The sequence below is a fragment of the Hemiscyllium ocellatum genome, chromosome 2, assembly GCF_020745735.1.
Source record: "Hemiscyllium ocellatum isolate sHemOce1 chromosome 2, sHemOce1.pat.X.cur, whole genome shotgun sequence".
In the NCBI taxonomy this organism is placed as follows: Eukaryota; Metazoa; Chordata; class Chondrichthyes; order Orectolobiformes; family Hemiscylliidae; genus Hemiscyllium; species Hemiscyllium ocellatum.
The window spans coordinates 134,052,450-134,275,283 of NC_083402.1; the positions used below are offsets into that span (position 1 = coordinate 134,052,450).

Below are 222,834 nucleotides of genomic sequence, written 5' to 3' on the forward strand. Positions count from 1 at the left end.
ACCTTTCTCCATTTCGAGAAACTCCATTCCACGGCGGCATGGTGGCACAGTGGTACGGCGGCACGGTGGCACAGTGGTTACGGCGGCACGGTGGCACAGTGGTTAGCACTGCTGCCTCACAGCGCCAGGGACCTGGGTTCAATTCCCACCTCAGGCGACTGACTGTGTGGAGTTTGCATGTTCTCCCCGTGTCTGCGTGGGTTTCCTCCGGGTGCTCCGGTTTCCTCCCACAGTCCAAAGATGTGCGGGTCAGGTGAATTGGCCATGCTAAATTGCCCGTAGTGTTAGGTAAGGGGTATGGGTGGGTTGCGCTTCGGCGGGTCGGTGTGGACTTGTTGGGCCGAAGGGCCTGTTTCCACACTGTAAGTAATCTAATCTACTACTCTCTGTCTCCTGTTGCTCCACCAGTTCTTTATCCACCTGCTAGAACATCCTGCACACCATGTAACTTCACTTTCTCCATTAGTCTACAATGGGGAACCTTATCAAATTCCTTACTAAAGTCCAAGTATATGACAATAGCCCTTCCTTCATCTAACAACTTGGTCACTTCCTCAAAGAACTCTATTAAGTTGGTAAGGCACGATCTCCCCTGTACAAAACCATGTTGTCTATCACTGATAGCTCATTCTTTTCTAAATATAAATATATCCTATCTCTCAGTACCCTCGCCAGCAACTTCCCCACCACCGACATCAGGTTCACTGGTCTTTAGTTACCCAGACTATCCCTACTACCCTTCTTGTATAGGGGGACAACATGAGCAAACCTCTCGTCCTCTGGCACCTCACCTGTATTTAAGGATGCCACAAAGATATCTGTCAGGGCCCCAGATATTTCCTTTTTCCTCCTTCAGCAGCCTGGGATAGATCCCATCTGGTCCTGGGGATTTGTCCACCTTAATAACCTCTAGCATACCCAACACATCTTCCCTACTTATGCCAACGTGACCCAGACTAATAAAACTTCTATCTCTAATCTCAAGATTCATCATGTTCCTCTTTTCAGTGAACACTGATGCAAAGTAATCATTCAGAATCTCACCCATTCTCAGGTTCGGCACACAGCCTTCCTTCATTATCTTTTAGTGGACCAATCCTTTCTCTAGTTACCCGTTTGCTTCTTATATAAAAATAAAATGCTTGCTAAAACTATTTCATGACCCATTTTTGCCTGCTTGATCCCTTGATTGAGACCTGTCCTACTGTTCCGATATTCCTCCAGGGCCTGTTCTGTTCTTAGCTGCCTGGACCTTATGTCCCTTTTCCTCTCGGCTAGTTGTACAATTTCTCCTGTCATGCATGGTTCGCGAATCTTGCCGTCCCTATCCTTTGCCTTCAACGGGACATGCCTATCCTGCACTACCACTAACTAACCTATCTTTGAAAGCCTCCCACATCTCAAATGTGGACTTCCCTTCAAATAGCTGTGTTCCAATCCACATTTCCCAGCTCCTGCCTAATTTTGATATAATTGGCCTTGGCCCAGCTTAGTACTCTTCCCTTAGGACCACTCTCTTCTTTATCTACGACTACTGTAAAACTTACAGAATTGTGATCACTGTTCCCACAATTGTGATGAGTTTTGCTGTTATACAGTTGATTTATTTCTCATTATTTTGCAATTATTAATCTGTTTTGTAGGGCAAGATACTAAAATTGAGGTCCCTACCTGCGCTTTCAGGAGGATGGATAATATTAGATAGCACTGTTTGAAGTTGAGTTAGGGAGTTCATTGATCACTCAACCAACATAGCCAAACAAAGTAATTGCTAATTTGGTGTTTGTGGAAAATAGAAACTGATGATTTGTTGTACTGGAGAGGACTATCAAGCTCTTCATGAGTTCGCTGGACAAAAAAATAGCTATCCAAGCTTAATCCCTCTTTGCAGTTCTTGATTCTTAGCCCTGTAGGTGACATTTCCAAATGATTTTATAAATGCCATAATGAATTGTGTCTCTCTCACCCTTTCAGTTCAGGAGTCCCTTCACTTCCACACACACTCTGAGTGTGATGTGTTCTAATGATCTCCTCTCAAATCCTTCTGCCAATAACCTGAGTGTTACTGTGAAGTAACATGATTTGAAGGTACCGGCATTGGACTGGGGTGGACAAGTTAAAAATCACACAACACCAGGTTATAATCCAACTGGTTTTTTTGGAAGGACTCTCTTTTAAGATGCTGCCTCTTCATCAGCTGGTTGTGGAACATGATCATACAACACAGAATTTATAGAATTTGTTACAGTGTCATGGAGTTGTAATGATATATTAAACAACTTCAGTTAAAAATCACACAACACCAGGTTATAGTTCTTAAGCGAATTTAGACTTAGTCTTTCATCTTTTAGAATGGGATGTGGTGGATTAGGTTCTTTAATATGTAAATCCCAGAATTACATTCTCAAGTTGGCGTCAACTTATCTAATAATAGGTGTTATCTCAGCTCAGACAATGCATTAAATGTGTGAAGGTAAAGTCTGTACCAATGTTGAGTCAATTCTATTTCCAAAGTGGGTTCCACAGAACCTTGCATGGATACATGCAGTTTTTGAGCAAAACTAAATGTAATTCTGCAAATATAAATTCACCCCATAAACTTGTATGTGTGCACGAGCAGCAGAGACAGAGTGGGTGTGTGTATATGAGTGGGCATGAGTGCATGTGAAAGAGTGTGTGCGAAGCTTGGTCAAGTATGTGTATGAGTATGATAGGTATCAGCTTGTGAGAGGGTGATTGTGGGCTGTGTGTGTGTGTGTGTGCATGAGAATGAGCTTGTGTAAAAGACAGGGTCTGCATGAGTATGTAGGTGTGTGTGTGTGTGTGAGAGAGAGAGAGAGTGTGTATATGGCAGTGGGGTCACTTGTAGTGTGACATGAACCCAAGGTCCCGGTTGACGCATTCCCCCTGGATATCCAACTTGGCTATCAGCCTCTGCTCGGCCACTTTGCATTGTTACTTGTCCCGAAATCCGCCTTGGAGGATCGTCACCGGGAGGTCCAAGGCTGAATGTCCCAGACAGCTGAAGTGTTCTCTGACTGGTAGGGAACATTCCTGTCTGGTGACTGTTCCGTGGTGTCCTTTCATCCGCTGTCATAGCGTTTGTTCAGTCTTGCCAACGTACCAAGACTTCAGGCATCCCTGCCTGCAGATAAACGATGAAAAACAGCGCAAAATGGCCGAGCAGAGGCTGATAGCCAAGTTGGATTCCCGGGGAAGGCCTCAACTCAGACCTTGGGTTCATGTCACACTACAGGTGAACCCACTGCACTGTACACTCTCTCTCACACGCGTGTACACACGCGCACACACATACACACACACACACCTACATACTCATGCAGACCCTCTCTCATACACAAGCTCTCTCTCATACGCACACAAATCCACCTTCTGCACTCACTCCCACACAAGCACCCTCTCTAGGCTTATACTCCATCACACTCATACAAGTACTTGACCAAGCTTACACACACTCTATCACATGCACACTCACATACACACACCCACTCTGAGTCTCCTGCATGCACACTCATATAAGTTTATGGGTGAATTTGTATTTATAGAGTCATATTGCAGAACTACATTTTGTTTTGTTCAAAAACTGCATTATCCATGTAAGATTCTGTGGGCCCCACTTTGGAAATAGAATTGACTCAACATTGGTACAGACTTTACCTTCACACATTTAATGCATTGTCTGAGCTGAGATGACATCTTTTATTAGATAAGGTGAAGCCACCTTGAGAATGTAATTCTGGGATTTACATATTAAAGACATATCACATACCAAAACCACCAAATCCCACTTTAAAAGATGAAAGACTAAGTCTAAATTTGTTTAAGAGCTATAACCTGGTGTTGTGTGATTCTTAACTAAAGTTGTTTAATACTGTGTATCATGACAACTCCATGACACTGTAACCCTTTTTGCTATAAATTGTGTTGTATGATCATGTTCCATAACCACCTGATGAAGAGGCAGCGCCTCGAGACCTAGTGCTTTTAAATAAACCTGTTGGACTATAACCTGTTGTGTGATTTTTAGCGAAGTAATATAACAGAGAACAATAGTGATCATTTCAGAAAGCAACTGATAGGCTCGGGAGCCAATTGGAACTTGCAGAACTCTGAGAGTAATCAGCTCCTGTACCGCCGATTTCCACCGCTAGCTGGCACCATCCGATGGCCCTGGATCTAAACCCTGGTTGCAGAGTTTAATTCACTTTGTTGCTATTTCCGAGCCGATATGACGCCCAGGTATTTGAGTTGTTTGAGTTGTAAGATGACTTTTAAATCTCCGTCTTTGCTGGAAAAGCACCAGGAGAAGTTTTGCATCGGGACTGAGGTCGGAAGAGCGTTGATAACTAAAACCCCTGAAGATATGGTGAAAAGTTTTTCTATATCTTTTGTAATGTCTTTTAAAAACAGACTGTATTTCCAAGCACAACACCACCAAGACGGACTCAGTTGTGTTGCGACTGAGATCTACTTTTAATGTTGGAGAATGAGTATACTTTTTGCAAATTCTTATTTGCATTATCTTCGTGGTAAGCACAGTGGAAGGACTTCACTGTACAAACTTGTAAAGGTTCAACATTCAGAAGTGGAAAGAATTAAATGTGATGAATTATCATGGTCGACGTTATGATTCATATGCATGTCCCTTCTATGAGTTTACTGCTGACCCTTTTTCTTAATTGATGGTATTTTTGATTTTGTTTTAATATTTAAAATGTATTTTTCAGTTTAAATCGTGCGTTTATCACTTAAGCGTCTTTGTATTGGGCGAAAGTGGGGACTGCAGTTGCTAGAGATTTAGAGTCGAGAGTGTGGTGCTGGAAAAGCACAGCAGGTCAGGCAGCATCTGAGAGCACGAGAATCGATTTTTCGGGTAAAAAGCCCTTCATCAGCCCTGACCTCTGTGTTGGATCTAGCCAGACATAACAATGGCCAGCTGCAAATTAATTTCATATTGGAAATGTTAACTTTTAGTTTCACACAATGCTTTTGTTTCATGCATTTGGATGTTCTCAGCCAAGGGCTGTTGCATAAGAATACTTTTTGGGGGAAAAAAAAGTTAAATTATTGGCGTTTATTTCCTTGTTTCTTTCGCCATTGCTATTTCAATCCAGTGTTTGTGGCTCCGTGATTGAAATTGATGGATTGTTCAAAACCTAGCAACAAGACCATGCGTTTATTATAACTCATCGAGTGTGTATAGTGTTTCTAAGTGCTGGTTGCTAGGGCGTAGGCATTACACTTGCCGCAAGGAGGGCTGTATATTTACAGCAACTCTGGTAGGCACAGCCACATTGTTACCGCTAAAGTGATCCCAGTGTTTCACCAGGCGATAGAAATAGCCAGAAGTCAGAGAAAGAAGAATGTGTGAGCAACAGGCAAACTTTAATTCTGCCCACTTTCTGTGTGCCCCAGAAACTCGGACAATACGTAAAGATTCGTGGAAAAAAATAGTAAAGTTAGAAGCAGAATCAGAAATTGCTGGAAAAGCTCAACAGGTCTGGTAGCATCTGTGGAGAGAAATCAGAGTTAATACTTGTCGAGTCCCAGCTATCCTTCCTCTGAATTGGGTAGAGGAAAGGTTATTGGGCCTGGAACATTAGCTCTGATTTCTCTGCACAGATGCTGACCGACCTGTTGAGCTTTCCAACAGTTTCTGGTTTTGTTCCTGATTTCCACCATCCACCCTTCTTTCGGTTGTTGGAATTGGATGCTAAGACACTAACCAAAAAAACCATAATCAAACCATAACACAAATGAAGCAATTACAAGAACAAAAATAACTCTTCAAAGTGACATCCAGGAAAGAGCCTAGACAGTGTTTCGGCCATTTTGGGGTGTGGGGGAATGTGGACTAATCAGAACAGCCATGATCTTAATGCATGGTCGTCTACTCCTCCTGGTTTGTATGTTTGTGTGTTAATCTGAGCTGAAGAGCCTCAGGGGTCCCTTCTAGAGTGCAGCAGAAAGAGGACTTGACTCAGGTATAGTTGGATGAATGGTTGCAAACCTTTGGCAGCATTGGTTGTGAAGGGATGGTGCAAGTCTGACCTGTGTGGCATACCATGACTGCAAATCTCCTGGCAAGGAGTACCACAAACAGCAATAGCAGGAATAGACTTGTATGAATTGATACGTTTTTCCAGGGAGGACATTTACAATCATGAAAAGAATGACATTGACAGGAAAAGACACACTGCTGCTATCAGCCTGTTCTGAACATCTGCAATACATACAAACCCTCCCCACCCCAACCAAAAAGCCTTGAAATCTTCTGGGAGAGTTGAAAACTAGACTAAAAACTGACCAATTGGGGAAAGCATCAGCAACATTACTTTCTAACCCTTTAGATCACTGCAGCTAATCCAAGAGCTCACACTTACTCAATATATTGTGTATTGTTGTATAACACCTTCCCTTTGTATGAAATAGTCTCTGGTCCAACCAGAAGTGGACCCAGCTCCGATTAGAACAGATCAGTGGTAAGCACAAGAGCTGACAGTTACGTTGCACAGAATCTTAGAATGAGTGACGGAACGGGGCATGCATCTTGTCATATCTGTGACAGCTCCTCAGGAACAACTCATTTCATCCCTCTGTCACAACCCAACAAATATTCAGGTGCCTATCTCAGTTCCTTTTGAAAGTCAGTGTTGAACCAGTCTCCACTGCACTCTCAAGCTGTGTGTTTCAGACCATAACCACCTGCTGTCGTTCTCCTTTTCCCATTCACCCCAGTTTGCTGTGCTTTGGTTCTGAAACTCTGGGTCAGTTTCTCCTTATGTGAAATAACTAGACACCTCTCGATTTTTTAAATACCTTTACCATGTGACCTCTTCTCGAAGGAGAACAGCCCAAACTTGGCCAATTGTTTTTTATTCTTTCACAACATGACAACATCACTGGCTCAGGCAGCATTTGTTGTCCACCTTTAATTGCCCTTTGAGGAGAGCCTATGTGACGTAGATGCGCCACAATGTTGTTAGAGAGGAAGTTCCAGGATCGAAACATAAGCTCTATCCACATACCTGAAGTACCCCATTCCTAAAACTATTCTCATCAATCTTTTATGCTACCTCTCTATTGTCTTTATATCCTTCCTCAAATGTAGTGCTAAGAATTAGACATAGTATTCCAGCTAAAGGAGATTCAAAGTTTTAAATTCATTGTAACATCCTTGCATTTGTAGTCGATGTATTAAGTAATGAAGCCCAGGATTCCTCATTCCTTTAAAATTTCCTTCTGAATCTGTTTTGCCACTTTCAGTGAATAGTACACACGTACCTCCAGGTCTTTCTGTTGGACTTATGCTGTTTATTTTCTATTTTCCCTCCTCATTCTGCCTACCAGTATGTCTTACTTGACATTTCGCTGCATTAAATTTCATCTGTCTTGCAGCCATCCATTTCACTTGTTTACGCCTGTCACTCCCTGTCTCATGGTTCACAGTAACTCCTCAATTTTCATCTCTTGCAAATTTTGCAGGTGTGCACACCCAAGCCAACATCATAAAGGTCAGTTGCGAAGATGCATTGTTTTCTGGGAAATGAACCATTTCCTGACATTTAACCCAGTTTCTGCCCCAATTAAACTTGCGATCTTGGTACTGCCTAATCTATTTAGTTGAATACTTTATTCCCTTTGGTTTAACTTAGCCTGTGAGAATCATGTCATTAAGCACTTGCCACTATCCAGGGAAATCTGAAAATAGAATTAACAGCAGTGTGTAGGAGGCTACTACTGAGAACAACAGTTTAAGATGCAGAGGAAAGGTAGATAAGAAGGCATTAGAGAGCACCGGGTCCTATCAGCCCACATCTCCCTCACTATCAGCTGCACCGGTGCAGCCAATGTCCATTTCCATCATCTGGTGTCTCTCTCTCTGTGGCCTGACCTATTGAGTATTACCAGAATATTGTTCGTTTTATAAATTTCAGTCTCTTATAACAGCTTAATCAGCTGAAGGACTATAAGCGACGCCGTGAAGAGCAGAGGAAGCAACGGGAAATGGAGGAGCGAGAGAACCTGGAGGAAATGGATGAGAACGAGAGGAGGTTAATGTGTGATCATTTGACATCTGCTGAACAGGAAGATTTTGCCCAGGTAATGTCGACTAAGATAAGTAGCCATGATCTTAACAAAGTAAACACTTCCAACTTTATCCTAACAAAAAAGTGCACCTACAACATTACTTTCTTGTGATATATTATGTTTGGCCTTAACATTTCTCAAAGGCCTAAGACCCTTTCAGTTTAAAGGTGTCACTTAGGACCATAGGAGATTCTGTTCCTGCATCTTACATAGTGAAGGGTATAGTGGGAGCTGGTGAGGGTGGATTTACAAAGGTGTGGAAAGAATTGTGAGGGTGAAGACAAGGGATAGGAGAATAAGAAATAGGTTACAAAGTCAGGGGCAAGAACGGTGGATCAGAAAAGAGACAAAGGGGATGAGTACACTGCCAAAGCCATGGTGACAGAGGAAGAGACTCAATCAGCTTAACAATGGTAAGAAGGAGGCGTTGGTAAGCCTTTGGGATTTAAAATTAATCAGGCACCTTGATTGGATGAGATACCTTGTAAGGATATTGAGGGAAGCAAGAGTGGAAATTGCAGAGAGACAAACAATAACCTTTATAGTTTCTCGAAACTTTATTATTCAGGATAGAATTAATCGTCACATAAGAGGTTTGATTGATTCACAAGAGTCAATGCACTCTAATTGAGGCCGCATCCTGGTAAACCTTTTTTGCATCCTCTCCAAAACCTCCACACCCTCCACGCAGTACTCCAAAGGTAGCCTAACTAAAGTTTTAAACAGCTGCAACATGTTTCCCAACTTTTATACTCACTGTCCTGACCTACAAAGCCAAGTACACCGTCCACTTTCTTATCTCATCCATTTGTGTTGCCACTTTCACGATTCCTCTATATAGCAATGCTCCTAAAGTTCCTGCCATTTACTGTATGATTTTAGAGAAGAAAGATGAGGGAGATCAGAGGATACATGTAGAAAATGCAGAATAGAATGATGTTGGAAAGAGATTTTATGTCCTTGGTGCCTTATAATTAATGAAATACCTTTTGAACTGTAGTCTGTGACCTCTAAATCATCTTTTGGCCTCTTCTTTTGTGTTCCACTTACCAGGGGGTCTCCGCAGACTTGCATTAAATGTGAGGAAACATGTATGGAACTTGCCATGATCCAAAGAATACACTGGGATAATGAGGCATTGGGAGGAAAAGGTGCATTTTGACCCTCTAAGTGTGAAAAGAAAAATCCATCCCCCCAACTACAAAAATGAAGGTCAATTTGAAAATCAGCATAGTTGTTGCCAGTTTACATTAACAAGAGTTCTTTAGTACAAGTTGCCAAATTTGAATTAACCAGGATCAACTCAGTATTTGGATAATATGCTTGAACCTTTTCAATTATTCATAAGAATATTACTGAATGGCAAATAGAATTAAGGAGAATCCAAAGGGTTTTTACAAATATATTAAGGACAAAAGGGTAACTAGGGAGAGAATAGGGCCCCTCAAAGATCGGCAAGGCGGCCTTTGTGTGGAGCCACAGAAAATGAGGGAGATACTAAATGAATATTTTGCATCAGTATTTACTGTGGAAAAGGATATGGAAGATATAGACTGTAGGGAAGTAGATCGTGACATCTTGCAAAATGTCCAGATTACAGAGGAGGAGGTGCTGGATGTCGTGAAATAGTTAAAGGTGGATAAATCCCCAGGACCTGATCGGGTATACCCAAGACCTCTGTGGGAAGCTAGAGAAGTGATTGCTGGGCCTCTTGCTGAGATATTTGTATCATCGATAGTCACAGGTGAGGTGCCGGAAGACTGGAGGTTGGCAAACGTGGTGCCACTGTTTAAGAAAAGCCGTAAGGACAACCCAGGGAACTATAGACCAGTGAGCCTGACCTCGGTGATGGGCAAGTTGTTGGAGGGAATCCTGAGGGACAGGATGTACATGTTTTTAGAAAGGCTAGGACTGATTCAGGATAGTCAACGTGGTTTTGTGCGTGGGAATTCAAGTCTCTCAAACTTGATTGAGTTTTTTTGAAGAAGTAACAAAGAAGATTGATGAGGGCAGAGCGGTAGATGTGATCTATATGGACTTCAGTAAGGTGTTCGACAAGGTTCCCCATGGGAGACTGATTAGCAAGGTTAGATCTCATGGAATACAGGGAGAACTAGCCATTTAGATACAGAACTAGCTCAAAGCTCAGAGGGTGGTGGTGGAGGGTTGTTTTTCAGACTGGAGGACTGTGACCAGTGGAGTGCCACAAGGATCGGTGCTGGGCCCTCTACTTTTAGTCATTTACATAAATGATTTGGATGCGAGCATAAGAGGTACAGTTAGTAAGTTTGCAGATGACACCAAAATTGGAGGTGTAGTGGACAGTGAAGAGGGTTACCTCAGATTACAACAAGATCTTGACCAGATGGGCCAATGGGCTGAGAAGTGGCAGATGGAGTTTAATTCAGATAAATGCGAGGTGCTGCATTTTGGGAAAGCATATCTTAGCAGGACTTATACACTTAATGGTAAGGTCCTAGGGAGTGTTGCTGAACAAAGAGACCTTGGAGTGCAGGTTCATAGCTCCTTGAAAGTGGAGTCGCAGGTAGATAGGATAGTGAAGAAGGTGTTTGGTATGCTTTCCTTTATTGGTCAGAGTATTGAGTACAGGAGTTGGGAGATCATGTTGCATCTGTATAGGACATTGGTTAGGCCACTGTTGGAATATTGCTTGCAATTCTGGTCTCCTTCCTATCGGAAAGCTGTTGTGAAACTTGAATGTGTTCAGAAAAGATTTACAAGGATGTTGCCAGGGTTGGAGGATCTGAGCTACAGGGAGAAGCTGAACAGGCTAGGGCTGTTTTCCCTATAGCGTCGGAGGCTGAGGGGAGACCTTTATAGAGGTTTACAAAATTATGAGGGGCATGGATAGGATAAATAGACAAAATCTTTTCCCTGGGGTCGGGGAGTCCAGAACTAGAGGGCATATGTTTAGGTGAGAGGGGAAAGATATAAAAGAGACCGAAGGGGCAACATTTTCACGCAGAGGGTGGTACGTGTATGGAATGAGCTGCCAGAGGCTGTGCTGGAGGCTGGTACAATTACAACATTTAAGAGGCATCTGGATGGGTATATGAATAGGAAGGGTTTGGAGGGATATGGGCAGAGTGCTGGCAGGTGGGACTAGATTGGGTTGGGATATCTGGTCGGCATGGATGGGTTGGACCGAAGGGTCTGTTTCCATGCTATACATCTCTATGACTCTAATGTCAAGTTTAGCTCTCACTTATTTGTTTATAATAACAATGCATCTTTAATCTATCATTCACTTCTTTCATAATTTGCCTGCATGTACATACATCCTCATTAGCTTTACGCAGGATAGTCACCCAATTACTTCAGCATTAGCATTGACATCAAGTAAGCTAACCCAATGGTATAAGCAGTTTATTACAGTTTACACAGAACTAACAGTGCAGATACAACCATTTATCCCAGTTGGTCAATGATAATGCTTAGATTGGATAACAGCGTCTTCCCATCCTTCCCCAATACCACTCTCTTCACTTCTCCAGCCTGGATACAGGAAATCTCCCATATGCATGCCAGTGGCATCTGCTTCAACCAGCACACATAGCAGTGACTTCCACATTTTCATCACTGTGTTTCAATGAAATTTCTCAAATTCTTTATTTGATCTGGTAATTTGATATTAACGCCTTTTTGTTCAAGCATCATTTCTCCACATTCTCCTTACTGATCCTCTTTTTTTTTGAAAAAAAACTCTTTATGGTTCTTTCCGTTTATAATCCCTACTGTGGAAACAGGCCCTTTGGCCCAACAAGTCTACACTGGCCTTCCGAAGAGTAACCCCACCCAGACCTGTTCTTCTACCCAATATTTACCCCTGACTAAAGTATCTAACCGACACATCCCTGAACACTACGGGGCAATTTCACACAGCTAATTCCCCTAACCTGCACATCTTTGGATTGTGGGAAGAAACCCGCATAGACACAGGGACAATGTGCAAACTCCACACAGTCACCCAAGGCTAGAATCAAACCCAGGACCATAGCACTGTGAGGCAGCAAAGCTAACTACCAGGCCACCCACTTTTCCAACTTGCTGATTCGATCTGCATTGTTTCAGCTAACTCCTGGTGGGAACATTAAATAAAGAATGAAGCAGGATGCAAACAATAGGGTGAATTTGTCTCAAAATCAATTTAATTAATAACCAACATTCTTGTTGATCATCAGCCAAATCTAACACTGAATGGTAACTAACTGACAAGGGATAAATAAATATGCCATTCAGTGGTGTGATGAGGTTTGATTGTTTAATTCATTGAATCTTTTATACTGCTTCATTAAATATTTAGTTGACAATTAGATTTAATGTTTTATACTTGTCTGCACACTCAAGTACATCTTGTGTGCTTCAGCATAATGAAAGCTGACAGAAATGTGCAATTGTTGTCAATCGATACACTTCGTAAGATGATCTGAGGGTTTTTCATCATTTTAGATTCTTTTGAAGTGGTTTTAGAGGCTGGCTTGAGCCAATATTTCAAAATGCAACTCACGGTGACCTGGATGTAATCTTGCTGTAAGTAGCTGCTGGAAAGTGAATCTTCTACCTTTGTGACTTATCTTGATGAATTCAGCCAGGTTTACAGCTGTGTTTATATTAGTTTAGTGATTCTAATTCTAAATATCTTAAACGTGAGTCCCACCATGGTAATTTGTGTTGCAACATGGTAGGAAGTCAAGACAGAGTTGTCCCCAGGTCTCCATTTGATCTTCGCAATATATTGGAGGTAACATTGTAAGCAGCAATTGGTGGTGGTATGCATCACTCGAAGTCCATGTCGCTGTTACAATACTTTTACACCAGTTTTTTTTAGGAGATATGAACTGTGATGTGTTACTGTTGTGACAGGAGGATATTCAAGCTCCATTACTCCATCAGTTACACCATTAGTATAAATTTGTTGACTCAATTACAAAAATGGCCACCTCCAATTTTTTTATACAACGATCGACAATCAAAGAAATGTCCACTGAATAGAAACAAAGCATTTTCCTAAAGTAAGTGGTAACAACCCATGAACATCTAAACTGTGATCTGGAATTGAAATTATATCTCCTTCATCCCACGCACACTCACAGCACGAAAAGACCGGTTTCTGGAGAAATTATGGTTTGGAAACAAGGGATAAAATGTGATCATCTCCCACATCCACTTCTTTTTGTTAATGAATTGCTGACAGTTATAAATTGACGATAGACATTCAATTTTGAGTGCAATTAGCTTGGATTTGAGACTTTAGAACGTGGTGACAGTCCAGCCTTCCAGGCTTTACTATATAGATAGAAACTCCATCAGATTTCCAGACACTTCTACTGAGGACAGGATTTCAGAAAGACACTTGCAACTTCTGGGGTGTCCTCATTATATTCTGACTTCTGTGTCTGTAGAACTGAACTCAAAGCCAGAGAGAGGGTTGCAAGACCACCATTCATGTCAGGGTACCTAAGTCTTCCCAAAGCTACATCTTGCCAGTAATTAAGCCCACCTACCCCAATTCTTATCTCAACTGCTTTGCTTTGCTTCTTCTCCAAAGTCACTTGATTTTTAATAAAAATGGCACTGCATATTAAACTGCTGGCTTCATTTCTGAGAAATTGTGATTAAAAACTCTTTTTCAACCCAGAAAATGTACCAATAGTCCAGAACTGTGTTTTTCCCCTCAGATAGTCCTGAAAGATAAATATGTATTCCTAGCAGATTGCATAACGTCCAATTTCTTTCCATCATGTGGACCGGGATTCTCGTCCACTCTTCATGTCTGCTAATGACAAAGAGTCATAGAGATGTACAGCACGGAAACAGACCCTTCGGTCCAACTCATCCATGCTGACCAGATATCCTAATCTAATCTAGTACCATTTGCTAGCATTTGGCCCATATCCATGTGTTGGAAGGATTTGCAGATTGACACTCAACCTATCTGTCCATGTCATGTATGTACATTCCATGGCATTCAGACCCAGGAGTGGGTTTTGAAGAAGATCTAGTGTCGGGGATGCTCCCTACTGCAGCTCAAGACCTCTAAGCAGTGAATACATTCTACCATATTAAACAAAGTACAAATAAATCATTGATTCACCCAGAAAAATGTTTGGGGCTTTAGGCAAAGAGGAGGGAGAAGGTAAAAGTTCTGGTGTTACATCTCCTGCATTTGCATGGAATGGTGCTGTTGGAAAGTGAGGAGTGTTGGGGATAACTGAGCAGTGCCTTGAGGTATTGTGGAGGGATAGTAAAAGGGAACAGTAAGGAAAGATGTGTTTGGTGGTGAAATCATGCGGAAGGTACTGGAAATATTGGAGGATGATTCATTGAGCAGAGAGGTTTGTGGTGAAATCACTTGTGTGGACAAGAAGAGACCAAAAACTAAGAGTAAAATTACAAGGAAATCTGTTCAGTGGGCAGGCATAGGCTGAAGTAATGGGTCAATCGGGACAGTCTTTATTGCAGATGTTGAAGCACAATACTGTGGTAAATCATGTCAACATTTGCACATCAAGAAGAATTTGCAGGGATCATCTACCTTTAACACTGCATAGAATTTTTTTTGCGTTTTGTAGTTAACTCTGAAGATCAATGCAAGCAATGTTGGTGCATAGTGATCAGAACTTGCATTTTTAATTTTAGTCATAAATTCGTACAGCATGGAAACAGGCCCTTCAGTCCAACGCATCCATGCCAACTAGGTTTCCTGAACTGAATTAGTCCCATTTGCCTGCATTTAGCTCATATCCTTCTAATAGTTGAGCATTACAGGCCTGTTTAGCTTCTTTCTATCTAATCATTCATGTATCAAAATGATTCCACTTCTTGCAGTTAGAACATTGCTCCCCTCCACATTGGATATGCTTTCTGTTCTTTTGTGTGATGTCCTTCTCAATATTGACATCTTGTCCTTTGGTCTTGAACTTTTGCTAGCTTTTCTGCAAATCTCTCTTCCTCTTTCCCTATCTGTTGTTCTCATTTGGCCTGGTATGTGTCTCAGCATAATTTCAGTGCCACATCTATTCTCTTACTAATATGCACTGTCTGACAATTGATAATCTCAGAGCTTCAGCTCATGTTGATAGATTTCTTGAGAATCATTTTCAGCTCATTCAGCAGACATGCTCTCGTAGTAGGATCACTTTTGCTTAAGACAGATCATCATTCAGTTGTCCAAACTCTCAGGATTCAGCTCGATATATTTAATGCAATGTCATAGACTTCCTCTTTGCATGAGTTCCAGTGTTGATCATATGCCCTTCATAGATGACATTAATATGAGGTTCACAATGTGTCTCAAAAGCTTTCAAAACTTCTTCAGTGAGCAGGCCTGCATCCTGATTCAGTCTGGCTGAAGGACCTTGGGGTGATATAATTGCATGTGTCTGTGAGAAATACAATGTGGTTATGTATCTTACTACTGCTGGAAACCGTCGTTAGTCCCTTTGGGAACTGAGATAGTCTGTCCATGTATTGTTGTTCATCACATGAAGAATCTTGTTCCCTGGCAGTGTTGACCTGTTCTTCACAATTCTTCCAAGGCTTGAACATACAAGTTGTTTTGAGAGTGATTTAATTTGTTGCTTAGAATTTATAGTTTTAGACAATAGCTCATCTCTGATAAATGACCACTTTTACCATTACAAGTATATTTTTGGCAGAAAGATGGACAGTTGTGTCTTTGTTGATGTGATGATTCACACCACACCTGTGACAAGATTTGACAGCATTAGATTGCTTAGTGTGTCATGTTGATGTTGATGTGCTTTTTTAAAAATTTGTTCATGAGATGTGAGCATCAGTGGTTAGATGGACATTTATTGCCTATCTCTAGTTACATTTTAGAGTTAACCACACTGCTTTAAATCTGAACATACATGTAGGCCCGACCAGGTAAGGGGATAATAGAATTTCCTGTATAAATGAACCAGATGAATTTTTAAACAATCAATCATGGTTATGTGGTCACTACTAGGCCGGCTTTTTATCCAGATATTTGTTGAATTCTAATATTGCCATCTGCCAGATGCGATTTGAATTGAAGTAATTAATCCCATGATGTTATCAATATGCCACCACCTTTCCTCTATATTTTTTGGGTCATATGTCTATCTATTCTGATCAGATATTTTATTGTGCCTTAAGTAGTCAACATGTTCTGCAAAATATTCTGCAACAATTGGAATTGCTGATTCTTGAACAATTTTCTAGCCCTGTATTTACTGCTATTGGGATTGCTCATTCCAGAATTAGATCTTCTTATGATTTTATATAAGAGCCCAATGACAACTATGATGCGAGGTGTGTGATTTATATATATTTTAATAACATTTATTTTCAGTTTGGATTTTTGAGTTTGAACTGGTTTTCCACATATCCAGAGGGGTTTGATGATTAACTTTAGAGTATTTTTGTAACCATGATGACCTCTTTTAAAACACAGTGTAAGAGAAAGACTTCACAGAGTATAATAGGTTTTTGTTTACACTGGAAGGAGTTTTAGCAAGCAAGATAAACAGTTGTGTATTAGGCTCCAGTTTGGAAAGGTCAGAGATTGATATTCTTCTTTTGACTGGAGGAAACATTCATCCCTGGGGGGGGGGGGGAGAAGAAAGGTTTGTTTCAGTTTCAATGTAGGCAGTTCTTCAGAAGTCTTGGTGGTAAAGCAGCTGGTGTTGCAAAAGGAGATGGCAGTTTCAAATTATTACAATTTCTTTCTACTGTTAGAAATCTCCACAACCTTAGACCCCTGTTCTCTGGCTGCTCTATCCAATTGATTCAACCATTCTTGTGTCATATTAATAGAGACAATTGGAACAGGAGTAGGCCATTCAGTCCTTCCAGCCTGCTTCACCATTCAATCTGACCACAGCTGATCATCCAACATCCTGTTCCTGCTTTTTCCCTGTGTACTTTGATCCTGATATGAACTTCTTTTTGAAAACATGCAATGTTTTGGCCTCAACATCTCAACTCCTTTCTGTGGCAGAGAATTTCTCAGGCTCACCGCTTTCTGGGTGAAAAGATTTCTCTTCATCTCAATCCTAAATGGCCTACCTGTATTCTCAAACCATGACCCCAGGCTCTAGACTCCCCAGATATTGGGAATTTAGGACAAGTAGCTTCTCTTTTGATGCATGGATGGCCTGTCCTTGTTGGTCAATGTGTGGCAATTCCAGTGGTCATAGGAAGAGCCCTGACACTGAAGAAAGATGGTAAAAGAAGGGGAGGTGTGGCATTGTTGGTCAAGGATAGTATTACAGTTGCAGAAAGGATGTTTGGGGACTTGTCAACTGAGGTAGCATGGGCTGAAGTTTGAAACATGAAAGGAGAGGTCACCCTGTTGGGAGTTTTCTATAGGCCTCCGAATAGTTCCAGAGATGTAAAGGAAAGGATAGCGAAGATGATTCTCGATAGGAGTGAGAGAGACAGGGTAGTTGTCATGGGGGACTTCAACTTTCCAAATATTGACTGGGAATACTATAGTACTCGTACTATAGATGGATCAGTTTTTGTCCAGTGTGTGCAGGAGGACTTCCTGACACATACGTAGACAGGCAAACAAGGGGCGAAGCCACATTAGATTTGGTACTGGTAATGAGTCCGGCCAGGTGTTAGACTTGGAAGTAGGTGAGCACTTTGATGATAGCGATCACAATTCTGTTATATTTACTTTAGTGATAGAAAGGGATAGGTGTATACCACTGGGCAAGAGTTACAGCTGCGGGAAAGGCAATTACGATGCGATTAGGCAAGATTTAGGAAACATAGGATGGGGAAGGAAACTGCAGGGGATAGGCACATTAGAAATGTGGAGCTTATCTAGGACACACAGTAGCTTTTCCTTGAATAAGTATGTACCTATCAGGCAGGGAGGAAGCTGTAGAGCACGGGAGCCGTGGTTTACGAAGGAAATGGAATCTCTGGGCAAGAGGAAGAAGATGGCTTATGTTCGGATGAGATGTGAAGGCTCAGTTAGAGTACTTGAGGATTACAAGGTAGCCAGGAAAGACCTAAAGAGAGAGCTCAGAAGAGCCAGGAGGAGACATGAGAAGTTGTTGGCGGATAGGATCAGGGTAAACCCTAAGGCTTTCTATAGATATTTAAGGAATAAAAGAATGACAAGAGTAAGATTAGGGCCAATCAAGGATAGTAGTGGGAAGCTGTGTGTGGAGTCAGAGGATATAGGGGAAGCACTAAATGAATATTTTTCAACAGTATTCACTCTAGAAAACGACAATGTTATCGAGGAGAATACTGCGACACAGGCTACTAGACTAGGTGTGATTGAGGTTCACAAGGAAGAGGTATTAGAAATCCTGCAGAGTGTGAAAATAGATAAGTCCCCTGGGCAGGATGGAATTTATCCGAGGATCCTCTGGGAAGCCAGGGAGGAAATTGCCGAGCCTTTGGCATGGATCTTTAAAACGTCATTGTCTACAGGAATAGTGCCAGAAGACATTGATTATTTAGTGTCTGAGGATCCAAAGCTACAATCAACCATTTCCTAACTCCGACGTATTTTTGATAATGATGACAGGTTATCATTTGTGTCAGAATAAATATCTATTAACATTTCACCCTTTTTTTAATGCCTTGCTTCTTAATTGTCAGGATGGCCCAAACCTGAGGCAGCAGTGGTTTCAGGAACACAAAAATCAGTTGCAAAACCTGGCCCAAGCTCATGGAAACCACGTCACTGCTCTAATATCTCGTAACAAGGAATTAGAGGAACAGCGAGCAGGTAAATCCTGGGATTCAGCCAAATTTGCTACCACAGGGTAACCATGATTATCCGAGCGTCACGGGCGGGGAGTATTTTGTTCAGAAAATTGAATGTTAGGATAATACAGTTTACCCAAGCATTTAGACCCTGAAATCTTGTTCAGATAATCCGAAATTCGAATAATTAACGTTCGGATAATCGAGATTGCTCTGTATACATGTCACTGGAAAATCATCAAAATGCATCAAGGATCATTTCACATTTAATACAGAGCAACATTTGATTATTGCAATCTCCTTAGAGACGGATAACTTTAAAAAGCAATATGAGTATTTCAGCTGTTGATAGAACTAACTACATGACAATATTTTACTGGAGCAAACATGCTAAAATCCACATTGATGTAATAATAGTTAGTGGACAATCAATACACTAAACTATAGAAAATATACTTGCCCATTAGTTAACCCAACTGAAAGTTCCATGCTGTGTTTACATGGTGTTTCACACGCTCAGCAGATATGTAGCCAAATTCCTTCCATCAGTTCAAAAAGCTTCTTTTTCTTGTTCTATCAGTCTGAGTCTTCTAGTATCCTTTCAAAAGTCTGTTCACTAAATTACATATGTATAATCAAATTGAATCCCAGCATCCTGAAGTTCCTGGGTGTTTAAATATTTACAGGTTCTGCCTCTTCATATAGGGTCTTCATCTCCAGATCACTTTGTCTAATTGAGACCCAACGTCAGTGTCCAGCCCTCCTTTCGTACGAAGGTTTGAAAACTGCCAATGCTCTGAGTTTCAACCCCTGTCTCTGCTCCTGTGACAAAGCTGCCTGACCTGCTGTGCTTTTCCAGCACCACCTGTAATCTAGACTCTGATTTCCAGCATCTGCAGTCCTCACTTTTACCTACCAAATTATAAGGGCCGGTCCCTTGGAATATTTTTGATACAAATTCACCATTTTCCATTCTAGGATCGTTTAATACATAACACAGCCTTGAATTCATAACAAATTCAAGCTAATAAGTAAATATTGAATTATTTCCTTTGCCTTCACTAGAGATTATTGGCAAATGCCTTACTTGCTATATTCCTGAAAGGGAAATAAAACATTTTTCTAATTTCAGTCTTTTGTCTCACTATAGGTCAGCAGTAACATCTTAAGTTTGTTATTCAACTTGTCATTTCTGTCAAAATTATTTGACATTATATTCTGTTATGTGTTTATTATGATTACCCCTGGTGCCATGTCATCAGATGACTTTGTTCCATAGGCATCTGGATCATTCTAGAACTCTTGTCCTGAGCCATACATTACTGTCAGTAAGAGTTTAGTAAATGTGCTGCTGGTTTCTGCAGTTACTTTCTAGTATTATGGGCTGGATTGCCTCTTGCAAACAAGGCATGACTCCATCATCAAATGAAGCTTTGTTCAGTATATACAGGACAAAGAATTCATTCTGCTATTGCAAAACATTCAACCATTTCTCTGTATTTCATAATTTGGTATACCTTGCCCCTAACTCAAAAAACACATCAAGAAACACCAAGCATTATGTTGTGCCTTTCTTGATCTCTTGGTTATTCCAAAATGTTCCCAGTATATGAGGTACATTTGAAGTATAGGCACTGATGTGTTATTGGGAAATGTGGTACCTAATTTGAACACAACAAGGGCCTGCAAGCAGCAGCTACAAACAGCTAGGTAACAGGTTTTTGATGATAATTTGTAGGATATATTTTAATCTGATCACTGCAATAATTCCTATGCCCATCCTGTATTGAGGGACCTTTGCCAGCTCCCTATGAAGACAAATTAGGCCTTGAGTTTATGATTGTAGTAAAAAACTGCATCCTTGATCATGCAGCAACTCTTCAGTACTGGACTGAAGAGTCGTTTGTGAGTACGTCCTCCACAGTTTGGAGTGTGGCTTGAACCTGTAAACTTCAGTCAAAACCACAATACCTCAGGCAGGGTTGCCACTGAAACAGAATGACTAATTGTTAGGTCATGTGCATAATTTTGGCTTTTGATAAGGTATCTTTTGTTGTAGGTAGTTTTATGGAGATCATTACAGGTATTTAGTATTTGTAATTTTACTACAGAGGTTGTGAAAAAATTAAAAGACTTGTCTCAGAAAGGTAAAATCTCTTCGCAAGTGGAGAATATGTTGGCAGAGCTCAAAGCACAAGAATACAAGAACGAACTACTTTTGGAGTCTATGAAGCAACAGCTGGAGATTCTACAGCTGGAAACCATGTGAGTACACGTAACTACATCACCGGGAAAGAGCAAGCATCGAGGAACCTGGTTTCTAACTTTGAACTCTATACCAGTTTGCTCCTGGCTCAAGGGTTATCCAAGGATTCTCTTGTGGTTGTGCTTTTAATTTAATTGCTCACATGCTCTTAGAACAGCCTCTTAGTCCTGTCCATGTCATTAATATTCATATGGACTTACAACTGATCCCTGCCCCTCACACCAGAATTCCTTTTCAGCCTTCAGGAAACTTCCTGAACTTTGGTAGCCAGTGGACAATATAGCCATTGGGATTCATGCTATGTGTTGCAGGAAGTAGAATCCATTCTTCTCACTGTTGTGGCCCCTACTGCAACTATGTTCATTTTGACCCTATCCCCTTCCAGCCCTCACTCGAGAGGTTATATAGTGCTGAAGTCAATTTCCTCATCCACTCTGCAGTCCCTACCCTTGTCCCCGCAAACTGTAAGAACTTCAAACCTATTAGGTTAATTACAAGGGTTGAGGTTGCTCACTTTATTACTGATTCCCATGCTTGCCTCACCCACAGTCACACCCTCTCTGACCACAGTCCATAACTGAAGCACCTAGCCTAAGGAATGTGACTTCCTTCTGAATCGAAGCATTTAGGTAACTTTACCTCTCCTGTTACATTGAAGTGTCCAATTCATTGATCCAGAGCTAAACCTCCTTGAGCTGCAGACACTTAATGTTCACCAGTACCCTATGCTACAGTAGCAACACACCAACTGCATTATCATTTTTATTGGATTTAAGTTAACTAATTGGGTTTCAAAATTAGAAATATCAATCGACTGTTGTCACCAGGTAGATTAACTAGTAAAAGTATAGATTCAATTTATTAATTATCCCCTCCGTGAGGGTTTAGGGTTAGGGTTAGTTGTATTTGTGCACTCAAACCCCATCCCACACTCTGATATTTACCACCGATGTCTATCCTGTGCACCTTTTTTCAGTTCCATCTTACTGTTTCTCCTTTGTCATCTAGGAAAAGGAGATGAGATTAGATTCCCTACAGCATGGAAACAGACCCTTCGGCCCAACAAGTCCACACTGACCCTCCGAAGAGTAACTCACCCAGACCCTACATTTGAACCTGACTAATGCACCTAACACTATGGGCAATTTAGCCAATTCACCTGGCCAGCACATCTTTGGACTGTGGGAGGAAACTAGAGCAAACCCACACAGACACAGGGAGAATATGCAAACTCCACACGGACAGTTACCCAAGGTGGGAATTGAACCTGGGTCCCTGGCACTGTGAGGCAGCAGTGCTAACAACTGAGCCACCACGCTGATGATTGAAAATCTGGATTTGTCCACCCTACCTTTCCTCCTTCAGGGACTATACCTTGACTTCACCTGTGCAATCTCCTATTTTTAGGCAATCTGTTGTTTTAATGGGATGTTGTCTGCCAGTCTTTGATGGCAATTTACTGGTTCTCACCCAGCTGAAGCAGGGTCTCTTGCAATTCACTATTTTTACCCTAGTTTGTGTCTTATCTTTTCCTTAATTAACCCAGATGTTATATAATGATTACAGTTCCTTAAATGTTCCTTTGCTAATACTTGATCCATTTGATTCTCTGCATTCCCCAGAACAGCATTGACCAATGCCCCTTCCCTTGTTGATCTGGAAACACACTGCAATAAAATTCTCCTAAACACTGTCCAGAAACTTGTGCTCCTCTGCCACACTCATATTTTACTCTTATGTATATTCATGATTGAAGTTTATAATTAAACCTACTATAGGATTCTTGCATGTTGCTTTAATTTTCTTGCAGTTTTGTTCCATTACATCTTCCCCATTACTTGGTTGTATGTAGGATTCCGATATCTTTTGGTTTCTCTATTGTATCTTAACTCCAACTAAATAAATCTTTAACGTTAAAAATCACACAACACCAGGTTATAGTCCAAAAGGTTTAATTGGCTAGCTCCTTTTCCACCTATCCACACCACCCTCTCCTCCCTGACCTATCACCTTCATCCCCTCCCCCACTCACCCATTGTACTCTATGCTACTTTCTCCCCAACTCTACCCTCCTCTAGCTTATCTCTCCACGCTTCAGGTTCACTGCCTTTATTCCTGATGAAGGGCTTTTGCCTGAAACGTCGATTTCGCTGCACTTTGGATGCTGCCTGAACTGCTGTGCTCTCCCAGCACCACTAATCCAGAATCTGGTTTCCAGCATCTGCAGTCATTGTTTTTACCTCCTTAATTGGAAGCACACTAGCTTTCGGAGCGACGCTCCTTCATCAGGTGATTGTGGAGGGCTCGATCGTAACACAGAATTTGTCTGGAACAGATAATCAGTTTTTCAATGTATAATTTCAGTTACATCACACTGCAAATTTTTGCTATAAATTCTGTGTTACGATCGAACCCTCCACAATCACCTGATGAAGGAGCGTCGCTCCGAAAGCTAGTGAGCTTCCAATTAAACCTGTTGGACTATAATCTGGTGTTGTGTGATTTTTAACTTTGTAGACCCCAGTCCAACACCGGCATCTCCAAATCATAAATAAATCTTGTCCTTGATTTGCAAAGATATCCTCTCTCTCTAGCACTTCATGATTATTTTAATCAACACTGCTGTCACTCCTCCTTCCCCTTCCCAATCAATCCTCTGCGTACCATGTGACCTTTCTAGTCTTTCAAGTTTTTAAGCCAAGCCTCCATTATTGTCACATCGTAGTTGCAAATAGGCCTCTCTGACTGAACCCTCCCCGACTGCTGCTTCGTAACCTTTTACTAATGTCAGCACATTCAGATCCCTGCACCTCGAATCTAATTTAGATCTTTACTACATTTCTTTTTAATCTGATCTCACTAATACCTGACTGTTTCGCATTCCTGTGCTATTTTTAACTGCCATTTCTCTGCGCACCTTTGTTTGCTACAGCGATGACTGCTAATTCCCATGTCTAGTAAAAAATGAGGTCTGCAGATGCTGGAGATCACAGCTGAAAATGTGTTGCTGGTCAAAGCACAGCAGGCCAGGCAGCATCTCAGGAATAGGGAATTCGACGTTTCGAGCATAAGCCCTTCATCAGGAATGCTTTCCTGGGGGGTGCAGTGAGAGAGAGACTCACTGAAATCCTTGTAGAGGGAGGAAGAGAGCTTCTTCAAGGAAGGCATCCTTGCAAGAGGATTCGCAGTAGGTTAAAATCTTCGAGTAAAAAATGAGGTCTGCAGATGCTGGAGATCACAGCTGAAAATGTGTTGCTGGTCAAAGCACAGCAGGCCAGGCAGCATCTCAGGAATAGGGAATTCGACGTTTCGAGCATAAGCCCTTCATCAGGAATGAATTTAAACTCTGCCTATCTGCCTTTTTGGGATCCACTTTGCTAGTTTTTTTTCCCCCAAATTCTCTAAACTCTGACTGTAGGACCCCATTCCCTTGCTATCTGTGTAATTGATACTAATATGGGGCACAAGCCCTAGCTGTTCACCTTGCACTTAGAGTGCTCAACTCAGTGATATATTTGAGCTGACACAACAGAGAAAACGTCATCATGTTTTAAGCTGCAGATGCCAGTCTGTTACTTATCTATCAAATTCCCGATCACTGTTGCTTTGTCAATCTTCCTTATGCCACCCGTATATCTAAGCCATCTCTGCGGCTATGGATTTGGCTGTGAGCATTTGTAATGAATATTGGTTGGACAGCAATCATGTGGTTGCGCTATCTGCCTGGTCCTTCTTGACTGTCTGATGGCCAGCCGTTCCCTCTCTGCCCATAAATGTTTGAGCTGTGGATTGGTGATGTTCTCATGCATCTCTGTGGATGCGAAACAGTGACAGCAGTTACTGGAAAAGTCCCAAAACCCAGAGCTTGAGCTGCTACAGCTGACAAGACTTTCGGCATCTGTGGAACAGGATTCTCACTCCACGTTTTAATGCTGACCTGCCATATCTCCCTTAATTAAATGTTTAAACTTAATACTTAAATGAATTAAGAGCCAGCAACTCACCAATCAACTCCTTCTCCTGTATTGATGATAATTTATCATATTGAAAGTTATTGTAAATGTTTTGCTTAATTCTTATTACTGATGCATCTCAGATTTTAATTAACTGCAACATTCAGGCCCCTTTGGTATGACTGTTTCTTGCTACATTTTTTGAATCCCTTAGCTTTGCATTTATTTCATGTATTGTTTTGTGAGATTGGCATCTCCAGCCAGGCTAGCATTTGTTGTCCAACCCTAATGCCCTTGAACTGAACGACTTGCTAGGCCATTTCAAAGGGTAATCAAGAGTCTATCACATTACTGTAGGTCCAAAGTCACATGTACCAGGTGTATTCTGCAACAGTTCATGGTGACATGATCACCATTACTATGACTAATTTTTAACTCCAAATTTTATGATTTGAATTTCAATTCCACCAGTTGCCATTTGAACCTACATTCCCACAGCATTAACCTACGCCTCTGAATCACTAGTCCAGTGACATTACCACTGCACCACTATCTCCATCCCAATTTAGCACTGCTGATAATTAGCAGTCTTATTTTAGTTTTTATACTAATTAATCAGTCTAGTTTTACTTTGTGGTTATTCAATTTAGGTAACGTTAAATGTTTATGAATATACTCACATAACTCCTTCACCTGTATCATTATTCACAATTTATTCTCTCTAAGTGGAGTCAGTCCCTCAGTTTGGTGATAGATCACAGATAGTTCATGTATGTGCCTAAACACCCCTACCAGCCTCACATTGTTCTCTCTTTTTCAGCTGTTACTTTACTCCTGTTGTTCTTGCAGTGCTCTCTCGTTCCCCCCAGCTTCCCACTGCTACTTTATTCCCACTCTTTCTCGGACAGCTGACTGACTATCCTTACAATGCTCTCACCCCAGCGTGCAAAGAATTTATAACCTTGCACCAGGGTGGGAGATTTAAATAAGTCAAGCTACAAATGTTCAATGATCACTAGAATCAAATCAACACTTACAGTCTGTCTTAATGATTTGAATGTGGGATAGAAAGTACTAAACTCAAATTTGCATATGACATTACAGATGAGAGAGTAAGTTGCAACAAAGAAATAAGGAATTCACAAATGGATAGGGATAGGTTGGGTGTTTGGGAAGGGAGATTGAACAGTTTAGGTCTATATTCTGTGGAGTTTAGAAGAATGAGAGGTGATCTAATTGAGTTATATAAAATGCTAAAGGGAATTGACAAAGTAGACATAGAGAGCATGTTTCTTCATGTGGAGCAATCTAGAATGAGAGGGCATATCTTTAGGTTAGTGGGTACCAGATTTAAAACAGAGATCAGGAAAATTACTTCTCTGAAAGTGTTGCAAATCTATGGAATTCGCTGCACCAGGATTAGATTAGATTAGATTAGATTACTTACAGCATGGAAACAGGCCCTTCGGTCCAACAAGTCCACACCGACCCTCCGAAGAGCAACCCATTCCTATGTGGTGGATGCTGGCGCATTGATTACATTTAAAGAGGAGGTAGGCAGATTTTAGTTGAGAAATGAGTGGACGAGTTATGGAGACTGGAAGGAAGTGGAGATGAGCAAAGATGAGATCAGCCATGATTGTATTGAATGGTGGAGCAGGCTCTGCTGGCTGAATCGCCAACTCCTCATTCTTATGTTCTTTTATGAATAGAAAATGCTGGAAGCAGTCAAGACTTTTGCTTCACTGCCTGGATCTAATTGAGTTGCTGTCTTCCTAGCTTCTTTGCCCAGCTGTTGGAAATAAATACTAGACTCACTCTAAAAGTCATTCAGCTCAAGTGCAGCTACTTTGTTAGCATAGTACATGGAATTGAGACTAAGTTCTTGGCAATGCATTTTGACCAGCCTCGAGTCACTTATTTGTTCAAGAGAAGACAAAAAGAAAGCAGAGACTTAGCTGCGTTTCCAAAGATCTTTACTATTAGTCGTCTTTGCTTTACGCTGGATCTGCCCTTACAGTGCTGAATAAACAGTTTGTCAAAGCTTTTGTCTTGTTGTTCATCAGGACAATTTACAAGATTGCCAATTTAATGGGAAGATAACACTCATATTTATGAGAGGAGATTGCTGATTTTTTGGTAGGTCGACTCTGACAGGAAGAATGAACCAGTTAATGATGACTGAGAGTTAACTGCTGATCTTTGTTTAAATTTAAATCTAGGCATTGCTCAGTGAAATGAATCAGAGAATGGCTGTCACCTTTTTTGTTGAGTTGAAACAGATGTGCATGTTACTTCTGACGACAAAGGACAGGCTGTATGGATGCAACATCCTATACGTACCAGTTGTCACATTGTCAGTCTAAATGACCTCTTAATTTACATAACTCTTATGCTGAGGATTATTTAGCAAATGTCCAATTGCAGAATTACATCTAATGTTAGATTCCATGCTGTGAGTTTTGCAAGTGTACATATAACAAATGAGTAAAGCGGTATCTGAATTTCAGTGCAGGTACGTTGTAAATTATATAAGCTGTATGCCCCATAGACTGGCAGATCATCTCAGATGGCATATCCCTTCTCCTGTTCATCACAATTAAGGTACTGACAACATTCAAGCAGTCTGTGCTTTCAAAGCTTACAACGCAATGTCTAATATTAGGTAGGACTCTGCATCAACGTTGATGCAATAATTCCATGTGTGCAAAGAGATATGCTGGCAAACGAATTAGAATTGCCAATTATCACATGTTAGATGGACTATTGTATTTTTTTCAATTTCCAATATCTGTTTATTTTATTTTATTTTTTGTAACCTATTTTTCTAATCAACCTGTTCAGAGATGTTATTACACAACACTGGAGCAGATGGACCCTGAACCCTGGCCTCCTAGTCCAGGGCAGGGACACTACTACTGCATTTCAAGAGGGTAGTTAATGCCTGCTTATTCTGTGTATATTTGATTTTGGAATACAAGTAGACTGTCCATCTACCCTGTTGTTTGGAGATTTGTGCACCTCACTTCATGCTATCGTGCAAACAAATCTTTATTGACAAATTTCAGTCAGAGTTTCTTTCCAATAATGATGCTGAAGCGTTGTTGGCAGATTGTGCACATCACATTATACCTTAGTGCAAACAAATCTTTATTGACAAAGTTCATTCAAGGTTTCTTCTCGATAATGCTGCTGAAGTGACATAGTTAATTACTCTTTAACTAAAAGCCAAGAGGGATAGGGCTAACTATTGGGATGGTTTTCAAATGTCAGAAAAAAGCCGTTAGCAAGAAGTTTGGAAAGATTAATTCTTGCACTCTTATTAATATAGACAAAACAAAGTTGCAAGCAGACACCATACTTCACAGTCACATTTATCAAAGAAAAAGGAGAAGGTTCAGCAGCTGCAGACATTTCTTCCTTTCTATGGTGGAGGAAGCCTGTCATCTGAAATCAGGTAATTCTTTCTCGAACTAAATCCAGTTAATGATGGACTGTGATATGACAGAGTTTAAGCAAAGCTTTTATAATAGCTCCCATCGATAATTGTCATGTTATGCCTTTTACTCAATGCTGATCAAATTGGAATGGGTGACCTTGACTTTGTTCTAAGAAATGGGTCTAATCAAGGGTCCACATGGAGGATGGAGAACATAGAGAGGGTCATGGAGGCAATTACAAAGCCAGCACCTCTCCTTCTGAAGGTGTGGCTGCAATCGTACGGCACAGGGCATAGGGCCCATCCAAGAGGACTGTGTTGAAGGCATGGTGAGGTTTTCCAAGTTGCAGGGCTGGAGGAGTTTACAAAGATGAGGGAAGACAAGACTGGGAAAGGATTCAAACGCAAGGATAGCATTATTTCTGAGGCATTAGGGATTGAGGTAGCTGGGTGCCAAATGAACAGTAGCAGATAAGGGAAGTGGCACACCATTACTTCCTCAAGGGCAGTTAGAGCCAGGCAACAAATGCTGCCCTTTTTAGTGATGCTCACATCTCATTAAAAAGTTTATAAAAACTAGAAGACAGCATTGATCAGTGAGTATGATGGCGATTGATGAATGGGACTTGTAGTCGAGCAGGAAAGTTTTGGATGAGCCTGAGTTAATGCAGGGTTGAATTTGATGTAGTAAAGGGAAGCTGTGCAAGAGAACATGCCAATAGGCAGCTTTTATATCCAATAAGCTCTAGCTGAAGTTCCCACATGATAACAGGCATGGATACAATGAGCATGCAGGTAGGTGCTGAGTGAGCAAACACTAAGTGAGCAGGTGAACAACCTTAAGCTAGAACATGGTCCAATCTATCAGCTAGGTGCTTACATCTGCACACATCGTCTTTGCAATGCTTGTTGCTGGTGTGTCCTGAAATTTGGGTCTGTACTTCCTAAGCGTCTTGCAAGTGGAATAGAGAGGTGTCTTAAGGATTCTGAGATGTAAGTGATTACCAGATGCTAAGGTCAGTGAATGCATATAGCTGATGCTTATGGATCATGCCCTGAGACGCTGTTGCATGCTGAGCAACATGGAGGCTTTTTGAAGCCAGCTGAAGGCACCAGGTTCCTGTTCTGACTTCCATGTTGAGAATATAGTTTCCTTATGGCAGATGGTAGGATAGGAAGCTGCATATGAATGAGCTAAAACATGCAATTAATAATGTGGTTAACTTGCAATAATCCCCTATAATCAGAAACCTGGCACTACCTAATGTGAATCTGCTTAGTTACCCAAAACATCATAAAAAATGTAGCACATTACACTCATTGTCAAGATCTCGCTAGATTTCTCATGGGATTCTAGCACATTTCTCACCATAGCCCACATCATACAGGCTCCAATAAGATTTTGCCCATTATCTTTCTGTTATTAATTGTTTTGAGTTGGAATGTGTACAATATCTTGGCACTGGCAACCAATGTGGCGATAAAAAGGTTCTGAGTTAGTTGGGCTCTACTTTTGAGCAGCAATGATAACTGAAAAAGAAATCAAAACAGAAAATAGAAATTCAAACTGCAGGGGTACCTGGTGTAGTGAGATACCTGTAAAGGGAGGTACTGGGAAATATGCAGAATTGGGAAGGCAAGGATTTCACACCCTGTGATGTGAGTAAACTGTTCCCTGTACATGCAGGGAAATTGGACTCTCTTTCCATGAAGAAACACAGAAGCTTGCGAATGCCTGCAAATTTTACAGCAGTGAGCTCAAAGGTGTCTGTTCTTTTCAGTTGTCCCATGATGCAAAGAGATTAATTGGCCTGAATGTTACTGTGATAGAACAACAACTATTACTTAAATTTGCCCTTATCTGTTTAATGGCAACGATATTTTGCTCGACAAATAGCTGGAAGTGTCAGGCAAAAGTTTGCAGTCTGACTAAACAAGGCAAGTAACTCTGTACCTTCTTAAAAAATCTGATTCTGAATTAGATAGAATTAATCATTGAACACTGCAGTGTGGAAACAGGCCCTTCAGCCCAACGTGTCCACACTGACCCTCCAAAGAGTAACCAACTCAGACCCATTCCCCCTACCTTATATTTACCCCTGACTAATGCACCTAACCTACACATCCCTGAACACTGCAGGCCACTTAGCATGGCCAATTCACCTAACCTGCATATCTTTGGACTGTGGGAGGAAACCCAAACAGACACAGGGAGAAAGTGTAAACTCCACACAGACAGTGGAATCAAACCCGGGTCCCTGACACTGTGAGGCTATTAACATGTACCACATCATTTAAATAAGGATTAGCCTTGAAATGATAATTTTACCCACATTAGTTTACCTTTGTATCTACTGCATGGGCACAAGATCTTCATGCAGCGCAGCATTATTTGAATGAAAATCCGGACTGTAAGGATGGAGTTTTCACAAAACTAATGGTGGAGCAGTAATCCACAGCAGCAACTTTTCAATGTCGCACCTCTGATCTCTCATGCTGTTGTTCTTGATGGACAGTCCCATAAGCCTCTGATATTTTGCCTTTTTTTTAACATTAAGTCAGTCGATAATTTGGGGCAGATGGAATTTAACGTTATCTAGTTCAGACCTAAAATATTAAACTGGATCACTTTCTAAATGATGAAGAAAGTAGAAACAAGAGCAAAGTTATTTGGAACTCCAAGTACATAAACCATTTAAAGCTAGTAGAAGATGAAAAGACAAATATGTCCTTTTTCTCCGAGGGGCTTAGATTAGGAGCAAAAATAGACTTGCATTTATTTATCACTTCTTATGATCATTGGATGTCTTAAAACACTTTATAACCAATGAAATATTTTTGAAGTGCAGTCACTTTTCTAATCAAAGAACACTGCAACTATGAGCTCAGCAAAGTTCTACAAACAACAATATAATAATGCCCAGAAAATCTCATTTTATTTAATGATGCTGACTGAGAGATAAATAATATCCCAAATACCAGGAATAACTCCCCAGCTCTTAGAGTTAGATCATTTAGGAAGGAATGAGGAAGCAGTTCTTCAAAGCAAATAGTGGGTGAAATCTGAAATTTTCTCCCTTAAATATTTGTGCATGTTGGTACAAATGGAGCTCTCCAGAATAAGACAACGTTTTGCTTGGCAAAAGCATCATGGATTTGGAGTTGGATTGGCGAATTAACTGGAGATCAGCTCGAATTTAATTAAATCACAAAGGAGGTTTCAGGGTTTGGAGGTGAAATCGACAAATATGCAAAATCTGATTGTAATTGGCTGAGCCTCTGTTAATTCTGATTTAGCAGCTGAGTCTATAAGTCTAAACAGGTTGTCTGGCACAAAAGTTTGGTAGTTTAGATCAGAGTGGAGCTGGAAAAGCACAGCAGTTCAGGCAGCATCCGAGGAGCAGGAAAATCGACGTTTCGGGCAAAAGCCCTTCATCAGGAATCCAAAATTTTGGTAGTCATTTAAAATTAAATGCATACTGAAGAACTATCCCAAGATTTTGGAAATTCTCCAGTAAAAATAAGGCTGGATTGGGTACTCATTAGGTTTGGTTAAAGTTGAGGTGTTCCATGCTGAATAAATGCTGAGGGCTGTTCCACTGTGGAGGATATTGTTCCAGTGATACAAGTTCTGAGAGACACAAGCCATCAGCTTCCACTCGAAGCTGCTGTATTCCCTGCAAGGAGCTACTGATGGGGGAATAAAAGAGTTGGCAGGAGGCATCACCCACCTGATTGCCCAGTTGATGCAGCAAACTGTACAAAGTGTCCATTACTGGTTTCGATGCTGAGGTCAATGTTGAGTTGACCATCCAGCTTTAGTCAGGACTTGATACATCGGAATATCTTGCTCAGCCATTTAGGAGTTATCTATGCTGCTGTGTCTCTGGAGTCACTTGTGGACCAGAACAGGGAAGGCAGACTTTCTTCCCTAAAGGCATTAGTGTAACGTATGGGCTTTTAACAATGATCCAAATCTTAGCTTTGAATTCCAGATATCTTAATTGAAATTAGATTCCACAAGTTGCTGCAAGATTTGAAATCTGGTTGGCAGAACCCCCTAGGTTTCCAATTCAGCAATGTTACCATTGTCTCCCTGATTTTCCTGCTCTGCTTATCCAGAGTTGGCAAGTGTGTGGTGTTGGGAATAGCAGGCAAAAGTTGTTCAGACTATTTTTCAGCAGATTTGATTGATTGATTGTACTCCCTGTGTGATTTATTTGAACGATTCATTGTAACTGAATTTCTTCTGCAGTGCCTTGCGACTTTCCTACCTGCAGAATGGCGGCAATGATCAATTGATCCTCATCCAGCTGCACGACCTCTTGGCTGAAGCGATGCAACTGGAACAGAGGGTGAAGCAACCAAAAACTCAACGGAAGGAGAGGAGCTACAGTATGGTTGTGTAGAAGTTTGTTCAGTGATAGGAAAGGCATTCAAATTTGTGAGGAATGTAGCCAGTTTGTTGTGCTAAGATATACAGAGGAACTTCGATTATCCGAATATCAATTATCCGAATATCGGATTCTCCAAAGGAGATTTCAAGGTTCCAACAGAAACATTACGTCAAAGTTGTGTTTCAGACGCTGAATGCGTCTGTTGTTTACAGTGATTCAAAGTGAACTCCCCTTCCTGAAGTGCTGCAGAGAACAGTCCTGGACTGATGGGAGCCCAGGAACCGTCTCCAAATGACTGACCTCCCGCGCTCTCTCTTTCCCCCCCCCCCCCACCCCCCCACTGACACACACACACACACACACACACACACACACACACACACATTTTCCCTGGAATTCTACACAGGGGTGTACCCTAAACCCCCCTTCCCCAGATAATCTCTCCAACATCATCCTGTATAGGGCAAAGGTAGAACCTGTCAAAAGTGTGTGTGTGTGTGTGTGTGTGTGTGTGTGTGTGTGTGTGTGTGTAAAACAGGGTTGGAGTTGGAGTGGGGGTGGGCGGGGAAGTGGGGTTGGGGCAGACAGACGGGGTAGTGGGGTGTGGGTAGGGGGCAGTGTCGGATGGGGTTGTGGGGCGGGCTGGGTGGATAGGTGTTGGGGCGGGCAGGGGTGGTGTTGGAGAGGGTTGAGGGGCAGGCGGGGGGGGCGCGGTGTTGGACGGAGGTGGGTGGGGGCAGGGGGGTGGTGTAGGCCAGGTTTAGGGGTGGATGTGGACAGGGGGGATGTGTTGAATGGGGTTGAGGGAGGCGGGCAAGGGGGCAGGTGGGTAGGTGCAAATGTGTTGCTGGTCAAAGCACAGCAGGCCAGGCAGCATCTCCGGAATAGAGAATTCGACGTTTCAAGCATAAGCCCTTCATCAGCAGGTGGGTAGGGCTGTGTTGGATAGGGGGTTGGGGGAGGTTAGGGGTTGGGCGAGGGTGGGGGGGGGCATAGTTGTGGGGGGACGGATTGGGGGGGAATCGTTTTCTGGATCGGGGGTGAGCAGGGGGCGGGGGCTCACACGTGGTGTGCTGTTGCCTAGTCTCCTGAACGGGGTGTGGACATCACAGAGGAAAGGCATTTAATCAATTAACCAAATAATCAATTATTCGAAAGAAATAGTGCCCGCCCATCTCGTTCAGATAATTGAAGTTCCTCTCTACCACAGTCAATGTATAACCATGCCCAATCAACACCAAGGTCCAAACAACAGACTATTATTTTTAGATCATCATTCGGCCCTTTCTTTTGCTTATTGCCCATTCTCAATTTGTTCTCCTCACGCACAGACAGAAGTGAGTTGAATATGAAAGAAAAATAATTTTAACTTAGGCATCAGACATCTGCATCAGAAAACAGAGGAAGGTACATTATTCAGCTACAAATGATCCTTTAATGCAAGGTCACTGTTGGATTCTGCAATATAGAAGCTGCTTCACAGCACAAAACTAGACAAGCAGGAGGCTGGAAGAACACAGCATCAGGAGGTGGCGATGTCACTGTCTCGGGTATAAGCCTTCTTCCAGCTTCCTGCTTGTCTACTTTAGATTCCAGCATCTGCAGTTTTTTGTCTTTCACAGCATGAAATAGCTGGGAAAGTATGCGTGACACCAGACTATTCACCAACACATTCCACCCTGACCTTAAATTCACCAACACATTCCACCCTCCCATAAATACGGTTAACCCTAAGCAAGCCAATCACTCGGACTGTGCAGTACATTTGGGTGCTGAGTTTAAATGCAACAGTGGCTATGTCTCCCAGGGCTTCATGGATAATGAAGAAGGGGGCAGTTGCCTGTAGATGTAGGTGATTTACAGAACCTCGTTTATGATCCCCACCATCAACTCCAGAGCAAAACCTTTGCCTTTCTTCAGAGCTGTGATTTGATTACCTTCCACCACCAGCCCACAGTCCCAGGCTGCCCGCCTTGCAATCCACCAATCAGCCCTCTTCACCCTGTGATCAGTCTCTCTCATTTGTCACTGTGTTCCCTATGTCCCAGGCAAACCCAAGCTCATTTTTATGAATGTGTGGAATGACCAAACGAAAGACCCAGTATCTAAATACATGTAGCATTTGAAAAGAAAGCAGATGAATCGACGATACAAATAGAAGTAAACAATTACTAGAGCAAGCAAAAGCGAACCGGCAAACAAGATAAAGGGATAGTTCAATAGAGACGCAAGAGCAGATGTTTAAGGTTATATTTTAGAACAGAATACATTCCAATAAAAAACAAAATTCCAAAGGATGGATTTACTATTTGTGGTTAACTAAAAAAAGCTATGTTAGCATCAAAAGTAAAGTGAGAGCATATAAACATACTAAAATTGGTGAGATCAGAAGACTAAAAACATCAAAGAATGACAAAAATATTAAAAAAGAAATACTACAGTATGGAAGAAAGCTAGTGATAAATGATGTAAATATATTGTAAGGGCTTTCTGTAGATGTTAAAAACAGCTTTGAGAGTCTAGATTATGTGGAAAGTAAATCTGGAGAATTAATAATGGAAAATAAGTGTTTGGTGGATGATTTGAACAGTGATGTTGCATCAGTTTTCATTTCAGAATGTACATGCAACATTGCAAAGGAGCAGAAGAATCGACGTTTCAGGCATAAGCCCTTCACTCAGGCTTATGCCTGAAATGTCGATTCTCCTGTACTTGGGCGGCACAGTGGCACAGTGGTTAGCACTGCTGCCTCACAGCGCCAGAGACCTGGGTTCAATTCCCACCTCAGGCGACTGTGTGGAGTTTGCACGTTCTCCCCGTGTCTGCACGGGTTTCCTCCGGGTGCTCCGGTTTCCTCCCACAACCCAAAGATGTGCGGGTCAGGTGAATTGGCCATGCTAAATTGCCCGTAGTGTTAGGTAGGGGGGTAAATGTAGGGGTATGGGTGGGTTGCGCTTCGGCGTGTCGGTGTGAACTTGTTGGGCCGAAGGGCCTGTTTCCACACTGTAAGTAATCTAATCTAATCAGATGCTGCCTGACCTCCTGTGCTTTTCCAGCACCACACTCTTTGATTCTGATCTCCAGCATCTGCTGTCCTCACTTTCTATGCATTGGTAAATGTACTGTAGTTAGATTTCCAGATGTCATTTGATAAGGTGTAACATCAAAGAAAATTGCAGAAAATTAAGCCTCATAGTATGGGGAGTATCATATTGGCATGGATTAAAAATTTGGTTAGCTGACAAGAAACAGAATAGACATACATTTACTATTTTCTGGTTGACAACAGTTGTAAAAAAATGGTTTGGTACAGGATTCAGTGCTTGTGCCTCAACCTTTTATAATGTATAGAGAAGACTTAAATAAAGGCACAAAAAAGATATGATTGACAAATTTACTGATGACCCAAAACTATATTGGAAAGTTACATTGTGAAAAAGGCATAAGGATGCTACAAAGAAACACAGGTTAGGTTAGTTGTCAAAAGTCTGGCAACTGGAGTATAATGTGGGAAAATCTAAAACAGACCATGCTGGCAAAAAGAATAAAAGGAGAATAAATAGTGAGAGATTCTAGAGCACTGAGATACATTGAGATCTGTGTCCGTGAGTGTGAATTGCAGGAGGTTAATATGCAGGGACTGCAATTCAGAAAGCTAATAGAATGGTATCATTTATTGCAAGGGGAATTGTATATAAAAGTATTGGGGGAGGGAGGTTATAAAGAGGGTTATGCTTCAGTTAAATAGGACATTGGTGAGACCACACCTTTGGGTGAAGACAATTTGGAGAAGTGTGCTAGACCAATACCAGGAATGGGTGGCTTGTCTAATGAGGTAAGGTTGAACCAGCTAGGCTTGTAACTGCTGACGTTTAGAAGAGTATGATGCAGCTTAATTGAAATATTTGATAGGGTGGATGTGCAGAAGATGTTTTCATTTGTTGCAGTATCTAAAACTGGGAGTTACTTCATAAAAATAAGACAAAGATAGGACAATAGTTTTCTTACAGACAGTCATGAATTTTTGATTCTTTCATCAAAGTCTAGTGGAAACAGAGTCTTCCAATATGTTGAAGACAGAGGTAGGTAGATTCCTAGTAAGCAATAGGGTGAAAGATCATTAGGGATAGGTGGGAATCTGGAGAAATCAGATTAGTCGTAGAGTCATAGAATCGCTACAGTGCAGAAACATGCCATCCGGCCCAATAAGTCAACACTGACCCTCCAAAGAGAAACCCACCCAAGCTTGCTCCCCTATCCTATTACTGTATATTTCCCCTGACTAATGCACCTAACCTAGATTAGAGTGGTGCTGGAAAATCACAGCAGGTCAGGCAACATTCGAAGAGCAGGAAAATCGACATTTCGGGCAAAAGCTCTTCTGAGACATTGATTTTCCTGCTCCTTGGATGCTGCCTGACCCGCTGTGCTTTGCCAGCACCACTCTAATCAAGACTTTGATTTCCAGCATCTGCAGTACCCACTTCTGCCTAATGCACCTAACCTACACACTGTGGGAAATTTAGCATGGCCAATTCACTCAACCTACACATTTTTGGGCTGTGGGAGGAAACCCGAGCAGACATGGGGAGAATGTGCAAACTACACATGGACAATCACCCAAGGGTGGAATCAAACCCAGGTCCCTGCTGCTGTGAGGCAGTAGTGCTAACCACCGAGGCACCATGCCACCCTGAATTGAGAGAATGGTGGAGCAGGCTTGAGGGGCCTGAGTGGCAGCACCTACTCCTAAAATTCACATTGTCATGTATTCATAATCATTTTGGATTACATTTTTTAATTAGATTACTTACAGTGTGGAAACAGGCCCTTCGGCCCAACAAGTCCACACCGACCCGCCGAAGCGCAACCCACCCATACCCCTACATATACCCCTTACCTAACACTACGGGCAATTTAGCATGGCCAATTCACCTGACCCGCACATCTTTGGACTGTGGGAGGAAACCGGAGCACCCGGAGGAAACCCACGCAGACACGGAGAGAATGTGCAAACTCCAAACAGTCAGTCGCCTGAGGCGGGAATTGAACCCAGGTCCCTGGCGCTGTGAGGCAGCAGTGCTAACCACTGTGCCACCGTGCCGCCCTAACTGTGCCACCGTGCCGCCCTACTGTGCCACCGTGCTGCCCTTCTTTGACTACCCTTTCTGACTGTACAACAAACTATGTTGAGGTCCTGACTTTATATTTGATAGGACTTCCACATTCCCAGGGTTTCTAAGTTGTATGCCAACAATCTTCCACCTTTACCCTAGGTGGGAGAAGCCCAGCTTGTATATTTAAATAACATTTATTGAAATATGTATTTGAATAGATTCTATCTTGATTAACAGGGGAACATGAAACATCCAAACGCAATTTGGATTCAGAGCTGATCTCTCTGGAGGTAGAAAATCAGCAACTCGAAGAGGAAATTCTCAAACTGCAACTCAAGCAACAAAGGAATCGCAGAAGCCAAAAAGCACTGAAGACTTCCATTGGCCAAAGGCTAACGTTATCACGTAAGCTTCTCAAAGTATTCATCAGCCTTCATTCCCCTTACTGGATTCTAACAACCATGTACAATACAGTTCTGTATTTGCAACTGAGCAAGACAGATAACAAATCTAACTTGTCTTTAGCATTGATATCTGTATACAGGTGTGTTATCAATAACAACAAAATGCTGGAGAAACTCAGCAAATCTGTGGAGAGAGAAATGGCATTAATATTTTGAGTTCAATATGACTGTTCTTTAAAATCCTTTACTGTTATTAGGTGTCCCATAATGTTGTGAGGGTATGCTCTTGATTTTATTTGATTGGATTTTTAATTTAAAAATGAACAAATAGCATTCTACTTTGTATTTTTAAACAGAGAACTTGCATTTGTATTCCACATTTCACAATGTTGGGATGTACCAAAGTGCTTTGTAGCTAATGAAGTACTTTTGAAATGTAGTCATTGTCATTATATAGAAAGCATGATGCCAACATGCAGCCAAAACCAATAAACTGTGATACCACATTGTCAATTTTTATTGTGATGTTGGTGGTGGGACCCCAGTGAGAATGCCACAGTTCTTGTACAGTGCTGTGACATTCACTTGTACCCCTGAGAGAGCCTGTGGTGCTTCCATTTAACACCTCAACTGAACTTTCCACAGTGTGGCACTCTCTCAGTGCCTCATGAAAGTGTTAGCCTTTACTCTTCTGTTCAAGTCCTCTAATGGGACTTCCACACACAGTCGTCTGACTCAGGTGAGAGTGCCAGTTGCTGAGCTACAGTTGAATAATGAATGGACTTGCTGTTATGGCTAGGTATTTAAGAAGATTCTAGATTATCTGATGCAGCAAGTTAAGTTCCACATTGTTGCAAGATGTGCAGGTTAGTGAACATTGAGGTTGAGACATATTATTGAGGCAGAGAAGAAGGAACTTTACATTGATTGTCAAATGTTCCACACTGATATTTATGATAAAAGGCTTCTGTTCCCAAACACTAACACTATTTGTTTCAAGACAGGGAAAAGACATCCTAATTAATGATTAAGATTTCATTTTCAGTATATGGAGATGAAAGTGATCAACTGATCAGGAAAGATAGTTACCAGAAAATGAGGACTCTGAAGACAGAGATTGATCTCTTGAAACAAGAAGTGGAGATCCAGCGCCTTCAGCGTCACAAGAGGAACTCAAAGACCAGGGACCTTCCCAATGCTACTGAGCGAACTTCTTCATTTCTGCCAATGGTAAGAGAAACTGTTGCATATCTGGGCATCAAAAGGATTTACTCACTTGAATAGTTCAGAACATGAGAGACATATGGATTGACGAAGATAGTTTCCACTAGAATCATAGAATCCCTGCAGTGTGGAAGCAAGCCATTCCGCTCATTGAGTCCACACCAACCCTTCGAAGGGTATGCCACCCAGACCAACCCCATCCCTGTGATCCTGAATTGCCTATGGCTAACCCACCTAGCCTGCACATCCCTCGACACTATGGGCAGTTCAGCATGGCCAATCCACCTAACCTGCACATTATTGGACTGTGGGAGGAAACTGGAGCACCCAAAGGAAACCCATGCAGACATGGGGAGAACATGCAGAGTCCACACAGGCAGTAACCTGAGGCTGGATTCAAATCCAAGTCCCTGGTGCTGTGAGGCAACAGTGCTAACCACTGAGCCACTGAGCTGCCCTAATTAGGAAGAATTTGGATTTATACCAAGGAGACATAGGTGCAAGGTGAAGTAACAAAAAGATGTGAAGCTGTGGAATTCATTTCCAGGATTAGCCGTTGAGGCAAAAGTGATGTCTTTTATTATCAAATCAACTGTCTAGATAGGAACAGAGTGGACATGAGTCATTCGAACTGTTCGTACCTGCAGAGGAAATGCAGACACAGGCTGACTTGGCTGAATGACGTGTTCATATGTTGTATATCTATATATTCCTATTCAGTTTTCATATATACTTTACAGATTTGTGTTTTAATTGTATTTTGATTTATAATGTGTAGAATTTCAGATTTTTCAAAAAAAAAGGATAGTAAATGGATAGGGAGGGAGAGTAAAGATTGGGATATGATGTCTCCATGGGCAGGTTAACCTGCCAACTTTCATAGCAAATAGAACATAGAACAATACAGCACAGAACAGGCCCTTCAACCCACAATGCTGTGTTGACCATTGATCCTCATGTAAGGTAAACCTAATGTACGAACCCTCAAATTTCTGTGACCATATACATGTCCAGCAGTCTCTTAATTATCTCCAGTGACCTCGCTTCCACAACTGCTGCTGGCAACGCATTCCATGCTCTCACAACACTCTGTGTTAAGAACCCGCCTCTGACATCCCCTCTATATTTTCAGCCAAACAGCTTAAAACTATGACCCCTCATGTTAACAATTTCTGCCCTGGGAAAAAGTCTCTGGCTATCAACTCTATCTATGCCTCTCATTATCTTGTACACCTCAATTAGGTCCTCTCTCTCCATTTTTTCCAATGAAAAAAGTCAGAGCTAAGTCAACCTCTCTTTGTAAGATAAGTCTCCATTTCAGGCAACATCCTGGTAAATCTCCTCTGAACCCTCTCCAAAGCATCCACATCTTTCCTATAATAGGGTGACCAGAACTGGACACAGTATTCCAAGTGCGGTCTAACCAAAGTTTTATAGAGCTGCAACAAGATCTCATGGCTCTTAAACTCAATCCTCCTGTTAATGAAAGCCAAAACACCATATGCTTTCTTAACAACCCTGTTCACTTGGGTGGCAATTTTAAGGGATCTATATGTCTGCACACCAAGATCCCTCTATTTCTCCACACTGCGAAGAGTCCTATCCTTAATCCTGTACTCAACTTTCAAGTTTGACCTTCCAAAATGCATCATTTTGCATTTATCCAGGTTGAACTCCATCTGCCACTTCTCAGCCTAACTCTGCATCCTGTCAATGTCATGCTGCAGCCTACAACAGCCCTCTATACTGTCAACAACACCTCCAAACTTTGTGTCGTCTGCAAACTTGCTAACCCATCCTTCAATCTCCTCATCCAAGTCATTAATAAAAATTACAAAGAGTAGAGGCCCAAGAACAGAGCCCTGTGGAACACCACTGACCTCCAGGCAGAATACTTTCCTTCCACTACCATTCGCTGTTTTCTGTCGACCAGCCAATTCTGTATCCAGACAGCTACATTTCCCTGTATCCCGACAGCTAAATTTCCCTGTATCCCATTCCTCCTGACCTGCAGAAGGAGCCTACCATGGGGGACCTTATCAAATGCCTTCATTATTCAAACATGAAGAATGGCGATTTGCCTGTTGCTGATGTTTAACTTTACATCAAAATGGGTCATTTATTGGTGAAATTGATGGAAAGAGGAGGAGATGAGGTTGGGCTTTTAATGGTTGAAAATTGATCGTGGAGTCGAACATAAGGCTTAACATTCTATTTCCACTTCTAACGTGAGACTAACAGAATGGAATTCTGTTCCTTCTCCATAAGGCCATAAGACAAAGGAGCAGAAATTAGGCCATTCGGCCCACCAAGTCATCTCTGCCATTCCATCATGGCTGATTAGTTTCTCAACCTTATTCTTCCACTTTCTCTCAGTAACCCTTAGTCCCCTTGACTATCAGGAACCTATCTATCTCGATCTTAAACATACTCAATGTAAGATCTGGCCTCCACAGCCTTCTGTGGCAGGGAATTCCATAGATTTGCCTGGCTGAAGAAATTTCTCCCTATGTCCGTTCTAAAAGGGTCTTCCCTTTACTCTAAGGCTGTGCCCTCGAATCCTAGTCTGTCCTACTAATGAAAACATCTTCCCGACATTTACTATGTCCAGGCCATTCAGTAGTCTGTATGTTTCAGTTCAATCCCCCTCATCCTTTTAAACTTCGAGTATAGACCCAAAGTCCTCAAACATTCCTCATATGTTAAGCTTTTCATTCCTGGGACCATTCTTGAGAACCTCCTCTGAACATGCTGCAGGGGCATCGTTCCTGAGATATGGGGCCCAAAACTGCGCCTATTACTCTGGAATCCCATGAGAATGAATGCTTCTCAGCTCAGCTCCTGTTGAGTACAGGCCCACAACACAAAGCTGGCTACTTACTAATCTCATTCTGAAGGATGATCAATTGGAAAAACTTGCACTGGTATAGCAGGGCTACTGCTCCAAGGTTGCAATTGTGGTAGAGCAGAAACAGTTTTGGAATGAAAGAAAATATTTGTGTTTGTACAGTACCGTTCACAATCTTGGGATATCCGGAAGCATTCTACAGGCAATAAAATACACTTTTAGTAGAGCCTTTGTTATAATATATGACAAACTGTAGCTAATTTGGTTGCAGCAAGGGCCCACAAGTGTTAAACAGATGTTAAACTCTCTTTTAGTAATATTGGATAAGTATAGGCAAGTACTCCTCTTCCCTTCAAAATAGATCAGTGGGGACTTTTACAACCACTTGAGACAACAAAAGGGACCTCGGTTTAACATCTCTCCTGAAAGATGGCAACTCCGTGCAATACTACACCAAATGTCAGCTGAGATTATATTTTCAAGTATCTGCAGCTCACTAAAATGAAAGAAAATAGAAATAAAATGGCATATCAATCCTGCAGATCAATAAAATTCCAGGAGCAATGCAACTTTTATAATGAAGCCTTTTCAAAAGAAATAATCGGTAGAAGCACACTTGGAATATTGAACTAAGTTCTGGACTATATGCAAGAACGTTTTCGCTGAAAGGTCAGGAAGATTTAGAAAACACCTAATAGAAATATTTGGCTTAAAAGAGTGTTAATAGTGACTTTGTTTCACTATTTCATCATTGAGTGGACATTAAATAAGATATACAGTATTAAAATGGCAAGAAACGGAGTATTCAAGTTGTCTTTACAGATGTTTACGCTCAACTTGAGTTTTCTTCCTTTATTTCCCATCAAAATCTGCAATGGTAACTGACTATTCTCTTCTTCCTTGAATGTTTGTTCAGCCTCCTTTAAACCAGTGAGCGAGAATTTTTTTACTGATTGCCATATTAGATTTCTTGATGACAATCCTATTGTGAAGGCCTCGAGTTACACTCTTCCTTCAAGTGGATGTGTTCTCAATGAGTCCACGCTATCCAAATCTTTCATAATGAAGATCTCTATTGGCTCATCCCTCAATCTTTTCTTTCATGAGAGGTAAAGTACAACCTTTAAACTCAGGACAATTGATGGAAGAATCCACAGAATATTTTATTCACAAGGATATGAGAACATTGAATCAGTTAGCATCCATGGCGAAGCAAGCATAAACATTATTTAGAAGGAATGAGTTAGTATATAAAATAAGGGGGAAGGACAGTAAAATAAGATTTGAGAGCTTTAATTTGAATACTAATAATGGCAAAAAAAAGGTCTGACTAATCTTCTGCAAGTGAAGTTGGACCAAGTCCATATTTAACCATGGTATTGTGCTATGGAGCAAGTCAACATCTAACATCATACTTTATGCTCATTTGGGATAAAAGTGGGTAGATGGTGACATCATGGAAGAGTGATCAATGTCATTGTTACTTTATCATGCTGTTTTCAGCTGATCCAATGAATCTTAGTGTATAAGCCAGAGTTGACAATATATTAGGTAGCTGGTTTAACTGAGCCCAAGTTTTGTGGTGAGTTCACCAATTTCTGGACAAAACAATTGTAAACAGCAACAGTGTAGACACTGGCACGGGGCATCCCAATCTCAGACAGCATCACTGCTGGAGTGGATATTTATATGTTGGGCATCAAAAATCATTTAAGCAATGAAGTAAATTTGCCATCCGAGTTCCAAATGAATTTCAGCAATTTGATTTAAGTCCTTGACCATTCGGAGCCTGAACTAACCAAGAGTAAAAGGATTTTTGTAAGGAACAGTGAAGAGTATTTGCAAATAGAAAATCTGATTTACTAAGTGCTAAATATTTCACATGTCCAAATGGATGCATGGCTTTTCCACAAAGATAAAGACAAATCATCCACAACAATACGCTACAGAATTCGATATTACAATATATTACACTGAAGTTGCATGTGTTCTGAATGTATAGCATGTGTTTGGTAAGTCAAACAGTTAAACCCTCTGTTTTGTATTTCGTTGATTTTAGGAGGATGCCAGACCTCAAACTCCAACTCTTTCTAAACATTTTCTAGATTCCAGTGAGGGCTTGGGACCTGCACCATATGATCCAGTGTGAGTCCATTCAGTGGGATCTTAAAGTGTCACAAAACAATATAATCAAACAAAATTGATTGACTGCAAATTCTTCCTTTTAATATGTTTAACAAACAAATTGATTGTAGGTGGGAATTCTGGTTTTTTTGGTAGAATATTCTATTAGGTATTTTCATAAAAAACAAAGTCTTGAATTATGTACGTTCTATGAAAAGGAAACGCTGCAGGTGCTGTGAATCAGAAACAAAAACAGAAGTTGCTGGACAACCTCTACAGGTCTGGCAGCATTTGTAAAGAAAAGTCAGTGGTAACGTTTCAGATCCAGTGACCCTTCCTCAGACCTGCTGAGCTTTTCCAGCAACTTCTGTTTTTGTTTCTGTTGTCTCTATCATTTCTCACTATTGGGCCCCAACTCACCTCTTGCTATCCACATACAGTTTACATTGATATTAACTTGCATTTTGATTTTGCTTTGTCAGTTGCATTTTTCTCTTAATTTCCCCTCACAACATATTAACTATAGCCTGTTACTCGCAAGAAGATATAACGTGCATCATACAACATTTTGTCATCACATTCTATTTCTCTTCTTTTTCAGTTTGGATGAGGTTTTTTTTTCCCTCTCAGCCTCATTAGAATGTACACAGCTATAGCTGATCCAACTCTTACATAAAGATCAACCATGGTTCTGTTACTGTTTTTCCTGTCAAACTTGATTCAATTTTACCCTGCCTAGATCGAATCTTATCATATTGAAATTATCCCTATTCTGGTTTAGAGTGTTAAATCTACTTTTGATTGTTCCTTAATCTTCTCCAATACTAATCAAAGCCAAGATCCAATGATCAGTCTTACCCAAGTTATCCCTGAAAACTCTTAGCCTGATTTAATTCCCTAGTATGAAATCCAGCAATGCCTCCTCTCTAGTTGGGCAGAGAAATATTGATCAAGAAAACACCCTTCAGATATTTCTGCCCCTCCTTACCCTACATCATCCCCTCAATATTAGGGTAATTAAAGTCCCCCAATTGCACCAATCTGTAGTTCTTACAAGCAGCCAGTCCTATATCATATGGTTCTCCTTCTTTCTCTCAAACTATCTGACATTCTTATTCCTTTAAGCAGCTTATTCCAGTTTTTTTATTTTGACATGTTGGTGCTCACCGCTCTGTTAATTTAGTTGAGAAGTTCCCAATTCCATTAATGAATTCCCTGCAAGTCTGTTGGATTCGATCCTGTTGATGTGAAAACTGTCCATTTTTGAATACTTGCTTCCTTCACCAGAACTGGTCCCATTCTCCCAAAGATCTGCAGTCCTCCTTCCTGTAACATGCCTTGCTCCTCATTTTGCCCCTTCCTACCTTCCCATTTCATCTCTTAGTAGCTTGTGACATCAGATTACTAAATGTGAAGTCCTACTTCCTCCCTAGTTCTTGAAGATCAGACTGTAGGGCCCCAGTGCCTGCCCTTTCTCTTTATAATGTATATACAACTTCTAGATAACTTCCTTCCTCTTGTACCCTCACTGTAATCCCCAAAGAGGCAACATACCACACCGGAATTGTGATGACGGTTATGGAAATGGCTGTCTGACTCCTTGAATAATGTTCTTTCTAATTCTTTCCCATACACATGTGAGGTGTTTTTTGTTTCATGAACAGCATCAACGCCAAGCTTGGATTTACAGCAACAGTGAAATTTAAAAAAAACTTGTTTCATTCTTTCTTCCTTCATGTCACAGTCAGAAAGCTCCACAGCCATTCACCCCTCGCTGACTCATCTTCTGTGTCTTTGCCATACTAATGAACAGACTGTTTGCCTTCCTGAAATCTTCATCCTGTTTAACCTCCCATGCCCTCCACCCTATTGCAGATCCTCCCTCTGTTCTGGTGACCCATTACCTCTTCCACTGGCATAAAAGCTCACATTTTTTTCTTTCTTCTGATGAAAGATAATTAACCTGAAAAGTTAACATTGATCCACTCCACAGATGCTGCCTGAACTGCTGAGAATATCTCGCACTTTTAATTTTTGTCAACCAGCACGTTAATTAGTACAAATCTACTGCAGTGTTTTGAAGATATGAGCATTTCCAGAGAATCTATGTAAGGAAAAAGCTTAAATTTAAACTCTGCCTTTCACTATCTCAGGATGTCCCAAGGTGCTTCAGAATTAGTGAGGTATAACCATCCCTCTCTTTTGTACTTCTGATAACGGTCTTAAAAAGTAGCGTACTACTTGGAAATCATTTTCACATGATAATACATTGATAAGGATCAACTATAACCTTGAGCTGTATTTTTAATATTACAAATCTATTGGCTGCCTTCAAATTACCTGATGCACAAGTCCTCTGCATAACTCTTAGTGCCTGTTACTAACTCTTACACAACCTGCTTTCACTTACTGTCTCTCCTGAATCGTCACTTCCCACCTGACACCTCCCGCTTGTCGCCTCTACTGAGCACAACAGCTTCTGTAAGTCCTTGCGCTGCTGGTCCACACTGGATCCGTACCTGTCAATGTGAGCCATTGCTGCTTTGCTTGGATAGCACCAGTCAAACTAAAGATTTTTCCTCTGAAACATCTGTGCCCACAGAGCTCTCAGTCATTCAGAAGCCACTCGCTCACCTGTTTGCAGCAAGTCAGACAGACTCCACAAATGGAGTTTCCTTTCCTTCAGCATCTCCTCCTTCTGGAATAGGCACATTCCTTCCTCTCACTGCACTGGGAAAGCTTCCAGTTAATCAACTGTTTCCTTGTGGCCTGGCTGACTACATCAAGCAGGATGAGCCCCCAGTGGAAATCCAATCCTATGTGGCTTCACAGTCTCATGAAGCATTGATTGACAAAACAGCAGAATAGAACATAGAAAAATACAGCGCAGTACAGGCCCTTTGGCCCTCGATGTTGCACCGATCCAAGCCCACCTAACCTACACTAGCCCACTATCCTCCATATGCCTATTCAATGCCCGTTTAAATGTCCATAAAGAGGGAGAGTCCACCACTGCTACTAGCAGGGCATTCCAGGAACTCACGACTCGCTGAGTAAAGAATCTACCCCTAACATCTGTCCTATACCTACCTCCCCTTAATTTAAAGCTATGCCCCCTCGTAATAGCTGACTCCATACATGGAAAAAGGTTCTCATTGTCAACCCTATCTAAACCTCTAATCATCTTGTACACCTCTATCAAGTCACCCCTAAACCTTCTTTTCTCCAATGAAAACAGCCCCAAGTGCCTCAGCCTTTCCTCATACGATCTTCCTACCATACCAGGCAACACGTTGGTAAACCTCCTCTGCACCCGTTCCAGTGCCTCCACATCTTTCCTATAGTATGGCGACCAAAACTGCACACAATACTCCAGATGCGGCCACACCAGAGTCTTATACAACTGCAACATGACTTCAGGACTCCGGAACTCAGTTCCTCTATTAATAAAGGCCAGTACGCCATATGCCTTCTTCACAGCACTATTTACCTGGGTGGCAACTTTCAGAGATCTGTGTACATGGACACCAAGATCCCTCTGCTCATCCACACTACCAAGTATCTGACCATTAGCCCAGTACTCCATCTTCTTGTTACTCTTACAAAGTGAATCACTTCACACTTACCTACATTGAACTCCATTTGCCACCTTTCTGCCCAGCTCTGCAGCTTATCTATATCCCGCTGTAACATGCCACATCCTTCCTCACTGTCAACAACTCCACTGACTTTCGTATCATCCGCAAACTTGCTCACCCAACCTTCTAGCCCCTCCTCCAGGTCATTTATAAAAATGACAAACAGCAATGGTCCCAAAACAGATCCTTGCGGAACACCGCTGGTAACTGCACTCCAAGATGAACCTTTACCATCAGTTACTACCCTCTGTCTTGTTCCAGCCAGCCAATTCCTAATCCAAACCTCTCACGCACCCTCAATGCCATACCTCTGTATTTTTTGCAGTAGCCTACCATGGGGAACCTTATCAAATGCCTTACTAAAATCCATATACACCATATCTACCACTTTACCCTCGTCCACCTCCTTAGTCACCTTCTCAAAGAATTCAATAAGGTTTGTGAGGCACGACCTGCCCTTCACAAAACCATGCTGACTATCCTTGATCACATTATTCCTATCCAGATGTTCATAAATCCTATCCCTTACAATTCTCTCGAAGACTTTGCCCACAACAGAAGTGAGACTCACCGGCCTATTGTTACTAGGGTTATCCCTACTCCCCTTCTTGAACAAGGGAACCACATTTGCTCTCCTCCAGTCTTCTGGCACTATTCCTGTAGACAGCGAGGACATAAAAATCAAGGCCAATGGCTCTGCAGTCGCCTCCCAGAGAATCCTAGGATAAATGCCATCAGGCCCAGGGGACTTATCTATTTTCACCCTTTCCAGGATTTCCAACACCTCTTCCCTACATACCTCAAAGCCATCCATTCTAATTAATTGTGACTCAATATTCACATCGGCAACAATGTCCTGTTCCTGAGTGAGTACTGATGAAAAGTATTCATTCAGTGTCTCTCCAATCTCTTCAGCCTCCACGCACAACTTCCCACTACTATCCTTGACTGGACCTATTCCTACCCTAGTCATTCTTTTATTCCTGACATACCTATAGAAAGCCTTTGGGTTTTCCCTAATCCTACCAACCAAGGACTTTTCATGTCCCCTCCTTGCTGCTCTTAGCTCTCTCTTTAGATCCTTCCTGGCTACCTTATAACTCTCAATCGCCCCAATTGAACCTTCACGCCTCATCTTTACATAGGCTGTCCTCTTCCCTTTAACAAGGGATTCCAATTCCTTATTAAACCACGGCTCCCTCACACGACCCTTTCTTCCCTGCCTGACAGGTACATACTTATCAAGGACACTCAATAGTTGCTCCTTGAACAAGCTCCACATATCGATTGCATCCTTCCCTTGAAGCCTACTTTTCTAAGCCACGCATCCTAAGTCATGCCTCACCGCATCATAATTTCCCTGCCCCCAGCTATAACTCTGGCCTTGCAGTGCACACTTATCCCTCTCCATCACTAGAGTAAAAGTCACCGAATTGTGGTCACTGTCCCCAAAGTGCTCACCTACCTCCAATTCTAACACCTGGCCTGGTTCGTTACCCAGAACCAAATCCAGTATGGCCTCACCTCTTGTTGGCCTGTCTACATATTGTGTCAGGAAACCCATTGGACAAACACGGACCCATCTAACGTACTCGAGCTATAGCTTTCTCAGTCAATATCTGGAAAGTTAAAGTCCCCCATAACAACCACCCTATTACTTTCACTCTTCTCCTGAATCATCCTCGCAATCCTCTCTTCTACATCTCTAGGACTATTAGGAGGCCTGTAGAAAACTCCTAACAGGGTGACCTCACCTTTCCTATTTCTAAGCTCAGCCCAAACTACCTCAGATGGCGAGTCTTCATCCATCGTCCTTTCCACCGCTGTAATACTATCCTTGACAAGCAATGCCACACCTCCCCCTCTTTTACCCTCACCTCTGACCCTACTAAAACATTTAAACCCTGGAACCTGTAACAGCCATTCCTGTCCCTGTTCTACCCATGTCTCTGTAATAGCCACAACATCGAAATCCCAGGTACCAACCCACGCTGCAAGTTCACCTACCTTATTTCGTATACTTCTCGCATTGAAGTATACACACTTCAAGCCACTTTCCTGTTTACAGGCCCCCTCCTTCGAGATTGATGCCATGTTCCTAACCTCCCTACACTCAAGGTCCTGCACCCTAAAGCTACAGTCCAGGTTCCCATACACTCCACTTGCCTTGCAAGCAGTCTTAATATTCAAGTATGTGATCTTGCAGGCACCCAACTTAGAGGGAAGTGAGCCTCTGACTTATGGAATGTCTTGTAATGGCTTTACCTTTACTCTTTGCAGTTCTGTGCTGTGCAGCCCCTTGGCTGTTTGTGCCCCATATAGCATGTCTTCAAAGTTTCCTCCATCCCAGCAGTCTCCAGTGTTAAATAAAAACTGAGACTGCTGGAGAAACTCAGCAGGTCTGTCATCATGCAAACCCTCCTGTGCTGAGTACAGGTTTGAGAGTGGCAAACATCCAGCCGACTCCTGCACTTGCACCTGGTTCCTCCTCTACCTGATGGCCATCCATCTACTTGCCTGAACTCTCCCTGCCAGTGAAGGTAGCAGCTCCTGGACTGGATGATTTAGGAGTTCTCATGCACTGCAGTGACTTCGGCTCTACCCCCACCCCACCACCGCCAACCTTTGAAATCCTGATTGTTTCCTAAACAAGTGATCCCCAATTAAACAAGATGTATCCTGCAATCCAAATGATGCAGGAAATGCAACAATTTCAAAATTCCAATTGCTCATCCAGAAACTGAAGATAACATTTCATTTTTTAGATTGTAAACTTGAATGAACTATTTATTTTATTTAATATCTTTAGATCTCCTTTGTATTTGTTCTCTTACTGTTACAGCAATTGAAATGTTATTAATAATTGAGATGTTTAATATTTTAAACTACTTTGGTTAAAGATAGTTGGATAGAAACAATATCTTATGGTGGGGAGGAGTCTGGAAATATGTAAAAGTTTGTAAAAAAAAGGCTGTGGATGATGGATCAATTGAAATTCACAAGAATGAGATCTTTCATAATAATGAAGTCAAGGACTGCAGACCAAAGGTGAATGGGGTTGAGTTACAAATCAGCCCTGATCTAACTGAATAGCAAAGCAGACTCGAGGGACTGAATGGCCTATATACTTAACTTTTACACTGATATATTTGTCAAGGTAACGTGCTAAAGTGGTGTCTCAAGACCTTTTTAGAAACTGTAGATTCATTAATAGCTAATTACACTCTGTATATGTAACAATAGAAATACTATTTCAGGAATTTAGAAACTATATTATATTGAAGTTGGATGTTGAATACTTCAGTTATAAATTAGTTACATAGCAGCATCATGGACAATTTTTGTCTTGATTCCAGAAAAAGCTTTCTATGTCCTCCTAATTGAGCACTGCCCCTTTTGTTATTGACATGTACACTTCCACAGTCCCAGTGAAGTTGGATGCTGGGAATTCAGCCTCAGAACTTTCTGTGAAAAGTAGACTTTAAGAATGTGATATTGTGCTAAGTTTTGATATTTTGGACAAGATGTTAAAGTTGTAAAGTTCTAACCACACCTTGACTGATTTCCTTTCAGAGCTGGTTTTGTGGTTTTCTATGATTTTCTCCTGGGATTGGATGCTACGTACCGGGTTTGCCGTCTGGTGGTGGGCCTTTACCATGGCGGGCAGGAAATGGGTGATCCCTCACCACTTCCAGCTGTCTACTGCGATGTTGACAACTTACCAAACTATTTTCCAGAATCTGGTGGAGGCAACAGAGCAATCCTGGCAGTCAAGCAAGTTGTGCCGAGGTGCTTATTATTTCAACATAACAAGTCACCTATTTAGTTTATAAATAATGCATAATGCATCATAAATGAACTATTCTATTAGAAAGCCTGCCATTTAAAACTTTTTTGCAGTTAGGAAAGGATCAAATTTCAATTCTCACTGCAGTAATGAAATAATGCTTCATTAACTGTTTAAGGTATTTGTGTGGTTAGCTGAAAGAAGACTGGTAAACTGGTTCTACAGAGAAAAGGCAAGAGAATGCAGTAGAGAAACATATAAACCATGATCAAACAGCAGAGCAGATCTGATGGGTTGAATGGCCTAATTCTTCTGCTGTGTGTTTTGAGCTTATGGTTGGTCATATTGAGGGCTCATGCCCGAAACGTTGATTCTCCTGCTCCTTGGATGCTGCCTGACCTGCTGCGCTTTTGCAGCAACACATTTTCAGCTCTGATCTCCAGCATCTGCAGTCCTCACTTTCTCCATATTGAGGGCTGGCTGGTTAGAGGTTTTACTAGTTGACTGGCGATTGCTGATTGGTTAATTGCATTTTGATATCATGAAAATAATGAAAAGTAATGGGCATGGGTGCACACTAAAATAAGAATAAATAAAACTTTTACAAGTCCGTACTTTTGAATATGGATGCAACAGTGCTTTACAAATAATCCTACTAGGCAATTGCAGAAATAGTCAAAGGATTTTCCTGTCACAATGTTCCTGAAAACAGTGCATTCTGGTTTCTTTTTCCCATGAAACATGAAGCTTTTTAACCAATCCTTTCCCCAAAAGCCATCCATCATTTTCAAAGGAAGATGAGACTGCTGAACTGCCTTTTGAACTCTGTGACCTCAACAGCAGCATTGTGGATCAATTCAGCACCTCGTTTGCTCTTATCCATGGGAGTAGGATAGCACAGAAATGAAAAAGAACTTCATGGGATTCCAAAGTACTTTACAACCAATGAAACCTTTTTGACATGTAGTCACTCCTGTAAATGTAAAACTGGCGCAGTCAATTTACGCAAAACAAGGTCCCATTAACAGCAATGAGATAAATGATCAGATAATTATTGTTTTCATTGAGTTAGTTGACGACCAAAAGTTAGTCAGGACATTGGGATAAGTCCACTCCTCTTTAAGTAGTGCTATGGGATCTTTTGCAACCATCTGAAAGGGCAGCTGGACTCGTGGTTCAATGCTCAGTACAAGATGTAGCATCTTTGATAGGCAAAAGTGAGAACTGCAGATGCTGGAAACCAGAGCCTAGATTAGAGTGGTGCTGGAAAAGCACAGCAGGTCAGGCAGCATCCGAGGGGCAGGAAAATCGATGTTTCAGGCAAAAGCCCTTCATCAGGAAAGGCTTTCGCCCGTAGCATTTTTGATAGTCCAAGCTCCCTCAGTACTGCACTGGAATGTCAGCCTAGATTATGTACTCAAGTCTCAAGACTGGTGTTTGAATGTGCAATCTTCTAAGTGAAAAGTATGAAAAGCACTGAGCCAAGGACAAGAACCTATAAAACTGGGTCTTAAGTTGAGGTCTATGAATATGTTGTATGCCAAGCCATTCCATCAGATAACAACATTAGAGACCAGAAAATAAAAGAAGACAATGGAAAAGTAGGTGCTAATATTGCATGATTCGAGCATATTAAAGCAGTCATCTTAGTCCATGTATTTAATTTAATTGGTTTGTTAAATGCCAGGGTCCGTCCATCTCCAGGAATTAGTCTTATTATCGAGCTACAAGCTTCTGGGGGCTTTGATCCTTATGGGCAAGACATCAACCGTCTCATTTCACGAGGGTGGATCAAGATTGATACTTTTGACTCCCAGAATCGTGTGATCAGTGGCCGATGGAAGGTTCCAGTTCGAGTTCTACCAGTTAAACCATCCATGACTACCGGTGAATTGAATGGAGTACCTCAGGTAAAATAGTTCGGATAATGGTGAAAGTCATTGATGATTTAGGTGAGAATTTAAATTGAACTGTGTTTAAGCTGACTGATGATGAAAGTCATTGACAGGGTTAATACTTTGCATCAAATATGTGGTTGTAGTAAGTTAATGAAAATACCCAAATGTGTTGTTTAGAATGATGGAAGAACTTGACAAGATCGGATGCAGAGAGGCTAAGTTTGAAGTGCTGCAGGAAGGAGTTACTGGAGTCCTTTAAAAAGAGGCTGACAATCTCCTGAGAGGAGAGGAACTTCAGTTATACTGTTTGTTACAAGTTAGCTGTGAATATGAGTAAATTTTAGATCCCACCATCTGCTGGAATCATATTTATTTGCCCTGGGGAACCAGAAGTGGAGTTCGTGAGTTGATCACCCTCTGTTTCTCACCATGTTTAAGCATTCTCCATGAATTAACTATTGCTTGATTGTCTTGATGGTTTTTTTTGTTACCACTTCAGTTTTTCTTATATTCATGTATTAGTCAAGCTGCTACAATCAATCACATGAAAGAAGCCCACCTGTGTTTGTATCAGGTCTGGTAGACTAGTCACAAATACCACAGCAGTGTCCAAATGTGGAGTCAAGAGAGTGGTGCTGGAAAAGCACAGCAGGTCAGGCAGCATCCGAGAAGCAGGAAAATCGATGTTTCGGGCATAAGCCCTTCATCAGCCTTATGCCCAAAACGTCGATTCTCCTGCTCCTCGGATGCTGCCTGACCTGCTGTGCTTTTTCAGCACCACATTCTCGACTCTGATCTCTAGCATCTGCAGTCCCCACTTTCTCCTAGTGTCCAAATGCAGTTGTGTACATTTTGTTTGTTTTTTGCTGTTGTTAACATTGAAAACAGTTAATAAGTGCTCCACAAGGTCTCCTTAATAAGTACTGGAAGCCATTAAGAAAAAGGAGGCTTCGGGCAGCTTAGCACCATCCTCTCAAGGACAATTGGCAACATGCAATTAAGTGCCACCCAGTCAGAGATGCCCACATCCCACAATATTAATATTAATTTTTTTTCAAAAAATGCTTCTATCAACTGCTGTTTCTCATATTATCACCATGTAAAAACCAAAAGAACTGTGGATGCTGCAAGTTGGAAACAAAGACAGAAATTGCTGAAAAAGCTCAGCAGGTCTGGTAGCTTGTGTGGAGAGAAATCAGAGTTAACGTTTCATGTATAGTTACCCTTCCTCAGAATCGTTAACTTTGAATTCTCTCTTCAGATGCTGCCAGATCTGCTGAGCTTTTACAGCAGTTTCTGTTTATATACCACCGTGTTGGTCTGGTTGTATATCAGTGAAGAACTTTGTGAACCTTATCCACCTTAAAGGCACTACGTAATTGCTGATGTTGTTAAATAGTCCATCACTGTTAATTTAAAATTGTTTATGTTCAAAAATGCTTTGAATTGTTCTGTAGATCAAATGACGTACTGTAGTTGAACTAAAAGTGTATAAAATGGCACAGGAGATAGGGTTCTCTCGTGCCACTGAATCATAATAATTCAAATGCACCAATTGTGAATTCAGAGAAACTTTTGTTTAAGGACATGTACGATGTTATGGTCAACTTCAATAAGCATTAACTAAGAAAATAAGAAAATCAAAGAACCGCCACTGTTGGAAATTTGGAACAAAAGCAGGAATTGCTAGAGAAATGCAGCAACTGTGGAGAGAAAGCTGAGTTCATGTTTCAGGTCCAGTGACCTTTCTTCAGAGGATTATTAAGATAATCTATGAGCATGTGAATCAAAATTACAATGTGATAAATTAATTTGCTGCCAGTTTATTTTATCTTTTCTTTGTAGTTGGAAAATGTGGAATTATACCTTCGTTTAGTCAACGCAAGAGATGCAAGTGTCCAGACAACTGCAGCCATTGATTGCAATAATGCTAGCTTGTATAAATATCCACCACTGGTACGTAAGGTTTCTTCGCAATTTTAGATGTTAGTCTGTTCACTTCCATGCGTACATAAACACCAGTCTTTGCAGTGCATGGAAACATAGGAATTGTGGCCACAGAGAGGACCAAGTCTCATCTGATTCATCTTTGACCATCTTAGTAAGCAACATGATACTATGATAATAGAATTGTTGACTAATCATTGCAATCAATCTGTATTAATTCAGTGCAAACAGCACTGGACATGATAAATATAAAATTCCATTGATGGAACTTTTTGAATTCTGGGTTCAAAATCAATTGTTCTTCCTTAGCATGCTACACTTAGTACATGTCCTTTGCCAAATTATTCATATGCTCTAATAGAGTCTTGGAGTCATAGAGCACGGAAACAGGCACTTAGGCCCAACCATTCCATGCCAAACATAATCCCTAACTAAACTAGTCCCATCTGCCTGCTCCTGGCCCATATTCCTCCAAACCTTTCCTATTTGGGGTATCTATCCAAATGTCTTTTAAACTTTGTAATAGTACTTACATTTACCACTTGGTCAGGAAGTTTATATCCATACGTGAATCACCCTCTGTGTAAAAAAACAAAATTGCCCCTCATGTCTTTTTTAAATCTCTCTCCTCTCCCCTTAAAAATGTGCTCCCTAATCTTGAAATCCCCATCCTAGGGAAAAGACAACTTCCATTAACTTTATCAATACCTCTTAATGTTTTATAAACTTCCATCAGCTTGTCTCTCAACCTTCTACGGCCCAATGAAAAAAGTCCCAGCCTACCCAACCTTTCATTCTAAAGTATTATCTTCTAGAAGAAGTCTATCCCATTTCTTTTGAAGGCACCAGTCCCAGTTCTCTGTAAATTCACATTCATTGCATTATATCTAAGACATGACTGTTTGTTTGTTTTCTTCAGAGAGATGGTCATGTTCCATTCTATTCAGAGAGAAATGGAATACATTAAAATAGGTGAAAAATAAATCAGACCTGAATATTACTCAAATCCAAAGTAACAACTCAAAATATTGGAAATTCCCAACTAGGAGGCAGCGTCTGTAGAAAGAGGAATATAAAGTATTCTTTCAGGCTGAAGACCTTTTGACTAAAGGCAGCATTCTTTAGTGGCTTATTTGGGGTACATTGCCAGTGTTGAATCGAGCCTTATTGATCATAAATGTGTAAATTGTGATGTTTTGATTGATCTCAGCTTCATTTGATCTGAATTCCTTTCTGCCTAGAAAGAAGAAACAATCCTGATCATTGTGTAAATGCTTACAGCAACACAAATTTGCACTTAGAATCCCTACTGTGTGGAAGCCCATATCAATCCTCCAAAAAGCATCCCACCCAGACAAACTCCCACACCCTGTCCATGTAACCCTGCATTTCCCATGGCTAACCCACCTAACCTGCACATCCCTGGTCACTATGGGAAATTTACCATGGCCAATCCACCTAACTTGCACATCTTTAGAGGAAACCCAGGCGGACACTGGGAGAATGTGCAAACTCCACACAGACAGTCGCCCGAGGCTGGAATCGAACCAGGACCCTGGCGCTGTGAGCCAGCAGTGCTAACTACTGAGACACTATGCCACCCTAATGCATTGCATGTCTAATGTTTAAAAAAGAAGCCCAAAGTACTTTACACAAATTGAGATTTCAAGAAGGATAGATATTTTAAATGGTTGCAAAGATGAAGGAAATTATTGAGTGGGAAGGAATGAAGGCATAGAAGCAATGAAAACAAGAAATGCGAATTTTAAACTCAAGACTTAACCAGAACACAGTGTTGATCAGTAAGTACAGGAGAGATGGGTGAATGGGACCTAATGGCAGTTAAGACACGAACAGTCTGATTTTGATAAATTGAGAATTTATGAAGAATTATTCATGGGAGGCTGGCTGGGTTGCATCAGAAATAGTTAAATAGTTAAATCTAAAGCAAACAAAAACATGACTGAGGGTTTCAGCAATAGATGAACTGAGGCAGGAGCTGAGTCAGATGATGTTGTGAAGATGAAAGTAAGTGGTCTTTATGATGGTGAAGATATTTGGATGGAAAGATTCGGAAGCTTTGCTTCTTCAAACATCAGTGGAAATTTTATTTTCTTGACAATGTGTTTCGTGAATACATACACAAGTACCAAATCACAAGCTGTGAGGTAGTGCGAACTTGTCCTGAATAGTCTTTGTCAGAATCTGCAGTGAGCATTCAAGGCAAATCCAAATTTGCGTGAAGCCCACAGAGGTACACACTGTTCAACATGACTCACATGCCTCCAGTTGCATGGAGTGTTTAGCTCCATTCATCTCGAATGCTATTAACAAACCTCTCTGCCTCTCCTTATATTGTAATTCAAGGTGTCCCTCATAATCTATCTCGATAATAAAGCTTTTGTCAGCTGTCCTTGGCTCTGTTCCAATTTGAATGCATGATTGCCTTAGGATGTTTTACTATTATAATAATGCTACATAAGTATAAGTTTGGAGTTTTTGGATAGTAAGAATGGACAAACCTGGATGGTTCTCCTTTTTTTTGGGTCATCCAATTTGTCAGCTGCAATGCCAAGGGAGATCTTCAATTGGGAGTAACGTAGCTGGTTTGGGAGGTGGAATTTGTGAAGCTGTCTTCGTGAATCTTTCCTGCATCTCTCTTGGAGTGAGTGTCACTTCAATCATATCCTTCCCTGCCATTTGACTGACACCATCAGTCGAAGTGTCACAGATAAACCTAGTTAAAAATCACATAACACCAGGTTATAGTCCAACAGGTTTAATTGGAAGCACACTAGCTTTCGGAGCGACGCTCCTTCGTCAGGTGATAGTGAAGGAGCGTTGTTCTGAAAGCTAGTGTGCTTCCAATTAAACCTTTTGGACTATAACCTGATGTTGTGTGATTTTTAACTTTGTACACCCCAGTCCAACACCGGCATCTCCAAATCATGACAGATAAACCTATACATCGTGAAGAGTGTAGTGAAGAGAATTTGGTTATGACTTAATGATTGTACCGTATCAATGTTGTTAAATGATGATACTGACTTCTGGCATCTTTATAATGTACTGGGAGGTTCTTCAGGATGGTGTTTGATTCAAAATGCACAATATTTGAATCTTTCAGATTGGTACAGTGCCTTTGCAATGTGGCTTTCTGGACTCCTTGCTTGACAGTGGGCTGAAAGGCCTCACCTTGTAATTGTTTAAATTTCAAATCTGAGATTAAATATGGGGCGGCACAGTGGCTCAGTGGTTAGCACTACTGCCTCTCAGCACCAGAGACCTGGGTTTGATTCCCGCTTGTCTGTGTGAAGTTTGCACATTCTCCCACATCTGCGTGGGTTTCCTCCCAGTGCTCCGGTTTCCTCCCACAATCCAAAGCTCTGCAGGTCGGGTGAATTGGCAATACTAAATTGCCCACAGTGTTAGTCAGTGTTACGCATTAGTCAGGCGTAAATGTAGGGTAGGAGAAAGGGTTTGGGTGGATTTCTCTTCAGAGGGGCAGTGTGGACTTGTTGGGCCGTAGGGCCTGTTTCCATACTGCAGAGAATCCAATCTAATCTAATCTAATATACAGTATAAGTGTCTAAATTGAACTCAGGATGGTACAAGGAAGTTATTAATTACCTGGATTAAATATTATCCTGTTTTGTTTCAGGCATCAGTACGCACTACTGTTCCCATTGATGCTCCACTCTCGTCTTATTGTTCATCTTACCATTACCCAACCATGCAAATGGTCCATCCCTCTTTTGGTGAGACTGTGGACCCTCCACCTCCTTCTGCTGATATGATGGTACTTCAGTGTTCTCCCTCAGCCAGAACTCAATAACCATGATTCAAACTCACCAGCCCCAAGACAAAGCAAAATTCAAAATGCAAAACAGTATTCCACTGTTGAATGATATTAAACAGCAAAAATTGTGAAAACTGAACAGAACTTCCACTGGTGATGCTAGTAAGAAGTTCTGGGGCAATGCTCATGACTAGTCAGAGATTTTGTAGAAGTGTGATGTCAAAACTTTGATAAGAAATGGAATGTTTGCAAGAAATGTGCTACACACAGGGCTTTTAAAGTAATTAATGTGCATGTGTTCAATATAACATCTTATAGACCAATTAGAGTTGGATCTTCTGTCCCCACCAATGCAGTTCTGTAATTAAGCCAAAATACTCATATTAAAAGAAAATAAGTGAAGCAATGTAGATAATCTTGCAACAGGGTCTCACCCAATGTGACCAATTCATTGAAACTGCAGATATGTGGATTCTGCATGATAAAACCTGCCTCATTAACTGCAATCTGAACAGCTGACTAGGGCACAAAACTGGTAACCCATGGTAACCCTAACTGCTGTGTGTTGAATGGTCATTTGCAACAGATATCACAGAGGTGACCCCATTGAAAAGAAAATTGTCACATTCTGTAGGAGAGTCATGGAGTCATACAGCACAGAAACCATCTTTCAGTCCAACTCCTCTGCGCCAACCAGACCTAACCCATTTGCCAGCACTTGGCCCATATCACTATAAACACTTCTCATTCATATATCAGATGCCTTTTAAATGTTGTAATTGTACCAGTCACCACCACCAACTCTGGCAGCTTGTTCCATACATGCACTACTTTCTGGGTGAAAAGGTTACCCCTCAGTTACTTTTTACATTCTTCCCCTCTCACCTTAAACCAATGCCCTCAAGTTTTGATGTATGTTAAAAACATCTTTAACAAAGTAAAATGACAAACAATATTGCATTTTGTTTCATTCCAATCAAAATCAGGACATATGAATTATTATAACCCTATTAATAAGAGAAAATGAACTGCAACAGGGGACAATAGATGAAAATTGGATTAAAGCAATACGTAGAGTCATAGAGATGAATAGCACGGGAACAGATCCTTTGGTCCAACTCATCCATGTCGACCAGATATCCTAAATTAATCTAATCCCATTTATCAGCACTTGGCCCATATCCCTCTAAATGCTTCCTATTTATGTACACATCCAGATGCCTTTTAAATGTTGTAATTGTACCAGCCTCCACTACTTCCTATGGCGGCTCATTCCATACATGCACCACGCTCTGTGTGAAAACGTGCACCTTTGGTTCCTTTTAAATCTTTCCCCTCTCACCTTAAACCTATGCTGTCTAGTTCTGGAATCTTCACCCCAGGGAAAAGACCATATCTATTTACCCTATCTATGCTCCTTATGATCTTATAGACCACTACAAGTTTACCCAATAGCCTGCAATGCTCTAGGGAAAACAGCCCCAGCCTGTTCAGCGCTCTGTGTAGCTGAAACCCTCCAACTCTGGCAAAATTGGTGCAAATTTTTTCTGAACATCTTAAAAGATTTCCAAGATTTACTTAAATAGTTACTCTACTCGATACCCACACAGAGAGGTGGTGATGGTCGTCGATGGAAGTACATAGCTGCAGTAATTTTTACAGTGGATTCCTCTTAGGTTTGTGGTATATCTTGTTAGAATGTTAAAATGTCAGAAATGCTGGACAGTGGGACAGTGGATAGGAATAAGACATAATGAATGGTTTTGTTAATTTATGTAACAACATTCATAATCCTAGAAAATCCCAAAGCAATACTTTTGAAGAGTAGTCACTCGGCAGTAGCTCAGTAAGATCTCTCAAAATATCATAAAAGGCATATCATCTTTTGGTACTGGTTAAAGATAAAATGTTGATGAAAACACTTGGCACAGTGCATTTCCGCATCTTTGAATATTGCGACAGGATCCTTTGTATTCAGCCAAAAAGGCCTTCATTTGATATCTCAGGTAAAGGACAAGAAGCTGGATTTTCTGTTTCTGACATTGATCAGACCCATGTCAGAAGCCCCAAACTGACAGTGTCTGGGTCTGCAAATTCCAACTTGACCTGGCCATTCCCAACAGATACCACCTTTTCTGGGGCACGAAATGTGACCGGTCACCTGAGGCCAAATCAAAACTGGCGCTGCCATTTAAATGGTGTAAATGCAATTTTCCATGACTTGGTATTTTCATTGAAATGAATGGGTTTCTGAAGGCTGTGGAAACGTGCTCAGTCAATTAATTCATGAGTCTTGGGGGAACCTGCAGTGGAATCAGAGTTGATACAAAAGTTGTAAAGTTGAGAGCATGGTGCAGGAAAAGCACAGCAGGTCAGGCAGCATTCGAAGAGCAGGAGAGTCGACATTTTGGGCATAAGCCCTTATCAGCCCTGATGAAGGGTTTATGTCGGAAAGGTCAATTCTCCTACTCCTCAGATGCTGCCTGACCTGCTGTGCTTTTCCAGCACCATGCTGTTGACTCTGATCTCCAGCATCTGCAGTCCACACTTTCTCCTAAATAAGTCTTAAAGTCTTGCCAGCTTTAAATATTGTAATGAACTGTTGTATGATCATATAAGAATGTTCTGAATGCATTGATTATGTATGCAGTTCTGTCTTTAATGGTAGGTGGCCATTAAGTTGATCAACAATGTTTCCTGTAAATGTACATATACTTATAGACTACTTATATATTCAACTGTTATGGGATTCTGATATAAATGGGTATGTGGACATAGTAATTTGGGCTTTACAGATCTCTGGACTTTAACGTAGAGACATTAAACAAAACTATAGATGCCAGACTTTGATAATCATTTGAGTTTTTGAAAAAATGGGAGTAAGTGGTTGGGCATCTGGTCAGACTTGTATGGAGGTCTGTAGAGTTTATTTATTCCACTGAACAATGTCATTCTATTCTCTACATGATTGAATTCCCAAGCTTACTAATGGATTTAATTCAACAGGCATTGTTGAGTGAGCCAAAGAACGGATTGTGTGTTTTGAATGTTTTATGAGGATATAGTCAGATTAAATATATTCCAGGGAGGAAGAAAAATTGAAAAGGGCGCATAAACACCAATGGCTAAGCAAGGAAGATAAAGATAAAATAAAGACAAAAGACTAAGGCATAGTTCAAAGGCCAGTGACAGGCTGGAAAAAGTTTAAAGATCAACAAAGGATTATTTAAAAAGTAATACAAAGAGCAAAAGTAAATTACAAAAGAAAACTAGCCCAAAATATAAAAACATATAGCAAAAGCAGCTATAAACATATAAAAGGGAAAAGAGTATCTAAAGTAAATGTTGGTCTCTTGGAAGGTGAGCTGGGGAGGTAATAGTGGGGTACACAGAAATGTCAGAAACATTAAATCAATATTTTGCCTCAGTTTTGATAGTGGAGGACATTAGTACCATCCCAATATTAATTGGTATTGCAGAGGCTTTAGAAAAGGTGGAGGTTTGAACAATCATCATCACTCGGGAAAAAGTACTGAGCAAACTATTTGAATTGAAGGCTGACGCGTCCCCAAGGCCTGATGACATAGATCCTAGTCTGTTAAAGGAAATGGTAGCAAAGATGGTGGAACCACTGGTTACAATATTCCAAAATTCCCTGGATGCGGGGAAGGATTTAGTGGATTGGAAAAATGCGAAGTTACATCCTTATTCAAAAAGAACAGGGACGAAAAGTAGGAAACTATTGACTGATTAGTTTAACGTTTGTTATTGGAAAAATGTCAGAATTCATTATTAGGGCAATAATAACAGGACATTTGGAAAGTCAAAATGCTATCTATCAGAGTCGGTATTGTTCTATGAAGGATAAATTGTGTTTGACTACTTTGCTGGAGTTCTTCGAAGATGTAACAAGCTATGTGGATAATTAGAATCTCATAGATGTAGTATATCTGGACTTCCAGAAGGCATTTGATAGGGTGCTGCAAAAAAAAGGTTAATACACAAGGTAAGGTCACACGTGATTTGGGGGCATTTATGGATAGAGGAATGGCTAACCAACAAAAAGCAGAGATAAATTAGTTGTGTTTCTGTTTAGTGGGATGTGCCACAGGGTTTGGTCTTCGTCTCCTAACTGTTTATAATTTGTATTAATGAATTTGATACAGAGCTGGAAGGTACTATAGTCAAATTTGCAGACGATACAAAAATAATTGGGAGAATTTATATCATGACATTTCCATAGTTGATGATGTATCCCAGATCCTCCATTGACCACCAGTAGATATGAAAAGTTCACCCTCATGGGATAACTAGTGTTGAAGAGAGCTGTAGAATGGAGGCAGGTAGCCACAACAAATGATCCCCTTGATCATCCATCACCTGTACCTGAAAATGTCTGCCTCGGCCAAACTAGGCAACACTCCTATAGATAGACCTTCCAATCTGCCTGCTCCCCTCTGTGATGGTCAGCTAAAAGTACAGAGTGAGTGACTAGTGCAGCCAGAATGTGAAGTGTGACCAGGATGGAAGAGGTACTGCAAACCTGTCATGTGAATATGAAACAAAACCCCTGTAGGCCGCAAAAATTACAGGTTGCCTAAACAGTCTGGGAACAGTCTGAACAATTGGTCATATTGACTGACTGCCCCATGCAATACTCTCCTTGTCAAATCTAAGATGTAAGGGAAGGTTCCTATTTGGAGAGCTCTGTTTGGACAGTATGTCCAAATGGCAGGTAAGGCTGAGGAAGTGGCAGATGTGTAAGAGCAGCATGCACAAGAAACCCCTCCATGTAAAATGGAATGACTGTGTTCAGGGGGAAAGGTAGTCTTTGCAATTGGTGAGTCACCGGCTCCCTTGAGAGCTTTCAAGAGCTGGCAGCAATGAGAAGTTTGTCTCAAAATGGGAATTACCCAGTTAGGAGCACTCCACTGAATCATGCCATCGTGCTACAACAGGTACACTTGGATCCATTTGGAGTATTTCTATTGTATTGACCAAGAGCCAATTGATGGGTCATACCAGATCATGTGGAGACATCCAGTCTGCCCACCCATCAGTTCGAACATTCCTAACTGAGCTGCCTGTGTCCCCTGCTCCGCCAGCCACATGAATCTGGTCTGATTGAGATGTGAATACTTGATCAACAACCGCTGAATGTTAGCTATTGTTCTTGGAAGAGGTCTTGTGGAGTTAATCCAGATCCTGATCAGTTGTTGGCAGATGTTGCTTCAGGATTATTGTCGTATACACAGCTTTTCAGAGCAAAATGATCAGTTGTTGGGTTACGTTGTTGGTATAAATGTTTAGCTGAATACTGGGATTACTGTTATTCCTCAAACTAATACCATCTCATCCAGATTCCTGGAAATGTACCAGCTTTTTGCACATACCAGTTTTATATCGAATGTCTCATCCTCCAAAATTCAGAGATGAGAAATAATTATATGTACCTTATAAAATATTATACTCTCTAGATAATAAATTCTGATTTTTCAAATGCTGTTCATGTAACTGGAGTCTTTTTGATTGTTTTGTACACATCATTTATTGTGTCAAAGAGTGAATTCCAACTTTGATTTTATGGCATTCAGCAAACATATAGTCAACTTAACAATTGGTTTGATTGTCGGACAATCAGATTCTCCGTCTACACTCTCAAATTTATTGACATTCTAATTAACATCAATACAGCCCTGAATCCAGCTTTCTAGAAGGCTTTTCCCAAATCAAGTGGGACACGGTGGCTGTGATTTCTCCTCACCTATGCCCCGCGCGTTAAAAGTACTGTGTCCCCAGTTCTTTCCAATCTTAAACTGCTGACCTGTAAGGTAATAAAGATAATATGTTGGTTTGTAAATCATAACAACTAGAATTAACTGATAACAAATGAATCCATAAGAGAAATTAGGGATATGTAGGCTATTCCACGATTCATTTTGATCTTAGCCTGATCTGTACCTCAGTTCATTTTTGCACTTTAACTCTAACAATCCTCAATATTATTAATGAACAAAATGCTATTCTAATCTTGAAATTGTCAAGATTTTAGCATCTTTTGGGAGAGAGACAACATTCCCAAATTTTACTCCATGGGAATTCCATACTAAAACAATTTGGACTATTGATAGCTTCAAGTAGGAAACCTTGTAAAATGTAGGGCCTCATGTTTCCAGACTGTACAGCTGTGACACGAAACCCTTCAGTCCAACTCTGCTGACCAGATATCCTCAATTAATCTAATTGCAATTGCCAGCATTTGACCCATATCCCTCTAAACCCTTCCTATTCATATACCCATCCAGATGCCTGTTAAATGTTGTAATTGGATTAGTGGTGCTGGAAGAGCACAGCTGTTCAGGCAGCATCCGAGGAGCAGTAAAATCAACGTTTCGGGCAAAAGCCCTTCATCAGGAATAAAGGCAGAGAGCCTGAAGCATGGAGAGATGAGCGAGAGGAGGGTGGGGGTGGGGAGAAAGTAGCATAGAGTACAATAGGTGAGTGGGGGAAGGGGATGAAGGTGATAGGTCAGGGGGCGGGGAGGGTGGAGTGGATAGGTGGAAAAGAAGATAGGCAGGTAGGACAGGTCACGGGGACAGTGCTGAGCTGGAAGTTTGAACTAGGGTGAGGTGGGGGAAGGGGAAATGAGGAAACTGTTGAAGTCCACATTGATGCCCTGGGGTTGAAGTGTTCCGAGGTGGAAGATGAGGCGTTCTTCCTCCAGGCGTCTGGTGGTGAGGGAGCAGCGGTGAAGGAGGCCCAGGACCTCCATGTCCTTGGCAGAGTGGGAGGGGGAGTTGAAATGTTGGGCTACAGGGCGGTGTGGTTGATTGGTGCGGGTGTCCCAGAGATGTTCCCTAAAGCACTCTGCTAGGAGGCGCCCAGTCTCCCCAATGTAGAGGAGACCGCATCAGGAGCAATGGATACAATAAATGATATTAGTGGATGTGCAGGTAAAACTTTGATGGATGTGGAAGGCTCCTTTAGGGCCTTGGATGGAGGTGAGGGAAGAGGTGTGGGCGCAGGTTTTGCAGTTCCTGCAGTGGCAGGGGAAGGTGCCAGGATGAGAGGGTGGGTTGTAGGAGGGCGTGGACCTGACCAGGTAGTCACGGAGGGAACGGTCTTTGCAGAAGGCGGAAAGGGGTGGGGAGGGAAATATATCCCTGGTGGTGGCGTCTTTTTGGAGGTGACGGAAATGTCGATGAATGATTTGGTTTATGCGAAAGTTGGTAGGTTGGAAGGTGAGCACCAGAGGCATTCTGTCCTTGTTACGGTTGGAGGGGTGGAGTCTGAGGGCGGAGGTTCGGGATGTGGACGAGATGCGTTGGAGGGCATCTTTAACCACGTGGGAAGGGAAATTGCGATCTTGAAAGAAGGAGGCAATCTGGTGTATTCTGTGGTGGAACTGGTCCTCCTGGGAGCAGATATGGCGGAGGCAGAGGAATTGGGAATACGGGATAACATTTTTGCCAGAGGTAGGGTGGGAAGAGGTGTAAACTAGGTAGCTGTGGGAATCGGTGGGTTTGTAAAAAAAAATGTCAGTGTCAAGTCAGTCGTCATTAAAGGAAATGGAGAGGTCTAGGAAGGGGATGGAGGTGTCAGAGATGGTCCAGGTAAATTTAAGGTCGGTTGATTTTTACCTAAATGTTGTAATTGTACCAGCCTCCACCACTTTCTCTGGCAATTCATTCCTTACTCACCCGACCCTCTGTGTGAAAAGGTTGCCCCTTAGGTCCCTTCTAATTTTTTTCTCCTCTCATCTTATACCTCATAATTAAGATTTCATAACTATTAATGGATGTTAATAGTATCAGTCGTTGAATAGTGGGGAGAGAATAAGAACCTTAGTACACATCACACTATCAGATAATGCAAGCCAACACCTCATAAGAAACGGAACCTCTTCCATCAAAATGGTATATGTGCACTCCTAAAAGCTAAGGGAATAAAGACTGAAATGTACAATTTTAAACACATAGAGCTTAACTGAGGAATGTTTCCCGGATAAGGAATGCTATGAGATTTACTTTGAAAAATAAATATATTTTTCTGGAAATGTTACCAACAAACATTTTTTTTAGATTAGACTTACAGTGTGGAAACAGGCCCTTCAGCCCAACAAGTCCACACCGACTCGCCGAAGCGCAACCCACCCATACCCCTACATTTACCTCTTACCTAACACTACAGGCAATTTAGCTTGGCCAATTCACCTGACCCGCACATCTTTGTGACTGTGGGAGGAAACCGGAGCACCCGGAGGAAACCCACGCAGACACTGGGAGAACGTGCAAACTCCACACAGTCAGTTGCCTGAGTCGGGAATTGAACCCAGGTCTACAGGCGCTGTGAGGCAGCAGTGCTAACCACTGTGCCACCGTGTCGCCCAAACATGTACTGTACTTACTAATTTTAATTACAATGTATAAAATACAGGTTGGTCAAGGATTACAAGAAGCAAATCAATATGAGAGGGAGAAAAAGAGCCACAAGGAGAATAGTCATACCTGGAACAAAACCATTATAGGTGGGATGAAGTGAAGAATCATGTCTATAAATTATCCTGCTATGCTGCTCCACTGGCTTTTGATCTGGGGTTGGGGGTATATCCATTTTCCTTGGGCGACAAGGGTCAATAAATGGCTCATAAACCATGGGGCTGAAAGCACAACTGTCTGGTGGTTTAATTTCATCTGGTGCCTGAGGAAATAAAACATGAAATTGACTTGTGTACCAGTCCAAATATCAGGTCTAAGTATCACAAAAAAATTCTCAGAATCTTACAAATGCAGATTTAGGCCTTGATGACATATTTGGTGCAATGAGGTCACTCCTGTTACACTTCATCATTTCGCGTTGTTTCAATTCTTCTATAGTCTGAATGGCAGATGTTGCTTCAGGATTGTTATCGTATACACAACTCTTCAGAGCAAAATGATATTTGCCATCTCTCGGATAGAAGTAACCTGCAATTTAAAAGTGACACAGTTAATATCATTTATACTGTATGGAGAAAATATGTAAGCTTTCTTCACTCAACTTACAATGGGAAGAGAAGATGGAAATAATTGCTTACTACACAGTAAGAATGTACCATCAACTGTGAGGCCACTGCAATCTGTTGAACAATAATTATGTTGCCATGTAGTTAATTGTACCCTGGTAGCCAAATTTCATCTTGCATATATTGTTAGATAATCATTAATATAAAAGCAGAGTTTCAGTAAAACCATTAGCTTGATAGGGGCTCAATGGTAACATACCCAACATCATGGTTGATGTTTCACTCCATGGACTGGAGTCCTGAGCCTGGGCTGATACTTCAGTGAAGGGGTGTTACAGGCTGTGTTGACTTTCACCTATGTTAAATCATCTCACAAGACTCAGTTTGCCCCCTTTTAGATGGACGTTAAATAGCCCATGCCATTATTCAGAGAATGGAGTTCTCCCTTTGGCCTGGCCAACATTTGTCCTCATCCACAATTACAGAAACAGATGATATTACAATCTCATTGCAGTTTATGGCACCTTGCTGCACTCAAATTTGCTGATGCTGCTTACTTTCGAATGATGATTTCACTCAGAATTACTTCATTGGTTATAAAGGAATTCAGGACATCCTGAGGTTAAAAAAGAAGGCTATATAACATAAGTGGAGAAAATGAGGACTGCAGATGCTAGAGACCAGAATGAAAGAATGTGGCACTAGAAAAGCACAGCCAGTCAGGCTGCATCAGAAGATCAAGACAGTTGACATTTTGAGTATAAGATCTTAATTGGGAATGTTGGATGGGGCCTGAATATCACAATCAGCCCCCCACCTTCATCCAACTATCACATTCCCAGCAACCTTCCCCTCACCCACAGCCCCCTCACATTTATTTCACAGTCCCATCCACCCTGCAACACACACACACACACCTATATATTCCTGATGAATAGCTAATGTTCAAAACGTCAACTCTCTGGCTCCTCAAATGCTGCCTGACCAGCTGTGCTTTTCCAGTACCACACTTGTTCCTTCCACCTTTTTCCCCTCTTGCCTCACCTAGCAATGTCCTCAGATGTTGTCGTAAATCCATCACCTTGACAGGGAGTACAACCTGAAACCTTCCCTGATTTTTATGCCACACAACACAGTGCATTTGTCCAGTGAGCCACTCATGGAATCGTGTCAGCCTTTATACAAAACTCAGTAGTTTACAGATTGATCAAAGGTATAACTTGGAATTACAAAGCATAATTTAGATTACTTACAGTGTGGAAACAGGCCCTTCGGCCCAACAAGTCCACACCGACCCATACTCCTACATTTATCCCTTATCTAACAGGCAATTTAGCATGGCCAATTCACCTGTCCCGCACATCTTTGGACTGTGGGAGGAAATCGGAGCACCCAGAGGAAACCCACGCAGAAACAGGGAGAACTTGCAAACTCCACACAGTCAGTGGCCTGAGGCAGGAATTGAACTCAGGTCTCTGCCGCTGTGAGGCAGCAGTGATAACCACTGTGCCACTGAATCAATGTAGAAACTTCTGCTAAGGTGATTGACTACAACATAGTGAGCAAACATGGACATGATATGAAAGGAGATAACTGCAGGGTTGGGAAAAAATGTGACTGAAGAAGTAGGTTTACTGAAGAGCCATAAAAATGGATAATGGTGGAGTAATGGAAGTGTAAGGAGACATAGCGACAGGAATTCCAAGTCAGATTAAAAGAAAGTTCAGGGCAGGAGACTGGATGATTGGAGAAGTTTACCATTAAGAAGGCACATGAGAATTTGAACATGGAATGAGAATTTTAAATAAATCCCCCAAAAAACCCAGAAATGAAGCAGATAGTCATCCCTGCAGCGTGTAATGTCCTTTGAAAACTAATATCAAATATGATATTTTGTGTAGTTGATAGATTTTAGTACTCAGATTTATAAAATTATGAACTCAAGGAATATTTTACAACATCTTCATTAGTATTTTAGAACAATCTTTATAATGGATTAGGCAGCTATAAGCTACAGCAGCAGTAAATGCTGACCTTGTCAGCAATGTCTCTATCTCAAGTATTATTTCTAAAAACATTCAACTCCTCTCCTGATTATGTGCAAGTCTATGCAAACAAAAAGAATTTGTTTTCATAATAAGAGATCAGTTTCGGAGTTATTTTCTTCCTAGAATTGGTAAAACAACATAATTTTATGATCTCTTTGTAACATTATTTCTTTTATACCACAAAATGGCTAAACATAGAACAAAACATTATACATCTTATTCATCCCGTGGGTTCAATGAGTTATCACAAAACAAGCTCCTAGTTTCTTGAAGGTGGGAATCGCATGTAGGCAGGGTAGTGAAGAAGGCATTTGGTACTCTTGCCTTTATTGATCAGTGCATTGAGTATACCGGTTGGGATGTCATGTTGTGGCTGTACAGGACATTGATTAGGCCACTTTTGGAATACTGTGTTCAATTCTGGTCTCTCTATTATAGGAAAGATATTATTAAACCTGAAAGGGTGCAGAAAAGACTTATAAGAATATTGCTAGGTTTGGAAGGTTTCAGCTATAGGGAGAGGCCAAATAGGCTGGGGCTGTTTTCCCTGGAGCATCGGAGGTTGAAGGATGACCTTCTAGAGGTTTATAAAATCATGAGGGACATGGATAGGATAAATCAACAAGGTCTTTCCCCGGGGTGGGAGAGTCCAGAATTAGAGGGCATAGGTTTAGGGTGAGTGGAGAAAGATTTAAGAGGGACATATGGGGTAACTTTTTCATGCAAAGGGTGGTGCATTTATGGAATGAGCTGCCAGAAGAAGTGGTGGAGATTGGTACAACTATAACATTGAAAAGGCAACTGGATGAATATATGAATAGAAAGGGTTTAGAGGGATATGGGCGAAGTGCTGGCAAAAGAGTCTAGATTAATTTAGGATATCTAGTCAGCATGGGTAAATTAGAATGAAGGGCCTGTTTCTATGCTGTACAACTCTATGACTCTAAGCCTTAACAAATCACAAAAACTTAATCAACATCACCGTTTTTAATGTTTGTATTCTGCACCTGCCCCGCATATGTGGTAATTTCTGGATGACCATAGGTCCTATTCAACAGATGCCTTGGCACCTGGGGATTGTACAATGCTTTTGTTTGAGTCAGAGTTAGACGTGGTGACTTGGGCTGTCCAGGTTCATATGACAGGAGTCCAAGAGTAGCATTGCCGTAGGTCTCTCCTAACCGGCTTTTTAACTTTGGAATGTACCCTCCGTACCTACAAAATGAACAAAAAGAGTTTTTGTACTTCTTTTAATGTAGGTATTTTAATGTAGGCTGAAATACAAGGCATAGGAATTACTGTAGGAAATGACCATGATTACTTAATTAATCTTCTGTTATTCTGGTACAGGAATATAATCTTCTAACATTCAATTTGATCATGGCTGATCTGTATCTTAACACCATACACTCAATTTGTTTCTATAACCCTTGATGCTCTCTATCAATAAAAATTGATCAATCATAGGTATATGCCACAACATTGATAATAGCAATCAGTTTCTGTCAATCACAATGGATCCAGAGACAACAAATCCCTAAAAGTAGAAAGCTTTTGGAAAAATAGATCCAAAGGCACCCATTCCTTCCATATTTTCTACATTTACCACATGTCCTGTCCTAAATTACCCATATACTCTATCCCATTTTCTGAAAGAAACATATCTAATGTTCCACTTAGATCTTCTCACGTTCATATATATACATTTCATAGTAAAAGAAATTACTGTTTATACATAAGTATAGATTTCTCTCATGTAAAAGTCTACCCCTGACCTTCAGCAAAATATATCATTCTGTGTATAAATTACCCTGACCCTAATTCAGAAAATCCAAATGCTTTGTACTTACCATCTGCTCACAACTTAGCTCAAACTCATTCTGATACAAATTCACTTATCGATAGAATCATAGAATAGCATACTACTGAAGGCACCTGTTCAATTCAATAATAAAAATACTTTCTGACTCCTTTTGCACTAGCTTTGTGGGTGGAGGTGGCAGGAACAGTTTCTGACTTGAGAACTCTGCAAGATTGAGAGGACAGGAGAGAGACAGAGTGGACTTCTCACCCCCACCCCACCTCCCACTCCATCCTCCACCATCAGCATAAATACCACGGTTTCCCAGCTGCTTTCAGTCCTGATGAAGGATGGAGTTGAAACATTAATCCTGTTTTCCTCTCCACAGATGCTGCCAGACCAACTGAGTTTCTCCAGCAATTTGTTTGCTATTTGTTTAAAGTGGGTATGTGCCAGGCAGCTTTGTGCAGTTTTGTGTACAATTCACACTTTCCTTTATTTAACTATATAGTGAAAAAAAGGGGGAGGGGGTTAGGGTACAGAGAACAGGGAGGCTGAGGACTGGTACAGATAAGTCATTGATGTAGTGTGGAGTCAGGTGCAAGGAGGAGTGAAAGAGGGATACAAGGGAGAACAGAGGGTGGGGTCAGGTGCATGGAGGAGTAAAGTGAGAAGGACCTGACATTCTGGATTTAAGCCCCCAGCATTTGAGCAATATTTACATATACTATTGTGATATCAAGACGACAAGGCTATGGGTCAAGTGCTGAAACTGGGAGTAGAATAGTTAGGTGGTTGTGTTTGGACTCAGTGGGTATTTTTTCTGTGCCGTACGTCTGATTACATTAGATTCCCTACAGTGTGGAAACAGGCCCTTCAGCCCAACAACTCCACACCGACTCTCTGTATGCCTTATGCCCCTAAGTTCTGCTGTAACTCTTGGAGATGGCTCCGTGGGAAGCAGCAAGGGAATGGGAGAGGGGTAGATATCCTGGGTCTGTGGGAAGCAGCAGGGGAATGGGAGAGGGGTAGATATCCTGGGTCTGTGGGAAGCAGCAAGGAAATGGGAGTGGGGTAGACATCCTGGGTCTGTGGGAAGCAGCAAGGGAATGGGAGAGGGGTAGACATCCTGGGTCTGTGGGAAGCAGCAAGGAAATGGGAGTGGGGTAGACATCCTGGGTCCGTGGGAAGCAACATGGAATGGGATAGACATCCTGGGCCATCATGATGACGGCTTGGCCCGGTTAGAACTCCCCTCGGGGACAGTTCAATCAACACTGCAGCAAGGTGCAGAATAGCAGAAGATTAATTCAGTCACCATGGTCATTTCCTCCGGTAATTCCCGGAGCTGACCACTGTCACTGAATCACCCACGGGAAATGAACATGCATTCGATAGCTCATTTTCCCATTTTAGAGGAGGTTTTGGTTTTGCCTTCTGTTCCGTTTGCCTCGCATAACCCCCAGCCAGTCAATAGGATGAGCTGGGATTCAGTATTCCCAAATCCCTCCGTGCTCATCACTGCTGCTGGTTTGGACACCTCTGGGGAGATACACATCGTCAGCTGGACCTATGCTTATATCACAACAAAAACACAGAATTCCCACATTTAACTTTCCCTGGATCTTACCCGGGCATGAAGTTCGGATCAAACGTACTAAATACATCCTCTGTTTTGAGGGGTAATGTAAACGGCATTTCAAGTCAACCTAAATTGTATCGAATCTGAAAGCAATGTTCTTGAAGAACTATCCTGGGCGATAATGGTGTAGCCACCGGCCGCTCCTAGATCTGCACCTTGGGTTGAACTGTAGCAGTAACCAGGGAAGAGGATTAATGTTACTTTAACATCAGCGTCATGTGACTGGTCACAAACCTACCGGGAGCCTGCGACAGAGGCGCTGTCGCTCAAAGGACATTAAAATGACCAGATGCTGGGAAAGTTCAGCGGGTTTGACAGCATCCCTGGGGAGAACTCACAGTCACCCTTCCTCAGAGCTGATGGTGACTGGGAAAACGTTTTTTTTTGTTGCAGAAGATAGGGTAGGGAAAGGGACGAAGGAGGAGGAAGTGAGGGCTGCAGGTGCTGGAGCTCAAGAGTCGGGAGTGTGGTGCTGGGTCAGCACAGTGGGTCACAGAAGCAAGTGAATCAACATTTTGGGTATAAGCCATGAAGGAGGGTTTATGCCTGATATGTCGGGCTCTCTTGCTCCTGAGATGCTGCCTGGTCTGTTGTACTTTTCCAGCACCACACTCTAGACAAAGGAATTAACAAAGGACAGGTAAGAGATAGGGCCCAAATAGAAAGAACTGTGTGACAAAGGAGTGGATAACTAGGTCAGCTTAGGAGAATGAATAACTACAAATGGGGAGAGTTAGTGGTTAACACTAGGTAATAACAGACTATTTAATGGTCTGGTGTGTGGGCATTAGGGTAAGGACATGGGAGAAGGTGTATCAAGCCCTAAAATGGTTGGTCGATATTGAGTCCTCAAGTGAAAAATGAGGTACTGTTCTTCCAGCTTGTGCTGGGATTTCCTGTAGTACAGCTTTGAGGAGAACGTGAGGACTGCAGATGCTGGAGATCAGAGCTGAAAATGTGTTGCTGGAAAAGCGCAGCAGGTCAGGCAGCATCCAAAGAGCAGGAGAATCGACATTTCGATTCTCCTGCTCTTTAGATGCTGCCTGACCTGCTGCACTTTTCCAGCAACACATTTTCAGCTGTAGTACAGCTTTGCCTGTCTCTTTGCTTGTTCTAGTTCTCTTTCACCTCCTGCTATATCAACGGTATCATTGCTGCTACTTCCTCGTCGCACCCGGAATTGGAAACGTTGATCGATTTTTCTTCCAGTTTCCACTCTGTTCTCACCTTCACCTGATCCTGCTCACCGTGGACATGCAATCCCTTTACATGTCCATCCTCGTTCAAGATGGACTCAGGGCTCTCTGTTTCATCCCGGAATAAAGGTCTTAATCATCGTCTTTCACCATTGCCTTCAGCTGCCTGGCTGCCCTGAACACCTTCTCTTTTAACTCCTCTCATCTTCTTCAGGTCAGAAGAGTGGCCATGGGTACCAGTATGGGCCCCAGTTGTGCCTGTCTCTTTGTGGGGTATATGGAACATTCCTTGTTCCATTCCTATTCTGTCTCCACCACCCCCACCCACAACTCTTTCTCCGGTCTATCGATGTTATCATTGGCATTGGTTCCCTGTCTCACCTAGAATTGGAAAAGTCAATCAATTTCACTTCCAATCTTCACCTCATTCTCACCTTCAGCTGGTCCAACTCTGACCCTCCTTTCACTTCTTTGACATCTCTGTTTCCATTTCTGGGCACAGACAGGCCAGAGATATCCATTATAAACCAAACAATTCCCACAGTTACCTTGTCTTTACATCCTCACATCTGCATCCTGTAAAAATTCTGTTCCATTCTCCCAGTTCCTCCATCTCTGTCACATATGTTCTGATGATGCCAACTTCAACAAGGGGTCACCAAAATGTTCGCCTTTTTCCTCAACCGAAGTTACCCCAGCACCTCAGCCAAGTCTCACCCATTTCCCACATTTCAGCCCTCATCCCCGCTCTTCCTTCCCAACGTTTTGGGTCCCCCCTTTCTCCCCTACCATCCCACCAGTATCCACATCCAGAGGAACATTCGATGCCATTTCTGTCAACTTCAGTTGGCTATCACTATCAGTACATTTTCTCCTCCCCTTCCTTATCTGCCTTCTGCAAACACCATTCCCTCCAGGACATCCTGGTCCACTCCCCCGTCATTCCCAAAACCCTTCTGCGATATCATGGCACCTACCCATGCTGTTGAAGAAGGGGTAACATGCCCATTTATCTCATCCCTCCTCAGTATCCAAGGGCCTGAACACACTTCCAGGTGAAGCAGCACTTTACCTGAACTTCACTCTATCTAGTTTACTGCATTCACTGCTCTCAATGTGGCCTTCTCTACATTGAGGAACTACAAAGTGTAGCCTGAGTGACTGCTTTGCAAAACACTTACATTCCTGTGCTTCCTGTTGCCTGCCATTTCAACACCCCACCCTGTTTGCTGGCCAACGTCTCTGACTGAGGTTTGTTGTGGTGCTCCAGCAAAGCTCAGTGCAAGCTGAAACAACAGCAGTTGAAGAGTGTGGTACTGGAAAAGCAAAGCCAGTCAGGCAGTATCTGAGGAGCAGGTGAATCGATGTCTCGAGTATAAGCTGTCAATCAGGAAAGAACAGCACCTCATTTTCAACTTGCGGACCTTGCAGCCTTCTGAACTCAATACCAAGTTCAACAGTTTTAGGGCTTCAGTCACCTCCTCCCATGCCCTTAGTCCAACCCCCACACATCAGGCCGTACTGTTATCATATATCTGCTATTGCGCACAACTCGTTGTTAGCCACTAATAGTCTCCTTAGCAATTATTCATTCTCCTAAACCAATCACTATTCACTCCTTTGACTGTCCAACTGTTCTTACCATAGAATGCCTACAGTGTGGAAACAAGCCATTTGGCCCAACAAGTCCACACTGACCCTCCAAACAGTATCCTACCCTACTCTATTACTCTACATTTACCCCTAACCTACACATCTCTAAACACTATGGGCAATTTAGTTTAGATTAGAGTAGATTCCCTACAATGTGGAAACAGGCCATTTGGCCCAACATGTCAATAGACAATAGACAATAAGTGCAGGAGTAGGCCATTCAGCCCTTCGAGCCTGCACCGCCATTCAATATGATCATGGCTGATCATTCCTAATCAGTATCCTCTTCCTGCCTTATCTCCATAACCCTTGATTCCACTATCTTTGAGAGCTCTATCCAACTCTTTCTTAAATGAATCCAGAGACTGGACCTCCACTGCCCTCTGGGGCAGAGCATTCCACACAGCCACCACTCTCTGGGTGAAGAAGTTTCTCCTCATCTCTGTCCTAAATGGTCTACCCCTTATTTTTAAGCTGTGTCCTCTGGGTCGGCACGCACCCATCAGCGGAAACATGTTTCCTGCTGCCAGAGTGTCCAGTCCTTTCATAATCTTATATGTCTCAATCAGATCCCCTCTCAGTCTTCTAAACTCAAGGGTATACAAGCCCAGTCGCTTCAGTCTTTCAGTGTAAGGTAATCCCTCCATTCCAGGAATTGACCTCGTGAACCTATGCTGCACTCCCTCAATAGCCAGAATGTCTTTCCTCAAATTTGGAGACCAGAACTGCACACAGTACTCCAGGTGTGGTCTCACCAGGGCCCTGTACAGCTGCAGAAGCACCTCTTTGCTTCTATATTCAATTCCTCTTGTTATGAAAGCCAGCATGCTATTTGCCTTCTTCACTACCTGCTGTACCTGCATGCTTGCCTTCATTGACTGGTGTACAAGAACACCCAGATCTCTCTGTACTGCCCCTTTAGCTAAATTAATTCCATTGAGGTAGTAATCTGCCTTCCTGTTCTTGCCACCAAAGTGCACATTAAACTGCATCTGCCCACTCACCTAACTTGTCCAGGTCACCCTGTAATCTCCTAACATCCTCATCACATTTCACCCTGCCACCCAGCTTTGTATCATCAGCAAATTTGCTAATGTTATTGCTGATACCATCTTCTATATCATTAACATATATTGTAAAAAGCTGCGGTCCCAGCACGGATCCCTGCAGTACCGTACTGGTCACTGCCTGCCATTCCGAAATGGAGCCGTTTATCACTACCCTTTGTTTTCTATCAACCAACCAATTTTCAATCCAATCTAATACTTTGCCCCCAATCCCATGCACCCTAATTTTACTCACTAACCTCCTGTGTGGGATTTTATCAAAAGCTTTCTGAAAGTCCAGGTACACTCCATCTACTGGATTTCCCTTGTCCATTTTCAGAGTTACATCCTCAAAAAATTCAAGAAGATTAATCAAGCATGATTTCCCCTTCATAAATCCATGCTGACTCTGTCCTATCCTGTTACTACTATCCAGATGTGCCGTAATTTCATCCTTTATAATAGACTCTTTATATAATGCCCACATCGACCCTCTGAAGAGTAACCCACTCAGACCCATTCACCTACCCTGTATCTACCCCTGACTAATGCGCTAACACTGGGCAATTTAGCATGGCCAATTCACCTGACCTGCACATTTTGATTTGGATTGTAAGAGGAAACGGGAGCACCCAGAGGAAACCCATGCAGACATGGGGAGATAGTGCAAACTCCACGCAGACAGTTGCCCAAGGCTGGAATTAGTGCTGTGAGGTAATAGTGATAACCACTGAGCCACCATTCTTCTCTTCTTTGGGCTCTATCTTCACCTATCATTTTCTTCTTACCCCTCTGCCCACCCTATCGTCTGCCTAAAAAACTACTTTTTCGTAGTTGTCATCAGTTCTGAGGAAGGGTCACTGGACCTGAAACATTAACTCTTGATTTCTCTCCACAGATGATGCCAGACCTGCTGAGCTTTTCCAGCAATTTTTATTTTTGTTTCTGATTTCCAGTATCTGCAGTTCTTTCAGTCTTTATTTATTATTTAATTCACAGCCACATCTCTTCTAGCCATGTTCACCTTGAAGAAGTTCTGCTCCTCTGTCTGATAGATGTTCAATTCAAATATGTCTTCTTGTCCACCATTATTAATTTTGCTGTTGCTCCTGATGTTTGACATGGTATTTGCTAAAACCTGTTTCCACAGCCATACCACATTCCTCAGTAATTGCCTTTGGCTCAGACTCACGCCCATGGTGGATTCCAATTCAAGGTTTGCCCTGTGTATTTTGACTCCATCCAGGATTATAGGTACCTCCATAATGTTCAATGTTCCTTAGACATCTGCTCTCACCACACTCTGAGATCTACTCAGTGCTTGTGTCAACATGTTTGAGTTATAAAGAAATGCTGGATGGGCTGGGGCTTCTTTAAGAAGTCGAGAGGCGATCTGATAGAAGTTTATAAAATAATGAGAGGTATAGATAGAGTTAATGGTGGTTGTCTTTTCTCTAGGATAGGGATTTCAAGACTAGGGGCACATTTTTTATGGTGAGAGGAGAGAGAGTTAAAGAAAACATAAGAGGCAGATCTTTTACACAGAGGGTGGTTTGCATGTGGAATGAACTGCCTGAATAAGTGGTGGTTGCGGGTACAATTACAGCATTTAAAGGACATTTGGATAGGTACACGCATAGGAATGATTTGGAGAGATATAGGCCAACACCAGGCAGGTGGGACTAGTTTGGGATTATGTTTGGCATGGATTGGCTGCACCGAAGGGTCTGTTTCCATGCTGTATGACTGTACGATATTATGTGCACACTCCTGACCTCCCTCTCCAACAGCACAACTTCACACTGGCTCAGAACTGCGCTGCTCTCCAGATCCACTTCATCTTCCTTTTGGTTTGACTTGTGAACATAAAAGTGTTTCTTTTTCCTTTCAGGCTCAAGGAATACAAAATGCAATGACTCAGAGATATCTATGGCCCTCCCCTTCTCTCTGACTTCATCCCCTCTCCCAATTCCACCTCCTGTCGTGTATTCGCTATCCCACCTGACCTTTCACTCTCTAACACTGAATGTTCTGTATTCAGCAAAGGTCTCCATTTTATTCCTCCGCATCCCACCTTAATGAATTTCAGTTGGGATGTGACATTGGCCTCTTCTTCCATCACTTTTGTGTCCATGCCCATTTATTTGGACATGAATCTCACAGACCCCTTCGCTCACCTCCAACACTGTCCCTCCATCTGGACTCCTGGCCTTTTACATACACTTGACCTGTTCATTGAGAACTGTCACCCTGTCATTGGTCACCTCAATTTCTTTGTCCCCTCTCATCCATTCCAACAAATCTCCCTGTGAACTGACTGCAGTCCGTGCTGTCAGATTCAACCCTGACTTGATTATTGAGTTGGCAAACAAGAGTGGTGCTGTTGTTGTTTGGCAGACTGACCTGTACATTGCAGAGGCTAAGTGCTAGCTCTCAGCTATATCTTCCTATCTACCCCCTTCCAATCCCTACCTCACCCCCCCAATCCTGGACCATGACTCTACCATGAAACATCAGGACATCGTGTACACCACGGTTGCTAATCTCATTTCATCTGGTGATCTCTCCCCCAACTGTCTAGAAGCTGTCTCCCAACCCCTGCCCAGCTCACTTCTACCTCCTTCCCAAAATCCACGAACAGGACAGCCTGGACAGACCCATTGCTTCTGCCTGCTCCTACCCCACAGAACCCGTCTCTTTTTACCTTGACTCGGTCTTTTCTCCCCTGTGGTTCCTCTGATGCTTTAAGTCAGTTTCAGAATTTCCAGTTCGTGGGCTTCAGTCACCTCCTCTTTACCATGGGTGTGCAATCCCTTTATACATCCATCCCCAATTAGGACGGTCTCAGGGCACTCTGCTTCTTCCTAGAAAAAAGGCCTGAACTGTTCCCATTCATTACCACCCTCCTCTGGCTGGTCAAACCCATCCTCACCTTGAACAACCTCTGTTTTAACTGTTCCCACTTTCTTCAGGCCAGAGGACTGGCCATGGGTACACAGTCATGCCTATTTCTTCATGGGGTACATGAAACATTGCATGTTCTGATCCCCACCTACAACTCTTTCTCCGGTATATTGATGATGTCCTCACTGCTGCCTCCCTCTCTCGATCGCAAGTGGAAAAGTTGATTAATTTTGCTTCTAAGTTCCACTCCTTTCTCACCTTCACCTGGTCCATTTCTGACTCCTCCCTCCACTCTCTCGACATCTCTGTTTCCATTTCTGGGGATTGGTTGGCCACCAATCTCCACTGCAAACTCACTATCTCCCACAGTAATGTTGACTATACATCCTCGCTTCCTGCCTTCTGTATAGACTCTATTCCATTCTCCCAGTTTCTCTGTCTCTGTCGCATATGTTCTGAAATGTCCACCTTCTTTCTCAGGATTTCCTACCACTGTAATTGACAGGGCCCTCAAACAGGTCTGACCTATTTCCTGCACTTCCATCCTCAACCCTTCACTTTGCTTTCACAACAATGATGGGTTGTCCTCACCTACCATCCCACCAGCACCCACGTCCAGCGGATCATTAGCCGCCAGGTCTACCGCCTCCAACGGAATGCCACCACCAGACACATATTCCCCTCCCCTCCCTTGTCAGTCTTCTGTAAGACTGTTCCCTCTGGGGCATGCTGGTCCAACAGTTCTTCACTCCTAACACCCACCCATTCCCCGAGTGCCCCATGGCACCTTCCCCTGCAACCACAGAAGGTGTTACACCTGCCCATTTACTTCCTCCCTCCTCAGTATCTAGGGGCCAGAGAAAAAACCTTCCAGGTGAAGCAGCATTTTACCTGTACGTCATTCAATCTAGTCTTCTGCATTCGCTGCTCACAATGTGGCCTCCTCTACATGAGGGAAACAAAGTGTAGACTGGGTGACTGCTTCACAGAACATCTACATCTGTCTGTGAAAAAGGCGCTGAACTTCCAGTTGCCTGCCACTTCAACACACCACCGTGGTCCCTGAACAATACCTGTCTTGGCCCTGCTGCAGTGCTCCAGCGAAGCTTGGTGCAATCTGGAAGAACAGCACCTCATTTTCTGCTTAGTGTCCATCCTTCTGGACTCAATGAAGGGCAATCTTGGTTATCCAAACATCAATTATCCGAATTTTGGATTACCGGAACAAAATCTCAAGGTCCCGTTCAGGCACACTGTTTGATCAACGACTGGACTGAATCCAGTGTCGCCAGCCGGCTTGGAGGTCACCCATGTGCTGTGAAGTCCCGGATTCGAGCCTTTGGGAAATCGCTCAAACCGAGTCACAACTCAGCCTGCATCTGTTTTCCGCCACTTGAGACCCCCGACACTGACCCATCACAGATATGTGGCGGAAAGATCGCGAGAAGATGTCTGCAAGGAGTCAGGGTGACAGGCACCACACTGGCCTAAGCGATGGTCAGCCGGCCTACCCATGGCTCTGGTGGGTTGGGGACCTCAGAAACAGTTCGCCCCTCCTGCCTTCCTAACAAAGCAGCCTGCCCACAAGCCACTGACCCACCGATCAATGCCAGGCATCCCGACCGAGAGCCTGATCTTTAAACCGCCACTGGCAGCCTGCAATTGCACAGAGGCCCTGGTGAGAATGTGTGAGTGACATCCTGAAGGGAGTAAGGCACCTTGTAGCAGAAGGGGGGGGGGGGGGGCTTGCCTTCTCTACCTCCTGATGCTGCCTGGCTTGTTGTGTTCTTCCAGTCTCCTGCCTGGTTACTTTGTTATCACATAGTCTACTATTCCACAAAACCCATCGTTACTCACTAATTGTACCCATTAGTAGCTATGCATTCTCCTAAAGTGATCATTATCCACTCATTTGTCTGTCCAACTCTTCTTCAATTTCTTTGAGCTCCATCTCCATCTACCTTTTGCTCCCCACCCCCTCCCCCGATAAAAACCAACTTTTTTCTAACTACCATCAGTTCTGATGAAGGGTCACTGGACCTGAAACATTAACTCTGATTGTCCTCCATAGATGCTGCCAGACCTGCTGAGCTTTTCCAGCAATTTCTGTTTTTGGTTCTGATTTCCAGCGTCTGCAGTGCTTTCAGCTTTTATTAGAATGACCAACTTGGCTGTCAGTAGAAGAAGAATCGTAGCTACTTACTGCAGTCTTTCTCACAAGCCAAGCGCAGTACTATTGACATTTATCAAGCCATTCACTAGCTGGAAGCAACAGTGAATATGCTTGATATAAATCAGAAAACACCAGGAACTAGAGGAAGAGAACTAGTGCTTCGAGTTGAATAGAATTCTTTGGAACGGATTTAGTTTTTGTCTCCAATTATGTTGCCAGACCTGCTGAGCTTTACTAGCATTTTCTGCAGCTCTATCAAATTTACAACTTCAACGTTTCAACTTTCACAGTAGAACTCATATAAACACTCCCTTATCTCAGTTGTTAGATTCACCCTTGCTGTTTTTTCCTGTTGCTAGGACAACACACTTTGGTTTCGGTGCTGTACACAATCCAACCTTGTGACTTAAGAGTGAAGGCAAATCTGTTCTTTTATAAATTTCTACACTTTTGCACAAAAAGTGTTTGTTGTGCGGCAGTGTTCGTAAAGTTGGGTTTTTGTTTGTTAAAGCGAAGAAAAAGCAATCAGGTTCTCTCTGTCAATCCCCTGCAGGTGCAGACAAGCTTAACATGGATTGAGACAATCCATTGCCTAAGTAGAAAATTAAACAACTCACCGGAGGAGGAAGCTCAGTGGATAGCACTGCTGCCTCACAGCGTCAGAGATCCGGGTTCAATTCCCGACTCAGGCGACTGACTGTTTGGAGTTTGCACATTCTCCCCATGTCTGTGTGGGTTTCCTCCGGGTGCTCCGGTTTCCTCCCACAGTCCAAAGATGTGCGGGTCAGGTGAATTGGCCATGCTAAATTGCCTGTAGTGCTGGGTAAAGGGGTAAATGTAGGGGAATGGGTGGGTTGCGCTTCGGCGGGTCGGTGTGGACTTGTTGGGCCGAAGGGCCTGTTTCCACACTGTAAGTAATCAAATCTAATATAAACTGTCTGAATGGAGTTTGCACCTTCTCCCCAGGTGCTCTGGTTTCCTCCCACAATCCAAAAGATGCTCAGGTTAGGTGAATTGGCCATGCTAAATTACCCATAGTGTTCAGGGATGTGTAGGTTAGGTGCATTAGTCAGGGTAAATGTAGAGGATTGGGGAATAGGTTTGGGTGGGGTACTCTTCGGAGGGTCAGTGTAGACTTGTTGTGCCGAAGACCTGTTTTCACACTGAAGGGATTCTATGACATCTAATTGTGAATGGTGGTGGAAAATTAAACAACTCACTGAAGGAGGAAGCCTCACAAATATCCCCATTCTCAATGGAGCCCAACACATCTGTGCAAAAGATAAGGCTGAGGCACTCACAACAACCTCCAGCCAGAAGTGTCAGTAGGATGATCCATCTCCTCCTCTTCCGTAGATCCCCAGCATCATGGATACAAATCTTCAGCCAAATTATTTCACCAAACATGTCAAACTGTCAGAAGCACTGGATGCTGATAACATTCTGGTAACAATACTGAAGACTTGTGCTCCAGAATTTGCCACAGGCTTAGCCAAGCTTTTCCAGTAAAGCTGTTGTTATGGACTAGGCCAGACCTCTCAAAACATGTTTAAGCAGGTAGCCCAGATCTGTTTTAGCCATGTGCATAGTGGATATTCCTGGAATAAATTAGCTGGGTTGTCTGCTAATATTTAAGCAAATCAATTTTATTTACCAAATTATGGAATGAAACAAAAAGAACAGAAAACAGAATACGGATAACATCCTATCCAAACCCAAAGTAATGATGCTGTTCCGAAAATACTTGCCAAAGCTGCAATACACACATCTCTTAGCGCAAACAGTAAAAATGTAACAAACTAGAGCTTACACACTTGAAGTTAGAGAGAGAGAGAGAGACCAGCAGCCTGGTTTCACACATCCTCTGCTGCAACTGAACTGACTAAAGTTCTGAACGGAACTGCACTGCACAACTAAAGAGCTGGCCATGCCCCTTAGCTGTATCATTTTTCTAAAAAACATGGAAGTCTTAGACTGGAAGTATTATTGGTTAGGATAAACAGAAAGCCCCAATGAACTATTCAAACTTTGGACATGATGGAGCCTGGCCAAATAACCCTTCTCTGAAAATAAAACTAGAGAACATAGTGACCTGTAACAGAACCAGTATTATGCCACTATAACATTGGCATCTACTCATCAATATGGAAAATTGCCCAGGTATGTCCTGTACACAAAAAGCAGGACAAATCCAACCTGGCCAATTTTTGCCCCATCAATCTACTGTCGATCATCAGTGAAGTGATGGAAGGTGTCATCAACAGTGCTATCAAGCAGCACATGCTCAGCTATAACCAAATTATGGGTTGTGAGTATGGGTTCCACCAGGGCCACTTAGCTCCTGGCCTCATTACAACCTTGGTTCAAAAATGGACAAAAAAGCTGAATTCCAAAAGAGAGGTAAAAGTGAGAGGCTTTGATGTTAAGTCTGCATTTGGCCGATTGTGGCATCCAGGAGCACTATCATAACTGGAATCAATGGGAATCAGGTGGCAAACTCTCCGGTAGTTGAAGGAATACCTAATACAAAAAAGGATGGTTGTAGTGATTGAAGGTCAATTATCTCAAATCTCTGCAGAAATTTCTTAAGGTGGTGTCTTAGGCCCAACCATCTTCAACTGCTCATAAATGCTGCGTTTCTTCATGATAATGTCAGAGTGGGACAGTTCACTGATGACTAAACAATGTTCAGCATTATTCACAATTTCTCAGATACTGAAGCTGTCAAAGGCCAAATGCAGCAATACCTGGACAGTATCAAAGTTTGCACTGGCAAGTGGCCAGATGGAGTATCAGGCAATGACCAACCCCAAGAGGAGGGAGTCTAACTGTTCCATCCTGACTTTCTATGGACTCCACCCCCCACCCACACACACACCACCACACACACACACACACACACACCCCACATATTGGGGTTTCCATTGACCAGAAATTGAAATGGTTTAGGAACACAGAACAACCTCGGTTATCCGAAAATCAATTTTCTGAATTTTGGATTATTCGAACAAAATACTCCATGCCCATGTCATTCCGACAATCCAGGTTGCCCTGTATCTGGGAAGGGAGTGAATCCATGTGTTCATACCGACTTTCAGTCTTCGAGGTTGGCTAGCGCTGCCGGATTCCATCAGGAGGATCTCCAAACAGTGCGTCCTTCTGGGGCAGAGTGCGGTCTGGATTCTGACTGAGTTTGGGCGATTTTCCATGGTGGGAAGTGCTGCATTTTGTGAAGGGAATGAACACTTGAGTTCATACCAACTTTGATACTTCAAGGCTGGGTACCACCACCGGATTTGGTCTGGATGATCTGCAGAAGTGCGGTCCGGCTTCTGACTGAATTTGAGTGATTTTCCAAGGTGGGAAGTATTTGTTTTTTTGGAAGGGAGTGAATTCAGGAACTCATGCAAACTTAGTGACAAAATGTCCGGGGAAAACTTGGAAAGAATGCTCAAAAATTTGCGCCCAAAGGCGGCTTGGAAGTTTTGAAAATCATCGGGAGATGTTTTAAAAATGTCAAGTGAGTAGCCAGGAAAGAATTTTTAGAAAACTTACCGAAAAGAGTGAAGAATTTAAATAACACTGGAGGAAAATCCCTACCAGCGAAAAAAATCTGAAAAAAATCTCATTCTGAAAATATGTTCCGAGGTGCCACATGACTCGGAGGGAATTCAGTCCGGCATTGTCCTGCCATCGCTAAGTGTCTGTCGCCTGAAAACTTAAACTCTCTCTAGTTGCAGAAGTCTGGCTGTGGAAAAATCTAAACAGTTTTGCGAGGATCGAGTTCTAGCCCGAAGCACTCAAATTTGGAATCCTGAACCAATCAGAGCTAATCAGGTTTGGCCGATGGTCAGGTTGACGGGGTACCCAGAGATTTTTGGGAATAAAATTTTATAGATCAACATGATGGCGCGGAACCACTTTGAAAGCCATCCCAAAAGTGGTTCCCTGGGTAGAGCACTTGAATGGCAGGTCTGGCTGCATGCCGAAGAGCTCTCGGAAGTCTAATTTTTGTCAGACTTCCCCAAATCTTTCCGTCTGTTCCAAAGGTCGGACAGGGGCCTGTGTGAAGGTACCTAGACACCTCTGGAGGGCGGGCAACCAACTTTAACTCCAGCCGTTCCTCCATAGGCACTTTAACATTAAAAGACAGAGTTCAAGTTGCCTGGCTCCCTTGGGTATTGCAAGGAAGGTAGCGGGTTGATCCTTGCCTGTGTTTGCCCAGAACTGTTGAACGCTTAGCGCATCACCGGCTTTGGTAGTGGGTGGCTGTGGGTGGCATCACCGGCTCTGGTAGTGGGTGGCTGTCCTCCAGTCTTCATGGCACCCACTGCTAACTGGCCGTGCAATGGCTCTGCCGTCCTATGGTGCTCGTCACCCAGGTTTCCGCCCAGATCTGCAAGCATTGTGCAAGTGGTGACTTAGCTGCGGTTCTCCTCGATCAATCTGGCACTGCCCATCCGGTGTGGGAGGACTCTTGGCGGGCTGGCTTTGCTATTAGGGGCCAGTGCTTCAGGCTGAGTGGCTCCTCCCCGCCGCTCCCTCCCTCGCTGGCGGCTGGCCAAGTGCTTTTGTTTTGAAAGAGTCAAATTCCCACAGCAGGGTCGGGCAAGCTGGCACCCCTCTGCCTCCGATACGGACTCTCCTGTGGTCAGGTGAGGCCGAGAAGCCACAGTTTGCAGAGCCAGTGGTCTCAGTAATGTGTTGCCCATGCACTGTCCTCGCTTCTCGAGTGAGGAGTGGGTGCAGGGGCTCTTGCTGTCTCTCTGTTTTCCTTGTGTCTCGACCCTCAGAATTCCATTTCTCTCAGCACTGCGGTAGACAGGAGCCGGGGAAAGGAGCCAGGGAGGTGGCTCCCATTCTCTCTCTGCGCTCGCACACATGTTTTGAACTCCCCCCCAACTGTGTGTGCTCAGCCTTTCTCCTGCAAGGGTGATGCTCCATCTGAACCGTCGGTCCCTGGGTGTCTCACCTTTGGGTCAGGCGAGAGGCTGAAAGAGTTGAACCCAGTACCAGGATGACCTCCGTGGGGAAGCTCAGGCAAGAGCTTGCCGATTGGTCTACCTGGCTGATCCTGCCAGTAGCATATGCCTGTCTCAAAGATTAAGCCATGCATGTCTAAGTACTCACAGCCGGTACAGTGATACTGCGAATGGCTCATTAAATCAGTTATGGTTCCTTTAATTGCTCCAAACATTACTTGGATAACTGTGGTAATTCTGGACTAATACATGCAAATGAGCACTGACCCATGTGGGGATGCGCGCATTTATCAGATCAAAATCAATTTGATTCGTCCCAGCAGCTTTGGTGACTCTAGATAACCTCGGGCAGATTGCAAGTCCTCGTGATGGTGACCGCTCATTTGAATGTCTGTCCTAACAACTTTTGATGGTACTTCCTGTGCCTACCACGATGACCACGGGTAATGGGGAATCAGGGTTCGATTCCGGAGAGGGAGCCTGAGAAATGGCTACCACATCCAAGGAAGATGGCAGATTCACAAATTACCCACTCCCGACTCGGAGAGGTAGTGACGATAAATAACAATGCAGGACTCTTTCGAGGCCTGTAAGTGGACTGAGCACACTTTAAATCCTTTAACGAAGATCTATTGGAGGGCACGTCTAGTGCCAGCACCCGCAGTAATTCCAGCTCCAGCCGCGGATATTAAAGCTGCTGCAGTTAAAAAGCTCGTAGTTGGATCTTGGGATGGGGCTGGCGGTCCGCCTGTCTCAGCCCCTGCTGAAGTTCCAGAGTTGGTTCAGGTTGTGGGGCACAGGCCTAGGAGTCATCCGAGTGAAATGCCAGGAGGGTTAACGAGTGATCATGCTCTCAGTCAGGGTACCTGGTGTCGATCGGTAGTCGGGTGCTTGTGGGCAAGTTGCGTCATGAGGAAGGGCAGGAGGGTTAAACCGTTACCGTGGTTACCAGGCCACCTCCTCGGTGGGCGGGCCAGGCGGCTGTCGCTCTGGCTAGTCTGGTCCCTGACTCCTCGCAGACGTCCGCTCACTGACTCTCCACCATGTGCACATGTCAGTGACGCTGCCGAACCGATTGCTGGCCCGTTTCTGCCTCGGCTTTTCCTCGAGCAAGCTGCTGCATGCTTCGTGACTCTCAGTGGGTGACAGGGTGACTGAGGTCCTGCCTCCGCTGCTGCGGTGCGTGCCGGCACAGCTACAGGCTCCAGTGATTCGAGAGCCCGGCACGCGGTGCCTCACAGGCGCCCAGCCTTTTTTTCAAAGATCAATGTTTCCTTTCTTCATGCCAAGGCCTGGTCATTGCGAGCAGGCAGGTAGGTGTTGTGTTGATGGGGAGTGTAAGTGTGTTCCGAGACACTTGCCTCTGGCGAGGGAGAGACTGAAAACTCTGGCTACTCTTAACGGTGGTTCACTTGGCCCGTGCGTCGATGAAGAATGCAGCTAACTGCGAGAATTAGTGTGAATTGCAGGACACATTGATCATCAACACTTTGAGCGCACTGTGTGGCCCCGGGTTCTTCCTGCCTGTCTGAGGGTCGCTTGGTAATCAATCACACTCACCTTGGCTCACAAGGGTTGGGGAGTCGCAGAGGACCCGTCCTCTTTGTCCCCCGAAGTTCAGACTCCGGATCCCTCTGGCATCAGAGTGCTTGGCCTTCCCCGCACCCTGCACATTCCGTTCGTCAGACTCAACGCCCGCCCGCACCCCCCCTGCTGGGGTTCGGCGTGGCATCCGTCTGTGTCGCGGCAGTGGGGCCAGCACGGCTGTCACCAGTCCCAGCACGATGGATTAAATGATGATGTTGTTCGGACACGTTGCTGCCTCGAAGTGTTGAGCCCCCCCCCCGGGGTCTGTCTTTGCTCAGCACGTCCACACGGGTTAGTCTCTCAGTTAGCCGGTAGTGGAAAGGGAGCCGCGGAGGTCCTGGCTGGTGCGCCATTGGCCTCGCCATGGAGTTCGCTGGCTCGACATGCTGACCTGACTGATTATCGATTGAGAGGCACAGACCGCGTCTGGGAACTGCAGGGCGCCACCCGTCTCGTGGTTCATTCTTGGCCTAGAGTGGCTGGTGGGGCATTTGATCCTGTCTTCTCTGATGGTGCTGAGTGCCTACCTGAGGGGTGAGGATTCGTCGAACGCATTGACTTCGCTGGTTGCACCCACATGGATCGCTGGCTTTGGCTCTCCCGTTCAGTCTGCATGTTTCTACTCAGGCTTGCCCTTGGTCCTGGAGACACTGAGGGGGCTGGCGTGGTGCATGCTTTTGTGTCGTGCAGGCACACCTTCCACACCACCAGCCTACCCCCATCCTGGGCTCCTCATCATTGGGCGGGTGGTTGAATGTCATCTGTGGACAAGTCGCCAGAAAGCCACCATCGGGCCTAGGGTTGTCTTAGTAACAGTGAATGAACAGGGAAGAGCCCAGCGCTGATTCACCTGATGGGAAATGTGGCGTATAGAAGACCTTTCTCTTACGATGCCAAGATGCCCAAGTTCTCCTGATCGAGGCCTAGCCCAAGGATGGTGTGAGGCCGGTGGTGGCACATGGCTTGTTGGGACTGTGCCTTCTTGGAGTCGGGTTGCTTGCGAATGCAGCCCAAAATGGGTGGTAAACTCCATCTAAGGCTAAATACTGGCACGGGACCGATAGTCAACAAGTACCGTCAGGGAAAGTTGAAAAGAACTTTGAAGAGAGACTTTCAGAGAGCGTGAAACCTTTAAGAGGTAACCGTTAAGGGGTCTACACAGACCGCCTGGAGGATTCAACTCGGTAGCTCCGGCCAGTTGCATTGGGGTCTGGTGGATCTCCTCTGCTGGGACCACTCCCCCCGCAGGCATGGCTGTCACCGGGCGCATTTCCTCTGTGCCATGACCAGCTTCGGGTTGGCTGGGAAAGCCCGGTGGCTTTGGAAGATGGCTCGCCACTCTGTGCAGTGAGTGTTATAGCCCCCCCCCAGGCTCCATCCTTCGCTGTGCCCCTGGAGTTGAGGGAAGCGGCCGCTACCGCGCTCTCCCTCCATGGCCCCCCAGTGGTGTGCGTGGAACTGCGAGTGGGTTCACTGTGCTCCCGGTGGGACTGTCAAACAAGGTGAACTGTCCTCAGTGCACCCCAACTGCGTCCTGCTGCCGAGTTGGGCCGAGCCACGCCTAGCAGAGTCCAGAGGCCTGCGGCGATGTCGGTGACCCTTCTGACCCGCCTTGAAATACCGACCAAGGAGTGCGTGAGTCAAAGGGCATTCACGAAACCCGATGGTGAAATGAAGGTGAAAGTCAGCAAGGGTCGACCAAGGTGGGATCTGAACCTGACTCCCTTTCGATCAGCTGAGGGCAACGGAGGCCATCGTCCGTCCCTTTGGAATGGCACTTGCCTATCACTAAGGACCAACTGACCCATGCTCAACTGCTGTTCACATGGAGCCTTTCTACCCTGGGCCTGTATCACCTGCACCGTCAGGGAGGTGGAGCACAAGTGCATGTGTTATGACCCTAAAGATGGTGAACTATGCCTGGGCAGGGACGAAGCCAGAGGAAACTCTGGTGGAGGTCCGTAGCAGTCCTGATGTGCAAATTGGTTGCCCAACCTTGGTATAGCGGCGAAAGACTAATCGGACCATCTAGTAGCTGGTTTCCTCCGAATTTTCCCTCAGGATAGCTGGTGCTCGTTCCACACGCAGTTTTACCCGGTAAAGCAAATGATTAGTGGTCTTGGGGCCGAAACGATCTCGACCTATTCTCAAACTTTAAATGAATAAGAAGCCCAACTCGCTGGCGTGAAGCCGGGCATGGAATGCGAGTGCCCAGTGGCCCACTTTTGGTAAGCAGAACTGGCGCTGCGGGATGAATGGATTAAGGCGCCTGATGCCGACCTCATCAGACCCCACAAAAGGTATTGGTTGATATAGACAGCAGGACGGTGGCCATGGAAGTTGGAATCCACTAAGGAGTGTGTAACAACTCACCTGCTGAATCAACTAGCCCTGAAAATGGATGGCGCTGGAGCGTCGGGCACATACCCGGCCGTTGCTGGCAATGCAGAGCCTGCGGGTCATAAGTCACGACGAGTAGGAGGACTACTGCGGTGAGCATGGAAGACTAGGGCGTGGGCCTAGGTGGAGCCGCTGCAGGTGTAGATCTTGGTGGTAGTTGCAAATATTCAAACGAGAATTTGGAAGGCAAAAGTAGAGAAAGGATCCAGGTTCCATGTGAACAGCAGTTGAACATGGGTCAGTCAGTCCTCAGAGATAGGTGAGTGTCGTTCCAAAGGGACTTGGCAATGGCCTTCGTTGCCCTCAGCCGATTGAAAGGGAGTCAGGTTCAGATCCCCGGACCCGGAGTGGTAGAGAGGGGCGCCTCACGGCATCCAGTGCGGTAACACAAACGATCCCAGAGAAGGCAGTGGGAGCCCTGGGGAGAGTTCTCTTTTCTTTGTGAAGGGCAGGGCACACTGGAATGGGTTCGACCTGAGAGAGGGGTCCATGTCTTGGAAAGTGTTGCGGTTCCGGTGGTGTCCAGTGAGCTCTTGCTGGCCCTTGAAAATCCAGGGAGATGGTGTAAATCTTGTGTCCGCAGTGGGTCTCCAAGGTGAACAGCCTCTGACATGTTAGAACAATGTAGGTAAGGGAAGTCGGCAAGTCAGATCCGTAACTTCAGGAGAAGGATTGGCTCTGAGGGCTGGTCAGTTGGTCGGGCTGGGGTGCGAAGTGGCGCTGGGCACGCGCGGCAGCTGGTCATGGCGCCACTCCTCCTGGGAGCTAGTGGCAACTCTGGACGCGCGCTGGGCCCTTCCTGTGGATCGCCCCCAGCTGCAGTGCCCGCCATCCTTCCATGGCAGGCGGGTGGCCTTGGCTGGTGCCTAGCAGCTGACTTAGAACTAGTGCGGACCAGGGGAATCCGACTGTTTAATCAAAACGAAGCACTGCCAAGGCGGCAGGTCAGTGAAGATGCGATGTGATTTCTGCCCAGTGCTCTGAAAGTCAAAGTGAAGAAATTCAATGATGCATGGGTAAACAGCGGGAATAATTATGACTCCCTAATGAGGGGTTGATGTGACTACAATTGTTTTGGTTGGGTCTTCCAAAGGCTTGCTTGCATAGTCACCTCTACAGCGCTCTTACATATTCTGTCGCCTGCAGAGTTGGTCAAACCTCCACATGGTTCCCCTGGTAATGACCCGATAGACGAAGCTCAACTAGACGATTTATGGCTGGTTTAATTGTTTTAGCACTGATTTTATCTGTTGATTGAATTTTATACAGCTTAGGACAGTTTAACTTGTTTTTTGGGCCATCGCTCGATCCAGGCCGGCTAATACTCCCACAGAAGGAATAGGAGATGGATGTTGATCCACGGGGGTCATTTATCTTAGGATAGTCAAAAGGAAAAAGGGGTAGAATGGTCCTCGCGGCAATCTTTCCCATTTCCAGTTTGGTGGACAGCGAGGAAAATAACTGCCCCACTCGCATGCTAATACTGGCTGCGTGTGCTAAATGTATTGGCCACAATGTGACTCAGTCGTCCGTCTACACCCAGACAGAAGAGACCCCAGATATTCTCCCAATACGAGTTCCTCAGACCAAGCACGGGGAACTCAATTTAAATGAGGTTAAAATCCAGTCAAAGAATTGGTACAGTCTAAGGAGAGGGCCCCTCCCATACCTGGTCTTTGAAAAACTAAGACCTTTTTCAATTCTAATTTTGAAGGACTTTTTAAACTAATACCGAAAGCTTGGGAGCGAAGCAGTTAGTTACAACTTCAACTGAACAGACCAAAACTAAATTTGATTTAATTATAAAATATCCTTTAGATAAGTTTAACTGTGACTATTGTCAAAGTAGGAGGAAAAAGTGAGGTCTGCAGATGCTGGAGATCAGAACTGAAAATGTGTTGCTGGAAAAGCGCAGCAGGTCAGGCAGCATCCAAGGAACAAGGAAATTCGACGTTTCGGGCATAAGCCCCAAAGTATTTTTAATACATTCGGGCATTTTTGAAAATGTGTAAATGATTGTGGAGGTATAAAATCAGTGAGAGCAAAGTGTAGTAAATGCGAATGGGAGAGTAGCTACCATGCTGTAGCCTGTCATTATCCGAAATGCAAAGGAAAGAAAGATATTGAATTAAATGAGATGTTCCAATGCAAAAATTGCCCCTTAAAACTTTCCACTGCCAATAGGCTGAGGGAAGCATGACAACACGCCACCTTAAGAAATATAAAGAGAAGTCAAAAACCAAATAAGAAAGTAAATGATCAGATTAAATATAAGCAAGGAGTGTAGTCCAGTAAAGAAGTTACAATGCTATAAAGCTTGGATCTATTGGATCATTTAAAGGTTAATATTGCAAAGAGTAAACAAAATAGTGAAATTGGAAATATTAAAATAATGGCAGAAATTACTACATATATGCTAAATACTAAACAAAAGAATCAGAAAAGGAAGATAAATCTAGAAAAAAAAGAACAAAAAAGAAGGAATAATAGCTCCCCAATTAATAATGCAAGAAAAAGATATATTCACAGGAAAAATAAATTTAGAGAAATGCAAATGCTATTTAAAATTAAGCAACAATATCTAGCACGAGAAATAATGGGCGCACTGGTAAATAGTATGTGTCCACTTAAAAAAAAGAACTCGAAGAGCTCTTCTCCAAAAAACGATCTGTCCGAAATGATAAAGCCAATATGACAAAATTTGCGAAGTACAAAAGTTCAGTTAAGCAACTAAGACAATCCATGATCCAGGCAATAACTGTGGAGGAGGTAGATCAAGCCCTAAGGGCGATCAATCCAGAGACTGCAGCGGGCCAGATGGTATGGACGTGAAAACACCCACAGCCATCTATGATGTGGAGAGTAAGAAACTTCCAAGATTATTTTCTATCTGGATAAAAACTGGAAATATCTCCGATTGCCTTAAAACTAGTAGAACAACTTTAATACCCAAAACAAATGATATTAAGGAATCAAACAGATCGATAACTGGAGACCTATAATAATTGGACTAATATTATTGAGGATTTTGACTAAAATAATAGCTAAACGACTTAGAGAAGTTTTAGAGTTAAATAAACGTCAAAAGGGATTCCTTGCTGGAGTCTCAGGGTGTGATCAGAATATAAAAATTTGAAGTAATATTATAAAAGGATCCAAGAAAAAGAAACAAGAATTAGCTATAGTATTCATCGATTTAGCGAAAGCATTCAACTCTGTAGGTCACAAACATATTATTAAAGCAGGTACTCATGTGAATCAGCCACATCTTATACTTTGCAGGCAAGGATGCCCGGAGGCATGGTACATTGGGGAAACCGAGCAAAGGCTACGACAACGGATGAATGGGCACCACACAACAATCAATGGACAGGAGGGTTCCCTCCCAGTTGGGGAACACTTCAATGGTCCAGAACATTCAGCCTCGGACCTTCGGGTGACCATTCTTCAAGGTGGACTTCGGGACAGGCAGCAGAGGAAAGTGGCTGAGCAGAGGCTGATAGCTAAGTTCGGTACCCATAGGGAGGGCTTCAACCTGGACCTTGGGTTCATGACACAATACAGGTGATCACCATTGCACTACACACACACACAGATATTCCTACACACACACACTCTCACATACACACGGACACAGGTACACACAGACGCACACACAGATACCCATACACACCCTTATAGACACACACACTCCCACACTCACACATGCACCCCCTCACAGACTTAAGACACTCTGCACTCACTACACACACACACACACACACACACACACACACACACACAAAGACCCACATGCACGCATATATTTTGTGGGGTGAATTTGTACTTGCAGAGTTACATTGTACTTTGCTCAAAAACTGCATGCATTTATATAAAACTCTGTTATCTCACTTTTTAGATTAGAATTAATCTAAACATCATGGCATAGACAGAGAACACAGCGGTAAAAACAATGATTGCAGATGCTGGAAACCAGATTCTGGATCAGTGGTGCTGGAAGAGCACAGCACTTCAGGCGCATCCAAGGTGCAGTGGGCCAACACCTTCAACATGTTGTCTAGCTATCACCATTGTTAACAGCTAACCCGAGAATGCAACTTCAAAAAAAAGGCTTTGTGATTTACACATGAAAGAAGTGAAACTATTACTGTATTCTAACAGAAAGGCTTAACAGACAATCTATTTTTCAATATATAATTTCAGTTACATCACACTGTAAATTTTTGCTATAAATTCTGTGCCTTAGAATAGTGTCCTCCACTATCACCTGATGAAGGAGCGTCGCTCCAAAAGCTAGTGCTTCCGATTAAACCTGTTGGACTATAACCTGGTGTTGTGTGATTTTTAACTTTGTACGTCCCAGTCCAACACCGGCATCTTCACATCATTAAAGCTTTGAGTAGACAATCTCTTCCAATGGAATTTATTAGATTAATCGCAAATTTATACTCAGAGAATAGTACTGTATCGAAAGCTATATATGTAAGACAAATAAAATCAAAATTTTATGAGGGGTGAAACAATGCGATTCCTTGTCACCTATTTTGTTTAATATAGCACTAGGTCCCCTCATTAGTACTTTGGAGAAGAGTAGTGGAGGGAGTTATTTGGATCCAGAACAGGAAACTAAATATTGTGCATCATTAGGGCAGATGACATTGCCCTAGTAAGTAGGTCTTATGGAAAAATGTCCTATAATTTAAAGATAGTACAGAAATTTTGTGAAATAAATATAAGAAAAACAAAAGGAATCTATTTTATATACAAAAATAAAACATTCACCTATAAGTGCAATAAAAAACGTAATCTGAGCAATAATGAGATCCAGTACATAGACCCTGGAAACATGGAGAAATATTTTGGGGCAAAGATTGAAGGAATGTCCAACTGGGAAGAGGGGTTAGGAGAGCAGATTGTTAATTTAAAAATATCGTTATTACAACCTACGCAAAAGGTAGAACTCTTTTAAACTTATTTTGAAACTTTATTACCTCACTATTTTAGAAGCAGGCCAGAATTATTCAAATAGATTAGTCCTAATAATTAAGGGTTTTATATAAAAGAGGTACTGCATTTGCGGCATTTTTTAACCAATGGCATCTTGTAAGCACGTTATAGAGAAGGAGGATTATGAATAAATAAACTATCTACCATGATAACAATTGCTGTCTTGTATAAGCATGACGCAATTTAAAAAGCTCCTGATGAAATTTTACAAGCCTCATTTTCTTTTAATAACTCTGGAACTTCAGAGAAGTTGATCGAATTCAGCCAGTGGAAAAATATGCAGGAAATTTGGAATCCTCACATAAATTTGGAATCCTCCAGTGGGAGCTCCAGACACCTAGATAACAGTGACCCAAGGGAAATGTTGGAAGATATAAGTATTAATTATAAAAATTGGAGGGATATAGAATTACAAAAAATGGGTGGCACTACCTTGCCAAGGATTGGGAATCCATTACTTTAAAACGATAAAATTTAAATGGTTGGATGAAAGGTGTGTTATATACGAAAACAGCTAAAGCTATAAATATAATTCTGTTACAAACAAATCTTTATCCCACAAGATCAATTCTGACTCATGGAAGACCTTTGAATAATAAAAAATGTTGGAGATATGATATGACAATCAAAACAATCTTCATATATCAGGATGGTGCCCCTCTGTTAAAAACATGAGTCAAAAGGCACAATAGAATAGTGGAAAAATTGTCTAAACTTGCAAATAATTATGGAAGGACTACTTACATGATTCTTGATGAAGGGCTCCTGCCCGAAATGTCACTTTCCTGCTCCTCGAATGCTGCCTGACCTGCTGTGCTTTTCCAGCAGCACTCTAATCTTCACTCTAATCTCCAGCATCTGGAAAGTCCACACTTTCGCCTACTTACGTTAAACCCCGACTAAAGGATACCGATGCGAACCTCTAGGTACCCGACTTAATTTTGTTTAAGAATGGTCAAGCAATGCTGGTGGATATTACAGTGCACTTCAAAAATGAGAACGATTCATTAGAACAGGCCTGGATGGAAAAGGAACTGAAATATCAGCATCTGAAGAAGAAAATTTTGGATCTCACTCAAGGCACAAGTGGATCCTTTTTTAGCTTCGTAATGGGGACTAGAGGTAAATGATATGAAAAGTACAATTTGCTGACGAAATCCTTGAGCATACTGAATTTTAAGACATTTGCCCGAGATACCTCTAACCTCGTAATTTCCCTTACATTAGAATTTCTTCGAATGTTTATGGATCGATAATGGACTTCCTAAAAACTCTCATAGTTTTATTGTTATAGCTTTTATAATTATAAGTTTTAACATATGCAGTGTTAAATCTAAGCATTTTTAGAAATTAGTTTTTAACAATCTCATAATATGTTTTAAAATCTAATTGATATTTTATAATTTTAGTAGTTAATTAGTAGTTAATTTTAATGCACAGTAAAGGTGATGGGTAAATGAGTGATAAAATAAAATTTCACTAAGACACAGCAAATGATGCAAAGTTAGGTAACTAGCCTGTTGGTCTCATAACTTAAGCTCTCTTCCTCACTTGGTGCTAAGCTCAATAACGATGACCCGTCCCTAGAACATCTGACTGCTTCAGTTTTATGGTGGTTTACTCTTCATTGGCGAGCAACGGTAAAAACTCAAAATAGATACTCAATCATGCGATTGATGTCAAGTGTTCAAAATTAGCCAAATGCCCAGTCATCTAATTAGTGATACGCATGAATGGATGTCCCTACCTACTACCTAGCGAAACCACAGCCAAGGGAACGGGCTTAGCAGAATATGCGGGGAAAGAAGACCCAGTTGAGCTTGACTCTAACCTGGCACCGTGAAGAGACATGAGAGGTGTAGAATAGGCGTGACCCATTCCGTAGCAGGTGGGGAGTTTGACTGGGGCGGTACACCTGTCACACCGTAACACAGGTGTCCTAAGGCGTGCTCAGGAATGACAGAAACCTCCCGTGGAGCAGAAGGGCAAAAGCTCGCTTGATCCTGATTTTCAGTACCAGTACAGACTGTGATCCTTCTGACCTCTTGGGTTTTAAGCAAGAGGTGTCAGAAAAGTTACCACAGGGGTAACTGGCTTGTGGTGGTTAGTTTTACCGACTGATGTTGTGTTGTTGCAATAGTAATCCTGCTCAGTACGAGAGAAACCGCAGATTCAGACATTTGCTGGATGTGCTTCACTGAGGAGCCAGTGGTGTGAAGCTACCATCTGTGGGATTATGACTGAATGCCTCTAAATCAGAATCCTGCCTAAATGTAACGATTCCCTAGCACCGCGGATCACTAGTTGGCCTGGGATAACCAATTCCGGTCAGTGGATAGAGCCGTTCGATTCTGGTCTGGAGCGCGGCCGTATGGGTGCCGCCTCTTCCCCTTTAATCGCACATCATGTTCATGGGGAACCTGGTGCTAAATCTTTCATAGATGATCTGATTCTGGCTCAGGGTTTTGTAAGTAGCAGAGCAGCTACCTCGCTGCAATCTATTAGAAATCATCCCTCGAGCCACCCTTTTCTCAGTATCATGTGCACGAACTTTTACTCCCATGCATGTTCATATGCACCGGTCCATTACCTCGGCTTTTGCTCGGGTCCCACATCGAACCCAATGTCTTGCCTACCGTTCCATGCCCAATGGTGCACCACCTCACCCCAGGGGGTGTTCGTGCGTGTGCCTGCCAGGGAGTGGCAGCAACGGCAGTCAGGCTTGGGACGAAATGGGACGTGCGGAGTCAAGGGTGGCAGCTCTGCGTGCCTGTTGGGGGGGGGAGCGGCAGGACGGACAGAGAGACACACACGGAGGTTGGAGGTCTTCCAAAACTCTTTCTTACTGCACCACGCCAGCACCTGACGGTTGTCCATGTGGCTCCCTGGCCAGCAGCAGTCGCACAATACCACCAGACCGGTATGCGGAGGTGGCCATGCAGCAGGAGGAGTGCGAGCGCCTGCAAAGCCATGGCAGCATACTCATTTCCTCCCCATCTTCCCTCTCCACATTTTGAAGAAAGTATGTTACTGAGTTCCCTCAGAACACTGCTGACATTCAGAAAAATTTCAGGTCAGCACAAATCAATTACCACTGACACTTGGACGAATTTTCTGGTTCGCGCAAATCAGTAACCGCTGACACTTAGAAATCAGTAATCAAGTGCATGTTTTCAATTGAAGTAGGAAAACTCTATTCCTCATCCATTTAATGCATTGTTTTGTAAATTTGAACAGGAATATAGATGCAAGTAGGCTTTAGTAAATAATTAAGTTCAAATATATTCTCGAGACATGACGTTAGATTTAAGTCCTACACATTTTATAAAAAGGCTCTCTGATACTTATTCTCCCCGAGGACAAAGGTTTATGACTGTGAACACACAAGAACAACATATGTGCAAGCCTGAGCTGTGTGCTCTAACAGCAGATTCCCTCTCAACATTGACTCACTCCATTTTGCAAACCCAACAATTTTTTTCCTCAGCTCATTCTCCAGAGAGTTGTCAAAAATGCACTTTTCGCTTCCATTGCTTTTTTTCCCCTGTTATCCCATGACCACTCTTTTTTTCCAAACAAAAAGTAGCTCAATATCTTCCAGCTGAAAAGAAAATTCAGTGTAACTATTTTTTGATGGGGTAGAGCAAATTGTAGTGAGTTAGCACACGTGAAGATAAACAGGAGGAAAGCTTGACGGAAGGAAACACGAGGAAAACATTAACCCCCTGAAAAAAAAACTGATGACAGGACACAAACTGAAATCAGCAAAATATTCTTTTCTCTCTCTTGCGCTCTCCCTGAACAGAGGAACCTCGATTATCCAGCATTCAATTATCTGAATTTCAGATTGCAAGGTCCCGATGCTTGGCATCCATCATTCGATTAACTGAATGAAATACTCCCCGCCCGAGTCCTTCGGATAATCGAGGTTCCTCTGTATTTTGCACCTCTCTCTCTTTTTCACTCTCTCCCTCTCTCTCTTCAAGGGGTGGGTGGTTGCTGAAGAGGGAGGGAAAATACCTGGTTAGTTTTGAAGGCGGGATGACACTGAACACAAAAATGCTGGCTGTAAATCAGTTATCCCACCCGTCTCATTCGGATAATCGAGTTTGTTCTGTACTCGGCAATTCAGGGTAGGACTTATACACTTAATGCTGGGTCCTGGGGAATGTTGCCAACAAAGCGATCTTGGGTTGTAGGTTCATAGTTCCTTCAAAGTGGAGTCACAGGATATTGGCTAGGCCACTTTTGGAAAACTGCATTCAATCCTGGTTTCCCTTCTATAGGAAAGATGTTGTCAAACTTGAAAGAGTACAGAAAAGATTTACAAGGATGTTACCACGGTTGGAGGGTTTGAGCAATAGGGAAAAGCTGAATAGGCTGGGACTATTTTTACTGGAACATCGGAGGCTGAGGGTTGACCTTGTGTAGGTTTATAAAATGTTGATGGGCATAGATAGGGTGAATAGCCAAGCTCTTTTCCCCAGATTAGGAGAGTCCTAAACCAGAGGGCAGAGGTTTAAGGTGAGAGAGAAAAGATTTAAAAAGGACCTAAGGGGTGACTTTTTCACACAGACAGTGGTGCGTGTATGGAATGAGCTGCCAGAGGAAGAGGTGGATCCTAGTACAATTACAACATTTAAGTGAACAGGCAGGGTTTAGAGGGACATGGGCCAAATGCTGGCTTTTGAACTAGATTAATTTAGGATATCTGGTTGATATGGACAAGTTGGGTTGAAAGGTCTGTTTCTATGCTGTTCAACACCATAACTGATTCTCCATGTATTATGGCAACAAGAGTAGGTAACATGCTAGGAACTGCACAGCAGGTAACTCACCTCTTCACTTTCCACAGCTTATTCACCATCTACAAGACACATTGGATACTCCCCACTTGCTTGGATGAGTGCAGCTTCATCCACATTCAAGAAGCTTGCCAGTGTCCAGGTAAAAGTATTTGCTACTTTAGCCACACATCCAAAAACACCCACTCTCTCCACCTCCAAAGCTCAGCAGCAGCAGTGTGTAGCATCTCAAGATGAACTGCAGAAATTCACCGAAGATACCTTGGCAGCATCTTCCAAACCTATGATCACTGTCATCTAGAAGGACAGGATAGAAGAAAAATGGGAACACTACCACCTCCAAGTCACTCACTATCCTGGTTTGGAAATATATCACCATTCCTTTCATGTTGCTGTGTCAAAATCCTGAACCTCCCTCCCTGGATTGGAGAGAACTGGAAATTGTGAGTCGACCTAATGCAAATGAATAGAACCGGTTCAAGAAAACATTTGAATTGTTCATGAAAACTGCTCTCATTTCCTCCTACCATTCTGATTTTAATAGATAATAATGCAAAGGTAATACATACCAGTCTTTGGCACCTAGTCACAGGCCTTTAAGAAATAATTCACCCAGCATAATTTAACAAGCACACATTATTTATAAATGATATTTAAAGCCTGGACACCAGTTTATTCATAACTAATTATCAGCATAATTCAAAGAAGGGAAAGTGCTGGATATAAAGAAAGAACAGAATAGCGATTTGCTTTTTAACACTTTATTACCTTGTTGAAACTTCTTTTCTCTTCTTCTAGTTCTTGTATTATCTGCTTCTATTTCAGATCACTCTCTTTCATAAGTTTTCATTATGAACTAATTGTGTCTCAGATTTTCTCTGTCTTTCTAAATTCAGAAAAAAAATATTTGTCTCGTTTGTTTCACCTTCCTTCTCTCACGAGCAAAAAAAAAGAGCCGACTCTGGTATTTGCCAAAAGGTCACTCATCTAGTTTTTGTTTTGAAGCACCTTCAATCGTGCGTCTGATCAGGTCCTTCTTCTTATTGGTTAGCTTTGGATTTGGCCTGTAGCCATTTCCCGCAGCTTGTTTCTAGTGCAAGATTTACGTTCTTGTTAGTTAGAAGCAGGAGAGACATTTAGACTTCTTCGGCACAGCAACAGTAACACTACTAACCATGTTTCAACTTTTGCTCGTCGTCCTGGTGACTTGGACTGGATCCTGTCTTTGTGGTAACGTGCTTGTCTGGCCCATGGAAACCAGCCACTGGCTGAACGCAAAAAATATTATTGAAGAATTAATCGGAAAAGGTCATAATGTGACTGTCTTGCTAACCACAGCTTCAATCTTTGGAGTACATTATCAGCCAGCACGCATGAAGACAGAAATGCTGGAGGTTCCAAGTGGACCAGAAGACATAGAGGCAATGATCGATGTTATGCTGAAGTTGTGGATGTATGAGAAACCCTATCTATCTGCATGGGAGTTCTATGAAAGAATTAAAGTCATTATGTCCAATATGATCACCTCTAACAAGGAAATCCTCAATGCTGTGTTAGGGAATGCAGGATTATTGGACAAACTGAGACAATCAAAGTATGATATCATTCTTGCTGATCCAGTCGTTGTAGGAGGAGAACTGTTGGCTTTACAACTTGGGATTCCTTTTGTCTACACTCTAAGATTCTCACCAGCTTCTGCAATGGAGAGAAAGTGCGGTCAATTACCGAGTCCTCCTTCATATGTACCTGCTACTTTGTCAGAGCTTCCTAGTTCAATGACCTTTGCACAGCGAATTAACAACCTCCTCTCTTACAGCATTCAGGATTTGATCTTTTCCACATTTTGGGGACAATGGGATTCATATTTCAGTGAGATTTTAGGTAAGGATTTCAGTTTTATAAATGTTATGGGAGTGCATGAATAGAATTTTAATTTACAATATCATGAATATAAGAAAAATAGGACATTCTCTGACTTAACATGGGTATGAATTAGCAAATGGATTTGCAAGCAAGAAGCTTTTGTAAATGTAATTTGAAGTGTATGTATTTTAGTCTCGGCTTTTGTCTGCATTGGTTTTAACACAACAAAACAAAATCCAGGAATCAGATCTTGATTTTCCCAATTATAACCCATAACGTGATTATGATTCAGCTTTGCCTTGGAGAGAATCATGTCGCTGCAATGTTCTCTTTTTAGTGCAAGAAACGGTTTTGAAACAGAAACGCATTTTTGTTTATTCTTAACTAAACTTTTCAGTCCTTTACTTTTTCTCTCCACTGTTCGATGAAATGTTTGAAGTTTTAATCAAATTTTTGGAAGTTAATAGCTAAAACAAAGGTTTGTGAAGAAAAGGAAGAGCAATTATTCTTGAGCCATCATTTCTTCCCTCAGCACCAGGTTGAGAAAGGAGGGAGGAGGGGATGCAGTTTCATGCTACCGTGTCAGTTTGCATTACTGTTCAGACTTTTCACAATTTTGTTTAGGCTGGTGAAGGGTGAAATGTAGAAACCAGCATGAATTGAATCAGTGACTGATTAAACTTGTTGATGAATTTGTTGTCAGCTCATCAAGGGCCAGTTTGCTATTTTTGCAGGAATGCAAAGGATCCCTTCTGGATTTGGAACAAGTGGAAAGATATGACTGAACAATGGGAAACCAATTAAAGCCATGTAATTGAATTAGGTGGGCCTATAAAAGGATCCAAAGATAAGAGAAGGTATTGGCTGAACAGAATTATTTGAGCAAATTGTCTATGCATTCTTGGTCATGAATGATATGATGCTCCTGGGATTGTGGTGCCATCAAACGGGAGGGATGAGACTTGGTAAAATGGTGGCAATTCAGTAAAACTGCTGTGGATAGCTCTGCCTAACAGCCAAGGAATATTGGTGTTTTACACCTGTCCAACTTATATGGAGGAATTGCTAAAACCTTACAGAACACATATTCATTGACAATTTGGAGTGGGAAGGATGCCAAAAGGGAAAGGAGCGAACAAATAGCAGCAGCGATGACACTCCCTGGCAGCACCAGACGCATCAAAGGCCGCAGCAGTGGCCTCTCCTGAACCCCTGGGGGACCTGACGGACTCACAGGAATTAGCGGCAGCGATGGCAAGATTTACCACGAAGGTTGAGGCTGCAATGGCGAGACCCGTGCCCAGGTCCAACCCATCGCATCCATTCTGCAGAAGCATGAATGGGAGCTTCAGGGCCTCAGGGAGTGGATGGAGGAGAAGGAGGGTCGAACCACGGCCTTGGAAGTGGCAATCGAGTCCTCACCCGGTCGGATCTAGGTACTGGAGCGAGATCGATGTCTTCAAAATCGAGGTTGGAGGATGAATCTTTGGATTGTCAGGCTCCTGGAAGGTGAAGATGGTGGGCAGTCAGTCAGCTTCTTTGAACACTGACTGCCGCAGTTCTTGGGCCTTCAAATTGAGTCCAGTTGGCTGCAGATCAAAAGGGCCTATAGGGTCACAGTGCACAGGACCGGGCTGGTACAGCACCCCATCTGGTCCTAGTGCACTTCCTCACGTACAGGGACAAGCAAAGAGTGATAGAAGCTTCCAGGTTATTGGGGAAAGATCCACAGGCACTGCTGTGCAAGGGGTCAAAAATCATGTTTTTCCAGAATTTCTCAGCTGCTATAATTCAAAAGAGGAAGTCCTTCGATGAAGGTAAAAAGAGGCTGAGGATCCTGGGTATCCAGTATTCCATGGGGTACCCCACAGTGCTCCATTTCAGCCATGAGGACTCAGTTTATACATTTGACTCGGTGGATAAAGCCAAGAACTTTGTAGACACTTTAAAATAGAATGATTGGTCTGAAGAATACGGTTAATGTTCGTCCTCTCTTCTTTCGTTCCCTGCGTTTTCCCTTTTTTTTCTCTTTCCCTCATTTGAAAAAAACAAAAATCTTGGAATAAGTTGTTCCTGTTATATTTTTTATAACTAGATTTTATCATGGGAAATTTTGTAGGTGCCCTGTATTATTTTCCTTCTTAGTCACACGTAGGGGTGACATGGAGCCAGGAATGGGCGGAGTGATTATCCTGACTTTATCATCTTTTGCTAACTTAAGGATCATCTCCTTGTTTTTTTTTGCCTAAGGCTGGGGCAGAGTCCAGGCCTGAAGGAGGGGATGGGTAGGATGAGTGCACCCTATAGGCAGGGGAAAGAGTCTCCCATTTAAAGTTTTATATTTGATTTTCTTTGAAGTTTTTTGGTAGCAATAGTTGTTTGTAGTTTTTACATACAAAATTCTGTGACTGTATGAGTCTTCATTTACATGTGCTCGGCGCATTGCAAGCTGGGTTCTCCCTCCTAGGACACTTGCACCAATCAACCGCACCACGCCATGGCCCAACATTTCAACTCCCCCTCCCACTCTGCTGAGGATATGCAGGTCTTGGGCCTCCTCCACCACTGCTCCCTCACCACCCGACGCCTCAAGGAAGAACGCTTCATCTTCCACCTCGGAACACTTCACCAATGCGGACTTCACCAGTTTCCTCATTTCCCCTCCCCCCACCTTACCCCAATTCCAACCTTCTAGCTCAGCACCATCCTCATGACCTGCCTATCCACTCCACCCTCCTCTCTGACCTATCCCCACCTCCATCCACCTTTTGTACTCTTCACCACCTTCTCCCCAGCCCCACCCCTCTCCCATTTATCTCTCCACGCCAGAGGCTCCCTGCCTTCATTCCTGATGAAGGGCTTTTTGCCCAAAACGTCAATTTTCCTGCTCCTCAGATGCTGCCTGACCTGCTGTGCTTTTCCAACATCACTCTAACCTAGACTCTGATTTCCAGCATCTGCAGTCCTCACATTCGCCAAGGTTGATGCAAGGTCAGGTCCTGTCAATTACAAAGTTGTGTAGGTGAGGCAGTCCTGTTCAAACTTGTGGATCACCTGAAAGCTGTTACCTTGCAAAACAGGTAGGAGCAAAACATATCTGGCCCCTCAGAAGGCCTGTCAGACCCTGTAGGTTCTTCCCCCTCTGTCCAGTGTTGAGCAAACCTCAGTCTCAGTTGGATACAGTCTCAATACCATTACCGCTGGAAAAGAGGAGAAAGCTCTCCCGACCTGCTCCGGATGCAAGAGGCAGACTGTGGACCAGTAAGCACTGCACGTGTCAAGAGTCCATACCAGACGAACTGGATTTGGGGCGAAAACATTGGAGGAACAGCTGCAAGCCAAACACCAGGCCTACATCCCCAGACTTAGTGGGGAAGGGATGAAGTGAGTGGAATCAGGTTGACCTCGCTGACAGGTCATTGACCTGGGTCACTCAGGAAAGCCCTGGCTGACCAATATAACCAGGAGACTAGAATCTCTTCAGTTACGAAAAAAACATAAACGGTAGATTTAGAAACTCCTCAGTTAAAAAAAGAATCTCCTCAGTTCAGGGACTGACTCTGTGCTGGCTGGTGTTACAGTCAGTATGTTACTGTTAGTTTCTGCTTCCTTTTTTTATTGGAGGGGGAAACCTGATTTCTGAACTGGTTGAATTATTTAGCCAGTTTGTTAACTGGCATTCCTTTTTGTGAGGACTGATTGTTAAACTCCTGATGCACATAATGTGATTCAGGTGTAACTCAGTTCTCATTAGGGGATTGTTGTTTCATGGCTGGTTACAGCCTGTGTGTTACTCTTTTCACTTTTTGAGAAAAGGATAATGTTAATTTTGTGGTAGGGCTTAGCTCTTGGACTATAGTTTTCTTTGTTTTTTTTTGTATGTGTCTTCACTTTTTTTTTCTTGTTGTTTGGACTGTGTCCTTGTGGAAGACATACATTTTTACCAGAGAGCTGTCACTGTGGGGAGGCCTAGCCCTGGGACTGGGCCTCTGAAGATTGAACAGCTGTGTGTCTGTGCAGGGAGTTGAGCACTTGCTGTATCCGGGAGTTTAGGTGAAGACCTTTCCGTCAGGAGTGGAGCAAACCCCTGTGAGTTAACTGCACCTGTGCAATGTACTATGTTCCTGTGAGTGGGCCTGGTTTTCCAAGGCTGGACCAGGACTCCATGGAGACTGAATAATTGTGTGCTGTGGTATGTGCATTTGCTGCCTTCAGGAGTAGACTCTGCCCTTGGTTGTGGATTCTATTTCTGACAATGCACACTGTATACTGGAGTGGACTTTTCCTGGAAAAAAATTCTATATTTTGAAGACTGTATAGATTTGGACTGTGTACCAGAAAGGACTTTTTTTTTGGGTAATTGACTGTATTGTGGTGTTTCCTGGGTCTATCACCTGTACTGTCATGTGTGTCCCTGGGTCTGGCAGGCCTTGCTGGGAGGCTCGTGGGTCCTCCTGAAAGCTGTCACCCTGATGCCAGTTGCCCTGAGAGCCAGATGGTGGGTAGGCTGTCTGAGCACCGTCGTCCTGAGAAGGGGTAATCGGGACGGGACGGGTGTTTGAAATGTGTAAGAGCATCCGAGAGCCAGAAGGTGCGTTGAGGGGGGGGGGGGGAGCTGATATCCAGAAGGTTTGTGGGCTACACTACACGCTGTCGTCCCAGGGAAGGGGACGGGCTATCCTTGAGATGGCTGGAAGGTGTGCCAGGACAGCCCACTGGTCGGAGGTGCAATGGGGTGGGTGAGAGCCCAATGGTACGTAGGGGCAGACAGAGAACCAGAAAGTGGGTAGCCGTCCTCAGTGCTGTCACCCCAGGCAGTACCAGGGCGGGCTGTCCTAGAGGTGGTCGAAAGGTGTGCCAGGGCAAACCGAGAACTGGAAGGGGCATAGGGTGGACCGAGAGCCGTAAGGTGCGTGGGGCGGGCTGCCTTAGTGGCTGGAAGGTGGGATGGATGGGGGCTTGCTGTGTCTGTATTGTATGCACCGTTTATGTAACTGGATTGTCCTTTTATGTACAAATGTCATTGTCACTGTCTTCTAAATGTGAAACTGGGATTTGTGGTTTGTCCTCATCTCCCTGTAAACTGGTTGAACAGTAGGGTTTGGGGTCTGGCTTTGCGGTTCCTCTCCCTTGTAAAATTGCTGTTGTATATAGCTGTAAATGCTAAGTTTTTTTGTAAACTGTTTTGTAATTTGTTTAATTTAAAAAAAAATTTATAACCAGGAGACTAGAATCCCTTCAGTCATGCAAAAATATAAATGGTAGATTTAGAAAATCCTCAGTAAAAAAAATTAACCAGGAGAATCTCCTCCGTTTAGGGACTGACTCTGTGCTGGCTGGTGTTACAGTCGGTATGTTACTGTTAGTTTCTGCTTCCCTCTTTTTTTTTGGAGGGGGAAACCTGATTCCTGAACTGGCTGAATTATTTAGCCAGTTTGTTAACTGGCATTCCTCTTAGTGAGGACTGATTGTTAAACTCCTGATGCACATAATATCTGGACTCTGCACCAGAAAGGATTCTCTTTTTTTTGGTAATTAACTGTGTATTGTGGTGTTTGTTGGGTCGATCACCTGCACAGTCTTGTATGTCCCTGGGTCTGGCAGGCCTTACTGTGAGCTGGGAGGCTCATGGATCATCCTGAAAGCTGTCACCCCGAGAGCCGGAGGGTGGGTAGGCCACCCGGATACTAGTCGCCCTGAGAGCCAGATGGTGGGTAGGCCATTCTGAGCGCTATCGTCCCAAGAAGGGGTCATCGGGACGGGCTGTCCTAGAGGTGGTTGAAAGGTGCTGAGGGTGGTTAGTGAAGCCGGAAGGTGGGTTGGCTGTCCTGACCACTGTCACCCCGGGCAGATACCGGGGCGGGCAGCCCTAGAGGTGGTTGAAAGGTGTGTCAGGGCGGACCGAGAGCCAGAAGGTGGGTAGGGGGTGGGCTGCCTGCCTTAGAGTGGTCGGAAGATGGGATGGATGGGGGCTTGCTGGGTCTGTATTGTCTGCACTTTTGTATGTAACAGTATTGTCGCATGTACAAATGTCATTGTTGCTGTCTTTTATGTGGAACTGGGATTTGTGGTTTGTCCTCATCTCCCTTTAAACTGGTTGAACGGTAGGGTTTGGGGCCTGGCTTTGCTGCTCCTCTCCCTTGTAAAATTGCTGTTGTATACAGCTGTAAATGTTAACTGTTTTTGGTAAACTGTTTTGTAATTTGTTTAATAAAATATTATAACCAGGAGACTAGAATCTCTTCAGTCACGAAAAAAAATATAAAGGGTAGATTTAGAAACTCCTCAGTTCAAAAAAAAATTAACCAGAATAATCTCCTCTGATCAGGGACTGACTCTGTGCTGGCTGGCCACAGGCAATTTACTGTACACAAGTAAATAAAGGGTAACTTGGTGAGGGGATACCAGCCTCTGCAGTTATTTCGCGATGGTACTCGCAAACCTGAGTTTTTCTTATTTTAAAGGTAAATATAAGGTGTAACGTTGCAGATGCAATTTGATTGGTCAAACTATCGGATTTAAAGTGAAACACATTTTAGCCATCCACTATTATTAAAATGCAGCAAAAGAAAGAATTAGAATTATTTAACTATTACTTTTTCCAAAAGGAGTTATTGTATCTATTAATCAGTTAACTGTTCCAATACAGCAACATCCCATAAGTACACCCTGGGCACAATGCAAATTCAGAAAACAGCTTGGTTCACATGCAGCTCCTGTAGCAGGAAAAAAACTCCCAGCTTTTGGCTGTTACAGAGAGAGGGACAAAATAGCTTCCAGATCCTCAAGACCCCAACAGCATCTGCTGAAAACTAAAATTAAAAATCCTGGTTCTGTGGAAACCTGACCACTCCCATTCAGGGTGCTACTGTTGCTTTAGTTTTAAAGCCTCACAAATTATTTACTCTCTTGGCTCTGGTAGACTGTACGATACCCCTGCCTAAAAACCTCTCTTCAAAAAAAAAGGACAAAATACACCTCTTAAAGCCACAGTATCATCACAATCAACAAGTTCCCACCATTAGAAACATCTACAACTAGAGACCAGTGATGTAAAATTGTCACCAAGAAATCAAATTGGGAATTCAGAAGAAATGTGTTACCAAGGTTGAGGTGAGAATGTTAACACAATAGTGAGGTCTAGTTGAGGCAACAAATAAAAATTCCCTTTTAAGGAAAATCTAATGAAGTAAAAGAGCAATAAATATATATTGTTATGAGTTGGATAAAGATTGGTGAGGAGATTTGAATGGATTATAAATGTCAACATGGAATACTTATGCTAACTGTTCAGTTTTTATGCTGTATTTTCTAATTTTCTTTTCACTATCCCCTAATTTATATTAGGCAAAGCATGTAGCTAAGTTCTTTCAACCAAAGAAATTTTTAACTTTTTGCTGTGACTTAGATGCAATTTAAAAAGTTATTATAAAAGAAAGCAAAAACAAAACCTGGCTTAGAAAAGATGCTTTGATTTAAAAAGCACTTGGAAAAAGCATGCAATGACATCACAAAAAAAATTTGATTTTTGTTAAATCTGCAAAGCTAGTTTAAGGAGAGCCTTCAAGTACAATTGCAGCAATTCAACAATTCTAGCAAGGCAGGCAGAATCAGTCAATAACTCTGATAACCAGACAACCAACCGAATAGGAGGGGGAAATTAGTACTGCAGATGCTGGAGATCAGAGTCAAAATGTGTAGTGCTGAAAAAGCATATCCTGCTCCTCCGATGTTGCCTGGCTAAATGTACTTTTCCAGCACCAGACTTTTCAACAAACAGAATAGAATCCAGCGTCTGGTATTATATGGCATCCTCTGTGTTACCTCAAAACTGAGCTGGAGCCTGCAATATGAAGCACAAAATCAGGTGCAAAGTACTTTTGTTTTATTCATGAGAGGGATGTGGATGCTGCTGGCCATGTTAGCATTTATGACCACTCCTGGGGTCTTGGAGAAGGGAGTGGTGAGCTGCTGCCTTTAGTGGCAGCAGTCAATGGTGTGCAGAAGCACCTACGCTACCTTTTTTTTTAAATTCACTCATGGATCGTGAGTATCGCTGGCTGGGCCAGTATACATTGCCCATCCCTAGTTGTCCTTGAGAAGATGGTGATGCATTGTCTCATTAGAGTCATAGATGTCTGAGCACAGAAAAAGAACCTTCAGCCCATAGTGTCTGTACTGGTCAAAAGCAACTACAGTACCTAACTATTCTAATCCCATCTTTCAGCTCTTGACCCATATCTAGGGGAACCAATGGCCTAGTGTTATTATTGCTGGACTGTTAATCGCAAAACCCAGGTAATGTTCTGGGGACCAGGGATTGAATCCTGGCATGGCAGATGGTGGAATTTGATTCATCGTCAGCATTACGTTCTTATTTCTAGATTTTTATTGAAATCAATGTCAATTGTCAAATGAGATTTTCTGTTTACTAATGACCTTTCGGCACAGAAACTGCCATCCTTGCCTGGTCTGGTCTACATGTGACTCCAGACCCATAGCAATGTGGTTGACCCTTAACTGCCCTCTGGGGACCAGTTAGGGATGGGCAATAAATGCCAGTCTAGACAGCAATGCCCTAATTCCATGAATGAATTTTATAAAATCTAAAATGTCTTGGCATTGCAGGTGTACATCTGAATACTTAATGGGTTATGAGGGTTTCTGTGTATACCATCCTTACAGACAGTGTGTTCCAGATTCCCACTGCCCTCTGAGTAAATATTTTCCTCCTATTGCCTCGAAACCTCCTATTGCTTACCTTTAATCAATATCTTCAGTCATTGATCCTTCCAACAAGGGAAAAGGTTCTTTCCTGGCTATCCAGCTTATGTCACTCATAATTTTCTCCATTGTAATCATGTTCACCCATATTCACCTCTGCTCCAAGGCAGTCAACCCCAGTTTATCCAATCTCTCTTCATAACTAAAACACTCCAGTTCAGGCAACATCCCAGTAAATCATATTGAACCAATGTAGTCGTGTGCTGTCAATAGATCCACATGTTGTTGATGAGGGATTTTAATCCAACAACACTGAAGAAATGGGTGAAAACGTTCCTCCTCATTTCAGTCATAAATGGAATACTCCACACTCTTAGATTGTGAGCCTAGGTACTTGACTCTCCTGCCATCGGGCACATTCTGCCTGCATTTACCCTGTCTTGTCATGCTAGAAATTTATATCTCCCTCATTCCTCTGAACACCAGTAAATACAATCCTAACTGATTCAACCTCTCCTTATATGTCACACCCCATATCCTAGGAATCTGTCCAGAAAACCTTTGCTGCGTTCCCTCTACATCAAGAATATGCTCAGAAAGAGGCTAAACTGTACACAATATTTCAGGTGTGGTCTCACTAGTTTGTTTGTGAATTGAATACAATTCTGTTTCAGCTATTGGCTCATGGGTGTCCAGTTTTGAGTTACTAGATCCGTTCAAAGTCTCTCCCATTAAGCACAGTGGTAATAACATATCCATTCAATGGTAGATATAACCTCAGCAGGAAGATGGGACTTCATCTCCACAAGGACTGTGCAGTTGTTACCCCTACCAATACTCGCATGGATTGATGTATCTGTGACATGTCAATTGATGAGAATCAAGTAAAATAGATTTCTTTCCCTCTTGTTAGTTCCCTCACTTGCCACAGAGTTAATCTAGTCTTTAGTGTTATGTCCCTTGCACTCCAACAACTCCGTCAGTAATGGTGATACTAAGTCACTGTTGGTGATAGAATATGCTCTGGCATTCAATGCCTATACCCTTAGCCCTCAACGCCCCCTGCAAGTGATGTTCAACATGGAGCAGTATGATACGTGAGCAGAGGGAGCATGGCAAATGATAATCAACAGGAGGAGTCCTTACCCACGTTTGACCTGATATCAGGAGATTCCACAAGGTGTACAGTTAATACTGAAGACTCCAAAAGCAATTCCTTCCCAACTCTGCTGTCACTTCTGGTAGGTCTGTCCTGCTGATAAGACAGAATATACCGAGGGATGATGACAGTGATTTAAAGGGGGCGTTATGATTCTGTATGTCTGTGAGACATTTGCTTGGCTAGTATGTGGTTTGTCAATTTTGATCCATGCCATTAGACATTAATGAGGAAGATCTTCAAGAATTGACATGACTATATTTGCTTAAGTCAATGTCAGGTGGTCAGTCCCATTTCATTCTATTCTGTAGACTTTGGCCATTGTAATTTAAGGACAGGGCCAATATTGAGGGTAGAGATACATTTGGATGGAGAGAACAAAATCAAATGTTTTACCCATGTAATTTTGGTGTATTGCACGTGTGAGACCCCTCAGCATTTACTTTTACACCAGATTTTACAGAGTCTGAACAACAAATATGCCAGACATTCCAGCCAATAACTCATTTGTGAATCTTTCATGGCTTAATTTTAACTGCGAATCTTATGGAAGAAAATTCTCTAGTACAAGTTACTATTAGGAGTTAAAACACAGCCCTCTCAAAATGATTGATCACTATCGCTCTCTAAACAATGTCGGTGCAGGAATGTTCACAATCGTCTGGTCACAGTTTCTCGTGAAACAACATTCAACGTTCTTTTGGACAATGTTTTAGAGGAAGGAATGCTGACGTGTCAATTTTGAAAACATTAAATTCGTTTAATGCTAAATGAAAAAATGCTTGAGCAGTTCTGTTAAAGCCATGTTAGTAAATCGTCCTATGGCTGTATGGCAATCAAGTATATTTGCTGATACTCTTAAATTCACATTTAAACTAACTTATAACATCTTTTGACCAACCTGTTGGTGTTCCTTGGTGTCAGGCTCAGACTCAACCAACTTTATCCCCGCTATAGAATCAAAGTCCCTCAAAGTCTGGTGTAGCATTCACTCTATTTCCCTTGAGAACATTGTGAATGCAAATCTTGTTCTGGACACTGTACACTTACCGAAACAAATTGCAAAGTTAGGTCTAGGGCTGCCTGCTTAAGAATGTTTTGAATGGTCTGGCCTAGACTGTAACAGATTGAGGGCTCTTTGCAGGATTTTACGCAGCGAGTGATAAGTGCTAGTGTCTTTATTTCTGGTGTTAGTTTGGTTGGGTAGACAAAGCTTGAGATAGTAATGGCTCTTTCAGTCACCAAAAATTTTCTGGATGCAGATGAGGTGACTTTGGAGGTTTTGCAATGAGTGAATAAGACCAAGTCGCAAGAATTAGCACAGAAGCTGGAATTGGACCTGCCTGCTTCTATGAGGAAAGGAAAGATAATTACAGCAGTAGCCCAACATTTAAACTTGCTGGAGAAACCATCAGAATCGATAGAGATGACAACAATTCAATTGCAAATGAAGCAGCTTGAGTTAGAGGCGAGAGGTAAGGAAAGGGCAGCAGAAATGAAATAGTTTGAGTTACGATTAAAAGCAGAACAGAGAGAAGAAGAGAGCAGCAGAAGACAGAGAACAAGACAGAGCTTTTGAACTTCAAAAACTAACACTTATAAAGGAAAATCAGTATAAAAGGCTGAGGAAAGGCTGAGTGAGGAAGAAAGTGAGGATGAGCAAGCCCCTGGTAGTCAGAAGCCTAATGAGAAACTTTAAGTATGTTCAAGCATTGCCTAAATTTGATGAGAAGGATGTGGAAGCCTTTTTCATCTCATTTGAAAAGGTGGCTAAACAAATGCAGTGGCCAGTGGCAATGTCGGTTTTGTTGATCCAATGAAATTTGAAGGTAGGGCCAGTGAGGTATTCACATTCCTATCAGAGGAGGTATCTGGGGAGTATCAGGAGGTGAAAAAAGCCATGTTAAGTGCATATGAGCTTGTACTAGAAGCCTATAGACGATGTTTTAGGAATCTAAGGTGGGGTCCTGGTCAAACCTATGTTGAGTTTGAAAGGATCAAACAGAGTAATTTTGAGAGCTAGATAAGAGCTTTTAAAAATTGAGCAAACTGATGATGCCCTTAGGTAATATTTTGGAGGAATTCAAAAATTCACAGCCCAAAGTAGTGCAAACTCATGTGGAAGAGCAGAGAGTTAAAACAGCCAAGGTTAGCAGCTGAAGGGGCTGATGATTATGAGCTGGTTCATAAAACTCGGTTTGGCTTCCAGAATCAGTTTCAGTCCATGAGGGATAGAAATTGGGGCAAAGAGATATCCTCAAATGGAAAGGGAAAGGTAGATCTCAGTGAAGATCATAAGGAGAACTTACCACAGAGTAAAAAAGAAACCCTCGAGGGGGACAAAGACATTAAAAATTCCAGTGTTTTCATTGTAATAAAGTGGGCCACACAAAATCACAATGTTTGGTGGAAAGCCAGATGTAGGAAAACCAGACAAGCCTGGAAGTTTTGTTGGACTAGTAACAAAAGACACAAGGGAAGTTAGACAACAGCCTCAGAGTGTACAGGATGATCAGAGGTTGATTAAGGAGCAAATGCTAGATCTGCTTAAAAAATATACCTGCAAGGGTAAAGTTTATTCACACAGGCCAGGAGTAATGGGTAAGGAGGTTACAATATTAAGGGAGACAGGATCCTCTTAGTCTGTAAAGCTGAAGGATGAGGAAGTATGCACTCCTGAGGAATTATTGCCAGAAAAGGAACTGGTAAGAGGAATTCATGGTGAGACAAAAAGTGCTCAGTTATGTAAAGTGAGAATCCAGAGAAGAGTGGAGAATTTGTGATAAGAGTACTGGACAAACTGTCAGCTCCAGGAATACAATTTGCCTTCTCCCAGAGTGCTTCAGAGAACATCTCCGGGACACCCGCACCAATCAACCCCACCACTCCATGGCCGAACATTTCAACTCCCCCTTCCACTCTTCTTAGGGCATGCAAGTCCTGGGCCTCCTCCTTCACTGCTCCCTCACCACCTGACACCTGGAGGAAGAATGCCTTATTTCCGCCTCGGGACCCTTCAACTGCAGGGCACCAATGTGAACTTCATCAGTTTCCTCATTTCCCCTCCCCCCACCTTACCCCAGTTCCAACCTTCCAGCTCAGCACCGTCCTGATGACCTGTCCCACTGGTCAATCTTCATTCCCACCTATCTGCTCCATCCTCCTCTCTAACCTATCACCTTTACCCCCAGTTATTGCACTCTCAGCTACCTCACCCCCACCCCCTCCCATTTATCTCTACACCCCCGAAGGTCCCAGCCTCATTCCTGATGAAGGGCTCCTGCCAAAATGTTGATTTTCCTGCTCCTCGGATGCTGCCTGAACTGCTGTGCTTATCCAGCCCCACACTCCCGTGCTACCTACTCTAGTTGAAAAACTAGTGGAGACGCAAACAACTGAAGACTTGGAGAATGTTTATCCAGGAAGTTTCTCTGATTGTGTGATTACAAGATCATAGAGGCAAAAGTTGAAGCAGGAGAGATCAAAAGGCACAGATAAGTAAGCTGACATAGTGTTATCCGAAACTTACTTTGATCAGATAAGTGGGACAGTGCAGGAGTAAATAGGTAAACATGCCAGTGTATTTAGCTCTGCTAAGCTGATTGAATTACAGCAGAAAGACCAGGAGTCAAAACAGGTTTATCAAAAGGCATTTACTGTACTGAGAAAGAAAGTGAATGCATTCCTGTGTGTTGTTATTTAACAAATGATGTCTTAATGAGGAAATGGAGACCATCACACATTCAAGCAGACGAGAAATGGGCAGTTCACCAAATTGTTTTGCCAGTCGGGTATAGAAAGGAGGTGTTGCGAGTGGCACATGAGCTACCACTTGAAGGTCATTTAGGGGTGAGGAAAACACAGGCTAAAATACAATGACATTTTTACTAGCCTAGACTACACAAAAATGTCGTTGAATTTTGCCAGACGTGTCAGCTAATTGGAAAACCACAGGCAGTAATAAAACCTGTACTTTTAATACCTATTCCAGCATTTGAGGAATCTTTCACAAGAGTCTTGATTGGTTGCGTAGGTCTGAAAATGTGTTGCTGGAAAAGCGAAGCAGGTCAGGCAGCATCCAAGGAACAGGAAATTCTATGTTTCGGGCATAAGCCCTTCTTCAGAAATGAGGAAAGTGTGTCCAGCAGGCCAAGATAAAAGGTAGGAGGGAGGGGCGATGGAGATGCGATAGGTGGAAGGAGGTCAAGGTGAGGGTGATAGGCCGGAGTGGGGTGGGGGCAGAGTGATCAGGAAGAAGATTGTAGGTTAGGAGGGCGGTGCTGAGTTCGAGGGATTTGACTGAGACAAGGTGGGGGGAGGGGAAATGAGGAAACTGGAGAAATCTGAGTTCAGAGGCAAGGTGGGCGCAGGTCCCCTACCTCAAACAAAAAGTGGGAATAAGTATTTATTAACAATAATGGATGCGTCGACTAGATTTCCAGAAGCAATCCCATTATGTAACATCACAGCTGAAAGGGTTGTTGAAGAATTGCTTAAATTTTTTACTAGATAGGGACTACCAATAGCATACTTTGGATGCTGCCTGAACTGCTGTGCTCTTCTAGCACCACTAATCCAGAAACTACCAAGGATCAAACTTCACATCCAAACTATTCAAGGAGGTTATGGATAACTTGGGAATAAAGCAAATCAAATATACTGTGTACCATCTGGAATCACAGGGAGCGTAGAGAGATGGGATCAAACACTGAAGACCATGTTAAGGGCTTATGGTCAGGATTATCCAGATGATTGGGATAAGGGAGTTCCGTTTGTACTTTTTGTGATCAGAGATGCACCGAATGAATTGAGCAAATTCAGTCCATTTGAATTAATTTTTGGGCATGAAGTAAGAAGCCCATTAAAACTGGTTAAGGAGAAATTAATAAGTCAGAATTCAGAGACCACCCATTTGGACTATGTGTCAAATTTTAGAGAATAATTAAATAGAGCTAGTGAGCAGGCATTTAAAATTATCACAGCGTATAATGAAACAAGAAGCAGATAAGAAATCACAAATTCACAATTTTGCAATTGGGGATAAGGTATTGGCATTACTTCCAGTAACAGGTGAGCCTTTAGAAGCGAGGTTTAGTGGATCATATCAAATTGAGAGAGGTGAAGTACTTGATAAGGACTCCAGACAGGAAGCAATCTCAGTGTGTCACGTGAATATACTCAAAAGGTATTTTGATAGGGGAGGAAAGCAAGAGGAGAAGCACGGAAGGAAGAACTAGGCTCAGAGGATTCTGAACTGGACTTTACTCAAATCAAATTGGACAATGAGGAAGTTGTCAAAAATTGGGATAAATTCTTGAGTTAAATTCCACAAGAAAATCAAAATGACCTGAAAGAGTTATTATTACTATCACATGGGGAGATATGCGGTAATAAACTGGGAAGTACGAACCTAATTGTGCAGGTTGTAGGTATAGGAGATGCTGTTCCCATTAAGCAACATCCTTATAGGCATAACCCTCTAAAGTTGGCACAGGTTCAGAAGGAGATAGAGCACATGCTCCAAGATGGCATAATCAAAGTGAGTTACAGTGACTGGAGCTCACCTGTAGTCATGGTGCCAAAACCAGATGGTACTCAATGGTTATGTGTGGATTGTCGCAAAGTCAACGCTGTTACAAAGACTGATGCATATCCAAATCCATGGCTGGAGGACTGTGTTGAAAAGTGGGACAAGCAACTTACATTTCTCAGTTGGACGTGCTCAGGGGCTACTGGCAAGTACCTCTGTCAGAGACAGCAAAGGTAATTTCAGCTTCCGTAACACCAAATGGACTATATCAGTTCAAAGTCATGCCATTTGTTATGAAAAATGCTCTAGCCACATTTCAGAGACTGACTAATAAGGTCATTATCAGATTACCCAACTGTGTGGTGTACATTGATGACCTGGTGATTTTTAGTCACTCGGGGAAGGAACATTTACACCATTTATCAGACTTGTTCGAACAACTTCAGAAGGCAGGCTTGGTGGTAAACCTACAGTTCCTGGGGTTGAGTGGATTTTACCGAACGTTTGAGCTGAACTTTAGTAGTGTGTCCGCTCCACCCACCGAATTGTTTAAAAAAGGGAACGAAGTTTCAGCGGACAGCAGACCATCAAAAGGCATTTGACAGCCTAAAAACTGTGCAAACCATTGCCCCAATATTAGCCACACCAGAATATACAAAGCCTTTCAAGGTGGCTATCGATGCCAGTGATGTGGGTGTTGGTGCGGTGCTCCTGCAGGAGGGTGACTAAGGGATAGAAAGACCCAGCAGATATTTTTCCAGGAAGTTCAACATTCAACAGAAATATTTAACAGTGGAGAAAGAGAGTTTAAGCTTGGTATTGGCATTACAATATTTCAGTATTTACACTTCCAGCAATGCATCTGAGATAATCGCTGATCACAACCCATTGACATTTGTGGAAAAATTTAAGGACAAAACTACCAGACTGTTTAAATGGAGTTGTTGTTGCAGCCATTCAATTTGACAATTGCGCATGTGGCAGGTTGTGAAAACATGATAGCCGATGCATTATCGAGACTTGAGTGAGATATGGGAGGCGTTTGGTGGTGGGCGTGCCATGGTCTGAATTTGCATGGGGTTGTGCATATTTGCATGGGGTTGTGCATGTTTGCATGTTCATAGTTGAACTGAATTGAATTTATTGTCACATGTACCAAGGCACAGGTAAAAGCTTTATCTAGCAAGCAATACAGGCAGATCATAGTCAAGTAGTGTAGATAAGTAAATAATAGGTAAACAGTGGCAAAAACAAAAGCACATTATGTGCAGGCAAATGGTAGAGTTTGAGTCCATTCAGATTACTAATCGGGTTTTGAAGGGTTAAAAATGGAGCCATCTTTTGGTATTGATGGTTCATTTTTTTTAAGGGGGGAGGTGTCACAAAGCTAGTCCCTTTTTTCTAAAAACTATTCCCTGGCTCAAGGAGTCATAGTCATAGACCCTTCGGTCCAACCTGTCCATGTCGACCAGATGTCCCAACCCAATCTAGTCCCACCTGCCAGCACCCGGCCCATATCCCTCCAAACTCTTCCTATTCATATACCCATCCAAATGCCTCTGAAATGCTGCAATTGTACCAGCTTTCATTACTTCCTCTGGCAGCTCATTCCAAACACGTACTGCCATCTGTGTGAAAACGATGTGCCTCAGGGTTCTTTTATATCTTTCCCCTCTCACCCTAAACCTATGCCCTCTAGTTCTGGCCTTGCTGACCCCAGGGCAAAGATTTTGTCTATTTGCCCTATCCATGCCCTTCATAATTTTGTAAACCTCTAAGATCACCCCTCAGCCTCCGACGCGTCAGGGAAAACAACCTCAGCCTTTTTCATCCTCTCCCTATTGCTCAAATCCTCCAACCATGGCAACATCCTTGTAAATCTTTTCTGAACCTTTTCAAGTTTCACAACTTCTTTCCGATAGGAAGGAGACCAGAATTGCACACAATATTCCAACAGTGCCCTAACCAATGCCCTGTACAGCCGCAGAATGACCTCCCAACTCTTGTACTCAATACTCTGATCGATTTTTAAAAAAAAGCATACTAAGCGCCTTCTTCACTATCCTATCTACCTGCGATTCCACTTTCAAGGAGCTATGAACCTGCACTCCAAGGTCTCTTTGTTCAGCAACGCTCCCTAGGACCTTATCATTAAGTGTATAAGTCCTGCTAAGATTTGATTTCCCAAAATGCAGCACCTTGCATTTATCTGAATTAAACTCCATCTGCCACTTATCAGTCCATTGGCCCATCTGATCAAGATCCTGTTGTAATCTGCGGTAACCTTATTCGCTGTCCACTACACCTCTAATTTTGGTGTCATCTGCAAACTTACTAACTGTACCTCTTATGCTCACATCCAAATCATTTATATAAATGACAAAAAGTAGAGGACCCAGCACCAATCCTTGCGGCACTCCACTGGTCACAGGCCTCCAGTCTGAAACACAACCTTCCACCACCACGCTCTGTCTTACACCTTTGAGCCAGTTCTGTATCCAAATGGCTAGTTTGCCCTGTATTCCATGAGATCTAACTTTGCTAATCAGTCTCCCATGGGGAACCTTGTCAAACGCTTTACTGAAGTCCATATAGATCACATCTGCTGCTCTACCCTCATCAATCCTCTTTATTACTACTTCAAAACACTCAATCAAGTTTGTGAGACATGATTTCCCATGCACAAAGCCATGTTGACTATACCTAATCAGTCCTTGCCTTTCCAAATACATGTATGTTCTGTCCCTCAGGATTCCCTCCAACAACTTGCCCACCACTGAGGTCAGGCTCACTGGTCTATAGTTCCCTGGGTTGTCCTTACCACCTTTCTTAAACAGTGGCACCAAGTTAGCTAATCTCCAGTCTTCCGGCACCTCACCTGTGACTATCATTGATATAAATATCTCAGCAAGAGGCCCAGCAATCACTTCACTAGCTTCCCACGGAGTTCTAGGGTACACCTGATCAGGTCCTGGGGATTTATCCACTTTTATGCGTTTCAAGATATCAGCACATCCTCCCCTGGAATCTGGACATTTTTCAAGATGTCACCATCTATTTCCCTACATTCTATATCTTCCATATCCTTTTCCACAGTAAATAATGATGCAAAATACTTGTTTAGTATCTCCCCCATTTTCTGCGGCTCCACACAAAGGTCAACTTGCTGATCTTTAAGGGGCCCTATTCTCTCCCTAGTTACCCTTTTGTCCTTAATGTATTTGTAAAAACCCTTTGGATTCTCCTTAGTTCTATTTGCCAAAGCTATCTCATGTCCCCTTTTTTGCCCTCCTGATTTCCCTCTTAAGTATACTCCTACTGCCTTTATACTCTTCTAAGGATTCACTTGATGTATCCTGTCTATACCTGACATATGCTTCCTTCTTTTCCTTAACCAAACCCTATACCTACCAGCCTTTCCTTTCACCCTAATAAGAATATACTTTCTCTGGATTCTCATTATCTAATTTCTGAAGGCTTCCCATTTTCCAGCTGTCCCTTTACCTGTGAACATTTGCTCCCAATCAGCTTTTGAAAGTTCTTGCCTAATACCGTCAAAATTGGCCTTTCTCCAATTTAGAACTTCAACTTTTAGATCTGGTCTATCCTTTTCCATCACTATTTTAAATCTAATAGAATTATGGTTGCTGGCCCCAAAGTGCTCCCCTATTGACACCGCAGTCATCTGCCCTGGTTTACTTCCCAAGTGTAGGTCAAGTTTTGCACCTTCTCTAGTAGGTAAATCCACAGACTGAATCAGAAAATTTTCTTGTACACACTTAACAAATTCCTCTCCATCTAAACCGTTAACACTATGGCAGTCCCAGTCTATGTTTGGAAAATTAAAATCCCCTACCATAACCACCCTATTATTCTTACAGATAGCTGAGATCTCCTTACAAATTTGTTTCTCAATCTCCCTCTGACTATTCGGGGGTCTATAATACAATCCCAATAAGGTGTTCATCCCTTTCTTATTTCTCAGTTCCACCCAAATAACTTCCCTGGATGTATTTCTGGGAATATCCTCCCTCAGCACAGCTGTAATGTTATCCCTTATCAAAAACGCCACTCCCCCTCCTCTCTTGCCTCCCTTTCTATCCCTCCTGGATTTATACTGGGTTTTAAAGGGAGTTTGCTTCTTGGGACTGTTGTGTGTATTCGGAACAGCATAATTAAGTCCAGCTGGATAGATTGAGTTCTGTAGGGGTTCTTTATTCTGTTCTTTGTGTTTCATTGCATAATTTTGTGAATAATGTTTTTGCTTGTTTTAAAACCCAGTAGTTAACCTAGCTATCTTACTCCGAGTAATTTTCACTGTACACTTACTGAAACAAATTGCAAAGTTAGGTCTAAGGCTGCCTGCTTAAGTGTGTTTTGAATGATCTGGCCTAGGCCATAACAACACTTAAGCACATATTCCAATAGTCCCTCATTTGATTATCATATTGTGGTGAATTGTTAAGGCAAAACCTCATCTCCTTGTAAGTATATTTTTAAACAACTCCAGAGCAGTTATCAGAGAAGAATAGCAGTTCACTGTGGTGCCCTGGCCAATATTTATCCTATGAAGAGAAAGTGAGGACTGCAGATGCTGGAGATCAGAGCTGAAAATGTGTTGCTGGAAAAGCGCAGCAGGTCAGGCAGCATCCAAGGAGCAGGAGAATCGATGTTACGAGCGTAAGCCCTTCTTCAGGAATATTTATCCTATGTCTGACATTGTAAAATGGCTTATCTGGTCATTAATCCATCATTATTTGTGGGACCTTGCCATAGGCTAATTGGTTGCCACATTACAATTGTAAATACACAATAAATGTACTTTAAAGGCTGTAAAGCTTTTCTGGACATCCCAAGTTCTTGAAACACACATTATTCCCATATATGAGTTCAAATAGCAGGAGGTACTGGCGTACTGCCAATCCCATTCACTGAGTAGTAATCTAGAACACTAGACTAATGTTCTGGAACATGGCTTTGAATCTCACCATGGCAGGTGGTGAAGTTTGAATTCAATAAGATCTGGATGGTGACTGCAAGAACCACTGTCAATTTTCATAAAAATCCACCTGGTTCAGGAACGCTTTTTCAGGATGGAAATCTGGCCTATTTGTGACTTCAGATCTGCAGTAATGTGGTTGCCTCTTAACTTTCCTCTACATTCTCCAGAGCAAGCCAACTCCATTTTGGCACCATCCAATTGGCTGGTCATGCTTTGCGGACAGCCTGAGTCACAGTTGGCTCTGTATTAGCATCAAGCTCTTTGTGCTTAAGGAGAGCATCTCTGCTGCTTTATGACCAGAGGGCATGGTCCATGCTGTTGAAAAGGTGTAGGAGATGTCTCGAGCACTGCATGACATAAAAGCAACTGATTAACTGACTTACCAATCAGGGACTGGCTTTCATAGTGCTGCTCTAAGACTGGAGGATATCCATGGGGTAACCGTCTGGTTTCCAGTGCCAAAACAGTACACAGCACAAATTGGAGGTACAATACCTCATCTTCCGCCTGGGCAGACTACTGCCCAGAGGACTCAACATTGAGTTCCCCAATTTCAAATAACTTTGCACCCCATTCCCCAACTCCCTTCCTAGCCAATCCCCCTCCCTTCCACTGCTCCCTGCCACCAACTGGATTTATTCTTCCCATTGACCAACCAGGTCATATCCTCTACCTATCACCATTTCATTACCCTGCCCCTGCCACTCACTTCATCTGCAACTCCCCTTCAACCAACCACCCGCAGTCCTGAAGAAGCGTTCCACCTGGAGCATTGACTTCTCCATCTCCTGATGCTGCCTGGCTTGCTTCCAGCCTACTGCCTGTCTACAACAGAATCATTCCGTACAGAAGGGGGCATTCAGCTGATGATGGCTACACAGTCTTTCGGATAGAGCTTCTAATTAATCCTACTGATGGTGGAATTACCGAGCTCAGCAGTAAGAATATGTGGCAAAAAGGCGTAATAATTGATATTGCAAGTCTTATCAGTACTGTTAATGTTTTGGGTCTGGTTTCCCTTCCTCACCAGACCAGAAATATTAACTTTGATTTCACTTCTCAGATGCTGCCAGACCTGCTGAGTTTTTCCAGCAACTTCTGTTTTTGTTTCTGATTTACAGCATCCGCAGTTATTTCTGTTTTTTTTTTCAGTACTGTTATTTGCAAACTAATTGGTTAATTTAGCTTGCATTATCAAATGGTGAAATGAAGAATGAAGCTTCCCTTTCTACTGACAGATCCATAATTCGCTTTTTGTTGTTAGATATTCATTCATACACATAGCAAGCAAACAATAGTAATGACAGATCTTCTTCAAAGCTTGAAGTCCCGTATTATTTAGCTTTTGTAGTATTTTTTCACCTAAAAAACATTGAATGGCTATGATAGTTTCTTCCTGCTGCAAATTTGGCTATTCGTCTATTTTTTTTAAATTTGTGCAAGATACCACTTTTACATGGCTCAGAGTTCTTTTGAAATGGACATGAAGTGATTCACAAAATTGGCCTTCACTGATTGTATTGTTGTAATACAGGAGAGTACAATAAATATAAGAAATATACCATAATTATGTTTGATTATTTCCAAGAAAGATGAAGCACTTGATTAATGTGATGTTTTCTGTGTCCAGTATTTGCACCTGCATGAAATTTTCTACTGCTTTTGTGAGTAAAAAGTGAGGTCTGTAGATGCTGGAGATCAGAGCTGAAAATGTGTTGCTGGTTAAAGCACAGCAGGTTAGGCAGCATCCAAGGAACAGGAAATTCGACGTTTCGGGCCAGAGCCCTTCTTCATTCATTCCTGCCTAACCTGCTGTGCTTTAACCAGCAACACATTTTCAGTACTGCTTTTGTGATCCTTCTACAATTAAACCTTCAATATATTACCAAATAATAATAATACCATGTGTTCCCATGCATATTGGGATTAGGTTGAGATTACCTAATTTATTTTTTTTCAAAACCTTTATAAGACGAGACAGGAATTGTGCGTTTGTATGACGCCAGACTGAGTCCTAGGATGGCGAGACTAAGGTAAGAAGATTTATTGGATCCATTAGGACTGTATTCACTGGCGTTTAGAAGAATGAGACGGAATTTCACAGAATTTATAAAATTCTAACAGGACTAGTCAGAGTAAATGCAGAAAGGATGCTCCTGATGATTGGTGAGTCCAGAACCATGGGTCACAGTCTAAGGATATGGGGCAGGTCATTTGAGGTTGAGGTGAAGTGGAATTCTCATAGAGTGGTGAGACTGTGGAATTCTCTGCTACGGAAAGTGTTTGAGGCCAAACATTGAATGCTTGTAATTAATTATAGTTCTTAGGGCTGAAAGGATCAAAGGGTATGGGGAGAAAGTGTGAACAGAGTACTGAATCGGATGGTCAGCTGTGGTCATATTGAACAGTGAAGCAGGCTTGAAGCTTGAATGGCCTACTCCTGTTCCCTTGTTCAATGTTTCTGTGAGACTTAACTGTAATGATGAATGGCCAGTCAGTTAAGCTATAGTGTCATTATATTCACAAGGAACACCTAATAGTCCCTTTAAAAAATTTTAACAACACCCTCATGTAACAAAGTTTAAAAATCACACAACACCCAGGTTTATTTGGAAGCATTAGCTTTTGGAGCGCTGCTCCTTCATCAGACGGTTGTGGACACAGAATTTATAGCAAAAGTTTACAGTGTGATGTAACTTAAATTATATATTTTTTATATTTCATCACCTGACGAAGGAGCGGCGCTCTGAAAGCTAGAGCTTCCCAACAGACATGTTGGACTATAACTTGGTGTTGTGTGATTTTTTTTTAACCACTCCAGTCCAACATCGGTGTTTCCAAATTAATGGAACAAAGCCCTGCTCTTTTCACATTAATGCAACACAATGTTTAGTTCAAACAACATCCTACTTTCTAACATGCCACAGTACAGCATAATGAATAATAAGTAAGAAATTTATTTTCTAAATAGCAATGTAGGAATAATACTTGATTTGATTTGGTTTGATTTCATTTATTATTGTCACGTGTACTGAGATACAGTGAAAAGTATTGGTTTGCATGTTATCCAGGTAAATCGCACCTCACAGAAGTACATCAGTGTAATAGAACAGAATATAGTGTTACACCTAGAGAGTAGGTGCAGAGAAAGATGAACTTTAATAAATAAGAGGTCCATTCAAAAGTTTGATAACAGCAGGTAAGGAGCTGTTCTTGAATTTTTTGGTACATGTTTTCAAACTTTTCTATCTTCTGCCCAACGGAAGAGGGTGAAAGAGAGTATAACTGGGGTGGGAGGGGTCTTTGATTCTGTTGGCTGGTTTCCCAAGGCAGTGGGAAGTGTAGACAGAGCCAACGGATGGAAAGCTGGTTTTTGGAAAGGACTAGGCTGCAATCACAACTCTCAGTAATTTCTTGATGTCTTGGACACTGCAGTTGACATAATAAGAATAGATTACTTACAGTGTGGAAACAGGCCCTTCAACCCAACAAGTTCACACCGACCCGCCAAAGCGTAACCCACCCATACCCCGACATTTACCCCTTACCTAACACTACAGGCAATTTAGCATGGCCAATTCACCTGACCCGCACATCTTTGGACTGTGGGAGGAAACCGGAGCACCCGGAGGAAACGCACGCAGACACGGGGAGAACGTGCAAACTCCACACAGTCAGTTACCTGAGGTGGGAATTGAACCCAGGTCTCAGGCGCTGTGAGGCAGCAGTGCTAACCACCGTGCCACCCACAAATAAGCAGTGATGCATCCAAGTAGAAGGTTTTCCCTGGTGTGTCTATAAATATTGGATTCTTTGCACCATTCTCTTGTATCATGGCTGATCTATACAGCAACTCGTTTTCTTACTTATATTCAATATCACTTGTTACCTTTACAAAAGTAAAGGTCCAGCATACACAACCTTTTTGATAGTAAAGAGTAACACTCCTGGGTGTAGAAAATTGTTTCTTTCTAAATTATCTAGTGCTCATTTTAAGATCATGCTCACTTGTTCTGAAACTCTCCATCAGAGAAAACCTTTTCCATCAACTCCATTTGAATTTCTGTTTTATTTCAGGATCTCAGTCGGATCAGCTTTCAGTCATTTAAGTGTGAGACTACCTGAATAAAGTTTTTGCACCCTGCCTGTGAAATGTAATTCTTTGGGCTCTGGTATAATTCTGGCGAATCATCACCTTGCTTCTTCCAAAGCTAATTTGGTGTAAAAATGGTGTTAAAATCTTGCCAAATGTTTTATTCTGGATTAGTGGTGCTGGAAAAGCACAGCAGTTTAGGCCGCATCCGAGGAGCAGCAAAATCGACGTTTCGGGCAAAAGTCCTTCATCAGGAATACTGCTCCTCGGATGCTGCCTGAACTGCTGTGCTTTTCCAGCGCCACTAATCCAGAATCTGGCTTCCAGCATTTGCAGTCATTGTTTTTATCTCACCAAATGTTTTAGCCAAGATTCTATAGGATTGAAGAGCATGTCCTCACTTTTCAATTTCAAACCCATTCAATTAATGGCCAACATGTCTTAGCTTTCTTTACTTGTTAGATCTATGCAGCAGCTAGAGAAAGTGTCTTCCATCAACCTCATCTGGAATTGCTGAGTAAATCAAGTTCTATAGTGAGGCCTTACAGAGCATTGACCACTTCCAATATCTCGGGAGTGACTGGTCAGCCAAAGCAGCTATTGATGATGAGATCTAGCACTGCCCCCAATGTGCTAGTGCAGCCTTCAGCCACCTGAGGAAAAGGATGTTTGAAGATGACAACATCAGATCCGACACTACGATCATGGTTTACAGTGCTGTGGTGGTTCGCTCCCTCTGTTGACAGCAGACACTTCAAGGCACTGGACACTACATGCACAAGCTCCTGTGAATCCACTGCAAAGAAACTCGCACCAACACCAACATCATTGACCAGGCCAATATCAGCAGCATCAAAGCACTGAGCACCCTTGATCGACTACAATAGCCTGTGTGCATTGCCCTCATGGCCGACATGAGACTCCCAAAGCAGGTCCTTTACTCCCAGCTTCAAAATGGCAGCCGAGCTCCAGGTGGACAGAGAAAGTGCTTCAGTGAAACCCTCAAGGCCTCACTGGTGAGGTGTGGCATTCCCATAAACACCTGGGAATCACTGGTCCAAGACTGTCCAGAGTGGAATAGAAGCATCCGGGCAGCCATTGAACATCTCAAAACTAGCTATTTGGAAAAAATGGAAGCCAGACAGAAACAGTAAAAGGCATGCACTGCCACACCAATGCCCCACCCGTCCCTTCACATGACCACCTGCTGTCCCAAGTATAACAGAGACTATGGAAGCTGCATCAGTCCATAGAGCCACCTACGGACTTACCCTGAGAGTGGAAAACAGTCATCCTCATCTGCAAGGGACTGCCAATGATGATGACTAGTGATTTTGTGTACGTTGACACAAAATCCTTTTGTTTCTCTCACCTAAAATCTCACAAAGAAAGAAAATATTGCATTTGCCTTGGATGTTTTTGGTTAAAAATGGACAACTTGACACTTTGTTACATTGAACTACACCAACAATAATTTCTTCCCATTAAATCTCTCTCTCTCTCTCTCTCTCTCTCTCTCTCTCTCTCCCTTCTACTCCCACCTGCACTACAAATGCTACATCCTGACTGATGTCAAACCTCAAACAGATCATTGTTCGTAGCAAACTGCCCAGCTCTCAGGACAACTCCATACAACCCTGTCACGATGGACGCTGCAAGACCATCTTGTACATGGCAAGTACTCATGTGACTCAGCCAATGTTGTCTATCTTATACGTTGCAGGCAAGGATGCCCGGAGGCATGGTACATTGGGGAAACCGAGCAAAGGCTATGACAATGGATGAATGGGCACCGCACAACAATCCACAGACAGGAGTGTTCCTTCCTAGTTGGGGAACACTTCAGTGGTCCAGGACATTCAGCCTCGGACCTTCGGGTGACCATCCTCCAAGGTGGACTTCGGGACAGGCGGCAGAGGAAAGTGGCCTTCGGTACCCATAGGGAGGGCCTCAACCGGGACCTTGGGTTCATATCACATTACATTACATTGCACTGCACACACACACAGATATTCCTACACACACACACACACACACACACACACACACTCTTACATACACAAAGACACAGGTACACACAGATGCGCACACAGACACCCACACACACCCTTATAGACACACAGCCTTATAGACACACACACTCCCACGTTCACACATGCACCCCTTCGCAGACTTAAGACACTCTGCACTCACTACACACACACACACTTTCTCACACTCACAACCCCCACCCCAGACAGACAGACACACACAGACAGACAAAGACCCACATGCACACATATATTTTGTGTGGTGAATTTGTACTGCACAGTTACAATGCACGTTGCTCAAAAACTGCATACATTCATGTAGAACTCTGAGCTCAAAAATTGCAGTAATTTATGCAAAACACTGTTATCTCACTTATTAGATTAGAATCAATCTAAACAGCAGGTCACAGACAGAGAACACAGCGGGCTAACACCTTCAACATATTGTCTACTATCACCATTTTTGGCAGCTAACCCGAGAATGCAACTTTAAAAAGAAGGGTTTTGTGATTTACACATGAAAGAAGTGAGACTATCACTGTATTTTAACAGATGCAAGGCTTAACAGACAATCAATTTTTCAATGTATAATTTCAGTTACATCACACTGCAAATGTTTGCTATAAATTCTGTGTTACGATCGAGCCCCCCACAATCACCTGATGAAGGAGCGTCGCTCCGAAAGCTAGTGTACTTCCAATTAAACCTGTTGGATTATATCCTGGAATTGTGTGATTTTTAACTTTGTACATCCTGACTAGAAGTAACCTGCGGAGTTGGATCATTAATTCTATCATCACATCCAATTATTAATACATATGTTGAACACCTCAGATACCAGGGAACACCACTGATCATATTTACCATCAATCAGTGAATGACCTGTCAATCATCTGAATGAGGTTTGGAATGAGAGAAACCTATTAAGGTTGTTTGTCTCCGAATTCTATAGCTTCCATTGAGGATGTCATCATCTACATTTTGCATAATCTCAGGGCATAACAATGGGTAAATCACAAGGGAGATGAATTAAACTGATTTCCCATGCCAAATCTGATCAAGTGAAAACCTGCACTGTTTGACTCACATAAGAACTCATCACAGACTTTGGCTCCCTTCTTTACAACCTCAAGAATGTTTCTTAAAAGTTACAGCTATGAGGGAAGATAGGATTGGGTTATTTTCCTTATAATAGATGATGGGGGGGAGGGGGGGGTAATTTATTTAAGGTCTACATAATGATGAGGGGCTTGAATAGTTTGGAAAAGAAAGACCTATTTCCCCTCCTGGAGAGGGTAATTACTGAGAGCATAACTTTAAGGTGATTGGGAAGAGGATCACAGGGAACATCAGGAACAGCTTTTCCAGTTGGAAGGTGGTGAGTGTTTGGAATCTGCTGGTGGTGAAGGCAGATATCTTCAACTTGTTTAACAGGAACATGAATCTGTACCTGAGAAGCTGTAACTTGCAAGACTATGTACCAATTGCTGTAAGTGGAATTAGTGTGAGAACCTACGTTATTCACGAGGAGAAAGTGTGGACTGCAGATGCCGGAGATCAGAGCTGAAAATGTTACTGGAAAAGCGCAGCAGGTCAGGCAGCATCCAAGGAACAGAAGAATCGACGTTTTGGGCATAAGCCCTTCTTCATGAATGAGGAAAGTGTGTCCAGCAGGCTAAGATAAAAGTAAGGGAGGAGGGACTTGGGGGAGGGGCGTTGGAGATGCGATAGATGGAAGGAGGTCAAGGTGAGGGTAATAGGCCGGAGTGGGGTGGAGGCGTAGAGGTCAGGAAGAAGATTGCAGGTTAGGAAGGCGGTGCTGAGTTCGAGGGATTTGACTCAAACTCAGCACCGCCTTCCTGACCTCTACGCCCCCACCCTACTCCGGCCTATCACCCTCACCTTGACTTCCTTCCACCTATCGCATCTCCAACGCCCCTCCCCCAAATCCCTTCTCCCTAACTTTTATCTTAGCCTGCTGGACACACTTTCCTCATTCCTGAAGAAGGGCTTCTGCCCGAAACGTCGATTCTTCTGTTCCTTGGATGCTGCCTGACCTGCTGCACTTTTCCAGCAACACATTTTCAGCTACCTACGTTATTCAGCCAGTTTAGCCACAATTTGCTGAATTGCTCCATTTTGTGCTGTAACATATTTTTATGATCTGCATCCAATTCCAACATTTGAAAGTCCTGTCCAGGTTTTGAACTTTGTTTTGCAGCGCTGAACTTGTCTCTCAAGAGGCCTGGTAAGTGAATCTGCTCTGATTTGTTCAGATACGTACTAAGGGAACAACTTTCCGGTGGTTCAAGTAGTCAGTGCGCGACTACAACACTGAATCATTCCTGATGGTCATCATGCAGCTTAAATATTTGTTTTCAGTGTTCATCTTTCTCCAGAGGATTAACGGCGAGAAAGTGCTAATCTGGTCTGCAGAAGGCAGCCACTGGTTTAATTTAAAACACGTCATTGAGGAGTTGATCGAGAGGGGCCATAATGTGACTGTAGCTGTTTATTCAAGTTCAATCGATGTAAATTATTCTGAGCCCTCACCCATGTCATTTGAAGTATTTGAGGTACCGTTTACCAGTGAGGAGTACAGAGACATTCTGAATGAATTCGTGAAATTTTCCATTTATGAGAAACCTTACTTATCTTATTGGAGTAGTTACAAAAGATTCAGTGAGCTGATAGAGAAGGAGACAAAACTGAACAGGCAGGTCTGTGATGGAATAATAATGAACAAAAAGATGCTGCAAAAACTGAAAGAAGCAAAGTTTAAAGTTCTGCTGGCTGATCCTTTACAGTATTGTGGTGACCTTTTGGCTATGAAGCTGGGAATCCCTTTCATTTTCACCCTCAGGTTTTCTCCAGGATTTTCAGCAGAGAGGCTCTGTGGGCAAATCCCGGCTCCTCCTTCCTATGTCCCTGCGATTCTGTCAGAGCTTTCAGATAAGATGACCTTCACTGAGAGAGTTCAGAATGTTTTTAATTTTCTTATGTATGATTGGATATGCTATCACATGTGGACTGATTGGAACTCGTACTACAGCGAAGCATTAGGTGAGTTGTTCAATTTCTATTGATGGGCAATGGCTTGAACTGTTGCTTGTGAACTATCATATGATAGACATTGTGCCATCTGTGTATTTTTAAACAAACATCATTATTCTTATTCTAACCATATCCATTGTGGATTTTCTCCCATTTTCTTGTGATCGATTGCTGGTGCAAATAACTTAAAACCTATGGAAGCTATAAATCAAATAAAAACAGAAATTTCTCTGATTTCTTTCTGCAGATGCTGCCAGACCGGCTGAGCTTTTCCAAAAATTTCTGGTTTTGATGCAAATAACATTCCAGGGAAGCTTGTTAAAATTATCACTCATGATATTGTGGAAACTGATTAATTGACTGGGTTGGACTGGAATTCTGAGTTCACTCTATTTGGTAAGAATTTTTAAAATCTTCTTTCGCAGTCACTGAAATATTTTAAGAAACTGCAATTGGGAGAAGTTTTTCAATATTGAACGTTTTTTAAAATTTCAGTCTTGGGATGGGGACCTCAGTGGTGGTGAAATGCCATTTTAACTGCTGCAGCCAGGTCTTGTAGGTACACCCACAGTGGGGTTAGGAAGGGAATTCCAGGATGTTGACCCAGTGACTGTAAGGACCAATAATATCTTTCAATACTCTAAGTTATTAGACTTGAACTCTCTCTGACTCAAAATCAGAAGGGAGCGACTTTCACAAGACCCCAGATGCTGGCTGAGTGCCTATTGAAAGTTTCAGTGGTCTGAGCAGTTGCTGCAGGGTCAGCTATGTCAGGACTTCTGTATGGCCCTGATGCACAACAACTTCTTGGAAGATCTGTGCCTGAAGTGTGAGTCCATTGTTTTTGTGGTTTTAGGGTAAGATCTGACAATTACAGGTGCAGAAATTCCACAAAGGACTGCTGTTTGTGGAGATTTGATCAAAGGGGAGACCTGCCCATTATAATTCAAGTTGGAATTTTCTATTATATATAGGCCTGAAAGAGTCTTAATATTTCTTTGGGTGAAGAAAGCACCACTCACGATGATGGCTCAGTGATGATTGGTGGAAGAGGAAAGTAGGAGCCTGTGGGAAAGAGACTTATGACTCCCAACATTCTATTATAGTAATGTACAGTCAATTCTTATAATCTGTAATTAGTTATTTACTTTACAAGAATCTTTGCATTCGGTGCAAAGGTGCCTTCTCTCACACACTGATCATTGATTATAGATTATGAATAGCCGGGACCCTATCACTGATCCTTACGTAACCCCTAGTTACAGCTTGCCAACCTGAAAACAAGACAATTATTTCTACAGTCTGATTTTCATCTATTAACCAGTTTATTCCTCCAATCTCACATACTTTAATTTTGTTTGTGAAACATTTGTTTGGGACCTTATCAAAAGCCTACAGATAATCTAAATATACCACATACACCATTTCCCTTTATCTATTCCACTAGGTGCAATCTCGAAACGCTCTAACAGTTTTGTTAAACATGGTTTCCCTTTCATAAATCCATATTAATTGGCTAATCTTACAATTATTTTATAAATATCTAGCTATCGCATTCTTTATTTTGCAGTCTAACATCTTCCCTACAACTGATGTTGGGCCTGCAGTTTGTCATTTTATTTTTCTTTCTTAAGAAATGACATTACATTTGCCAATTTCCAAAGTGTAGTAAATATTCCAGAATCTATGGAATTTTGAAAGATGTAATTATTTGACTTTGCCATTTCTTTTATTCCCAATTATACACTAAACTGACTCTGCTTGTAAAGGAGATCTGGCAGCATCTGAGGAGCAGGAAAATTGACATTCCGGGCAGGAGCCCTTCATCAGGAATGAGGCTGGGAGGCTCGGGGGTGGAGAGATAACTGGGAGAAGGAGTGGGGCTGGGGAGAAGGTAGCTGAGAGTACGATAGGTGGATGGAGGTGGAGGTAAAGGTGATAGATCGGAAAGGAGGGAAGGAAGATTGACCCGGTGGGACAGGTCATGAGGACTGTGCTGAGCTGGAAGTTTGGAACTGGGGTAAGGTTGGGGGGGTGGGGGGGGAAGGTAAATGAGGAAACTGGTGAAGTCCACATTAGTGTCCTGGGGTTGAACAGTTCTGAGATGGAAGATGAGGTGTTCTTCCTCCAGGTGTTGGGTGGTGAGGGAGTGGCAATGGAGGAGGCCCAGGACCTGTATGTCGTTGGCAGAGTGGGAGAGGGAGTTGAAATATTCGGCCACGGGGCAATGGGGATGATTGGTGCAGGTGTCCCGGAGATGTTACCTGAAGCGCTCTGCGAGAAGGTGTCCTCATGATTTGCCCCACCTGTCAATTTTCCTTCCAACCTATTCGCTCCACTCTCCTCTCCGGCCTATCACCTTTACCCCCAACTCCATCCATCTATTGTACTCTGAGCTACCTTCTCCCCAGTTCTAACCCTTCCCATTTATCTCTCCAGCCCCGCAAGGCTCCCACCCTCATTCCTGGTGAAGGGCTCCTGCCCGAAATGTCGGTTTTCCTGTTCCTCGGCTGCTGCCTAACCTGCTGTGCTTTTCCATCAGAGCTGAAAATGTGTTGCTGGAAAAGTGCAGCAGGTCAGGCAGCATCCAAAGAGCAGGAGAATCGACGTTTCGGGCATGAGCCCTTCTTCAGGTACTTTTCCATCACCACTCTAATCTCCAGCATCTGCAGTAACCACTTCTGTCTGCTTGTAAAGGACCCATACTAATTTTTGTTATTTTTATTTTCCTTTTAAACATGTGCTAAAAGCTTTTAAAGTCTGTTTTTATGATACTTGCTAGTTTACTCTCAAATTGCATTTTCACTTTCATAAACATTTTCTTGGTCCTCCTTTACAGAATTCCTTCATGTTGGTGAATTAAAATCCCTCAACTCCATTCCTAACAGCACTGTGGGTTTGCCCTAACCACATCAATGGTCTTGCTTTAAGAATATGGCTCATAGCCTCTTTTACAAGGGCAATTGGGGCTGGGCTTCAAATTCTGATCTAAACTAACACACAACTGAAGAAAATATTTTTTTGCCCAGGGAATGTTGTGATCTCTGGAATCTGGTATCACATGTGTAAGGTTTGATCAAGGCTAACAGAATATTCATTAGGGTCAAAGAGTCACAAAGCATTTAGTTTAAAGGATTAAAGTGGTTTATTAAGAAATGATAGCTCAAGTATAACACATTTTTATGGGCATAATGAAAACTTGGAGGGAGCAGCGGCAAAAGACATAGCCCGTAAAACAGGAAAACTATAAGTTGATTGAATGGCGAGCAGCTAAAGTTAGGGAGTGTCTGTGTATAGCTAAAAATGAGAAAAGTAGGAAAAAAAACAGACAGCCCTATAACAACCTTTCAGTTAATTGGGAGATGCGAGCAGAAAGGAAGTAAGGAGCTGGTGAATCTACTATTTGTTTTATTAAGTGTTAAGTCTTATTAAGGTTTAAAGTAGTACATTAAGAGGTGTAGAGGAGATGCATCCATTAAAAATCATTAAGAAAATTGTTAATTAGAGAGTAGTGGGAAGGAGCAAGAAAGTGACAGCAGCAGCAGAAATTTGTGCTTTGAGTTTCAGAATGTGATCAAAGGCTGGAGTCACTATGTCACATTTCCCAGATTGGAAACTGTTTACATTACATGTTTTAGGGTGCATAATAAGAGTGTAGGCAGAAAGGAAATAGGTGACCACTGAATAGTTTAGGAGATCAGGCAATTGGTGCTGAACTTCCTTGAGGTCATCTCATTCACTAATTGCTATTTTGATTTGGTTAGTGATGAGGGCAATTATTCCTCAGAGTGTGGCCAGAGCCAAGTCTGTGGCACCAGGGTTGTTCAGCTGCACAGTTTGTGAGCAAGAAAAGTTTAAGGGCAATAGTAATGAGGATTTAATAGGTAAGGCATTTTTGTAGCTGTGGGAATGAGTCCAGGATGATGTTTCCTCCCTGCTCCCAAAGTCAAGGATGTCACTGAGTAGTCAGGAGGACATTCTGATGGTGCAGCAGTGAGGCAGGGGTTGAGAATCCAGAAGTCATATCTCACATGGGAACCAATGACGTAGATGGAAAAAAGGAGGAGATTTGGAAAGCAGATTTTATTAAGCTGGGAAAGAGGTTGTAAAGCAGGACTTCAAATACACTGATCTCTGGATCACTCCTAGCTACTTAGTACAGAAATAAGAGGATAGATCAAAGGAACACAACTTCAGAAACAGTGCCTTGGAGAGGACTTTAGGTCTCTTAGGCATTCAAATTTTGACTGGTTCTGGAGCAGATGGGAGTTGTACGAGGATGATGAGTTACACCTTAGTAGAACGGGAACCAATACCCACCCAGGAAGATTTGCTAGTACTTTTGGGCAGGATTTAAACTATCTAGGCAGGAAGGGGGTTGAAATTCAGGTAGGAGAGAGATAAACCTGAAATTGGTCTTTTAAAAAAAACTAGTAAACTAAGTTGTAAGGAAGTGCAAACAAAGGCCCACATCAAATAAGGTTTGGTTACAGAAAAATAGTTACTTGGTAATACAGAACTGCAGGGTGGAGATTAGAATCAAGATTAGTGTGGTGTGAGAAAAGCACAGCAGGTCAGGCAGCATCCGAGGAGCAGGAAAATCGACATTTCAGGCAAAAGTCCTTCATCAGTCCATTCCTGATGAAGGGGTTTTGCCCAAAATACAGATTTTCTTGCTCCTTGGATACTGCCTGACCTGCTGTGCTTTTCCAGCACCACTCTAATACAGAACTGCAGTACAAGTGAGAGAGGCTGTTGATCCTTTTAATCTTCAATTCATCACAACAGATTCACAAGAATATCAAACTCAAAGGCAATAACAATGGGGCAGCATGGTGGCTCAGTGGTTAGCACTGCTGTCTCCCAGCGCCAGGGACCCAGGTTCAATTCCACCCTTGGGCCACTGTCTGTGTGGAATTTGCACATTCTCCCTGTGTCTGTGTGGGTTTTCTCCGGGGTTCTTCAGTTTCTTTCCACAGTCCAAAAAAATGTGCAGGTTAGGTGAATTCACCATGTGAAATGCAGGGTTACGGGGATAGAATAGGGGCATGAGTCTGGGTGGGATGCTCTTTGGAGGGTTGGAATGGACTCGATGGGCTAAATGGCCTGCTTCCACACTAGGGATTCTCTGAACTTCACCTTCACAAGAAGAGGATGCTGATCACCTGGCAAGTAAACTACAAATGTTGCCATGGAAATTGTACCAGGGAACAGTTAACTGACAAGCTTTCATTTGAAATTCAAACCAGTCAAGTCGACTCTGATTAGTCAAGGGGAAAAAAAAATGGAAAGAACTGCAGCTGCTGAAAATCTGAAACAAAACAGAAATTGCTGGAAAATCTCCACAGGTCTGTGGAGAGAGATCAGAGTTAACGTTTTGGAAGAAGTATCACTCAGATTTTCTAGCAATTTCTGTTTGATTCATCAAGGCATTGCAAAAGTGAATGGATGAGGGAAAGGCTGGCCCCAAGTTTCTATTCATTGAAAATGGTGCAATGTGTGGACATTCCCTTTCTATTTGTAAAGACTAGGGCCTTGCATTAGAGTGGATGTGATTTCTAGTACCAGCAAACTGAGCCATACGGGTAATGTTAAATTGGTTGTTACTTACTCGCAAACTTGGGATCATTTGGCAAATATTCAAGCACTGGGTTTTATATAATATTGTGAGTTTTGCAAACATAGGCCAGTTGGATATAGTCAGTAAGTTGGCTTTTGCGAACAGTTAGGAGAATGTGAGGACTGCAGATGCTGGAGATCAGTCAAAAAGTGTGGTGCTCCTCTACACTGGGAAACAGGACGTCGACTTGCAGAACATTTCAGAGAACATCTCTGGGGGACACGCACTGAACAACCCTACCGGCCTGCGGCTGAACACTTCAACTCTCCCTCTCACTCCACCAAGAACATTCAAGTCCTGGCCTCCTCCATCACCAAATTCTAGCCACCTTACATCTAGAGGAAGAACACATCATATTCTGCCTTGGCACCATCCAACCATATGGGATCAATGTCGATTTCACCAGTTTCCTCATCTCTCCAACCCCCCCCCACCAACTCATCCTCGGTCTTACCCTCCAACTCGGCACCACCCTCTTGAATCATCCTACTTGTCCATCTTCCTTCCCACCTATCGCTCCACCCTCCTCTCTGACCTATCACCATCAGCCCCCCACCTTCATTAACCTATGGCATTCCCAGCTACCTTCCCCCTACCCCCACACCTCTCCCATTTATTTCTCAGCCCCCATCCCTACCCCCATTCCTGATGAAGTGCTTATGCTGGAAACTTCAACTCTCCTGCTTCTTGGATGCTGCCTGACTGGCTGTGCTTTTCCAGCACCACAGTGTTTGACTTCTGCCAATAATTGTGGAGCGTTGTTGTTTGACTCTATCTGTCTGACTTTGTATGTATAGTATGAATACCTATTCATATTCATATACTAGACTAATCATGTGGCAGCCAATGCATTCTTTTTATCTTCACCACAGTGGAGAAATATAATTTGTGTTCTTTTTACATGATGGATTCTTCAAACAGCAAATATTAGATATTGCTTAATTTTTCAAGTACTTCATTATTCCAAGTTAATCTGAGGTGGATCACTTTTCACGACTGCAAGTGGTGGCTTTAGACCCATTCATGAACTTCCATGCAGAACACAGAGCAATTATGTGGAGAATGTGGGTTAAAGTCTTAACCAAACGAAACCTTATTGCCCAATTGGAGCAACGTTCCTTTGTGCGTGCAAAGATACAATTCAAGGAGTGGCAACTTGCCCATTGCAGATGGGACATTATGCAGTCCAGGTATCTGTTTGTAGTGTTTGCCCTTCTCCAGAGGGTTACCAGTGAGTGTGTTCTGGTCTGGCCTGCAGAAGGCAGCCACTGGATTAATGCAAAAAACATCATTGAGAATCTGATTGAGAGAGGTCACAACGTGACGGTGGTGTACAGGCAGCTACAATGTACATAAACTATTCTGAGTCCTCGCCCGTAACATTTGAGATATTTCAAGTACCGTTTAGCCGTGAAGAATACAAAGATGTCCAGAGAAGGCTTCTGGAATTCTTCATTTATGAGAACCCTCACTTATCATACTTGGACAGTTATAGAAAATTATTATTTAGAAAATACAAAAAACATGAACTTACAGATCTGTGATGCCAAGATAAGGAATAAACAGTTGCTGCAAAGGCTGAAAGAAGTAAAGTTTAAAGTTCTGCTGACTGACCCTGTACAAAGTTGCAGTGACCTTCTGGCTGTGAAGCTAGGAATTCCTTTCATCTATTCCCTGAGACTTTCTCCAGGATTTTCAGCAGAGAGACTCTGTGGATAAATCCCAGCCCCTTGTTCCTATGTCCCTGCGGTTTTGTCTGAACTTTTGGATAAGATGATCTTCATTGAGAGGATTCAGAATGTCTTTTATTTTCTCATGTATAGTTGGATTAGCAATCAGTTGTGGTGCGATTTAGACTCCTATCACAGTGAAGTGTTGGGTGAGTTACTCTATTATTTAAAGGACTTGGATCAGCAATGTGCACAGGAAATAAATCTTTTGGCTGCTGATGGATCACCATCACCAAATCCATTAATGTTAAATGTGTTGCATCTCAATTTTTGGCTGGGCACAATCCTGAAATGCCCATTTCTAATCAAGTAAAATTAAAATCTCAGCTTTGATGTGGTCAAATGAGTGGAAAATGACTGATTTTACAGTTAATGCCACTAGGTGTCATGGAGTTACATTATTGCAGCTCCTGATCTCACTCTGGGCCTAGGCTGTGAGAAAACTCAATCTAGCTTCCCCCGCCCCTTTGTTCCCAGATTGTAACAGCTCACTGTGATTTTTGAACAAAATTTCTCACCTCCCACCCAGGATGAGTTTTGCAAATCATCTTTAAACTCTGGACACTGCCTCTCCATGAGGAGGAGAGGTCCGAGGAGGTTTGCACATTGGATGCTGACGTACTGCTGTTAACCTTAGAGCCAGAGGTGGAGAATTGTTATCGTACAGAAGGAACGTCCCACCGTGTCTGAACCAGCTCTCTGAGAATTTGATCTGAGTGCCTATCTCCACACTTTACCCCATAAACTGGCACATTGTGTTCTGTTTGATCATGCGATTAAACGCTTCAGTTAAAATTGCTTTGCACTGCACTTTCGGGCAGTGCACGATCTACACGCTGGGAATGTGTTTATTTTTCTCTCCTCACAATTTGCTTCTCTTTTGAAATACTTTACGTCTGTGCAGTCATGTGGATGGGAACATTTTAACCCTATCCTTTATTTAGCCCCTCCTGATCGTGAAAACTTCTATCCGATTGCCTCTTCACTTTCTCTTCTGCAAGGAGAGTAGAGTCAGAGAGTCGTAGAGATGCACAGCACAGAACAGACTCTTTGGTCCAACCTGCCCACGCCGACCAGATATCCCAACCCAATCTAGTTCCACTTGCCAGCACCCGGCCCATATTCTTCCAAACCCTTCCTATTCATATACCCATCCAGATACCTTTTAAATGTTGTAATTGTACCAGCTTCCACAATTTCCTCTGGCAGCTCATTCCATGCATGCACCACCCTCTGCATGCCTCTTGTGCACTCACTCCATTACATTCAAATTATTTTGAAATTATGGCACCCAGAACTGTACATAGAACTCCAGCTAAGGTCTGACTGGTACAGATGTAAGTACAGCATGCTTTGAAACTGAGTGTACTGTATGCTTTAGTAACTACTCTCATTACTGACCTGCCACCTTTTATTGAGTTGAGATGATTTTATAGAGCATTATAAAATCATGACGAGTATAGGTCAGGCTAATGACAGGTGTCTTTTCCCTGGGATAGGGGATTTTAAGATGAAGAGGCCCATTTTTAAGGTGAGAGGAGAGAGATTTAAAAAGAATTGAGGGGCAAATTGTTTATACAGAAGGTGTTTCACATGTGGAATGAACTTTCTGAAGAAGTGGTGGATGAGGACACAGTTACAATATTTAAGAGACACTTGGATAAGTACATGAATAGGAAAGGTTTGGAGGGATATAGACCAAGTATATGCAGGTAGGACTAGTTTAGTTTGGGATTATGTTTGCCATGGACTGGTTGAACTGAAGGGTTAATATCCATGCTATATAATCCTATGGACTCTATGACTGTATACACACCCAGGAACCTTTGCTCTTACACACCCTTTAGAGTTGAACATTTAGTTTTGATTAGATTGCTTACAGTGTGGAAACAGGCCCTTCGGCCCAACAAGTCCACACCAACCCTCCGAACAGCAACCCACCCAGACCAATTCCCCTACATTTACCCCGTCACCTAACACTACGGGCAATTTAGCATGGCCAATTCACCCAACCTGCACATCTTTGTACTGTGGGAGGAAACCCACGCAAACATGGGGAGAATGTGCAAAATTCTCACAGACAGTTGCCCAAGGCGGGAATTGAACCCAGGTCTCTGGCACTGTGAGGCAGCAGTGCAAACCACTGAGCCACCGTGTCATTTTATATTTTTCTTTATGCCTAAACGTATCACCTCACACTACATTGAATTTCATTTACCACCTTTCCAACCACCCCATCAATTTGTTAAAGTCCTTTTGAAGTTCTATTCTATCCCATTTTAGAAATGTTCCAACTTTTGTATCATAGAATAAAAAAATCCGTACAATGACGAAACAGGCCATTTGGCCCAGCAAGACCATACCGACTCTCCGAAGAGTATCCCATGCAGAATCATTCCCCTATACTCTACACTTCCCCTGACTAATGCACCTAGCCTACACATCCCTGAACACAATGGCCAATTCACCTAACCTGCACATTGTTGGACTGTGGGAGGAACCCAGAGGAAACCCACGTGGACACAGGGAGAATGTGCAAACTCCACACAGACAGTCACTGAGAGTAGAATCAAACCTGGGTCCCTGGTGCTGTGAGGCAGCAGTGCTAACTACTGAGTCACCATGCCGCCCCAAATCATTGAAATTGTTTCCTGCAAACGAAGATCTAGATCATTTATAAGTATCAGAAAAATAAGTGGTCTCGATATTGAACTCTGGGGAACTCCACCACAAACGTTCTTCTGCTCTGAAAAGTACATCCATCATTATAGTACTGTCTGTTTTCTGTTGCTCAGCTAATTTTGGGCTATTGTCCCTTTAAGTCATGAACTATAACTTTCCTCACAAGTCTTGTGTAGTACTGGATTGAAACAAACAGAAATTGCTGGCAATACTCAGCAGATGTGGCTGCATCTATGGAGAGAGAAAGAGTTAACATTTCAATTCTGTGATGACTTTTTTTTAAAGAGTCTGTATGAAGTACATCAACAACATTCCTCTTTGTTACCTCTTCAGCAAATGAGGTGGAGGTGCTGGGGTGACAAAGTTAAAAATCACACAACACCAGGTTGTAGTCCAACAGGTTTATTTAAAAGTACAAGCTTTCAGAACACTATTAAGCATAGCACTCCAAAAGCTTGTCCTTTCAAATAAACCTGTTGGACTATAACCTGGTGGTTTATGACTTTTAACTCTTCAGCAAACACCAGTTAGTTAGTTAGACACCTAACAGGAACTGGCATAGAGTCAAATTCTGTCAGAACTGAAGTGAGTTCATGAATACAAGGAAAATGTGGGAAGGATCTGCACAAGGGAGTTGAGACAGCAGTATAGAGGCCATCTAACTCATTAAACATGTCCCAGTGCTTATGTGAATCTAGTGATGGATCCGACAGAACCATTCTCATTTCGTTGTCTGGCAAGAAAAGGCAATAAAGCTCTCCTTAATTCAATGACTCCCTTCATTTAATGGAGAGTAATAAAGATTTCAGGATACCATAAGCTGGTCTAAGGTGAAACTTAACAGATGGAATGGAAAATTCTTTCTTGAAAAATGATTTCATGTGCCAGAAGAATGAAGGAAGCAACAGAAAATAGATGGTATTATTTTAAAAGGAGCAGCAGGATAGAGAAACCTATGAGCATCTGTACGCAAAGCTCTGATGCAGGCAGGATGTTTTGAGAAGAAATTAGAGTGGTGCTGGAAAAGCACAGCAGGTCAGGCAGTATCCAAGGAGCAAGAAAATCTACGTTTTGGGCAAAACCCCTTCATCAGGAATGGACTGATGAAGGACTTTTGCCTGAAATGTTGATTTTCCTGCTCCTCGGATGCTCCCTGACCTGCTGTGCTTTTCCAGCACCACTCTAATCTTGACTCTCCAGCATCAGCAGTACTCACCTCCGCCAGGATTTTTTGAGAAGTCTTTCTTATTCATTCATGGGATATGGGTATCACTAGCGAGGTCAGCATTTACTGTCTATCTCAAATTGCCCCAGAGATGGTGGTAGTGAAATACCTTCTTGAGCCACTGCAGACAAGGAGTGAAAGGCCACCTGATACTATGAGAATTCAGAGGGTCTGAAGTCAAGGTTGAGGGTGCCAGGATCATCACTCCTGATTAGATATCACTGTATCACCATCTCTGGGTCTTTACTGCTGGTGAGGCAGGACGTAGCTGTAGTGATGCTGATGACTGGAATATATTGTGTAAAGAATGATTTCATGAGAACGACTATGTCACGCTGTTGCTTGCCAGTCTGAGAGATACCTCTACAAAGTTTGACACAAATCCCTAATATTGATAAGGTGACCTTTGGGGCTGGATTGACAAGACTGGGTTTACCATTGCCTTGATCATTGCCACATGGTCTGTAAGTTTCATTATTTTCTTTATAATTGTTTAGTATAACCGAGTGGCTTGTTAGGACCATTTCACAGGGTAGTTAGTAGTCAATTACATCACTGTATGTCTGGTGGAGACAAGTTAAGATAGCAAATTTATTTCACTAAAGGACATCAATGGACCAGGTAGGCTTTTATGTTGATTGACATAATCTCAATTTGGCTACCTTTCAGTTCATATTCTGTTGAATTAACATTTTGCAACTTTCTATGTCCCCAGAACATTAGCCAGGGGCTCTGGATTACTAGTCCAGTGACATTATCCCTACCTTCTAAAGATTGAAGAGGCAAAATAAAACTCTGCTAAATCTTTGTAAATCAAATTGGGCCTGAGCTGGATTATTCTATTAATTTCTGGGAACCATGCCTTAGTATGGATGTAAGGGCTATGGAGATGGTCGAGAGCAGGTATGATGCCAGAAACACAGATCTTCGGTTATTTTGAGAAGGATTATTGTTCTTACACCAGAACAAGTCAAGAAATGATTTAATAGAGGTACTGAAAATGATGAGGACGTTTGATAGAATAAATAAGGAGTAGTTATGTTTAGATTAGATTCCCTACAGTGTGGAAACAGGTCTTTTTGGCCCAATCAGTCCACACTGGCCCTCCGAAGACTAACCCACCCAGACCCATTCCCCCTAACTGATGCACCTAACTCTACGGGCAATTTAGCATGACCAATACACCTAACCTGCACATCTTTGGACTGTGGGAGGAAACCCACGCAGACATGGGGAGAATGTGCAAACTCCACACAGACAGTCACCCGAGGCTGGAATTGAACCCGGGTCCTGGCGCTGTGAGGCAGCAGTGAGTTACCGTGCCGCCCTGTTTATTAGGACTCTGGTAATTGGGCAAGCATGGATTGGAGGTTTTTGGAATGTATAATCTGAAAAGCTGGTGGTAGCAGGGTCAATCACAGCATTTGAATGGTAATTGAATAAATACTTGAGGAGAGAAGAACTAATGTGAGAGTAATTGGATAATCCTTTCAAAGAGACAATGGACCAAATAGCCTTCATATCCATTCCAGCGTTCTGTAAAATGGAGTAACTGTTTAAACCAATGGATCAATGGAGGATGTGTGTGAGTATTCATTCTGATTCTTTGAGGTTGGCAAAGTAGGCAAGTATTCGTACTTCATGGACTGAAGAAGTGAGAAAAGCAAATTAGCATTAGAGAAAAAGTAAAATCTGATGCATAAGTAAATTGTTATTTGATACAATGACCTGGTTGATGGTGGCCCACTTATTTAGCCCTGGTTGCTAACCATTTGCTTGCCACAGAGACAATCCACTTTGTGGCCTCTCACCTCCAACTTTCCTCTCACCCTGAGTGATGTTACTGATTGTGGAGACCCTGGAGAAAGCTGATTGTCAATCCACCCTCTTTTGAACAATACTGGAGGATGCTGAAAATCTGATGTACAGAAAAGTAGGATGTCTGGGAGTGCCTGCAATGGATAGCAATTCAATGTGAAGGATTTAGCTGAAACCACACAGAAGAATATGTGAACAATGAGACATGCCTCCTGCTAGAGCCAGATGAAAATTAATAATTGATAGAAAAATTGCTGAATTGGGGAAACAAAATAAGCCTGATCTGTGGCCTGGTTGGCCTATTGAAGGTTTCAGCTCATCCAAAACCCTGGCACTTGTATTCCACCTAGTATGAAATTCCACTCGTCCAGTATCCTGTGTTTACTAACCGACACTGGATCCTGGTTCAACAATGCTTGAGCTTAAAATTCTTATTGCTGTTGTCAAGTACTTTCATATGTCGCTTCACTCCTCCCTATCTCTGTAAACCCCTCTGGCCCTAAGCTTTCCTCCATGTCCTGATTCCTGAGCACCCCCAATTTCCTTCACCCAATCATTTAGACCATGACCTCAGCCTGTTACACGAGATCCAGACTTCTGTATCCTCTCCAGCAACATTGCACTTCTCCCACCCCACACAACTTAACCGGAATATTTCCACCATTCTTTCTATGTTTACATTTTAAAACCTTTTTTGTTGTGATTTTGGTCACCCATTCAAAACTTTCCTTAATTGCCATGGTACCCATTTCATGTGGCTAATTACCCTTTTATGAAGAGCTTGGAAAGTTAACACTACAGGCGTTATGTCAATGTATATTTATTTTGTGGATTGTTTTATATTTGGAACCTTTAATGATACCGTTCATCAAAGCTCTTGACGTTTGTAGTTTGACTTGTGTATCAGGTGGGATACAGGTGCCAGGGTTTTGTATCGGGATCCCCCTTGCAGTTGCTACATGCAGCAAAGTTTCCTCCTGCAATTGAACAGATCAGGTCATGGACTGCAAACCCAATCCCTTCATTATGCATTTCCCTAGCCCCTACTTTCCACTGTTACAATTAAGGGGTCCTTGGTATAATGTATCTACGGGTGTAACTCAGTTATGCACAAATTCCGAGATCTCTTGGCAGCCATTTTCCTATGCAGCCAGCGTGTAGACATATGAAATAATAGCAGATGTAGGCAATTTGACTTCTCGAGCCTGCTGTGCCATTCAGTAGGATGATGGCTGATGTGTTTGTGTTTCAAATATCACATTCCCATCTGCCACAAATAACCTTTTGATCCCCTTGCTTAACAAGAACCTATCTACCTCTGCATTAAAGGTAATCAAAGCCTGTGCTTCAGTTACCTTCTGAGGTAGAGAGTTCCACTTGTCACACAAACCTCAAAAGCTGGTCCAACCTATCCTCAGAAGACAACATGCTCATTACAGATATCAGTTTGGTAGACTTTATCTACAACACCTTGAACACATCTCCATAAACAAGGAGACCCAAACTGTCTGTAGTATTTAAGACGTTGTATAACTGAAAATGTAACTGAAGTTTAACATGCTTTTTTTAAACTCCGTTCATTTCCATCATAAAGGATAGCATTGCACCAGCCTTCTCAATCACTTGCTTCACCTGTATACTATCTTAATGTGACTCATACCCTTGAGTACCTAAATCTCTCTGTACATTGGAATTCCACAGTTGTTCTCCATTCAAGTCATACTCCACATTTTGTATTCTTCCAGCCAAAGTGAACAACTCCACAATTTCCCACACTAGCCCATGTTTTAGCTCAGTTACTCAACCTGTCGATATCTGTCTACAAACTCTTATGTCTTCTTCATACACTACTTTCCTACCTATCTTTGTATTGTCTGTTAACTTAGCTGTCTTGCTTTCATTCCTCTCATTTAAGTTGTTGATATAAATTGTAAAATCTGAGTGTCAATCACCGAACCCTGCAGCACTGCACACATCATATTCTGCTAATCAGTCAAGAATTTATTTCTGCATACACTTATTTTTTTTGCTAGCCAGCAAATTTTTTATCTGCGCTAATTTTTAATTGCTCACGTAATAAGATTTTATTTTCCACAAAAGCCTATGATGTGGCGCCTTATCTAATTTCTTCTAAAAATTGAGTACAAACTTCCCAGTATCCACAGAACATGTTACTCAATCAAGGAACTCCAATAACTTGTATAAATATGATGTCTCTTTCATATGACATTCTTGGCTTGAGCTGTGTGTGTCACTATAGTCTTACTAGACCATAGGAGGTGCTCTTATTAGAGTGAAGCAACTGGTGGTGGTTTAACCTGAGGGTCACCAGACCTTAGGCAAGGGAACAGGTTGAGAAGCAGAGTCATTCACAGAAACCTCAAACCAGTGATGGGAATTGAACCATACTGGTGGTATCACACTGCTCTGCAAGCCAATAATTCAGCTAACTGAGCTAAACCGATTCCCTCTTGGCTTGAAAGCTTAATTTAAAGTAAGGAATGCTTGCCTATCACCTTTAATCGGTTATACCTGTTAGCCCCTTGAACAATTTTTAATAAAGTCAAAAAAAATCTCAAGATGTAGGACAATCGAGTAGTCACAATATCAAATTCAGAAGAAACTTCATTAAATAGAATTTGGGACTAATCTTCCTACAATTTCTCCTTTCTGTTCTTTTAATTGCGTGACATTTAGTTTGATCTTTTTCATTTTCACCCATTGTCACACATATTTTAACTTCAGATATGAATTCCTGATGATCTCAGTTGTCAGGCTTAGTTTGGAAAATACAACTAATTTCCCAATGTATGTTTAATCATATTTTATGATCTCAGCTGATGTTATTACTGAGGAATTCAGATCACAGACTGAAATCTGGCTTGTTGGATCAATTTATTTTTATTTTGGTTTCAACAGTGATCTCTCACTGAATCATAATCATGTAATGTATTTTTGGGGTTAACAATAAAACAGGAGTTGACGATGTAAAGGAAGAAGATAAAATATATAATAAATTAATCTATCTGCAGGTAATACATATTTAGAAATTTGAATTATAATGTAAAAGTACAGACCTGGATTTTCTGTCTGCCAGATAGTATTAATCCAGCATAGATCAGAAGTGGATGTAGGGTCTCTGTAGAATTCATATTCAGGCACACTCTGAAGCATCTGAACCCCCTTCCAATCGGAACTGTATCCACCTGGCACCTAACCCTGTATTCAGTTGACACCCTACCTTCTTGGCACCCTATCTCTTACCAACGTTTCCTTCAAGCTCTTCTAAGGTTTTGTGCACGTTGTTTAGCGTCAGCACATCAATTCCAGCATTGAATTTTGGGTCAAGAAGTCATTACCATGCATCAGAATTGGAGGCCTGTATAGCTGGTAGGAAAATTAGAGGGACAGCAACCTCCTACCCATATGGCAAAGTTGAAAGTTCCTCTGGGCAATTCCTCTACATCCATCACCCTTTGAAAGTTGCCATTTAGATTGGATGGCATCAAGGAAAATTGTTACTCAGGAAAAGTTGGACTATTCAATACGTAGCCGAGCTTCAGAACTGCTACTAAACAGACTCTGTACTTAACTCACATGCATCCAACTACATTTCCGCCAGGTCACTTACACTCCCTCCTCTGGGACCAGCCAACTCTTACCCACAGAGACTCAACTATGCACTGTGCTCTGCACTGCTCCAACTCCTGGGATTCACCCCCACCTCGAAGACTATCCGTCGCCACTGAATTTGAGAATCATAGCATCGTGAAATCCCTACAGAGTAGAAATACGGCATTCAGCTCCTCTGGAACAAACCTCGTCTTTCCCCATGCCAGAGTCAGACCTAATGCCCAGTCCCATTCCTGACCCCCAGCACCCCATTAAAGTTGCAATGATCTGATTCACCCAAACCTTTCACCCTCATAGTCTACAAGACATTTTTTGTCAAGCTGAGCTAATGTTGCCAACTGTTTCTGTTCTTTCCCCCAAACATCCTGCTCACCCATTGTAGATTCAAGAGTGGTATTCTGTTGTTACACACATGATGCCATGCTGGATACTTGAATCTATTGCTTAATACTTGAATTTAGGGCGGCACGGTGGCACAGTGGTTAGCACTGCTGCCTCACAACACCAGGGACCTAAGTTCAATTCCCGCCTCAGGTGACTGACTGTGTGGAGTTTGCACGTTCTCCCCGTGTCTGCGTGGGTTTCCTCCGGGTGCTCCGGTTTCCTCCCACAGTCACAAAGATGTGCGGGTCAGGTGAATTGGCCAGGCTAAATTGCCCGTAGTGTTAAGTAAGGGGTAAATGTAGGGGTATGGGTTGCGCTTCGGCGGGTCGGTGTGGACTTGTTGGGCCGAAGGGCCTGTTTCCACACTGTAAGTAATCTAATCTATTTCTCTTGGTTCACAGAATTATCTTCTGATGGTACATCTGAGCTTCTCCCTCATTTCCTCCACAACAAAGCAGACAATCCCCCAGTTAGATGGTTCTGGTTTGTAATCAAAATGGTCCACAACAGCCTCTTTAATTACATCCCATTTGGGTGCAGAGTTCTTTGTGTTTGGAAAAGGTGTCGTTGCTGCCATAGGATGGAGGGGCACAGCTTTGTGTGGCTGGAAAGATACAATAGGTGTTTCAAAGTGCCACCTAGGGGTCACAAATCAGCTGAGTTACCGAGAAGGGATTGTAACTGATCTTAGATGTGATCATACATTTGGGGAAATCATTGATTTCCTTAACTGGGAAACTAACCATTGGAAAATAATCAGCCTATCAAGCCTGCTAGTTTTTTTTTAACAGAGCTTCCAATCAGTCTACTGGCTTTACTTTTCCCTTTAGGTATGCAGTTATTTCAAGTATCTAACTAGTTAATTTTTGAAAGCTCTTATCAAAGTGGATTCTAATCTCAACATTTCATATGCCAGTCCAAGTGTTGAATTTCTTGCTACTTTAATGTGGAGAGTTGAACATTGTTCCTAAGAGTGTCAATGCCATATCAGGAAATGGATTGGATTTGTTCTGGCCAATACTGAAGCAGCTTTCCAGTGTGTGCATAAAAATGTGATTCAAGGAATTAATGTACAACTACGGCTCAGAAACATTCCTGAGGGAACGCCATGCAGCTCAGGCATATGCTTTCAATGTTTCTCCTTCTCCAGGGGGTTACCGGTGAGAATGTATTGATCTGGCCTGCAGAAGGCAGCCACTGGATTAATTTAAAACCTGTCATTGATGTGCTGATTGAGAAAGGTCACAATGTTACTGTCGCTATATACACAGCAACACTTCATGTGAATTATTCTGAACCTACAGCCATGCATTTTGAGGTATTCGAAGTACCATTTACAAGAAAGAAATATGAATATTTTATGGAGCAATCTCTGTACTTCTGGATCTATGAGAAACCTCATTTATCCAAATGGGACAGTTACCGAAAATTCTCCACAATAATGGCGAATGCAACAAAAATGTCGAGAAAGATGTGTGATGGAATACTGAAAAACCAACAACTGCTACAAAAACTGAAAGAAGCAAAGTTCAAAGTTCTGCTGACTGACCCTGTACGTAATTGCGGTGACCTTCTGGCTCTGAAACTGGGAATTCCCTTCATCCTGACGCTGAGATTTTCTCCAGGATTTACAGCAGAGAGGTTGTGTGGACAGATTCCAGCTCTTCCTTCCTATGTCCCTGCGACTATGTCAGAGCTTTCAGATGAGATGACTTTCATTGAGAGAGTTCAGAATGTTTTTTATTTTCTCATGTATGATTGGATATGCTATCAGATGTGGCTTGACTGGGACTGGTATTATAGTGAAGTGTTGGGTGAGTTGGTCAGCTTCTCTTTTTGATGGAAAATGGCTTGAACTGTTGCCAGCAAAGTAGCACTTATGTAAAACAAAACCTGTTATCTGCATGTTTAACTGTTAACCATTGATATTATTCTAATTATATTGATGGCTGTTTTCTCTTTAGGTGCTACCTTTATCAGATCCCTTTCCCAAGCCCAGTCTTTTGATGTCAAACGATATTCAAATTTCCTGCCAATCTTATTAGAATACGATCAAATGAAAAATTGGTGAGAAGTGTCCTTCACCTCTGCTAGTCCCTTGGGGGGTGGGGGAGTTGCTTCCACACCAGGAGAATGGATTCAGTTGTGGCTGAATGGTTTGCAGATTCTGCCACAGTTATGGCTGGTGGAGTTTCTTGAGGCGGGGGTTTGAGATGCTCTGGATTCTGCGGACTCCTTTTTTTTGGCTGCTTGTGGTTGGACTCCATGTGAAGATTGGAAGTGGTTGGCACCTTTTGAGGATGGTTCTTCTCCAGTATGTGCATATTGGAGATGTTGCATTTGTTTAGAGAGTATTCAGGGTGTCCTTGTAGTGCTACCTCTGCCCTCTTAGTGATCGTTTACTGTTGTGGAGTTTGGAATAGAGCACATGTTTAGAGAGTCTTGTGTCCGGTATGCTGACAGTGTGGTCCACTCATCACAGCTGGTTGTGTATGACCAGTGCCTCTTTACTGGGAATATCGGCCTGAGAGAGGACACTGATGTTGGTACACCTATGCTGTCAGTGAATTTGAGGAACCCATTATAGACAATATCACAGTAGAATTGCCAACTTACTTTAAATATAGTTTAAGCATGACATAAAATTTAAACTTACTTCACCATCTCTGGTTCACGTGTGGCCCTGCACATAATTAAAAATCTAAAACTGAAGTAATCTTTCCAATTTGGGTAGTGATTCTTTTTTATGCATTTGTTGTTGAGATGTGAGCATCACTAACAAGGCTACCATTTTAGTGTGCTTTCAATTAAACCTGTTGGACTATAACCTGGTGTTGTGCGATTTTTAACTTTGTGTATCCCAGTCCAACACCGGCATCTCCAAATCAAGGCTACCATTCATTGTCTTCTCTAATTGCCCCTGGAAAAGAGATGGAGACCTGCCTTCTCGAACTCCTGCACTCCACCTGGCTTTGGGGCAGTCACAGTATGGGTCGGCAGGGAAATAGTTGTACAGTTATGGTAACATAGTGGCAAGTCAGGATGGTGTGAGTCTGATTATGCCCCTCTGAGTACTTTGGAATGTGTTCTTACTCTCTGTGTTATACAAGTGAAGGTCATTTTCTTATTGACTTTTATTTTTGAGTCACTGTAAACGTTTTTGATGTTATTCATCAACTTGCCTGAGGTTTGTAGTTTGATATGTTTGGTATCCCTCAGAGAGGTCAAAGTAGCATTTTTTGAGATCTCCTGTTAAGATTTTGTCGAGCACTACCTTTTGGTGTTCAGGAGTTACTTTTTCATTCTCACTAACTCTCGTTACTGCAGTCACATAGTAGCAATACCTTCTATATGTGTGATGATGTGTGTGGTATTTAGACTAATACAGAAGCATAATTAAACATATTCATCAATAACCTCAGTAATGATCAGGTGTCTATTAAACTAAAATCCAAAACACGGAAGGAAAGCTTTGATTTCCGAGAGATCACAGCATGAGAATTGGCACAACAGGCATTAGTTAGCAAGGAAGTGTTTTCAAAATAGCTGCCACATACTTCTCTGTACAAAAAGCCATCCTCTTACAGACATCTTTGACTGAATGGAGAAATCTAAACCAATGGGTTTCACCTTTCCAATATTTATTTTAGGAGGATCCATTACATTTTTGCAAAGTGCAATCATGCATGAATTTGGACAGCTTTAAATTGCAGATTCTACATTCATTCACAGGGCGCACTTTATAGTAGTGATTAAAGTTTCTTTAATCTTTAGTATGTTGAGTGTTCCTTTGTGGACATGTTTAAAACTGTCGGAGAATTTAGCCCAGTTAATCAGAGATCACAAACACACAGATTGGACTGAGAACTGACAAGGATTTATTTAACAAACAGTGATATCGCAGAAGAGACTTGATACCACTAAAACAGTCACTGACAGGCTGTTAAGAAGGAGCCACAGCTTCTTCCCTGAACAGAGAATACAGTGGAGTGTTATACCCTTACAACAATGAAGTGTCAGTTATGAGACAATGGTGTGAGTTGTCCAACAAGGAGAAATAAAGTTCATTCATTGAAAAGAATCAAGTGTCTGATGTCTGACAGAGTTTCTTAATTGACTCAGGAATTATCTGATCCTTGGTTGGAGTAGGTATTAGCAGGTTTCATCTGGTATCAATGTGTTCATATTATTGAGGGGACAAGCAAAGTACCTTTGGTGCCTCTTTGTCTGGGTACCCTTTGCGAAGGAGCAGGAGAGTCGACATTTCGGGCATGAGCCCTTCTTCCTGAAGAAGGGCTCATGCCCGAAACGTCGACTCTCCTGCTCCTTGGATGCTGCCTGACCTGCTGTGCTTTTCCAGCAACACATTTTCAGCTCTGATCTCTAGCATCTGCAGTCCTCACTTTCTCCTACCCTTTGTGAAGGCTTGACTCCTAGTAGGAGCGGCTGTGCCCTAAGGATATCGGAGGTGCTGGGCTATTGTGGAATGGGAGGCTCATTGTCAGTTAATCTGAAGAAATACATTCTCTTGGTCTGCGGCTGAATGAGTCATGTCCTGTGGTATGTGTGATGTTTGGGGCGGCTGGTTTGGCCAATTTGAGGCATCCTGGGTAGGTTCAATGGCTAAGTGCAGATATTTTGTGTCGTCTGTTTTGTGGCCATGTCATAGGGATGCTGGGACCTGTATTTTCTCCCACAAAATACAGGTTAGTACTGCTGCCTCACAGTGCCAGAGACCCGGGATCAATTCCCACCTCAGGCGAGTTTACACATTCTCCCCATGTCTGCGTGGGTTTCCTCCGGGTGCTCTGGTTTCCTCCCACAGTCCAAAAATGTGCAGGTTAGGTGAATTGGCCATGCTAAACTACCCGTAGTGTTAGGTGCAGGGGTAAATGTAGAGAAATGGGTCTGAGTGGGGGCGGGTTGGTGTGGACTTGTTGGGCCAAAAGGCCTGTTTCCACACTGTAAGTAATCTAATTTAATCAAAAAATCTTTTTTGCAGCCTCCCTCTCATATTCCTCTTAGGCAGAAGTGGGTACTGCAGATGCTGGAGATTAGCATCAAGATTAGAGTGGTGCTGGAAAAACACAGCAGGACAGGCAGCATCTGAGGAGCAGGAAAATTGACGTATCCGGCAAAAATCTTGATCTTGACTCATATTCCTCTTAGCTGAAAATGTTTGCTAGAAAAGCGCAGCAGGTCAGGCAGCATCCAAAGAGCAGGAGAATTGATGTTTCGGGCATGAGCCCTTCTTCAGGAATCATTCCGAAACGTCGATTCTCTTGCTCCTTGGATGCTGCCTGACCTGCTGCGCTTTTCCAGCAACATATTTTCAGCTCTGATCTCCAGCATTTGCAGTCCTCACTTTCTCCTCATATTCCTCTTAGCCTGTTTCTCCCCTCAGGCATCTCTTCCATCTCCTTCTCTCATCACCCCCTCTTGCAGTCTCCTTCTCATCCTATCCTATTTCTACTCTCCCTCATGCAGCCTTCTATTCCTCACAAGCCCCCTGCTGCCTCCTTGTTACCCACCCTACGTTGCAGCCTCCTTGCCTCCTCATTTCCACTTGCTGTCTCTATCTCCAAACCATCTTGCAACCACCTTCCTTCCCTCCCCAATGTCCTGCCCCAGCAAATGGAACCTTTAGATCCAGCAAAAGGCCATCCCACCTCCCAGCCATGGTAAAATAAAAAGCAATCCCTGACTCCAGCCTAAGATAAAAGCAGTTTCTGTTCTTGACTTTGGTAAAAGCATCCTTCACACTCCCACCTCAGGCCAAGGCATCCCCCTTACTTTCCAAACTGTGTCCTCTCCTCCAATCACAGTTTGTTTCTCTCCCAACTTTGCTGCTTTAAAGCTCACAAGTGAAGCACAGGAATGATTCAGTGTGATAGGGAGAGCAGTTCTTCACAATTTTCTTCCATTCAACTTATGGGGGGGGCAACAGTTCTCTAATTATTTGCTGGGCATTTTGGGGACATTAGAAGTTGGACTTTCCCTTCTTCCCTGTGTCAGCAAGAAGTGTAACTGTTTCATATTGGCTGTGCTGGGGCAGCTCATCCACGACAGAATCAATGGATGTAGAGGAAAGTAATTCATAAAGGAGAGGGGGGTGGTCACTTTCTGATAACCTATCACTTAGTGCACAGGAGTGGGACATTCTCCTTAAACCTGCCATTGATTCCTTTTTGCAGGTGTATCTTATGTACCTCTTGAAAGTTAACTTTCAAATCCAACCAGAATCCGTATAAACCTTAATCCAGTCCAGAAATTAGAATTTGCTTTCACTTCATAATAAAGAAGTGAACTTTTTAACTCTATAAACTCAACATCCTATAGTTAAGTAGAAGCTAATTGCTCTGATTCATACAGTTGGGCGGAGTTTCCTGTTGCAGTGTGTAGTCCAAGGAGGCCTGGGTTCAAGGTGTGTAAGGACACCACTGAACAAGTTATTGAGTAAAGATCTCTAACTGCTACTTTGAACCACTCTTGATGGTCATCATGCAGCTCAGACATCTGTTTCCAGTGTTCCTTTTTCTTCAGAGGGCTACCAGTGAGAATGTGCTGATATGGCCTGCAGAAGGAAGTCACTGGATTAATTTAAAACCAGTCATTGAGGAGCTGATCGAGAGGGGTCACAATGTTACTGTGGTTGTATACTCGTCTGCACTTTTCATAAAACAATCGGAGTCTTCAAGCTTAAAATTTGAAGTGTTTGAAGTCTCATTTGCCCCTGCTTCATATCAGGAGTTTCTGAAAGAATCAACAGAATTCTTCATGTATGAGAAGCCTTTTTTATCTTACTGGGCTGCCTACAGAAGATTCTCAGCAATCATGGCAAACGGAATAAAACTGGCCAGGCAGGTCTGTGATGGAATATTACAAGACCACAAACTGTTGCGGAAACTGCAGGAAGCAAAGTTTAAAGTTCTGCTGGCTGACCCTCTACATTGTTGTGGTGACCTTTTAGCTCTGAAGCTAGGAATTCCTTTCATTTTTACGATGAGATTTTCCCCAGGATTTTCAGTAGAGAGATTTTGTGGGCAAATCCCAGCCCCTCCTTCCTATGTACCTGCGACTCTGTCAGAGTTTACAGATAAGATGACCTTCATTGAGAGAGTTCAGAATATCATTTATTTTCTCATGTATGATTTGATGTGCAATCAGATGTGGAATGATTGGGACATATATTACAGCAAAGTGTTAGGTAAGTTGCAAGATAGATTTGACCCTTTTAATGTGATGATAATAAATGTACTTAAATCTTCAACAAGCTGATTATGGACACACAAGGAGATTTTTGCATGGAGGTAGAGTGTAAAGTTGAGGTACTATAAGAATACCTCTCATTTGTTTATGCCAAGGAAGAAGATAATTGCAAATTCAGAGTGAAAGAGGAGGTAGGAGAAAGTGTGGACTGCAAATGCTGGAGATCAGCATCAATAGATGTGAAACTGGAAAAGCACAGCAGGTCAAGCAGCACCTGAGGAGCAGGAAAATCGGCGTTTTGAGCTTAAGCCCATCATCTGGAATGATGAAGGGCTTATGCTCAACATTTATTCTCCTGTGTCTTGGATGCTGCCTGACCGGCTGTGCTTTACCAGCTCCACACTCTTCAACTCTGAAACAGGAGGTAGTCTAGTTACCACATAGTTTTAAAATGGACAAACAATTATGAGCATCAAATTATTAGAAAAACAAATTGTTCTTTAGCTTAATAAATCAGCATGAGATAAGGCTATTGAGTGAAATAACAATGAAAGTTGCAGAAGAATTGCCCTTAATGGTCCCATCCTCCTAAGATTCAAGTTCTTAGAGAATTGCAAATATTGTTCAAAAATGCGTATGAGATAATCCCACAAATTTGATCCAGTCATTTTAACCTCTTTGCTGAGAATGATTTTTGAAAAGCTGCCTCAGGTTAGGATTAACAATCACTGTTAACTCACCAGAAAACGCAATCATGTTAGTATAATATGATTTTCTTTCAATCATCATGCTGTTTTTTCTTAATCCACAATTGTACAAGAGATTGTTAATTCTAAATGAAAGAATATGTACATGGACATCTAAAACACATTTGATAAAGTGCCATACAAAAGGCTTGTCAGCAATGTTCAAATCCGTGGAATACAAGGGACAGTGGAGGGATGGATGTGAAGTTGGCTGAGTGACAGCAAACAAAGGACAATGATGAATGATTTTTTTTGTTGTTGAGGAACATGAAACATTTAAGTGCTGCGAATTAGGAAGAAGTTATTGATTGACCTTAAGGGAATGTAAACTGGTAGCGTGGATGAACGGACACATTTAATGAAAGGAAATATGAAGAAATATTTTGTTGTGAAGAATTGGGAGAGATAATATAAACTAAAGGATACAATTCTAAATGGGTTGCAGGAATATATAGACTTGGGTATACCTGTATAGATTGAAAGTAGCAGGATACATCAAGAAAACAGTTCTTAAAAAAAAATCACAAAATCTTGGACATTTCAGATCGACACAGAGAGCAGAAAAGGTTATGATGAACTTTCATAAAACACTGGTTTGATCTCATGCGTCCACTTCTGCGTTCTGAACGTTTGAAAGAATGTGAAGGCATTGGAGAAAGACAGAAGGGATTTCTGAGAATGGTTTCAGGGATGACTGGCTTTAGTTAGTTAAATAGACTGGAGAAGCATGGGATACTATTCATGGAAAAAGATGGTTCAAAGAGCATTTGTGAGAGGTACTCAAAAACCGGAGTGGTAGATGGAAGAACATCAGGGCGCACCAATTCAAGATAAATGGCAAAAAACGAAGCTGAAAAGGAAATGTGCAATTTTTTTTCCCCAGCGGTATGAGTTTAGAATCCAGAATGGACTGAACAGGACTAACTAAGTTGATCTTGCATGGAGCAGAGGCCTGGGATAGAAATGAGAGGGACTCACTTGCAAACTCCACACAGTCAGTCGCCTGAGTCGGGAATTGAACCCGGGTCTCTGATGCTGTGAGGCAGCAGTGCTAACCACTGTGCTACCGTGCCGCCCTTTGCAAACTCCACACAGTCAGTCGCCTGAGTCGGGAATTGAACCCGGGTCTCTGATGCTGTGAGGCAGCAGTGCTAACCACTGTGCTACCGTGCCGCCCTGCAAACTCCACACAGTCAGTCGCCTGAGTCGGGAATTGAACCCGGGTCTCTGATGCTGTGAGGCAGCAGTGCTAACCACTGTGCTACCGTGCCGCCCTGCAAACTCCACACAGTCAGTCGCCTGAGTCGGGAATTGAACCCGGGTCTCTGATGCTGTGAGGCAGCAGTGCTAACCACTGTGCTACCGTGCCTTAGAACAAAGCAAAACATTCCCATCCATAAGCAGAGGTGTCAGCTTGACCTCTAGTGCACAGTGGCCCAACCAAACCTTTGGCCCTGCCCTCAGCCTGAATTTAACAACCCTGCACCCCAAAATGAGCATACAGGCCCCTATAACTGCTGGCCTGGGTTATTGGCCCTGACGTACTCTCCTGTCTTGTGCCCTAGCATACACACAAAGGGCTATGCCCCTGTTGACTTATCATCTTGGCCTGTTCCTGTCCCACCGAACTCATCTCTATGTAGCTTGACACCGTCCTGTTCCCTCTTGTTCAGGAGCTCCCCACCTATGTTTGGGACACCACCCACATTCTCCACCTCCTCCATAACTTTTGTTTCCCTGGTCCCCAAAGCCTCATCTTCACAAAGGACATCCAGTCCGTATACACATCTATCTTCCATGTCGAAGGCCTTGAAGCCCTCCATTTTTTCCTCTCCTTCGTCCCCAACAGTGTCCTTCCACTGAAACTCTCATTCGTTTGACTGAACTGGTCCTCGCGCTCAATAATTTCTCCTTTGAATCCTCCCACTTTCTCCAGAGCAAAGGAGTAGCCATGGGCACCTGCATGGGCCCTGGCTATCCCTGTCTCTTCCATTGGGTATATGGAACATCCCATCTTCCGCAGCTACATCAGCACCATTCCCCACCTTTCCTTCCACTACATCGTTGGCTGTATCAGCACCGTCTCATGCTCCCACGAGGAGGTTGAACAGATCATCAACTTGACTAACACGTTCCATTGCTACCTTAAGTTCAACTGGACCATATCAGAAACCTCCCTCCCCTTCCTAGACTTCTCCATCTTCATCAATGGTGACCGATCCAACATGAACATCTATAAACCCACCACCTCACACAGCTACCTGGACTACACCTCCTCCCACCATGCCTCCTGTAAAAATGCTATCCATTATTCCCAACTCTGCCTGTCCTGCATCTGCTCCCAGGAGGACCAATTCCATCATAGAAGATACCAGATGGCTACCTTCTTCAAAGATCTCAATTTCCCCTCTCACGTGGTCAATAATGCCCTCCAGCACATCTCATCCACTGCCCGCACCTCTGTCCTCAAACTTCAGCCCTCCAACCGCAACAAGGACAGAACGCCCCTGGTCCTCACCCTCCACCCCATCAATCTCCAGATACATTGCATTATCCTTTGCTATTTCCGCCACCTACAAACAGACCCCACCACCAGGGTACATTTCCTCCTTACCCCTATCTGCGTTCCATAAAGACCATTCGCTCCGCGACTCCCTTGTGAGGTCCATGCCCCCCGCCAACCCAAACTCCCCTCCTGGCACCTTCCCCTGGCACTGCAAGAATTGCAAAACCTGTGCCCACAACTCCCACCTTACCTCCTCCCCCAAGGCCCCAAAAGAGCCTTCTACACCCATCACAGATTTACCTGTGCTTCCATACACATCATCTATTGTATCCATTGCTCCCAATGTGGTCTCCTCTACATTGGGAAGACAGGAGACTACATGCAGAACGCTCCAGAGAACATCTCTGGGACAAATACACAAAACAACCCCACTGCGCTGTGGCTGAACACTTTTATTTTAAAATATTTTTATTGAAAAATTTTTCTTGACAAAACTAGTGAGTTACAGAAACATGAAAATATAGTATCATAACATCATAAACACCAATAAATGATAAACCAACTACTATACTACTCTACAAAACTACACTTATTACAAATCCATACATAAATGAAGAACGTCACTCAGTGCAACAAGACCATTGCTGTCAATCTTTAAAAGCATCAATTATTAAACATACTTTTGTTCAAAATTCTTCATCGCATGGCCTCAGGTTTATCAGACCAAACCATCCTGGCTAGACAAAAGCCCTAATCAAAAGGTGGACAGATCTACTTCCATGTAATTGAAAAAGGGCTGCCATGTCTTGTAAAAGTTGTCCATTTTCTGGTGCACCATATTTGTAAGCAAGTCTAAAAGACACCACCCCAAAAATCCCGGGGCATTCTCAGACATGCAGCACATCAGAATGCTCTTCCTTGCACAAAGCGTGAGAATGTTAAAAAGCTTTTACCCATGTACATCTAAGTGAAGTAAATTTGGCAGACCCAGGAGCAAAAAGACCAGGCCCACCTTGTCTTTGGTCCCCAAGACCCTGTCTATTACTGCTGCCACAGCACTCCGAATACACACGGAGCCTGTGGCAGGACCATAAACAATAAGTGCAGGTACCTGTATTTATTTTACATTTGGGGCACACTGAAGATGCTCCCTGCTTAAATTTTGCAAGATGATCTGGGGCTAGGTGAGTCCTATGAAGAATTTTTAACTGCAGAGCATGAGTCCTATTGCATATCGAAATTCCCTTTGCATTCTCACAAATGTCCTCCCATGTTTCCAACTCCTAGCTCTCTCTCTCTCTCAAAGACCTCCCATAATCGCTCGATGTCACCTGAAGAACCTCCCCCCAACAAATGATTGAGACTACTCACTGAAAGAGTGTTCTTAGCCTGAAACATCCTCTTTTCCAGATCAGATCTATAACACTCAGTCAAAAGCATGGTCTCCTTTTGGGTAAAATCCCTAATCTGAAAGGAATGCAAGAGATTCCTGTTTCGGTGATCCATATTGCTGAGTTATTTGATCAAATGGCATCAACATTTCACCCTCGAACAGATCACCCAAACAAGAGACTCCTCTATCCGTCCAAAGTTTAAACCCGAGATCCATTGTTCCTAGCTGGAAACCTGGCATGCGAACTATGGGAGCAAGAAAAGATGTTTTAGAGGTACTATCCTCCATCTGCCTCATTATCCTCCATGCTTTGATCATGATTATGGCAATGTTCTGCAACTGTCCTCATTTTGTCTAAAAACAACAGGTTGATAAGAAGACACTTTGAATGGGAGGCCTCAATGTCCAATCATGTCGACGCTGAGTCCCCACAGGCCCAGTCACTTACAAACGCTAGCAGGGAGCTCAGGTGATATCTTTTAATGCCTGGGAGGTCCACTTCCCCAAATCCCTGGGGCAATTGCAGTTTTGCACACTTAATATTTGGCTGCTTATAACACCAAATAAAAGAACCAAACCAGCCATTCAATTTCCGAAATGTTAATCTGGGAAAGAGCAAAGGGAGCATCCGCAAAGGGTACAATAAGTGAGAAAGAACATTCATTTTGATAAGAGCGACTTGACCCAACCATGATATTGGAAGCCACCCCCCTACCCCACCCAACACCCCCATCTTTGAAGGTCTTGTTTAATCTTGTCATATAAATTTACAAAGTTAGCCTTGAATAACTGATCAAAGCTAGGGGTAACAGAGAGGCCCAAGTAAAGATAACTTCCCTGTGCCCACTTAAAGGGGATCCCACCTTCCACCCCATGTATTCCCCTAATACTCTCCCATTGACGTAGCCTCCAACTTTGAAAAATTGATCTTGTAACCTGAGAAAGAACCAAATTAAATTATACATTGTATCAAACAGGGTACTGAGACTGCTGGATTGGAGAGAAAAATAAGAACATCATCCGCATATAGTTTTAGATTAGATTAGACTTACAGTGTGGAAACAGGCCCTTCGGCCCAACAAGTCCACACCGACCCGCCGAAGCGAAGCCCACCCATATGTGCCGTTGACCCCACCTTTGGGACAGCTATATTAGGATCCCCACCAATGGCCTCCCCCAATGGTTCAATCACTATTGTGAAAAGCAAAGGTGAGAGGGGACAGCCTTGCCAACTGCCCCTACCAATGTTAAGATTGTCAGACTTTATACTGTTGGTGAAAACCGTCGCCAGAGGATCACTGTAAAGGACCTTTACCCATCTCGTAATCACTTCACCCAGGCCAAACCACTCCAGGGTATAAAAAAGGTATGGCCATTTCACCTGATCAAATGCCAAAGCTACCACCAACCCTTGAACCGATCGCTTTTAGCACACTTGAACCATCTTAAGCAACCTTCTAACATTATTAGAGGATCTGTGACCCTTTATAAAACCTGTCTGATCTTCTTTGACAAAAGAAAGCAGCACACCTTCTAACCCCAGTGCCAAAGTCTCAGATAAAATTTGAAAATTACAATTTAAGACCGAGATAGGTCTATGAGAAGCACAGTCCTCTGGGGCCTTCCCTTTCTTGAAGATAAGAGAGATATTAGCCTCTCCCTTGAGGATGGCGGGAGACAACCATGACTATATGAATAGTTATACATGTCTAGCATTGGCCCTGACAGTATGTTTACAAATGCTTTATAAAACTCACTGGGAAGACCATCAGGGCCAGGCGCCTTTCCACTTTGAAGTTGCCTCACCATCTCCTGTATCTCTTGGTCTGATAATGGAGCACTAACGAGAGACACCTGTTCAGCAAACACCCCAGGAAGATCCAAATTCCCAAAAAAAGGCTCCATTTTATCCAATCTATCCTCACAACATTCAGAATGATATAGTTCAGAATAGAACTTCAGAAATGCTGCATTGATCTTTTTAGCATCTTTCAGCATCTTTCCTTAATAGAAGCATTAGATTGGGAGACAGTCTTCTTCCTAACCACATATGCCAAATATTTTCCCAGCCAATCACCATGCTCAAACAACCTTTGCTTCATAAAGGAAAGTTCCTTCCTGGCTGTCTGTGTAAGCATGGAGTTTAAGGGGGATCAAAGGGCTGTGATCTGCTGCAGCTTAATCACTGACGGTCCACTGTAAAATGCCATCTCCGCCGTCTTCAATCGTGTCTTGAACTGATGCTGTTGCTTCTGACTAGCCGAGTATGAGATTATTATCCCTCTAGCATAGGTCTCAGCAGTCTCCCAAAGAATGGACAGATTACTAGCTGTTGCTGGCTGAAAGTGCTTCAAATTCCCTAGAAAATACTCAAAACACTTGCTATACTTGCGGATCAAGGGATCCATTCGCCAGTATCGTGAGCTCATTGCGTTACCCTTAACCTCGACCACTAAATATACTGCTTTGTGATCAGAGAAGGCAATATTCCCAATTGAACATGATACTATCAAATCTGGAAGAGCCACAGGAGTTAGGGAAAAACAAATCAATCCTTGTATGGCACTCATAAGGATTAGAAAAGAATGTGAAGTCCCTGCCCCTAGGGTGGAGATGTCTCCAAACGTCTACCAACCCCAATTCCACACGTGGATCACTCACCTGCTTAGGTTGTAGAGAAAGCTGTGGGGGGCCTTTAGGTATTCTATCCAGTGCAGGATCCATCAGGCAATTAAAGCTCCCCCCCCCCATAATAATATGCAATGCAAAGACCATCAGCTTAGATTGTGCATCAATCAGAGATTAAAGGGAGGACAATAGAAATTCAAAATACTGTATTCCTTGCCATGTATTAAGGATAATAAACTGACCATTTTAATCTTTACTGGATTAGTGGTGCTGGACGAGCACATCAGTTCAGGCAGCATCCAAAGTGCAGCGAAATCGACGTTTCGGGCAAAAGCCCTTCATCAGGAATAAAGGCAGAGAGCCTGAAGGGTGGAGAGATAAGCTAGAGGAGGATGGGGGTGGGGAGAAAGTAGCATAGAGTACAATGGATCCCCCACTCACCCATTGTACTTTATGCTACTTTCTCCCCACCCAACCTCCTCTAGCTTATCTCTCCACGCTTCAGGCTCACTGCCTTTATTCCTGATGAAGGGCTTTTGCCCGAAACGTCGATTTCGCTGCACTTTGGATGCTGCCTGAACTGCTGTGCTCTTCCAGCACCACTGATCCAGAATCTGGTTTCCAGCATCTGCAGTCATTGTTTTTACCACATCTTTACCACAATCTATTAAAGTAATTGGAAGATTCTTCTAGGTAAGTATGGCCACCCCCTGCTCTGAGAAAAACACCTGATCAAACCCGCCCTGCAGTAACTTCAAGTGCTCCTTGTCATTAAGATGAGTCTCCAGCAACATGGTAACATTTACCTGCTCCTTTTTAAGGCTTGACAACACCTTTTTCCTTTTAGCTGGCAAATGGATCTCTCTAATATTCCAGTACACTGCTAGCCATGATCCCTTACAACCACCTTTGACCTGCCAGAGGAGGAATTTGACTTACTGTGTGCTGAGCATATACAAAAAAAGACTCATGGAGTCTATTTATGAAAAATCAAAAAAACTAAACTAACTGCACAACACAAAAGGCACTTAATGGGGAAACTCTACCCCCTGCACATAGAGGGTGCTTACACTTCCTATGAACATCTCTGTTCCCCTTTTCCAACTCGAGGCACACTCCAGACCCAAGTAATAGAAGGAGACAGACAAAACAATGAGCACTCCTCCCATCCCCAATGATATACCAACACCAATCCTCATCAGAGAAAGAAAAACACACCAACAGCAACTACTTTAAGAAGGGGGTAACATTACTAGAAACATAGCAAGAGAAAATAAAACCAAACATTATTGTCCGTGTCTATAAATCCGACCAAATTATTTTAAAGTCTGCAAGAAATTTTCACTTGTTCCGAGGAGTCAAATGACCGTGCCATCTCCTTGTGAATAATACGAAGCACGCTGGGTATCTCATCGAATATTGAATATCAAGGTCTCTTAGTTTCTTGACAACTTCAAACAATTTCCTTTTAGGGATCACCGCCACAGAAAAGTCCCTGAAAAATATTATCTTAGTTCCCTGATAAGTCAGGGCCTGTGGATCTTTCCCCATCCTTCTGGAAGATTCCAGGACTCTCTGCTTATGCCTGTAGCTTTGAAATCGAACCAGGACAAGGCAGGGCGCCAGTCCAGACCGGATCTGTGCACTGCAGCCTGGTGAGCTCTGTCAAACTTCACCCAGTCCACCTTGGCATCCCAGCCTGGAAACTGTGGCACCTAGTCTTCAAAAAAAGCTTGTGAGCTGCCTACGTTCCACTCCCTCCAGCAGCCCAACGACACGGATATTTTTCCTTCTACCTCGATTTTCCAGATCATCGACCTGTCCAGTCAAGGCCCAGAAGTGTTTCTCAAGCGCCTGGAGCTGCCCTGCCAAGGACATGACGTCTCCGACGCCATGATCCACCACTCGATCTCTTCAACCTGCTTCCTGAGCCCTTCCAACTCCTTCTTGTGCTTTTGTAGCATGACCGAAATTGGCTCCAACCGAGTACGATTGTCTTCCATCAACTCCTTGGTCCATCCCTCGGATCGCCATGAGTTCTTCAGCGACATTCTGCTGTGCTGGTGTCTCTTTCTTGGCTGCCGAGGGAGCTGCATCTGCAGTCGCAGTTACGGGCCCGCCCAATGCCTTTGCCGAGTGACCCACCTGTTGGGGTTTGACTGTATGCTGTCCTTACGCCATCCTCGCTCGCTCAAAATGTTTTTGCAGTAGAACCACGACTACCTGAACATCAACCATTTGAACAAGATACCAAGGCCCTGCAAAAATGGCACCAGGCAACCCAACATTCAGTTATCAGTTAAACGGCATTATGGCATGTATTGCTGGATAATCAAAAGATGTTCAATAACTGGCAGCTCTTGGCTAACCGACATTATGGCGTGCATCGAGAAGTGCTTGAACAAACGGCACTCAGATTACCACTTGTTTCCGGCCATCTGAATAATCAATTATCCAAACAAAATACTCCCTGCCCGTGTTGTTTGGACACTCGAAGGTCCACTGCAAATAGATTCAAATTTAATATCGATTTTCTCCAAAAAAAAAAGGTGGTGGGGTGGTAGTAAAAATATCATTGCTGCTAGACTGGCGTGCAGAGCTCAGCAAGGCAGATCTCCTCAGATTGCTGCCATCTTGGATCCCCCCGCCGAACACATGTAGGTCCTAAGCCTCCTCCATCGCCAATCCTTTACCACCTGATGCCTGGAGGAAGAACGCCTTGGAGGAAAATCCAAGCACACCCTGGATTTTAGCAGTTTCCTCATTTCCCCTCCCCTCATTATCCCAGATCCAACTTTCCAACTCGGCACCACCATCTTGACCTGTCCTAACTGTCCATCTTCCTGCCCACCTATCTGCCCCACCCTCCTCTCATAACTATCATCCCCAACTTCAACTACCTATCGCATCCTCAGCTACCTTTCCCCCCAGCCCCACCCCCTCCCATTTATCTCTCAACTCCCATGGGCCGCTCCTTCATTCCTGATGAAGACCTTATGCGCGAAACGTCGACTTTCCTACTTCTTGGATGCTGCCTGACTAGCTATGCTTTTCCAGCACCAGACTCTTTGACAAAGGGCTAAATGGCCTCCTTCTGATGTGCAAACCTTATATGATTTTGTTCTACAGAGATCATTTTAGGGCTAGAAACCAAATGTATTCAGCATTTGACTACTCAAGGTTTAATCTTCCTGTGCACTCAAAAATAAAAATGTCAATATGAGCATCTAAGAGATATGTGGCTTAGATGGAGGAAAGTTCCTAGAGTTCTTTGCAACAGCATATCAATTGATTTAATCCAGCTTTTCTTCAAAGTTGTTTATTTTCTTTCCAGATGAATGTAGATGGGTGTCAGAGAGGACATTTTAAGGCATTTTTACAAAAATTGTCACAGAATTGTTGATTACTTTTGTTGAAGTGAACAATTGATTTTTGTTTCTGTCCTGATCAATTGCTGTAAAATGAATGTGGCTTCTAACCTAATCATTATGGTTTGCTGAGATAATGTTATGTGAGGGTTGTTGAATTTTTTTGATGCTCTGGTTAAATGTCAGCAATGACTCAGTGATCACATACTTGTCTCTGGGCTGAAGCCTGTGGGCTCAATTCCAACTGCAGAGACAGCATTCGTGAAGTACTGAGAGCGCGCTGCACCGCTGAATGTTTTGCTTTTGAATATGACTTTAAAGGAGATCTTGTGTGAACACTATTATTCCACAGCATAATTAGAAGAGAATTTCCCAACCAAAATCTAGAATCATGACATTAGAGGGAGAAGCTTGCTGACTAAATTGTCACAGTCTTGGAGAAAGAAGAGTCAAGCTTACAATCCCAATGGGGTCAAACATGTCATCCCTGTTTCCCGATTGTCTTAGTGATTGTGTCTAATGAGACAACGTCACCAATATCTACTGCTATCATGCATTAAGCTGCATTTTATTTTTAAGGCTGTTACCACTGTTCACCAACCATGCCCTTAGAAGTGTTATGGAGAGAAGGATTGGGCCTTCAGAGGCTGGTGGATACCATAGAGACTAGGGTGCATCATCTCCCTGGATAATGTTATCTTCATTTGATTTTTAACAAGTTTCTGCTTTATTTTCATAAACTTTACAAAAAACCTCTGAAAGAACTGCAGATGCTGGAAATCAGAAACAAAAACAGAAGTTGCTGGTAAAGCTCAACAGGTCTGGCAGCATCTGTGAAGAGAAATTAGAGTTCACATTTTGGGTCAGGTGACCCTTCCTCAGAACAGTTTGATTTTGTTTCTGTTATGCTCCACCCGGGATTGTTTAACCCATTAGAGTTTATTTCAGAAAGAGTATAAAGGAGGATTGGTGATAGTACTCTTCCCCAACCATTAACTGGTAGTGGCTAGTTCTTCAGTGCATGGTAGTCAGTGGTGGGATTGTGCTTAAACATCTTAAGGTAACAACAGTGGAAAAAATCCATTTGACCCAGGAGAAAGATATTCAGGTGAAAAGTTAATTCACAACTTGAAAGCCATGATGGCTTTAAGAATATTGCAAAGGTTTGAACAGACAAGCATCCGTAGAAACTGTGAAAGTATTGGTTGGGCAAAACCAACACACCAGGCTGAAACCTTCATCTCAGAGATACAGAAATGATAATGGGCACTAGTATGAGAGTAAAACAATTAATCACAGTCAGCAGTGACATAATCTTTGGAGAAGAAGGATCTATAGAGGCACTCCCAGTCCAGGGTTCAGTTAAGAAATGATTGTTTGAATAGCTTGACTGAAGTTTAAAATCACTTTGGGAAAGATGAAAAAAAATGGGTGAGAAGGATATAAGTTTAAAAAAGGAGCCTTCACCAGTTACAGTGGGCACTGCTGCCATTGCTAGCAGACACTCTGAGGCTATAGTAATGAAGTGAAGGTTGTTAAATTATTTGATACCAAGACTGCAGCATTGAGAACCCTGTTGAGCAGATTTAAAGTGAAAAAACTTCAGTCTAAAACATTAAGAAAACAGGTTCAGACAGAAGAAAACAGAATGATTCCTAGACTGTAGAAAGATGAAGAGATGCATAATTTAAATTGCGCATTTATTGGATTGATTTATTAAAGCGGTGGTCAGAGAGGTTTAAAGCAAAAGTTAGGGAAAGGGATGTCCATTGTGTATTAGACTGTTAAAGGCAGGAAACTGTCAGTTTTGTCTACGAAATGGGAAATCTCCATCTTGGCTGCAGAAAACCGAAAAACTTCCATTTTGCCACATGAGGCAGGAAGCCACCATTGTGATTGCAAAAATAAGGTGCGGAAATCCTCAGTAGGCCATATAGTATTGCTACTTAACAGAATGTAATGCTTTAGTAGAAGTAAAATACTAGAACATCACTATAATGCAGAATCAGAAGCTTTTTTAGAAGAAAATAACAGTGCTGTGAAAATAGAATGTAAAGCTTGTAAGAGAAGGTCATGAAGATACTATTGCTATAGTGCAGAATTGTTAAATCAGCTGGGCAGAAGATGAAATGGCATTTATACTGCAAGTTTAAAAGCCAATAGATTACAAACAGTTTTGAGAAACAAATTTAAAACAACTTGAATGTATGTATGATGATAATCACATTAAAAAATAAAGTGGCAGGAGAAATGGTACCATCGCAAGATTTAATGTCCGAGATTAGATTAGATTAGACTTACAGTGTGGAAACAGGCCCTCCGGCCCAACAAGTCCACACCGACCCGCCGAAGCGCAACCCACCCATACCCCTACATTTACCCCTTACCTAACACTACGGGCAATTTAGCATGGCCAATTCACCTGAGCCGCACATCTTTGGACTGTGGGAGGAAACCGGAGCACCCGGAGGAAACCCACGCAGACACGGGGAGAACGTGCAAACTCCACACAGTCAGTCGCCTGAGTCGGGAATTGAACCCGGGTCTACAGGCGCTGTGAGGCAGCAGTGCTAACCACTGTGCCACCGTGCCGCCCAAAAATGATGGACCAAAAATAAAACAGGATTGGAGAAATCAATTCTTAGAGTACAGATTTACTTCAAAATTAAATTTTAAGCTCGAACTGGACAATAAATAAACTATTATAATCAATTGGATATACCTGATGATGCTACAAATCGCTGAAATATATAAGGCACAGATACTTTTGAAGATGTTTCTCAAGCATTTCATATTATTTTAATCTGAGAGCACACAATTATTTTGAAGTTAAAAATCACACAACTCCAGGTTACAGTCCAACAGGTTTATTTGGAAGTACAAGCTTTTGGAGCGCTGCTCCTTTGTCAGGTAGCTAGTGAAGGAACAGCTCTCCAAAAGCTAGTGCTTCCAAATAAACCTGTTGGACTCTAACCTGGTGTTGTGTGATTTTTAACTTTGTCCACCCCAGTCAAACACCGGCACGTCCACATCACAATTTATTTGAAAGGCAAGTGTTTAGCAGTCAGGAGAATGCACAGATATTTTATCTAATGATCTCAACAGATTAGTGGAAAGCCATACATGGATATCTCACAAGATTGAAGGTATCCTACATATAACACTGCAATCAAAGAGCAAATGAAAGCTGACAATGTACTTATAATAAACACAACCAACCAGTCATGCAACTTGAGCCTGCTGGTATGTCTTGACCTCAACATCTTTGAGGAAGCAAAAGAAGTTCAACTAGTCTCACAATAATAAGTTGTCCAGGAATAAACCATTGCTGACTAACTGGTCAAGGGATAACGTAGAAAATTTCTCTAGGTTTCCTAGACCATCTGGCAGAACCCAGAAAGGAAAAAGGTGTTGGCAATAGATTCTACGTTATCATGAGAGTATTGTTATGTACTGTTAACAGGGAGGAAATTGTGACTATAAGAGTAGTACAGCTAAGTGTGGGCGGCACGGTGGCACAGTGGTTAGCACTGCTGCCTCACAGCGCCTGAGACCCGGGTTCAATTCCCGACTCAGGCAACTGACTGTGTGGAGTTTGCACGTTCTCCCCGTGTCTGCGTGGGTTTCCTCCGGGTGCTCCGGTTTCCTCCCACAGTCCAAAGATGTGCGGGTCAGGTGAATTGGCCATGCTAAATTGCCCGTAGTGTTAGGTAAGGGGTAAATGTAGGGGTATGGGTGGGTTGCGCTTCGGCGGGTCGGTGTGGACTTGTTGGGCCGAAGGGCCTGTTTCCACACTGTAAGTAATCTAATCTAAGTTTGCCTGAGATAGCAAATATTGAGAACAAGAGTGAGCAATGCGACTCACTTGACCTCATTGAGGAACCTTTAACTGAAGTTGTTCAGATGGCAAAACAATCTGGTGAAGAAATTGGTATAGCAGATTTCGCTTTGTTGCCAGATGAAGACCTGGCTGTAACACAAGAGCAGCTAGTTAGTCCTTTATTTTTCATAGAATCCCAACAGTGGAGAAAGAGGCCATTGGCCTTAGAGTCCAACCGACCTTCCAAACAGCCACCCTATCTTTGTAACCCTGCACTTCCCATGGCTAACCCACCTAGCTGGCACATTCCTGGACACAAGGGGGGAAATTAGAACGGTCCATCCACCTGATCTGCACATCTTTGGACTATGGAAGGAAACTGGAGCTCCCAGCAGAAACCCACACGGTCACAGTGAGAACCATGAAAATTCCACACAGTCACCCAAGGCTGGAATTGAATCCGGCTCTCTAGGACTGTGAGGCAGCAGTGCTAACCACTGTGCCACCCTTTTCGAAGAAGAATTATCAATACTAGGAAGCAGTAACCCTCTAGTTCCATGACTGAGGATATAAAAATGTCCAATTCAGCAGGAAGGCATGCTCAGAGGACCATCAAAGATAACTAACATACTCAATAGTTGAAGTGAACCGCTTATATATTTCAGCAGTGATTTATCAGCAGATTGAGAATAAAGGTTTGCTTGAACTCTATGTAAGTCAGGCAAACATCCACAGATTCGGGAAATGGTAAAAAAAAAGAAATTGCTTGGTCTACAATTTCAAGATGTTGCAAGAAATAAGTTTTGCGATGCAACCATCCTCAACGATGACCTTTCATGGGATTAAAAGGTGTCCAGGTGATTTGATAGGGCAACAGTATGAGTTTTCAGGGAAGAATTTTTCTGAGAAGGGAATTCAACAGTAAAAGGATCCTCCAGATAGGGTAACGGAAGAAGTAGCAGAAGCAGCAACCTCCATGAATGACACTCGAGAGATTAAATATCCTCCACTGGAAAAATTATACAGAGAAGGTCAGAATCAACTTGCTCAAATCAAAGTCTGATCTTTTAATTACAAAGTGAATGCTAAAATTTATTTTGTAATTCTAAAAGCTTTTCAATCGATCTGTTTATGTGAAATTAGGTCTTGGGAGACATGTAATATTGATAATTGTAAAAGTTGTAAAATTCATGAACTTACTTTAGCTATTGTTAACATCTGTATGTTGAAGGGGAAGATATCTTTGGTTCCTAATTGTTTTAGTAATTACATTTAATTAATCAAAATACCTTGTACCTATTCGTATCATTCAATAAGCCTCACCTGGTTAAATCAATTGCCTCTTGTTAAGACTCACTAGAGATTCATCCTTGACCACTGTTAGCCAAACAGGCCCTGAGAACCAATATGTAGTATTGGTTGAAATGCACCTTTGGCACAGTGGTAATGACCCTACCTCTGGGCTAATAGGGTTGGGTTCAAGTGCTAGCTGCCTTGGAAGTGTGTCAAAACATATCTGAAGAAGTTGGTTAAAATTACCTTTATAGTGTTGGTCGAGGAAGCACAGTGTCATTGTGGTGATATAACTATATTAGTAATCTGGATGCCCAGGATAATACAGTATCTAAATTCCACCACAGTAACTAGTACAACTTAAATTAAACTAATGGAAGTATGGTACTGGCCTCTATAGTATAACAAAAGGGGTGCTTGTGGTGGAGTGGTAGTGTCCCTATTTCTGAGCCATGAGACCTGGGTTCAAGTTCTATCTGTTCCAGAGCTGTGCATAAGTTTATTTAAAATACCTAGAATATAGGCTTTCATCTTTATTCATAGTATACTTTATTCATTAAAAAATTTATTTGTATATGTATACACAGTCACAAATGCAATTCAGTTCTGTACAGTTGCATATCAAGTAAACAATCAAAATACTGGACTTTGACTCTATCCAAAAAATTAAAGAGCTCTCTTATACGTACAATACCAATATTTACATATATTTGAGTCACCAGAAGGGTCCAATAACTGAACGGACCCCATTTATCTTCAGCAGGAAGACTTCGGACAGTGGCCTTTCCCCACTGTGCCTTGGCAGCAGCTGCCCCAAGCTTTAGTGCGTACCTCAACACACAGTCCTGGACCTTGGAATGTAACAGTCTGCTACACTTGGTTGAGGTCAACTCCTTGTTCTGGAAGACCAATAAGTTTCGGGCAGACCAAATAGGGTCTTTCATTGAGTCGATCATCCTCCAGGTGCAGTTGATGTTTGTATCAGTGTGTGTCCCAGGGAACAAACCATAGAACACAGAGTCCCATATCACGGAGCTGTTCCAGATCTCAACAAAAACCACTGCATCTTTCCCCAGACTTATCTTGCCAAGGCACATTCCACCAGGAGGTGTATGATAGTCTCAACGTCACCTTGCTTGAAGGGCCATGTACAGTGGCGCAGACCAACTGCGTATACATAAAGGGTCTCATAGTTGTGCCCATCTCACCACAAGCCAAGTGATGTCTTGGTGCTTGTTGGAAAGTTCTGGTGATGAGGCATTCTGCCAAATGACTTTGACAGTCTGTTCAGGGAACAATCCAACAGGAAGCACCTCTCCTTTTCCCACAGGGTGTCAAGGACACTACATGCTGACCACATGCTGATGGACTTATGATCAAAGGTGTTTCTCTTTGTAAATTTCTCTGAGGGACAGGTGATATAGAATGGTCCAACTACTTGGAGCATTCCGTGACAATGAGGCCATTCCCATCCTTCACAACACCGAGAACTGGTAGAATCTCAGTATGTAGTGACACTTGGTGTCATCAAAAGTCGACACAAAGCTTGATGCAGCTGCATTTAAAGACTGCCTGTGAGGATGAGGTTGGGTTCTTTTCCCTGGCTTATTCATAGTTTTGTATATGGAGTCCCTGCAGACATGGTCCATCTTAGACCTCCAGATGAGGTGGAAGATGGCTTGGGTGACTGAAACAGCACAAATTTAGGGGCTGGGCCAGACCTGTACCATATACAACAACAAAGAGAGTGCCTCACACCTGATGAGCAAGATTTTTACCCACAATGGAGAGAGCGAGAAAGAGAGAAATAGAGAGAGAGAGAGAGAGAGAGAGAGAAGTCTTCCAAAAAACCATTTTTGGGTTCACCTTGAGCAATGCACTCCTGCCAAGATTTCATGCATGTTCCGGCCCCTCCGAACCATATTTACAGCACTTTCCGGTAATCCATCCTAATGGTGAAGGAATAAAGGATCAATCAGCCCAGTTCACAAAGTACATAGCCTTGCTTGTGCCTCGATTTGCCTTGGCCTCTGAGGCCATTTCAAACTGGTCACAGATGTTCATGAGTCTACGCACTGACAGTGGATCTGAGCAGAATGTGTTGGCGTTGGCCGTGGACACAGCCTTAGAATTAGAGGGGGTCAATTCAGAACAGAAATGTGGAGACATTTCTTCAGCCAGAGAGTGGTGAGCTTGTGGAATTCATTGCCGCAGAGTGCAGTGGAGGCCGGGACGCTAAATGTCTTCAAGATAGAGATTGATAAATTCTTGATGTCACAAGGAATTAAGGGCTATGGGGAGAATGCTAGTAAATGGAGTTGAAATGCCCATCAGCCATGATTGAATGGCGGAGTGGACTCGATGGGCCAAATGGCCTTACTTCCACTCCTATGTCTTATGGTCTTATTTACAGGGAGGCTTTGGTCTGCAGGCCTCTACTGCCTGGAATAGTCATCCCTCTCAGGGCTCACTTCCTTCCTGATGGACTCAGAAAAGGGCTCTCTACAACACACAAAAAAGGCAGGAGAGAGTGAGCAGCCCTGCCTGACTCCAGATCTGATTGGGAAGCTATCTCATTCCCACCTGTTGATTGACACTGCAGTAATGATGTTGGTGTAGAGCAGTTGGATTCAATTTCAGATTCCCTCCCACAAAGCTCATTTTTGGAGACCACGTACCACATGTAGGTGTGCAATATCCTTTCAGAGGCCTTCTCCTGGTCCAGACTGATGAGACAGCATCCACCCCACTGTCCTGCATGTAGACAATCATATCCCTGAGGAACACAATGCTCTTGTAGATTGTCTTGTCCAGTAGAGCACAGCTTTGGTTGGGATGAATCCCCAATCCCAGAGCAGACCTGACTCAGTTGGCAATGATCTTAGACAGGATTTTGTGGTCTGCATTCAGCAGTGATATTGGTGGCTAATGTCTAATTTCTTCCCTCTTTCACTTCCGCTTATAGATGAGGGGCATGATACCTTTCCTCATGGATTTGTACATGCTACCTGACAGAAGTATTTTGTCCTATACTTCTAGCAGGTCCTGGCTAATCAAGTCCCACAAAGCCGAATACAACTTGGCCAGTAAGCCATCGCTTCCGGGAGTTTGATTCTTTTCTAAGGATCAAGGCCCTTCATCAGCTCATCCAGAGCTAACAGCTGGTTCAGCCTTTCATGCGTGCTGTCATCTAAGACCTCCATGATAGAGGACAGGAATGACTGGGAGGCCACACTGTCTGTGGGCTTCAAGTCATATGGTCTGGCATAAAAGGATTTGCCGATCTTCAGGATCAAAATGTATGGTGCTAGAAAAGCACAGCCGGTCAGGCAGCATCTGAGGAGCAGGAGAGTCGATGAAGAGCTTTCCTGATGAAGAACTTACGCTTGAAACATTGATTGTTCTGTTCCTCGGATGTTGCCTGACCTGCTGTGCTTTTCCAGCACCACACTCTCAACTCTGATCTCCAGCATCTGCAGTCCTCACTTTCTCCTGATCCTCAGGCTGTCAGATTGAGATTACGTTTCCGAGCCAACCTCTTCCTCCAGGCTGCTGAACACAGAGCTCTCCTTGTGCACCTTTTGGAAGGAGAAACCCGGGCATGTTTCATCTTTCTCTACTGCGCGGATCCTGGACCAGAAGATTATTCAAGAAAGAGAATAAGGCTTGCTGGCTGTTCACCTCCTGGAGGTCCTCTGTCACGTCCATCTCCATTGTCTGTGGCAGGAGTGGGTTCTGCATGGTTTTCTGGAGTTTGGCAGTTTTTCCTGCCTCTCTCTCGCCTCCTGAACACCTTTTGAGTCGAGGTAGTGAGCATCTTGTGACACAGTAGTGATGTTGTTACCTCTGCGCCAGAAAGCCAGATTTCAAGTCCTATTTATGCTGGAGGTATGTCATTCACATATGTTATTCAAAAATAATTAAAGTGTTGACAGCAACAGTCTATTATTAGTTGACAAACAACAGATTCTACATTTGAGCAGTAGGTGAAGCTACTTGATTGATTCTGAAGTGCTTTGTCTTGAATAAGGTCAGGGAATTGCATATGAATACTGTAAATCTTGATTTTTCATATTTGCACATTTCCTGAGTTTCCCCAGGTTTGTATTTAATTAATAGTCTTTCATTTGGAACCTCCTAAGATTATGAAAGATGTAATATAAACGCAAACTTTCTTTCTTCATACATTTCATATTTCCACACACCATTCAAAATTCACACCAGAGATTACGCTTTAAAGAACTCAGTTCCACTTCATGAGATGAAATAAAGATATGTTCTGGATCCAGTCATAGCATGGCTTGATCCAGTCCTGGCTTTTGATGTTACTGTCACTTTGTCACGCAACATTTGAACTTTATCTCTCATTAATTGATTTGTTCTGACTCGTATTAAAAGGAGCAATACGGCATACTTATATAAATGAGAAGTCAGTGTTGTTTTATCACTCACCATATACTATTGTAATTGTGCACGATGCAGACGGTTTGCCTGTTTGTAATGTTTCTGTCTTTCCGGTGGGTTAATGGTGAAAATGTGTTGATCTGGCCTTCGGAAGGTAGCCACTGGATTAATTTAAAACCTGTCATTGAAGAGCTGATCGAGAGGGGTCATAATGTAACTGTGACTGTGCATACGTCCACAGTTTATATCAACTACTCTGAGCCCTCATCCGTAATGTTTGAAGTATTTGATGTACCGTTTACCCGTGACAGATACAGAGAATTCTTTAATGACATACTGCATTTCTGGATTTATGAAAAAGCCATTTTATCCTACGGAGATTTATACAGAAGATTCACAGAAATGGTCAGAACAGGAACAGAACTGAACACACAGATATGTGATGGAATAATAAAGAACCACAAACTGCTGAAAAGACTGAAAGAAACAAAGTTTAAAGTTCTGCTGACTGACCCTATAAATCCTTGTGGTGATCTTCTGGCTATGAAACTGGGAATTCCATTCATCTTCACTCTAAGATTCTCCCTTGGATCTTCAATGGAGAGGTTCTGTGGACAACTGCCAGCTCCCCCTTCCTATGTACCAGTTGTCATGTCAGAACTTTCTGATAAGATGACTTTTACCGAGAGATTTCAAAATATTCTTTATCTGCAGTTATATTCTCTGATGAACGAATGGTTTTGGCATAACTGGGATGCGTATTACAGTGAAGCTTTAGGTGAGTTTGAATATTGTCTCTTACGAGAGCAAAATGTATTGAAATTTCAGTTTCTTCCATGGCATATGTGTGTGCATACACCCTCTGTCAATTGAAAGATCTCAACAAGAAGAATATTTAGAAAGGATTCGAACAATGGACTATGCACTACAGGAACCTGCATGCCCATAGAATTGCTAGTACTTTTCACATTCTCACGAAGTGCAAAAGGACTTTCGAACCATGAGAATAATAGTTGTTAAGTGGGAAAATGCTGACCTAATAAAAATTCAGCTTGTATTGCTTATGGACAATGGCACTTCAACAGCCAGTCACAATGGGCCAGAAATGCTAAAGCATCTTGGACAGTATAAAGATTACGTTTTGCCACTTTCAGCTTAAAATGTTGATGGCTGGCATTTATGAATCAGCGACAGTGTTTGTGCAGTACTGATGGCAGAAATCAATCAGAATTCTTACGTTCAAAGGTTATATAGTGGCATTGTAGGATAGAACAAGACGTGCCAAAAGACTGAATATTGGTATCCTCAACACTGTCAACATTTCAATTTCAAATTCCTGATCAATGGGCCACTACAGCTCGGTTACATAGGCGTGATTGGTCACCAAACTCCCTCGGTCCGTGCACTTCGTTCTGCGCACACGCCAGTGTTCGTCGGTTAAATCTCCACACGGTCCCGCGCATGCACTGGAATTCTTAGTCATTCGGCGCATGCGCAATGGTAACGCTGATCTTTATGCTGTCTGGCGCACGCGCATTGTCAGAGCAGGTTTTCGTGCCATCCCGCACGCGCACCGGTGTCAAGCTACTAAGTAAAAACAAGGACTACAAGATGCTGGAAACCAGAGTCTAGATTAGAGTGGTGCTGGAAAAGCACAGCAGGTCAGGCAGCATCCGAGGAGCAGGAAAATCGATATTTCGGGCAAAAGCACTTCATCAGCAAAAGCCCTTCATCCTCTATTCCTGATGAAGGGTTTTTGCCCAAAACGTCAATTTTCCTGCTCCTCAGATGCTGCCTAACCTGCTGTGCTTTTCCAGCACAACTCTAATCTAGAGTCCGGTGTCAGCTACTGACAGAGCAGCGTTCTGTGAGAGGCACTGTACAGACAGCAGCTTTCTTACATCCTTTTAAATGTACTCAACAAATTTAATTTTATTTCTTTCGTTTCTATGATTTCATCCTTCATTCAGGCTGTGGGTTATACTTTCTGTTCGACTTTTATAGTCCAACAGGTTTATTTGGAAGCACACCAGCTTTCGGAGCGATGCTTCTTCATCAGGAGATTGTGGAGGGCTCGATCGTAACACAGAATTTATAGCAAAAAATTGCAGTGTGATGTAACTGAAATTATACATTGAAAAAATGATATATGTTAGAATACAGTGATAGTTTCACTTCTTTCATGTGCAAATCACAAAACCTTTCTTTTTAAATTTGTATTCTCGGGTTAGCTGCTAACAATGGTGATAGCTAGACGATATGTTGAAGGTGTTAGCCCGCTGTGTTCTCTGTCTATGACCTGATGTTTAGATTGATTCTAATCTAATAAGTGAGATAACAGTGTTTTACATAAATTCCTGCAGTTTTTGAGCTCAGAGTTCTACATGAATGTATGCAGTTTTTGAGCAATGTGCATTGTAACTCTGCAATACAAATTCGCCAGACAAAATATATGTGTGCATGTGGGTCTTTGTCTGTCTGTGTGTGTGTCTGTCTGTCTGGGGTGGGGTTGTGAGTGTGAGAAAGTGTGTGTGTGTGTGTAGTGGGTGCAGAGTGTCTTACGTCTGTGAGGGGGTGCATGTGGGAGTGTGTGTGTGTCTATAAGGGTGTGTGTGTGTGTGCGTCTGTGTGTACCTGTGTCCGTGTGTATGTGAGAGTGTGTGTGTGTGTAGGAATATCTGTGTGTGTGTGTGTAGTGCAATGGTGATCACCTGTAATGTGACATGAACCCAAGGTCCCGGTTGAGGCCCTCCCTATGGGTACCAAACTTAGCTATTAGCCTCTGCTGCCTGTCCCGAAGTCCACCTTGGAGGATGGTCACCCGAAGGTCCGAGGCTGAATGTCCTGGACCAGTGAAGTGTTCCCCAACTGGGAGGGAATCTTCCTGTCTGTTGATTGTTGTGCGGTGCCCATTCATCCATTGTCATAGCCTTTGCTCGGTTTCCCCAATGTACCATGCCTCCGGGCATCCTTGCCTGCAGCGTATAGAATAGAAGCTGTCTTGAACAGGGATTTTACCAAAGTTAGGTAAGTGATTAAAGAAAAATGTGGCTTGGAAGATTTTCTAACTCTTAATGTCATATACAGGAATAATTTTTTTCTTCATTATTTAGATAGAAGTCTAGAGCACTCCTTGCAATCAAATTGTCCTGTGATTTGTTGTTCTGAAATGGAAGGATTTGTGTTTCATGAAAGCTGAAGACCCCTACCATTCTCCTACTCCATTATAATTCCACGTGCGAGGCTTGTGTTAGGATTTATTGCAAGGGAACAAGACAGTGGACAGACTAAGCTATTTTCTCCTTTTACACATGCTCAGTCTATACGCCGTGATGTTAAGATTAAGCAAATCCAAATAGACTTCAGGGGCACTGTGTTTCAGATTCTGCGTAGTGGGTTTCCGGTTTGTAATTCTACTATGCATGTGAATGCTCGCACTTTTATTATTCGGAATTGTGTGGAAGCAACACACTGTAAGGTGGAAGTGTGGAGGAGTTCTCCTAGGCAGACTGTGTTCTATGATAATCAGGCTTTCCGTGTAACAGAATATTTTGTTATGTCCTGATCTTTGTAAGATTTTGCAATCAGACGAAGTGAAGCAAATGAAGACGTTATTGCAGCGCAGGACTGGTAAATGAACAGGAAATGGAGTTACGGGAAATGGTTGTTGCTTAAGCTGGGGAAGTTCTTGAAATGGATCCTTGCTGTGTCATGTCTGGCAGCTGGTGAAATTTAAAAGGGGTGCAGAGGTAGAGTCCCTACCCAAGACGGTGAGGCGCGGTTCAAATCCTGTCAGCTCCATATGTGTGGCATAACATCTCTGAACAGTTTGATTAGAAAAATAGATTAAATAAGTTCCACATTCTTGGAGCCATCAAAGGATTCTGTTCTGTACTCTTTTCAATGTCATGACATTTTCCCTAAAGAACACCCCCCCCCCCCCCCCACCTCCTAAAACCAGGTAAAAACAATGACTGCAGATGCTGGAAACCATATTCTGGATTAGTGGTGCTGGAAGAGCACAGCAGTTCAGGCAGCATCCAAAGTGCAGCGAAATCGACGTTTCAGGCAAAAGCCCTTCATCAGGAATAAAGGCAGTGAGCCTGAAGCATGGAGAGATAAGCTAGGGTAGGGTGGGGGTGGGGAGAAAGTAGCATAGAGTACAATGAGTGATTTCGCTGCACTTTGGATGCTGCCTGAACTGCTGTGCTCTTCCAGCACTACTGATCCAGAATCTGGTTTCCAGCATCTGGAGTCATTGTTTTTACCTCGTTGATTTTAACCCTACTGCAAATCCTCTTGCAAGGATGCCTGCCTTGAAGTTTTCCTCCTCTCTCTGCAAGAATCTCCCACTGCAACTCCCAGGTCACCCATTGTACTCTATGCTACTTTCTCCCCACCCCCACCCTCCTCTAGCTTATCTCTCCACGCTTCAGGGTCACTGCCTTTGTTCCTGATGAAGGGCTTTTGCCCGAAACGTTGATTTTGCTGCACTTTGGATGCTGCCTGAACTGCTGTGCTCTTCCAGAACCTCCTAAAACCACTGTGGTTGAGAAGAGTTTTAATGTTATACAGAGTTTTGAAATATAAAGACTTATTTCTACTGTTTTGGATGATGAGTTCTGGGTGTGATAAAGAACGAGCAATTGAAAATAATCACTGAGAATAAAGTGAATGTTTAATAGAGATTCCTGCAGCGAAGAATTATTGAAGCAGTAATGCTTTGCTGTAGAATGTAGTCAAGGTAGACAAACAGGAGTTTAGAAGAACACAGGAAGCCAGGCAGCATCAGGAGATGGAGAAGTCAGTGTTTCAGGTCCTGAACAAGGGGCAGATCCAAAATGTTGACTTTTCCATCCCCTGATGCTGCCTGGCTTGCTGTGTTCTTCTAGCTTCCCGCTTGTCTACCTTGGATTCCAGCATCTGCAGTTTCTTTTGTTTCCACTAAAATATAGTCAAGGCAGATAAGATTGTAACATGCATTTAAAGAAAAATTGCCAAGTATTTGGAGTTGGGAATGAGTCTAGACTAAGAGGAAATAGGTCAGATTGGTTAATGGCAAAATGTGCAGTGGTGATGGCAGAAGTCAGTCAGGAATCTTGCTTTCAAAGGTTATGTAGTGACCTTGTAGGATAGAACGAAACATGCCAAAAAGTTGTATTTTGGTACCTTCAACACTGTCAGCATTTCAATTTCAAACTCATGTGGTCACTGGGCCACTACAGCCTATTTACATAGGTACGATTGGTCACCAAACTCCCTCGGTTCATGTACTTCGTTCTGCGTGCACACCAATGTCCTCCAGCGAAATCTCTGCGCTGTCCCAAAGAAGCACCGGAATTCTTGGATGTCCGGCGCATGTGCAATGGTCACACCGATCTTTGTGCTGACAAGTGTATGCGCTATTTCAGAGTTGGTTGCCATGCCACTCCGCGCATGCACCAGTGTCAACGACTGATATACCAGCATTCTGTGAGAGGTACTGTACAGAGAGCAGCTTTCTTACATCTTCTTAAATATACTCTGTATAATTTTGTTTCTTTAAGAAATATGATTTCATCCTTCATTCAGGCTGTTATACTTTACTTAAACTTTGGGTAATTTTTGAGTGAGCATGAGTGATATTTTTTACTGATCTGCCCTTAACCCCTCTTTTGCCATCGGCCCCATTATTTCTATTAAGCGAGGTTTTGCTGGAACACAACTATGGCATTACAGGAGAATTACCTGTATGCGCATTCTGTACCCTCTGCCAGCAATCCTGCCTGTTGGAATGGTTTCTTCCTATTTATGGTATCACAATCGTTCAGTATTTTGAACATTTCTGTTGAATTTCACATTAATTTTCACTGCCTTAAAGAGAAAAATCTCAACTTCTATTTAATTTAGGTTTGGTCTAAAGACTTTAACAATTGTAATTATGCTTGTTTTCTGATTTTCTTTTACATTTTCTTTTATACCTTGACGAAATTGGGATCAGGGATGAGCTTGTCTATTGTTTGTCTCTTTCTTCTGGATCTAAGTGTCAAGGAATTGAATCATGCTGTCATAAATTTTCCTGAATCTGAATAAATCTTACTGAAATCATTTTTTAAGAATGCATATAATAGAAGCTATGGGGATTTTATCAAAGTTAATTAAATGGTTTGAGAAAAATGTGGCTTGGAAGATTTTCTAACTCTTACTGTCAATGCTTAATGTAATATACAGGAATAATTTTCTTCATTATTTAGATAGGAGAAGTCTAGAGCACTCCTTACAATCAAATTGTACATGTGATTTGTTGTTCTGAAATAGAAGGATTTGTGTTTCATGAAAGCAGAAGACCCCGACCATTCTCCCACTCCATCATAATTCCATGTGCGAGACTTGTGTTTGGATTTATTGCAATGGAGCAAGACAATGGACAGACTAAGTTATTTTCTCTGCACCCTCAGTCTGTACTTAGAGATGTTAAGATTATTGACATCATCTCCCCCAACCCTGCCAAACCCAGCAGGCTGGCTGCTCTATCAGGAAGGTTACCAGTGTTCTTGTCTGCAGGGAATAAAGTTAATAACACCAGTCATTTTAAGGTTCCCTAAGACCACTTGAAGGTCTCAATTGGTTCGCTGCAACAGCTTAACTCCTGTGGTAGAAAGGTGGCAGGTGTCTTCCAACAGCAACCCATTCGATTATCTTCCACCACTTTTTTTCAATGCCTCTCAAGTGGGGAAGACTTTCCTCCCCAACAGAATCCAATGGCTGCCATTTTTGAGACAGCAATGTGCAAAATACCGAACTGCATTGAGATATGACGAACAAAGTAGTTGAAATGATTTAATCTCACTGTAGACATTGTTACTAATAATGAGTCTCTGGAAAATAATTTCAGTATTACACACTTAATTGTTATAACTTTCTGTTTGTTCTTCTTCTGTTTTTAAAGGTAAACCAACAACATTCTGCGAAACAATGGGCAAGGCTGAAATCTGGCTGATTCGGACATATTGGGATTTCGAATTCCCCCGCCCCCTTCTGCCCAACTTTGTATTTGTTGGAGGGCTTCATTGTCATCCAGCAAAACCCCTGTCTCAGGTAAGACCGAGGAAACAATAGAATCTACTGTTTACAATCAGACCAATAGCAACAAATTAAAGGATGCAGAACAATGTGATGATTTCATAAGGTGCAGTTGGATACTGATTACCCAGTATTTTGTCAAGAACATGTAACTTTATCCAGTTATGGTATAAACAGAGTACATTATGCACATTATTTAGGAAACACACATTTTAGAAAGGCAATGTCTTCATCTTGGGCTTTCCTTTCTCTTTTAATGGCATTCTTGAATCGGAAATGTAGATGCCTATTGGCCATTTTATTTGGTAAACTCAGCTTCTGCGTTTCCTAAGGGATGCAGTCATCCTGTACACAAGCCAGTGGCAGTGAATCTTTCTTTATTTACACTAACTCTAGCAGGTTTGGCATGTTTGACAAGAACAAAAATGCTGGCTGTGCAACTGGAAACACCAGCAGTCGGCAAGAATTTTCATGACTGTGTTCCAAAAATCCAAAGCAGACGCAAACCCTGTGAACAAGTCAGCAGAGTCATTCTGCACAATGAGGGAAGCTTCACTTGAAGCAGACTTATCCTTTCCGGGATTGACTTGTTCAGCCATCTTAAGAAGTGCAGTGATAGTCTTATCTACTGTAAAGTTCTGGAGCAGCTCCCCATTATCTCTCTGATGGGTGGATGACAATCAATCCTTTGTTGAGAAGAGCATTTGGGAATAACTTTTTAATATGCCTGAGTTCCGACTGTCTAGTTCTAGGCTCATTTTTGTATAATTCTTTTATTACTTGAGGACACCTGAAAGCATTTCACAATTAAGTATTTTTTTGAAGTGAACATATAGCTAGCTTTCACTTTTGAGGTCCTATATGGTCTTCAATTCAACTTGAATTTAATTAACAGTCCGCTCTATTTGCTAAAAGGTGCCCTCTTCTACCATTCTAATTTTTGCAGCACATACTATGGATGAGTATATATTATAGATAAATTATCTTACATTCATCTACCCCCACTCCAAACTTTCCAACATGACTTGGATTTGATACTGTATTGATGTTTAGCCATGATTCCTTGACTTTGCCATCAATACTATTCCAACATTCTATGGAATCTGTTTTTACTATAAAATGAGATGTAAGTGATCCAACATGTCTTTCAAAACTTGAACCATTATGTTCTGATTCTAAGCAAAGAGTAAACATTTTGTGTTGTATATTTTCATCCTTGGAATGTAACGATACCCATCAAGGCCATCTACTCCCTTTGTACTCTCTCTCTGAACTCCAGGAAAGGAAGATGTTTAGCAAAAAGAAGGATACTTTGTAGTAACTCAGTTTATGTCACAAGCGATTCTATACCATCAATACATTAGCTATTGTATAACTTGTATTATTCATTCTTCATGTAATCATTTCACTTTTGGATATTTTGTCTGAATATCTTGAAATTAAAATATTGCTATGAATAAGGTGTGAACTAAAATACCTTGATATGTTTTATTCCAAGGAATGTTACATAAGAATGGTACACATAATTTCATTTGCACTTTGTGAAAGTAAACCACTGAATTATCACACGTGTTAATTTCTGGCTCAAGTGACTGGGTCCCAGATGTTACAGTCAGTGCAACTTTTAAAAAAAAAACATTTTTAAGAATTAAAAATTATAAGACACGGGAAACAGTACTTAATAGAATGTCAGCAGTGTACAGATTATAAAAGGCTTAGTAGTAGAATTAGCACGTTGACACGTTGAGGGAAGATATGGTAATGTGTTTAACTCACTGCTGCGTATCTAGGAATGGTCTTTGTCCAATCTGTACTTTAATGAGAAATCAGAAATGTGACCCTAGTAATTCCTTGTCTGGTTTTTCTCTCCCACCTGTCTTGTGCTCTTTGAACATTAAAATAGCAGAATGCTGTTTAAAAAATGGCCATTTTCAATATAATTTGATAACCAATGCAAACACCAGGCTCAATTAATTAGATAAAATGGCCTGAATTTTTGCTCCCACATTGGGTAGACAGAGTCAGTCCACTTCAGAAGAAACTGCCTGAAATGGTTGAGCTTTCATTCTGGATTTGGTAATGCATCTGGAATCAGGTCCACTGTTCACGGAAATAGTGTGGAATTCTGCGTGAGTAGTGGGTAGTTTAAAAGGCCCACATTGATGTTCTGGGACTTTATTCCAGTTATAGTAAAGTCAGTCAAGTCCTCATCCCTTATTCCCTCACACACATCCTGTGCTCCATTCACACCCACTCATGACCCCCACTTTCCATGGCAACCTATCACCTTAGTCCACACTTTGGTCCTTTATAGCCCTACACCAAATTAATTTGAACTTATGTCAATTCATTCCCTTAGATCACCCAGTATCCACCACAAGTAGGCCTCAAGAACCACATTAAAATGAAAAATAAAGTATCTATTATCACCTTCACTCTTAAAAAGAATTCATTGATAAAGGTTCTTTCCATACATTCAGATTCCTTGAATTTCATAGAAAAAACTTGTATTCATGGCCTAACATGAAAGACAATTTCATATCCATTTGGAACTGTGAATCAAACCTAATGTGAAAACAACAACTCCAACCCCCATGTGATACTGATCGGTTGTGGAGGCAGTCTAGGAGTATTAATACTTTAATAATCACCATGAGGCCTATGGGAGGAAACAGCTACAGAAATTGTAAACACTTATTTTTGTATGTAGGTTTGCTCGCTGAGCTGGAAGGTTCGCTTTCAGACGTTTCACACCATATTAGGTAACATCATCATTGAGACTCCGAATGAAGCGCTAGTGGTGTAGCCCACTTTTTAGATATATGTTTTAGTTTCCTTGGGTTGGTGATGTCATTTTCTGTGGTGACATCATTTCCTATAGTGGCGTCTTCTCCTTTTTTTCTCTCAGGAGGTGGTAAACGAGATCCAAATCAACGTGTTTGTTCATAGAGTCCACTTGGAATTTATTTTTATCACTGCAGCCCTTTTTAACTCAAAATTTTAAAATGAGAGGATTTGAAGACTTGACAGGTTGTCCCTAACACAGCTCTTGTATACTTTTTATGTTTACTCTTAACAATACCAAACAAGTACCTGATCTCAGCTAGTCTCTGGCATCATTTTGGTTCATTCTCAAATCTTTTCCATCTCCATGAAAATTTGGGGCCTAATCCCTTTTTGTTTCACAGGAATTGGAAGAATTTGTTCAGAGTTCGGGAGAGCATGGCGTTGTGATCTTTTCGCTGGGCTCATTGGTTAAGAACCTTACTGCTGAGAAAGCTAACATAATTGCTGAAGCACTGGGAGAAATTCCACAAAAGGTTGGCTCGCTTTACAAACTCTGTGCATGCATTTACATCTGGTTTTGCCACTTTCAGTATATTGCAGTTTCCTTTATGCGAAAGGTAATGTTTTGCTTGAGACGCATCTATAGTATGTGCTCTATAAGACAATAAGACAAAGGAACAGGACAAGTGTTGGTATTTGTGATTTTTCCTCAGCTCCATTTTCAAAACTTGTCAAGCTCAAGGCATGCACTTCTAGACAACAACAGCAAATGTTGCAGGTCTAATTGTTCAGTTATAGCTATCGTTTTAATTGATCGTTGTTGTCTGCTCCATAGATACTAGTATTTTCTATTGGGGGGGGAGGGGGGTGTTGGTGGTTTAGGCTTGGAGGGTTGTTTTTCAAACTGGAGGCCTGTGACCAGTGGAGTGCAACCAGGATAAGTGCTGAGTCCACTACTTTTCGTCAGTTATATAAATGATTTGGATGTGAGCATAAGAGGTATAGTTAGTAAGTTTGCAGATGACACCAAAATTGGAGGTGTAGTGGACAGCAAAGAAGGTTACCTCAGATTATAACAGGATCTTGATCAGATGGGCCAATGGGCAGATGGCAGATGGAGTTTAATTCAGATAAATGCAAGGTGCTGCATTTTGGGAAAGCAAATCTTAGCAGGACTTATACACTTAATGGTAAGGTCCTAGGGAGTGTTGCTCATCAAAGAGACCTTGAAGTGCAGGTTCATTGCTCCTTGAAAGTGGAGTCGCAGGTAGATAGGATAGTGAAGAAGGCACTTAGTATGCTTTTCTTTATTGGTCAGAGTATTGAATACAGGAGTTGGGAGGTCATTCTGCGGCTGTACAGGACAATGGTTAGGCCACTGTTGGAACATTGCGTGCAGTTCTGGTCTCCTTCCTATCGGAAAGATATTGTGAAATTTGACAGGGTTCAGAATAGATTTACAAGGATGTTGCCAGGGTTGGAGGATTTGAGCTATAGGGAGAGGCTGAACAGGCTGGGGCTGTTTTCCCTGGAGCATCGGAGGCTGAGGGGTGACCTTAATGAAGTTTACAAAATCATGATGGGCATGGATAGGATAAATAAACAAAGTCTTTTCCCTGGGGTGGAGGAGTCCAGAACTAGAAGGCAGAGGTTTAGGGTGAGAGGGGAAAGATATAACAGAGACCTATGGGGGAACATTTTCACGCAATGGGTGTTATGTGTATGGAATGAGCTTCCAGAGGAAGTGGTGGATGCTAATACAACTGCAATGTTTAAAAGGCATTTGGAAGGGTATATGAATAGGTTTAGAGGGATAAGGGCTGAAAATGTGTTGCTGGTAAAGCACAGCAGGTCAGGCAGCATCCAAGGAGCAATGCTGCCTGACCTGCTGCGCTTTTCCAGCAACACATTTTCAGCTCTGATCTCCAGCATCTGCAGACCTCACTTTCTCCTCCTCAGAGGGATAAGGGACAAGTGCTGGCAGGTGGGACTAGATTGGGTTGGGATATCTGGTCGGCATGTACGGGTTGGACCAAAGGGTCTGTTTCCATGCTATGCATCTCTATGAATCTATGACTCTAACTAAAACAAAAACAGAAAACTCAGCAGGTCTGGCAACATCTGTGGGGAGAGAAAGCAGAATTAGCGTTTCAAGATTATCAAGCATTAGCAAAGCTTTTAATAGCTCAAGCCAAGAGAGTGTTCTTTAGCCAATGTAAGTTTAATACTCAGATGAAGACCAACCAATTTGAGTTGGTATTACAAGTTATTACACATGGATTCAAACTATTTGCAACAAAGCGTTTGGGAAATCTGGTCAGCATGGACGAGTTGAACCGAAGGATCTGATTCCGTGCTGTATGATTCTGAAGCACCATTTCTAAGAATTGTTATCTATTGTCTAAAAGCCTCCTTCACATGTTTATAATTTGAAACGTTAATTCTGAGCAAAATGAATAAAGTAACAATCAGCATTCATTTTCTTTTCACCAATTTTCATTGTTTTCAAACCAGGCTTTTTGCCTGGTTTCATTGTTATTGTGAATATTTAGTCAGAGTCATACAGTCATAGAGATATACAGCACGGAAACAGACCCTTCAGTTCAACTCGTCCACGCCGATCAGATAGCCTAAATCTAGTGCCATTTGCTAGCAATTGACCCATATCCGTCTAAACCTTTCCTACTCATATACCCATCCAGATGCCTTTTAAATGTTGTAATTGTACCAGCCTCCACCACTTCCTTTGGCAGCTTATTCCATACATGCACAACCCTTTGCGTGAAAACGTTACCCCTTAGATCCTTTTAAATCTTTCCCCTCTCACCTTACACCTATGCCTTCTTGTATTGGACTGTCTCACTGCTGGGAAAAGACTTCATCTATTTGCCTTATCCTTGCCTCTCATGATTTTATAAATCTCTGTAAGGCACCCCCTCAGCCCCCAACACTCCAGTGAAGTGCCCCAACATTGGCAACATCCTTGTAAATCTTTTCTGAAACCTTTCAAGATTCACAATATCCTTCCTATAGCAGGGAGACCAGACTGCATGCGATGTTGCACAAGTGGCCTAACCAATGTCCTGTACAGCTGCAATGACCTCTCAACTCCTATACTCAAAGCACTGACCAATGAAGGCAAGCATACCAAACACTGCCTTCATTATCCTATCTACCTATAACTCCACTTTCAAGGAACTAAGAACCTACACTCCAAGGTTTCTTTGTTCAGCAGTACTCCCCATGACCTTACCATTAAGTGTATAAGCCTTGATCTTATCAAAGAGGATTGATTATTTTAAAGAATGGGCAGTGTTAAGTCACTCAGCATTCTAGGGTAATCACAAGGTCACACACCTCCCAATATTCTTGCTTGGTTATCAGTGTAATTACAGATATTGTTTGTTTCACATCCAGCTTAACCTAAAAGTAAGCATTTAATATCACTTGTAGTTTAGTTTGTAGCTCTCACGAGAAGCTGGCATCAGATGTAACAGTATAACAATTGAGTAATAGTAACTACAAAGATACGTAGGAGGAGCTGGCCAGAATTGATTGGAAGGGGACCCTCGCAGGAAAGACAGTGGAGCAGCAGGAGTTTGAGGATAATTTGGGAGGCACAGTGGAAATTCATCCCAAGAAAGAAGAAACGCACAAAGAGAAGATGAGGTAACCATGGCTGACAAGGGAAGTTAGGAACAGCAGAAGATCCAAAGAGAAAGCTTACAGTGTGCTGAAGATTAGCGGGAAGTCAGAGGATTGGGACACCTTCAAAAACCAGCAGAGGAAACTACAAAATAGCAATGGTGGGGAGAAGATGAAATATGAGGGTAAGTTACCTAGTAATATAAAAGAAGATTGCAAGAATTTTTTAGATCTATGAAAGGTAAAAGAGAGGCAAGAGTGGACATTGGACCATTGGAAAATGAGGCTGGAGAAGTACTGGTGGTGAACAAAAAAAATGGCGAAGGAACTGAATAGGTGTTTTGCAACAGTTTTCATGGTGAAAGACACTAGCAACATAGCAGAACTTCAAAAGAGTCATGGGCAGAATTGAGTGCAGTGGCCATCAGTAAGGAGAAGGTGCTGGGGAAACTGCAAGTTTCAAAAGCGCATAAATCACCTAACCAAATGGTCTGCTTGCCAGAGTGCTAGAGGAGACAGCTGAGAAGATTGTGGAGTCATTGATGGCGATCTTTCAGGAGGGTCTTGGAGGGCTGAAAAATATTTAATATAACACCCCTGTTTAAGAGAGGAGGGCAGAAGACGGGAAACTGACCTTGGTCATTGGTGAGATTTTAGAATCTATTGTTAGGGATGAGATTGCAGAGTACTTAGAAGTGTGTGGTAAAATAGGGTGGAGTCATAATGGCTTCATCAAGGATTGGTCATGCTTTTCAAATTTGTTAGAATTCTTTAAGGAGGTAATGAGTAAGTTAGACAAATGAGAGCCAGTAGATCTGATCTGTTTGGATTTCCAGAAGGCTTTTGACATGGTGCTGCATAGGAAGCTGCTAAATAAGATAAGAACCGAAGATGTTAGGACAAGGTACTATCATGGATAGAGGATTGGCTGATGGGCAGAAAGCAGAGATTTGGAATAAAGAGGTCTTTTTCAGGATGGCAGCCAGTAACTAGCAGAATTGTACGGGGATCTGTGTTGGAACCAGAATTATTCACCTTATACATTAATGATCTGGACGAAGGAACTGAGGGCATTGTTACTAAGTTTACAGATGACAAAAAGATAGGTAGAGGAGCAGTTAGTGTTGAGGAAACAGGGAGGCTGCCAAAGGACTTGGACAGGCTAGGAAGTAGCAGTTGGAATACAATGTGTGAAAGTGTGAGGTTATGTACTTTGAAATGAAGATTAGAGGCATGGATTGTTTTTGAAACTGGTTATGGTTTTGGAAATCTGAAGCACAAAGGGTCACACTGCCCTCGGGGTAAATAGGGAAGGGCAATAAATCCTGGCCTATTCAGCGATGCCCAAATCCAGAAAGAATAAGAAAAACTTGGGAGTCCCAGTTCACGATTCTCTTCAGGTTCACATGGAGGTACAGTTGATAAAGTGTGGAGCTGAAAAAGGCACAGCAGATCAAGCAGCATCAGAGGAGCAGGGGAGTCGACGTTTCAGGTCAGAATCTTACATCAGAACTCAGGGGGGAAGTGGGCTGAAAAATAAATAGGAGGAAGGGACTGGGGCTGACACTGGGAGTGGGATGGGGATAGATGGATGCAGGTAGGAGGTGATTGTGATTGGTCAGTGGGAAGGGTGCCACCCGTTTTAACGCCCTCTCCCACTCCTCCGATGACATGTCCATCCTGGGTCTCCACCACCGTCAAAATAAGGCCACATGCAAACTGGAGGAAGAACACCTCATATTACACCTCTTCAGCTTACAATTAACTTAGAATTCACCAGCTTCCAAATCTCCCCACCTCCACCTCATCCCAGTCCAGCCCTCCCTCTCTGCCCCACCCCCTTGACCTGACTTTAACAGTCCATCGTCCTTCCCACCTATCCACTCCATCCTTACCACTGACCAATCACCTCTTCCCTGCATCCACCTATCCCCATCCCACCCTCAGCCCCAGCCTCACTCACCTCCTATTTATTTCTCAGCCCCCTTCCCCCTTCCCAGTCCTGACCTGAAACATTGACTCCCCTGCTTCTCTGATGCTGATTGATCTGCTGTGTTTTTATCCAGCTCCACACTTTAACTCTGACTTTCTAGCATCTGCAGTTCTCACTATCTCCATGGAGATACAGTTGACAGTTAGGAAGGTAAATCCAGTGTTTGCATTCATTTCAGAGGGCTACAGTATAAATGCAGTGGTAGATTGTAGAGGTTATACAAGGCTCTGGTCAAACCATGTTTTGAATATGCTGAGCACTTTTGGGCCCCATAACCAAAGAATAATGTGCTGGCATTGGAGAAAGTCCAGAGGAGATATACAAGAATGATCCCAAGATGAAAGGCTTGTCATATGAAGAGCTGTAGAGAATTCTAGGTTTGTATTGGGTGGAATTTAGAAGGATTAATGGTGTACCAAAATACTGAGAGGCTTGGATTCAGTGGACATGGAGAAGATGCTTCCACCAGTAGGAGAGACTAGGGTCCACACAGCCTCACAGTGAAGGCATGACTTTTTAGCGACCTTACAGAGATTTAGAAACTCCTGAGGGGCATGGATAGGGTGAATAGCCAAGGTCTTTTCCCCAGGGTTGGGGAGTCCAGAGTGAGAGTGCCTAGGTTTAAGGTGAGAAGAGAAAGATTTAAAAGGGACCTAAGGGACAACTTTTTCACATAGAGGGTGGTGCATGTATGGAACGAGCTGCTAGAGGAAGTGGGGGAGGCTGGTACAATTACAACATTTAAGAGGCATCTGGATGGATATATGAATAGGAAGGGTTTAGAGGGATTTGGGCCAAATGCGTGCAAATGGGACCAGATTAGTTTAGGATATCTGGTCAGCATGGACGAGTTGGACCGAAGGGTCCGTTTCCATGTGTACATCTCTATGACTCTGAGTCGAACTGAGATGAGGAGGAATTGTTTTCAGCCAGAAAGTGGTGAACCTGCAGAACTCATTAATGCAGAGTGCTGTAAGTCATTGAGTGTATTTAAGAAATATAGAGAGGTTCTTGATTGGTAATAGAATCAAAAATCATGGGGAGAAGACAGGAGAATGGTGTTGAGAAAGAAATCAGCTATGATTGAATGCAGAACAGATGTGCTGGGCCGAATGGCCTTTTTCCACTCTATATCTGTAGTCTTGTGATCTTTGAATCAGATTGTTCTGGTTTCAAATTTCACTTCACAGTTAAGCACAGAAGCCAAGGTTACTCAGGAGAAGGTGTTGGTAATGTTGCTACTTTACCATGGAACATTTTACCATTTTTAACCCAATGATTGTAGAATGGAGATCTGTCATCTCAACACTAATTTTTAAAACTCATCCTTAAATACAAATACATCGATGGTCTCAATCCTCTACTACTATTAACACTTTCAGCACTCTGAGAACTGTGTGGTCCTGTGCCTGTTGCTCTCCCCATTCACATCACAAATGGGAAATATATTTTTTGTCACACAGCCTGAAAACTCTGGAATTTTCTCCCAAAACCTACCTTGCCCTCCAACTCTCTTTCTTCATTTTAAGAAACACTTTAATACATGTCACTCCCCCAATCTCTCTCTGTCACTTACACATTCTGTCAATCAGTGTCCATGGTTGCCTGATTGACAGAATGACCGGTGAAGTGTCACGGGAAGTTTTTGGATTAGGTCGAGGTACTTTCTGGTTTGCAAATGGAGTCTGTAGTGGAATTTGTTTGCAAGTCATTTTCTATGCAAGTGAGAACACAATGCAAGACAATGTAAAGCAACTGTTTGTAGGTCTTTAAAATTACGTCCAACCCCAAATCCGTAAGAGATCACATTTGTAAGTATGAGTGTCTGTGAATCAGACACTTATAAATCAGAGACCTTCTGTATTAAGATGACTCTGTCTGCAGTTTCTGTTGTTTATGCTACTAAGGTTCGTGGGGTTATGATCAGAAAATTAGATCGGTGCTGCCTTATTCGGTTACTCAGGAAGGTTATGTTGGCCTTGGAGTGGGTACAGTGCAGGTTTGCCAGAATGTTACCAGGATTAAAAGGGTTAAACTGTGAGATAGTTTGCTTAAACTTTCGTTGTGTTCTCGTAATTGAGATTGAAGGTGCGTGGAAGTGAAATTTTTAATCTGCAATAGGTGTTTGATAAGAAAGACAAAGAAAAAGCTATGTCTGCTAGTGGAGGAATGGAGTAGTAAAATGCACAATCTTAAAGGTGAAATCATTTCGTAAGACAGTGTTGAATAACTTCACCCAAATGGTGTAAAATTGGAACTTTCAAAGTAGAGATTGATTGGCTCTTGTTATCTAAGGTTTTGAGAGTTATACAGTATAGACAGGATAAGTGGAGTTGACATACAGATCAGCTACAATCTAACTGAATGGTAGAATTGGCCCACGGAGCAGAATGGCTTGGTCTGAGCTTTCCCGTATCACTCCTCACCTCCAATCACTGTTGCAGCTAGAAAATCTATAAAAGGAATGCTGACCCAGAAGGTGGCCCCAAAGTGAAGCCATTTTAAAAAAAAAATAAAGTTCCACCTACCGTCGAAGGGTTCAGATTCCCATCCCAGCCAGGAGGCCTCACTCAGCCCTAATCACTGAGGTATGCCTAGTGAAAGCAGATTCACCTTTGACTAACTCTATGCCACCTCCTTATACAGGGCCAAGGCATGGATCTTTCATTTATAGAATTCCTGTCCTTAGTCCGACTGCCCTTGTGCTAATAGTTTTGTGGTGGTGGTAGGTCCGTCCCTACATAGCTTCACAAAAACCTGAGAGTTTGTGGCTTTGTAGACTTCCTTGAAAGTTACAATGGGGCTGCATTGTTTCTCAAAGACTAAATAACATGTTGCATTCAGCTTGTCCAATTATTCCCAATGTTGTTATCTTTCAGGTTCTTTGGAGCTATGCTGGTGAAAAACCAAAGATGCTAGCATCGAACACAAAGTTGTATAAATGGCTGCCTCAAAATGATCTACTTGGTAAAAATTGAATTCTCACTTTATCACCCATCCTATTTTAAATCTTGTATGTTTGGGTCTGTAAGAGCTAACTGCTCTCTGGCTCTCTATTGCTACAGTCAGTTTTGCATGTGTGCAAAGATATTAAATATACTCCGAGCTTTTGGCATCAAAGCGGAGCCTGATCATTTCTCATCCAAACTCTCTCACTTCCAGGATGAGGTGGAGGTGTCAGTGTTGGACTGGAGTGGACAAAGTCAGAAGTCACATAACACCAGGTTATAGTCCAACAGGGTTATGTGAAATCACAAGCTTTTAGAGTGCTGCTCCTTTGTCAGGTGAGGAAGGAGCAGTTGTCCGAAAGCTTGTGATTTCAAATTAACCTGTTGGACCATAACCTGGTGTAGTGTGATTTCTGACTTTTAGGATGAGGTTACTAGACGGTAATCACAATTAGAGTTTCTGGTTAATTTTCTCATTCCTAAATTCTATGGATGCTAAGCTCTATTGTAATGCCCTACTGTTACCAAGATCAATATAATCCATTCAATGTAGAGTCAAACTGAACCTTGGGCTATGTGGTTCATTTATTCATTTCACAAACATATCTTCAAAGCTATGGATTCTGTGGCATTTTGTAATGAATTTAATAAAGTACTGTTGAACATCCCATTCAGCCCTTCATGAATGTCCTGTTTTTAGCTTGAATCCCAAATTATTAAAATAGTTTAATCAAGTTTTAGCTTTTGCTTTTCCAACTGGAACATTAAGCTGCCATGACATTTTTCAACATTACGTTGTGTAGTAATAATACTGTGTCAACATTGTAAAATAACTTGAAATAGATGTGCACTTAGTATTTTTAATGAATTGGTTTCATTCAACCATTTTAAAACGGATCGCAGGGTCAAGATTTAAAAGAAGACTAAGTTGATACTCCATTGTATTAAAGAAAAATTATTGCAAGTATTAATTTATACCTTCCACAATCTTCGAGCACTTACAATCAGTTTAAATATTTGCAAAGTGTACCTTCTATGTAGGAATTGAGCTAACCAGTTTGTATACATCTAGGTCCAACAAAAACCGCTAAGATAAAAACTAGGTAATCTATTTTATTAATGCCATTTGACAAGTATATTAGCCAGCGCAATGGAGAAAACTCTCTGCTGTTTTTTTGAATGGTGCAATGAGACCTGGAGAATGAGAAAGAAAGCTGATGTTATGGTTTAAGATATTAACTGAAAGACAGTGCCTCCTGTAGTGCAGCATTCTCTCAGAATTGCACTGGAACGTCTTCCAAGATTTAGTGCTCAGGTCTCTGAGGCTTGAACTCCCAACCTTTGGACTTCAATATGAGTGCTGCCATTTAGCCTCTGCTGACAGTGCAAACTCATTGTATTCTAATACATAGTGTCTTTGGAATTTGATCATACATCACAGTTTAGTTATAATGAAGGCTCAACTAATTTCATTTTCTGCAAATATAATTACAGGACATCCCAAGACCAGAGTATTTATTACTCATGGTGGTACAAATGGTATATACGAAGCTATTTACCATGGGGTGCCCATGATCGGAATCCCTCTGTTTGCGGATCAACCTGATAATATGGCTCACATGAAGGCAAAGGGAGCTGCTGTGGTTCTCAATTTTATCTCATTGACTAAACAGGATTTAATTAATGCTGTCAACACGGTGATCAATGATACAAGGTAAGATAATGTTCAAAGTATGCACGAGCAAACCGTGGGGCTGAATCTTAACTTTTAGAAATGGGTGGGTCAGATCCATGCAAAAGGTTACTAAATAAAAAGTCTGGAATGAGATGTGAACACATTCTGAACTAGAGCAAGTCTGGCTATTTGGCAAGAAAGGAATGTACCCCAAATCTGCTGGCAGGAAGCAAGTTACTGAAGTGTTGTAATGAGGCTGCATGGCTCAATTCTTGAGTCATTTGACTTTTAACCACAGGAAGCTTGGCTTCCTAGCCCTTGGGAAATTCAGTGGAGGAGGCAAAAGGAGCTGAATCCATGTTAGCTGCCTTTACAGCACTGCTTGTGGGCTGGGAGGAATAGAAGAGTTTTCACCAAGTTCAGTAAGTTAGCAGGTGAATCATCACCCATTCTGAGACCTGTCTGCTTGCTGCAGATGATCATGATCTGGTTGACCCTCTTGATCATCATTCCCTGGCAGTTGGGATCCCTGAATAGGATATGGGAAACCTGTTGCCCTAAGATTCCAATCTCCCGATCATTGTAAATACCCTCTTGACAAACCCCTCCCTGCAACCATGTAACAAAGACTTGACTGGGCCACCAACCAAACCAGATCGCACAATCCAGACTAGGTGACCTTGATGTGCTCCCACTGCCACCAAACAACCAGCAGTCAGACTCCCCCATGATCTGGTCTCTCCTTATAGTATCTCTCACTCCCACAAGATTGTTTATATTTACAGATTTTCTTAGCGGGAGCATCAAACAACTGATATTCTAATGAGTATAAACAAAAAAAAAATCAAAATGGGGACACCAACAGCGATTCTACTTAGAGAAATAAATGTGTTTTTGAGAGCAAGTGAGGACTATAAAGCATTCATGTTGGCAGTACGTCAAGAAATTGGCCACAACCCTCCTGCATTTAAGTCAAGCTGTTAAACTGTGTGTAGGAAACCCATTTGGGAAAGTCAGTTGTTGTTTTAAATTTTTTTTTAGCTGACTAATATGCTAACGTGGAATTTTGTATTTACCTCATGGAGTCGTAGGGATGTACCCTTCGGTCCAACTTGTCCATGTCGACCGGATATCTTGAATTAATCCATTTGCCAGCTCTTGGCCCATATTCCTCTAAACCCTTCCAATTCATATACCCATCCAGATGCCTTTTAAATGTTGCAATTATACAAACCACCACCACTTCCTCTGGCAGCTCATTCCACACACACACAATCCTCTGCGTGAAAAAGTTGCCCCTTAGGTCCCTTTTATATTTTTCCCACTCAACCTAAACTACGCCCTCTAATTCTGGACTCCCCCACTACAGGGAAAAGGCTTTGTTTATTTATCCTATCCATGCCCCCTCATGATGTTATAAACCTCTATAAGGTCACCCCTCAGCCTCCGACGCTCCAGGGAAAACAGCCCCAGCCTGTTCAGCCTCTCCCTATAGCTCAAATCCTCCAACCCTGGCAACAGCCTTGTAAATTTTTTCTGAACCCTTTCAAGTTTCACATTTTTCCGATAGGAAGGAGACTAGAATTGCATGCAATATTCCAAAAGTGGCCTAACCAACATCCTGTACAACTGCAGCATGACCTCCCAACTCCTATAATCTATGCTCTGACCAGTAAAGGAAAGCATACCAAACGCCTTCTTCACTATCTACCTGCAACTCTACTTTCAAGGAGCTGTGAACCGTACTCCAAGGTCACTTTGTTCAGCAACACTCTCTAGGACCTTACCATTAAGTGTATTAAGTCCTGCTAAGATTTGCTTTCCCAAAATGCAGCACCTCGCATTTATCTAAATTAAACTCCATCTACCACTCTTGAGCCCATTGGTCCATCCGATCGAGATTCCAATGTAATCTTGTAATCTGAGGTAACCTACTTAGTGTCCACTACACCTCCAAATTTGGTGTCATCTGCAAACTTACTAACTATACCTCCTATGTTCGTATCCAAATCATTTATATAAATTACAAAAAGTAGAGGACCAGCACTGATCCTTGTGGCACTCCACCGATCACAGGCCTCCAGTCTGAAAAACAACCCTCCACCACCACCCTCTGTCTTCTACCTTTGAGCCAGTTCTGCATCCAAATGGCTACTTCTCCCTGTATTCCACGAGATCTAACCTTGCTAACCAGTCTCCCATTGGGAACCTTGTTGAACGCCATACTGACATCCATATAGATCACATCCACTGCTCTGCCCTCATCAATCCTTTTTGTTACTTTTACAAAAAAACTCAATCAAGTTTGTAAGACATGATTTCCCACGCATAAAGCCATGTTGACTATCCCTAATCATTCTTTCCTTTCCAAATACATGTACATCCTGTCCCTCAGGATTCCCTCCAACAACTTGCCCACCACCAAGGTCAGGATCACTGGTCTATAGTTCCCTGGCTTGTCCTTATCACCTTTCTTAAACAGTGGCAACACGTTAGCCAACCTCCAGGCTTCTGGCACCTCACCAGTGACTATCAATGATACATATATCTCAGCAAGAAGCCCAGCAATCACTTCTCTAGCTTCCCACAGAGTTCTAAGATACACCTGATCAAGTCCTTGGGTTTTATCCACCTGAAGATATCTAGCACTTCCTCCTCTGTAATATGGACATTTTCCAAGATGTCACCATCTATTTCCCTCCATTCTATATCTTCCATGTGCTTATCCACAGTGTACACTGATGCAAAGTACTCATTTAGTATCTCCTCCATCTTCTGCAGCTCTACACAAAGGCTGCCTTGCTGATCTTTGAGGGGGCCCTATTCGCTCTCTACTTACCCTTTTGTCCTGAATGGATTTGTAAAAACCCTTTGGATTCTCCTTAACCCTATTTGCCAAAGCTATCTCATGTCCCCTTTTTGCCCTCCTGATTTCCCTCTTAAGGATACTCCATCTGCCTTTATACTCCTCCAAGGATTCACCCGATCTCTCCTGTCTATAACTGTCCTTTTCTGAACCAAACTCTCAATTTCTTTGCTGAAAATGTGTTGCTGGTCAAAGCACAGCAGGCCAGGCAGCATCCCAGGAATAGAGAATTCGACGTAAGCCATTCCTGATGAAGGGCTTATGCTCGAAACGTCGAATTCTCTATTCCTGGGATGCTGCCTGGCCTGCTGTGCTTTGACCAGCAACACATTTTCAAAGCACAGCAGGCCAGGCAGCATCCCAGGAATAGAGAATTCGACGTTTCGAGCATAAGCCCTTCATCAGGAATGGCTTACGTCGAATTCTCTATTCCTGGGATGCTGCCTGGCCTGCTGTGCTTTGACCAGCAACACATTTGCAGCTGTGATCTCCAGCATTTGCAGACCTCATTTTTTACTCTCAATTTCTTTGGTCATCCAGCATTCCCTATACTTACCCCAGCCTTTCCTTTCACCCTAACAGGAATATGCTTTCTTTGGACTCTCATTAACTCATTTCTGAAGGCTTCCCATTTTCGAGCCATCTCATTACTGGTGAACATCTGCACCCAATCAGCTTTTGAAATTTCTTGCCTAATACCATCAAAATTGGCCTTTCTCCAATTTAGAACTTCAACTGTTAGCTCAGCTCTATTTTTTTTCCATCACTATTTAAAACTAGTAGAATTATGGTCGCTGGCCCCAAAGTGCTCCCCCACTGACACCTCAGTCACCTGCCATGCCTTATTTCCCAAGAGTAGGCCAAGTTTTGCACCTTCTCTACTAAGTATATCCACATACTGACTCAGAAAATTTTCTTGTCCACTCTTAACAAATTCCTCTCCATCTAAACCCTTAACACCATGGCAGTTCCAGTCGATGTTTGGAAAGTTAAAATCCTCTCGCATAACGACCCTATTATTCTTACAGATAACTGAAATCTCCTTACAAATTTGTTTCTCAATTTCCCGCTGACTATTAGGGGGTCTATAATACAATCCCAATAAGGTAATTATCTCTTTCTTATTTCTCAGTTCCACCCAAATAACCTCCCTGGATGTATTTCTGGGAATATCCTCCCTTGGTACAGCTGTAATGTTATCCCTTATCAAAAACGCCACCCCCCCCTTGCTTCTCTTTCTGTCCTTCCTGTAGCATTTGTATCCTGGAACATTAAGCTGCCATCCTGTCCATCCCTGAGCCACATCTCTGTAATTGCTATGACATTCTCGTCCCATGTTCCTAACCATGCCCTGAGTTCATATGCCTTCCCTGTTAGATCTCTTGCATTGAAATAAATGCAGTTTAATTTATCAGTCCTACCTTGTTCTCTGCTTTGTCCCTGCCTGCCATGACTGATTGACTCATTTCTTTTCTCAGCTGTACGAATCTCAGATTGACCTCTTTCCTCACTATCTCCCTGGGTCCCATCCCCCTTCCTTACTAGTTTAAATCCTCCCAAGCAACTGTAGCGAATCTCCCTGCCTTCCAGTTCAGGTGCAATCCATCCTTCTTGTCCAGGTCACTCTTACCCCAGAAGAGATTTCAATGATCCAACAATGGATCATTCCTTCTCCCATACAACAGCTCTTCAGCCATGCATCCATCTGCTCTATCCTCCTGTTCTTACCCTCACTAGCTCGTAGTACTGGGAGTAATCCAGATATTACTACCCTTGAGGAATTCCTTTTTAAATTCCTGCCTGATGTTCTGTATTCTCCTTTCAGAATCTCGATCTTTTCCCTTCCTATGTTGTTGGTACCAATGTGTACAATGACCTCCTGCTGGTCCCTCTCCCCCGTGAGGACATTCTGCACCCTCTCTGAGACATCCTTCATCCTGGCACCAAGGAGGCAACACACTATTCAGATGTTTCTCTGCTGGCTGCAGAAACGTCAGTTTGTCCCCGGACTAGAGAGTCACCTAACATAATTGATCGCTTGGAACCCGATGTACCCAACCCGATGTACCCCTCAGTACATTAAGGCCAGTCTTGATACCAGAAATCTGGCTGTTTGTGCCGCATTCCCCTGAAAGTCCATCATCTCCTACATTTTCCAAAACAGCATACTTGTTTGAAATGGGAATAGCCACAGGAGACTCCTACACTACTTGTCTACCTCCCCTACCTTGCTTGGAGTTAACCCATCTACCTGACTGTATCTGCGGCTTTTCTCTCTTCCTATAACTGCCATCCATCACACACCCCCACCTCTTGTAAATTCTTCACTGCCTCTAACTGTCGCTCCAACCGATCCATTTGATTTGACAGGATTTGCAATAAACAACATTCATTGCGGATATAATCCTCAGTAACCCTTAAACTCTCCCGGTACTGCCACATCCAACAAGAAGAGCATGTCACTGTACTAAAGGCCATTTTGGTCTTTCCAATCTACAGACCCAGTAAATAACATTGTCTTATTACTCTGCAAAACACTGCTGCAGGCTAACTTAATACTTTTGGCTTATATTTTCAAAATTTAATCATGAGACGGATCCCAATAAAAAATTGATCCCAATATGATCAAGAAAGAACCCACTCTACTCACTATTGTAGATTTACAGCAAGGCTATGTTTAAAACTATTCACTTATTTGTTTCTGTGCTGTGGCCTCTCCCAAACAGGTTCCTCCAAGATTAGTTGTGAATGTCGCTGTTTGTTAGGTTTTCTTAGACACACTCCGATGTCCAGCGATACATGAATTCAAACAGCAAAGGCAGTAAGTGCGCAGATTCACTGCTGTGTCAGTTAGCAGTGTGGGTTTCTTTCTCTCTCTCCCTTACAGATCATGTACTTGCTGCCTTTGTTTGTCTTTCTCCCTTTTACAACTGCTGTTGTTTTGACTTTTTTTCTTCAAAAGTTCCAAAACAATGCAACAGCATATGAAACAGTAACTGCTGCTCTTAGGAATTCGAAGAAGTCACCTCCAGCACCTAAAATACCTCAAAAAAGGAGCAGTCCGTTACAGCCAGAAATTTTTTTCTGTCCTCCACCTTAGTGCATTTTTTTCCATTATTCTTTTATGGCATGTGGGGGCATCATTGGCACAGCGAACGTTTGTTGATTACCCATAATTGCCACTGAATGACTTGGTCGAATAAGAGTCCAAGTTTGGAGTCATATTTAAGCCAGACAGGGTGAGGTCAGCAGATTCCCTTCCTTTAAAAGGCATTAGAGTACCATATCTTTTTAATATTCATTCATGGAATGTGGGTATCACTGGTTGAACCAACATTTATTGTCCATCTCTAGATGCCTTTGAAAACGTGGTTGTGAACTGCCTTCTTGATTCTTCATTTGCTATTAGAGAGGGAGTTCCAGGATTTTGATCTGGAGATAGTTCAGGAATGGTGATATAATTCCAGATCAGAATGGTGAATCGCTTGGAGGGGAACTTGCAATTGGTGATGTTACTATGCATCTGCTGACCTTGTCCTTTTAGATGGTAGTGGATGTACCCAGGCAATTTGCCCCCTTGGAGAAAGTGAGGACTGCAGATGCTGGAGATCAGAGCTGAAAAATGTGTTGCTGGAAAAGCGCAGCAGGTCAGGCAGCATCAAAGGAGCAGGAGAATCGACGTTTTGGGCATAAGCCCTTCTTCAGGAACGAGGAGGGTGTGCCAAGCAGGCTAAGATAAAAGGAAGGGAGGATGGACTTGGGGGAAGGGGCGTTGGGAATGCGATAGGTGGAAGGAGGTTAAGGTGAGGGTGATAGGCTGGAGATGGGTTGGGGGCGGAGCGGTCAGGAAGAAGATTGCAGGTCAAGAAGGCGGTGCTGAGTCTCGGGTTGGGACTGAGAAAAGGTGGGGGGAGGGGAAATGAGGAAACTGGAGAAATCTGCATTCATCCCTTGTGGTTGAAGGGTTCCTAGGCGGAAGATGAGGCACTCTTCCTCTAGGCGTTGTATTGCCATGGTCTGGCGATGGAGGAGGCCAAGGACCTGCATGTCCTTGGCGGAGTGGGAGGGGGAGTTAAAGTGTTCAGCCCCAGGGCGGTTGGGTTAGTTGGTGCGGGTGTCCCAGAGGTGTTCCCTGAAACATTCTGCAAGTAGGCGGCCTGCCTCCCCAATGTAGAGGAGGCCACATTGGGTGCAGCGGATGCAGTAAATGATGTGTGTGGACATGCAGGTGAATTTGTGACAGATATGGAAGGATCCCCTGGGGCCTTGGACGGAAGTGAAGGGGGGAGGTGTGGGTGCAAGTTTTGCCTTTCTTGCAGTTGCAGGGGAAGGTGCTGGGAGTGGAGGTTGGGTTGGTGGGGGGTGTGGACCTGACGAGGGAGTCGCGGAGGGAGTGGTCTTTCCGGAACGCTGATACGGGAGGGGAGGGAAATATATCCTTGGTGGCGGAAATGACGAAGGATGATATGATGTATCTGGAGATTGGTGGGGTGGCAGGTGAGGACCAGTGGGGTTCTGTCCTGGTGGTGATTGGAGGGGCAGGGATCAAAGGCAGAGGATCGAGGAGTGTGGGGAGATGGGGTGGATAGCATCGTCAACCATGTCTGAGGGGAAATTGCGGTCTTTGAAGAAGGAGGCCATCTGTGTTGTTCGGTATTGGAATTGGTCCTCCTGGGAATGGATGCAGCGGAGGCGAAGGAATTGGGAATATGGATGGCGTTTTTACAGGGGGCAGCGTGGGAGGAGGTGTAATCTAGGTAGCTGTGGGAGTCAGTCAGTTTAAACGTTCGTGTTGAGTCGGTCCAAGATAGAAATGGAGAGGTCGAGAAGGGGAGGGAGGAGTCTGAGACAGTCCAGGTAAATTTGAGGTCGGGGTGGAAGGTGTTAGTAAAGTTGATGAACTGTTCAACCTCCTTGTGGGAGCACGAGGTAGTGCCAATACAGTCATCGATGTAGCGGAGGAAAAGGTGGAGGGTGGTGCCAGTGTAGCTGCGGTAGATGGACTGTTTCACATATCCGACGAAGACATAGCTGGGGCCCATGGCTACTCCATTGGTTTGGAGGAAGTGGGAAGATTGGAAAGAGAAGTTGTTCAGAGTGAGGACCAGTTCAGTCAGTCGAAGGAGGGTGTCAGTCGAAGGGTATTGATTGGTTCGGCGGGAAAGGAAGAAGCGGAGAGCTTTGAGTTCTTCGGGATGGAGGTGTGTAGGGATTGGATGTCCATGGTGAAGATAAGGCGTTAGGGCTGGGGAAGCGAAAATCATGGAGGAGGTGGAGGGCGTGGGTGTTGTCCCGAATGTAGGTGGGGAGTTCTTGGACTAAGGGGGACAGGACCGTGTTAAGGTATGCAGAGATGAGTTCGGTGGGGCAGGAGCAGGCTGTGACAATGGGTCGGCCAGGGCAGTCGGGTTTGTCGCAGGAGGTAGAAACGAGCGGTGCGGGGTTGTGGAATTGTGAGGTTGGAGGCGGTGGTGGGAGGTGTGGTCATGGTCAAGGGGGCAGTAGGAGGAGGAGTCCGCAAGCCGGCGTTTAGCCTCAGCAATGTAAAGATCGGTGCGCCAAACTACCATTGTGCCTCCCTTGCCTGTCGGTTTGATAGTGAGGTTGGGGTTGGAGCGGAGGGAGTGGAGGGCTGCACGTTGCGTGGGTGAGAGGGGTGGCAGGTTGAGCCGGTCAATGTCGTGGCAGCAGTTGGCTATGAAGAGATCGAGGGCAGGTCAGAGGCCAGCAAGGGGTGTCCAGGTGGATGGGATGTGTTGGAGGTGGGAGAAGGGGTCGTCAGAGGGTGGGCGGGAATCCTGGTTGAAGAAGTAGGAGCGGAGGCGAAGGCGGTGGAAAAATTGTTCGATGTCTCGCCGTGTGTTGAACTCATTAATCTGGGAGCGTAGTGGGCTGAAGATGAGGCCTCTGCTGAGGACTGATCTTTCATCTTCAGAGAGGGAGAGGTCTGGAGGGATGGTAAAAATACGGCAGGGCTGGGAGCTAGGCCCTGGGACCTGGTGTGGGGGTGGAGTTAGTTGTGGGAGTGGAGATCGGTGTGGGGCGCGGGGGCGGGGATCGGCGCGGGGGCGGGATCAGCGTGGGGGCGGGATCGGCACGGGGCGGAGACGCATGCAGCGTGGTCATTGTGCAGGTGAGTGAGGTCACTGGGGCGGAAGTGGATGCGGCGATGGCAACTCCGGGGGTGGAAGTGGCTGCGGTGAATCAGAAACGGTGTTATTCCCGGTGGTTGTGGACCCCGCGGAGGCCGCGAATCTGTCGGCAATGGTCTTCCAGGCGATCGTGGAGGCGGTTGTCTGGGCGGCGATCGCGGAGGGTACATGGTCGGTGGGGGCAGAAGTGACGTCATGGTTCGTGGCAGCGGCTGCTGCACCTGATGTGGCCTCCTTAGATTTAGATTACTTACAGTGTGGAAACAGGCCCTTCGGCCCAACAAGTCCACAGCGACCTGCTGAAGTGCAACCCACCCATACCCCTACATTTACCCCTTACCTAACACTACGGGCAATTTAGCATGGCCAATTCACCTGACCCGCACATCTTTGGACTGTGGGAGGAAACCGGAGCACCCAGAGGAAACCCACGCAGACACGGGGAGAACGTGTAAACACCACACAGTCAGTCGCCTGAGTCGGGAATTGAACCCGGGTCTCAGGCGCTGTGAGACAGCAGTGCTAACCACTGTGCCACCGTGCCGCCTAAATTCCTCTACACTGGGGAGACAGGCCGCCTACTTGCGGAACGTTTCAGAGAACACCTTTGGGACACCCGCACCAACCAACCCAACCGCCCCGTGGCTGAACACTTTAACTCCCCCTTCCACTCTGCCAAGGACATGCAGGTCCTTGGCCTCCTCCATCACCAGACCATGGCAACACGACGCCTGGAGGAAGAGCGCCTCATCTTCCACGTAGGAACCCTCCAACCACAAGGGATGAATGCAGATTTCTCCAGTTTCCTCATTTTCCCTCCCCCCACCTTATCTCAGTCTCAACCCTCAGACTCAGCACCGCCTTCTTGACCTGCAATCCTCTTCCTGACCGCTCCACCCCCAACCCCTCTCTGACCTATCACCCTCACCTTAATCTCCTTCCACCTATCGCATTCCCAATGCCCCTTCCCCAAGTCCCTCCTCCCTACCTTTTATCTTGTCCTGCTTGGCACATCCTCCTCATTCCTGAAGAAGGGCTTATGCCCAAAACGTCGATTTTCCTGCTCCTTTGATGCTGCCTGACCTGCTGCGCTTTTCCAGCAACACTTTTTTCAGCTCTGATCTCCAGCATCTGCAGTCCTCACTTTCTCCAAGGGGGCAAATTGCCTGGGTATATCCACTACCATCTAAAAGGACAAGGTCAGCAGATGCATGGTAACATCACCAATTGCCTGACCTGCTGTGCTTTTCCAGCAACACATTTTTCAATTTGCCACCTTGTCAGGGAGATGCCATTGTTGTAAGTGTCCATGAACAGCTTGGCTGGGGGCATGTCAAGGTCTGGAGCACAGTTTTTTCAGTACTATTGTCAGGCTGCTTTCAGGAGTCTTTGGACTGTCTAATGTCTTAAGACTTTTCTTGACATTACTTGGACGTAGTCAGAGTGACTGAGTCTGTGATGTTTGCGCCCTCCAGAGGAGATTGGGGTGTATTACCCAATTTAGACTGAAGATTAAACCTTATCATTTGTACTGTTGGGCTACCTCTTCCCTGCGCGTATTTGTGAAACCTCCTCTTCTAATGAGTTGTTTAATTGATATGAAATATGGCAGGACTGCAGAGCTTGGAAATGGTCCATTGGTGTGAAATTGCTTAGCCTAGTCATGCTTATGCTTCTTCGCACACAGGTATTGTGTTGGAGTTTATTATGGACACACCCCCTCAAAACATTTCCAGAACGTAGCCCGAACCCTAGCATTGCTAGTTGTTCTAAGCAGGCGTAACACGGATATTCCAGGAGTGATGCAGCTGGTCAAACCACTTAGTTTTAAACAAAACACAATTTACTTACCCAATGAAACACAAACAAAAGAGAACAGAATACTGAATAACTTAACCTATCCACAAACCCAACGGATCATCCCAACTTCATGATGCTGTTCCAAATATTTGCAACAATCCCTATAAACACCCCTTGGCACAAAAGATAAAATCAAGCACAGGGGTTTACAGGAGAGATGTCAGAGGGAGAGTACCAGCATGGACCTGCTTCTTTGGGTCCAGCAGCTTCAAAAACTCTATTGTGCTAAAACCATACCAAACCAGAGAAAAACTGATTTGGGAGAACTGGCCACTCCCCTTACATTGTACAAGTGTCTTATTTAAAAACTTGAAAGCATTTTGCTTGAGGCAGTGTCTGTTAACTATAATTAAACTGGCCCTAAACCCATCCAAACTCTGACTTTTCAGAGTCTGTGTCATTTATGACCTCTCTGGAAAAAAAAAGCCAAGGAAAACGTAACCTTGGTAAAGGAGCAGCATCGTCACAGGTTTCACAAGGTTAATACCTTTTTGGTAAGATATGCCTAGTACTGTTGCTGTCATGTGCCCTCCTGCATTTGTTATTGAATAGGGATTGATCGTTGTCTTAATGGTAATGGGAGAGTGGGGTTTATGCCGAGCCATGAGTTTGCAGATTGTCTTTGAGCACAATGCTGCTGCTGGTGGCACACAGTACCTCATGGATGCCCAGTCTTGATTTGCTAGTCTGTCCCATTTGCTATGGTAATTGTATGAGTAAAAAGTGAGGTCTGCAGATGCTGGAGATCAGAGCTGAAAATGTGTTGCTGGTTAAAGCACAGCAGGTCAGGCAGCATCCAAGGAACAGGAAATTCGACGTTTCGGGCTAGAGCATAGACAGATGCATCTACACAGGTAGATAAGGGAGGCTGAAGTCGAGTATATTTTCCTGTCTTGGTTGTTCCTTTACCACCTGTTGCCAACCCAGCGTAGCATCAATGTTTTGTAGGACTGGACCAGCTCAGTCAATAGTGTTCTTGCTGGCTATTCTTGGTGATGGACACTGAAATTTCCTGCCCAGAATACATTGTCACCTTCCAGTGGTGTTCAATAGGAAAGACCACCAATTCATCAGCTGAGGTTGGGGGCAGTATGTAGTGATTAGCAGGAGCTTTCCTTGCCCATGTTTGACCTGATGCCAAGAGATTTTCTGGAACTCACCGTGAAAGTCCAACTCAGGGAGTTGAAAAAATAACGGGAAGTAATTTCAATCATTATGCAACTTTCTTGCCCAATTAGGTAAAAGGCTTTTGGTTCACATTTTGTGACAAATTGTTTATTTTTGTCATTGGGCAGTTTACAAATCAGTGATGGATAGAGTGATGCTGAATTTTATGGTCAATTGCTGAGGTTTGTAAATGTTACAGTAAAGTTAGTAATCTGCTGCTGAGGCTATTAAACTGCCAACTTATATTGGTGTATTGAAATTGAAAAAATGTTATTAAGGTTAGACAAAGGGATGCGACCAGTGGCTGGCAGCTCCACACTTTCTGCTTCTTCAAGATCTCCTGGAGACCTTTGCAGGATGTTACAGTTAGCTATATACAGATACAGGTAACCAATGCCACCACATGTGTTGGGGCAGGTCTAAATGAGCATTTTGTCTGTCAGAATGAGCTGGTATTTGGGTTTATAGCATTGATTTGCTGTCCATAGATGGAAAATGTCATTAACAGCAGAAAGATGGCAATGCAGGCATCTATCGGGTGTAGAAAATGTAAACTCTAGATGCTGGAGGTCAGAGTCAAAGAGTGTGGTGCTGGAAAAGCACAGCCGGTCAGGCAGCATCTGAGAAGCAGGAGAGTTGATGTTTCGAGCATAAGCTCTTTATCAGGAATGAGGGGGTGGCCCAAGAGGGCTGAGAGATAAATGGGAGGGGGTGGGGCAGGGGGAGGTAGCTGGAAATGCGACAGGTAGATGAAGTGGAGGTGAAGGCAATAGGTCGGAGAGGAGGGTGGAGCTTATAGGTGGGAAGGAAGATGGACAGGGAGGGAAGGTCAAGACGGGTGCCAAGTTGAAAGGTTGGATTTGGGATAAGGTAGGGGGAGGGCAAATGAGGAAACTGGTGAAATCCACATTGATCCTGTGTAGTTGGCGGGTCCCAAGGCAGAAGATGAAGCGTTCTTCTTCCAGGCATCGGGTGGCTAGAATTTGGTGGTAGAGCCAATAATGCCCCCTCATGCCATGAAATTCCTCACTGCCTCTAATTGTTGCTCCAACCAATCCATTCGATCTGACAGGATTCGCAATCAACAACATTTATTGCAGATATAATCCTCAGTAACCCTTAAACTCTCCTGAAACTCCCACATCCGACAAGAAGAGAATACCACTGTAGTAAAGGCCATTTTGGTTCTTCTAATCTACAGACCCAGTAAATAACATTGCCTTATTACTCTGCAAAACACTGCTCCAGGCTAACTTAATACCTATGCTTATATTTTTAAAATTTAATCAAGAGACCAATCCCAGTGAAAACATATAATCTAGAAAGAACCCACTCTACTCATTATTGTAAATTTACAGCAAGGCAATACTTAAAGCTATTCACTTATCTGTTTTCGTGCTGTGACCTTTCCCATTTGAACAGGCTAACTGAATGGGCAAGAAAATGGCAGATGGAATATAATGTGAATAAGTGTAAAGTTATTCACTTTAGTAGAGAAAAAAAATTACTTAAATGGTGAGAGGTTTGGAAATATTGGTGTCCAAAGCGACCTGGGTGTCTTTGTTCATAGGTCATTAAAACCTAGCAAAGAAGTGTAACAATTGATAAAGAATAGTGTATTAATCTTCATCACAAAGGAATTTGAATACAGATGTAAAGATTTCTTCCAACAATTTTACTGCATCTAAAGTATTGTGTACAGTGTTGATATGCTTTTCAAAGGAAGAATGTATTCATTGTTGATGAAATTCAATAGAAGTGCACCTAAGATGGTGAGTTTGAAAAAATGTATTTATGGTATTTAGGATAGCATTTACTGCCTACCTTCATATGCCCTAGAATATGAACCTCAAGTTGAACCATTAGACCATAAAATGTAGGACAAGAGCAGGCTATAAAGCCTTTCCTCATAATGCAATCCAGTAATTCCAGGCATTAGTCAAGTAAACCTTACAGCATTATCATTCCTTCCATAAGAACAGTGACTAGTATTAATAAGTCATTTTGCCTATGACCTTGAATCCTGGATGCTATGGATAGTCCCCAGCCTACTGGGGCAGTAACCAGGATTGCCTGAAAAACGTAGAATCTGTCTGATATTACCAAGAAATGGGCACCACCAATTAGGAAAATGTAGACAGCTGTGGGCTTGAGTTTCCATGCGCCCAAGTATTCATAATTAGTATTTGATTTGCTGTGACTTTGACATTGCCAACAGCATTGACCCATGAGTAGTTTGATATCAGTTGTTGCAGTAAGACTGATGTTCAATGAAGTCATTTTGGACAGTCAGACCAGTTTCCAATGCGCACAAATTTGCTCATAATGCAGCAGTTAGGAATCATGCAAAGAGAAGCTTATGAGGAGGTGAGATAGATAGAAACATTTCTTTGTAACAAACATCACTGATCTGAAATGTGAGTTAAGGTTTTGGATCTAGTTTTATCAATATTGCTCTTGCTTGATGACTCGTGAGTGCAACAGAGGTAATTTTCTGACTTTAACAAACATTCTAGGTTAAATAACCCAGAGGATATTCAACAGTTTGCAAAAATAAAAGCGATTGCCTGAAAAAACTAGCTGTTTGCCAAACGGGAACTTGCCTTTCAATTGGTTCACCGGGGAGAACAGCTTCCTCCAGTCTCTCTATCCCTGATGTTACTTACACCACTCCCTTTGCCTCCTGCTTCCAGCACTTCCTCTGCTGTTCCCTCCTATTGTTATTTTTAAGAATGCCAAGGACTCTGGGGTTGGGTTGGTGAAGGGAGCAAGGATTTCTGTACTTTTCAGTTAGGCTTGTCAAAACAGTTGTTATAAACAACAAATATTGGCATTTGGCATGAAGTGTAAATAATACTGTGCTATATGTCATTGATCAATGGACCTGAATCCTGCAAATGTTTGATCTTATTGTAAAGTTTCTTCTAGCAGTGTAATTCTGCCAGTTCTGTCAATAATCAACCATTTGATAGAACTGATCTCAAATAAATGTTGTAATTGTGCACATGAAATGCGGACATTGCTGTTCAAATGAAAGTAACTATATTAATTGTGCTACTCCTGAGTTACCTATCCTTCCTTTTGCTTATTTCACCTTTGATGGTGAGCTGCAGAGTAGGGCAACATACATGAAGGAAACAACACTATACTGCCCACATATCTATGGTCACTGATCTATATGGTTAATTGCCCCATTAAACTCTCAAATTTAAAATTCTAAATTTTCTGTTGAAATTCCACTCCAGCGCAATAATCTTAAATAATTCTGTGCCTTTCCAGTTGTTCTGTCCCAGCATTGGCCTATCTTTGCAACCATTATAAGCTCTGGCTCTGCTTTTCACCCTGTTCTCATCCTCTAAGATATTCCATAAAACAGAACTTCTCTGGCCAAGTTGTTGGCCACCTCTCCTAATGTCATTTTCTTTGGCTCTGTGACAGTTTTTGTCTGATGACACTCCCGTGGAGCTCCTTGGGATTTCTCATTATGTTAAAGTCACTTTGTAAATGCAAGTCATTATTCATACCTGGGTATTCGGACAAAATGAAGGGAGATTGTAAAATAAACTGCGTATGTTTTTCTTAGTTACAAAGAAAATGCACTGAAGTTATCTCGGATTCAACATGACCAGCCAATGACTCCACTGGAGAGAGCGGTGTTCTGGATTGAGTTTGTAATGCGCCATGGGGGAGCTCAACATTTGCGGCCTGAAGCACATTCCCTATCCTGGTATCAGTACCATTGCCTGGATGTGATAGCATTTCTGTTTATCTGTTTAGCAGCAATTGTATTTGCCTTAAAAAAATGCTGCATGTTCTGCTGCCAAAAATGCAGAGGTACTAGGGAAAAGAAAAACAAGGTCGAATAATGGTCTTTCATGAATAAGGTGACAAATTTATAACACCATTTAACTACTTTGGAAGTTATATTAATGTGGGTTAAATTACATGGTGCTCTAACTACGCTTAATCAATCTAAGGATAAAAAAAAATCATCAGAATCAATTATCAATTTATTGATAGTCATAGCAGCAGGGACCCCAGTTCAATTACAGCCTTGGGCAACTGTCTGTGTGGAATTTGCACGTTCTTCCTGTGTCTGCGTGGGATTCCTCCCACAGTCTAAAGATGTGCAGGTTTGGTGAATTGGCCATGCTCAATTGCCAGTAGAGTGAAGGGATGTGTAGGTTAGGTGCATTAGCTAGGGGAAAATGTAAAAGTAATAGGGTAGGGGAATGGGTTTGGCTGGGATACGGTTTGGAAGGTTGGTGTGGACTTGTTGGGTCAAATGGCTTGTTTCCACACTGTAGAATTATAGAATCCCTATCATTCAACTCCCTGCTGAATCATTCATTGTACTCCAATGTTGCATCTGTCAAATTTAAAATTGTGCCTAAAAATCATTGGATTTTAAACTTAAAAAAAAATTCTGGGGGACAAGGGTGTCATTCTTACTAACTTTGGAAAGATACTTATGATTCTTCTGTGTGGTAAAGATATTGCTGGTAGGTCAGGACTTTCAGGATTTTGACTCTGTGATGAAAAAGGAATCAAGATATATGCTCAGGTGTGAATGTTGTTTAGTAGTTTGAGGACAAGACGTTTGAAAACATCTGTCCATTTATTAATTTGCACAGTGATATCTCTACACTAGAAGAAAGATTGGCAGGAAGTCTGCATTATGCTTCAGTGCTCTAACTATTGATAACGAGAAATATGCAATCATCACAGATCAAAATGTTGCACTGAATTTGCCAGATTAGGGCTTCTAATTATTCCTTCATCAGAAAACTCCCAGTAAGTATTATGGTTAGTTCACCGTCTGTCATTGCAGTTACACCTGCCTTGGTTTCCACAACCAAAATAACTAACGGTGTGCTGTGGATACAAGGTTTCCCAATTTAATGGTTTAATATGTGATAGGTTACTTCACAAGGCCACAAATTCATCCTTCCACAGCACTGAGCTAAGAGATTGAATTGTAGGAACTGGGCAAGAGGAGGGAAGGGACTAGCGAGTATTTGGCGGGTTTTCGCCACTTCCATTATGAGTACTCAACTGCACTGAACACACATACACAACATATGTGTACACAAATGTGTGTGCGCACACACTCTCAAATGCAAAAAAACCCCAAAAATACTCACTCACTCACTCACACCCTCCCTCTTACTACATGTGTGCGTGAGTGCACACACACACACACACACACACACACACACACACACACACACACACACACACACACACACACACACACACACACACACACACACACACAACCCAATTAACTGGTTTGCCAAATGATGTGTTGTTGCCAAGATTCACTTTCCATCTCCTCTACAAGATAAACATAAAAAATTAATATTCTGCCAAACTGTGTAGTTGAGAAATTTAACACACTCAGCCAGCTTAAAACAATTTGGTAGAAAACCTTTTCATATGAGCTCTGATGAATACTCATTTAGACTCAAAACATTAGCTTGCTTCCTCTCCCATGGATGCTGCCTGACCCACTGTGATCTCCAGCATTTTTTGTTTTCAGTTCAGATTCTGGCATCTGCAGTAATTTGCTCCTCTCAGACCTTTTACATTGACTTGGCAGATATCTCCTCTGAAAGTCAACACAACCACCATTGCAGCAGTCCCTCAGTACACCTCAAGAAACTTCAGCCATTGATGGGGCTTGAAAGCATAACCCTATGGATTTCGGACAAGACTTGCCAGGCTTGCAACAAAGTCTGTAAAGCATGGGCTAAATGATTGATGGGTTATCTCTGGGTGGTCATTGGTTTTCTTCACTCATTGGGCCATCTTCATTAATATTCATTTCCCTTGGACATGATCTCTTCAATCATTTTACTGATGGAATGCTCCTGTGTTTGCATGTAACGATTTTTTAAATATCAGGCTTAGTTGGCGTTCTATAAACTCCTATTGACACAACTTTGAAACATTATTTTATTTTTAGCAAGCAGGACACTGTGTTTAAAATGGTGTTGTTGCAAAACATGCTGCATTCTCAAACAAATTTGAGGAGTACTCGAGACTAGGCTTTACTATATATCACTGTGAGGCAGCAGAATTAATTTAGCTGTAATTCTAAAATGAATGAACTTAGGAACTTACTACATTTAATTCCTAATCAGACCTAACTCATATTATGAGCTTTATGAATTTTTTAATCTTATTTTTGAAAAACATCCTTCAAATTTGAGAGTGTGTCTTCTGCTATCAGGTGGGGTAACCACTTTCCAGCCCCATCCTCACTGTAAAAGTGAAATAAAGTAAATATAGATTTCTGTATTACAAATTGTTTTAATAATAATTAATAAAATGAGATTTTTCAAAATCTGCTTAGTTTACTTTTTTCAAGTTTCACTCATTTAAGCAATAGCTTTAGCAGAATGAAAATGTTAACTATTTTATGACTAATTATAAATACAACTTGCCACTTATGATGGTCTCAAAACTATACAGAGAGTAAAATCTTTGCGCAGAATCTTACACTTTTGAGTGACATGAGATATGGTGGAATGTGTGGCAGAATCGGGTGACAAATGTGGTGAGGCTCATCTTGACACCAGGGGCAATTCGCATTACCTTTTATGCTTTTCACAAGCAATGTGATAAAGTTCATGTTAGGCAGTGGCAAGTTACCGATTGACTGTGATTATTGCTAAATGCCTTGTTAAACGGCTCAACTCACCTCGGCCTCCTATTCTTACCAAATGAGTTTGACATTGGGGAAACACGACAAGGAAACCAGAGCTGGTACTCAGTGGATTTAGCTCACCATTTGCTCTGAATGACGTCACCTACAACCAAAACTGCAGCACAGCACAAGATAGACCAGCTGCATGTATACTTCCTCCACAGACTTTGACATGCAACATTTGGAAAGCCCTCACAGCTATCCTGGAATCCCCCTGATACACTGGCAGGAAGTTCAGGGAGCACCAACCTACATTGCAGGATTTACTATCAACTTGTACAGAAGGGCTGCAATAGAGATACTTGTTATGCAGGCACAGAACCACACCTCTTGACAAGATTAGGCTGTGTCTCAGGATGCTGATTGTTCTCTTAATGCTCGCTCTCTTGATGCTTACCAATGTGCTTGCAGCATCCCTGCCTTGCCTTGTACATAACCAGGCTGTTTGCTTTGCTGTTTAGCAGTCTACAGTGGAGGGACTGCACATTCTGCTGTAAGACAATTTGCTCCATCAATATCACACCAGCACCATGAGCCAGCAGCCACCATGTCAAACGCAATGAATGTGCAGCAAACAGGCAGCTACATATTCAGCCCTTAAGGGAGTAGACCACACTGAAGTCCATGGTGGCACCCATCCACCAGGGTTCCCAGCACAGTAAATCATGGGCAGTTCCAAACCAGTCCAGGGAATCAGCCATGGTCAGGTGTCTGGTTGGGCTGTTCTCAGTCGGGGGTCCATGCCATTGCTGTATGGGGAGTGGGTCATAGTCAGTCCTTTGGCTGCATCACTGCCAGTTTGGGAGGTAGGGCTAACATGGTTGGGGAGATGTACATGCAACAGTCACAACTGTGGGCATATGTTGCGCAGGGCTGGCCAGTAATGTTGTTTGAGGGTCTGGCCCATGGTTAGAATGCCCTTTCAAAGAGCTAGCGGGGAGTGGCATGGGGTCAAAGGGCATGTACAGCCATGGTACTGAGCATTAACAGGTTACTCACAGGCACTGCAGCCTTCAGGCTCTGTGGAAGGGCACAGTAAAATTATGAAGAGGGACAAGGTTTGCTTGGGTTGAGGGAAGGACACAATAAAGCATGGCTGGGAAAGGAGTAATGAGAGAGTTGTCCACCATTAAGAGCACCTTGGTTTAAAGAGATGGAAAATGTATGACTGTACCAGACATGGTCACCTCATATGCCAGTGGCTGCTTGGGAAAGGTGTGGCCACGTGGGATCAATGGGTCTTTGAGAAGTGTAAAGCCTGCAGGATTTATAGCATTGGCCACGAGGAAAAGGTTGTGGGTATTGGGGAGCTCACTGCCGCATTTAGGCTGAGGTCAGAAGCTGCTGGTGGAGGAGCACTCACTGTCATCTTTGATCGTGATGCAAATTGAAAGTGTACAATGGGGAAAGAAACTGCTGTGAGTAGGCAGGGTAAATGGCCCGGAAAGAGGGGACTTTAGCAAACACTGAACTTTCCCAGGGTATTTAAATGGAAAGAACATGAGTCACACACCCATGAGATCTACAGCCTGGTCCTTGGCCATCTGGAGAGTTCACCTTCTCGATTTGTTGCATCTACCTGGCATTGCTGGCAACTCATTGACAAGTACACCCTAGCATACAGAGAGTGCCAAACATTAGGGATGTTGAACCAGGAGAGCTAAAGTTGTTAGCATGACCTAATACCATTGTATCCCTGCTTCCAGAAGGTGCAGTAGGCTCTCACCATAGCCCTCTATCCATGGAATCTTGTCTGTGGCTATAAAGTGCTAGTGGACAGTGTGTACATTCAAATGTAGTGCCTGTATAGAAAGACTCACAAAAACATTTATCTTATGCATCAACTGTGAGTGACAAGAAAGTAATTATCACCCATGCCACCAAAGTGCCCACAATACATTTTTTTCCTCCTCTGTCTCCCTGTATGTCTCTATGAACTGCCCGGTTCTGCAGCTGAAGTGGCGCCTGTTGTTCCTGAAGGTTTAGTCGGATGACCCTAGGAATCTTTGTATCGACACAGACCAGTCATGCTGAGGGCCTCCTTGATGGAGCCAAGTTGACCCTCCTAAAATTGAATGTCTAAGGGGTGGAAGGGTTGGGGAGGGTCCTGGCTACCTCTGCAATATCCTGAGTGGAAAGTCAGAAGACCATGTGTGTGTGAGCACGTGTGTGTGTGGTTCCGCCTTTGGCTGATTGCCTCCTGATATCAGTCGGTCTTTTTGTATAGAGCCAACAATCCCTCGTTTCCATGCATTTTGTCCTGCAGACCAACTGCTGTGACAATGGAGTGCAGGAGCCTGCGTATAATCAGCCTGTTTCTCCATGGCAGCTGCCAACCTGTCCATTGGAGGCAGACAGACTGTTATAGGATTTGCTCTCATTAAATCCCAGATGCCTGTCTGCCATTGCTGCTCGGTCTTATGCACTGAAATGAAGTTTCTGATTGCCAGCACTACAAGGGCCTCTCCTGCCTTGGACTGAGCAGATGCCTGTTCTCTGGCAATCCTCCAAATGCCTGCTGCCTGGGGAATTTCTTCCTTGCCTAGTCATGGAGCAGTTGCAATGAAGTGCTCACTAGATTATATTCCAACATTCATTATTCCAAACATTCCCACCAAGGTGTCAGTGTTCTGAGCTGGTGACGGTGCAGGAGGCATCCTTGCCGATGCTTCATCTGAGGCGTCTGTACTCTCAGCATCAGAGATCTAGGAAGGTGCTTCTGGGGAAGCCGGGTGTTTCTTTGCAAAGGTCATAGAGAGGCTGGAGGTACCTGCGAGAGAGGGGTTGCTCAACCAGTGGTTAGATGTGGTGTGCAATGAATGAGAGCAACGGGGCGGTTAGTGTGAGAATGACAGCGGAATGAATAAAGTTACTTTCTCATTTGATGGGATCCAAATATTTCAGCTTCTCCTGTGATAGCAAGAATTCTCTCTTCGTGGTGGGGGGTGTGAGATCTGGAAGTTGGCACACTTTTATCCATACAAACTCACTCTGCTCTGTTATGGGCAGGTTCTTCTCCTGTAATGACAGAAATGAAGGAAGTGAATTTGGTAACAGTGGTTCTGTTGCATATGGGGGAAAGATGGTGAGGTGTTCTAAGCAACTGAGGAGGCAGCACATGGGGCATGCAGGGCTAGTGGTGTGAGAGGTTGCTGGGGAACGAGAATGAGTGAGGCAATATTACACGCAGTCATGAGAGAGGCAGAGTATGATTCTTGGTGGGAGATGGGTGCAGTGGCAGAGACAAGAGTGAGTGTTATATAGCAGAGAAGATTGTGGCACTTACATTGGCAGACTAGAGGAGATCGATGTCAAAGGCAGGACTTAAACAATTAAAGGTAAGGCCTTGGGTAGTGAAGTAGAACATAATTCTTTAAAGTTTGCATCACATAAAAACAGGGGGTGGTTAAGAAAACATTTAGCACCATCATTGCTCAGACTTTTGAGTATAGGAGTTGGGATTTTATGATGAGGTTATGTAAGACATTGATAAGGCCTCTTCCAGAATTCTGTGTCCAGTCAAGTCACCCTGTTATAGGAAAGATGTTAAGTTGGAGAGTGTTCAGAAGAGATTTACCAGGAAATGAGAGTTTGGGTGATGGGGAGAGGCTGGATAGGCTGGGACTTTTTTCCCTGGAGCATCAGAGGTTGAGGGGTGACCTTATAGAGGTTTATAAAATCATGAGATGTATAGATAAGGTGAATGGCAGGTGTCTTTTCCCTAGGGTGGGGGAATTTCAAATCTACGGGGCATTTAGGTAAGAGGAGAAAGATTTTTTTAAAAATGGGGACAACTTTTTTACACAGAAAGTGGTTTGTGTGTGGAATGAATGTCCAGAGGAAGTGGCAGTTGTGGGTACAGTTGGTACTTTTACAACAGTAAAAGACATTTAAATAAGTACCATGAATGAGGAATGTTTGGAGGGATGTGGGTCAAGTGTAGGCTTTAGTTTAGGATTACAGTCTGGTTGGACTAAAGGATCTGTATATCTCTATGTCCTTCTGCACCACAGTGGCTGCACTAACCTGGCTGGCGACATCAGGATGGTATGGCTTTCTCTGCTAAACTGTACCTGTTACTGTATTTTCTCTTACATTCCTCATTGCAGTGCGTAAAAGTTAAAACACAATAATAAGATGGTCTTAACATGCTCCTAAAACCTTATTCTCTGGCTAAGCCTTAAGAACGTAATAGCCTTGTGGTATTATTGCATTCTTTATTTTTCCATGGTGTTTGGGCATCATTGACAAGCTAAGTGTTTGGTCCTTATCCCTTTTTGCCCTCGAACTAGCTAGCTTGCATTTCAGAAAGCAGTCAAGTCAGTCATATTTCAGTGGGTGTTTAATCATACGTAAGTCAAACCAGGTAAAATTTTCTTCCCTAAGGGAATTTAGTGATCCAAATCAATATATTTGTTAGTCAATGGTCAGTGTAGTGCTCTTGAAACCAGCTTTCAATTCCAGATTTATTCATTACATTTAAATTCCCCAGCTGCTATAATGGGATTCCTCACCTGTGTTGACCATGTTGCATGAACAATAGAAAAAGATATAAATCATGACAAACTGTTTTACAAAAAAATGGAATACTGGCCATAATCTCAATTGGGTGGAAGTTTATGTCACAGTTGCAAAAACTTTCTTGTGGACTGCATTCACTTCTGGGCACCCCACCAGATGGATTCACTGACCTTGGGGAAGTGCAGTAGAAAAACACCGGATTGATTCTGGGGCTAGGAGGGTTAAATTATGGGGACAGGTTGCACAGACTAAGCTTTATTGAGCATAGTTTAATGAATAACGAAGAGTTTATGATCATGGAACTTATGGCAGATAGATGATGTCAAGAGGCAGTTCAGCTATGATTGAAATCAATTGACTGCTGGATTTGGGGACTGTATATGGGCTAAATTGTTTTATTCATTCATAGTACGAGAACATTGCTGGCTTAGCCGGCATTTATTACCCAGAGGGCAGTTAAGAGTCAACCACTTTGCTGTGTGTCTGGTCATAGACCAGACCAGGTAAGGATGGCAGTTTTCTTTCCTGAAGAGCATTAGTGAACTAGATATGTTTTTCTTGACAGAAAACAATGATTTCATGATCATTATTAAACTTTTAACTTCAGATTTTTATTGTATTCAAATTCCACCAGCTGCCATGGCAGGATTCGATCCTGGTTCCTGTAACATTATCTGGGTCTGTGGATAAAGTCCAGCAATAATACCACAAAGGCAATTACTTTTCTAAAAGCTTGACCAGAGAAATAGGTTTTAGGAGCATATTAAAACCACTTTGGCATTGTGTTTTAACTCTTTTACACTACAGTGAGGAATATAAGAGAAAAGAATGCAACAAAAATTGTTTAGCTCCCTTTGGTGAGCCAATTGAGTGTCAAGACATTTAAGAGATACTTAGTTCAGCACATGAAACATTAAAACACACCCGGCTATGGGCCAAATATTGGAAAATGGGATGAGAATAGATGCTTGGTAATTGGTGCAGACACAATTTCCATGCTGTAAAAGCTTTAGGAATATTATTTTAAACATTTTTATAAATCATTCTCCCATGGATGGCTTAAACATTGTTGGACAACAGAAAAAAAAATTGCAGACTGATATTACAAAGCAAGGCCCTTAAGACTGTTGTATTCAGGGGTGGACCTTTAATTGGGATGTTGGGTTCCAGCAATGCATCCGTTAAAACAGATGTACATTTAATCTTTAATAAAACAAAAGTCAAACACTGTTGGACAACAGAAAATAAAACTTGGGGATTGTTATTACAGATCAAGGCCTTAAGACAATGTAGGAGAAAGCGAGGACTGCAGATGCTGGAGATCAGAGCTGAAAATGTGTTGCTGGAAAGGCGCAGCAGGTCAGGCAGCCTCCAAGGAGCAGGAGAATCGACGTTTCGGGTATGATTCCTGAAGAAGGGCTCCTTGGATGCTGCCTGACCTGCTGCACTTTTCCACCAACACATTTTCAGCTCTTAAGACAATGTATCCAGGGGTGGACCTTCAATCAAGAAACTGTTGGGTTCCAGCAATACATATCAGTGTGGTAACATATTCAGTTAATTTTTAATAAAATAGAAGTTAAACACCGTT

The 222,834-nt window shown here is 42.8% G+C and overlaps 3 protein-coding genes and 1 pseudogene across 15 annotated transcripts; 3 read left to right on the forward strand and 1 right to left on the reverse strand.

Annotated features, from left to right (window-relative positions):
• Positions 1-4,249: 4,249 nt before the first annotated feature.
• LOC132829025 (coiled-coil domain-containing protein 17-like) lies at positions 4,250-62,046 on the forward strand. The gene is made up of 13 exons (XM_060846297.1): positions 4,250-4,387; positions 7,972-8,124; positions 18,745-18,874; positions 20,964-21,117; positions 28,403-28,528; positions 32,766-32,905; positions 38,262-38,429; positions 39,474-39,658; positions 44,560-44,645; positions 51,836-52,051; positions 53,737-53,959; positions 55,793-55,903; positions 59,556-62,046. The coding sequence occupies exons 1-13, from the start codon at positions 4,250-4,252 to the stop codon at positions 59,727-59,729; spliced, it is 2,004 nt and encodes a 667-aa protein (XP_060702280.1). The 3' UTR covers positions 59,730-62,046.
• A 3,238-nt stretch (positions 62,047-65,284) lies between these two features.
• On the reverse strand, positions 65,285-102,779 carry LOC132829033 (ciliary microtubule inner protein 2B-like). 2 transcript variants are annotated; one of them, XR_009646193.1, is made up of 5 exons: positions 102,710-102,779; positions 71,728-71,960; positions 68,478-68,659; positions 68,201-68,393; positions 65,285-65,517 (listed from the first exon to the last, which is right to left on the reverse strand). XR_009646193.1 is itself a non-coding variant. In XM_060846309.1 (5 exons), exons 1-5 carry the CDS (start codon positions 74,242-74,244, stop codon positions 65,423-65,425), a joined length of 771 nt encoding a protein of 256 aa, XP_060702292.1. In that variant the 5' UTR covers positions 74,245-74,332; the 3' UTR covers positions 65,285-65,422. The 2 variants fall into 2 exon arrangements, 1 of the variants encoding a protein (XP_060702292.1); XM_060846309.1 differs by lacking the exon at positions 102,710-102,779 and adding an exon at positions 74,177-74,332.
• Positions 89,535-89,680, forward strand: LOC132829958 (5.8S ribosomal RNA; annotated as a pseudogene).
• A 274-nt stretch (positions 102,780-103,053) lies between the features above and the next one.
• Positions 103,054-216,359, forward strand: LOC132825160 (UDP-glucuronosyltransferase 2A1-like). 12 transcript variants are annotated; one of them, XM_060840272.1, is made up of 8 exons: positions 156,919-157,695; positions 159,195-159,197; positions 178,010-178,633; positions 184,784-184,932; positions 188,106-188,237; positions 196,222-196,309; positions 197,785-198,004; positions 213,594-216,359. In XM_060840272.1, exons 1-8 carry the CDS (start codon positions 156,981-156,983, stop codon positions 213,874-213,876), a joined length of 2,214 nt encoding a protein of 737 aa, XP_060696255.1. In that variant the 5' UTR covers positions 156,919-156,980; the 3' UTR covers positions 213,877-216,359. The 12 variants fall into 12 exon arrangements, with proteins under 12 accessions (XP_060696203.1, XP_060696177.1, XP_060696229.1 ...); XM_060840278.1 differs by lacking the exons at positions 159,195-159,197; positions 178,010-178,633 and adding an exon at positions 151,530-152,129 and having other exon boundaries at positions 157,523-157,695; XM_060840220.1 differs by lacking the exons at positions 156,919-157,695; positions 159,195-159,197; positions 178,010-178,633 and adding an exon at positions 103,054-103,822.
• The last annotated feature ends 6,475 nt before the right edge of the window (positions 216,360-222,834 follow it).

Excerpts from the sequence above, each read along its gene's own strand:
- LOC132829025 (XM_060846297.1), top strand. The coding sequence starts at position 4,250 with ATGACGCCCAGGTATTTGAGTTGTTTGAGTTGTAAGATGACTTTTAAA. Across the intron at positions 32,906-38,261 it reads ACGGAAGGAGAGGAGCTACA|GGGAACATGAAACATCCAAA; the intron begins GTATGGTTGTGT and ends CTTGATTAACAG. Across the intron at positions 38,430-39,473 it reads CCAAAGGCTAACGTTATCAC|TATATGGAGATGAAAGTGAT; the intron begins GTAAGCTTCTCA and ends TTTCATTTTCAG.
- LOC132829033 (XM_060846309.1), bottom strand. The coding sequence starts at position 74,244 with ATGCCGTTTACATTACCCCTCAAAACAGAGGATGTATTTAGTACGTTT. Across the intron at positions 71,961-74,176 it reads GATCCGAACTTCATGCCCGG|GTACGGAGGGTACATTCCAA; the intron begins GTAAGATCCAGG and ends TTCATTTTGTAG. Across the intron at positions 68,660-71,727 it reads GAATACAAACATTAAAAACG|GTTACTTCTATCCGAGAGAT; the intron begins GTGATGTTGATT and ends TTTAAATTGCAG.
- LOC132825160 (XM_060840272.1), top strand. The coding sequence starts at position 156,981 with ATGGTCATCATGCAGCTCAGACATCTGTTTCCAGTGTTCCTTTTTCTT. Across the intron at positions 184,933-188,105 it reads CAGCAAAACCCCTGTCTCAG|GAATTGGAAGAATTTGTTCA; the intron begins GTAAGACCGAGG and ends TTTGTTTCACAG. Across the intron at positions 188,238-196,221 it reads TGGGAGAAATTCCACAAAAG|GTTCTTTGGAGCTATGCTGG; the intron begins GTTGGCTCGCTT and ends GTTATCTTTCAG.